This window comes from Candoia aspera, chromosome 2 (assembly GCF_035149785.1).
Source record: "Candoia aspera isolate rCanAsp1 chromosome 2, rCanAsp1.hap2, whole genome shotgun sequence".
NCBI lineage: Eukaryota > Metazoa > Chordata > Lepidosauria > Squamata > Boidae > Candoia > Candoia aspera.
Genome location: NC_086154.1, coordinates 165,799,603 through 166,067,518, shown reverse-complemented (window position 1 = coordinate 166,067,518; position 267,916 = coordinate 165,799,603). Strand labels below are relative to the sequence as shown.

Sequence of the window (267,916 nt, the reverse complement as noted above, 5' to 3'; positions counted from 1 at the left end):
GATTTAAATTTTTGAAAAGGTTACAGAATGAGCTCCTTGCTTGCAGATCTGAATACAGGACACAGGTTCCCTGGGAGATCATGATTTATTTTAAAAATTATTTCAAATTCAGGCAACTTCACATTAAAGAGGTAAGTTTCATTCTTTATTTTCAGTTTAAGAACACTGTTAATGCATATATAGAGGCCTACCCATGAAACGAATATAATATTTTTGTAACTTCTGGCCTCTATTTGAGCCTGCATGTGCAGGGGTTCCCCTTGGCCTGAAAAATACTCCAAGGGTTCCTCCAGGGTCAAAAGGTTGAGAAAGGCTGCTCTAAAGCAAAGAACAGAAGTAACTTTTATGGATGCAACAAGGGCAGTTTGAAGCTGTCTTCCTCCCGTTCTCTCGAAATAATAGCTTTTTATATCCAGTATTGAGGTCTGCAAGCAAGGAGCTCATTCTGTAACCTTTCCAAATATTTAAATCTGAACAGAAGAAGGGAATGTGAATAATTTTAATCATTAATGAATTCACATACTGTGTAATACCCAATCCTTACAGCAAATGCTAATTCAGAAAGAAACTGCATTTTCCAAGAATAAAGTGGATGAATAAACAGAGGAATATATGGACTGCTGTTCATAGTTTGCTTTGTTTTTGTTTTCAGCAGGAAAGTTTACCATGGGTAAAAAAAAATCAAGTAACAACCTGTTATACTTTAGAGCTACTGTATTTCAGATCATATACTCCAACTCTTTGCTCTCATCCAGAGCTCTGTTACATCTACTCTAAGTTGAAGGGGTAATTGAATGGGGGTACTGCATCCTCAGTAACTGGAATACTACAGGTATTTGCCAGGAATATGGACATTTCAGTGCCAGGAAGCTGGAGGACAAAGTTGGAGAAAGATGTTGTAGGAGACATGGACTGCCAAATTTTCTAGTCTGTCTGCTTGTCTCTGATGCATAGAAGTAACAACATCTTATCATACAGTCAGAGGTATTGCAGATCTCCCTCGTAGTCCTCCCCTAGAATGCCTGCCTACTGCTAGTTTGCACAATGCAGAAGCCTATGTCACCAGCATACAGTAGTTTTTCCAATGAGAACCTCTGCTGCACTTCTGTAACCCATGGAGGGATCATTTTCCACTGGATGGGATTGCTTACCACCCACTCCAGGCTCCCATGCTCAGCTTCAGCTTTCATTTTCATCTGAATCTAGGCAGATGGTGCGCATGTCAACAGTCCTCTTACAGGTTTAGATTTTCTCGTAAAACTTCCAGAGTCCTTGTGTTTGAGTATGCATTACACAATATACAATTTTACCATACCACTGTAACTGCAACTACCAAGAAGGACTTTAGGAGGTAAGTTTACTGTTATATCATCATAGCCATGGAACTGTTGAAGCAACAATCTAGGGTTGTTTATTTTCATGTTTCATAATCAACTTTTCTTTCTCCATCCCTCAAGTTAGCAAGTCATTTTACTTTTATGGAGAAGGAATGAAAGGGTCGTGGTCACTTCACAGCCCAGTACAACTCAGGGAGTGGGAACTATGAGTGGGCTCAAAAGATACTCGGTTGTTAGCTACCTTGATGGTACAAGAGTGAATACTGATTGACATTCTCTGCAAGCTCTAGCTTAGAAAAATACAGACAAGCTGCAGATTGTAGTGCTATAAATAACAGCATAGAATTTAAATGTGTACTCTAAAGGCTTGAGAAATGGATAGGCTAGTGGTCTAGAGAGCTTCTGAGGATCAAACCAGATGGTGATGTTAAACTGCTATCCGTCCTTGGGTGGCAGAAAAGTATGATGGCATAGATTGTGTTGCCCTCATTGCCAATCCATATTCTGCTGAGAGAACTAGGAGTGTCTTCCTGTTTTTGTGCAGTATGATTTAAGGAAAGCAAGTGATGGATTCCCTCATCCCACCAAGCCTTGCCTGCCAGTGGGAAAATAAGCAGTCATTCTTGGAGTGGCATGCTTATCCACCTGTCCAGCTTCCTGATAAGTTATACACATGGAGGTGCTCGGTGCTTGTGGTCTGTCAGGCGATTTCTGAACACAAGTTTGGTGCTTTTCTGAAAGGGCATTAATCCTGGGTTCATAAATAGTATGGCTGAACAAGTGAGGAGGAAGGGTGTGGTGTAAAGAAGAAGTGATTGATAACAAGTGAGTTTCATCTTCAGTTGATACTGCAAGTGACCAAGAAGTCCAGTCCTGCCCTCATGACCAGCAACACCCCAAGGGGCCAGTGAAAAGCTGTGGTAAACACAAAAGTTGTGACTGGCCTAATAGCAGTGGGTATTGTAACAGTACCTAGTGCTGCTCAAGCTGAAATGGAAGAGGCAAAATGGTGCCAACTTCTCCCTGCTCCAAAATAATCAAAATAATAAAAAGTCTGCCCACACAAAACCCCTGGTTGGCAAAGCAATGAATAACCTGCAGTGCACTCAGTGGTGATAGAACCAGGAACGCACAGCTCACACAGAGGAGAGGGTGAATCCAGCTCATCTACTGTCCTCATTGTACACACAAAAGTTCAATAAACAAATGACAAAAACCCTTTAAGATTATGCTGAGGAAAAAAAACAACTGGGAGAAAGCTGGGGGGGTGCTGATAGAATTAGATTGATTGAATTAATTAATGAAGGAGATACCGCTGGAAAAATTGATTGCTGAACTCACACCAGCTCAGTCTGCATCCTAACCTATTTTTGTAAGGTCTGTGCTGCTACTGGAGATCTCTCGCTCTTTTCTCCCTTTCTGAAACCACCTCAAAGGATTGTTCCACTGAAAAGCTGAATGAAGTGGTAATAGCTTGAGAATTGCTTTGTTCTCCATTCAAGCTAACCAAGCTTTCCTTTTCAGCTGGATGTCCTAACAACCATCAGTGTTGAAATAATCTATACTAAGATCTGCCACAAAGATGACTACCACTGTCACTTCAGCCTTATTCCAGCACATTGTCCATCTTTATTCTTGAGCCCAAGGGGGAAAAAATTATGGTATTTACCACTTTATTTCTTTGCCATCAACTGTAAATGCACTAAGTATGAAGACTGACTTTGCACTAAGCATGCAGATATTAATATTTAACAGTAACTTGGGATTTTCTTTTTTTTATATGATAACTTGGAATTTTCACTGTCCATTTTTTTTTTACTTTCATAGTGAGCTATCTGCATATTTCAGATTGTGAGTGTTTCATTCTCTCAGAAAATGGAACTACAAGGCCATGCTGCTTTCAGGAACATGATTATAATGCAGATCTAGAAGAGAAAATAATCACAATATTTGGAGTCTACCATTCTCCCTCAAGAACTTTTCCTTCTTAGTTCTTTAATGGGAAAGTGAGATATTTTTCATTTTTCTCAAATAGGCTATTTAATTTTCCTGGGAATTAATATATTTCTCTCTCTCTCTCTCTCTCTCTATATATATATATATATATATTACAACACAGATCCAGAAGAGAAAATAAGAGTACATTGTCACCTACAACTCTCAGTTATGTCAAGTATCCTTTAAATCAAGCTCAACTGATGTGTATGTCCTTTTAGTTTGCCATTTTCTTTTTTTCAACTTTGGTTGAATGGTTGGCTTTCCTGGTGATCTCCCATCCAAGTACCAACCATATCTGATTCTGGTTAATTTTTAAAAAAATTAGCCAAGATCAGTTAGGACCTACCATCTGACCAGGCATAGTTTCCAGCTAAGGCCATTCATTTCTTCAGGCTGTCATGAATAATGGCATTTCCCTTTCACTTAAGTAGTAGGTTTGTACTTGCTTACAGACAGGCAACTAACCTAAAACCATAAGTAGTCACCAGATATAGATTATGCCACAAAGTCTCAAATCCTGTGTCCATCCAAGATGCCATCTCTGTCTCCACATTTACTGGCAAAACTATTACAGGACATAGAGTTATCCGTAGCATACGCTTGCTAATCCCTCAGCGTGGCATATGCTATATCATCTATCACTTTACTTTGCACTGGACAAATTGACCAGATCTCTGTAACAAGATAAATGGACACAAATCTGCCATTAGAAATATCACTGTCTCAAAACCATTTTAGCTCCCCAGAAAACTGCCACTGACCTCAAGGGTGCTCTTAGAAAAAGGAATGAAATGTCCTATTTTATTGAAAAACTACTCAAATTCATCTGGAAATTTAAACAGTGGCCACAGAGACCAAGATTTTTTAGCATCCTACATATTAGACATATTCAAATACACAGTAATGTGTGCGTCACACCAAACTGCAGAGTTCCTAATGGCACTGAGATAATTCTATATCCCACCTCTCCTTTCCCCATGTCTCCATGTCTTTTTCTCTCCCTCAGCTTTCAACAGCAGATGTCCATATGTGGAATATTCTTCTCATGACATTTGACAAAGAAGGTAGTAATTCACAAATGTATATGATATAATGCACTTGTTAGCCTTTAAAATGCCACAAGACCCTAGGATGTAGCTACTGCTACAAAACAAAAACAAAAACCACAACCCAGCATTTTGGGATGGGGCAGGGAGGACGACTGCGTCCTTAGTTTCACTTTAATTTCCTAAACTAATACATTGTTCAGTTCTGTTTTGTTCTTAGCCTTTGATCATTTTGTCACTGCAACTTCTGGTCCTAACTTGGGTCTTTAAGTGCCATTTGGATTATTATTTTTTTTAAGATACTTTATTTGAAATGAAATATAAAAACTCTTTTAAGGCTAGCAGACCGTGTGTATGTATGACATACTTATGTAGTATATGGCTATTTAATCACCTCTTGTAGAAGAGAGCCAGTTTGGTCTAGTGGTTAAGGTTCTAGGCTAGAAACCAGGAGGCTGAGAGTTCTAGTCCCGCCTTAGGCATGAAAGCTGGCTGGGCGACCTTGGGCCAGTCACTTCCACTTTCTCTCAGCCCAACTTGGTGCAATGCCTCTTCGTCGTGCACCCTGGGCAATGTGACTTGTCACAGCTAAATAGTCTACACATCTGGCTGCTGGGCCTCACAAGGATTTCCCAGCAAGAAAAAGCAGCATGAACACCGAACTGCTATGCCATACAATTAAAAAAAAAAACTCTTATAGAGGAGGGTGGGGGAGGACTTATTAGCTGAAAACTTTTCATTCATTCTCCATGCTTCCCAAATAACCTAGAGTGTGAGTTAGTGTTCAGCAGTAGGGGCCTCCTCTTAGTGCAGAGGATCAAAATAAATTCTGTTATCTATGCTGGTATGTGGGAGAACGTTTATGACATGCTTGACCTGGGAGTATCCTGCTTGTAGATTCAAGCTCTAAATCATCACTATGCTAGGGACTGGGATATTTCTCAGCCTAGGCTATCTGGGGAAAGCATGTGGATGTGTTCTTACAGTTCTCTGATTCAGCTGCGTGTGCCTTGCTAGACATTCTCACTGGACTTTGGTATTGGTGCTCGTGACTACAGGCTCCAGTCATCTGAGTTCTATCTGAAGCCAGTTCAGTGGCCTGCTAGAACCACTGAAATGGAGCAGAGCTTATAACACAGCTGAGAAGCTGGCACAGAAAAAGAAAATTATCTTAGATAGCTTCAATAAGCATGCCAGAGAAATACAGGTTATGGATCTTACACCCTTGGCCCTCCCAAGCATAAAGAATCACACACTTAGACATATTAGGTTAAGAAGAAAAAGAATTTCTTACTGACTTTATTGTTGCTTCCCTAACATCCATTTTGGTGGAAAAGATGTTCCTTTGTTCTTCTTTCTAAGTACGTGGTTTTGCCCTAAACTCTCAGCCCTACAGCTGCCAAGAGCTGTGTGGAAGAAAGGGGCAGAATCCTTCATCAAGGCCCAAGCACATGGCCCTGATGAATGGAGAGCAGAGCAGCATGCTTGCTTCTCCCTGGGTGGAAGAAGGGGAAAGAGAGGGAAAGGAAGTGGGAGTGGCAACAAACAGCTTCCTCAGAGTTGCACTGTGGGACAACTCAATTTACATGTTAATGAGGCATGCTGGATTTGCTAGGACTTCCAACACTATCCAGGGTTTATCTATTGGTATGTAATTAGTCCTGCTCTGTACATTTCTAAAATCGAGTGGTGTCTTTGTCAAACACATTCCTTCCATTGGCTTGTATGAGGTGAGAAAAGAGATACAATCCATCACAAAGTTAAGAATGGGAATCCATTCAACAGTTGACCATCTAAAAGAGATGATCCGGTATCACAGTGGTTCTCAAATGTTTTGGTCTCAGGACCCTTTTACATTCTTAAAAATGACTGAGGACCCCAAAGAGCTTTGGATTATGTGGGTTACATCTATCGATTAAATTAAAACTGAGAAATTTTAAAATATTTATTTATTTGACTTTGTGGGCCCCCTGAAAAGGTCTCAAGGACCTCCAGGGGTCTCCAGATCACACTTTGAGAACTCCTGCAGTATCAAATCAATGCAGTGGTGGTCTAGGTAACCATTGCTAATCACCGACGGACACAGCACTTTGTATTGCATCCTGATGGCATATAATGTATACTCCATCTGGAAGTACCATGGGTAGTATTGGCACTTATAAATTGGCTTTTTAGTAACAACAAGAAGTGGGACCTGCTAGAAAATGTTTCAGCATAGCCATCTCCTTATTAAAAGAATGCTCTTGTTCAGAGGGTTAAACTGCCTGCTGTCTCTCCTCCAGACCACATAGGCTGTTGAAGCTGCTTACTGTATTTTATTCTTTTCTCTAATTCTTCTGCTTTCCTTTTCCAATTGATCCTAAACATTCCAGAGCTAATGGGCATGCCTGTCTTTATTTGACTGGATTTTTAAAGAACCCAATGTGACAATTTTAATTTTTAAAAAATACTGTAGTTTTGCAGTTTCTAAGCCTAGTGATATTTAGACCTGTTTCTCATTGGAGTGAGAGCAGGGAGGTAACTCCAGGGAACCTGGGCCCACCTTCAGACCTTTGAGTGGAGACATATCTTACTTAGTGGCCACAGAATCTATGTGCTGGGGAAAGCTGGAACACTAGAAGGAGGGAGATGAAGAGGTCACCGGGGGGGGGGGGGGGCGTGTCCGGGTGCCACCGGGAGGGACTTGCCAGCTTTAGGAGGCTACAATGAAATACCGGGTGAAGTCTCTTTAGGTTGTGTGGCAGGTCCAGGCGCACCGTGACCGGGTTAACTATTTGTGTTACCCGGAACGGCCCAATGTACTTGGGACCCAGTTTCTGTGAGGGCTGAGGTGATTTTATGAATTTGGTAGAGAGATAGACCATATCTCCTACCTGGAATGTAGGTTGCTGTCGCCGGTGTTTGTCTACTTGTTTTTTGTAGGCTGTCTGCGCTTCTTTCAGCGCTTCTTTGATGACTGGCCAAGAGTCTGCTATCTTCTGTCCCCAATCACATGCTGCCGTTGCGGGGGATGGGGGTTGTGGTAGCTCCGGGATGGGGACGAACTCACGACCTGACACCACCTCAAATGGGGTTTTCCCCGTGCTTGCATGTATTGCATTGTTGTATGCAACTTCTGCAAACGGGAGTAGGTCGACCCAGTCGTCCTGGTGATAATTGATGTAGGATCGGAGGAATTGTTCCAACGTGGCATTGAGGATCTCCGTGGCGCCGTCCGTCTGGGGATGCCAGGCTGTTGATAGGACTTGTTGGGTCCCGATCAGTTTTAAAAAAGCCCGCCAAAACTTCGAAGTGAATTGTGTGCCCCTGTTGGTCACCAAGCGCAAGAGACATCCATGTAATCTGTACACGTGTACGAGAAAGAGCTTTGCCAGCTGTTGGGTGGACGGGATCGATGCACAGGGATGAAATGTGCCTGTTTAGAGAAGTAGTCTTTTACCACCCAAATGGTTGTTTTCTTTTGGCTGGGTGGTAAGTTGACTATAAAATCCATGGAGATCTCCTCCCAGGGGCGAGAGGGCTCCGCTACGGCTTGCAGCAGTCCCTGGGGTTTGCCTGTCGGTCATTTAGCCATCGCGCACACTGGGCAGGATGCTATGTACGCCTTAACGTCCTTTCTCAGTGAGGGCCACCAGAATTGCCGCCGAGTCAGGTGCAGGGTCTTTAGAAATCTGAAATGTCCAGCCTGCTTGCTGTCATGCGATCTGCTGAGGATTGCCTGTCGTTGTGAGTCGGGTACGTATAGTCTGCCCTCCCCCATGCTAGGTCCTGGTCCATCGTAACCTTGTTGGGGTTGGCGAGGAGCCAAGGGTCCGACTTCAATGCTGTGATGAAGTCTGCCCGTATCCCCCCTGGTAGCTGCGGTTGCCTGCATCTGGGGCCGGGTTGGTTCGTGGTCGTGCATGCGGTGGGGGTGAGCTGTCTTTGCGCACCGCCCCGGGTGGTTGCTGCCATGCCCAGCTGGGAGTCTGACAGTACCGTCCCTACTATATCGGGGGTGGGCTCCTCGTCTTGGGACAGTCGGGAGAGCGCGTCTGCCAGGAAGTTCTTTTTGCCTGGTATGAACTTCAGTTGGAAATTAAACCGGCTGAAGAACTGAGCCCATCTTACTTGTTTCGGGCTGAGGCGTCTGGGCGTCTGGAGCACTTCGAGGTTGCGGTGGTCTGTCCAGACCTTGAACGGGTGGGTTGTGCCTTCTAGGAGGTGTCGCCAAGTCTCCAGTGCCATTTTTACTGCAAACGCCTCCTTCTCCCATACGTACCAGCGCCTCTCCGTCTCCGAAAATTTCTTCGAGAGGTAGGCGCATGGCTTAAGGATTCCTGCTGAGTCTTTTTGTAGTAGCATGGCACCTAGGGAGAAGTCAGACGCGTCTGCCTGTACCACAAACTGTCGTTCGGGGTCCGGGTGCGCAAGGATTGGCTCCGCTGTAAACAGCACTTTCAGTCTGTCAAACGCCGCTTGACACGCGGGAGTCCAATTGAGTACGGCCCCTGGGTTCTTTACTCTGCGCGTTTCCCCGACTCCCTTGGTTTTGAGTAAATCTGTTAGGGGGAGGGCTATTTCCGCGAACCCCCTGGCGAAGGACCTGTAGAAGTTAGCGAACCCGAGGAAGCTTTGAAGTTGGCGCCTGGTGCGTGGGCGTTCCCACTTCAAAACAGCCTGGACCTTCGTGGGGTCCATTTCCATGCCTTTATCCGAGATTCGGTACCCTAGGTAGTCCAAGCGTGCTTTGTGAAATTCACACTTGGACAGTTTGGCGTAGAGTTTAGCCCTTCTCAGTTTATTTAGGACTTGCCTCACTAGCTTCACGTGTTCCTCCTGTGTCCTCGTGTATATGAGGACATCGTCGAGGTACACTAGTACCCCCTTGAACAGGTGTTCATGCAGCACCTCGTTTATGAGTTGCATGAACACCCCCGGGGCCCCCGCTAATCCGAATGGCAGTACCTTATATTGAAAGGAGCCCAGGGGACAGTTGAATGCTGTTTTCCACTCGTCCCCTGCCTTGATTCGGATTCTGTAGTATGCCTCGCGGAGGTCGAGTTTTGAGAACACCCGGCCCTTTGACAGGTGGGCAAGCATGTCCTTTACCAGGGGCAGAGGATATTTATTGGAGAGGGATGCGGAATTTAATCCGCGGTAATCGGTACATAGTCTTAAGGTGCCGTCCTTCTTTTCCCAGAACAGGACTGGTGCTCCTACCGGCGAGTTTGCTGGCTCTATGAAGCCCCTAGCAAGATTTTTGTCGAGGAACTCCCGGAGAGCTGCTAGCTCCTTTTGAGTCATGGGGTAGATCTTGGGTTTGGGTAAGGGGACGTCTGGGAGCAGTTCAATTGAGCAGTCTGTCTTACGGTGGAGGGGTAGTTGGTCTGCCTCCTCCTCTCCGAAGACGTCTGCGAAGTCAGCATATTGGTCCGGCAGTCCTTCTGGGGGGGGGGGGGTCGTCATCTTGGGCGACAGCTTCAGCCCTCCCCACTGTCGGAGTGGGTGGTCTGTCTGGTGCTGGTGCTTGGTAGGTGCCATCTTTGAACTGGATGGTGCGTGTCCTCCAGTCAATGCGGGGGTTATTTCTTGTTAGCCACAGGATCCCCAGCACTATGATGGGTCTCCCTATTTGGGTCACCACAAAGTTTATTGGTTCTTTGTGGGTGCCCATTGTCAGGGTGACTGTTTCGGTTCGTCGTGTGGCTGGCCTCCCCCCTGCCATTGATCTGTCTAGTTGGTGGAACGCCAGCGGTTTGGGGAGGGGGCGGCAGGGCAGCTTGAGTGCCATGATGATGTTGGGGTGAATGAGGTTCCTGGAGCACCCAGAGTCCACTAGTGCTTTGGCCGCCATGGCTCTGGGGCCGTAAGCAAGGCTGACTGTCCCTGTCAGGATGGAGCCTTCGTCGCTCCACCTGGGGTGGTTGCACCCCTTCTTCACCACCTGCCCAGCGGCGCTGCTTAGAGCAGGTGGGGAGCGTTTCCCGCCGGCTGTTCCAGGGCGTCGCCGGCGTCCCCAGTGAGGTATGTGTCCTCGTCCTCGTCCTGAGCCGCTAATGCTCCTGTCAGTCGCCTGGGGGTGGGGGTTGCCGGTTTGTGCGGCGTCCTCAGTGCGGGTCTGGGTACGCGGTCCGGTGCTCTGTTTGTGGAGCAGTCTGCCGCTCGGTGCCCCATTTTCCCGCACTTAGCGCACAGTCCGCGGGTAAACTTCCGCTGTTGGTTCGCGTGCCAGGGTGGTCCCGGCTGCGGGGGTGGTCCTCTCGGGCTGAGTGGGATTTTTTCATCCGCGGTTGTCAGCAGGAACGTGCGCTGTGCGTGTTCTGCTTTGCCGGCCAGGCAAATCCACCCATGGAGCGAGGTTGGGTCGTCCCGATAGAGTGCCCATTGGAGCACCTCTCGGTTGAGGCCCCTCTTGAACATGTCAATCAGAGTAGCCTCTGACCATTCGGTGATTTTCCCCGCGAGGACTTTGAATTCCAGGGCGTAGTCAGCTACTGTTCTTTTGCCCTGTCTCAGTGCTTGAAGTGTGCACTTTGCCCTTTCCTTTGCCAATGGGTCCTCGAAGTATTGTTTTAGGTTGGCAAGGAAAGTGTGGAAGTTAGTTAGGGCTGGGGCTTCGGATTCGTACAGCTGAACGTACCAGTCTGCAGCCCTATCCTGAAGTTTGGTGGCTACCGCCGAGATTTTTGCGGTTTCTGAACCGAAGTAGTGTCCGTATTGTGCCATGTAGTCCCTCATGTTGGTTAGAAAGAAGGACAGTTTCGCAGGGTTCCCGTTGAAAGTTACGGAGAAGTCCTTTGGGAACCTCGCTTGCTGCGGGTCGCCCCCCCATGGGCTTTGCCGTATGGCCCCCACTGGCGTGGGTCCGCCTGCCCCTGTGATGGACATTCGGGCTTGCCCTCTCCCGCTCGGGGTTTGGTTTGGGGTGGGTACCTGTGGTGCCTCATTCTTGTAGCGCTCGTTGGTCATCAGGAACTGTACCATGGATTCCAGGTCCCGTAGTCGGTCTTCCATGGCTGCGAACCTGGCTTGTGTGTCCATATCGTTTGGCCGCGATGCTGTTGGGTATGGGCTGGTCGGCGTTTCGGGGTAGGTGAGCCCTCAATTGGGGTAGGGCGGTTCCATCCGGTATTCCACCTCGTCGGCCCCGTCTAGGAGTGGTTGGTCCGTGACCTCGTCCTCTGCTGGGATTCCCGCATCTGGGCTGGAGCTCCAGGTCTGGAACTGGGGTGCGGTGTGGGTCGGGAGGGTGTCTGCGGCTCCTGTGGAGTGCGTTGTCTCCGGCCGTCGTCGGGTCGCCTCTGCCTCTTGCGGGGCCTGGAACTGGGGGCGGTGCAGGCAGGGAGGGTGTCCGTGGCTCCTGTGGGGTACGTTGTCCCCTGCCGTCTTCGGGTCACCTCTGCCGCGTGCTGGCCGTCTCTCCCGCCTCGGGTGCGGGTTGTCGGCTCCATCGCTGTTCCCGGTTCTGCTTCTCGCCGTCTGGTTCCTCCCGCGGACTTTTCCGTCCGGTGGGGCTTGGCGAGGTTGGTTTTGGTGACTCTCAGCTTTCTGTCAGGCTCTGCCTGCTACTCAATAAAACACAGACACTAATTTGGGGGGTTAGGCTCTGATTTTATTTGAGCATAGGGTGCATGCCTAGTGAAAAGCTGAGAGTGGATGGAGCACGCCGGTACAGGATTTAAATAGCCCGCGCCAGTCAGTGCTCCACCCCCCTTCATCTGAGTGAGCCCCGAGCCCCGAGTGTCCTGTTGCCGGTGGATGAGGGGTCGCGGGGCCCCTGCTGGTGCCCCGGGCTTCTTCTTAATCTTCTTCCTCCTGCTGGTGATGACTTTATGCCGGGCGATAATCACCGTGGTTATTTTGACAGCTTCGGGCGTGCCTCGTGCTCGGGCATTGTCAGTTTCGCTCTTTGCAACATTGTATCCTTCTATCAGCTTTTCTGGCTGGAGTCGTTACCTTGTTGCCGGTGTCTGTTGCCTTTCATTGTAAGTCAGTTGCTTATCTTTTAATCCCTCTGCCCCGTTTCCTTGTATTGTTATGTGTGCCGTTGCGCTGACACAATCATCGCAACGGTGCCAATGACAAGAGGCATAACTTGCCTCTTGGTTGGAATTCAGCAGAACAAGGTTTAAAGCTACAACTAAACATTGTTCTGCTGAATTTCCAGCCAAGCAGTTTTGCTTCTTCAGCTCCCTCTCCTCCCTGTCTTCCAGTTTGAAATTGGACTTTCAAATTTTGCAGGAAAAGTTTGTAATGCATAGTAGCTTAATGCTTTTCCCATCCTTTTTTTCCCCATCTCCTTCCATTGGAGCAGAAGAGTTTGATCTCTGTTTCCGCATTTTAATCAGAAATGAGATTGGAACGCAGTAGGTTCCAAGACCTATCTACTGCCAAGCCAACTCAGCATTGCTTATCTGGTTAGCAGGAAGTATGTAAACCTGCTTATCAATTGGCATACAGTATTCCTTGGCACTACCAAGTCTTTCTGAATGAGGACTGATTCACTCCACCCAGATAAAATTGATCTTCTGCCTTTAACCTACAAAAACAAAAATCAGCTGTTATAAATCACATATGCTTGAAGGAAAGGCACATGGTAGGAACAGACTGCTCGTTATACAAGACTTCTAAAATGGAAATAATTATGATTAATGCCACCCGCAATGACATTTTCTAGCATCACTTTTTTGTAAGAATGTAACTTCAGCTATGCAAGAGTGTTCTAAATTGCATGTAGGAGGTTCTGCTTCCTTGATTTATGTTCATAAAAGATAGCCCTCAAGGGGAAAAAAAGTACTTGATATTACAGCTTTTTTTTGCTTTGTATCATTCTCCTCCATACGGTATGTCAGTTATAAGAAAAGCAGTAGCTTAGTGATTGAGCTTATGCAGATGGTTTCAGTAGATCGAGATATAACTGGAAAAGACTCCTGTCTGAAGGAGTAGACCGTCTTCCATCCATACCCAGTAGTGGGTGCCTACTACCAGCTGTATGAACTTTAACCCCCAGAAAATCTCAACAATGGCCAGGTTGGCTATAGAATTCTGGAAGTTGAAGTGGACACAGTCTTGGGCAAGGCTGGAGAAAATATACTAAGCTAAATAGATCAGTATCTGACCCGGAATAAATTTCTTATCTCCCCAGGTTGGGCAACCTGAGTAGACCTTGCTTCATGAGAACAAATGAATCCTAGATTGGTTTAGAATTCTGTGGTGATTCTGCACATACACCTTATTTGCAGTTCTCCTTGGGATCATGACTTTTAATTTCCTCTGCCAAATTCTAGAACTGTGCCTGTCTCTGGATAATTCTCTGTACCTGCTTCTTTGGATCTCTGGCATTGTCTTATTCGTTTTGACCTTTGGAATGGACTTGCTGGGGCCATCTCACCACTGTATACATCTCTTATGTACTTGAGCTTGGCTTACCAAGCTATGCTCTGTTTGCACCCCATGGATAGGATGTACACCACTGTTTCCTTGTACTGCCTGCCTCAAAATGGTAGAACACCAGCCTAAAATTGCCTTTGTTCTTCATGTCTAGAAAAAGCATGTATGCAATATGAAGGATGAGAGTCCCAACCTCCCCACTTCAGCCTTGCTGCATTTCACTGGTTGCTACAGGTATAGGGGTGGGGAGGGGAGGAGAGGGCAGGGTAGAGTAGAGTAGAACAGAAGTTTTGAGCACAAGAGTGCCACTTCACTTCTATCCTTTTAATAGACATTGCTGGAGTAAATTACATTGAAGGGACATTGGCTTGTTGATCGGACTTTGAGCAAAATGTCTGGTACTCTTTGGCTATGTCTGAAAAATACACAGGTGTATTTGAAGAGAGAGAGAGAGACAGAAGGTAACATCCCAAATGCCCTATGTGAGGCTTCTATAGAATCCTCTCTGTAGGAGCTGGGCCTTTTCTGAAGGGCACCTTAACAGAATCACTGGTCCTCACGCGATGGACATTCAACCAGATCAGATATTATGGAGATTTGGGACTCCTTCCGATTTGAATCTCAGTTGGAAGGAAAGTAGCAAATAACTGAACTATATGAGAGTTTTATTTATAACCCAAGAGGACTTTTTAAAATAAAACCTCAATACTGCCTTTCTAGCCTAAGATGCAGACCTTTTCCAGTCCTTTCTCATCTAATAATAGCATTGTAAATGATTGAACATCCTGGAAATGTTTGACTTAATATTGCTCAAAACCAGCTTGAGTAATCAGAGTGTTCTCTGTGATCTAAAGTAACACTGTCATTTCAGACTTCTGGCTTCTAATGTGGCCCTTCTCAGTTGTGCCTGGATGACTTAACTCTGACAGAGGCATGAAAGTAAGGCATCTACTAAAATCTGCAAACAGAGTTTCACAGAGCATGATAGCTGAATAGGGCTATGGAGCAATGAGGAGGAAATAATGACTGAACTAATTATTGTCTGTATATGCGAATATGGTTGGAGATTGACATATTAGAAGCAATCATATTTCAGAGTTCCTTTTTATCCTTTGATTAACCTATCCACAGATTCAGGATAACAGAGCATAAAGGAGACTCTGGACGGTAAGAACACATTGTCTGTTATCATCTTTCAGGTGCCATAAAGCTCTTGGAGACTAAACTATTAAGTCAGTTAGCAGATCCATTACTGGAACATGTGATTTATTTTTGTTTCCTAACAGCAAATGTTTGAATTAAGGAAATAGTTTAGGGTGTGGTTAAATATTTCTCCTTGTACCAGAATCATTTGTGGAAAAAGAATGAGACAGTAAGCCATTTGTGGGAAAAGAATGAGAAAGTAAAACTTCTAATAGAATAATACTGTATGGAATAAGATGCCATAGTTTTATACAGTTCTGCTCACAATGCAGCTAAAATAAGATTGTAGTGCTGGATAAGATGTGGAAAATACAAAATATACAATACAAAATGTCCAGGGGGTTGGAGAAACTCCCCCAGAGAAAGCTTGGAGTTTTTTAGCTTAAGGGAAAAAAACAGAAAAAAAACAAGTAATAGGGTTAGGGGGAGACAATAGGGGCATATAAAACTATGCAGGGCATAGCAGATATTTAGTATTTATATCTGATATAAATACTAAAATATTTATACTAAATACTAAAATATTATGTGGGATGGAAATATTTTCCATCCCACATAATACTAGAATTCAGGGTCAGTGGTGTCCAGAGGAGGTGTCAAAAAATTCAAGATGGTGGTCACAGCAGAGTGATCAAAGCCCCAAACCTTTTGCACACGCATCAACATTGCAAGCATGTACAAAGGGGTGGAGTTTAGATTACACTGTCGTGACCATGGTCTTGACTTTTTTGACCCTACCCTTGCAGATACTGCTACTCAGAGTTATTCAATGAAGCTTGAATTATGGCAGATACTACCCAGTTAAGAAGAAGTCCTTCATACAACATACCATTAAACAATAGAATTGCTCTACCAGATGTAGAAATTATGGCCAACTTAGATGGTCAAAAGGGGTTAGATAAGTTTATGTAGGCTAAACTTCAGTATCAGGGGCATCCAGCCATTGGACTACAAGCAGAAGATGCTACTGCACACTTTTGTTTTCCTGGGGCTCTCATTGGGTTCCCTGGATATGAGAATGGCCAAACAAACCCCACTGTGTGAATGAGGGTTAAAATATTTTTTTAGAGGTGGACAGTCCATCCTGTTCATGACAGACAGAGGGGGCAAGACTGATTCAGCTGAGAAATGTGAGATAGATTAGATAGATAGAGAGATGAGATAGATCACAGTGTGTGTATATTTGTGTGCCACACCCACATACACAAATACAGTAGTGTGAGTCCATTTTTAGAAGATGTAAATGTCATTTTGCTAAATCGCACATCAAGTGGCCTCTTTATAAATCATCTCTGTGTGCCTAACAGAAGTAGCAATGTGTAGCACTGGTGGATATTCCCCAGGCTTTCTGAAAATACAGCACCACTTCTGAATGTGGGATTTGTTGGCTGCTGTAAATAGCTTAGGTTGGATCTACAGAATTTGACCAGCAGCTATTCATAGAAAGGTATTTTGTTCAACCAAGAGAGGTGTTGTTAGGGTAAAATCAATCAGGATACCAGTGATAGCAGCTGAGAATGACACATGCTACTTTCCTCTATTACTTTGATCATTATCAGTATCACTATCATTTAATGATCTTCCTAGCTCTATTTTAGAGCCAGTCTATGCATTCCCATGAATTACAAGACAACATTTCCCTAGATGGTATCATTTCAGACTGCAAGCAGATGCACAGATTGTTCATATCTTTCTGAGCTATATTTAAGCTATTTCTTCTTTACCTTTAATGATGTGAGCAACTGAATCAGTTCCCTGGGTTTGACCCAGTCCATCACCTGCCTTAGCAGACTGAATGATATTGGAAGACAGGATTTATGGAATAGAAGTTGATGCCATCCACAGTAGGTCAGCCCCTAATGCCTTTAATTTGCCTATACAGGGCAAAGCAGACTGCTGACAATCCATGCAGGATAAGCAGGTAGCAATCTTCACTCCTGTCCTCAACCTGCATGAAAATTAAGTCTTCTCCTTTCCCCATTGGGGAAAGTGTAGGACAAATGAAACACAGCCATGTAAGTACTTCCAGTAGACTGCCTGCAATGGTAGCTCTTACCACCTTCATCTGCCCTGCATCTTCTCTATCAGGAATGTATTGAGTGCAAGAAGCAATTTGTGCTGTTGTGTGAAAAGGAGAGCTTTCTGATGGGGATGGCCTTACTTGTGGTGCTGGTACTGCAGGCTGGATGGCCTCCCTTGATAAAGTTGGATTAGACACGTGAGTGGGAGGTTCTCCATCTTTGTCTTATATGACCTCGCTGGGATATATGAGTGGATGCCTTTAAGCTCTCTGTTTGTGAATATTAGATGATACAGATATAGATATATAGATACAGATCTCTCACATACATATGTGTACCTATTCATTGAGATCTAACTTTTCACTGAACTTCACTGCAACAGAAGTGTAATTTTCCTCACCTATGACTAAATACTTCTTGCAATAAGTCTCTCTCAGGGATGACTTGCCATCAGCCTCATTACCAAAGCTTGGACAATCAGGATGGCCAGTAACTCTGGCAAGGAAAGAGGGCCGCTCCATCTGGTCCTGTGGAGGTTCTATTATCAAGCAAGAAATTCTTCTGGTATGGTAGGAACAGCCCAGGCCTCCTGACCCAGTCATGGTTATTTTAGACTTATGCAGCCAGAAAAGTTCCCAAAGCATCTGGGAATGGGACAAGAGACTTCAAAATCAAGCTGATCATTCTGATTTTCCAGTTCAGATCCTGTTTCCTCACATGTTGATGAACAGAAAGTCCTGGTGTTGAAGGTGGCCTCCTGAGCACCCAGGAAGCACTTTTCAAACCAAAAAAATTTCCCTGGAGTCCATTTTGACTAGCTGGCCAATAGCAGCTGGTCCTACAAGGAACAGGAAACCCAAGTTGTGAGACACATGACCCACGGAACAAAAAATAACATCCCCATTTGTTGTGCCTGCAGAGGTACTTCAGGCAGAGCAAGCAACCATAGTGTGGGAAACAGTAGAAATAACTTCAAGTAATCAGGCTGTCATTATGAAATCCATTTTAATCGCCTGACAATTTTATGCTGCCTTCATAATTTTATACCTTTTTATTTCTTAATCACCTTTCCCTTTGAATTCACTTGTTAAATGCTTAATCTGTTTTGTATTTTTTTCCCAATATATGGCTGGAGCATGTTACAGAAATAGTTGAGATAAATAAAGAACTTCAGCCATAACTGGGACACAGAGAAGAACTTACCTTCCACTAGTGGTGGCTGGATGGACCTAAGCTGTTAAGGCTTCAAAAGTAATCACCAGCACTGTGAATTATGCCCTGAAAATATTAGTAACCAGTGCAGCTATTGAAAAATGCAAAATGCTTCCTCTTGTGATCATCCACTAACTTCCTGTTTAAATGGGAAATTATACCTTCCTGTATCAATACATTGATTAAATAGATGTGGCAGGAAAATGGGATTGTTGAGCACCGTAAAAAAGTGGCACAATTTATAGGACACAAGCTCTGGGTGCAAGCTATTCCAGCCTTCTGTGAAAAACAAGCATCAAGCAGGCAGACCTAAGGATCTTGTCCAAATGCTCAGGTTATGTTACTGAAACCTGTCCAACAGAACAGGACAAGCATGAGAGATTATTGGAGCCAAGTGACTAAGCTTGTCACACGAAGTAACATGCAGAGGGTCCTCTTTGCTGGATCTTGCAGTGTGGGAGCCCTCGTCATCTGCCCTACTTCTCAATCTCATCTGGTGCTTCTTGGAAGAGGTTTCTTTGGGGCCTACTCCCAAATTAGGGACCCATGTAATTAAGCAAAAGTGAGGAAGGGTTGTTTTGTTCTAATTTAGACTGCATACTTGCAGAGTCCATCTTCTTGGATTAAACATGTTTAATGCCTGGAGGACAGTAGAAAGTTGGCTGAGATATAAATCTGTTAAATAAGGATTAAAACATTTAACTGCTCGGTAGTGGCTTCATACTTCTGCCGGCTTAGTCTGTTCAGACCTGCTCCTCCTCCTCCTCCTCCTCTACCTCTGCACAAATTTGTATCAGAAAGACTGGGCTACTTTTGCTAATATATACATATGTATTTATAATATATATACAGTGTGTGAGTGTGTGTGTATTTCTATATGTATGTATATATATAAACACACACAATATATACATGTTACATGTTTTTAAAATATTCATTAAGGATATTTGTTGCAAAGAGATAACAACTCTCAACGTAACTAGATAAATGTGATGTAATGTAAAGTTTCCGAGCAAGGGCATAGAGCAATTATGCTCCAGTTTGGGGGGTGGAAAGAAACTTTTGAGAACGTGATGTGGGGCTCTTGCAGAAGAGGTGCCGGGAAAGACTCCTGCCTGTTCAGATAACGACTGCGGGGGGGATATGATCCATGGTACAGCCGCAATTTATTTACAGAGCGCGCTGGGCCACCCCTCCTAGCTCCCCTTCCTCTTGCAGGTTCCTTTCTCCCTGAACTGCACAGGGCTGCATTGCCTTTCCTGGGCAGCTGAGCGCAATCCGGAAGAAAGCACAGGTCGGCAGCCACCCCCCATTTTCCTTCTCTGATAGAGTTCCTGCGGCCTGTTGAGGGCCCTGTGTGTGGCCTTGTAAGGATTTTTTTCCCTACAGGTAACTGCAGGGAAATCAATACAGAAGTACCATGTTCAAGCAGGAATGGTTTCAATTTCACGGGCTAATATACAGCGTCATCCAAACAGCGTATCCGCTGAATCAGAGCAAAAGCTGGAGTGGTAGATTCAAAGACAGCCTGGATACAAAACTCTGCCTCATTAGGATAGTTGTTTGGCTAGCATCATTCCCCTATCATGCTAATTTTACAGGATGTGGGAGAAGGCATCTAATAAAATACCTGTTCCCAGTCTGAAATGGCCCAGTCCCAGAAACTGGGTCCCATTTGCTTGTCTATATGTGAAAAAGGGCTCTCCAGAAGTATGGAATATTTTACTTTAAACCATTTCATTTCATAATTATTTATTTTGGAACAGAAACCAAGAGATTACTCAACACTCATTTGTCTATTCAGAAGCAAGATGCATTGCCACTGATGGATCTTACTCTAGGGTGAAGATATATGTATATGTACCGTGTGTGTGTGTGTGTGTGTGTGTGTGTGTGTGCAGCCTGAAAATATATCTGCGGTATATGCTTCTTGAATGCTTAATGCGTATACTAGCTCAGCGACCTTCCCGCAACCTTTGGAGATATTGTAGGGTGCGGGGATGGGGAGGCCAAGCTGAAGAGAGAGAGGACTGCTTCACAGCTAATGGGTCTCTGGCTTAGGAAAGAACTGAATGGGGCTTTTCAGACTTAGCCAATAGGTAAACTATCTTTCTGCTCTAATGAAAAATTACAGCCTGGGCAGGAGTCCCATTGAACTGGCTAAATGTGGACTATGCTGCAATATTCTGTCCTAGCATGAAACAAATTATATATAACCATCTGTTATGTAATTACTTGTGTTTGGAAGCTGGCTGGGTGACTTTGGGCGAGTTGCTCTCTCTCAGCATTAGCCAGGGAAGTCAAAAAACATCTATCTACCAATCCACACTGGATCACCATAGCAGATTATGGTATGTAATCTTCACCAAAGGGGTGTGATGAGTAGCTTCTCCCCAATAAGGCGCAGACTCGAACTTAGGCTGGCTAAGGAAATCTGGTTTATTGAGAAGGATACGGTCACTAGAGAAAGACGGGAATGAGCACGTGTTGGGCTCCTTCCCTTTATATACACGTGTGTAGGCCTTGCCCCTTTCCGCCCCCCCTGTCCGTGTGTCCGTTCCCGGCCCTCTTGATGGGTGATTCGGGTGGGGCCGTCCAACTGCCATTATCCTCCTTCTGTGTGCGCCCCAGGTGAATGCCCTGGGGCCCTTTGGAGTGGCTGGTGGTTATGTTGATGGCCGCCCGGCCTTGGGCGTGCCACCCATGCAATCTGTTCTTGAGGGGGGCAGCCTATGCATGCTTCCTGCCCCTCCCTTCCAACAGGAAGGCATGATCACGTTGTAGGGCATGTATGCCTTAGAACGGGGCATGACAAGGGGCCTTTTTCATTGATTTGGGCTGAAATTGAATAGATAGATGGATAGACAGACAGACTGACTGACTCACATACCTGTATACATACATATACATACATGCTGACACTGAAGATATTCACCAAAGGAATGATAGCTACCAATGCAGGATGGGAATGAAAAATATAAACTTTGAGCCTCAAAAGCGGGTGTAAATGTCCAACCTTGGATTAGCCAATATGAAATTCTGTCAATAATAAACTCTGCTGACTTCTGTAAAGCTTTTAATGAATAGGTCTTTATAGAATTGGACTATTAAACTGAAACTACCATCTTCCATAAATGTTTTGGCTAGCGAGGGAGCATTATGGTTATACAAAAAAAAAACGTGGATTGGGGATAGAGAATGAAAGAATCTGAACAGAGCAGAGAAAGGCAGATCAAGACAAAGTTATACCATTGTTTATAAATGCAAGAGTGATTCTGACAAGGAGCATAAATGAGTGGAGGGGATTGCTCTTACTGTGCCTAGACTTTAAGGAATGTCTCAAATTTTCAAGTCAATATTTATTTTAGAGTAATACCTACAGGCCTCATTGTGCTACACCCTAAGCAAACACCTCACAAGAAGTAGCCCCTGTTGAGAAACTGTCATGAACTGGAGTTGCTTAATATATAATATGATGACCATTGCAACCAGCTAGTGTGCTTCCAGGCCCCACTCCCTGAATCTGGGGAACAGTCTTTCTCAATCCAGTTTAAAATGCACCCAAGATTGATCCAGCTGACTTTGACTATTTGCAGATCTATGTGGATACGAGCATAGTCATGTCTATTTTTAAGCTGTGTTAGTACCCAAAGTTGCTTTTGCAAGATCAGTAGCCATATAAATCCAAACAAGTATTTTGTGATTCTAGAGTCTGCAGAGAATCATCAGCTAATTAGTGTTTGCTTTTTCGGGCCATTAACTGAGCACAGAGATCTGTCAGCCAATTAGTATTTGTTTCCTATCATTTCAAGATGGCAAATAACTGAGTAATCTCACCCTGCCTCTTCAGATTCTTTTGAATCCAAGCCTGAACCAGCATTCTGTCCCCTCTTCATAAAAAGAAAATAAATTGTTAGCATTTCCTTGTTCCTATACTTTATCTCTCTATATAGAATCTCATGAGAGCCAGTACCAATATATGTTGGTATGCACACAGAAATAAATGCATTTGTGAACATGGATCTATTGTTTTCTGCAATGGAGAAAACAAACTGAACAAAGAAAATGGAGGTTGCACCCTTTTTCTTCCTGTCCTTTGGACATGACTAGGGTCAAACCCAGTTCATCTCTTTGCCTAATCCTATCAGACCCAAATTGACCCTCCCTGCCCCCAGACAAAGCCCCCTGAAATCCCATTTAACCAAAGAATAGAAGTCTCCTCACCAGCTCACAGTATAGCCCAGGGGAAGCCCTTACAAGGGAACTGCAACATAGAGAAAACCCCAAAGTTTCTTTTTATTGCAGTGATCGTTGGGTGCCTGCTTTATAAGAAAGAGGGACCCTGAACAGTGATTGTTGCAATAAACATGGTTCTTCTGAATGTTGTGCTCCTTCTTCAGACTGAATCCACGACATTTCCCAAACTAACAAAATCTCAGAGGCAAGTTCCAGAAAACTGTACTATGGGAGATAGATTGTTAAGAATACAAACAAATTTATGAAAACCTTCAGAAGCTTCCTAGTCATCATGCAGTAAACGTTGACTGCTTTCCATACTCATGTGATTTCTAAAGCCACCATATCAGCAATTCTGCATTTCCTAGCACATTACTGTGATTGGAATTAGGAGATGGAAGAAGACAATAATACTTATCATTGGGAGTGCAGATAGTACAAGCCAGTGTTACCTTTCTGGAGTGATATTCAGTGAGCTGAAATAGCATTTATCTAGCAAAGATAAAATAGCACTGGCACAAGAATAGGTCAAGCCCCACTTCCCATGACCCTGTGGATTCATTGTGGCTGGGTGGTTGAGAAGTAACTCCAGCAATGGGAATGCACCATCATCTGGAAAATCCTAAATCAGGAGAAGAAAGAACAACTGCCTTGTGCGATTCAGGAAAATGATTATAAATTAAAAATGCAGCAGTCTGCTGAGAAAATTATCCCAGAAAATATTTAGGGACTAAAGATCAAGATTGTTAAAAATAAAAGGAAGGAGTATAAATTGGTTTATTTGATCAAGGTTAAAATAGATACGTTACTATCTTGGTAACCCTTAATGGACTCTTGCTGATCAGGACTGAATGATGAGGCTTTAAGGATTTGTTTATAGATAAGAGATACAGGAAGAAGAGTTCATTTGTTGTATTTTAGGAGAAGGTGATAAGTTACTAAAATTGTTTATACTTGTGATGAAAGGGGAAGTCATTTCTTTATATATTTCTTTTTCTTTACTATATAGTTTTTCTTTCTTTTCTATTTTTTCTTTACTGCACTTTCTATTTTTTTTTTCTCTTTTTCAGTTTTTAGTTCTTTTTCATTAATTGTAAAGTTTAATACAATTACTATTAAAAAAAGAAATCAATGAGAAACCAGCCTCTCCCTGTCTACCAGCCCTTACGAAATACGCTGATTGTGGGTGTTTCTTCCTCATTTCCTCGGTGTTTTGCCCATTTCTGAGTGAATTTCACAACCTGATTTTTCCAGATCCTTTTCTCTGGTCAGTTTCTTAACTTCTTACTCAGTTTTACAATGACAATAGGAAACTTCCTGGTTTGATTCCCGCAGCTCATACAAGGGTCTCCTAGCAGTGTTCCACAAGCACAGCTGGTAGCATTTTGCAGCTTTGAAACAAGAGTGTGGAAACCGCAGCTGTACAACAGGCCAGTTACAAAAGCAGTTGGGAGGAACGAAAGGTTGAGGGGCAGCAGTGTCAGAAGAGCAAAGCACTCTGAGCTCTTGCAGGAAAGGTAGGATGTACAGTAAATCTAACAAACGTATTTGGAATATGAACAGTGGGTTCCAGAAATAAGGCAGCCATTCTGTGCCCAGGTCAACTCCGAACCTTCCCATAATGACCCTGAACGTACGTTTTTCTTGTTCTTTGCTGCAGTGGAGCAAACTAAACTCGTTTTCTCCCTTCAGTGACACTTTGGGGCATTTCCTCTATTGCCTTTTCCCTTGCCTCACCGTATCTCCCAGCTCCTGGGGCACCGGTAAGCCCTTGCTTAAGATCTACTGTAACGAGAGAAGGAATATAAGCAACCTTTTCAGTGAACCCTATTTAAATCCTTTTAGTCAAGGCTACCTATTTTCGTAGTCTTTATAAATAGAGACATTCGGGGGGAAGGAGAGAATGGGGCAAAGTGACAAGACATATTTCATGATGCAAACTCTGGCCTTGTGTTGCAACATCATACAGTATGCAAGTACCTAAGGGGCAGAACTTGCATCATGACATCATGACATGTTTGCAATTTTGGCAGCATCACGGCTAGCTGCAAATGCCTCTTCCTGTAAAAAACTGGCCTGGCTTGATCTTCCCACTATAAGCAGTGTGCTTCAACCTTTTGGCTCCCCCCATCTCCAGCCTCAGGATTCAAGTGAACTATTACACTCTCCTACACACACACACACACACACAGACACACACACTACATTGCAACCTGCAATCATGGCTTGAGGTTTTGTGAAATATGGCCATGCTATCTTTTCACCTTTACAGCTTGGAGAGGTTTTTAATAGTATCAGAAGGAATGGTCCTTTTACACCAGGATGGGCTTTTTGTCGTTTCATTTTGCTTTTGCACAATTACCAAACATGCACAATATGAATGTACTGAAAACATGGGTGGAGAATATTAATAATTTATTTCCATGTATGGGTGTGTAATGTGAGCAACAGTTGGCATCCTTTTTAAAACAAACTAATCTATTGGCCAGCTGGAAGAACTGATCGGCCACTTGGTTTTAGCATTTGGAGGTCAGCAGAACTGAAGACAACAGAGGGATGGCTTCAAACTGGTTTTAAGGGATTGGAGTGAAAACTGCACCTTGCCATTAAAGTATCTGGCATGGACCCATTCAGTTGTTACACCTTCTGTTGGGAGGTAGAAAAAGAGTTTCTTTGAAAAGCCTGATCCAAAGACTTGCCAAAAAACAAAGATCCAAACCCAAAATGGGTGGGTCTATATAACTGACCTAAGAGTCAAGCTCAACTCAAAGGCAACTTTACTTTGTTCTGCCCCAGATTTTCCAAAAATGTCTATTAATGTTAGGTCTGGGGAGGTTTTCACAGTTTACTGCCAAGGGTTTAACAGGTATAACTAACTTTCCTAATAGCCCCACTTTATACTGCATGCCTTCTGTCAATAATCGTGATGGAATGTGTCCCTGAAGATGGGGGTGATGTGATGGAGCTTGGAGCTGAGGGAGGAACGAGCACATTCCAGGCAGATAAGCATTCTCTCCTCCCTCAGCTCCGAGTTCCATCACATCACCCCCCTCTTCAGGGACACATTCCATCACAATAATGCTTAAGCCAGAGATCACCTAAAACTGGTATTCCTAGGATCCAGAGCTCATATTTGGGGGCCCCAATGGGCTACAAATATCCCAACCCAGCACATGCACTCATACATACAACACATTCTCTCCTGTAAATACCATGGTGTGATTTTAGATGATGAGACACAAGCAAAGAACACATTTAGGTATTCTTTTCCTAATTTACTGAAATAATTTTGCAAGGTTTATATGATAAGCATGCATTTTATAAGTCCTAGGTATCAGCAAGGAAAGTTACAAGCATGTAAACTGAGATGGAGATGTAAGAATCAGATGGCCAGTCCTGCTTTCAATTCAGTGAGCCTTCAGCCAGGTTGGGAAAGAAAGACTGAAGCAGCAATAGATGAAAAAACAAGGAGAATTGGAAGTCTGTCTGGGAGGCCAAGACACATGTCAAGAGGGAGATGGCAAAGTGCCAGACAGGTTGTAACACAGCGCTGTTAAATCTTCCAAAGTCCTCAATGCCTTCAAAGCCCCTTGATGCTGCTTGGCTCTGGTCCATCCTTGCCTTGGTTGTTCAGCTACTCCAGACTGGGCCCCATCACTCAGTCTAGCTTGGGATTGACTCCTTCAAGCAACATTCCAACTTCCGGTCTCTATGAGTGGCAGAGAGGGTTGTTACATCATGGCATTCCAACCGCCCATGCCTTCTTGACCTCTCTCATTGCCACCAGGCAGACTCCTTATCACTTCTTAGTTCCAGGATATAGTATCTCCAGCATGTCTATGCTTTTAAAAATGACACAGGATTATAAACAGAATACATTGACCTTATAATAGTTTGCTTCTGTTTCATAAAACTAATTAAAAAAACCAATACCAGTCATTCAGTGACTCAACATTAGCACAAAGTTAATTGATCCAAGTCACAACCTAGTACCAAGCAGGGACAGGAAGAGACATTGAATGCCATTCTGATAAAACCAACATTATAGGGCTAATAGAATATCTAAGGAAGAGCAAAAGATTATTTACACACATGAGTGCACACACAGACGCGCACCCACAATATCAGCCTGAATCTATCTCATATCAGTTACAGTACAGCCAGGCCTAACCCTAAGAATTATCCTTCCTTATCCTACACACAGACACTTTACAGAGAATTCCTCATTTATATTGTAATGAAGTAATCTATTGTTGATCTTCAGAGGGAAACACAGAAGTCAAAACAGCAATCTTTATTTTAAAAATGTTTATGCTGCTTTTTTTTGGTCCTAAAAAGATCATCCAAACTATTGTTTCCAAAACCAGAACTTTACTGCAAAAGAAATAGTTGTTGAATGATCTTCAGCAACTAAAACCTTAGCAACTACTGTGAGACAAAATAAATGTAAGGAAGATTCAAATGCTTTTGGAAAATGAGAATTTATCTTACCCTTTCAGATTAGTGGCAGTTCATATAACATTGGAGTTGACATGAAACCTCTCTAGGCATCACTGCACCTCTATCTCTCTCTGTCTCTGTGTCTCTGTCTCTCTCTCTCACACACACACACACACTCTAAATTGCAAAATAATAAAAAACTATCCCAGGCCAGAAACTGCTGAGAGGGGCATAGTAACCCACTCCCACCAAATAATCTTCTATCCCTGAAGTTCATAGAGGTGGGTTTCCTTCCAGCTGACATTCAGCTTGGTAAGTATTTTTCCATGAAAGAAATGGAATAAAATAATCTTCATTGCTAAAAATTGACTGGCATGCTAGAAGCCCACCGTCCGACCTTATTACAATAGGGATCCTTAGTGAGGAGGATTTTCACACACACACCCACTAACTTATTTTAAGGAGGCAGGTTTTTCCTCCCAAGGAAGTGGAGAGATGTACTTCATAGAACTGAAAACGCTCCTCTGCTAAAAACTCAGTTAGATGGGGTAAAAATCCACGTCTCAAAAAGAAACTCTATGGTTGTATATACACAGTCACCCAGTTTTTGGCAGGAGAGATTTTTTGTCTTCCAGCATATGTCTATGAGTCTTTTGCTCCATCCCTTCCAGTTTGCTAGCTGATTTTGGATGGGGAAAACTTTATTCCCTCCTACTTAAGTCAACTGAACTATTTTTTCTACTCACTTGAATGAGAAGGGGAAAAATTCTATCCTCTCCTTGCCTGTTGCCTCTGTCTCTACCCCTCTATTTGCATTTCTCCCTGAAGATTTGCTTGAGAGCCAGTTTGGTGTAGTGGTTAAGGCATCAGGCTAGAAACCAGGAGACTGTGAGTTCTTGTCCCGCTTTAGGCACAAGGCCATCTGGAGGACCTTGGGCCTGTCACTCTCTCTCAGCCCTAGGAAGGAGGCAACGGCAAACTCTGGGGGACCTTGGGCCAGTCTCTCAGCCTTAGGAAGTTAACACTTCTGAAAAACCTTCCCCCAAAAACTGCAGGGACTTGTCCAGGCAGTCTCCGAGAATCAGACACAATCGAACAGATTTTTAAAAATGTACATTTTACCTGTCCATTTCCTAGTGCCTGTGTATTTGTTTCTGATTGCTTGCACATCATGCTTGGTAAGGTAAATATGGATAGATAGAAGTTTTTCTCCCTTTCTGCAATGTCATAATTCAGGCTCATCCATTGAAACAAAATATGGTGAAATGCAGAAAGTATAAAAAGAAATACTTCTTTATATAATACACAACTAACTATAGAATCCACTGCCACCAAATGTAGTGATGGGATTTTCAGGACGTCTTAGGGAAGGAGAGGTGCAGAATCACATGTAATTTTCAACAAGTCATTAAAATATACTTGACCATTTTTTGGATGTCTCCTTCATTGCTTGGTTCCATGATGGAACATTTTGACATATATTTTTCATAAATTTAACAACTTCACAAGCTTTGTCAGGAAAAAGGTCCCATAACATAGGAATATGGGAAGCTGCCTTATATTGAGTCAGACCATTGTTCCATTTACCTCAGTATTGCCTAAAAAGAACCCAGCAGCTCTTCAGGGTTTCAGACTACAGTTGTTCCCAACCGTGCTTGGAGAGGCCAGAGATTAAACCTTTAATCTCTGCACCTGGAGCAGAAATTATTCCTGTGCTCCCTTGGAAATGTTGATGAGCATTCTGTAAAGAGTGTGCAGGGTGGAGAGGAGCATGAATACTATTCTGGATCAGGAGCTCACTTGAATTTGACCTTTTGATCAGTTATTTTTTCATCAGCAAAAGTAATGCCATTTTTGCATTACTTAAATTGTATTTTGCTCCAAAACGCTTGGAACCACATATTTATTCCTGGAACTGCAGATGTTGTCCCTGGCTGTAGATGTAATCATCTTAATAAAAAAATTCTGATAGCATCACATAATAAATCTACCATTAGTGGTACTTCTAATTACTAGAAACCTGGTCAGCAGGTAGGGACACTGTTGGGACTGGGATTGGGATCACTGGGATCAACCAGCGATATCTATACCTTGTATTTCTAATTTTTTTTTTCAGAAGCAGCAATCCCTTCTCACAAATGTAGATTTAAAAAGAAGTGAATTGGGAGTTTCCTTCTCCGGTTACAGTATCTGTATCAGTCACTATTAGGACTATTCTTTCATTAAAAACATGAACATCAGGAACAAATCTTTCTTACAAACAAATGTCGGGAAAAAGAAGTTGTATGTTTTTGTCCTGCATTTCAGCTGCCAGAATGGCTTAAAGACTAGCTCTTTTTTAAAAATGAAAATGAGGAATTATGGCTCATGGGAAATTACCTGCCCCCCTTGTGGACAACCATGGTGATGGATCCCAAGTTAGATGGTTTTGCAAGGAAATTAGACAAATTTGCAGAGGATTTAGCTACTGGTGTCTACTAGTTTTGTTGGCTATTTATTAAACTGATGTGAATCAGATCTGATCCAATTCGAATTATTAATTCAATTTAGAAAATTGTGTCAACTTAATTCAAATTTTGGGTTCAAAGAACCAAATCAGTTCAGTTCAGATGGCTGATATGATTTGGAAAATGGGGGGTTGCACATGTGCACACTGTCAAATAGGTTGAGAATGTTGATTTGGAAAACTGATTTAGAGAATCCATTTTGGAAGTCAGTTACTGGTAATATCTTGGTTATAGGCTGGATTGAGAAAATGAAAAGCATCTCAGGAGGCAGTGGCAAATCACTTGGGTGCTGTTGCCAAGAAAACTGCATGGTTGTGTCCATGAAATCACTAGGAACTGAGCTCGACTTAAAGGAAACTTTAATTACCCTGAATTACAAGAAGCACACCAGAAAAGAGTTGTAAGGCAGCCACAGTAGAAAAGAGCTATCACCCTCTTGCCCTTATTTGTGAATTTCCTGAATGCTCTTGGTTAATCAGAATAGGACACCATATGTTGGATTAAATGGGCCTTTGTCCTGATTCTGCAGGGTTTTTTGTATTTTTCTAAATCCTACAGTAATATTTAACAGTAGAAAAGATTCAGAATATAGTTCAATAACCATATTTCAAAAATGCAGCAAGATTGCCCCCCTGTGGTTATTTCGGTAACTTACCATCCCTGACAGGGGCTGTCCCATTTACTTGGGAGTAAGATCGGAAATCATGGAAAGAGCTGGCTTAGGGAATCGCCAAGGGTTGGATACGACTGAATGGATAACTCGATTCGAAGCCCCACTAAAGACCAGAAAGTTTATTTCTGAATAAGGCATGCAGTCTGAAAGCCTTTTTAAAGTGTTTGTCAAGGCAGAATAATTTCAGACAATTCTCTTCCCTAGCACCTTTTGAGTCCTCCTTAAAGTGTTAAGAGTAAGGTACTTTTCCCCAAAATATTGAACCAATTGTGAATGTCTCAAACTGTGAGATCTAGTGTTTCACTATAGCAGCAGATTGTAAGCAAACTTTGTGGTTTTATTACAGAACTGAAAGGCAAGCCTGTTACTTTAGACATGCAAATGGATTCTTTAAATCAACCACAGGTTTAAATTAAATAACAAAATAGAGTTGAACCTTGCCTATACCATGGAAGATTCAATTCCTACTCTAACTGCTATTTCACTCTGAGGTATGCTGTCTTGTCTGGCCTCAAAAACTACAGTTTTTGTAGTTAGGTAGCTTTGGCCTTAAGAAGCATTGCTAATAACAAGGCAGCAGGAGACGATGGCATCCCAGCTGAACTGTTCAAAATCTTGCAAGATGATGCTGTCAAGGTAATGCATGCTATATGCCAGCAAATTTGGAAAACACAAGAATGGCCATCAGATTGGAAAAAATCAACCCATACCAAAAAAGGGAAACACTAAAGAATGTTCAAACTTTCGAACAGTGGCACTCATTTCACATGCCAGTAAGGTAATGCTCAAGATCCTGCAAGGTAGACTTCAGCAATTCATGGAACGAGAATTGCCAGATGTACAAGCTGGGTTTAGAAAAGGCAGAGGAACTAGGGACCAAACTGCCAATATCTGCTGGATAATGGAAAAGGCCAGGGAGTTTCAGAAAAACATCTATTTCTGTTTTATTGACTATTCTAAAGCCTTTGACTGTGTGGACCATAACAAATTGTGGCAAGTTCTTAGTGGTATGGGGATACCAAGTCATCTTGTCTGCTTCCTGAAGAATCTGTATAACGACCAAGTAGCAACAGTAAGAACAGACCACGGAACAACGGACTGGTTTAAGATTGGGAAAGGAGTATGGCAGGGCTGTATACTCTCACCCTACCTATTCAACTTGTACACAGAACACATCATGCGACATGCTGGGCTTGAGGAATCCAAGGCTGGAGTTAAAATCGCTGGAAGAAACATTAACAATCTCAGATATGCAGATGATACCACTTTGATGGCTGAAAGCGAAGAGGAACTGAGGAGCCTTATGATGAAGGTGAAAGAAGAAAGTGCAAAAGCTGGCTTGCAGCTAAACCTCAAAAAAACCAAGATTATGGCAACCAGCTTGATTGATAACTGGCAAATAGAGGGAGAAAATGTAGAAGCAGTGAAAGACTTTGTATTCCTAGGTGCGAAGATTACTGCAGATGCTGACTGCAGTCAGGAAATCAGAAGACGCTTAATCCTTGGGAGAGGAGCAATGACCAATCTCGATAAAATAGTTAAGAGCAGAGACATCACACTGACAACAAAGGTCCGCATACTTAAAGCAATGGTGTTCCCCATAGTAACATATGGCTGCGAGAGCTGGACCATAAGTAAGGCTGAGAGAAGGAAGATCGATGCTTTTGAACTGTGCTGTTGGAGGGAAATTCTGAGAGTGCCTTGGACTGCAAGAAGATCAAACCAGTCCATCCTCCAGGAAATTAAGCCAGACTGCTCACTTGTGGGAATGATATTAAAGGCCAAACTGAAATACTTTGGCCACATAATGAGAAGACAGGACACCCTGGAGAAGATGCTGATGCTAGGGAGAGTGGAAGGCAAAAGGAAGAGGGGCCGACCAAGGGCAAGGTGGATGGATGATATTCTAGAGGTGACGGACTCATCCCTGCGGGACCTGGGGTTGTTGGCAACCGACAGGAAGCTCTGGCGTGGGCTGGTCCATGAAGTCACGAAGAGTTGGAAACGACTAAACGAATAAACAACAAAAGCTTTGGATCATTTTCCTCAATAAATCAATTGACAAGTATAATGTGTTGGATTCCTTTGTTGCACTGGGTTCTCTTTAGTTTTAGGGCTTGGGTGAAGAACAGATCATGTTTTCGGCCATATTGATGCAGAAATATTGAAAATTCAAAAGGGTTCACAAACTTTTAAACACCACTGTCAGCTGGGTGAGATCTGGTTAGTCACACAGAACTATGACTAGGGAGTAAAAAAACCCAGAAGAAAGCAGTGGCAAACCACTCTCTTGAAAACTACACGGAGGACTCCGTGAAAGCACCAGGAACCGAGCCCACCGCGAGAGTGCCCTTCCAAGCCCCGTTGCTCAACTCCAGCGCCTAAGCCAGCAAGCACCCGGCGGTACACCGCCTTAGGTCCGGGGAAGGAGTTCCTCCCGTCATCTCACTGCCTTCCACATCACTTCCCCCCCGCCGCCCCATGATTGGCCCCAGGAAGCCGGATGCGAGGGCGGGCAATCCGTCCCCGTTGCCGCAGTGACAGGACCAGAGCGCTCCTCGAGCGGGGAAATGGCGGCGGCATCGTCGTCGCGTCGCTCGCAGCAGCATCATTACCATCCCCCTCACCCTCCGAGTCATCACTCGGCCCAGACGCCCGTATCGCCGCCTCGCAGCCCCAACCTTTCTCCCACCGGAGCTTCCCCTCAGCAGCGGCCCACTCTGGCCGGGCTCGAGGGCGAGGCCCCCGCCAGCAGCGGCCGGGAAGGGACGGCAGTGACGGAGAGGCCTTTTTCTCCAGAGAGCGCCGGCGAGAGCTCTGGGCCTCCCCCGCCGCCAGGCTCCGGGGCCAGCAGCGCCGCCACCAGCAGCAGCAGCAGCAGCAGCTCCGGATCTTCGTCGTCCTCGTCCTCCTCTGCTGCTTCTAGCCCGGCTGCTCCTGACAGCCCCGACCCACCCCCTCCGCCGTTGCAGCTGCTTCCTCCGCCCGTGGGAAGCGGCGCTTTTCGGGAGCTGCTCGAGGCCTGCCGCAATGGGGACGTAACCCGGGTCAGGCGCCTGGTGGACGCTACCAACGTCAACGCCAAAGATATGGCCGGGCGGAAATCCACCCCTTTGCACTTCGCGGCAGGTGAGAGTGCTGGGGGAACTCAAAAGCAGCGCCAGATCCGCCGTTTTGTGGGAGCCTTGCCATTGCTGACCCTACAGCTGAGTTGAAGAAACGGTTGCTCACAGTGCAGGCTTCTCTAGGGCAAATGGCTCCAACTCCCCCTTGGCACAAGGAAGGGAGGATAGTAAGCAATAACTGGCTTTAGGCCTTCCCTCTCCTGCATGGAGCGAGGAAGAGCCTTGCACACAAGGTAGCAAAATTACTAGCTTCCCTCTGTTGGAGCAGCCTCTGTTCTGTCTCAGCTGTAGGGTAAGGAGGATTGCCCCTACTCAGGCTAGCTGTTGTACTGTCCCAAGAAGAACGTGGTTGAGTTCGTGTCAAGAGATAGTGCCTGCTGTCTTTTGCTTGCCTTTTCATTCTTCCTAGGTGGACTGGACAAGAAGGGTCACAAAAGAGAACAAGTAAATAAGGGAAGGGAAAAGGGAATGTATCTGTTCCTTGAAGGAGCAACTGCTGTGCCTGTCTTTTGTTTCTGAGCAGCACAGTGGGAAAGATTCTGCTGTTAGAGCAAAGTGGGTGTGCACATTGTATTAAGCCATAAGATGGTTAATTGGTTAGGTTTTGGCTTAGTCTATGATGAATCCAGCCACTATGTTAATATGGTGCATGAACCCAGAAAATTATGAGGGTTTGGCCTAGAAGCCTGCCTAGAGTATGCCCATTCTCAATGGATCACCTGATGAGAAAATTTATAGCAACTGAGGATGAGAATAAGGAACTTCTGGAAACTTGGATCCTGGAGAAGGGCTCTCTGTAACTTGGAATCATCCTTGGAAAGATGAACAGTCCTGAATCCCTTACTGTTTCATTCGTTTAAAGAACAAGGGGTGTAGAGCACCATAGGTTCTTAATCCCAGTTTAGTGACAGTTGTTTCTAAGGATCACACCTCACATTGAGTTTTTCAGTCTATGGCTTTTTTAAAATGTACAGTAATCCTGAACATATAATTAACCAGAAGATGCATTACTAGGGACTTTTGTAAGATAACTTAATAAAGACTACGTATTGTAAAGCTTCATGAATTAGACTTGCTAAAATCAATTGCTTATTAAAAATTACTCGATTGAGTGGTCTATGTAATATGAGATATCAGAGAAATAAATTTATTTGAGATTTCACGTTCCAAGGAAAAAATGGGCAAAAATAGTGGGAAAGCACAAAAAAATGATTCTTGGAATTATTGTACCTGAACAGTTATTTATAGAGGTGAATGGTTGATTTGAAGAGCTAACTCATAGGCGGTTGATTATATTCCTGGCATTTTTATTTTTGTTATGTAATGTGAGGAACAATATGCACAGAAATAATGATTTTCTCTTCCCAAAAGCACTGTTTATAATTACAGCAAGTATTTTTGAAGCTTTCCATAAGAGGGACTTAAACGATAAATCACATGCTTAAATCAGTTTAATAGCCTGTTTTCCCAAACTGCTATTCCCAGCATTCTCTTGGGAAGACATGTCACTCAGTATGAAACAAATATAGTGTTATTTCCACAACCGCATTTGGTACATAGCTGGAAAAAACATTTCCATTTCTTTCTCTATATGGACCAAAAATATGAAAAACACATGTTTAAGTTTGGGCGCAGACTATCCAAAACCAACTGTTCTGCCTGTACTGGTAAAGCTCCACAACTTTTTAAAGAAATTATGCTGCTTTTCTGAGATGCATAAGATACAATGTACTAAAGATATTTCAGACTATTCCCCTCATCTCCATTCCTGCTATCTTCAATATTTCTGATTGTCAACATTTTAAAGTTAAAAAAAAAAACTCGTGAAGTTTCTAATTCTTGTTCCTGTTAAGTAGAATAGTTTGCCCACCAATAGCTATCTTATCCTGAATATATAGGGGCCAACAGATGCATTGAGAGAGCCAGTTTGTTGTAGTGGTTAAGGCACCAGGCTAAAAATGAGAGATGTGAGTTCTAGTCCCACCTTAGCCAGCTGGGTGACCTTGGGCCAGTCCCTCTCTCAGCCCTAGGAAGGAGGCAATGGCAAACCACTCCCAAAACCTTGCCAAGAAAACTGTAGGGACTTGTCCAGGCAGTCCCTAGGAGTCAAAAACTCCTGTGGTATTGATTAGGCCTCACCTACACTAATTTGTGTGAAAATCCACCCAATCTGTGGCAACTAGTTATAGGTTCACTGATAGGGCATTGATGTGGACATTGTTTTCTGAAGCAGTTCAGTGGTGCTGCTTTATCAGAAATTACTTTAGAGAAGTAAGTAATACTAGTTTCAGGATTGACATGATTTAGGTTGGATTCATAGATACTAAGCCCTGAGGTGGTGTGTTTGGCTTAGAGAGATGTGTGAAATGGTATGAAACACAGTATTATACCATCATTCTAACCCATGATCTCAGAGCCTTTAATCCACAGAGATCTAGGAATGAGTAGCTGAGGGAGGGAAAATAAACCAGAAATTGGTCAAGGAAGCAATGGTTATTTTTTATTATTTTAATTTACATAAGCTAATTAGTAAAACAAATTAGTAGGAAAACTGCTTGTTATGCCAATATAGGCTTTTGAGTCAACTTGTGTGGTAACATTTCATTTTTTTATACTCATACTTTACTCCAAGTTATGCTATTACTTGTTTCCAAATCAAAATAATGGATGTATGCATATTTTTCCAGTTTTTCAAAATAACCCGTTTTGCTACTAGCTGCAATCTGAAGTCATAAGACTCAACCACTACTAATTGACCAACTGTCAAGAATGTCTGCTATAATAACCTTTTTCAGAGTCGCTTTAATGTTTGAGTAAAAAGATCAGTGATGGGACACTTATATGTACTCAAGCATTTATTTTATTTCAGTTTATACCTTGCTGATAAGGTAATTAACAGCCACAGTCAAAACAGTTAAAACTTAACTAAAATTAAAAAATACATTCTGCTCAAAAAGTCTGGCAGAAAAAGTTCTGCACTCCTTTCTTGAAGATGGAAAGGGTGAGGATGGGGTGTATTATTCCCTCCCTACCTCCCCAGAGAAGACTTTTCTAGTCAGTCAGGGAGTTTGAAAGATTCTCCAATTGTCCAAAATCCAAGGCGGTGGATTAATATTTTTCAAATTAAGATATAAGATATTAAGAATGCTGTGTTTTAATTACAAATATTTTATGCAGCTACAAAAATAACTGAAATTCCATCTAAAAATGTACAAGTGATTTAAAAGATTTATATGCTGTACATAGCCGGTTCACAGTGTAGATTTCATCAATCTTTGCTCATCAGCAAGACTGACAGTTAATCAGTTCCGTTCCACGCCATTATCTTATACATTAAATTCATAATAAAGTGAAATGAAACAGAAATTCATGGGGTGATTTAGGAATGTGTGTGTGTGTGTGGGGGGGACAAACGATGAAAGATAAAGTCTGATGCAAGTGCAAGAGTTCTCTCCCCCCCTCCCCATATTTAGTTGACATACAGGTGGTGATATTTGAATGTTACAGCATATAGGAATTGGATATTGAATATATTGAATTAACTTTTGCTTAATGTCCCCAATTTGCATTGTCTTCTGAACTTAATTGCTCTGTGTGTGGAGCAGAGGGTGATTTTCAGGGTATATTGGGAAGGGTCACTTAGGCCCCATCAATCACAAAGTGGCAGAGCTTTTACAGCTTTTACTGAAGCTGATATTCCTAAACCTCATTGCCACTGAAGACAGTTTCTGATTGTTGTATCACTTGGGAAAGAGATAGTTTTCTCTCTAGTTTCAGTCCCTCCTAGGAATCACCCTCCAGTGACAATTAAATCTTGTGGGGGAGAGGGGAAATCTTTGGCTCCAATGGACACTCACGGCTGTAGGAAATAGACTCAGGTCCTAAGCTCTAATAATGTGCTTCATGGCAAATGTTAAAAATACAAAGTAAGGATGACAGGGTCAATTGAACTGGTTGTCTAGCTGTTTCTAAGCCTATGGCTAGAATAAGGGGTGCACTTCAAAAAGTAGTGGGAAGAGTCAGGACAAAAACTAATTTTAACTAAATCAGATTTAATTAAGATAAATGTAGGTAATATGATTCTAGTAATGTATTTAGTGATTTTTTTCCTATCACATAAAAATTATAGCTCAGTAACAGTTTTGAAGGTCTCTGGAGTTGGATACTCAAGTCTTTCAGGGGCTCTTTTGGGTTGTGCATCTCTGCCTTATAATCTTGCTTGAGTAGTATAGAAGGATTAGTGTTGCTATTGAAGCTGCTTGCACATATATAAAAAATCTCCATGCTTAGGTAGTTTTGATTGGAGAAGTTGAATTCTGACGTATAATAATGATACATAGCAACTGGAGCAGCTGCTGAGTAGAAAATCTGAAATAAATGGGTCTTCTCTGTTTTAGCTGAAAGAAGGCAACATTGTATAGGGGGAGATCAGTAACGCTGTATACCTGGGATTAGACTGAAGATATATAATGTGAGAACAGATAATTTAAAATTAGTATATTGTGGGCAAACATTTACCATATGCTATCAGCAAAATAGGCTCGTATTGGCTACAAATTCATAAACAATGCGGACATACTGAAACAAAGTGCAACAGCTGTGTTCCCAATAGGAGACCAAGGCACTGAACAAATGGTGATTACAACTGGTCCTTGGAGTTCTGGCCGTCCCAGCATCCCCACAGTCACGCAATCGCGATCTGAGTGTTTGGCAACCCAGTTGCTGAGCACCCCACAATTATGTGATCAGCATTTGCAACGTTCCCTGCTGGCTTCCCCAGAAAGTCATTGGGGAAGCCAGCAGGGAAGGTCACAAGTTGCTGGGGTAAGTCTCTCCACCCTTACACCCTCCCCCAGCCCCTCAGGGCTTGCGCTGTGCTGGCTACTCGCGCACCCCTGCATACCCTCCCTGACCTGTATAGTGCTTCTGGCACACCCCTTTGCACCCCTGCACACCCTCCTCAAACCATGCACCGCCTCTTGTGCACCCCTCACACACCATCCCTGACCCGTGCCTCTCGCACACCCTCACTGTGCCACGCCTCTTGTGCACCCCCTCACACTCCCTCACCAGCCTGTGCTGCACCTGTCACACACCCCCATGCACCCTCCCTCACCTGGCAGCAGCCACTTACTTGCCTGTGGGCCTGGGACTTGCTACTTCCTGCCTGCATCCCCACTGACTTTGGTTGTGGGAATCCAGCAGGAAGTTGCCTTGCCTAACAACTATTGGTTTCAGTTAACAGTGACAACTAGGGCTGCAGGGATTGCTAGAGCTAAGCAATACACACTTTAAAATAGCATCACTTAGCAGTGGAAATTCGAGTCCTGATTGCCGTCGTAAGTCGAGGACTACCTGTATCTGGTTAAATTTGTGTAACGTGCTAAACTCTTAAGTCTAGCTTAACTGGGTTGATAACTTGCTCTATCTAAACAAATAACATACCATGACAATGATCAGGTCCCCACAGGAAATGAAACCAGAAACAACCCAAACTCATTTTAGCCTCATTTAAATGTTGTGTGAACCTAATCTTTGTATAGTATTATTATGGATTTCAGCAACTTTTTTTTTCCTGAGGGTTTATGTACCTCTCTTCATGTGTTATATTATCATGTGTCTGTAATGTGCTTCTATCATTTTTATAGATCTAACCAGAATGATGCTGTTCAACAGAAATAGTGAGATAAATTGATCATTTGAAAAATTATCCCCTGGAAACCAGTGCAGGAGTACCCTTATTTATCTCCCTTCATGATAAGGAACTGATTTGATAGTTGTGGTGCTTTAGCCAAAAAAAAAAAAAAAAGTGGAAGTTGCTGGGTTATTGCCAGATTTGCAGTAAAGAAAAGGTTTACATTTTCAGTTATGTATATGTGTTTGTAAAATTAAAAATACAAATTAGTATTTCAATTTTTTTTTTGTTTTACTTCTGCTTTGTAATACTTATCGGTACTATTTCTAACAACTTCAGGCTTATTAGCTGTACTGTATCATGGTTCAAATGACTTTGTGAAACTTTAAATTTTATTCTGTGAACAGGAACTAAACCACCACCTTGAACTTCTTCCTGAAGGAAAAGTGAGATTTAAATCTAATAAATTAATTTATTAACCAGTTGGTTTATTGTTATTACTATAGACATATGCTTTAGTATATATGTTTTCTTTTTAAATAGCAACTATAGAAAGTTTCTAATCTGAATTAAAGTAGCAGGTCAGTAGAGGAGATTAGATCATCTTCCATATTGTGGCACTGTTGCTATTTGCTGTGGGAAAGGATTTTAGCAAGAAAGAAGAGGTTATAAATATTTCTCAGTTGGCACTTCTAAGCTTTTAAAAACCAACTATTATTACAGATGTACAAATATAATATCTAGCTGGACCTCAGGATACATAATTCAGCAAGATAGAGCTTTACCATTTGCAGTGTATTGGCAGTAGACTAATCATAAATGCAGTAAAATTTATTTTAGAAAGTTACATTCCTGTGTGTCATATACTGTGGTAATGTTTGGGCGTGCTATTTTGCATTAATTCAACTTCTTTTTCATTAGGATTTGGAAGAAAGGATGTCGTGGAACACTTGCTACAGACAGGAGCCAATGTCCATGCTCGTGATGATGGTGGACTGATACCTCTTCACAATGCCTGTTCCTTTGGTCATGCTGAGGTAGTTAGCCTTTTGCTGTGTCAAGGAGCAGAACCAAATGCCAGAGACAACTGGAACTATACCCCTCTGCATGAAGCTGCAATCAAAGGCAAGATAGATGTGTGTATTGGTAAGTGCATCTTTCTTTAAAATGTTTTAGCTGCCTTTTATGTTATAGAATTATGTAAGTATCAAAGCCAAAGATTGTTTAGAAATTCCATTGAGAAGTCTGTAGTAGTCTTTTTTTCTATAATAACTTCATTAAATTTTAAATGTATAAGTCTCCTAACTATATTTTATAGCTCATAATCCAAGGTTCTAACTATGTAATACAAACAATATAAAATAAATAGAATCAGACTTAATCAGCCAAAACAACGAATATATTCAGCATTGCCAAATTCAATTTAAATATATAATTCTGCCATCTGTGGCCTGAAAAATCTTGACGTTTGATTCGTACAATATTTGGGATTAATTTACAACTTTACTAGATTCAAGATAAAAGATAGCTGTCTACCCTTACCGTATGTAAAATTTAAGAATTCTTTTCATAATTTTTTCAGCACCAAGTTTTGCAGCTATGACACTGAATTACCATGATCATAAGGCAGAAAGTAATGTCCATAGATAATGATTTACGTATACAATTGATTGCATTTTGGCCTCTATGCCATTTAGATTTTATATTAAACATAACATTTTAGTCCTTTCCTTACTGATTATTAAATTCTTGACTTGACAGTGTACTTCCAAAGTAACCAGAAGCCTTCTAAAACTAAATTAATTAGTAAGTAAGTTTATTGTTGTAACCACAGGTCATAACATACAGTATAACATACCATAAAATACAATAAAATAACAGCGGAATAAGATTGTAAAATGAAGTAATAAAAAAAGTATTAGATGTTAGAAGATTAAAACAAGATAAACTTAGAGCTACAATAAGAACTTAAGCATTTATTTCTAAGTTTAAATGACAGCAGAGCAAAATAGCAACCTGGTTGCTAACATTTGGAAACATGACTGCAAGAAGACCTGCTTCCCCCCAGCCTCCCTGTACTTGCACAGCACCATGGCCTCCTTCCCCTGCCTCCCTGCACTCATGTGGTACCATACCCTGCTTCCCCCATCCTCCCTGCACTCGCACACGGCCTGCGTAGGGCGTCCCAGGGCCTTTCCCACCCCTTGCGCCTCCCCCCCCCGCTCCTTACTTGAGATTCCTGCCGCTTTCCACTTAACAACCCATGGGTCTTGGGGTTAGGACAGCAACCAGGATTGCTGGGATTGTCATCACTAAGCAATGTGGTCATGTGACATTGTATTTTACGACCACATTGCTAAGCAATGGCAATCCCAGTCACAATTGCAATAGTAACCTGAGGACTACCTGTATAAGGTATTTAGGTTGCTTTCCATCAAAAATGAGTGTCAGTTTCTTCTTCCTCGAATCTTTTCATTTCAAAGGCCTGTGACAAAGTACTTTTATTCTTGGAATTTTTAAAAATTTAATTCATTATTATCCAAATTCACCCATCTCACTCTTATTAGTGGGATATATTGGATACACATTTTCTTCATCTTAACACATGGCATTTTTTCAAAAGACAGTTATTTAATAAACATCAGTTTTATATGAATTTTGCTAAAACCTACGGTTGCAAATATGTGTAAATAAAAATAATAAACATCAGTTTAAAATTTATATTGTAACATTAGCTTAACTAGTGCTTTGGAATCTACAATTACATCGTACGCTGAAGAACGTAATGGTTTTCCATAAATATTAGTGTCAGTTTTCATTATTACATTGAAGAAAGTTGTCTTCAGTGCATTTTTTTTTTACAGTGTACCATGTGGTTTACTTGGCTTTCTGTTAAGTGGAGCTTAACAAGATTATTGAGTTGAATAATTAGTAAACTTGATAAAAGGAATAAAGCAAGATTATGGCAGCCAGCTCAGAATGCTGTTATATAAGTTATGGGAGGTTATAAATTTGGAAATAATGAAATATCTAAGCTGTATACATTCAATTTTTAAATTAGTGTTTCTATAAACAACTATTTGTCCCCAAGTAGGAAAAGATACCCATTCCTTAATTCTATTATTCAGAGAATAAATTTAAGGCATTAGTTATTTTGAATGAGTGCTATCTTACTTGGCTTTCTATCATCTAGAATAAATATTTTATGTTAGTTAAATTGTTCCTTTAACATGACGATCAAGAATGGAGAAAAAAGTATGGTTCTCAGTTATCTGTATTATTAAAAGAAAATAGTTTGGGCTTCTCTTTTTTTTGAAAGTCTATGAGTAAAGTGAAGTAGGTAACTGTTTGCAACCTGTTTGCAAGGAACTAATGGCTAATAAGTGAAACTAAGCTACTAAAATCAGCATTATTAGTGTTTCAACACCAGAGAATACTATTATCTATTACTGCCACATATTTTTTTACAATAAAAGATAGCAGTTCCTCAATACTATTTAAGGATAATTATTGTTAATTTTGTGTTAGCAAAATGACAGATAAAATTGTGTAAGATAACTGTACTTGATCATGGTGTTTGGTATATTTTAGAAGAATCAATGCATTAGAGAGTCTGCTTATTGAAAAAACTTGGTAGCAAGTTATGTGTGTATATTTTCTAGACAACTGATGTATTCATGGCGAAATATTTTTTGAAGCTTGTATACCAAATGTCATTTGAAGGAGATAGAGAATGTGCTCTAAAATGTTCCATACATTCGTTACCAATTCTGCATTGTCCATAATCAGGTTAGAGAAAATTTGCAGCCTAGTAGTTGGATTTATGGGACTTATTTGTTATGTGATATGGGGAGGGATGTTCACCCTTGAGAGAGAACCAGTCAGCAGTTGAATAGTCTCTTGAACAAAAGCAGCTTTCTGGATTGTGATCTTTGTTGAAAAAATTGGCAACATGGTCAATGTATGCATTTATTGGCAGTTGCATTTATTGTATATGCCAAATGTTTGAGAATTATTCTTATTTCTTTGTTCAGTACTGCTGCAACATGGAGCTGATCCAAATATTCGGAATACAGATGGAAAATCAGCTTTGGATCTTGCAGACCCTTCTGCAAAAGCTGTACTTACTGGTGAGTACATATGATTGTTAAGACACATTGTAATTAGCCACCCAAAGTTCTATCTGAGTTTTCTGGCATAAAAACAGAATACTGTATGTGTTGGTTTAGTGCTGTTAAGGGTTCAAAATCTACATTGCTTACTATGCTTACTTTCAGGCAGATGATAGCACTTGCAACTTGTAATTTCATGATTTTGGTTGAAGTATACATATCTATAAGCACTCTTGTGAAATAATTGCAAAGGTCTAAGATGGAAATGGAACAGTGGTGAATGCTAAACATCATCCTTAATTGGCCTTTCTCACCTGCCTTCTTTATTCAAAAAAGGTACAGTTGGGAGAAGCATGATAGTATATCTTTTTCCTCTTTGCCTATTATAATCAGAAAGAAGGATATCTGAAATTTTGAATGTACAAGTAACAGTTAACCTTTTATCTGCATGCAGAATTGATTTTCAGGCTTTTTCATATTGGAATATGGGCCTGGAATCTACAACTATGTTGCTTTCTGAATCTTAGATAAACTTTTTCTCATCAGAATTGGAGAGGTTTGCAAATGCCCAGCGAATATAAAAGAAATGTTTAATAATGAATAATTTTGGAAGGGAAAATCACTCAGTTCCTCCAGGAATTGGACACTAGCTGGGCAAGCCTTGAGGTGACTAAGGCCTTGCCTTGTGAGTTTTCTCAGATGAGTTTTAACCCACTTGTAGTCAGGATCCCTGCTCTTCTTGATTTGTGATAGTTGCCAGGGAGGAGACAGGGGCCTGGGTCAGGGCGGTGATAATTGCATCCCTGGGTGAGGGGGTACTGCCAGCTGCCTTGAAAAATGCATGCTCCATCCTCAAGAAGCCATTGCTTGATACGATAAATTTTGGATAACTATCTGCAAGTCTCCACCTTTCTCATCTTTGGAAAGGTTGTTGAGAAGGTGGGAAGGATACAGGTGCAGAGAGAGACCTGGAGCAAACTGATTATCTAGACATATTTTGGTCAGATTTCAGGTCTGGGAACTGTACGGACCTTTCATTAATTGCACTTATGGATATCCTCTGGTGTGAGTACAACTCTCCTGCTGTTGCATGATCTCTCAGTGGCTTTCCGTACTATTATTATATCCTTCTGGACTGCCTCCAGTGGTTGGGAGTGGGAGGCACTGTGATGCAGTAGTTCTCCTTCTTGAAGTTATGGTTCCAATCAATGATGATAAAGGAGAAATCCATTTCATGACTCCTTAGTTGTGGGGCACCACAGTGCTCAATGCTCTCCCCTTTCTTACTCAACATCTGCATGAAGCCCTGGGTAAGGCCATCTTTCAACACAGGTTCAGGTGTCATCAGTATGCTGATGATACTTAATTTTACATCTTGACTCTGGGCCAAGCAGGTGATACCATTGAAGTGTTGTACCAGTATCTGGTTGCTATTAGGGTCTGAATAGAGAGAAGGAGGGTTAGGCTTGGGTTTGGAAGCTATCTGATTCCAGATAAATAATCAGCTTTAATACTGGATGGGATCACACTCTCCCTCATGGAACTGGCTTGTAACAGGGATCCTTCCGGACTTTTAGCTCCTGCAGGTTGAGCAGGTGACAGTTGTGACAATTATGTCCAGGAAAGCTGTGTACAGCTACATCTGTTGCAACTCCACTGGTTGGTTCTATTCATAGTCATGCCTCAATTACTGCTTCACTGAACCAGTGCAGTGCACTCTACATGGGGCTGCCTTGTAGAGTAATGAGAAGCTGTAACTGGTCTAAAATATAATGCCTTCAGGGCTTCCAGAGGAAGAAATGGTGGACTGAAGATGGCTCTGCAAGAAGCAGAGCTGACGACCATGGTGAGAAACGAAGAGCTGGCAAGTAGAAGAGTAGAGGACAAGAAGAGGACTAGGAGAGGACAGGAGATCACCCACATGCACTCTGAACAGTTGCTCCTTGCAAGGAGACCGCAAGAGAGCGGTTCCTGGCGAGTTCTGAGCACTGGGAGATGATGAGAATAGCCATCTTGCCTATAACCTCGGTCAGCACCTTTTAAAGGACACTTAAGTTCATAAACTTCCTTTTCTAATCATGTTTGGAAATTGCTTGTTAACTATTTTTAAGCTATTAGACACCTTCAGATCAACACATTTGAAAAAGCCAGGTGAGTTTGCCTTCAGTCCTTAATGAAGGAAGATTTTAATCATAAGCTTAAGAATTTAAAAAATGCGAAATAAACAGCAAAAAGCTAAATAAGACTTTGAATCTAGAAAGTTATAAACAGATTAATTTTAAGTAATTTTAAAAATTGGACACGAGCAGGAACTAAAGATTTTAGTTAAAGGAGAGAAATACACAAGCCTGACTGACAGCTAATTAACTGGGACTTATGAAATAACACAAAGCTTCATTTATTTATTTCTCACATTTCTGCACCGCCCATCTCGCAAGCAACTCTGGGCGGTTTACAACATTGAAAATACTGAAGGACACTTTTGAAAAATGGAATCAGAAGTTAGCATCAACAATATCAATAGCAATGTTTGCTTCTATGGATAGACTGTGTTCAAAAGATGTTATGGAAGAAATGGCAGATGAGGAACAAGCTTTATTTGGCAAGACAGAAATGGTGTTGAAAGTGGATCTACAAATGACAGGCTACGAGAATGACATGGAAAAGGATATCTCACTGGACATACAAACGAAACTGGTTTGTGTCCCAAAAATGAAAAGGGAAATACAAATAATAAACCAAGAGAGTGACCTGGATAATTTTTTTATATTGGATTTACAAAAGAGGCTTGTTAAAGCTTTGAAGAATCTTGTGAGAAGAAAAGAAATCAAATTCTGTGACATGATTTGAATGGACTAAAGATTAAGACTGTTAGAAGTAAAAGGAAGGAATATGAAGTTGGTTTATTTTATCAAGGATAAAATAAGATGCGTTGTTATTTCTGGTAAACCTTAATGGACTTTCTGCTGAAAGCAAGACTGAAAAGATGATGCTTTATGGATTTGTCTATAGATAAGATGGGATATGGGCTGAAGAGATCATTGGTTGTAAACTAAGAGGGGGTGAAGAGTTACTAAAATTATTTATACTTGCGATGAAGGTTGGATGTCACTCCTTTATATGTTCCTTTTCTCTTTCTTTACTATATTCTTACTTCCCTTTTTTCTTTCTACTTTCTGTGTTTTTTCTTTTTTTTTGCACCTTTCTTTCTTTCTTTCTTTCTTTCTTTCTTTCTTTCTTTCTTTCTTTCTTTCTTTCTTTTAGTTTGTATTAGATTTTATTACTGTAATTACAATTCTTAATAAAATTATATTGAAAAATATAATACAGTGCTTTCAGTAGTTAAAGGCACTTTCACAATTTGTTCATACAACACCACAACTTTGAGAGCTACACTGGTTGCCAGTTGGCTTCTGAGTGCCGTTCAAGGTGCTAGTTATCACCTTAAAACTCTTCATAGTTCAGGATTTGGATTTTCACAATAGTACTGTCCACCTGATATGATCTAGTATGGGGGCTTGGTCACCATATTAGTTCCTTTGCTCATAGACTACCGCTTTACTCATAGACTGCCATTTTCAGGAATCACAGAGACAAGCCTTCTCAATTGCTGCCCCCTTCTATGTCAGCCCTTTGATGTAGACCAGACTAGGAAACCGAAGTTATGAATACTAATACTGATTTTATTATAGGGTTACAATAACAGAATCTTGCAAGTCTGATACGCCTCCCCCCCTCCATCCCTTTATCTTTAAGAAAACTAGGGAGGGTCAAGTCAGATATTTTCTCAAATTACGAATAGAATAGAATAACTTTATTGTCATTTCACTATGCACTGTACAAGTGCATAATAAAATGAAATTTTGTCGCAGTTGGCTCACAAATACAATCAGACACTAAAATAAAAATACCATACTTACTATAAGATATACATTCTTTGCATATTCCACATTCCACATAAAAAAAACATTTAGTATTCAAAAGTCTAATAGCCTGGGGGACAAAGGGTATGCATCGGATGCTGTGGAACTTTTTCTCAGAGGGTAACAAAGAAAACAGGCCATGATGAGGATGGGAGGAGTCACTGACGATATTTCAAGCTCTGGACAGACAGCGTGTATATGCTATATCCTGGATGACAGGCAGTGAGATCCCAATTATCTTCTCTGCTGCCCTCACCACGCTCTGCACAGACTTCCTATCCGAGGCACTACAGCCTCCAAACCAGATGGAAATACAGTTGATCAATACACTCTCTATAGTGCCTCATAGAAAGTAAGGAGGATGGGAGATGGAAGATGTACTTTCCTCGTCCTGTGCAAAAAATGCAGACGTTGCTGTGCTTGTTTTACCAAAAATGCGGTGTTGAGAGACCAAGTCAGACTATTTGTTATCTGCACCCCCAGAAATCTAATGCTACTAACTGACTCCACAGCTATGTCATTAATAAAGAGTGGAGTGTGGCTAAGCCGGTTCTTCCTAAAGTCAATAATCATCTCCTTAGTTTTTTCCATGTTTAGAACCAAGCTGTTTATATTACACCACTCCATTTCTGCTTTGGACTTACATTTCTTTTATTTGATCATTGTCTTGGTTGCGTGTCTTCCTTCTGTTCCTCAAGGTTATTCTTACATCCCATTACATCTAGGGAACAACATTTCTCTACATATCTGAATGGCCTGCTCAGCTAAATTGCATTCAGTCACCTCTGAACACTTTTTATGCAACTCTTTGGCCGTTGCTTTTAATTTGAAAATAGGGAGTCAAAATGTTTTATTAACAAATGCTTATTTTTCTCCCTATACATTGTCATCTCAAATTAATGGCAATTGGGATTTGTTTGAGGATTACTTACTAAAGTTCCTAAATTCTTTGATTATAGAAGTCAATCTTAATCCCAGACAGGGCCCTGATGATAAATCTCTTTCATTTTAATATGGCCCTAAATCCAACAGATTGTCCAAATTTAGATCCTACTGCTAGACAAAGGAATTACCAGTGGAGAGGGATGGACGATGGTGCAATTAGCCATGAAATTTGATTGATTGATTGATTGATTTGAATTGGAGTGGTTGATGGAGGACAGGGGTGCTAGTACAATGATTATATGATAATTTTGGTCTAGTGGTTAAGGCAACTGGCTAGAAACCAAGAGACTGGTTCTAGTCCCAGCTCAGGCACAAAAGCCGGCTGGGTGACCTTGGGCCAGTCATTCTCTCTCAGCCTAACCCACCTCACAGGGTGGTTGTTGTGGGGAAAGCAAGAGGAGGAAGGAGTATGAGGTATGTTCGCCACCTTGAGTTATTTATAAAAATAATGAAGGCAGGATAGAAAATAAATAAAAATAAATATCCTCATTTCTTTCTACCAGTTTTACTGCTTTTAAGGTACCTTTTAATCCTGATAGTAATAATTCCCCTTTATTGTGAGTTTAGCTCCCAGTACCTTACTATGCAGGTAGGAGCTTAAGTGTGGTCAGAGTTGCTCTAGCTGAGATTTCCAAATTAAATGAACTAGTGAGCTTGTGAGTGCTACTTCCCCATTCTTTAGTATGCCATTAACCTGCTAGCTCAAACATCCTAGGGCAGTAAGGAGTTGATTATGCAGTAAGGACTAACTTGTCCAATTTGGGTCAGTCTTGAGTATTAAAATATATGATAGAAACCTTTATGGGAAATTTGCTGATTGGTTCTGGCCACTCACGTGGACTTCTCTATGCTACCTTCAGTGATTTGAAAGCAGCCTTGGAGTCAGTTTCTAGAGATAATTTATAGAGAAAGTTGGCATATACTTCTATAAATTGTTACTAACTCTAATGCTTCATGAAAATACAGAAATGCAGACCAGATGTGCCACTATTGGTAACCTGGAGAGACAATCTGAAACTCTCTGTTCCTACTCTGAAGCATGCATTCTTGCCCCTCATTTCTCAGCTGAGGTTTTGTGTCTCACATGGCTACCAGAAAAGAACTTTGAAGAATTGGAATGTAGTCTCTAAATCCAATTTTGTCCACCTGTCCAGATTGTTTAAGGAGAAAGCTATTCAGACAGACTCTTGATAATGTCCTAAATGAAAATACGAAGAAAGCCCTGTCCTTACCACCATCACCACCACCAACAAAAGCAAAGCAAGGATAGCAGAATGCCCAGTTACACCTCCCATTCCTTTCATCTTTACAGTATCCAAACAGATCCACACAAGAGACATAGACCATCTTGGGTGGGAGATAGAAATCCCAAAATAGATTACACCAGCCCCAAGTCAGGAAGAATCTCTTCTCCCATCCACAAAAGGAGGGGGGAGGATCAATGTAGTGACTGTCTTAGCCTCCTTGTATGTAGGAAACTAATACAATTTGCTAACATCTAGATTCATAGAAAACATCAAATGTATGGATCCCAAAGATAGTCTCATACATTTCAAGGAGGCACTCATAACAGGCCTTCTTGACATCCTAATCCCCAAGTTTCACAAGACAACCAAACAGCAGCTGATTCTGAAGGCCACAAACCACATCCAAGATGTGCAGGCCATCAGACAGGTCTAATGAGGCAAGAGATTCTCTGGTTTATACTCCATATTCCCAAGAATAGGAATGGGGATTATCTTGGATCTCAAGCAAGTAAATCACCACATCAGATACAGCAACATAGAGCCCCTTAAGAAAAAAAAATCTGTCCTGTCCTCACTGGATTTACTGGAGGCCTGTTTATACTTTTCTATGAAGCCATCCCACCTAAGTTCTATAGGTTTGTTGACCAGGGCTCCCATGGTCAATTCATGTCCTCCAGTTTTGCTGTTACCACATCCCAAAGTATTCATGAAAGGACCTGGACTTCAGAGAGAGGTGAGCATCCTTCAACTGGTTTACACTGTATAGTACTGTTCAGGACAGGGGAGGCCTGATCTCTATGCCGAAGGAGAGGAAGTAGATTATCTAGCAGCTGATCTTTTCAGGCTAGCCACCTGTACCTCATAATTCTTTCCAGTCTCCCAGACCAAATTATTGTTTGCACAGGCTCAGTATCATGGGTGAGATTCCATGTTTGTCCTCTTCAGTGGCTGTTTCTTCACTTCTAGACCATAAAAACCCAACGATCCCATAGGCTTCTGGTGATTTCAACAGTGAGGACTAACCTCCCTTAAGTGGTGGCTGTCAGAAGTCCTAACCAGAGGCACAGACATGTGGCTCTGATGCCAGATCCAGGTCACCTTAGAGGCCAACCTTGGGATGGGATGTGCAGTACCCAGGCTGAATAGCCCAGGGTATATGGGTGGAAGAGGATACCCAAGGCAGCCAAAACATCCTGGAACTCTATGCAACATTGCTGGTTCTGAGCAAGTTTCAGTTTCCAGATGGCCAACATGTCTTCCTCCTAACAAGACATGACTACCAAAGCCCACATTAGGGGAGAGAGGCAGCAGAACAAGGCAGCTGATGAAAGAGGCAAACTTCTACTCTGGCTGACAGAAGATGTACCCTCTCTCATGGTGGAATGTGCCCAGGGAATCTCCAGTTTGGCAGTATACTGGCTCAGCCATGGAAACCTGGACCCTGGTGAATGAAGCCTTAACCTCAGGGTACTCAAAACAGTTGTGCTGATGTTCGTGATGCAGTGATTTACCTCCTCCTAACTGCCATCAATTGCAAGGCTGAGTGGTTCATCCTATGGTTCTCATCTCAGGAAGCAAAGGTAACAGCTATCTGGCTAATGGTGTCTGGCCCAAAGACCTGCTTTATGCCATGCCCCTCTTCCTACCAATCCAAGATCAGAGAGTGTTTCCAGATCAGAGAGTGGAGCTTACACTGATAGCCCCCAATTGCCCCAGGAGACCCTGGATATTCCGAGCTAGCAACCTGTTAATATCACAACCATAGACTTTTTCAGAATCATTGGACCCGCTGAGCCAAAGACTGAAATATCGGGATCTCAGCAGGTTATGGCTTCATACCTAGATGTTGTATGGGGTTACCATGCCAGCATAGGATATACCAAACCTGGTGGACTATTTTAGCATCCCAAAAACCTTCCGGCATTCATGTGCATGAAATAACATGACAAGCCCTCTATAGATGGCCAAAATGAAGGGAACATAGTGGGCTTCTAGTTCCAAAGTCCTGGTCTTCCTACAGTTGGGCCTTGATGGGACTATAGTCCAAGTAACATTGGTAGAGGCTTGTGATTTTAAACTGCAGAATGCGTGGGAATTTTTTATTCGCAACTTTGGCTTTGTACCAGACACTGCTTCATTAAAGAGTTTATCTAGCTAAAGGCTTGTGAGCTGTCATTGAGTGAATGCTCGAGTAGCCTCAACGTTACAGATACTCTGAAGTACGCTGGAAACTGCAAAAGGTAATGATCTGCCATGTGAGCACAAGTCCCCTCGTACAATAATGGATGTTGCCTTATGGCTACGTTCTTGATTTCCTTGATTTGTTTAAAAGTTCAAATGTCTCTTAAAATATTTTGATGTTTTCTAGTTTCCACATTCAACAATACTGACTTTTAAAATTGTTTTTTTTCTTGTTACACACCTTTTTTTGAACCCATCTCAGCCAGCAGTCAGTGATGGAAATGAATTCTATAAGACAATTTCATGGTGTATGAGAAATTAAATACATCATTTTGGCATGTCTCCAAACCTGTTACGAGTCAACGTGGACAACTAAGAGTTCTAGTAATAAGAAAACGTAAAATGCTATTTATCTCCAGCAGGCTTGAGTACTTTACAAAAGTTGTGATTCTTAATTTTATAAAACCATCAAACTTCCCTTTTGCTCTTTTTCTTAACTCCTTTAAGAAGAAAAGTTCTTCAAGCTCTTGATTATTCTGCTATTTGGATCTAGACTTACCTAGCCAAAAGTGAAATCTATTGAGTTCAGTTGAATATTCCTTACAAACTGTATAGCCCTTTTCTGCACCTTTTCCAGTTCTTTAACCATCTTTTTAAGATGAGGTTTTGGTGGCCATCTGGATTTCAGGACATGTACAAGGTGTTAGGCATTTTGGCTAAGAGGCAGTGTACTATATATTGAATACAAAGTGCAACAGGGAATGAAAAATCATCAAGCTAAAGATATAATTTAGTAACTTAAGGGTGATCAATTATTGGGGAAAAGAATAATACAGGATTGTTTTCTCAAATTCTAGAATATGACATTATTGGATGGTAATCAGTAGGAAGAAATGAGTCATAGAAATCTGAATGAAATTCACAACATTCCTTCCACTGATGGAACTGTTTCTTTCAGTAGACCCAAGAGGTGTGCAATTGCACTGCCATCTGCAGTTTCCTGTTGCACTGCAGTTCCCTATGCACATCCAATTTTTATCTGCTGTGGAAGATTTCAGGGCCTCCAGAGAAAACTTTGAGGATACACAGAGGATTGTAGGAAGAAACTAGCCTTTCCCCACCCAGTTAGTTCCACCCATTGAAACAATTTCATCAGTGAAGGACTATATTGGATTTCACCCCTAAAATGGGGAAGGAGTTTTGGAGAGAATACCAGCTGTTCAAAGATAGTAGAGAAAACTAAGAAAATAAGAGATCCTTGGATTTAGTATATGACAGAAGACAACTTGTAGAGCCACAACAGGGCATCTCTGGTCTTCTGGATATTATTACCTTGGAAGCTGTAGAAATGGCAATACAGAGTTGAGGCTGCTGGAGTCAATAACATTTTCCAAATACAGGTAGTCCTCATTTAGCAACCACAAGTGGGATTGGCAACTTGGTCATTAAGCAAAGCGGTTGCTAACTGAAACTGCGACTGTGCTTATGATCTTACTTCAGCTTTCCTTTGTTTTACAGACCTTTGAAATTCGTAAATGCGAGGATGGGTCACAAAGTTACTGTTTCATCTTCGTCTTAACTGTGAATGGTCATTAAATGAGGCAGTCGCTAAAAGAGGACTATCTCTACAGTATAGAGAAGTTGAATAGAGAGGAGACATATTGTGTTTATTTGAGAATGAAGGATGAATAGCTTATCTAAGTATAGTGAAGTTGGACCTGATAAGTAAAAAATAGCTGTAGTTTAGAGGAACAATGACAAGCCAATCAAAGTCAGGTGCCTTGCTGCAAGAATTAGATATGACTACAGTGAACATTAGTTTCACAAGAAAACATGAACATTAGTTTAGAGCAGGCTGGTTCTATTAGTTAATGTTCTAATTTCATTGGATAATTCATAGTTGTACTTTTTCTTATATTTAATGGGATTAATATCTATTACTCCATTAAATGAGTTAGTATCCATTTCCCCATTATTTATTTATTTATTTACTTGATTTATTTACTTGATTTACTTTACCATCTCGCTTTTACGGGACTCTTGGCAGCTTAAAAGAAAGCAAATAAAACACAAACTGCATAACATAAAAACAAAAATAAAAAGACATAGCAGCTGGGCATGATCTAACCTATCATCCATACAACCAGGAGACAGGCTCTAACTCACACCCAGGGCCCCAAGCTCAAGTACACAGCCAAGTTTGAAAGGCCAACAGGGATAGGGCCAATCTAATCTCAGGGGGACTGATGTTCCAAAGGGTGGGTGCCACAACAGAAAAGGCTCTTGTTCTGGGCCCCACCAGCCAACATTCCCTAGCTGACTGTACTCAGAGCATGCACTACCTGCCTGATTGGACAGAACTGGTAGAAACAGTCGGGAAGAGACAGTCCTCTAAGTAACCCAGTCCTAAGCCATGAAGGGCTTTAAAAGTGACAACCAGCACCGTAAATTGCACCTGGAAGCACACCAGAAGCCAATGCAGCTTGTGGAGCAGTGGTGTCATATGTGCCGAGTAAGTGGCACCAGTAACTACCCATGCCACCACAATTTGCACCAGTTGAAGCTTCCAAATACTCCTCTAGGCAAGCCCCACATAAAGTGGGTTTCACTGGAGGTCAAGAGGGCATGAGTGACTATAAGCAGGGGCCCCTGGTCCATGAATTGGTGCAACTGACTCACAGCCCTAAACTGTGCAAAGGCCTTCATAGCCATGGCTGCCACCTGCTCTTCGAGCAAGAGCTGTGAGTCCAGGAGGAGCCCCAGATTGTGCACTGGGTCTGTCTGGAGCAGTGCCACCCCATCCAGAACCAAAGATGGGAGGTCTCCAGAACCAGGAGGTACAAAAACTCAGAGTCACTGGGTCTTGCTTGGATTCAGCTGAAGCTTGTTGTGCCCCATCCAGGTTGCCACAGCCTCTAGGCCAGCCTTTCTCAAAGTTTTGACCCTGGAGGAACCCTTGAAATATTTTTCAGGTCTTAGGGAATCCCAGCACATTCAGGCTCAAATATAGGCCAGAAGTTACAAAATGATTATATTTGTTTCATGTGTAGGCCTGTACATATGCACTAGTAGTGTTCTTAACTAAAAATAAAGAATGAAACTTACCTCTTTAAAGTGAAGTTGCCTGAATTTAAAATAATTTTTAAATAAATCATGATCTCCCAGGGAACCCCTAGTGACCTCTTGCGGAACCCTAGGGTTCTACAGAACCCTGGTTGAGAAACTCTGCTCTAGGCACTGAGACAGAACCTCCACAGCATCACTCAGGTGGCATGGGGGGGAAGATATAAAGCTGGGTATCATTAGTATCCTGGGTATCCTGCCAACCTAGCAGTTCGAAAACATGCAAATGTGAGTAGATTAATAGGTACCGCTTCGGCGGGCAGGTAACGGCGTTCCGTTTAGTCATGCCGGCCACATGACCATGGAACTGTCTACGGACAAACGCCGGCTCTTCGGCTTTGAAACGGAGATGAGCACCGCCCCCTAGAGTCGGACACGACTGGACTTAATGTCAAGGGAAACCTTTACCTTTACTATCATTAGTGTACTGATGATACCTCACCCCAAACCATTGGATGACCTCACCCAGCAACTTCATGTAGATGTTAAACAGGAGGAATACTGAGCCCAGAGGCACCCCACAAAGGAGGGGCTGCCATCTGTATCTCTCTATCAACACCAACTGGAACTGACTCCAGAGGAAGGAGGAGAACCAGCACAAACCCACGCCTCCCACCCCCAATTCCAAAAGGATACCATGATTGATGGTATTGAAAGCTGCTGAGAGGTCAAGAGGAGCAAGGATGGACACACCACCCCCATCCCGCTCCCACCAGAGGTCATCCAAAAGTGCTACCAATGCAATCAGTTCCCCAGAAAGGGAAGGTTGGAAATTGGATGAAAACTGTCCAGAATGGTAGGGTCTGGTGATGGCCCCTTGAGGAGGGGGCGAACCACCACCTCAAGAAACAGTGGAACTACCCCCTCCCTCAAAGAGGAGTTAATCACCACCAGAACCCAACCACACATCCTTTCCTGGGAAGCCTTAACTCTCCAGGAGGGACATGGATCTAACACACAGGTGGCTGCACTAACAGCCCCGAGGACCCTGTCCACTTCCTCAGGCCCAACAGGATCAAACTCTCCCCTTGTAACCAAGCTAGACCCAGCCTCAGTAACTTCCACAGGACCTGCATCAGGGCCAGAATCTAACTTAGAGCAGATCCCATCAACTTGTCCATCAGATGCTGAGCGTATTCTTCACAGCAACCCTGTAGGTGAACCTCAGAACCACTCCCCCTCAGGAGGGACCGTGTCACACAAAACAGGGCCGCTGGAGGGCTATCAGCAGACACAATAAGGGCAGAGAAATATTGGTGTTTTGCTGCCCTTACCGCCATGAGGTAGGCCCTAATAGTGGCTATAACTCATGTTTGATTGGATTCATTCCTTGTCCTCCAGTGGCACTCTAGGTGTTTCTTCTCCTGCTTCATTTTCCTTAGCTCCTCTGTATATGTGGGTTGTTCTGGGATCCCTGTAGGAGGAGTGGCAGCTCAGGCACAATCCAATCCAGAGCTCCCGCCACCCTGTCATTCCAGGCAGCCACTAGGGTTTCGGTTGGACTGCATAGCCGAGCCTCCAGAACAACCCCACGTTCCTTCTGAAATGCAGTAGGGTCTATTAGTCGCCTGGGGTGGACCAATCTAATAGGTCCAGCCTCCCTGCAGCAGAATAGTATCTTTTACCCTAATTACCCTAACCTATTACCCCGATAGGGTAGTATCTATTACCCTATACTTGCATTATAGCATTATGCATCTCTCACTCCATTTTTTCACTTTTATGCAGGTACAATAAAGCCTCAATTTAATGGATTCCCATTTAGTGGACTGGATGCAATGGACAAAATTTCCACCTGGATATCCCCCCAGGTAACAGACAAGTCTGTTGCATCCAGTGTAGCATAAACAACACAATTAAGTTTATGTTAATCTTATTTTAATTTTATGACATCCATGTCAATTTTTGTCATTATACAAATGAGGTAAATTGACACAAATGGTACACTTTTTGATTTAACTGATACTCCCTCTCCCAATTAGTCCATTAAATCAGAGAAATATATATATATATATAATCTGATTTTATTTGTCAGTATTTCAGTTTTCGGTTGCTACAACATTGCTTGATCTGTAGATTTTGACATTAGACATTTTCACAATGTCTTAAAGATGATATTGTGTGTCTGATTGATTTTTAAAATGCAGTGTTAATGAAATTACTGTATTGTTGATGTAGGACTGACTAAAAACTAATGATTAATGGATACTGGCCTTTTAAAATTTTCCCTAGACATTATTTGTGTTTCATATCCTTATTACTGTCTTTTTTTTTCCTTCCAAGACATTTATTGGCTCTTCCCCACTCCAAAGCCTCATATATTGTGGAAATCTGAGCTGCTTCATGAAGTGTGAACATGATCAGTAAACGATGGTGGAAATATGTGTTAGTGGCTGGATAAGGTATTTTTCTGATTATAGATTTAGGATCTTGCTATTGAACTTGTGGTTGAGTAGATGAAATACATTTATTCATTATAAATAAATACTATAAATTCAGTCTGCTAGTTCTTCATTACATAAAAATTAATTATGGGCATTCTAAAATTACACCTCTTCCATGCTGTCCTAGTAGACAAGGGCAAAAGATATTTGTAATTTGGATATCAGTGTTCTGCAGACCAAGGGTTGGGAACCTTTTAGTGACTAGGTGCCATGATTAACATTTGACAGGGATTTGAAGATATAATTGCATGAGACTATAATGCCAAGTCTGTAGGACCACGTTATACATATAAGAGAGCCAGTTTGGTCTAGTGGTTAAGGTGCTGGGCTACAAACCAGGAGTCTGTGAGTTCTAGTCCCGCCTTAGGCATGAAAGCCGGCTGTGTGACCCTGAGCCAGTCACTCTGTCTCAGCCCAGCTCACCTCACAGGGTTGTTGTTGTGGGGAAAATAGGAGGAGGAAGGAGTACTAGGTATGTTCGCCGCTTTGAGTTTTTTATAAAAATTATAGAGGCGGGATAAAAATTAAATAAATAAGAAAGAGAGATTCAGAGGTTACAGGTTAGCTATTCCTGTGCTCAATACTTTTCAGTATGCTGGAACACCGAAGACCTTTCAGGTGGATGGGATAATGAAAATAGGCATTGTCAGAATAAGTGGTTTGCAAATTTGATAGGCATGCTTATGACAATGATCAGAGTGGGAGCTCAGAAAGAAATGTACTTTTCAAGTTAAGCGATTTGACCAAGCCCTTTTACTTTTCCATCATGTATATTAGAAGTACATAAGCCAAGAAGAAGAGGAAGAAGAAGAAGATGATTAGACCAAATCAAACCTCTGTAGGATGAGGGCTTCTTTATTGAAGGTTATGGATGCTAATCTACTATGCTGAGTCAGTGTAGGTGGACTGTAATGGAATGTGAGAATGACCTTGGAAGAGGGAGTGGAGGGGGGAAAGATGCTGCCTAGGGAACAATTTGATAAAAGAGGGAGGAGTCCACAACTGAGTAACTACAGAGAAAGAAACTTAGAAAGTATCCGCCCTAATTAGGTGGTAAATAGGACGGTGGGAGATTTGTACTTTCAGACTTGCAAGATTCTGTTAATGTAGTGTAACAATAAAGTAGAAGTATTCATTTGGTTGTGTTTCCTATCTGGTTTACTTGGGAGGGCTGACGGGCAGACATTTTTAAACTTCCCAGTCAAGAGTTGGGAGAAAGTGACTGGCTCAGTTACCCAGCCAGATAAAATATTGCATAACTATAAAAATAACTTAAATGAAATAACTAAGAGATTCAGTAACTTTCCTTTAGAGGCTGCATGTTCCTGGTGGGAATGGCAAGAAACCACATCACCAGTTTTCAGTCCAAGGGCCACCACACAAACACACACACACATGGATTGAGGGACTGGAAGTTGGCCATACGTTGAAGGAGATTAGTAGATTTGCTTGGCCCAAGAAATTCATGTCAGTTTACCACACATTCTTGAGTGTTATAAATATTTTGAATAAAAAGTTAGGTTGGAAAGTTGGTTACCCCCCCAAAGGGAATAAATACAAATTAATTTTATAATCTATATAAATGAAAAGCACAATACAGGTAGTCCTTGCTTAACGACATACATTTAGCAACCGTTTGAAGTTATGGCAGCACTGAACAAATGGTAGTTATGCCCGGTCTCCGAAGTTACAGCCATTGCAGCACCCCCACAATCGCGTGATTAAAATTTGGGCGCTTGGCAGCCTGCCTGCACTTTTGACTACAGGGGCGCTTCAACTTCTTCCACCCGCCTCTCTCTCTCCTCACTTCTGCCATTTGGGCCATCCTGCACTCCGCTGCATCCACTGGCCCTGGCACCCTGGGCTCCGCTGGCCCTGTGCTTTGCTGTCCCTGCTGCTGAAGAGCTAATAAGCTTATATGCTCTGCTCTTGCTAATATGTATGTTCCAAAATAAATGACCAGTTGAGATTTGGCATTAAATGAGTATTATTGATTCCTGAGTTGATACTAGGGGTGGATGAATCTGTCAGTACTGATTTGCTCAGTTTCTCATTGTTCTGATTTTGAGTTCCTTTCACTCCATCACTGCAAATTATGGAAAGCAGGAAGTCTCCATGGAAATTCATATATATGTATTGTCTGTATTTCTCCTAATTTGCTTTCTCTGTACATTTCTCTTAATATACTTTTGTGCAACTTTTTTTACTCATGAACCACATCACAAAATTATGAAAAGCTCAGATTTGGGTGTAAAAATATATGTACACATAAGATCATAAAATTGTGTTTTTCTACCATTTGTATTTAGGGTCTCTTTCTCTCTCTCTCTCTTTTTTTTCAAGAACAGAATACAGTTAAAATACAAAATACAGAAAAGCTTGAATAAAGAACTAAAAGAAAAAAACCAAAAAGTGTGAGAATAGCAAGAAAAAATAAGGAGACTTTTGTATATACAAAGCTGGAAAGATGCACAGATTCCCACAATGGAGGAATGGATGGTAAAATTAATGGAATTGGTGCAGATGGCAAAACTGACAGCATTGATAAGAGAAAATACTGTGACTGGATTTGTTTCTATTTGGAAACCGTTTTTGGACTATTTTCTTATAACTGAAAAAAATGAAGTTTTGATTTTAGGTTTTGACAATTAAATTGTCATTTTCTATAGAAATAAGGTTTAATTAAGAGTAAAAGATTAAGTTATTACAATAAGCATTTATATCTGTGCTGGAGGAGGTTGGAAGTCACTTTCTTTGTATTCAGGGCCTCTTCTCATCCCATTTATAATTTCTTTAAACTTACACTCCAGTCTGAATTATAGGACAGATAGATTTAAATCATACTTTAACCCACCAACAACTCTGGTTTAAATCATTAATCGCGTTTGGTGTTCATAGTTTATATAAATAATGGTGTATGCATCTCATAACCAAAACATATTACAGGTAGTTCTCGTTTAACGACCATTTGTTCAGCAACTGCTCAAAGTTACGACAGTGCTGAATGAATGGTAGTTACGGCTGGTCCTTGAAGTTACAGCTATTGTAGTGCCTCCATGGTCATGTGATCAGAATTCAGATGCTTGACAGCCTGCCCACATTTACGGCTGCAGCATGTACTTCAACTGCCCCCACCCGCCTATCTCCCCCCCATTTCTGCCCTTCCGGCCACCCTGCACTCTGCTGCCACCTACCTTTGCCACCACCACCCCCACACCCCTTGCGGACCTTCTTTCTCCCACTGCTGACAAGGAGCGCCTCACAGAGGACCAGCAACTACCTTGGTTGGACGAGCCTCATCAGCAACGGGAGGAAGGTCAGCTGGTGCTGGCGGGGGCAGCAGGAGTAGGCAGGGGAGGCAGAGTGCAGGGTGGCTAAAAGGGCAAAGATCAGGGGGAGATAGGTGGGGGGAGTTGAAACAGAGGTGAGTGCAGCAGGGCAGGAGAAGCATGAGGTCCTTGCCTAATGATGCCATCCTTGCCTAACAACCTCAACCAGGACTTCCGGAACTGCTGTTGCTAAGCAGTGAGGTCACTTGATGTTTCGCCTAAAGACCGCTTCGCTTAGCGATGGAAATTCTAGTCCCAATTAGGGTTGTTAAGCAAGGACTACCTGTAATGTATAATTCAGTACAGTGTTTTACAAGATGATGTGCATACTTCTGTAATTTTGAAGATACGTTTATAAAATGGTTTGAAAATAGTAATTATATTCATTACCTGTGCAGATGCAGAAGTAGTACATGAACAATGCTAATCACATATAAAATGGTGTTAATATTTTATGAAACAAAATCTGAAACATTACCCACCCACCCCTCAATCATATTTGCAATTGCAGCAGTCCAGGGTTAGTGGGTCCATCAGTAGTTTTTGTAATTTTCAGATTTTGTTAACTGTAATAGGAGAGACATCACAATGCTAAATTATACAGTCCTTAAAAGCTATGTAACTGGACCTAATCTTTCCCACTCCTGCTTCTTTGTATTCACAGACTAAAACAGAAATAATCTTTCTTAGTTTTTTCAATTCATAGTCAATTTTTAAATTTTTGTTTTGTTTTCCTTTGAGAGAATAATACAGTGAATAAGTGAATTGAGTGAATAAGACAATGAAAGTATTTGATTTATCTCTGCTGTGTAAGCTGACTTTGTCTGTAAAAAAATCTTTGGTGTAAAGTACTTGAATGTGTGACAAGTCAAGGGAACTTTTCAAATCATTAGTAAATTTATGAAATGATTATGACTGAAAAGTAAAATGAGAGCAATATCACCAAAGGTATGAGTGTGTAATAGGGTGCTAATTATTGTGTTCAGTTGAAAAGATTACAGTCTCCCCCCCCCCCATAAAATGGAAGCGTTATCTTAGATTCACTGAGAATAAGGTAAAAGTTGCAGGTAAGAGGCTATGTAAAAGAGGCTATTTTTAGACCTTTTTTGTTGGAGGGGAAGAGAACACAGTGGCAAAGTGTAAGTCATCTTCAGGAGAGAGGATAAGGAGATGCTTTGGTGATTATGTTTTCTTTTCAAATTGCTTGTTTTTTTTTTTCTTGCAAAATACTCTGTTTCAATCTTGTTGAAAGTGTCCCAACATCAAAGTGGCCTGTTCCAACCTTACAGGAAGTGATTGAACCATGAAATGGGCCATTTGATCTCTGTATTGCAGTCTGAAAATCTTTCAAGGTCAGACTAGCTTGGAGCAGGACATTTTGACCACATAATGTTTTACACACCTTTACTTCATAGTAATGTTACAGTATGAGAAGAGGCAATCACTCAGATTATTTGTCATGTATATTTTTATATTAATTGACATATGACATACGACAATTTGAACATCATTAATTTCATCTCTGTGTTTGGAATAACTAATTAGCTATTTAAATCAGTATTCTGCCTTATTATAAATGAATCAGAACTAAGTTTAAAAGTTAAATAGCAAAAGCAGCATATTAGGCAACTGGCAGTTAGGATTATCAAAACTTGTGCATTGGAATATAAAGGGAGAATTTTTTTCAAAACTCTTAAGAGCAACCACAGAGAACAGCATATTTTCTGGAATTTGATATGGAAGCACTACCACTGAGAGCAGCCTATCATTAGTGGCAATTCATCTTAATGGTAGCCCAGAAATAGAGCCTCTGTGAATCCTAAAACATGGATAGGTTCATATATCCTTCAAATAATCAGGATACAAACTTGTTTAAATCTTTAATGGCTGAAACGAACAAATTGTACTTGGAAATAAAAACAACTATCCAGGACACAAGTATTTCCATACAGTAGCTGAATTTCCAAGGTTCCCTGCAAATTCTGTCCCATACTGTCATGAGTAAGGATGGCGAGCAGGGGGCTCCCATCCAGGCTGTAAAGCGCATGCGTAGTACTGAGGAATTAGGTAGCCATTCCAAGAGACACAGATCGGGCCCGCCTTAGCCTTTGGGGTTTATATGTCTGGGTTTTTCCCACGCTTCTTCAGTTTGTTAGGATTTTCTGTCATGTAGCAGTAATAAAACACTAGAGACCTATTCTTGTCTCAGCGTGGTTCCTGGCTGTTAGGATACATACAGAGTAGATTACAGGAGTTAGACCAGGTTCATGCATTTCTGAATCTAGATAGGGTCACACTGGTTGTATCAATTTTACTGTAAACCGCCCAGAGTCCCCCTTTTGGGAGAGATGGGCAGTAATAGAAATTCGAAAAATCAATCAAAGTTGGTAAAAGACTCACTTGGTTATTGCTGCCACCTGTGATTCCACACACAAATTCTGAGGTTACAAACCTGGTTCTTGAAAAGTGGGTAACCCCATCTAACATTACAAGTTTTTCTACCAATATTATCAGTTTTTCTATTACTATTATTAAATTTATATAGCTGCCCATTCCAAAAGACTCTGGGCAGCTTACAACGTATAAAAATAGTAACTGCAAAACATGACAGCCTGGATAAAAAACAACTATAACAAACAGGGACTCCACAAACAGACTAAGCCTAGGCCTGGGAGCAGAGCCAGGTCTTAAGAGCCTTCCAGAACCCTAAGAGAGTGGATGCCATACATACTAATTTCAATCTTGTCTGGATTTGTCAGCTTTGCAAGGTACTTCTGCCAAGAAGCACTTCTGTGGGCTTATCCAACCATTCCCTTCGCTGTGGCTCTTTTCCTGTCTCCCAAAGTCATTCCCGCATACTATTATAGGATTAAACTTCAGCATATTTATCCAGCTCCATCTGAAAACTGTCTATATGCTACAGCTAGTCCTCGCTTAACAACCTTTTGTTTAGCAACCATCCAGAGTTATAGTGGCACTGAAAAAAACAACTTGCGACCATTCCTCGCATTTACAACAATCTCAGCTTCCCCTGCGGTCATGTGATTGCAATTCAGGTGCTTGGCAACCGTTGCACATTTACGACCGTTGCAGTGTCCGATGGTCACGTGATCACCATTTTCAACCTTCCTGGCTGGCTTCCGATAAGCAAAATCAATAGGGAACTGCGTGATTCGCTTTAATGATCATGTGGTTCGCTCAATGATCATGTGGTTTGATTAATGACCACTGCAAAAATGGTTGTAAAATTGGGTCCAGATTTGCTTAACGACTGCATCGCTTAGCAACTGAAATTCCAGTGCCAATTGTGGTTAAGTGAGGTCTACCTGTACTTGTGCAAGGGTTCCACAGCCTCACTGAAATTAGTAGGTGTCCTCTGAGCCCCCTGAGGGGTGCCTGATCAATTATATTGAAAGGTTCTGAGAACTGAATCAGCTCACAAGCATATATGTAGCCAAATGATAAAAACAGTTTTGATCTCAAAACCAAGTATAAACCCAGATGAGAATGTATCCAAACCAGGAGTCCGAGAGTTCTAGTCCCGCCTTAGGCATGAAAGCCGGCTGAGTGACCTCTCTCTCTCTCAGCCCAAATCACCTCACAGGGTTGCTGTTGTGGGGAAAATAGGAGGAGGAAGGAGGATTAGGTATGTTCCCTGCCTTGAGTTATTTATAAAAATAATAAAGGCGGGATAGTGAATGAATGAATGAATGAATGAATATTCTTAACAGGTCACATTAGATTTGAACAGATATATTGATAATCATATGATAGTTTAGCACTTTAAGAACTAATCAGAAGTTGCCAAATGAGTAACAATTAACAAGAACCTCTAATTAAACTGAAGCAGAACATCCTTAACTTTATGGTCAATCAGACAAACTTTAATGTTTTATCATTTAGAAGTTTAATGTTGAAAGCAATCCAAACTCTGAATATGGTAGTAAGCTGTGTGCAGATTTATTGTCCATAAAATGTTTCTAAATTAAATTAAAGTTAGCATCAGACTTATTTTTAGATATGAAGTTATTTTTGGCATTGATACATACTCCCAAAGCTTAATCTGCCAACACTCTGATGAAAGAATTGAAGGTAATTTCCAGTGACAAGCATAGAGAATCCTAGCAGTGGTCATTATATGTAAGTGCGCTTTGTAGAAATAGAAGGCTTGGTAATAGAAAAACAACTGGCCAGAGAAGAAAATCAGTATTTAGAATTTGTTTAATCTTATGATGAGTCATCTTTCAAAATTGTTGAGCTTTGTGATATGACTATCAGATAGGGAAGAATGATCAAATATATTAAAACTCCAGCAGTTTTTTGAATATGCGTTATGCATTCTGGCAATCAACACTGGAGAACTGGGGGAAAAAGTCTTACAGCAGTTTTCTCAGAGAAATATTCACAGTAAGCTTAATATTTTTCTTCTGTTGATATTCCCATTGTTGCATATCAATTGTCCTGTTTAAGTTCAGCATCTATTTAATCATGAATCTTTGACTTCAGTTTCTGAATTATATTTCAGTAAGAACTTATATATATGCTCTAATAGATGTTCTGAATTTTGTGTTATAAACATTTCAAATTCAGTCAAATCTCTAAATATGTTACCTTGTTTTTGTAGCTCCTTTTGAAATATTTTGCTTATTTAAAGATATTGAAACCAATAAGGCATTTCTGACCATTCCAAGGAGAGAATCTCAAAAGGCTTCATCTTTGTTAAATCTTGCAGTCTATATGAATTGTTACCTTTTATCGATCAACTTTTTAGCATATTTGCCTTCATGAAAGTAAATGTTTAATATTGAAGCAAGAAAGAATAGGCCTAGTCTTAATTCCTTTATAAATAATTCCTTTATACACAATTCCTTTTATTTTGTCTGGCCTTAGAGCTGTAATAAATGCGATGATGATAAGCTAAATTGAATGTTGACAAGCCACAGTCCTTCTGAGAGAATGTCCTTTGGACAAATGAAACAAAATTAGAGCTTTTTGGTAAGTCACAGCAGCTCTGTGTTCACAAATGAAAAAAAATGATGCTGTTAAAGAAAAGAATACCATCCCTACTGAGAAACACAGAGGAGGCTCCATAATATCGAGTTGCTTTGCACTGGGTGCCTTGAATCTGTGCAGGGCACAATGAAATCAGAAGACTATCAAGGCATTCTGGAGTGAAATGCCCAGTGTTAACTGTGTCTTAATCACAGGTCATAGGTCCTCCAGCAGAATAATGACCCAAAACTTACATCTAAAAGAACCCAAGAATGGTTGAAAAGTAAAGATTAGACTGTTCTGATTCAGACTCTGTTATGAGTCTGGATCTGAATATCTGTGGAAAAAGCTGAAACTTGCAGTTGGGAGAAGAAACCTATGAAACCTGACAACTGGAGCAGTTTGCTCAAGAAGAATGGGACAAATTGTTGAAATGTGTAGAAGCCTTATTCAGAGCTACAGAAAGTGCATGATTGCAGTTACTGCCTCAGAAGGGTATGCTACAAAGTATTAGGTGAAGGGTACCAATAATTGTGTCCATGTCCATGTCATTTTAATTTTTTTATTATTAAGAAGAATATGTTAAGTCATACATTAAAAGCAAAGTGTCTGCTCTATGCACTATGGAATAAAGAATGGTGGATGCCATTTATTTATGTCAGTTTCAACATTTCGTGGCAAATTGGTATTCTTTGGGGGAAAGTGGGGGGAGGGGGAGGTACTAATTATTTGGGACATGTCTGTATAAAAGCTTCCTGCCATGAAGAAAGGAGTGTTTGATGTTGTTGTACTTGTTCATTACCTGAGTTAATGAAACTGCACAAAAATGCAGTGGAAATGCATCTGGTCCTGGAGATTTATTCAACTTTAATTAATGCATAACTTCCTTTGTTTCATCTTCTGTAATATTGTAGTCGTGTTAAGTGATTCCTTTTGCTGATGTGTATATTTCATAATCAGTGTTGCATCCAAGTACTCTGTAGTCTTTTCCAAACTTCATATTTGTCTTCCATATAATTGAGAATAAAATTTAATAAAATGCTATATCATCTCATCAATAGTTCAAACACATTTCTTACTATTATCCCATATTGAGATGATAGATCTTTTCTCATTTGGTAAGACAACAGTATCTTCTTTTATACCTTTCTTGAAATTCACTGTTTTGTAAGTCTCATTTGCTTCTACCTGGTTATAAATCATTTTAGTAATTTGTATTATATCCAGCATCAATTTCTGGTTTGCACCAATTCTAACAGTTTTGAATAATTTGTCTGCCTGTCCATCCATCCATCCAACCATCCATCCCACCACAGTCTGGCAACTCTCAGAAACTAACATGCTATGAAATATGTTAAGACATCCACAGTTAATTTTAAAATAAATATAAGACAAGTACATCATAAAACGAAACCAAATAAAGCACAATAAGGAAGGCCAGTAAAATAAAGAATAAAAGATGGTGGGAGTTCTCTGACTAGAATGCTCTCTGAAGTTTTTCTTCCTATTTAATGCTGAAGAAATAAATAATCCTCTCAGAAATGCTTTACTGGATTCCCATACTGTGCTTGAAGAAACATCAAGAGCTGAGTTAGTTTGGAAGAAGCTCTTTAATTCAGGTTGACACTTCAATTTGGTATCTTCTTGTAATAATAATAATAGGCCATTCAATCTCTACTTTTTCAAGCCAGTGATTCTTCTGTGCAATATTACAGTTATTGGATTATGGTCTGCATAAATTAAGTGCTGCAACTTCTTTACATTTAGGTAATAGTGAATTAGATATCCAGCGCACATCTCTCCTTGAATAAATGTTATGAGAAGGGGAACAATAAGTATATTTTTTTTCTCTAAAGGGTATGTCTCTACACATGTGAGGGAGTAAAGTAATGACATACAATCTTTTTGGCAATTTTCAGAACCCTTTTGGTATGAACCAGATTTATCAAGATTTATGGAAGGAACCCTGTTCATGTTTCCAAGAATCAAAAATTATTCTGCAATTTCAAAAAGTGATTGAAAAAAATCATAAGATATTCTCTTGTTATCTTTTGGAGCATAAATTGAAGCAATTGTAATTTTCCCTTGTTCAGTTTGAAACCTTTGTAATAAAAGTCTCTCTGCTTGATCTGGAATGCCATGGCCTATGATAAGTTCCTAATATATATTGCTGCTGCGTTTTTCCCACCAGAAGCCACGTGGTTTTGACCAAAATGTTTAGGTAAAGGTAAAGGTTTCCCTTGACATCAAGTCCAGTCATGTCCGACTCTAGGGGGCGGTGCTCATCTCTGTTTCAAAGCCGAAGAGCCGGCGTTTGTCTGTAGACACTTCCGTGGTCATGTGGCCGGCATGACTACACGGAACGCCGTTACCTGCCCGCCAAAGCGGTACCTATTAATCTACTCACATTGGCATGTTTTTGAACTGCTAGGTTGGCAGGAGCTGGGACTAGCAACGGGAGCTCACCCCATCACGCGGATTCTAACTGCCGACCTTCCGATCGGCAAGCTCAGCAGCTCAGCGGTTTAACCAGCAGCGCCACCGTGTCCCTTGTTATAATTTATTAGAATGTTTACATTCTAATAAATTAACATGGTCATTTACAATATGTATCTCATGAATATATATAGTGTCTGCATTCTGTCCTTTTTTCCCTCTTGTGGATGGACTTCTCAGTCCCTTAATATTTGTTGAAAATATTTTAATTCGATCCATGAAGTCAGTGATCAATTAAATGTATGGATAAAAAGTGTCTGATCCAATTTTTGGTCTTCTGTCTGGTTCCTCTTTTTCTTGTTCTGATGTAAGCATTTTCTTAGCATCTGCTGTGGAGTACACACAAGCTTTGCCATCCATAAAGACCCACAAATGACATGGAGTTACCCACCTGTATTTAATATTTCTTTCTTGGAGACAGGTTGCCATCATGAAGATTAATCTATTTCCCTGAATTCATAGCTTTTACTCTGAAATGTCTAAGATAGAATAGAATGCAGAATTATCTATTACAATTTTTTATAAAGATTTTAAAGACTAAAATATTAGCACAATGCTTTCAAAGGAAAATGCTTCAGATATTTAGTGGAGAACTTGGCAGTGGGATAGAGCTAAATTTCAGGGTATGAATTTAGCATTCTTTCCAAAAGATACAAAAACAGGCAACCATTTTAATGGTCGATTTTAAAATGCTACTGTCAGAGTACTTTGTCTTTCCCATATTCTTTTATTATGGTGCACTGGTTTTCTTAAGGCTGCAAACATACACTTTTGACACAGTTTTAAGAACCTCTGAAATAAATCTATTGCAAGATAATTGCGGGGCTACAAATGGCTTCAGACCCTGATTATGTGTACCTTTAAAAAAAAAAAGTCTTGGGGTGTGTCAGTGCCTTTATGCTACACTAGTGTGCTAAGAGATTGAGTAAGAAAATGGGGGAGGAGACACAGTATTCAGCTGCCATGCTGTTATCAGAGGGATTGTTTCTGGACAGAGGTTCAGCATTCATTGGTTGTCTGAAGAAAGCCATTTCATCTGAGGATTGGACAAGAAGCTGCGTCAATTTGCTGCCCGTCTCCAAGGCACTGGTGATGCTGCCTTCACAAGCTGACTAACGTCACAGCTCCATCACCCAGCGGGGTGTGGGCTTGCTTGTCGCCCCCCCCCCCCTGTTCTCTCTTTAATTCGGTATTTGCTTCCTGCTGCATTTCTTCATCTGTCTTCTGCCAAATGCTAACAGCATGATATTTTGCAATCATTTAGGTGAATACAAGAAGGACGAACTCTTGGAAGCTGCTAGGTAAGTGCTGTTCAGAATACAAATGTATTGTTTTTGAAGAGAGGTGGTAGAAATCAGGGTGAAAATGGGTTTTTATGATCTGTCATGTTGTCATTATCTTTTTATAAAATTGGGCAGATAAACGGTCCTTGTTAACATGAGTCTTTTGGATTTAACTACTTGTAAAAAGCTAAACAGTTGCTTGCTTGTAATCCTACAATATAGTTGAATTTTGACAGAATGTATTTCAAATTTCATTATGTTTAAAAAACTATTTTTAATGAGAAATTATGTGTTAGGATTTTTTTTTATTTTCTACTTTATGGATTAAAGGCACATCCTACATTTACATATATGTTACAGAAAACCTTGAGCAAGAGGCTGGAAGCTATTTATACTGTCTTGAGGAATATTGCAACAATTTGGGAAACGTATATTTATTATATTTAAAATATAATAAATTATTCTATTATGTATATTTATATAGGCATATATTTAAAGGAAATACTTGAAGTGACGTGTTTTGTAAGTCAGAATGCATACAAGGTGGTTCTGTGAGCATGATGTTAATGTGAAACTCCATTTCATATATTCTATAAGGGACTTCCTCTCCCTTCCATTTCTTCTTTGCAGGAGTGGCAATGAAGAAAAACTAATGGCTTTGTTGACACCTTTAAATGTGAATTGCCATGCAAGTGATGGGCGAAAAGTAAGTCTGTGTAAATATAAATCTGTTTCTAATTTTTTGGCAGCTGGTCAACATATCTTGTCAATTTAAAAATTTGAAACCCACCCAGTTTTGTGGATTGTAATTTGCGTCTCATCACATAAGATTGAATGATGTGTCCAATACACAGCTTGACAGAGGTAGTGAAACATGCAGTTGAGATCATGACATTTGTTTTAAATGACAGTCTGGCATTGTGCTTTAGAATGTTCGTTAATAAGTATAAATTATAAGTTTGGGTTTTGTTAGTAACTGTAAATGAACATTTTACTTGCTGTGAAAAATAGGGTTTTAGTCCTCTAGCTCGTTATAGCCAATTTCAGATCAATTTGATTAATCTTCTTGGATATTCATTCCAAATTTTTATAGTTTCATTTAATTGTCTAGCTGCAGTTTTATGTAATGTGGAATTAAAGGAAATTAATAAGCTTGAAGTGAAGAAAAGGAAGAACTTATAAATTCAGAATTCTAATTAGAGGTTTCATTAATTTATGTATTATTATAATCTGATATAATAGATTCTAGTCTCACAGTTTATCTGGGTTCACGCAGCATGATTATTTTGTCTTTTAGTGATTCTTAGTGTCCATCAGTTCTTAATAACTCTCTGAAATGGGTAATCAGGTAGTTCAGCTTCTGTGACTGAAATCTCCCCAGCTAATTTGGGGGCATGACATGAGACATATAATTTGGGACAGATTGTAGCTCATACACTGCCAGCAGACTGTTTGGGAGTTAAATCATTCAAAGAATTTGATTAGTAATTTAATGCAGAGAAGATGTAAAAAAGTATTTTGGATGCAATTCACAGCTGAAGCACATTTTTCCATAATTTCAATATTTATAGCTCTTACATTATGCTCATATATCTTAAGTATGATTGGGTATTTTACTAGAATCATTGCCTCCAGGTACCTGGTTTAGTTATAGATACCCTGTTAAATGAAGCAGAATTAAGTAATTGACACTTAGCCAACTTAAAACTTTGCACTTCCTCTCCTTCTAAAATAGCTGACTAAGTTAGCTGAGTTTTACTTTTGCATTAGAACAACCATCAGTTGGATTAATGCTTGAATCATAAGTTTTCAAACTGTGGGGTGCAACCCCTGGAGGCTCCAGTGTTGCCCCCAGGCAAAGCTGGGGTAATTAGACTGTACTTTTGTTCTGCCTTGACAAGCCAGCTTTCCATTCTGTTCTCTGGCCAGTCATTTTGGTTGTCACAGTGATTGCCTCTGTAAAAGGTGGTCCCCAGACTACTTAGTCTCTCTAGCCTGCCCCTGCCCATTTTGCTCACCTACCCTGTGTACCACTAGCATCTTTTCTTCTCCCACCAGCAGAGTAGCAGCTAAGTGCCCAGAATTTTGACAGCAGTCAGAGCAGCAGAAACAGAAAGGAGGTGAGCAAGAGTTCAGCTTTTTCAGATTTGATTCTGCAGTGTCAGTTCTCACAAGACTAGGGATACCATGGATTGCTGCTGTCTGGGGGCCCTTGGCTTTTGCTTATGTTAATAATTGCTAAGTGAGATCCAAAGCAGCACTTAATCAAGGACAGTATTAATTGTTCAGCAATGAATAAATAATATGCTTGAATGTTCTGAAATGCACAGTATTTAAATGAGGGAAGTGTTCAGATGTTTGACTTTTTAAAAAGTGAGCTGTAGCATAATATAAGTAGGTCTAAAAGCTGGATTTCTATCAGAGAATGTAAATATGTTAAACTTTAATTAATGGATTTAATTAATTGACTGATTAATTAAAAGCATTTAATTAATAGGTTAAACAGTTATTTTTAAGAACTTTTAACAATATACAGTACATAACTGGGCCAGTAAGGTAAGGTAAGTTGCCATGTCCCATAATGATAGTTCTGCTGATCTGGTACAGGTCAGCAAATGACCAGTAATTTGAGGTTTTTTTATTATTAATTTTATTATTAATTATTATGACAACAATTGGATTTTATTTCTTAGATACTAACATTAATTAGATCTTTCAGTTGCTTAAAACCATATTGTCCATGTCCAGATTTCAGATCTGCTCACTGGATTCTGTCTGCATAATGTCTGACCTATATTTTGTCAGTGAGAACCCTTCTACTATACACAAGACCATCCATTTGTAACGCTTCTACTCATTTTATCATAACTTAGGGTAGGGTTGCATATGTCTGCATTTACTGAAGAAATATACATTTAAGGGAATTGCCTTAAACAAGATTGCTGCTGTGATGGCCATTTGGAAACACCGAAGTTTTCTCGTTTCTCAGATCCCTAGAGATTACTAGTAAATACACCCTATACCCCACCTGAATTGTAGTAAAAAAAATTAATATGATAAAATGCTTCTGCATTATATAAGTGGCTGGTATAAGAGCCAGATAGGCTACTGTGGTATAATTATTGGGATGCAACAATGAAGTCTCTCAGACCTTCTAATAGAAGATGCAGAAAGCAAAACACTTTTTACTTTCAGATTAAAGATACCTTTAAAAGGCTGTTTTTGAAATTTGGCTGCAGAATTAATGTAGGAATATAATTGGCTTTAGGAACGTTGTTCTAATTAAAATATGTAACTAGGAAAATCATCCTGTCAATGCCTAACTTTCTGACAATTTATCAATTTAAATTATTCAATTTAATATCCAGCAGACTCTGGGTGGCTTACAATTAAAACCCACAAACACAGGCAGCCCGGACTAAAACAACTAGAACAACAAACAATACAAAAAAATAATATGATAGGGCTCGACCAATGAGTCACACCCACATTAACCCCAGGCCTGGGAACAGAGCCAGGTCTAAGGGCTTTCTGAAATCCCAGGAGAGCAGACACCATCTGAATCTCTGGAGGGATGTTGTTCCAGAGGGTTGGGGCCCTGACAGAGAAGGCAGAATCAGTCCAGCAAGATGGCAGAATTTAATCAAAGGGACTTGGAATGCACCCACTATGCCTCGGCCTACCAGATGGGGAGAAACAATTGAAAATAAGCAGATAACCAGACAAGGTACCACATGAAGATATTTATCCAGATGTTAAACTGAATTAACTGAATTGCAGTTAATTAGATCTGCTTTTGTTCACTGGAACCCCTAAATGTACAGCAGAGTCTGCAACAGAATAGATTAAATACCAATAAACATGGAAAGGATTATTTCTAATTTGTTGGATCCAGCTTTGCCCCTCTATGAACAGAAGGGCTCATTCTGCTAGTGCGGGGAACTGAGATGCAGCAAAGCCCTGCTGGATGAAAGAGAGCACCAGTGATTTACATTATTACTCTCTTGCAATCCCCTAGTACCATTTTAAACACTGTTCCAGTGGATCCCCAATTCCTGGCCTATAAGCTGATAACAAGCAGGCTTAAAGACATGCAGAAAGATTTGGAAAAAAATAGCTTTCTCCTCCTCCCTAAATAGTTCAGATTAAGGAATTCTGCTCTATGTATAATTGGCCTTAATAAGGCCTAGTATGATATTATTTTGTGAATTCTTGTGCAGAGAAACAAGGTATTTTGAAGGGTACAACCTATGAGAGAACTAGCTATTCTTAGTTTCCTTCTGAAGTTAAAAAAAAAATCTCATAATTAATGGCAACTAAAAATTAGTAGACATATAATAAGATTCTAAAAATTCTAAATTATTTGCTTCCTATATATATTTTAGCAATATAAATGTGCTGTTCTGATAGACTTGTAGCCTAAGTATATGACTGTGAATTTAATTGCAAATGAAGAATTAGCCAATATCCTGTGGTATATTTATAATTTATTACCAAAAATATACAGACTATTAATAAAATAATAAATGTAGGCAATAATTCAGTTCAACAAAGTATGTAGTATACGAAGTATTAACTATTGGGCATAACCATAAAGAAAAAAATAAAACAAACTTTCAAAATGTTACCAAACTAAACAACTTAAAATACTGCATTGAAATAAATTGCCTACCCAGTAAAGTCCTTTTTTTTTTTTTTTTTTTGGGTGTCTTAGTCATCGTTGACTCCTGGTGACTGCCTGGACAAGTCCCTGCAGTTTTCTTGGCAAGATTTTGGAAGTGGTTTGCCATGACCTTTCTAAGGCTGAGAGTGACTAGCCCAAGGTCGCCCAGCTGGCTTTGTGCCTAAAGTGGGACTAGAACTCACAGTCGCCCAGTTTCTAGCCTGATGTCTTAGCTACTAAAACAAACTGCCTCTCCAGTCAAGTCATTACTTCCTTAAAAAAAATAAACCTTGCAGAGCCTAGCTACCTCAAGAAATCTTTCTGGTTGACATAAAGCCAACTTGTTTGTGATCCACAGTGGAATCACATCTAATATTTTAAAAACAATTTACTCCATTCAAGGTTCTTTGAGGTTCCTTTGAAGTCTTACCTAAGGAGATCCTGTCTTCACTGATAAACCAATTAGTTATTCCAAATTTTATTGCTATTCTTCATCTGTATCATAAAACATGATAACTCAAGAGCTGCCACCTCTTGCTGATTCACTTTTTATTTATTTCAAAGCAGTAGAGTCCTAAAAGACAAATCATCAGGATTTGTTATATACATGAGAGATTTTTCTTAGACTTCTGGCTTGGTTTTCACAAACAGCTCATCACTTAAATGGATGTTCATGTATAAATGTTTTCTCGCCCTCTCCTCTACAGAGTAAATCTGTTTTTTACAGAAGTCTGGCATATCAGGTGGAATCAAGCCTAGAGGCCTTCTTCTTGATGCCTAGAATTCTGCCCAGCAGAATTAATTCTATGAGTTATATTGGTGTGTTAAATTATGCACTGTCCTATATGTAGTCTCAAGTGATAAAAGTAAGAAATGGGTTTGTTACTTGAAGCTTTCTTCGCAACTAAACTAGATCCCCCCAAAATACTGTTTCCAAGAAGTCTCCCAATCCTTAAAGTGTTTACAGTGCAAGGTGGAATTTATGGAAAGTAAACTGCAATATCTCTACATTGTTTTATCTCCCTGCTTTACATTTCTGAAAATGAATTTCTCTCAGGTTACTTAACTGCCTTAGAAACTGGAAAGCAAAAGCAGTTGAAGTGCAAATGAGTGTTCTTTTCATACTGAATGTACTTAAGAATACTGTAAACCCCTCAATCTAAAGGAAAGACCATAGGGATATGTTAGCCCGGTTTAGAGCTGAAACCTCTTCTTGCTTTCTGCAGATGGAGCAGAGCTATTGGAGTGGATCTCCTTTCAAAAAGTTACTCATTGCTTTTCTTTAATTAATACTTGGGAAGGGGAAACTATTTAGTCTTTCCTCCATTATCTGATACTAATGAATGCAGTGTTGAAATATTACTAGCATATGAAGTTTTAACCATTGTGATTTTACCTGTGGGAACAGTAACAAGAATTCCCTCCCCCTTTCTGCATGTTATGTAAATGCAATTTATCTTAATTTTAATAATTTCTATGTAACCTAAGAAGGGTGCTCATGAAATATGGAGAAAAAACATAAAATACTCTCCTTATTGTTCTCTGTACACTGTTAAGGTAACTTCCATGTTTCCTCCAGTGGAGATGTAAATTGTTATTTATGTTGTGAGACTAGAATGAAATTACACATAGACATAAGCACATACGTATACATACACATATTTTGAAAAAAACTAAGTCAACATATATGATTCTTCTGCCATGCAAATAATCCTCCCCCCCTCCCCTGCCCCATCACAACGCTGAGATTTTTAATATAGTTTTGTGTTTTAGTCTGAGATGACTCGGTGAATTTCAGGACTGGAAATAAGAACCTGGGATTCACTAGTCCTGATCTGTGATTAGCTACAGTCACATGCTGGTTAAAAGACATAATTCAAATGTTATATGTTAAATGATGAGAATGCGAAATTTAATGTACAAATCATTTTTTGGTTGTATATAAATTGTAAATATTAATTCTTGAGGGAAGCAAAAGAGGGCCCCATTCTGTTATATTACAATATTGGATGGATTCCCAGGTTCACATTGATGTTATTTCACTTTAGTAGATGGTATTTTAGTAGATACTTGATTAGTTTTAATTGCTGATCAGATTAGATAATTATCAGATATTAATGGGAATTTACATGGAAGGCTTTTCTGAAGCAATGAATACATACCTAGAAGAATCCTCCTTATATTTTAATTGTAAGGATACTTAATCTTCAACTACTCATTTTTTTACATTACAACAGCAATTGTAATGTAAGCTGGAGTTTTTATCCCAACCCAATTGTCCAGTTTTGTATGAGCATACCACAGACTATTTACAAATATTCTCAATGGATTATGTTACACTTAACTGGAAAATGTTTTGCTTTACTTACAAAGTACAGCAAACAAATGTGGGAGATTCAAGAATCCTGTAAAATAGGCCTTATTTTAGTCATTAAAGAAATAAGATGATATCGTGATCCTAGTCTTGGTTCAAATTCCCAAACAACTATGTAACATTCTGAATGATCTTGAGCCAGTTACTATACAGTACAATATCTCAGCCTTGCCTTACAAGATTGTTAGATTATATAGTTGGAAGAGAACTGGAAGAAAAGCAAGGTATAAATATTATACATAGGGGGCCTTTCAGTTCAGGCAGAGAAAATAGACTTCTTGTTTTCATTCATTCATTGTAGTATTTCAAGTCTTATCTGCGAAGTAGAAAACTTGCTAATTTATACCATTGTTATTTTTAAAATAACAATTTGTGTAACTTGTTACTGGCAACATCCCAGTAAAATACTAATTAAAGGTTCCCTTTTTGTTAAGCTGATTCTGTTCCAACTGTGATTCCTTAATTTTGTGTGCATTATTGTTTGGTTCCTGATTACTAATCTGTGAATAAAAGAGAAGGGTATTTTTTTGCTTGGAGATTTGGAGAAACATGTCTAGAGATAGTATTAAAGGCTGCAATGGGGAATGGAAACAGGTAAAAATATCTGTTCTTCCAGTATAAGCTTCTGCTGGCTCTTGAGGTCTTCCATGAATAGATTTTTTTTTTTCTTTTTTGGAAGTTGGAGAAATGTTGTTCAGCAGCTCCTCTTTTTAGGCAGTTACCTTGTCCTGATGCAATTTTGCTAAGGAAAGAGATTTTCCTTTTATCATTGTTGTTAATAGCATGCTATACTCAACCAAGTGTTCTTTAGATGTTTTGGACTACAACCTGTGGTAATTTGGTTATGTTGTTTTATGTTGGTAAAGTTGGAATTTGCATGCACAGTATTCTTAACTGAATGTACAAGAGGTTTCTGACACAAATATTGTAAGCAGCTGAATTCCAGTACAGAGTGCCAGCCAGCCAAGCCAACAAATGTATTTATTGCTTCTACATTTTCCCTCTGTTTTTATTTTCTAGATGAATGTATTATCTCCTAATGTCTCCTGAGTATACTTGTGGGTTCGGTTTGTTTAGAGGAATCGCTCCCTAGTACACCTCTTGCTTCTCAGTGGCCCTGTCTGAAATCTATTTTAATCTATCTGAATCACAGTATTCAAACTGAGTTGTTGTAAAAGATGGTTATTTCGTTTATTAGATTTATATGCAGCCTTTCCTTCACTGGTAGGATAGGTTGGATTGAGTGACTAGCCCAAGGTCACTCAGTGAGCTTTCTTAGTTTAGGGTAGATTTGAACCTGGTCCTATTGCAATCCATTATCACTCCACCACACTGGATATTGTAAATTATTTGCATGGATTACTTGATCATACCTGTTGAGGGTCATGTATTTTTCATTTCTTGTCATTTGCACTAATTTCCTCCAGATTGAAAAGTCAAATTCTGTTAAGATTTTCCTTAAAGTCTTCCTACATATTTATGCTTCTTTATCATGGTATTATAGAGTTGGAAAGGACAGTTTAGTTCATACTTGGTGTCCAACCCCATCCTCAGTGCAGAAATCTAAATCAGACTCCCCAGTCTCTACTTTAGCACATTCCAGTAAAAGATAGTTTTAAACTACCCTCTCAGAGTAGTTAATTCAACTATCAACCCTCTTTTATTTTTAGGACATTTTTTTTCCTAACAAGTGAAATCTATGTTCCTGTAAATTAATCCCTTTCTTCCATGTCCCACACTTTGGGAGAGTAGAGAACAGGTTTTGGTTTTCTTTTATATAGCATCCCTTCAGGTATTTGAAGAGTGTAAGTGGTTCCCCTCTCTGTTTTCTTAAGACTAATCAGAACCAGAAACTTCAGAGGAGACGGGCTCTTTCATTCATTCCCCCACTCACACGGTTTGCTTGCAAGCATCCACGCCTGCATTCCAGTTGTCTGGCTAATTGAGCCACACCCTGCCGTTTTTAGGAATGTGCAGATGTCCATCACCCCACCCAGGCCCTTAGCCTACAAAAGTGTGGATGTGTAGGAGAAAAAAGCAGAAGATGACAACAAGCAGACGAGGAAGCGGGAAGCGACATCTGGGAATGTACAGCCATTACAGGCAAGCGAGAGGGTTGTCAGTCAGCTGCCAGGATCACAAGCTACAGTAAGCTGCCCATTGTGGTGTGATTCCTGCCTGGGGCTCAGCAGCAACCAGAGGAGGAACAACCATGCTGAGGCAGCACCTAATCCCAACAAGTGCAGGAACTTTTGGAAGGGGGCAAAGGTGGTATGCCACTTTACAAGCTTTAAGACTTTGTTATAAGGACTTTAAGATTTGTTGTAAGGACTAACCATTAAAGACTTATTTATGTGGCTACCTCAATTTGCAAAGCCTAGGAGGGTGGAGTTAACCCAGGGCAATAGCTTCTTAGGAAAGGTGTATGCTACAATAAAGCATTTTGTACAGTTATCTTCTATGCTGTGGTGTGTCCAGTCCTTGGAAAACAAAGAATCCCTGCATTGGCCTTTATTAAATGTCATTCTCTTCTTTTCTCTGACCTGTCAAGATGGGTTTGATTTCTTTTGTTTTCTGGGGTTTGGCTCCAGATGTGGTATACGCCCTTTCCACTTCATCATCAAAGTCAAAAATATGTTAAAGCGTACTGGCCTGAGGACTGAATCTTGACACACTGTACTCAATACCCCATCAATGTGTTACTGTTGGTGAGCAGTCTTTGTGTACAGTTTTTAGATATATTCACTTAAATGTCATATTCTCAGCACATGCTTTATTAGCCTGCTAATAAGATTGTTATGGGCTATTTTGTCAAATTGTTCACTGAACTCAAATATATATATACAGAGTTAGTACAGATTTGTTCCAGACAAATCCATACTGACTGCAAAGTTTTCAAGGTTAGGTAAGGCTTTATTACAGTCTTAGATCAAAAAGAGAAAAGACTGCCATAGTAAAACACTGCATAACCCTTAGCAGTTGCAGCCCTCATAGCAGGGCAGAGTTTTCATAGAGAGTATAGTAAAACTTGGCAACATTTAAGGACACAGAATTATCTTTGTTATCCAATAGGTAATGTAAATAAATCAGAATGCACTGGGAATTTAGAGAGGAGTGGAGCAATCAGCTGCAAACAAGGGTCCCTATAGAACTGGCAATATAACTGGCAGTATATGTCTTCTCAGATATTGATATTCCGCTGACTGGTCTGCAACTCCCTAGGCCCTCCTTACTCTATTTTTGAAGAAAGGAACACCTGTTCTCCAGGAATTTTCAAAGATAATTATATAGAGATTCAGCCAGATCATCAGCAAGTTCCATTAGTGCCTTAGGATGCAAATTATCTGTCCATGAAGCTTTGAACTCATTCAGAGTAAATGGGTATTCCCTGACCATATTTCTATCAACTTAAGCTGCAGTCTGTCCCTTCAGTATGCTGTTCACGATTGCCTGGCAGAATTCCTATCTTATTTTTGAAGACTGAGCAAAAATGGATTAATTCGCCCTTTCTTTGTTACCCTTTAACAAAGATGGCACCTTCAGTGCCATCTTCACTGAGTGTACGGTATACTGTTTTTTTTAATTGTTTTATTTTGAACATAGTTGAAGAAGCCCCTTTTGTATCCTTTGCCAACCTCAGCTCATTCTTAAACATCAGTTTTTCTGAAACCACTCCTGCAGTTCTAACTAAACTGCTTTCTTGATTTCTTCTCCTCTTTGTAAATTCTGTTATGTACCTTTTTAATTCATTCGTTTTATTTACAGTCCCAGACGCATCAATGTACCTTTTAATTTTTTTTTAATCTTCCCCAACTTTTTTATAGCAGCCACATTGGCTTTTTCTGTGTTCTGTTTTCCACTTGTTGGAATTATTTGTTACTGTGCTTATAGTACCTCTTTTTATAGGAACTCCAGTCCCTCTTGTGCTTCTTTTCCCATTAACTTTTCTTGTGCGGACTACTACTTACTGTAGCATTACTCTACTTTTTTAAAATCTGCTTTTCTGAAGCTGAAGATAGGAGTTTGATTACATCCATATTTAATTTAAAATCAAGAACTCAAGCATTACATAATCACTTTCCCTAACATTCCTGTTACTTCCACTTCATTGATCTATCATCTTTCCATTAGCTAGTCAGTAGTAACTGATCTTCTGAGCCTTCTACCATCCACTGAAGGAGAAAGTTATCAGCAAGAGAGGTCAGGAAGAATGAGAGAAGATCTCAGTGCTTTTATTTATTGTCTTATAGGGGTCAGTTACTTTACCTCTGCTCTTCTGAGCTCCAGACTGTTCTTTTGTTTATTAGAGTTTTCTTTTGCTCTTCCATGCTTGATCCTTCTTCAGAAGCCTGGAAGGTTTGAATTTCAATGGTACAGAATATTTTCTCAATCTTTGCTTCACCCTCGTTCATTAAATTTGTTCCAGTGTTTGGTTTGGTTCCCTGTGGAACATCACTATCCATTTCAGTTGCTCCTGTAATTCATCCCTAAGAAATCCTCTTATATGTTGAATATTAGCTAGTCACTGTTGCAGCCCCGTTAACTTTTCTTCAAACCAATGCAAGCTTGAGTTGTTTATGAAGACCCAGCTTGTTTGGGTCATTCTATCATAATTTCCTCTTCCTGTAGAATTCTGTTGTCACACAACTGTTAATGTGCCCTTTTCTCCCTCTGTACTTCTGCTCCATCTCCTTTTTGAAGATAGATAGGGGCAGTATTTGCCATCTCCCAATATCTGGCACTCTCCACATCTCTTTTATTTAAAAATATTTCTATCCTATCTTTTGATAAAAGACCACAGTAACATCTGGAGTTGATTTAAGATGGGTGACTATATGAATGAATGAATGAATGAATGAATGAATGAATGAGAAAGAAAGAAAGAAAGAAAGAAAGAAAGAAAGAAAGAAAGAAAGCTTTCCTCTGCCTTGCCTGTTCTAAAGTGCTTAACACTATATGTTACTGTTGGCTTGAATTAGTTATTTATTCAGATAATTACATTCAAGCAGAAAGTGTTAAATGGAGTTTATGAAATTAATTTTATTATTTTTCTATGCTGTGTGAAGCAGAATTCTACTCCTGATTAGGAGCATTATATTACAAACATCTGTCATCTTGTTTACTTTAGAGAGGAAAGTACAGACCTTGTAAAAGAGCAGTCCCATCCCTATTACTGGACAAAATTCTCAATGTTACAGGCTTTTATAGTTCTCCTCCTAATCTTAATTATGTCTGTAAAAGATAATGCCCAATTGAGATCCCAGGGCCCCGAAAACCTATGATATAGAATTTTATTCCTGAAATTGTAATTTATTAATTCATGCTTAAATATTTAATATTATAATTGAAAGACTTGTCAGTGCATTTACTCTTCTAACATACAGCCTTACATTTTAGGGAACTGAATATAATCTGAAATTGATCATTGTTGCTTTCAGTGTTGTGTCATGGGCTTTGCTAGATCTTTCTATGGATTAATACAGGTAGTCCTCGCTTAATGACCACAATTGGGACTGGAATTTTGGTCGCTAAGTGATGTGGTTATTAAGGGAATCCAACCCAATTTTACAACCATTTTGTGGTGGCCGTTAAGCAAATCATGTGGTTTCCCATTGATTTTGCTTGCCGGAAGCCAGCTGGGAAGGTTGAAAATGGCGGTCACATGATTGCAGAATGCTGCGATGGTCATAAATGCAAACCGGTTGCCAAGCACCTGAATTGTGATCACGTGACCATGGGCACACTGCGACTGTATGAGGGCCAGTTGCAAGTTGGGTTTAGTGCCGTTGTAAGTCTGAACCATCAATAAACAAATGGTCGTTAAGTGAGGACTGCCTGTAATCGGGTCAGTTAGTAGAGCTTTCTTTCAAGAGGCAAAGTCCTTAAAGACTAGAACCCTCAAAAAATTAAAGCATGAAAATGGAGGACATACTAAAAATTGCAGCTTCTTTGTAAAAGATTCTTGAAGTCAGGTTTCTGTGGCATTGCTTGGCATGACAGCTCTATAATTTTGTACAGGCTGAGAGGATGAACTCACATGGAAGGCCCAATGTTATTGTGATCCTGGTGCCTTGAGCTATTATACAGTTTGCTGATGATGGGAAGCTATTTTAGTCTCAGTGCCAGAAGCACAATACTGTACTTCTCGAATAGGCAGAAGGCTTTCTCAGAAGATAGTAGCTGACTAGGACACGTTGTGTCTTGAATTGCAGAGGAGAAGTTTATATTAGCCACAGATACCATAAACCAGGCACAGAAGACTGCCTGACTTGATTGACCTGTAATTGAGTTAGTCTAGGGATCTTCTCCCTCGTCTTTCTGTAGAGAAATCTACAGAAGTAAAGCCTGGTGTTCTGGGGAAGCTGGCAAAAGCAGGAAATAGAAACCTCAAAAAAATATTGGATACCACAAAATAGCAGGCATGTAAATGCTATATTCAAGAATATTTTAAACCCGTTTTTCCATATTTAAACCTATATTTAGGTGATCTACATTATAAATGCCAGGTTTTGTTAATTCTTAAAAGGGTTTAAATGGCTGTTTAGGTTCTTGTTATTCAGTTCTAAGTGCTTAGAATTTTATTCTTTAGATTGTATTACTTCCAGCCTTTGGTAACTCCCCCCCCCCATTTAAAAAAATACTGTCTGTTTCAAAAGTATTCTGCCATACAGCATGAAAAACTGCAATTTGAGGAAAGTACTTTGGCAGTAGATACTCAGCTGGCATTGCTACTTGTGATTATTGTATATGTCAATATGAAATTTTGGTTCACTTTGGAAAGATGTTTAACTTCTTTTATTGCTGTTTCTTATTCCAGTCTACCCCATTACATTTGGCTGCAGGATATAACAGAGTTCGTATAGTTCAGCTTTTACTTCAGCATGGTGCTGATGTCCATGCAAAGGATAAGGGGTATGTAAAATGGTATAATTTGGTTTTGATAGTGCTAGTGTGATGAAAGAGGAGCTATGGGTGAAAGCAGCTTTTCATAATGGCACCCACACAGATCCATGGATACTATTGTGAGGCCTTCCCTTCCCCCAAAGTCATTTAAAGCTGGTGGCTTTTAATCTTGTTTAAATTAGGTGTATATTTCTAATTTCTGTTTGCTTCATTATCCTCTGTTTTTTTTTTTAATTCTGCTTTCCCTCTTAGCATATTTTATTGCAGTGTATATTTGAATTAGTTATGTTCTGTGAGCCATCCAGAAGACCGTGTTATGAAGTGGCCTAGCATGTTTATCGGTAAAAAAAGATACTGATGTAAGTAAAAGTGGAATAGCAGTCAGACAAACACATGGGAGTAAATCGCATATTGCATGTATTAATATTGCCACTATCTCATATAAAACCTAGAAAGTGTCCTGACAGTGGCCTTTCCCCCCATATTTAGATGCTACATAAAATATATCACTTGTATATGGCCCAGATATGGGGAAAATGTTTAGACAGTAACGCTGTCATTCCTCTGTAACTTATTATAGCAGGGGTGGTGTAGTGAATCCTACAATGTGCAGGGGGTTGGACTTGATGACCTCTTGGATTCCTTCCAACTCTTATGATTCTATTCTATGAGTTTGATTTAAAATATTCAGCTGTAGCTGCAAATTTGCTGTGTACCTTTTTCTTGCCTATGAATGGCATGGAGTGCCTCAGTTTTAAAGTTCTGTTTTTAAGGAAGTATTGAGTCCTTGAATGGGCTTAATTTTTTTTTCTGTTTTCAAATTTTATATATTCCTGGAAGAACATTACATTGGTGTGTTTCATACAAGACTGAGGCAGGATTTCTTTTGCCTAACTGTGGTTTATTTGAAAGTTTGACCTTATTCCAAGAAGCAAAGCGTGTTTCAGTTTTACATGGAAATCACCATTCCAACTTTGTTTGAAACTGGTTCATGAACACTGGCTTATTTTAATCATGTTTTTTTATATCTGAACCCAAAATTCCGACTGGAATAAAAATATAAGCATTATGAAACAGTAGTCCAAAAATATAAGCAAAATGTAATATATCCTTTAAAGAAATGTAAGTATATACACACAGCAGTAAGACTAACAATAACCCCAAAATAGAGAAAAACAAAAGAAGCACCAGAAAGATACCACCCCCACACTTACGCAGACAGAAAATATTAGAACTGTGCAAAGCATTGAAAATAAGCAATATGCCAAATGCATTAGTGCAGGCAAAATAGCTCTTTTCAAAATATAAAGCAGATACATCTGGAAGGCATGGCTACATGGAATGCTTGAACAGTCTCTCATACATTCCTAGAAAACATTCATACAATAGACATAAAAAAGGAAAAAAGCATATTTCCATAAACAACAGAGACAAACTTGTTAATTGTTTGGGATATTATCTGAGTACAAAATAGAGATGAGGTGAACTAGGAATTTCCTGACAATGATATTATTAATTTGCTTGTGTTCAAGATTGACTCTTAGACTTTGTCTAAGAGAGAATGGTTCAAACAAATCCTAGCTTGGTGTTATGGTTCAGAGGCCAAGAGACCAACAATACAATTTTGTGGTGATATGAGAGATTCCGGGAGATAATTGAAGGCCACAAAACTGGCTGTGTTTATTGGGCTCTCCATGTAATTGAACTAATACTTTTCTAAATCTGGATGTTAGAGAGAACACTTGGGAGAAGTGTCTTGGGGGAAAGGAAGGAACAGTCATTGAAAACACCCTGGCTCTTACCCCATCCCATCATACCTCCTGAGGGGAGGTACCTTCAGCAGCAGTCCCTATTGATCTAAGTCAGGCAGGGAGAATTTACTTGAGATGGTAGTCTTCTAAAATACCTAGGCCCTGAGCTGTCCAGGACTTTATACGTAATAACCAATACTTTGAATTCCTCTCAGAAACAGACCAGTTACCAAAACAGCTCTTAATAGCAGTGGTGGTACATAAAAGTACCATGATTGTCCAGTGAGGATACAGGCAGCTGCATGTTGGGCCAGTTGAAATTTCTGGGTCATCTTCAAGGATATCCCCACGTGGAGTGAGTTTACATAATCTAGGCATGACAAGGGTGAGAATAACTTCTTCAGAATATCCTGTTCTAGAGAAGGTCACAGCTGATGCACCATCCAGAGTTGAGCAGAAGCTACTCTGGGCAGTCTCCACCAGCTTCTCTAGCAGGAGCCATGAGTGTTGGAGACCCCCCAGATTGCAGCCTTGATCTACTGTATCAATAGCCAAAATTGGTATCACCCCAGATCTGTTGGCATCTGGACTAATAGCAACTTTATTTTGCTTGGCTGAGTCTCAGCCTGTTTCTTCCCATCTAGGTCCTGACAACCTCTAGATTCTGAGTCAGGACTTCTACCACATCTCCTGTATCGCCTGTATCATCGTACTAATGATACCTCACTCCATGCCAGTAGAGTACATCTCTCAGTGGCTCCATATAGATGTTAAACTGAATAGGAGAGAAGCAAGCCCTGGGGTACCTTATATTAGAGTGCCTATGGATATGACCTCTCCCCTTCTGCAATCACCAACAGGAGTCCTCACCTATGCTAGTTCTTTCAGTACTGTGGGATGTAATCCATCTGGCCCTGGAAGCTTGAATTCACATAATTTAGCTAGGTTTTCTCTTTCCTCACCTGTCTTTTCTGAGCCTCAGTTCCATCCTTCCCCCAGAGCTTGAGCTATTACTGGCTAGAAGTCCTTTCCTTTCTGAGAGGACAGTTGTAGAATGAGAGTTAAGTTCTGTCTTCTTATCATCACCGTTTACTGCTTCATCACTTTGTCCTTGCTATGAACCTACATTTTCTTTGACTTTCCTTTTATTTCTTACATATCCATTTTTTGGTTATTTTTGGTCACTCTTGCAAACCTCAGCTTATTCTGATTTTTAGCTTTTCTAATGGAGAGAAATGGACAGTTTCTGGAGACCACCAGGTATTCTTTAGTTATGCTCCCCTCCTTCAATTTCCTATACATGTCCCTTTTTCTCTTCAGCATTTTATACTCACACTGGCCTCTTTAGATCTCTCCTCTCTCTCTCTCTCTCTCTCTCTCTCTCTCATTGTTTACAGTTTCACTTTCAGTATCTCATTTCATAGAATTTCCCATCTTTCCCAGACTCTTTAAGGATTTGTAGCCATTAGACCTGACCTACCTTTCCTTGGAGTTCATCAAATCTATTCTTCTGAAATCCAGCATGCAGGTGTGATTCTTCTCAGTTTCTCCTCCTCTGGATATCAGAAATTCATAGATAACACAATTATTTTCCCCTAAGGGTTAAGGTGGGCTAAAATTTTAAGTCAGTGTTATCTCAAGGTTTAATTATCATCACAATGTATAGTGTAGTGAAGAATTATTTTTCTGAATAATTAAGTAATAATATGTTTTTTTTCTTTGTTATAGTGGGCTTGTGCCCCTCCACAATGCATGTTCCTATGGACATTATGAAGTTACAGAATTGCTGTTGAAGGTGAACTGGATAAGTTAATAATCATGTAATTATGTGAAGACAGTCATTAACATGAAGGGTTTTATTCTGTTTACAAATTACTGTATAGGTTGTATTGCACTGTGAGATAATTTGTATGCCTTTGTGATATAATGTAGATAAAGAGAATATTTTAGAAACCCCGTGTTCCATATTTTAAAAAGGCCACACTCATTTGGAACAATTCATCACTATAGAACACTTCAAGCTGTCACCAGTTTTGCTAAATTATCAGTCCCCCTTTTATTGGAGAGCTGCCCAACGTAAGTGAATAACTCTGAGTGGCTAACAACAATATCAAAACCAATATAAAAACAGAACAATCAAATTAAATAGAACATAAGAGCCAAGGCACCTTGCAAGTGACTCAGACCCCCCAAAACACATATAGCGGGTTTCTCTAGCAGACTGGCCCTAATGCCTGAAAGAAAAGCCAGGCTTTGATGGCCTCACAGAAGCCAACAAGTCAGGGTCATCCAGTTCTTGGGGGGCAGGGAGGAGGCTGTTTCATTGGGCAGGCCCCATGACAGAAAAGGTGTGTCTCCTAAATTCCACAAGATGGCTAAACAAGAGGATTCTCAAGTGCTGCTATACCAAGATTTACTGTAAGTGATCTGTTACAGTAAACAAATCACATGTGTTAATCTCACTCTTTGGCATGTCAAGCAGAATATATTTGCTCAGATAATGAAATGAAATGTCACATATGTTAGAGAGCAATTCTAATATAAGGTTTCTATCAAATAATCAAGCCAGATAATCAAACCTAGCTTATTTAAAACTAAAAAATAATTATAATATTGATGCAACATAAAATGCCTGTTGTCTTTCCCCCCTGTTATATTCGTTCCTTAGCATGGAGCCTGTGTTAATGCAATGGATCTTTGGCAGTTTACTCCATTACATGAAGCCGCTTCCAAGAATCGTGTGGAAGTTTGTTCTCTGTTACTCAGCCATGGTGCAGATCCAACCTTAGTCAACTGTCATGGCAAGAGTGCTGTTGATATGGCCCCAACACCTGAACTCAAAGAGAGGCTCACCTGTAAGTACTACAATGTGCAAGGTCTCATTCTCAGCAGGATGTATTGCTGACTACAGAATTCAATATGTTTTCTACAGTATTAAAAAACAGTATTCTGTTTTTTACAGGAAGGCTGGTCTGATAGCTCCCCTTCAGTTGGGGACTTCTTAGTAAAAGCTGAAATTTAAAGGATTGCTGTCTATGTTTTTTATTTTATTTTATTTTATCTTATTTATTTATCTAAAGTTATTTATATGCGACTCTGGGAGGCTAACAAAGATTTTTTAAAAACCACATAAAAAAATACACATCAGGGCCAACTAAAGCACAGAGTGGCTACCAGAGACAGCATACACCAGCAGAATGGGCTCGGTTACTTTCCTACCCCCATGCCCAGGAAAACAGCCAGGTCTTCAAGGCTTTCCAAATGGTGAGCACCGTCAGGATCAACCTAACCTTATCAGTTACCGAGGGTAAGGCTTTAATTTCTAGAGTAATTTCCCATCACCATCACTTCCTCATTATTGGGAGCAACAGAAATGGCAGAATGAATGCCGAAGAGCCATGTTGGACCTAAGATGTTTTGGTCCAGCTTTGTGATGCCACATTTCTCGGCCAGATGTTAAAAGGAAGCCAATCCGCATGTGTATTGTAGCAGCTTTCTGCCTAATGTTTTCAGGAGCGCTATTGTCTCAGATATTAGAGTTAATATTTAAAGGTATCATAACTAGTAATCATTGAAAACATTATTTTCCACGAATTTGTCCTTCCATACTTTTCAAAGCTGACTTAGTTGGGTATCACTACATATCTGGGTAGCAACTTCCATAATTTCATAACACACCAAGTCAGGTGGTATTTCTTTCTGTCAGTCCTTAATCTGCTGCTGTTCAGTGATCCATTTCTGCCATTATGGAAGAGGGGAAAACCTTTCTGTTCATGATCTCCATACAGTACATAATTGTGTATACCTCTGTTATGGCATCCATATCCTGTTTGCAATTACTTCCCTTTTCCATTCTGAAAAGTCCCAAATGTAAAATTTGCTGATAGGAAAGTTTGATTATCTGTTACCTTTCCATGTGCTATACACTCCCCTCATTTAGCGACTGCATTCCAATGACTTGGTCGTTAAGTGAAATGATCAGTATGTGAACACAGGGCTGAGAGAGAGAGAGAGAGACGCTGCGAAGATCACTTGTTGCTGCTGTCTCATTCAGATAAAGTTCCCTTGTACAGTGTCCAGTGAGATTGCTTAAACAAGCTACCTCTTCCTGAGTTGCTTTTCTCTGAGCATCCCTAAAAAGTGCTAACCAGAAGTTAACAAGCTCAGCTTTCTGACTTTAATTAGTTGATTAGAAACCTCTAGCCAGCATCCACTGCTGCCTGAAACTGACCAGACCATAATCAGTTTCATACTGATGGTTTGTCAGGCAAATCAAGGTAGTCTCTATGCAAGGAGGGCTATATAGTTCTCTTTTTTTTCTTTTTTCTTTTTATTATTAATTGTTCAAGATGTGATTAAAGCACATAACGCAGAATATAAGACCGATAGAATACAAGTCTAAAAAAGAAACAGGAAAAGCTGAAATGGTACAGGAATAGGCAAAGAAATGTATCAGACCAATGGCTTCTGATCTTCTCTAGCACAGGTATAAAAGTACATAAAAGTTAATCTCTTACTATGAATTAAACATTTAGTAACATTGTATCTCTAAAATCAAACCATTCAATCATCAAAACCTAAAATCAAGACTTCATTCTTTTGCGTTACAAGCAAATAGTCCAAGAGCAGTTTCCAGATGGAAACGAATCTAGTTACAGTGTTTTCTCTGATCTATGCTGTCGGTTTAGCCATTTGTGCTGATTCCATCAATTTAATTGTCCAGTCCTCCGTTGGGGGAATTTGTGCATCCTTCCATCTTTGAGCGTGTAAGAGTCTTCCTGCTGTTATCAGTATGAGAACAGAGTTCCATGTTGCTTCTCAAGCTGTTGGTCCATCAAACCCAAGAGCAACAGCTCCGGTTTCAATTGTAAGTCCCTTTTAAGAATCTTTCGAATAGTACTACCTGTTTGGTTCCTGGATTTCTTCGTTTTTCCACAAGTCCACCATATATGATAGAAAGTTCCTTCCCCCGTGAACATTTCCAACAGACATTTGATATCCCATTACACATATTAGTCAGTTTATCAGGAGTTAAATACCAGTGGTACAGCATTTTATAAAAATTCTCTTTCAAATTATGGTTCCAAGTGAATTTCAGACCTTTGTTCCACATGGCTTCCCATTGTTCTATCATAATGTACCTAGAATTCTTAGCCCATTTAATCATACAGTCTTTAACATATTCATCTTCTTTGCCTCTATTATACCTTAAAAAAAAAATCAAACCAACTTGGAATCATTATGGAAAAATAGAATCATACAGCCTTGAAATCAATCCACCTACTTATTCTTACTTTCTTATCCCACCTCATAGTAAACCAGAACTTTTATTTTTCTCCATATTATACACAGGACATTTTTTATAAATGAGTCAAGGAGCCCAAGTGACCCCCTTAGCAAGTCTGCAAAGAACTTCCCACATACCAGAGCTGTCCCATTCTCGAAACGCCCCGAGACAAACAGACCAGTTGTGCAAGTCAAATTGCAGCTCTTTCCTGAGCAGCATGTCTTCACATTCTGGATTCTTACAATCAGGAAAAATGCCTCCTCCTTGATATATCTCTTCCACTCCTTTCAGAAAGGCCTCAGCCAATTGATACCTTTTAAAAATAATAACCCCGACATCATGCAAAATAGTTTGGGTAGTTTCTTGGAGAATCCGTTTCAAGTCAGTGCGTAGCTGAAATGGTCTGCTTAAGGTCTTCCATACTCCAATAAGTAAAATCTAGCTCCCTATGGAAGACTTCCAGAAGCTATTGAATGATATTGACAAAACAAAAAGTACGCAAACCAGCAGATACAGTGTCCAAGGAAAGTGAGCAAAAAGCTGAAAACTCAAAACAACAAATTAAGCATGTAGGAGAAAGTTACATCCTTCAGGTTAGATACAGAAATAGTAACGGAGAGGTGCTTATTTTTTCCTCAGTCTACCTTAAATTTTCAGTGGGAAGTAAGCCAGCAGTTAAATGAAGATTTTAAGAGTAATCCAGAAACATTGAAGTTTAACAGCAAGAGCTTCGTTTCTTCTTGCTGTGGAGAGCTTCTCTTGAGGTACAAATCTTGAAAATGTATAAATTGGGTGGTTTAGGAATGAGAAAGGCTCGACCTAGTGTCCCAAAGGGGCTTCAGCGTGGTATGAAAAATGGTGGTACCCCTGACTCCCGTCTCCTCTCACCGGATTAGCGCCAACCTACAAGGTGATGTTCTGAAGTACAAATGGGATGATTCCGAGTGTTTTCTATCCATGAAAACGCTCTAGGGCAACAGGAAAAGCCTGCCTGCGCCCCCAAAAAGAGTCCCACGCTGCTAGATCTGCCTTCTGAGCTTGTGGGCAGTCTGTTCAGTCAGCCATCTTCTCTGTTCTCTCCTGTATTTATAGTTCTCAAAGCTCTTTTTGAAGTGTGGCAACTCGAAATTTATTTATATGTATGTATGTATGTGTGTGTGTGTGTGTGTACACACACACACACACACACAAACACAAACACACACACACACAGAGTATATATATTCTGTTCAGGTTTGTCTGATTCTTGGACACCTGCCGGACACCCTGCAGTTTTCTTGGAAAGGTTTTTCAGAAGTGGTTTGCCACTGCCTGCTTTCTAGGGCTGAGGGAAAGTGACTGGCCCAGGTCACCCAGCTGGCTTTGTGCCTAAGGTGAAACTAGAACTCACAGTCTCCTGGTTTCTACCCTGGTGCTTTAACCACTACACCGAACTGGCTCTCAGTTATACCGTATATGAATTATATATAGTATTTTAAATGTGAACACAGAATAGAAAGGCATATTTATAGTTTTTATTTTCATTCTTTTCCTAATGAAAAGAATGCAACATGGGATTTGCCTTTTTCATAGCTTTTGCACTCTGAATTGATATTTTAATTGAGTTGTTTACTACAGATCCATTTCTTGGTTAGAGATTGCAAGCTAGCCTCAATTAGGTTATATTTATTTATTTGTCAAATTTTATCACTACCCATCTCCCCCCTAAGGAGGGACTCTGGGCAGTTGTATGTGAAGATGTTACATTTTTTCTTCCAGTTCTTTGTATCTGCATACACTGAATCACATTTGCAATTTTAATGTCTTTTTTTCTATTTTGGAGCTCTTTGCCATCCATTTTTGTTTTGACTACCTTAATTATTTGGTGTTGTCAACAGAATTGATATCACCTTAAGAGAATAACAGAGCAACTATATCTGCAGTAACTTTATTTTGCACTGAAAACTATTTCGATTGAGAACTGCCTTTACCTCTTAAATCTTGGATGTTTTTCTGTCTTTCAGAAGCATTACTTGAGAGAATATATTGGGATAGTCCACAAAGGAATTACTTTTCCCTTCTACACTATTTTTCTATACCACTATTATAAATCTGGTTTTACAACAGATATTTATAACCTGTAAATATGTTTTTCCCTTCTGCAGATGAATTCAAGGGACATTCCTTATTACAAGCGGCAAGGGAAGCTGATTTAGCCAAAGTCAAGAAAACACTTGCCTTGGAGGTCATTAATTTTAAGCAGCCACAATCTCATGAGACAGCACTGGTGAGATCATGGAGTCACTCTTCTTGCTTTACTTGTGTGTACATTGAAGATGTTCTGGGCACAATCATATTTCTAGCTATCCATAGAGTTTCACCTATTAGAAATTAATGCTTGACCTGCTATTGATTTAATGCCAAATTAAGAAAGAATCTGAGGGAAACATCTCTTCCATTGGCCCAAAACATTTTTATGTTCTTCTCTGAAATGTATGGTGCAGTCCCTTCAATACTTTATGTATTCTGTTCAACCATAAGTGTTTCAGCAATCATCAACATTTGTTAGAGTAGAACAGATGTATTTGTCTGTTGGAAAATTTGTTCTTTTTCAGGAGTTAGGCTGAAAGAGCATGTTGCCAATTTCATCCAGCCTCTGTCGTCTGGTTCATTCCATCTCCACACTTGTGAGATGAGGATAGTCCTTGCTTAATGACTGGAATTGTGACTGGAATTTCTGCCGCTGAGCAATGTGGTCATAAAGTGCAACATCACATGACCACATTGCTTAGCGACAGCAATCCCGGCAGTCCCCGTTGCCATAGTTAAGGAAAGATTGCAGGTTGTTAAGCAAGGACTTCCTTGCAACTTCCTGCCAGCTTCCCACAAGCAAAGTCAGTGGGGAAGCCAGCAGGAAGTTGCAAGTCCTAGGTGGCTCACAAGCAGAGAGGCAGGTAAGTGGCTGCTGCCAGTTAAGGGATGGTTTGTGAGCAGCTGCAGCAGTGTACACATGTAATTTTGCACCCAGGGGAGACTTAGCAGAGTGACTTGTGACTTTCCCTGCCGGCTTCTGCATTGATTTTGCTTGTGGGAAGCCAGGAGGCAGAGTCGCAAATGGCAATCGCGTGACCGCTGGGTGCTGTAACCACCATAAGGGCAAGCTGGTTGCCAAGCTCCTGAATTGTGATCACATGACCGCAGGGGTGGTGCAACAGCCATAACAGCAAGGACCAGTTATAAGTACCACTAGTTCACTGCTGTTGCAACTTTGAACGGTTGCTGAATGAGTGGTCACTAAGTGAGGACTACCTGGAAGTTGTATCCAACTTGAAATTTCAGTACTTAAAATCAGAAGAATCTATTTTTTAAATTCATTACAGTAAAAGTAATCTTTTAAAATACAATCACACAAGTGTAGCATAGTAATTAAGATACTGGAGTAGGACTAGGGAGACCCAAGTCTAAGTCCACCTTTGGCCATGGAAATTCAGTGGGTAGTTTGAGACCACTCACCCTCTCTGCACAAACTATTATGAATTTTTGTTACAAGATAAAATTAAGGGAGATCCCTATGTAAACAACTTGTAGACATTTTGAAGAAAAAGTGGGATAAAAACATTGTTATTATTAGTGGTAGCGGTAGTGAAGATTATTTCTTTGTATACTTTAATGGTTCTTTGATTCACTGCATGAAAAAGGAAGGGGAGCTGAAATTAGTATTTTACCTCTCATTCTCTCTGAGTCCCAAATAAGTCCTGATTGGATCCTGGCTCCCTCAGTTGGAATATCTAAAACCTAGCAGCATTAGCTCCTCTCCAGCAAAAATATAAATAAAACCAATCTAGGTAGCAAGTGTTAACACCCATTCTAATTTCCCCATAATGCCTTTGGAGCACTGATGGAAACTTGCTGGCTAGGTGTGTATGGGGTTTTGGCGGTGGTTTTCTCTTGCTTATTTCAGTTTTTGGGTTTTGCTGCTGGTGTAGATATCAGTGAAAGGATCATAGAACTACCATTTGAGAAGAGAAGTGCCTGAGATGTGCAAGCCAGGTTGAAAGTGACTGAGAAAGGTTTGTTCGCATGGCTCCTGTGGCACTAATGTTTGAGGAAAGAAGATAGACAGCTTAGAAAAGGGGAGACCACATAGAATTATGCTTTACTAGTGCCGTACTCTTAATTTACACAGATGTATTACAATGTTTTCATTATATACAATGCTGTCTTTTTTGCAGCACTGTGCTGTGTCTTCTCTTCACCCTAAACGGAAGCAAGTCACTGAATTACTGCTTCGGAAAGGAGCCAATGTCAATGAAAAAAACAAGGAGTATGTTTATTCTTTGAAATCGCAAAATTTGCATTTAGATGGAATAGGCAAGCATTGAAAGTTGTTAATCTTATCTCTTTTCCAATCTAGTTTCATGACTCCTTTGCATGTGGCTGCTGAACGAGCACACAACGATGTTATGGAAGTTCTTCATAAACACGGAGCAAAGGTAAATATTGTTCTGTATTTTAAGTAATGCAGTGTGTGGGAAAAGTGGTCTTGGGTGTGATCTCACAGCTATGACCCATCCTTACATTGATTGCTGTCTCAGGAGTGGATGATCAGCACTTTGTCTTATTACTTACAGAATCTGAATTGTTAATTTAAATGTAGATGAACTTTGAAAGAACTATATTGTAAATATTTCCTGATCAGATTTATTTGTCTTACAGTCAGTGTTTCTGGAGCCTTCTACTATAAGCTTCTAGAGAGGTGGATTTTAGAAAAAAAGGTCTTTAATTTTATCATCTCTGCTTGATACAGAATTAACAGAAGTCTGTCTTAACTTAAAAGAATTAGGATAAAATAGTTTCCTTTTATCAATTTTCTGCTAAACCCATTCATAATCAGTTAGATGCTTCTCATTATATTTAATGAGGAAAATCCTAAGAGTATTTTCCCAGTGTTGCCATAGCAATGTTAGATACGGTAATATAAAAAGGGTTATAATATGCCTTCATCACACATGCTAATCTGCCCATGTTCTTCCTGACATTGTTCTGGCTTTCTGTTTTAATCAAGCAGGATACTAACTAAATGCTAATTAAATCCTTGGGATCGTGTGATAGTAAGACTTTTTTAAAAAAATGAAATATGTAGCTATATTCTCACTGTGAAGATTAGTTATTCATATCCTATTAATAAATTTTTAAGTACAGTTTAATAAATTAATCAGTAGGGTTTTCAAAGGCAAATATGTGCATCAGACCTAGTATGTGTTTGCAACTCCTTAAAGCAGATATGTCTTTTCCTGGAATCACATAACCCCTCCTGCCATCCTTTATAGCTGGGAAAAGATGTGTTTGGTTTAAAGAATTGCAGAAGGTGCTACATTTGTATGCCTGTATAGTGTGAAGCACCTTTAAATCTGAAGACTTGCCCAGCCCTATTAGTCAATAAATGCTTATTTATTCTGGTGGGTACTTGGGACAACATACTAGAAAAGGAATATTTTTATTCAGTTAATATTTCTGGAGAAGTGGATCAGTTTATTGTATTCAGTGATGTATGCTTCAGAAGAATCAAATACTCTTCCATTCAGTAATTTTGAACCAAGAATGAAGATGTCTTATACCAAGTATAGACTTGCTAATTATTCTTTCTAGTTGAATAATTTAATTTGAAGTTTAGGTTGTCATTAGATATATGGATGCTGTAATTGTATATATAGTAAGCATGGGAAACAACCTTTCACAGCATGACCTATTTTATATGCTTCTAAATTGCTTCAATCTTTTCTGGAAAGCTGATTTACTCACAAGCCACACTTCCAGTATTTTCAGATTACTATCTGAGATTATGTATAAAGTCTGAATGAGATCTTGGATGCATGAGGGTCCAGTGATGATATCTAAGCACCAAGATACCAGACAACACAGAGGCCTTGTGATGACTGCTAGCTCTACTGTTAGAAGTAATTTTGTGTTTAACTAAGATGTACAATTCTTAGATGCGGTTTACTGTGCATGAGACTATGATACAGTAAACTGTACCTTGGATTGTAAATGGAGGGGAGAAGAGAATGCACAATTCAGCAGTGCCCAGGATGTTTATAGTTTGCATGTAAAATAAATATATGTACCTATTCTGTATTATATCTCATTAGAGGTTTAGCTTCAACAATGCTTTAACTGTGTGTAAGACAGGTGTGCTATAATTTAGAGCTGTATTATACAAGTGCTATTCTCCAGCTTTCTGTTGTAGACATTGTTCCAAGCAGGTTTTATAGGACCATAAAATACTTTGATACAGAGATTCGTGAATGTACTAGAATTCCAAGCCAGCTGTTCACTTTTTCTATTTTTCTGTGGGGAAGCATTTTAGGAAAGATCCTTTGCACTTATTTAAATGGCAAAATGGTTCTATAATTGTTCATTCAGGCTGTTAATTAGAATGAGTTTCCCAAGTGAGCTTCTTGCTGATTGAATTCTGTATCTGGCCACTGGATGCTCTGAATATTTAACTGATTATAGTGAATTTTTAGTTTATTGTCTCCTTAATATGAAGGATCTCAAAGTTGATTTGCTTTATGCTAGGTAAAAATATAGCAAAACAAATTCAAACAGTCATAACATCCAGTTATTAAAATACAACAATATTTTAAAAGTTGGAAGGATATAATATGTCAAAAAAAGCCTGGTAAATTCCTCTGCTTGTGCCAAAATGATAGTGAAGATGGCACCAAGTGGATTTTTCTGGAGACAGCATTCTGTTATTACGCTTCCTCTTAGATAGCCATGTACTTTGTTGCAAATGACAAGACAAATCAAAGTCCTGTAGTGACTGTCACTAGACAATATTTATATAATACCTGTGATATTCAAAGATAAATAGTTCCATGTGTCTTTTTCCTAAACCGTAAAGAATTTTAAAAGAACCAATTCCAGTTGCATCAAAAACATGGTGGCTAACTTTCAATTTCTTCTGCGCATTTTGGACAGTTTTTCAGCATTAAATACAGTAGAACTCATGGCAATATTACAATTCTAGTAATGTCATCAGGTTCGCATAGTTAAAGTGGGAAATTCTGTCTAGAACATTTAAAGGACAAGCTTGTATGTTGCTCTTGGCCTGGCTACCTGGAATATGTATGAATTATTCCAGTCTTGAAAAATATATATTAGAGACAGAAAGCTTAAGTTACAAGTCAGTTATGTGCGTCTTCTATTCTAGCAGAAGTGTTTGAAAGCTTGCCTTGCTGGAAGTGACCCTTAAAAGATTTATTTGGGGGATTTTCTATATAACCTCTCCTGCTCTTTTGTGTGCCATAAACGCCAATATGATTGCTCAGAGGCAGGTTAATTAGTAAACACTCTTGTGGCTATTGTCTTTTTGTGGCCTTTGTTTAGATGCCACTGAAATAAGTGTATTTAGTGGATAGAGGCTGAGCATTGGGGGAAGGAGTTATTTGTCCAAACATTGGCATTGAGAAAGATTGCAAGAGCCCAGATTCCATCTTCCTAATTTTTAAGGCTGCAGCAACAGTTGGCAGTGATTATGTGTGGAAGCTTTCATCTGAAACCCACTTAAGTTACCTTATTTTGGCTGACATTACCATGGATAGACATTGGTTGTTACAAAGGAAGTAATCCATGTGCAAACAATCTTTTTGCATCCAGAGGCTACGTTGCCTGCATGCTCACTTGCTTGTTAGTGGCTATGGGAAGCAGTGGGCAAAAATAATGTCACACAAATGGGGAAAGATGGAACTTACTGATGTATAAATATTGGGGATGGAGAGGAGAAATTACTTAACATGTTGAGCCATTCTGATGACTTGCACATTCTTCATTTTAGGAGAGGTTGAGATTACCTAATTGCCAATATTCTCTCCCAGGAATCCCAAAACATGGGACAGTGCTTTATGTATTAGGAAGTCTGATTTAATTCTTTTCAAACAGATAGGAATTTGAAATTGTGATGTAAGACTTCTAGCATTATGCCATTTTTGTTTACTTAGCTTTAATAACGTCATATTAAATTCTGTTGCCTTCAGTATCCAGTAGAAACTTCCACCACAACTTCTTGTCATGTATCTGAGGAAGAAATACTTGAGATTTTCTCTTTATGTCCTCATCTCTTGAATACAATAATTTGGAAACTGACAAAATCAGTAACACGCAACTGTCAAACTGTTGCTCGGCTGCTGAGCTGATACAGATGTTGGCAGAACATAATGCTGTAATGAGTACTGAATGCTGCATTGCTGCAGAATAACAGCCAGGTTGGCCAAAACTTTTGGGACATAAAAGTTCAACGCATCTGATGGGCACCAGACTGGGGAAGGTTGTTTTAAATTTTATATGTTATTGTTAGAAAACCAATGGGGCATTACAGAAATTTTCATTTAATACTAATGAAAGTGGCCGTGTTATCCCTCAATCTGTTATGCTTCTGTTAGTTGGAGTTTTGATTTAATATCAAATACTGATCCAATTTTGAAATGGGCAAAATGCAGAATTAATGTATATATTAACAAAAGTGTCTTTTTAAAAAAAACTGAATTCAAGTTTATATAGGCGAATAGATATTTTAGGCAAGAAATACTGGCTTTGCTTGGTTGGAATATGTTCAACAAGAGGCACAAGTTGGTTTTGTGCTACAATAAAATGTTTTTATTTTCTACTATGCAGTCCACAGCAGTAGGGGCAGTGTTCAGTTATTACTGCTAATACTGTAATTGAGAGCCCAGATTTAGAACATCTAAACATATACCAAGAATAGTCCTTACTACTAAGAAGAAAAAGCAGAATTTTTTTTGCTGTCTTTTATTTGGGTACAGAGTGAGAGAAAACAATTGTTTCTTTCTTAGCAAAAATAAATGGAAATTTAGGAAAAACAGGCAATCAGAACAGTACACAATAATGGAGAGAATGATAGATGCTATTGTCAGTAGCAAGAAACTGACTGCATTACTTGGTATTTTAAAGGCTCATACTTCTAATTGAAATGTGCATGGTTTCCTGTTGAAAACAAGGTATCTGCCTTAATAATACATTATCTCCAGTTTGGAAGTTAATGATTTATGTTGCATTCCTAACAGGCAGTTAAATCCCCAATTTTCTTTTTTTTTTAAAGCACATCTCATGATTTTTTAAAAATACTCTGTTGATTTTGGGCAGGGCTCTGTGCTGTTGCTGGTCTTTTCTTTGTACTAAAGAAAGTCTAAAAGTCCAAAGAAATTTTAATGGAATACACTTAGAGTAAGGATCCCTTTAATTTGTGGAGGCCTAATGCAGTGCTTGGAACATTTCAGCTGTAGTTGCAAATAGGTGATTTTTCACTCCTGAAAAATGAATTCAGTGGCAGGGAAAAGGAACTTACTTGTACTATAAGAAAAGTAATTTGAAATATGATGATATCTTTTACTAGTTTATTTTATGACATCCTCCTGGGTTACTGTGAGTTTCTGTGAGTGACTATGTTCATAGTTTCATGCTATATTTTTGTACCTAATAGCTTGCATATATTTTGAACATTTTCCTACTATATTAACATTTTATTTATTGGGGAAAAAGCAAACAAATAAAAAGTAATACATTTAGGAGACTTTAATTGGAAATCTGGTTTCCTATTTTCTTTTATAATTCAGACTCCAAGTTAAGTGGAATGATGGATGGGAAGTTCCAAACAGTCTGTGTTGAAGCTTGTGTTCTGCACACATCCCTGATATATCTTCATGAGCATCTTGACATCAAACAGTTTTCAGATGTAGTTGCATGAGTAAACTAAACCTGGATATTTCCTGTAGAGTTAAATAAGGGAGGGAACCATCTATTACAGGATTCGGGACCTCCAGTCATTATATGCTAAATCTTAGACTGAGCTAACTCAGTCTAATCTGGCTTTCTATCTGTGTATATATACACAGTATACTTTCAGACTAAATTTCAATAATTACTTGTGTTTTAGAAGTAGTAGCTACCCTGAATAAAAGTAATCTGCTTACTTGTATATAGACGTGTCCTGAGTAAAAATAGCAGAAGGAAGTACTGTGTATGCTGCCTTGAGCTGCTGAATCAAAATGGGATATATATCTAATAAATAAACAAATAATTCCATCCACATACTATTCAAATGCAAATTCTGTTTGGAGTATTTGTCTATAGCAAAACTGGAGACTTCTGAGTTAGTTCACAGTCCAGTCAGAAAGGGACACAGGAGAATCCTCTGCTTACTGAAAGCACTAATAATGAAGCTACAGTTTAAATACTTTGGGCATAACACAAAGGTAAGAGTCACCGGAGAAGATGGTGCTTGGAATAATTGAAGGCATTCAAAAAAGAGGCTAAAAGAGGGCATGATAGTTACAGTCAGGACCAGAAATATTGGAACAAGGATAACTGTTTTGCCGTTTGGCCTCTGTACACCACCACATTGAAGTTGAAAGGAAACAAACCCAGATGGGAGCGAAGTAAGGACTTTCAGCTGTAATTCAAGGGGTTTGGCAAAAGTGGGGCACTAACCATTCAGGAAGTACAGCCAGTGGCATGCACACACCCCCATCAATGGTGGCTCATAAGTAATGGAACGAATGGCTGACAAGCAGCTGCATGGCCAGGTGTGGCCTGTTTCCTGGGTACCCCATGACCAATCAAGCAGATAAAAGGTCTGGAGGTGGTTCTGAGTGTTACATTTGCATTTGGTAGCTGTTCACTGGAACTCTCAACATGAGGTCCAAAGAGGTGTCCATGCGAGTGAAGGAGGCCATCATTAGGCTTAGAAAACAAAACAAACGCATCAGAGAGATAGCAAAAACTTTGGGAGTGGCCAATACAACAGTTTGGAACATCCTGAAAAAGAAGGAATTAACTGGCAAGCTCAGCAACAGCAGAAGGCCTGGAAGACCATGGAAGACAACTAAAGTGGATGACTGCAGAATTCTGCTCATGGTGAAAAGGAACCCTTTCACATCTAGCAAGGTCAAGAACGCTCTTGAGGAGGTAGGCATGTCATTGTCAACATCTACAGTCAAGAGATGGCTTTATGAATGTAGATACAGAGGCTTCACAACAAGGTGCAAACCACTGGTAACGCTCAAGAACAGAAAGGCCAGATTAGACTTTGCCAGCAAACACCTGAAAAAGCCTGCCCAGTTCTGGAATAAGATTCTTTGGACTGATGAAACCAAGATTAACTTGTACCAGAATGATGGGAAGAGAAAAGTATGGAGAAGGAAAGGAACAGCTCATGATCCAAAGCATACCACATCATCTGTCAAACATGGTGGAGGCAGTGTTATGGCATGGGCATGTATGGCTGCCAATGGAACTGTGTCACTGGTGTTTATTGATGACCTGACTGCTGATAAAAGCAGCAGGATGAATTCTGAAGTGTATGGGACTATACTTTCTGCTCACATTCAGCCACATGCTGCCAAACTGATAGGATGCCGCTTCATATTGCAGATGGCTAATGACCCAAAACATACAGCAAAAGCTACCCAAGAGTTTCTCAAGGCAAAGAACTGGATGTTCTTCAATGGCCAAGTCAGTCACCTGATCTCAACCCAATAGAGCATGCTTTTCACTTACTGAAGACAAGACTGAAGGCAGAAAGACCCACAAACAAGCAGCAGCTGAAGGCAGCTGCAGTAAAGGCCTGGCAAAGCATCTTGAGGGAGGAAACTCAGCATTTGGTCATGTCCATGGGTTCTAGACTTCAGGCAGTCATTGACTGCAAAGGATTTCCATCCAGGTATTAAAGGCAATCTTTTTGTTTGTAATGATGTTGGTTTGTTCCATTACTTATGAGCCACCAACGATGGCGGTGTGTGCATGCCACTGACTGTACTTCCTGAATGGTTAGTGGCCCACTTTTGTCAAACCCCTTGAATTACAGCTGAAAGTCCTGACTTCGCTCCCATCTGGATATGTTTCCTTTCAAGTTCAGTGTGGTGGTGTACAGAGGCCAAATGGCAAAACAGTTATCCTTGTTCCAATATTTCTGGTCCTGACTGTATTTTGCATGAAAGAAATACTATCAAAATAGTATAAATAGCAGCAGCAACAGCTTACAGGTACATAATCATTCCAATCTTGAGTTTGTTAAAACAGCTTGAGAGCAACTAAACGAGTGTCCTATATAAACCTGGTTCCTGTCTATCACACATAGGTTGTGAAGTGAAGTAGAAATAATGAATAAGCTTGCAATGGAAAACTTTATATAAACACTCCATCTCAATCTGTATTATTTATTTTCCCCTTAGATGAATGCACTAGACACACTTGGACAGACTGCTTTGCACAGGGCTGCTTTGGCAGGTCACCTACAGACCTGTCGCCTCCTGTTGAATTACGGCTCTGACCCCTCCATCATCTCCCTACAAGGCTTCACAGCAGCACAAATGGGCAATGAAGCCGTGCAGCAGATCCTGAATGGTAGGTATTGTATTGCTTGATAACAGGAGGGTAACTTTGATCTTCAGGGGGAAAAAAATCTATTTGGTTCTGATTTTAGATTTTTGAAATTCATTTCACTTATCTTGCTCTGCAGTTCTGCAGAATTATAAGCAATTTAAAAGTGTGAAAAATATAATTTCTTTTTTTCATAAATCTGCTCATGTCCCTCATTGTCTATTATTAAACAACAAAACCACATTAAAAATCTGGACAGAAAATGTGCATGTTTGTTTACTACTGTTTGCCATTTCCTGTTACAGGTAGTCTTCACTTAACGACGGTAATTGAGCTCAGAATTTCCATCGCTAAGCAATGTGGTTGTAAAGCAAGATGGCATTGATTGGCAACGGCAATCCGGGCAACTCCCCTTGCCATCGCTAAGTGAATTTTACCAGTTGTTAGCCTGAGCACCCACCTCAATCCAAGCCATTCCGGGCTTGGTCCCTCCCAGCCCCGAACACTGCCTTCAAGTCTCCCACCCGACTATCCCCCCCCCCCATCTCTGCCCTTTGGGAAGCCCTGCGCCCTGCCTTGTGGGGCAGCAAGCAGACCTGGAACCACGCGGTTCTGGGGCTGCAGCCAGCTCCAGCCTCCCTAGCTCAGCTGGCCGGCACGAAGATCCAGCCTAGCTCATCCCAGCTGACTCATGCAAAGATCCAGCCTAGCCCAGCTACCACAGCAAGCTCCAGCCTCCCCAGCCTGCATTCATTCATCCAGCCGCCTCCCCTCCCGGTTCCCTGCATCAACCTTTTGACTTTTTACTCAGCCACTGCGGGAGAAGCAGAAGCGCCTTGCTGTTGGACCCAGCTTCTCTGGCGAATGTTACCTCCAAACTCTGTGGCTCCCTGCCAAACTCTGTCTTCCGAAGCTTGCGTTACCTTCTTAGCTTACGCTATCTTCTCGGAGCCTTTGGAGCTCTGAGAAGATGATCAAATGAACTGTGCTAGTTTTAAGCGATTGAGCTGAGAAATGTTCTAAGAGCACATGTTACATATCTGGTGATGCGTTTAATCTTTTGGATGAAACTGAGGTATATATGAGACAAGATGTCTTTATTTGGAATTAGAGGGCTTGTTCATTAAATGGATGGTACTACACTATTTTACCTACCTTGAGAAAGGGAATTCCTAAGGTAAAAAGAAGCAGAGAAAATGTACAGCAATTTTGATGAAAATAAAAATAATTTTGGAAGTGATGAAACAAGAACCAGTAAACAGAATTAAAAGTAAAAATGATTCAGTTATTTGGGGTGAAACAAGTGAGGAAATGGCAGAAGGAGTATTTTTGAGATTTGAAAGGGAATAATTGTGATATATCAAAGAGTAGAACTGAATGAGTACTAAAATGTTGTTGTCCAAGAAAAAAAAATTAAGAACTCATAAGTGCTGCGAGAATGTTGAAAACTGGTAAGGTTGCAGTTGTAGATATTATAACCGGAGAAATGTTAAAATATGGATGCTTACAAAGAGGCTGTGTGATTTTACTATATGAGAGAGTGTGTGTATGTGAGTGTGTGTGTGTGTGTGTGTGTGTGAAGAATGTGTGTGTGGCTGACATTTGAAGAATGTGGTTCTTGTTCCACTGTACGAAGGAAAAAGTGTGAATGCAAAAACTACAGGAGATTAGTTTACGTTTGCCTGGGAAGTATTTGGCAGAATGCTGATCAAAAGAATGCAGGAGGTGATAATGAATAAAAATTGGGAAGCGCAGTGTGTAAGTCTCCAATATATACATTTTCCTACAGGTGCAGTATAATGATGAATGATGGTGTAAACTAGATTTAACTACATTTCCTTCTTTTTTTCAAATGTCATGCATTTCATTTCTTAAGTTTGCTATTTCTTACTCTTTTTCTGGACTTTGCACAATGTTGCCCACCTGAAAGGGAATGGCATGATTGGTACATATATATTATGTACGTATAAGGTTAAGTATTGTTAAATATTAGTAAGTTAGTACTATTAAGTCTTTTATTGACACTTACCCTTACAGGAACTATGTAAATTAAGAATACACTATTCTCCATCTACAGGACTGGGACTAATGCTAACTCCATGAGCTTAAGCAAGGGATGAGATTTGATCTGGGAATTTTCATATTTGTAGCTCAGTTATAATTACAGTGCTAGAAGTAATGATATAATGATATATACACTCTTATCTTGAGCATTAATAATATTTTCTAACCTAAATATGTCCTACAAAGCCACAATGCTAACTGTTTTTTTATCTGTCAAGTAGAAAATACCCCGGTACATACGTCTGATGTGGATTATAGACTGTTGGAAGCATCTAAAGCTGGAGATTTGGAAACTGTAAAGGTATGTTGGAGTTTAAGGATTATAACAAGTTTAAGATAGATAAGGTCACTTTAAATATCAAGAGGAAAAAAAGTATTTTATGATGGTGGTCTGCAGTGGTCGTTGGACTTACCTGCGTCTCTCCTACAATTTCAATTTTTAGGTTGTCAGAAATTATGTTAGCCTCACATTATTGGAATTTTTTTTTAATTTCAGGGAAAAAACAACAGTGTGGAACCTTAATTATTTTATTATGACATAATTTGTATCCAGAGACTTGGTTATTTTTTATATTGTCACAGGAATCTTGATTATTGTTGCTATAATGTTTTGGGGTAGGGGGAGACTATTGGAAATTTCTGCAATGAACTCTACTATGGATATTTTCGTTTCTCATTTTTACATAGCAACTTTGCAGTCCGCAGAATGTGAATTGCAGAGATTTGGAGGGACGTCATTCAACCCCACTGCACTTTGCTGCAGGTTATAATCGAGTTTCAGTAGTTGAATATTTGCTTCATCACGGAGCAGATGTGCATGCAAAGGATAAAGGGTAATTGAGACCTTGCAATTTACTGTTTTATGTATGGGTAGAATAAGCTCTTTCTTTCCTTTGGGAAATTTCCTTAGTCCACCTTACCCTGTTAAATACATTCTTTTTTTCCCTAGGGAGAAAAATATGATTTGGCATACTGGTTCTGGCAATATCTGCTCAATAAAACCTTGGCCAAATTTTAGCAGAGGATCTGGGATCGAGACATCCAATCTGACAGAGCCAGTATTTACCATCTATGCTATAGTGCAATTTCCCCCTCGTCCTGGACTATCCCTAGATATTTTTTTAACATTTTATATGAGCCACATATACAGTATGTCTTCCTGGCCCAAATTGATGCTCTTCCCATTAGGGTGACAACTGGCATATATACTGGCCTCCCTAACGAAAATCATACTTGTGTGGGTTCTGAACTCTTTCAGGCCTGTCTTACAAATTTTCATTTTCATTCTTATTTTATCTGTCTGTGTCTGTCCATCCATCCATCCTCCAGTAGTAGTTGTATTTTTATGATTTGTTTAGGTCCATAAACAAATAAATGGAACTCTTTTGCAGCCCTTTTTGTTTCTGTGCTGGTATCCCAGTGGTTTAGTCAACATTTAGGTGCAGTTCAAAGTCTTCATCTATTGTGTTTTTTGTAGCCAACAAAATAAAACAGGAGATGAAATTCAGGTCTATTAAATCTTGCTCAGTATTAATGCGTGCAGTAAGGTTGCTGTTCTTCCATCTTGGATATTTCAGCCTCACCCAGCCTCACCCTTATTATATTATTGCCACATTTCTCACAGTTCTTGTGAGAAAAAATTGATTTTTTTCCCCTGTAAAGTGCAGCTCCTGGCTGCAAACAGTTTACTACCTCAGTTAATAACTGGAGTAAAATAGAAAAGCAAGCTAGCAATTAGTTTGAAAGATAACTGTATTGTTTTGCTTTTAGATCTTGATAAATACTCTCAATTTTTTTAACTTATTAGTGGATTAGTACCTCTACATAACGCTTGTTCATATGGACACTATGAAGTTGCAGAGTTATTGGTGCGACATGGGGCTTCTGTCAATGTTGCTGATTTGTGGAAATTTACACCACTACATGAAGCAGCAGCAAAAGGAAAATATGAAATCTGCAAGCTCCTTCTAAAAGTATGTACTTTAAACTGTTTTCTTCGAAGAGTCTTTGCTTGCTTCAGGCTATGGCACATGATAATATATGCAGCAATTCCATGTAATTTTCTTCAGAATAGAACTTTTGTCAGTATAATAAACAGTTCTATTGTTTAAAAGGAAGGTATTTGTACTCTCATTTTAGGTTGCAGTATATCTACAAATTGAAATATCTCTGCAAATAAATAGTTTGCATGTGCACTGAGTAGTACAGTCAATCATCTGCATATCAGTTTTGGTTTGTAATCTGCTGCAGAACTATTAGCAACTATTAGGATAAAATGCCAGAAGTAAATCTTTCAAATTGGAGAGGCAGAGAAAATAATTCGTAAAATCAGCTTTCCCCCTTTTTTGCAACCTACTTTTGTCATGTGACTATATGATAAAAATGCTGTGACTGAAACTTCATGGTCACGAGATAACACCATTATGGAGACATGATGAGGCTCTTACCCATATTGTGTTCATTTCATTCTGGGTTTAAAGAAAGCTTGTTTGAATAAACATTAACTGCTACATTACATAAAACATCAAAGTACAATACTGGCTTTTGATTATCAGATGATAATGTACAACTTCTGAGGATGCTTGTTTAAAGTGAAGCTGTGACATTCCAAGGTAAATTGTGAAATTGTTTTATAGTGTGTTTTATATTGAAATTTTATTATATATTTATTGTTTTATATTGTAAACCGCCCAGAGTCCCTCTGGTCGGAGGAGATGGGCGGTGACAAATTTGATAAATAAATAAATAGGAATAGTATTTAGTAATTTGTTTTTCCCCATGGGATAGAACCATGAGAAAATCTGAAGAGAAATCTATCTAAATTCTGTCAAAGCTCTTTGGAGAGATACAGAGGAGGGAGCTCTGTGTCTCTTTGATTCACTGAAAGTTACATGATTGGGGACTTCCGGTGGGGACATGGCATACTGAACAGCTGTGCCCATGAGCTCAGTAGGCGGAGCTGAGAATGTGGCAGCTTTTTCGGGCTCAGCCAGGTTTTCCTGAAGTCCAGGAACGTTCTCCAGAAAAAAGGAGAACACCTGGAATCACCCTACCTGTCCTCCAGACAGCTGCTTGCAGCCAGAAAATCGCAAGCAGCATTCGAGTTCAACTGGTAAGAGGTAGCTGGGAGGCGAGGACATCACCATTTTCCAAGCCACGCAGTACCCTTAAAGGGACACTAAGACCAGCCACTCCCTTTCTAAATTACCGAATTTATATTTTTTTAAAGTATGCATACGCTAAGAGAGGCTTTCAACAGCAAGGAGAAGTGGGCTGTCTTCGTGCTTATAGTTATTTTTGGGATTGGTTTTTTTTTTATTATTCTTTTTAAGTTGTGGACCTCGTTTTCCCTCCAAATATTAAGGAGGATCGAGAGTAAATAATTGTCTCCCTGTTATTATTTTTATATTAAATTTGATGAAGATATTAGCATTTTCCTACATGTTGAATTGGCTGATTTGAACCTTCAGCTTTCTGCTTCTACTTTCCCTTGGGAACTGTCTGCATATCTCACTTTCACTTGTGTAAACACATTTCAGAACTTTTTCATGTCTTCAACTTTTGCTGGTTAAGCTCCTAGGGGGCATCATAATCTACTGTGTGAGACATGGAAGATTTTAAACAGATTCTCTCTGACTTCCACCAAGATTTTAAACAGATTTTTTCTGACTCCTACCAAGTTTTGACAAATCTCGATAAAATAGTTAAGAGCAGAGACATCACACTGACAACAAAGGCCCACATAGTTAAAGCAATGGTGTTCCCTGTAGTAACATATGGCTGCGAGAGCTGGACCATAAGGAAGGCTGAGCGAAGGAAGATCGATGCTTTTGAACTGTGGTGTTGGAGGAAAATTCTGAGAGTGCCTTGGACTGCAAGAAGATCAAACCAGTCCATCCTCCAGGAAATAAAGCCAGACTGCTCACTTGAGGGAATGATATTAAAGGCCAAACTGAAATACTTTGGCCACATAATGAGAAGACAGGACACCCTGGAGAAGATGCTGATGCTAGGGAGAGTGGAAGGCAAAAGGAAGAGGGGCCGACCAAGGGCAAGATGGATGGATGATATTCTAGAGGTGACGGACTCGTCCCTGGGGGAGCTGGGGGTGTTGACGACCGACAGGAAGCTCTGGCGTGGGCTGGTCCATGAAGTCACGAAGAGTCGGAAGCGACTAAACGAATAAACAACAACAAACCAAGTTTTTATGCAAGACATTCAGGACATTGTGGAAAATATGAGGTCCAAAATGTGTCATCTGGTTGGGGATGTTGGGGATGAAATTGAGGAATTCAACAGTGATAGAAAAGCTTCTTTTAAGAGTGAGATCAGGATTTCTATTGAGATGCTGGATGAAGATCAGATAGTGGAGTTGGGGAAATTTAAGGGAGAGAGAGATTTGCAAGCCACAAGGGAAACATCTTCTGGAGGAATGCTATGAAAAAGAAGGGGTTATTATATATGGGAGGTTTTCTGAAGAGAAGTCTGAGTTTTTGAGGGGGGCAGTTGAGCTGTTTGAGCTTTTTAAGAAAAAGGCTCTGTGTGCATTGTGGGGATATGTAAATGTTCTGGTTTATTTTGAAGTGGGGTCAGGGTTAAAGAATATTTATCTGGATTGCTTTTAAGGTTTGGCTAATTTCATTTATCTTTAATGATTTGGATGAAGATTAGTAAGGTATAAAAAATGTCTACTTGGGTGGTTTTAAGATTAAGATCATTAAAACTTGTATTATTAAGTATAATGGCAGACAATTTATGTGCTTTTTGGTTTGATTTTTATTATACTAGACAGAAATTTATAGAATAGTAGGAGGGGAATAATTAAATAGATGTTATCTTTGGGGGGGAAGTTGTTTAGGAGGTTTATGTGATTTTTTTTTTTCTTATAATATAAGAGGAGGGAAAAACTGTACTTAGTGATTTTTTATAATGTGCCAGTGTAGAATGATTTATAGAAATAATGTAGTTTTGCTCCAATATAGAGTAAAGGATTGATTATGGAAAATGTTTGTATATCCTTGATGTTAAATGTTGGAAGTCACATTTCTCTGTAACTTTGAAAAATTTTTCTCTTGTGTTTTCACACCTTTTTAGTTTTTTTCTTTTTTTGTACTTTTTTGTTCTTTCGTAGCTTTTATCTTTGCTTGAAAGTTAATAAAATTCTTATAAAAAAAGAAAGTTACACGATTATAACATGCTGTATGTTATATGATGGTGTATGATTCACAGAAACATAAAAAGATTAAAACAATGTTTAATCAATAATCCAGCTATTTTGATGTGGTACTTAGCAGGGTATGAACATAATTCTTTCCTGTTTCCTTCTTCGTGTTGGTAGTCATGAGGTTGCTAACCATGATAATGTCCTGAGGAGTAGACAATTGATTAACCTTAGAAGTTTGTAACTACAACTTCCATGTTTTACCAGTACTGGCTGGAATTGGAGCTCTCATTCAAGACATCTGGCTTACTCCACCTTTCTGCTTTCCCTGCAGTTTGTGAAAGAGTAGGTTTGAACCGGTTTTGTAATCAACCTAATGGGAGAGTGTTGTGTCCTCAGATTAACACACAAATTACCTGTGATGTGAAGGAGATGGCTACCATTGTCCATATCCACTTCTAGACCACAATGAAGAGAAGGTGTAGAATTGTCCTGTGTGCCTTGGATGTTTATGCAATAATGCTGAGATGGGACTAGTATAAATGTCTGTATAGTACAAGCACTGGAGAAGCACATGCTCTGTTGTTTCTGTGTGTCCAGAGTCACAGGGGCATTGTCTCTCTGGGTAAGGAGAAGAATGCTAAAAATCATATATAGAAATCGTTTTTACTAATGAGTCTATTCCAGGGTAATCAATATTTTTAAATAAAAAAATTAACATTCATTAGAATTTTTTTTCCATTAAGATCTAGCAAAAGAGAGATGTCAGCATGTAGCCAATAAAGATGTGTATCTATTTCTTTTGAGTTTAATGGTATCCCATGTAGATGATAATATATAGCCTCATTTGGAGCAACATATTAAATGCAGTACACTGTTGCTAGACTTGGAGCAGAGCCAGTAACTTATAGAAAATAACTGGATTGAGTAGGGAAAAGTAGATTTAGTTCTTTTGAAGAAAACAAGAATCTTGCTATTTAAGTACTATATTTAAATTAGGTTTTCTTGACTCATGCAGTGATGGAATATTAGATCTTATATTATTAGTGAATATCTTATTAGTGAAAATTTATATCTTCCAAAAAATGAAGTTTTGGTAGTTAAATAAGTGTGTGTGTGTTTAAAAGTAAATATTGAGAAGAAAAGGTTAATAGTAATGAGTTTGTAAGTGTAATGTTGGAGTTTGCAAAGGACATTTTATTTTAAAGAGTGATTCTCTTGGAAAATTATTGGAGAATTCACTTGGGCTGATGAGCCTCAAGGTGGACAGGCCAGTTAACCTAGCTGTGGGTTTTAGAAGTGAGTTGAAAAGAATACAGCAATTTATTGTACAAAAGAAAAATACTGCTATGTTTGAAAGATTTATTTAAATATTTTATATGGACATATCATTTGGCAGACATTGTTCAGCATCATTGATTCTGTTTACTAATATTCTTCTTTCAAAGAATTCTGTCTTCAGAATAGCATTACAATTTGAAAAATGGAATGTTTTTGCTAGCTTTCTGTCAGCTATGCCTCCTTTGTTATGGGAGTGTAAACATGTAGCTTCTTTTGCATTTACCGATGCCTACAAATATGGTAAACCTTTGATTTATCAGACCTACAATGGGCTTTTCCATTTTTGGGGCGGTGGTATCCAGGGTAAAATTTTGTCCGTTTTGTCCAAAACTCACTGAATTGAAATCCATTAAACTGAGAGTTTGGTGTATATCTACTAGTTTCCTCATTTATTTTTAAACATTTTAATAATTAAAAAGGCAGTTATGCATAAAATTGCTTTTTTCTCATGCTTTGGATATTTCTCAGACTGTCAATAATAGCATTGTAATGAACATAGTCAGATTTGTTGTCAGTTTCTCTGTCTCTTTCACTAACAATTTAATTTAGCGTTTCATCCTTACATTTCCCCATAACATGTCTCAAAAGGTGGTTTTATAATAGATTTCTCCCCCATGGGCATGAATGTCATCTAATGCTGGGTTGTCCATTCTGGAGAGAATATGGGTATGACACTCTAGACTAGAAATCAAAACTCAGGAGTATTTATGGTTATAGACTGAGAAAGATTTCTTGATTTGCCAAAAAGATTTCTAGAGGAAACTATCTTGTTACTTATTCTTAAGACAGGATGTTGAATTGGATGGATTTCTGGCCTGATTATTAAATGTGCTCTATTATTTTGTCACACATTTATTGAAATACAGCCAAAAAGATATGTTACTTTGCATAAGTGTAACATTAGTCAATAGTAGCTATGTTTCTCTTTCATTTGCAACTGGAACTTTTAAATATTTTCTTTAAAACTTTGAAATATATATTTCTCAACTGCATTTACAGGACCACACAACTAAGTGTTAAACCAACACTTAACAAAAATTTAAGTGTTATAACTGTATGCCATAATATAAGTTACCAGAACTTGATGTCATGATGTCAAGAAGTAGCTCCATGATGCTAGTGTGTCAATCAAAAACAAATATTTATACATACACATACTAAGCTTTCATTTAATACATTCATCCCCTGGCATTTAAAGGAATCAAGTAGATTCATGGAAGATTTATTTGGGAATCCTTGGTCATTCTTAATCAAAAAAAGGTTTACCCTATATCAATCTTCCAGTATCCTTAACTTGGAATTATGAAAGTTAGATTACCGTCCTCAATATGGGAGCTACATTGAGAGCTAGTTCGGTTCTCTCCCCTCTCCTATTTAACATCTACATGAAACCACTGGGTGAGATCATCCGTCACCACGGCATGAGGTATCATCAATATGCTGATGATACTCAGTTATATATCTCCCTCCCGGGTGAGGTAAGTGATGCAGTGGCTGCCCTTTCCCAGTGCCTGGGGGCTGTGGGAGTCTGGATGGGAACAACAGGCTTCATCTGAATCCTGGTAAGACGGAGTGGCTGTGAGTTGACGGTTCCTCTGTATCCGGGAAGTTATCATCTTTAGTTCTGGAAATAGATGATACCTCATGCCGTGGTGACGGATGATCTCACCCAGTAGTTTCATGTAGATGTTAAATAGGAGAGGGGGGAGAATCGAACCCTGCAGGACCCCGCACAAGAGGGGTCAGGGGTCGGATCACTCATCTCCTATCACCACCAATTGGGACCAGCCCTGGAGGATGGAGGTGAACCAGTGTAAAACTACGCCACCCACCCCCAACTCCCTCAGCTGACCCAAAAGGATACCATGGTCGATGGTATCGAAAGCCGCTGAGAGGTCAAGAAGAGCCAGGATGGATGCACTCCCTCCATCCCGCTCCCTCCAGAGATCATCCATAAGTGCGACCAACGCAGTCTCTGTCCTATATCCTGGCCTGAAACCTGATTGGAAGGGGTCTAGATAATCTGTTTCATCGAGGATCCTCTGGAGTTGTAACGCCACCACTTTCTCAACCACCTTCCCCAAAAAGGGGAGGTGGGAGATGGGACGGAAATTGTCTAACACAGTAGGGTCCAGTGATGGTTTCTTGAGGAGGGGGTGCACCAGCGCCTCCTTGAAGGCAGCTGGAAACACCCCCTCTCTCAAGGATGTCCTGTATTAACCATCTCCTGGACCCAACCACATATCATCTCCCAGGCTGCCTTCACCAGCCAGGAAGGGCATGAGTCTTGATCCATAGGAGATCAAAGCATGTATTGCTATAACCGTTGACTGGGATTAAAGTAAAAAAAAAGGTTCATAATCATTTCTTTGTTTTTCTTATTCTGAAACTCCCCTCTGCAACACACACATGTTTATGTCCTAGCTGTCCAAGGAAGTGCCTGGTGGTCTGGAGAAACTTGAGCATGCATAAATTCTAGAGTCATCATGTAACTCTGCATTAGTTGGACTGAAGCTCTTCTGCCCTGTAGAAGTTAATTGCATGCAGTGAATGGATTGTGGCACATATTTTCAAATAAATATGTGGTTCTTCAGCATATTTTTGTCCTTTGGAGAATGGATCAGAAGGTCATGAAATAAAATCTGCTTAAAGTTAGATATTAGTTATAGCATGACATTCCTTTATATCTTCTTCTAATTTAGAAAATAGGTTTTAAAATAGGAATCTTGTTCTGCTTATACTATTTTTAAAGTACCTTGATAGCACTTTATAATATTAAAACATGAACAGCATGGGTACTATGTTTGGTGGCATGGAGGATAAAGTTTTCAGCTGGCTAAACAGTAGAATGTTGTTTGCAGCATGGAGCAGATCCAACCAAAAAGAACAGAGATGGCAACACCCCTTTAGACTTGGTGAAAGAGGGAGATACTGATATACAGGACCTGCTGCGAGGTGATGCTGCATTGCTGGATGCTGCTAAAAAGGGCTGCCTGGCGCGAGTTCAGAAATTATGTTCTCCAGAAAATATCAATTGCCGTGATACCCAGGGACGGAACTCCACCCCATTACATCTTGCTGGTAAGGGAGTTATTGGGTTAATTTATTCACAGGAAATCCTCCTTAGAACAGACCTAGCAAACTTTTAAAAATATGTACAGTATTTTTAACAATTTCTTCTTGTATTTGGTCTATGATTCCTAAATTGCTGAGTTTTCATTGATGCTTTACTTTTTTTACACATAGCTGGTTATAACAATTTGGAAGTTGCTGAGTATCTTCTAGAACATGGTGCTGATGTTAATGCTCAAGACAAGGGAGGACTAATTCCACTACATAATGCGGCATCCTATGGGGTAAGCATTATTTATTAATCTCAATATAGACAAGACTTACAACCTGCATTTCCCTAACAAGTATAAAACAAGTAGAAGAAACTAGAGCAGCCAAAAGGGAATAACAGCATAAAATAAATTTTATTTCAGTCTTCTATAAAATCTTGCTAACATATGTACAAGGGGAATTATAAGACTCGTCTTGCTACTTGGTAAAACAAAACACTTAATTGTTTTAAATGATAGTGTGAATATCATGTTACCTCTTGGTAAATAATTATCTATTATGAAGGTGAAATTATTACACTAGATAAATGATGTATGGATAAGAAGTTACATCTTCCATTTTCTGTCTTAGTTGTAATTGATGCTAGTTTTTTTCAGTTTCTGCATAGAAAACTAAAAATGACAAGTGCATCTCCCATATGAGGGAAGTTTAGACCATTGAAGAACTGAAAGAGCCTCAGTCTGGAGTTGCAATATATTTTACATACTGGCTGACTAATATGTTTGTTACTCATAGATCTCTCTATATGGAGCTATCTAAATATATAAATTATTACATTTCCAGTGCTGAATCCATTTATCCATGTTGTAGCTCTGAATGCATAATAGATCATTTAACAATGTTTGCATTTCTCTTTTTAAATTGGAAATTCTTCCTGTTATATTTTTTTCCATTTTTCCATAGCATGTAGATATAGCAGCTCTGCTGATTAAGTATAATACCTGTGTAAATGCTACAGATAAATGGGCATTTACACCATTGCATGAAGCAGCACAAAAAGGAAGAACGCAACTCTGCGCTCTACTTCTAGCTCATGGAGCAGATCCAACAATGAAGAATCAAGAAGGCCAAACACCTTTGGATCTGGCCACAGTAAGTTGGTTTTAAAAAATAATAACTCTTATTTCAGTACTTAGATCAGTTGACTACTGTGATTGTCATTTATTTTCTTCATTGGCCATATTTATATAGTGAAACATCTCAGTACACATACATGGATTTGACCTGAATCTGTTTCTCTAGAAACTTTGTAGAGCTAGATAGGCTGACTGAATGATATCTCCTACTATCATCCAATGAGCAATACAGAATTTAGAGCCTACCGCTTAGTTTATTATACTACATTGGTTCAATATATATTGGTAGTTTGGCAAGGCAGAATTAGAAAATACTTTTGTTTCGTGTAAATTGAATGCCTTGTTTTTTGAACCCATTGCTTCATTTAGGCAACTTACAGTGACAGTCTCTAATGTGACTGCAATTGCTATTCAATAACTTGCTTTTTTCTTTCATTTTTTTATTGCTTGAACTTTATCTTTAGCTTCCAAGATAAGATATGTGCCCTTGAAATGCATTGCATATATGAACGTAACCTAAGAATTTTATGTTCTGAAAAAAACTAAAGAGAACTGTTTGGGGGCAAGGACAAATTTTGTAATATTTCAAAGTGTTCTGGAAAGTAAATGCCTGTCAAGCTGTATGTTAGTAGCTCCAGAAACAGGAACTGTTCCAAAGATTGATGACTTGAATATTTGCAGGTAGATACTAGTTGAAAGAACAAACCTGCTTTTGAGTATGGAGATAATTATCTGTTTAAAGTATATCTTTAAAAATTATTGATTTTGGTTTTATTTTTTAAAACATTGTCTTGTTTCAAGGCGGATGATATCAGAGCCCTGCTTATTGATGCAATGCCTCCAGAAGCCTTGCCAACATGCTTTAAACCTCAAGCCACTGTTGTTAGTGCCTCTATCATTTCACCAGCATCAACTCCATCCTGTCTGTCTGCTGCCAGCAGTATAGATAACCTTGCAGGACCTCTGGCTGAAATTGCAGTGGCGGGGGCATCTAATGCTGGAGATGGAGCAACGGGAACAGAGAGGAAAGAAGGAGAAGGTACTCTTCCTGACTATAGGAAATTGCCAAAGTTGCAGTCCTAAATACACATAGTAGGAAATAATCTGAAGAAGTAGCAAGGCATACTTTTGAGGAAATATGTCCAGGATCTTGTTTAGAACATCCCCTCTAAGGCTTTGTCAAAAACAAAAACAAAAAACTAACACTTGAAGTAATAGATGAAACAGATGTTCCCTTTGGAATAACTATTCTTCTGGACTTTGATTATCTTTTTAAATTAGGGATTTTAAATTAATGACTATATGCCCAATTGCTCTCTGTATAAACTTGATTGGTATAAGGAGTATATCAAAGCATAGCCAAAATTGTAAGACTTGTAAAAATGTAAGATGATGGATGTTTGGAGGGAATAATATCTTTTTTACTGTGTTTGTTATGCTCCCAACCAGCATGAGTAGGCTACTCATGAAGTTGTGAAATATTACAGGATGATGATGATGATGATGCTAGAGCAGAGAAAATGGAATATGCAGCTGGTAGCTTTACCTGCCACATGTAGTGCCTCAGTAGTTCAATGCTCACCAAAAGAGAAGATTGTATTAATAATGAGAATTCACAGAATCTCCCATAAAAAATCCTTACATCTTGACTCTGCGTCTCTTGTTTATACTTTATATTTTTTCCTAGTAAAGATTTGCTTTCTTGTAAAAGATGCAGTAAGTAGCAGGAGGCATTATGGATTGAGAAGATTACAATTAAAGGACTAAGGATTTAAACTGAAGTTTGGTGGAAAGTTTGTGTTGTGTACTTACAGTGAAGGATATTTTTTGTTGTAGTTGTTGGTCTTGACATGAATATCAGCCAGTTCTTGAAAAGCCTCGGTCTGGAGCATCTTCGGGATATATTTGAAACAGAACAGGTAAGAACTCTGTATGCCCCTAAACTAGTGTTGCATTTATTTTCCTATTTTAGCTCAACAATGTGCATGAAATGGTAAGATATAATGGCTAGCATCCAAAGAATCACATAGCTAAGTTTCTCAGTGATTCATTTCAATTAATGTGCAAATAATTTGCCTAAGTTCTACCTTAAATACAAAATGAATTAATCTTGGTTCTTATGTTAATTACCTAGCATTTTTCCATCCATTACTTCAGCAAAGGAAGTTCCAATTAAAATTTTCTAAACCCACAGCAAACCTGAATAATTCTGTTCCCAATTCTGCTCTCTGTAATCTCTGCGCTGGGGGCATGAAACTAAAATTGGCTGGAAAGTTGGAGAGTGAGTAGAATGGTTGGTGCCTGTCACCAACCGTCTTCCTCCTCTCTTCAGCTTCTCCCAGTACAACATATCTGACCAGCCGGCTGGGCCCTTAATCTTCCTAGAATGCCTTGTTCATCCCTACTTAAAATATATTTATGCTGTCTTTCCTAGGCTCACGGTGACTAGTGAAAAATGCTACTTTTTTCTTCTTTCTGTGCTCTTCAGATTACCTTGGATGTACTAGCAGACATGGGTCATGAGGAGCTGAAGGAAATTGGCATCAATGCCTATGGGCATCGTCATAAGTTAATAAAAGGTGTAGAGAGACTTCTAGGTGGACAACAGGGTAAGTCTGTTAACATTCTGAAAATCAATTTGAGATTTAGCTACAAAGCTAAAGTCTCCCTTCATAAGTTACAGAAATCTTTCAGGAGATGGCTTAGTGGGGGGAAAGCAGTAAAGGAGAACAAAAACAAAATAAAAATATTTTATAAATAAACATGAGGTGAGAGCTCTTTTTTTTTTGTATACCCAGAATCATTTTCCATATTACACCTTTTCTGCTGTCCCATATCTAATACTCCGAGTTGTGTGATGGTTCCAAATGCTCTCAGTCTCTCCCAGGTAATGTAGCTCTTGTCACTCTCCAGATTTAGGGACATTGTTCTAGTCTTTCAAGTCCAAGGAACTACCATTCTGTTCTTTTTCTGAGACGTGTCGTCAGCTGTGATGAGGGAGTCAGTATCTTTTCTGAGTGCTCCAGAATCTTAGCCCTTGTGTAATCTCTATGGACAAAGAGATTGCAGACCTTAGAACACAATTAATTTAACTTACTCTTAAATCCAGCAATTTTTAAATGATGGCAGTGGATCAGTTCTAGATTTATAGTTGGTTCTGCTTGGTGTATATGTATGCATACAAGTTTAACGTCTTTTCCTTTTTCAGGCACCAATCCTTATCTGACTTTTCACTGTGTCAGTCAGGGAACAATTCTTATAGATCTTGCTCCTGATGATAAAGAATATCAATCCGTGGAAGAGGAGGTAAAAAAAAAATTAAAACATACTTAGGATAGGCCTTTGAATATAACACAATTGTTTGTTTGTTTGTTTCTTTACAAACATTTCTATACTTCCCAGCACCCAGATAGTCAAGTAACTCTGTTATCTAAACATACTGGAATTTTGTACATATGCAGTCTACCTTCATAACTGGCATCCTACTTAACCATTTAGAAATATGATTTACTCTTTGTCAGAATCTTTTGAAATGATAGCTAAAATTATCTACTGAAATATGGGATGGAAGCTAGCATAGTCTAGGACAGAACAGCCAGGATATACAAAGGACAGAAGTTTGTCACATCCTTGAGTCAGTTTCAGGCCAGAAGGACATTTCTCTTGTCACATAGGAATATATTTCTGCTTACAAGTATTGTTGCATATTGCTAGAACAAATGCAACATATCATGGCTTATGTCAGTTCCTCTGTCTTAAAAAGACTTTGCAGCATGCTTTAGTTTAGAGTTTTATAGAAGTGTTACTTTCCCTCAGTCTGAACAGATCTTACGTGCCTCTTTCTACTCCTTGTGCTTAAAAAAAACCCCTTAATACATTTAATGCAATAGATGTGCATTAAAGTGTCTATTGAAAGCAGATGGGAAAACTGTCTGGAAATTTTAGAAGTAGCAGACAAGGAGAAGTTCAAGCATTTCTCCTTATACCCAGTCCCAAATCCACTAACCCAATGATGGTTCTGTTTAGAAGGACTTTATCATGTGTAATTTGCCTTTTTTCAAAAGTCTTTATATGCTGATAATACATTATGTGTAGATAGAACCTTGGGAGTTGACCAGCTTTTGGAAACAAGTCAGGCACAAAGTCTTGCTGTCGCTGAGGGAAGCCAGACTGCATGCTAGCCTCATACAGCCCAAAGTTTGAAAGAGTCTCTTACTATATGAGTCAGAAGGTGGCAGCACCCAGCTGGTGTTCTCTGCACTTGAAAGCTAAGCAAAGTCAGCCCAGGCTGGCTGGTATTTGGATGGGAGGCTTTCTAGGAATACCAGGTTATAAGCTAAACTTGGAGGTGAAGAAATGTACCAGAAGGCAGGGGCAAACATCATGGCCAAGAAACATACATGGATTTATACAGAGGTGTGCTGGATCGGACTTTGCAAGGCAGCCTTTTGTCGAAAAATATTAGTTCGATGAAATTTAACGTTGCAACCATGGATGGTGGTGGCAAGGTGAAGTAGAAAGGAGCACATGGGAAGGATCTGCTCACAGCAGCCTGGTTATAGACACAAGGTTGAAAGAGCTAAGGCAGATTCCGCAAAGGCTGCTGTTAGATCCCAAGGAGGTGTGAGCACTTGAGGAACACCCTAAAGAGGTTGGGCTCATGCACTGTTGCCTAGCAGCATTAATCACTCTTATCTCTCTTGACTGACTTGGTTCCAGATAAACAGCAGGAAGGAGAAAGCGAGCTAAACAGGATGATGTTGTTTTTCCAGACCACCACCACGTAAAGACTGTTCTCTCTACCTCCCTTCTCCCCCAGCCACTCACCCAGTCTTTGATTGGAATGCCCCAGTTAACTCATTGGCAGCATGCCCCTGGATTTATTCAGGAATTGAGCTCAACTCCAAGAAGATTTTACAGTTACTGACTCTACCATCTGATTGTTTTGCAGATGCAGAGTACCATCAGGGAACACAGAGATGGTGGTAATGCTGGGGGAATCTTCAACAGGTATAATGTCATTAGGGTAAGTTTCAAGGGTTTTAAAGGCCTAGCTCAAAAATAATTGCTGGAAACTCCAAATAAGTTGATCCCAGTGGGAATAAAGTAGGCATGATACTGTGTTCAGCTTCTTGATTTTGAAAATCTTTTGACTATCACCCAGGGCCAAGCAAAGCATTTGAAAGAGGTGCTTTGCAAAGTGCATTAGTAATGGACTTTTTGCTGAAAAGGGATAAAAATTGTGATTTCTGGATTTACTGATTAAAAAGGGCTGTATATTGGGAGAAGGGAACTACGTTATGTAATTTTGAAGGGGGAAATGGTATTAAGCATGTCTATAACTGCTGTACAGAAGACTGGAAGTTGCTTCTTTAAGTATTTTTTTCCTTTCTCTTTTTCTTCGCTTTCTATTGTTTTCAATAGAAAACTTTCACTTTTTATCTTTCTTTTTTTCTTACTTTTCTTCTATATTTTTTCATCTTTATCTTTTAACTTTGTCAAAAATTCTTTAATGAAAATTCTATATACTGTCTATAAAAAAAAATACAAACTGCATTAGTGCAAGCAAAGCAGGTCTCTTTGAAGCACTAAAGCAACTTCATTCCTGGCAATGTTTGTGCAGCTGCTTCACAGGCTGTTCCCACATGTCTGCATGTGCGTGCATAGGTGGTATGTCTGTGGACCCTGCCAGCAAAGCAAAGAGGCTGGGGGCAGGTTCTGAAACAGCCACACAGGCCTTTGCAAAGGGCCAAGCTGATTTAGCTCTTGGAGGAAAGCTGCTTTGTTTATACTAATGTGCACCACAACTTGGAAGACGGCACATTTCAACTACTTTCATCTCCCTGGTGGCTTTGAAATATTAAGTCTTCAATTATTACTTCATACAGTAAATGTAATAAATGTAAATATGCAATATGTAATTTTTGTTATATTTTATTGACTTTTTTTTTAACTGATCAGGGATAAAAAAAGGATATGCATATGTGGATTTCTTTACCCACTTATTTGCAAGGTATCAGGTTTCTAGTTCAGCTTCTCCCTCTTTTTTATTTTATTTATTTTTATTTTAGTTATTTCATGTGGCCCCATAGAGTTAGAATAGGAGTGCCTTTTGCATTTGGCTCTGCTGTCTTTCAAGGAAGCAACTACAGTAGTGTCCCATATCCCTATTTAAGAACAATTCTGCTCCATTCTTTTGAGATGGCAAAAGGATGTACAGTTTCTATCAAGAGCAAATATATTTTAGTCCTAGTGAGTAGATGAGCAACTTAATTTTATTCAAATTATATTCACATAGTTAATAATTTGCTAATGTGGACTTTTCAGGGAAGGTTAGGCATTATATACTAGATATGGTAATATGGTGCATAAAATATGGTTTTAAAAAGAGAAATAAATTGGAGTGATGTGATATTCTATGGTAAGTGTGAGTCTTAAGTAGTTAAATCACATTCATGTCACAGTTCAGAGAAAAACTGGGCTACTTCAAGTTGCCTGAGATGCATGAACTTTTATCTGTAAGATATATATTTATATATTTACACACACACACACACACACACACAAACACACACACACACCACCCAGAGTCCCTCCTCTGGGGGGGAGATGGGCAGTGATAAAAATCTGATAAATAAATAAATAAATAAGCCTTACTTGTGTGCCTTACTAACAGAAGGCAAAGCTGCCAGAAAGAAGGAGCAAACTCTAATGCAGCCTTTGATTATGCTGGTCATCATTAGTAAAACAAAGTTTTTTTAAGATCACAGAAATCATTTAAAAAAATAGACAGCACATATGGTCACATTGACTCAGGAGTTTGTTTTTTGTCTTAATGTTTATTTTTTTTCCATTCTTCCATAGATTCAGAAGGTTGTGAATAAGAAGCTGAGGGAGAGATTTTGCCATCGGCAGAAAGAAGTCTCAGAAGAAAACCATAACCATCACAATGAACGCATGTTGTTTCACGGTGCGTAAGGTGGCCTTCTACAAATGTGTAGTTGCAGTGCAACAAAACTGGTTAAATCTATATAAACTGTCCTTCTGCTTATTTACCATTTTGGTATTTGGTTGATTCTGGATTCTGGACTCAATTCCAAGGAGCACAATTGGTCTCTGGCTGATTCTTCATGCCTCTTCAATTCAGCTGCACCACTCCTGAGCCTATAAGGAGCTAAATCAGTGTTTCTCAACCTTGGCAGCTTTCAGATGTGTGGATCCAACTCCCAGAATTCCCCAGAATTCTGGGAGTTGGAGTCCACATAACTGAAAGTTGCCAAGGTTGAGGAATACTGCTCTAGAGCATCTCCCAGCTCCCTAAAGAAACAGAGAGAGGAGCGTATGATGACAAGGAGAGGACATGGTAGAAAAGTCCTGATATGAAAGCAGTGTTCCACGTTTTCCATCGTAGATGCAATTCTATCATGACAAATGTTTTGTCTGGGTTTTTTTTTTTACCCAATCTCATGGAATGTGATAAAGATGCAGGTCAAGAAAGGAGCAAGAGAGGCGTGCCACGGCATCAATCCTTCTCCACAGATAGGAAAAAGAATCTGCCAATCATTCAGAGAGTCTTCAGGCAACTGTTGCTTAGCAATAAAAATGAACACATTCATAGATGTTAACCGGGGCCACAAGTACTTCCTGTCAGAAGAAAAGAGTCAGACAGCACAGCTTCTGTCTTTACACTATGCAGGGAATCGAACAAAGATTCTCCTTCTCTGAAAAACCCAACCCAACAGCTTCTCCAGTGTACTTAATAGTAACACATACCAGTAAGTGCTGGTGTTATCTGAACCCTTAAAATAACTTGAAAAAACCCTTAAAAAGTGTTCCTGTTTATTGGAAAAGATTAGGAGTGGGAGGCATTTTCCTTGGATTATGGAAATCATTTTCTTGAGAATCCACTGAATCTTCAAAATTCTCTGTCAGATTTTCCTTGGTTTATATAATTGAATTTTGATTAATTATTTTGCAAATTTGATGTTAAGATGAGGTTACAATTCCTATAGTGTAAAATACACATTTACCTGTGTTATTTTTTTGTTGTTTTAGGATCTCCTTTTATTAATGCTATTATTCATAAAGGATTTGATGAAAGGCATGCATACATTGGAGGGATGTTTGGAGCTGGGATTTACTTTGCAGAAAATTCTTCTAAAAGTAACCAATATGTTTATGGAATTGGAGGAGGCACAGGCTGCCCTACGCACAAAGACAGGTCCTGCTACATCTGCCACAGGTGGGTATCTGGAAAATCAGGTACAGTCTTTCCTTAGCTGAAGAAATGCTAAATCAGCTGAAAAAAGACAGCAAAGTTTTCTTAGTTTCCTAGCTTGGAGGAATGTGAATGCTGAAATATGAATAATCCAGAGGCTCGAGGAGGTATATACAAAGTTAAACACAGTACAAAGAACATTAGAATAAAGCACAGTTTTTCTTGTAAGGAGCTACCATTAAACAGCTTCTGAATTCACGCTGCCAGTTTCTAATGGCCAAATAATTGGAATGACAAAATGTGGCTTTATTGTCTGTTCTTCCAGTATGCAAACTGTAGTGGCTTGAGGGCCCAATTATTTACAGAATGTTTTGATATTCTTCCTATCACTTGCTTAGCCAGTCATGCATTTGTGGGAGTAATCTTGAGTTTCTCTGAACTAGCTCCTGAATTGCCATTAATCTTGTCACTGCATTAAAAAAAGAGAGAGAGAGAGAAAAGCTATTGGGACTCCATGTTGCAGGTGGGGGGGAAAAACGTAGTAGCATATTTGTCCTAAGAGCTGATGACTAAGCAAAAAAGAAACCTCACCCTTTGTACCACTTTAAACAATGTTTGAGAATTGAAAATCAACCATTTATACAAAGTTTTGATCTCTGACATCATGTATATGAAATGTTTTGCTGCACCTGAGGTCACATTTTAAATTATTTTCTTCCTGTCTTGTTTTAGACAAATGCTTTTTTGCCGTGTGACGTTGGGAAAGTCCTTCTTGCAGTTTAGTACCATGAAAATGGCCCATGCCCCTCCAGGACATCACTCTGTAATTGGCAGGCCAAGCGTCAATGGGCTTGCCTACGCTGAGTATGTCATCTACAGAGGGGAACAGGTAGGTGGCATGTGAAAATGGCATCTATCTTCTTCACTGGTTCATCCAAAGCTTTGCGCTAGGGGTACATTATTAAGCACCAGCAAAGGACATCAGGGCTGCTTCATGTTTTTGACAGCAAACCGTGGTTAGCCTCAGCATTGCACAATATTTCTGCAGCAAATTAGATGTTTTAAAAGCATGCATGACTCTTTCATGCTTTACAGTGCAAACTGTCTTGCATAAGAAGCAAGTGTGTATTTGCTTCAGTCTTCCTGCTGCCTGGAGACCCCAAAACTTGCTTTAAAAGTCTGATTAGATTATACTACCCTTCCGCAGAGGCACTTTTCTCTGTCACTGATAGATTTAACTATGCATAAAATAAAAATATTTTTTGAAGGCACGCTCACATACTGTGCATAAGGTCAGCTATGCCTTCACATTACTGAGGATACATTATAAAAAAGCTAAGCAGGAAATGTACCCTATCAGAGGCCCGTATGCAGCCACTGGATTCTCCTCCAGAGCAGCATTGTCTGTGGCTTGCAAAATGTTCCCATTTGTTATCCAAACTTGCTATGGCATAAAACAGTATGCACCCATGGTTTGTGGTAGACTACTCCAGCAATACAGTAATCTGCAGGAAATAATGGCTCCTGCCTTCAGAAGGACATCCTTAACTCTTTTTGAAAATTGCAGAGAGTGATTTGCAAGCAGTTCTACTCATCAAAGTCTAGGAGACTGTTTAACTATTTACATTAAGTATGATTTGTCATATTAATGTCATACTATGAAAGGATCTTATTCTTCCCAGCTCCTGTTCAAATGCTGTTCTTTCCTGGACTTCATAAATACGACTGGGACTGATGCTCCAAAAGCTTTCTCCTTTCTCCAAAGGAGGAAAGGAACAAGCATGGCACCAGCAAACAGGAGTGTAGTAGTACTTTGCAAAGGAATATATGTCCACATCAGATATGCAGATATAGTCTAGTGTAATTCCTACAATAGAGTTAACAACAACAACAACACTTCTTCCCCAAAATGAGATAAAAAATCAGCTCCACCAATTTCACATCATTGCATCACTGACTGTGGCCTTTGCACTCCCCAGAAGTGTTAAGTGTAGTTCCTGGTGATCAAAGCTTGCCTACCTTCATCAAAGAGTAGTTTCTGTCTCAGACAATATCTAGGAAGATATTAGATGCCGACCTCGGCTTTTATACATCCATTCTGCCCTATTAGAATATACTGTTTGCCCCAAGTGAACAAGTAATAAAGAAGATTTTATATTTGAAAACATGGGCAAGTGTTTGTTCCACATAGCACGATAGATATTAAATGAATTATGTTAGAAAAAGCAAAAAGATCAGACAATTGTGGTTCCTCAGACAGAAGTAATGTAAAAATTGGGTAAAACGGATTTTTGCTGTGTTTTGAATTATTTTTGTACAATGTGCAGTAATTTGAATGTATCTGCTCATTCTTAGGCTTACCCTGAGTATCTCATTACATACCAAATTGTAAAGCCAGATACTCCCTCACAGACAGCAATGGCTGCAGAACAGAAGACCTAGTAGATGCTGGTTCATTGAAGTAGATTACGTGATTTATGGACTGGATGGTTGAGATTGGTTTCAGAACATCAACATTACATGGAATTCTCATCATTCGGGAACTGCTTTATGTGTTTTATAAAGCATTGCTCCGTAAATGAATCTGAGTAACTGATACGTACTCAATTGCTACTATTCCTTTTGAGGAAATGTTTACAAAGGTTTGCCTTTTAACATCCTATCTCAGGCTCACTTTCCCTGCAGTTGCCACATGTGCAATGAGAACATCATTGCTTCAATCTGGATATGCGGGAACATAATAGGTAGTGCTGAGCTACCACCCTTTTTAAAGAACAGCAGCAAATTCTGATGCAACCGCTGTAGCGATGCGCATAGCTTCTGTTGAACTCATGCCACATTCTCAACATTCAAGGCTGGTTTTTCTTCTTAGGAGCCTTTAGTCAGCTATTTATTTTCACTTCTTTCTTCCGTTACAAAAATGAGCCAGGCCCTCCTTGAGGATATTTTTGCACAAAGTCAAGTTGACTAAAATCATTTAACAATGCAATAGGAATTTCTTATCCAAGAAGGTGTTAGAGGTATAGTTCTTTGGTCTGGGATTCTTTTTGCACTTTTTATGAACTCTTTTTTATGTTGCTAGACACCTAATTTTAAGGTAGACGCCCGCCTTTATCCCTGCCAAATTCCTCTTTCTTTAAGAGGAGTTCATACTAGCATTCATGTAGCAGCTTCTTGGAAAATGGTCTCTTTCTGGTGTCTAATACTCCAGTAGCCCTTAGCAGCACACTTTGAATGTGTCTGATAAAATGCATAGGAAACATTTGTGGGATGAAACTGAATAGGCAGAGGTTCCTCTTACCTCTCTCCCTTGCTCAGGCAAAGGTGTGAGCAAGTTAGTGAAATTCCTCAAGGTCAGTTGAACGTGATGTCTCCTGTTGGTTTTTGTTTTGTCTTTTAATACTTTCCCCAGATAATGAATGACAAGAGAGGAAAGGTGTGACCTAGGAGCCTATTCCAGATCCCGCATGAGTGTGCAGGCTCAAAGGTGTGACCTCTTTTTCACAAAGGGGCTATTAGGGTATAAAAGCTGACTGTAAAGCTTGCTTGAGGCCCTTTTCCTTCAACAGGAATAACTCTTTATATTGTGTCTGGATTCCCTCACATGCTGAAGTCCATGGAAATGTCCCCCCTCCCCTCCCCCCCAGACTGGTTAGACCAATAGATCAAGGAGTATGTTTATATTTGTCTTATTCCAGAAGACTGCTACTTAGTTTCTAGTTAATTTCTGCCTATTAAATTCATCCCCCTAAGTTTTCTTTGTGAAGAATCCTCTTACATACTGCCATCATCGTCATCATCATCATTGTCAATATAATATCAAAATTCTACCAATGAAAACAATCCTCCCCCTCAAAACAGCATCTTTAAGCAATTCCATGACTTTCAGGGAAAAACAAGTAATAACAGAGATCTATAAATAGAATATATAATGGAGAGAGGCAGCAGTATTACCTTGCAAAATCTTTGGTAATTAAAACAGCCAAAGAAAGTTCACTCATAATGTAGTTCTTCCATAGAAGTTTTTTATTCCTTGAAAGTAAAGTCATTATTTTATGAAACCTACTGGCATCTGCTTGGAAATGGGCAACAGTCTTACCTGATGACACAGCCACCACCAAAAACCTCCCTCCAAAGACATTTCTTTAAAAAAAAAAAAAAAAAGATTAGCCAAGAAAAATCATGTAAACATTTGTCAGATTTAGCACGGATCCAGGAGATGAAACACGGTAACTGCTGTGAAACTACCAGTTTTGCCTCTGCTGTTTGTGGTCACTCAGTCTATCTGGGTTTCTTGGCATGTGATGACATAAGAGCTTGGAGGCCCAAGCTGACCGAGATAGTTTTACCTCTGAAATAAATGTCTAAGTCTGGAAAGGTATATTGGGGCTTCACTGTTAGAATCCAGATGAACATTCATTTAGAAACCTCTGTTTTTAAGCACAGCTCTTGGAAACGTGCTTGTGGTTGAACTGCAAATAAATGTGAAAATTTACATTTTGCCAGCTCCATGTGGATGTTAATTAGAACTCAGCTGTTCTTAATATTTAAGCCAAATGGTTAAAACGAATGTGGAAGCCTAATGTTCCTTTTCTCCAATAGGAGAACATATTTGACTCTGTGGTTGTCTTTTTCTGAAGTGTGATGGTTAATCGAATGGATAATTTAAGTCCTAAATTCTGAGAATCTCAAATTGCCAGTGTCTTGTAATATGTTTTGTGCAAAGTAAAAAGTGCTGTCCAAGGAATTCCATTTTCAATTACTTTTGTCTTGTATTAATGTGATTTTGTTCATTCTTCCTGGTCAGACTTTGAAAAATATACATGCATGTTTACTCAAGTCTTCAGAGATCTAAAAGTCTAATATGGGGTATCCTAAAAACAAATTGAATTCAACATCATTCAGGGTAACACAGCAGTTAATGTTCCCAGATACAGGAGTTGAGAATTGATGCTGCAGAGAACTTGTCCACTTGATTCTGAAATACATTTATTTGGGGTAAGACTTAAACCAATAGATTCAGTAGAATATCTCCCACTATGTTCTGAGCAGAAAGCCTGGTCACACAATCTTCAAAGTAGTAAGGGTTGTGTTAGCTTTAAATAAGCTACCTTTGGGGCCTCCTCCAACCCCCTGGAAAAAAAAAAATCCAAGCCACATCAAGTAGATGATAAGATGCCATAAATATAGTGCCATTCATTGGTTTTGTCCCATACTGAGAAGTGTATGAGAGCAAGGGTCATGCTCTGGGCTGAGACTTTTTCGAAGAGATTAACGCTGACAGGCTTAACGTCACAGTACAATGTTAGGTATAACCCTAGAGAAATACGGCATTATCTGTGTGGGCTCGATTCTAGCACTTGTTCTTGTAACCACAATTAGGACTTTTAAGTACCGTGGTCATTTGTGACGGCTGCACAAAGTATAAAGCGGTGAATCTGCGTGCAGCAACATTCAGGTTTGAAAGGGAGCCTATAGCCAATTCATTGAAAGATATGCTTATAGGAAGTAGGTATTTGCAAAGACACATTTGTCGTATTACAGTTTACATGTTTAGGTGTATAGCTATACATGTAAATTGGTGAATAAGCTGTTAAGCATATTTTTTAATTACAATCCTGGGAGTTCAGACATGAGGATTGCAGCTACGATAATGTCTTTGGCTATGTTTGGTTGCCCAAATGCCACATGCCATAGTGGGGAGAGGGGAAAAGAAGAGAGACTGGGTAAGCTGATAGCTACTCTATTTCCGCTTTGTTTGTTGCTGGAGTTTGCAAAAATAAACAGATGTAGAATTTGGCTTTTTCTGTAAGTTGACTACTTTGTAGAAGAAAGGCTTGTGTTTATGAATCTGCAGTACAAATATTTTAGTGAATTCTTTAAATATGGAAACAAAGGATGAGGCGGTCTCATAGTTGCGCTCTCACCAGACTATCATACAAATTTGAGGGTGGAAGCGGAATAAAGAGATTTTTAAAATAGTCATCAATGGAAAATATGGCATATTTTAAAGTTCACATCCATTACAGCCTCTGTGAATTCTCTGAAAACATTATTCATAACTCTGATGTGCAAAGTATATTAACAGCTTTCTTTAGAAATCCCAACCAGTGCAGAAAGGGTACCTTATGAATAGTATCTCTTGGGCTATTTTTATGCAAGTTCCAAAACATGGGGTATGTGGTTTCAAATGTTTTGCACCCCTCTGATTTAAATAAGGTTAAGTCTTTCTCCAGAAACCTGGAAAACTTAGTGCAGAGGCTAGGAAGTGCTAGGAATCTTGGGAATGGTCATCATTATTACTGTAGTATAATTCTCAGCGTTCCTGAATGCCTGAGATTGCATCGTGGATTGCTTTCTGCCACACTGATATTCCGATACTGACTTAACGACTTACAAAATACCTTTTCTTCTGTGACCATTATCTGTCAATGCTGGAAATAACAATGTTAACAGATATAAGAGAACAGCATTTTGTTGTTCAGAGGTGGGCAGCTGCTGTTTTCAGAATAAAGAGGCAGAACTTGAGATTGGAGTCTCCAGGTGAAGCAGCAGTTTCGTAGGAGATCTAGGAGTCGATATAGTGAGGTGAACTTAATGGGTAGGCTTGAATTGAATTGGGGAGGATGTTCAGCCCACCCCACCCCACCCCACTGCAGCTGCCTCTTCCGAACCTCCTTTTCCCCTTTGTAGGCCAAGCAGCAGTTCCAAGAGAGCAATTTGGAGCTGGGAAATGGCACAAGGAGAAAAATTCAAGGATTTCCCCTATTTAGAAAATGTAAAATTGGAATGTTAATTCATGTCTTCTATGATATATGTTTCAGCCCTTAAAGAATCAATAGGAGAATAAATGCAGGGATGACTCAACCAGTAGGTAGAAGATACATGGAGTGAGATTTAAAGGACAACAAATCACCAGCTATTTATGTTTTCTCACTATGGTGGAAGAATTTTCTGCCTTAGGCAGTAAAACATTTTTGGACCCGTCTGCCTACTAAAATACTGAATTTGGTCGCTATGGAAAATTTGATCTTACGTATGCCTCCAACTTGATGTACATACAGGACATTCTGATATCTGTTCTGTTATTTTAATAATATTTCCTCAGCTCCTCCCCACAAACCGTAACTGCATATTATCATGTACTGGTGTGACTAAGACACGACATAAATAATGAACCAAACGCGGTCTGTTGAAGCATGTACTCCTGGCAGCATAAAGCATAAACAAATGTACCGTTTGAATTCTAGAGGTTCCCGTTTAAAGAAAGAGCCCAATGTGCAAAGTCTGTTAGTGGATTCCATCACCTTGAAGGCCTGTCTGCGTAACTGCAGTGGTGCTTGTGATCCAAGTGCCTTGCTGTGTGGGCAGCACCTGTGCAAGGGCGGTTGTCAGTGTGGACAAAGCCAGTGAGTTTGTCACCTGCTACCACGTTTTATGCTGATCTGGCTTGCAACTACTGCACCTTGTTCATGAGATTGCGACCTAGCATATGTATCAATGTCTGGAAGAGCTCCATCTCTAGTATTTCCATACACTCTACCCGATTGCAACCTGCTGTGGGAAAGTGTAACAAGGCATTCCCCCCACCCCCGCATGATACTCTTTGAACAAGGTTATAAAGTGTATGTGCAGGAGAAGCTCCATTTTTGCTGGAGGCCTTATAATCAGGGTTCAAATCTAATTGTAGCCATAATGGGGTTTGTTTATTCTTAAATTAGCACAATGTGCAAACTCATCCACCACGGTTCATTTCTTGGGTGGGTTCATACATCACTCTAGAGCAAACCAGGAGTATATCTTGACACCACCACCCCTCCCAATAACGGTGTCTCAGTATTTTGCAGCCAATAGGAACAAGCTTTATGTATGCTGCAATTTTTTCATAGCTCTGGAAAAGTACAGAACAGAATTGGAAGTGCCTGGCTTTCTGATCATTGTATCTCCATTAAAACACAATCTGTGTAGTTACTCAAATTACAAATACTTTATGTGAGAGAACAATAAACTGAGCTGAAATTCTAGAATCAAAGTTTCTATCATTCAAAAGCAGGGCTTTGGTGTTACTCATTGCTTGGTGCCCCCTCCTATAATGCCAAAATTATACTAAATTATTCAAAAATGTAGAATTAGATAAAACAGTAACAATTGGTTATGAAAAATAGAATCATGCATATTTGCTCTATTGACAGAATTTATACTGGGTGCCAGATGTTAATGACTTAGAGCAAAATACATAATGTATAATCGTGCTTTGCATAAGAATTTTGTGACGTTTTCCTTCATGCTTTATTAGATGGGGAAAACAAGAGGCAGACTACATAATAGAGAACGGTTTTCAAAGGAGTAGCTGTACATCTGTTGTATCAAGAGAGTCTTGTAGCAGCTTAAAGGCTAACAAATACATTACAGCATTTGCTTGTTCGTGGAGCAGAAATGTTCCATCAAAGTTTGTGCCAGAATGTAAGGCATATTTTCCTCTTCCTACCTTCCTTTCATATTCCTTTTAGTCTGTAGGCCTGAAGACAAAAAAAAAAGGCAAAATATGCATCGAAACAAAAGTATCTGTATGCCACTGAATACCATTTTTGTAATTTATTGATCATAAAGTAGATGTTTTTGTGTACTGGTTATGCTGAAAAGTAATTACTGGTAAAAGGTTTTAAAGGCTTTTGTTTATAGTGCAATTTCAACAATATTTTTAATTTATTTGTAATGCCTTCAAAACTTCCAGCAAGTTTTCAGAATTGGTGACTTTGTTTATATAGGCTGATGGCTACTGCAAAAAAAAAGAAAATCTCTTTGATCATCTTGGCATCTCATTTATTCTCACAGGCATTAAAGTACTAGCTTTGCATTTTAAAGGTAATCTTGTGTAACTTGCTTGCATAGCTAGCCTTGTGTTTTTGATTTCTGTTGGTAATAGAAGAACTTACGGAGTCCCAGTATGGCTTCTTCATTGTCTGTGAGTTGGAGCTGGGAAGTTGCGTATTTCCCTTTTTTCTTAAAAAGAGTTATGTTCTCTTAATTTACCAGTGTGATGAAATTTTGCATAAAGCCAATGTAATAACTCAGTTAACTCTTATTGTGCTTTCACTTAATGTCAGACATATAGTACTTGTGACAGAATAAGAATCAATAAACACTTTTTTAATACTTGAATATTTGCATTTTTTAAAATATGACATATTAACAACAGTGGAACCATTATCCTGCAATGGTTTCTTTGGTTTACTCAAATGCAGTTTGTTGAGAGAGATAGGTACTATATTCGCTGTTTTGCCTTTCAGAAACAGCAGAAATTTAAAATGTGCTATTGGACTTTATGAAGTGTATGAGAGAGAGAGTCAATGCAATCTTATCATTTTGCTTCTGGGATGAGAGGTTCTCCAACTCAAGAGTTGCTTAATAACAACTACCTCCACCCAAAGTATCCTTATCTATCTTCTGATAGTACACAGGTACCAGAGAGTCCAGCAGGCATTTTTTCTTGTTCAAATATAATCCATTATTGCACTTTTATGAAGAACATGAGATTCCTAAATAGCTAAACCCAGGATGACCTAACCTTTTTATTTCAAGGGATATAAATTTTTCAAGTAAGACCCATGTGCTCGAAAGCCATCTCCAGTACTGACAGGTTGGCTGTCCCTTTTCCACTATGAAGTGTAATACAGTTTTACCTACTGTCACTCATAATAGGAGCCTTAACATTTCCTTCCCAGCTTACTATTTCATCTTCTCCACTTAGAGGCAAAGATGCCTTTTGTTACTGTATTCCTCCTACCCCACAACCTATACACACATTGTATTAGTGTATCTTGGGCTTGAGAAACCAGAAATAGTTATGCCATTATATAAACTATCTTGTTTATTATCATACCCTCCCTATAAATTTATAGAAGTTTCAACTCAAATTTTCTTGGAATAAAGCAAAACAACCTTGAGCACTTGAGAAAGGTAGGAAATAAATTTAAAAATACTAACATCAACCTTTTCAGTGGGTCTGCAGTCTACAAATATACTGTTAGACTCTACCTAAAATTCTCTGCAACAGATACATGTTTTTTGTAACAATTTTAAATAGAAAAAAATCTGATGGTAAGTCTGGTTTGATCTGAATGCAGAAACCAATAAAGGAAAGTTTCTTCTCTTCTCATGACCCCCACTGCCTTTTATCCATATATGAAAAGAATGAATGAGCCTTTTAATTTTCATTATGAAAGGTAATCACAGCTGAAAATTTATTTCAACTAATTATTGTCAAGCAATAAATTAAACATACAATCTAAAAAAACACACATGCATTTTAGACATCCTATATAAAATATACACAATTGGGGTGGGTGTGGTATCAAAAGCTTTGACTGAAGGGTAGGCCAAGCCATGTTCGAAGGAGTGTGCAACTTCCCGTATTGTGCCCGGAGAAGGCAGGACCAGCTGGATGCTGCCTGTGAAAACACTATCATCCATAGGCATGGGGTCTTACCTGAAGTACTAGACTAAAATAAGCCAATATATAAGGAAGTCAAAGATAACTTCAGGGTAAACTGTCCCTAGCTATATAGCCATCAAGGAGCAAACACATGGAACCATTCTCTTCTGAAAGGCTAGCTTAAGTGTAGGAGATTCAAGTGGCTATCTTTGGCATAACATGTGATGGGTCCATTTAGGAAATTGGGGGGAATTTGGAGAATTGAGAAAGGCCAGGTGCATTTCATTGAGCCTAGCCCAATTTTGCAGAGGGTGAGGCTATACCTCAAGTGAAATGAGACCTAAATCCCAGTTGCTCATGTTTCCTACTTAAAATTCGCTTCAGCGGCAAATTGGAGTTTGATCTGAACTGAAGGGTGCACCCCTTGCCATCCAGAAAAGGAATCTTACAGGCTGGTAGCTCTCTTCAAAGAAGAAAAATAGCTCTCTACATGCCCCTTCTCTTAAGGCTGCTATAAAGGTCTCAGCGTTTCATGCTACGTAGGATTCCTGGGGAATGAGGGTGCTGCATGCCAGTCCTCTTTCAGGACCCACCTGAAGGGTCACTTTATAGGGTCCCTGTGCCTTATTAAGGCATGCTAAAGGGCAGAGACTGATCTGACTAAAGCTAGGGGGAAAGTCACCATTTTAAAATGTTACTTCCAAAGTTACATTTACAAACATCACTGAAGGTTCGTCTGGAACTCACTGGCAGCAGAATTCAGAATTAAAGGAAAAATTTCTTGACACGGTGCTCATTTTTAGCACTGACTAACCATGGTAACTAATGGCTATACTTTGGCTCCCATACTAGTTAATAGAGAAAGATATGAAGAAGCTTTCAGCCTTTGCCTATCTGATTCTTGTCAAATATTCTGACAACTTCTACTATCCTTAAAGTTGGTTGTACTCACTGGGGCTTATGAGAGTTGAGCATCTTCTGGAACTCACTATTGGGGACGGCTGCTTGAAAGCCATCTGTACTTTGGCCCCATGCAATACAATAGTGCCTCCTTCCTTGATGTCTCAATATGCTAAACCTCTTGGCATGCAGACAGAGATCTGCCTGGTTAGGTGAAGAAGAAACAAATGTCCGGGCATTTGTGTCAGAGAAGCTTGTTATTATTATTCGGATAACACAAAAGCCTTCCCAGCAAGAGAAACGGGGAACCAGAGGCCACCAACTTATGCCTGATCATGCTGTAAGACCAGAGAGGCATACTCAGGAACCAAGAATCCAACCTATCCATGAACAAAGACTCTGCTCTTGGCAGGTCATCCCCAGAGGCAAAGGCTGGGGGAAAAAGCAAGCACTTCCAGTGCTTACTGGCATTTCCCAAATTGTCTCAAAAAAGAATGTGTACGCTACACTTCATAAATCCAGATCCATTTTTTAAAATTTTAAATCAGTTCCAGCCACATGTAGGGAGTGTGAAAGTCACTTCACAGTGAACTATCAACTCCTTTCCCTTTCTTTACACAAACACTCGGCTTAGCAAAACAGGTGGCATTAGGATATGTTATAAATTCCAATCAAAAACTCCAAAACCAGGCACTTTAGTAAAGTAGCTCCACCCCAGGGGTAGCTGCAAGCAAATACAAGGTGATCAGATACAGACACTAGGAGAACGCACATTTCAAAACCAGATTGGACACGGTGTTTAGGACCTTGCCTAAGCACAGGACATCTTTCACCATTCATTAAAGCGGCCCTTCGTTCTGGCTTCAAGCAAGCCTGATCAAAAGATGCTGCTACTTTTAACAGCCGCTTTACTTAATGCAACTACTGCTCATGCAGAAACCTGAAAAAAGACAAGGTGCTTTAATGAACAGCAGAGAGGTGCTCTGCCCACATAAGGTCCAAAACTTTCCTTCCCAATTGTTTTTGAAGTGTGCCCAGCCCTAGCAGGCCCTCCACACATACACACACACTCCAACCCACTCCCTCCCATATTTGGAGACTAGGGGTTCATGCTGGCTGAGAATTCTGGAATCTATAGTCCAACATACCGGGAGGATCGGCTCAGATTAACATGACGCAGCCTGGTGTTCAACCACAGCGGCAAGAGAGTAACATCTCATGCTGCATTAGAGCATGTGAATCTCTTTCATTGTCTCCCTCCCCAACACCCACAAACATCATTAGGACTTCAAAACTTCAAGCTTTTTATATTTTATATATATTTAAAAAATGAGGTAAGACATCTTGCCAAGAAAGGACATGCTGGAACCCACCACCCCACCAGGTTCCATTCTAGCTGCAAAGTTTGCCCTAATTGCTCTGTCTTTGGTGCATTCCGTTCGGCCGGGGGTGGGGGGGCAAAGTTCTTTATTGCCTATAGCCATTGCCAATGGGGCTGTAGGATTCTGCTCTTTGACATCCCTAGTTCCAACCCCCAAAGGCCTACTCTAACAGGTGGGAGAGGTGGTAATAGGGCTATGCAGATAAGGAAGGCTGCCTGAAGTGGAATGCACTGCCACAGAGACTGGGAAACTGAAGACAAACTGAGATGTAGGCGTGGATGAGTTCTTCCCCCTTTCTCTTAGGGTTCCCGAGGGGCTTGCAGCCTCAGCGGCACATGACGTCAGCACCTGGGACTCAAACTGAAGCAGCTGACCCATGAAGCTGAAGTTCGGAGAGATGATGCTCCGACGTTGCTTGACAAACTCAAAGGCCTCCTCAAGCTTCACTCGCTTCTTCATGATTAGGTAAGCCAAACAGATGGTAGCTGATCGCGAGATGCCAGCTTGGCAGTGCACAAGCACCCGTCCATGACACACCTTCACAGCGTCTAGGGGAGCAGAGCAGGAGCATTAGCACATTCAACCTTTAAAATCCAACTCTGACCCCGACTGGGGCTGTGAGCCCCAAGCCCCTGGAAATCACATGCCCCCACTCTATTTATTGGATCACTTTTTGTAGCCACCCCGAGTCGCATGCCTATTAGGCACCCACATAAATTGATCTCATAAAAATAAATACAAAGCAAGAGAGTGTAATTTAGCTAACATCTTTTACAGGATCTGGAAGGTGTTCTTTAAAGCAAGTATTAAATACACTATAACAGTCCTTTCAAAATGTGTGAACAAATGTCTGGAGGCAGGGAAGACACCACATACGCCTAACCAGTGGTGACGGATATACAAATTTCCAAATAAATGTAATTATGACCATTTTTGCAGTCTTAAACAAGTCACAGAATTTAGCTTTTGTTATGTGGAAAGAATTTTTTTAAAAACCAAAAACAGGGCTAGATACATTTAGATAAGATATAAGCCTCGTGTGGCGCAGAGTGGTAGGCGGCAGCATTGCAACCGAAACTCTCCCCACGACCCGAGTTCGATCCCAGCGGAAGCTGGATTCTCTCTCGGGTAGCCGGCTCAGGCTGACTCGGCCTCCCATCCTTCCGAGGTCGGTAAAATGAGGACCCAGCTTGCTGGGGAGGGTGATGACTGGGGAAGGCAATGGCAAACCACCCCGCTCTATAGTCTGCCAAGAAAACATCGCGAAAGCGGCATCCCCCCCGAGGGTCAGACATGACTCGGTGCTTGCACAGGGGACCTTTCACCACATTTAGATTGCTCATTGATACATACAGCTTCATGTTTTTTCAACCTTCAATATTGCTATCTTTGATACCTCTCAGTTGAATGCAAGCAAAAAATCCCTGAAAAAGTATTCGTGTTAGACCAAATGCCTACCTAGGGTTCATCCACAGAGGTAACCTATTTCTAAATGTGGTTCTAGAGATCAGTGTGTGATATATTATATGCGTGACGTGGCCTACATTACGTTGCAATTTTGCATGGATTGTTCTTGTCACAGGAATGTGGCCAGAATGAATAGTGACCGGGAAGACCCTCATTTGTTTCAGAAAGCAGATCTTTCCAAGAAACTTGGAGAACAGCTTCCTTTATTCAAGCCCAGTTCTGAATTTAATGCAAAACCTTGCCTTGGCCTCAAGGGATGCTCCTGGTAATATGCAAGAGTTCTGCTGCACTTTCTCCACATAAAGCACACTGCTACAACTGCAAAGAACTCAACGCTCCAGGATGCGTATCTATCAGCCCCATCATCAGATGCTTAAAAAGTTGGGGAAACAACTTTCCCTGCTTCCTCAACTGGAAGTTGGTCATTCAAATGCTTTCTGAAGAATACTGTTCTAGGGTTAGAAACTTGGGCTCTACAGCTCACATCCCTCTGTAGTGGCACTCCACATCCAAGGAGAGAGCTGTGTCTGGGGGGGCACCCCCACTTACAGAATTCCTCCCCAGCAAGACTTGACTGGTGCCCACATTAGCACCAGCTGAAGACCCATTTTCCCAGACGTTTTAATTGGCTTTTAATTTGCATATTTTTAGATTCTGAATGACTGCCTTGCAGCTGCGTAGTTTATATGATGGTTTCCTGGGGGGCGGGGTGTGCACGCGCACCTTTGAGTCAGTCTTGAGTCCTGGTGACTGCCTGGACAAGTCCCTGCAGTTTTCATGGAAACATTTTTGGGAGTGGTTTGCCCTTGCCTCCTTCCTAGGGCTGAGAGAAAGGGACTGGCCCAAAGCCACCCAGCTGGCCTCGTGCCTAAGGTGGGACTAGAACTCACCGTCTCCTGGTTTCTAGCCTGGTGCCTTGACTACTACACCCAACTTTTTACTTGATTTTATTGCATATGTTTTTATTCAAATTGTATTTTTTAGTATGCTTTATTGTAAACTGCCCAGAAAGCTTCAGCTATTGGGTGGTCTCAATTTTTTAATAAACAAACTAAAATCCCATTATCTCCACAAACAGGCCCTATTTTACCACTATCTTACCAATGTATTCAATGGCTTCCATGAACCAGGAGCTGATGTCAGTTTTGTGGTTATCTTCCACTGGAATGCACTTATACTGAAAGTGTCCTTCAAAGTGGTTGGGGCAGTCAGATGAAACATTTAACAAGGCTGTGATTCCCAAGGCCTCCAACATGTCCCTCCGAGCTGCATGATGAGCACTGCCAAGGAAGAGGAAAGGCAAGATTTCCACGGGGCCACCCTACACCAGTGGGAGGAAGAAATGAGAAAGAGGGAACAACATATGAAACAGGAAGAACACAGGAGCTCATGAATGAAAAGCAACATGCCAGAGCGTTACCAGCATCCCACTGATTCTTTCAAAGAGGACATCGCCTGAACTTCTTTAGGCTACTGTCTAGATCAGCCTTTCTCAACCTTCTGACCCTGGAGGAACCCTTAAAATAGTTTTCAGGCCAAGGGGAACCCCTGCACATTCAGGCTCAAATATAGGCCAGAAGTTACAAAACAGTTATATTTAATGTATATATGCATTAACAGTGTTCTTAAACTAAAAATAAAGAAACTTGCCTCTTTAATGTGAAGTTGCCCAAATTTGAAATAATTTTTTAAACCAATTGTGATCTCCCAGTGACCTCTTGTGGAATCCCAGGGTTCCACGGAACCCTGGTTGAGAAAGGCTGGTCCAGATGCACATGGAGTGTCCTCAACTGGGAAAGCGACTTTTCTCACCTTGCTAGTCTTTTTTTTTTTTAACATTCAGTTGTGCCTTGCTGGTTCCACCTATTCATCTATTTCTGTACAGCTTTAGCTTTTCATTATTCCATAATTTAATTTTTAAAAAAAACTTTTCTGCTTAGAGAATATTTAAACAGAAGGTTAAATCTGAAGTTCCGCAATAAGGGAACTTGCCCACCATGCTAAGAAAAGATGGATCCTGCAGCCAAACTTTGTTATAAAGATCAAATCTACATTTTGTAGTTCAATCTGAGCAAGAGTCCAGATGCGCTCTGACAGCTCAGAAAATGTTGCCCCAAACAGCCAACACGCTCACCCACTTTCTGGCTTCTTTTCTCTAACCTCAAGATGCTAAATATTACTCCTATGACTAAATTATGCTTTAACTATACAGCCTGCAACATGTTCTTTCCAAGCCTACGTTTCAGTCCAAAAATGCAGAGACTGTCACAACACATTTGGTGAATACTTGCAGTTAAATTACATTTATAGATTTCCAACCATGAACTGAAGAAAGTAGTCCACAGTTCTGATACTCACATTTTTAATATTCAAAATCCCCTCATATTTTAAACTCCCCCCACCCCCTGAACCAAAACTGGGGAGTCAGTGTGTTTGTATTCTGTATACTGTAGTTAAGATGGCAGAACAAAAACGGGCGCTAGAGAAAACGCCTCTTTGAATTTTATTTAGAGGTGCCAGCATGCCGAGTCACAGTGAACACACAACTCCTAATCAGGTTTTTGGACAGACAGGGCTGTGAAACATGTACCCAAGAGTCCATATCAGTTGCTGACAGCCAAGAAAAAAATGCACGTTTACTGCCACTCCCCACATAAACTCTCACGCCTACTAGCAACTAACTTGGGAATGCGCTTTATCACTTCCTTAATCACGGGGTACCATTATTCTTTATATGTAACTCTGCACTTCAGGTCTGGTTGTGTGCACTAAGCTGAGGCCCACCAGACCAGACCAGACCAGACCAAACCAAGCCAACATGCTGGACATACCAGCAACTAGGGTGGAAAATACCATCAGTGGATTATCTCTGGATAACCTGGAACCTGACAACTGCACTTCAGCCTACAGGCATTCCAAGGAATAAGTTATTGCCCAATTTCTGCTACGTATGCAATCACACTGCTTGAGAAGGAATTTCACTGTCTCTTCATCAGCGTGTGGATTTGCATATTCTTTAATTATAACAGTACTAACCTCTTCTTGACAGACATGTGCATCAAGCATAGCTGCAGAGAATTAGAACTAAAATAATTTCATCCCAAAATACATGGATTTGGAGATGAGTTACCTCCTTCTCCTGCCCCCTGAAAAAAGGCCTCTCAATCCATTCTGCTTTTTGGAACATGGGCATTATCCCTGCAGGTTGTGCCTCTCATTGCCTACTTTATGGCACCCAAACCTTAAAATACTTGTGGGCTGGAACTTCTACTACTAGGCAGGAAAGGTCACCAAGTTCCAATTAAACACAAAAACTATTTACCCTAAAATTACAGTAGGAACTCTGATAGTGAGCCAGTGTTTGCTAGAATTGAAGCCATCGTAATCAAAGCCGTCTTAGCCTCTATTTATTTTTGCTGTTGTCGTTGCTGTTAAGTTACTTTATTATGATCAACAGTCAGCACATCTGCATAAATACATATATACACAAGTTGATATAAATGAACATACATTTGTCGTATGATTTTTGTGTTGCAGGTTATTTTATCTCAGTTTCACAATTGAATGACATCACAGAGGGCCATCTGCCTATTCCTTTTCTGTTCTTAGCTTCCTTTATATATGTCTCTGGATCTAATCTGGCAAGCCAAAATGTAGTTTGAAACACAACTGGGTAACATTAAGAGAGGAGAGAAGCCTAGAAGAGGCTAATGGGAGAGTACCACATACCTTTATAAAATACACAGCTCAGGAGGGCATGTTCTACTTCTATTATTTCTATCTCTATGAGCTGCAGGTCAAACTCTCTCACAATACAGAATTTTCCTATTTTTCACAAATAGAACCACTGAGCACAAGACATTGTCATCTTGCCAAAGCGAAGAACCTTCTATAATTTGAAATACATACTAAATTATCTCCAGGGTTCAGAGAAAAGTAGTTGCTATTCAAATTATACTAACTTGGAATCAACACAGTCAACTGGTGATCCATATTTATTTATTTAACAAATTTATATAGCCACCCACCTCACAGAACGTGACTCTGAGTGGCATACAATACATAAAAACAAGAAACATCATAAAACATGAAGTAAAAACAAAGAGAAAAACTCAAGATAGCAAGGAAGACAACTATCACTTAACATCCCAGAACCATTTTGCTGGCTCACCATGGGACCCCAAGATGGATGGAAAAACCACATTTTGAGGGCTGTCCAGACGGCGAGTAGGGATGGGGCCAATCTCACCTCAGGGGGAATGATGTTCCAGAGGGCAGGGGCCACAGCAGAAAAGGCACGCCACCTGGGTCCCACCAGATGTAACTCCTTAGCAGATGGGACTCGCGGCATACCCCTCCTGCTGGACCTGATGGGATGGGGAGAAGTAACCGGGAAAAGGCAGTCCCTCAAATAACCTGGCCCCATGCCACGTAGGGCTTTAGAGGTCAAAACCAGCATCTCGAATTGCACCCAGAAGCAAACTGGGAACCAATGCAGCTCACAGAGCGGAGACATAACTTGCGCCACCCTAGAGGCACACGTAACTGAGCCAGTTTGGTCTACTAGTTAAGGCAACGGGCTAGAAAGCAGGAGACTGTGAGTTCTAGTCCCGCCTTAGACATGAAAGCCGGCTGGGTAACCTTGGGCCAGTCCCTCTCTCTTAGCCCAACTCACCTTACAGGGTTGTTGTGGGGAAAATAGGAGGAGGAAGGAGTGTTAGGTATGTTCGCCGCCTTGAGTTATTTATAAAAAATAATAAAGGCAGGATAGAAAATAAACAAAACTGTCCGTGCAGCCACATTCTGCACTAGCCGAAGCTTCCAGGTGCTCTTCAAGGGTAGTCCCGTGTAGAGTGCATTACAGTAATCCATTCTAGAGGTGACCAGGTCACGAGTAACTGAGGATAGCCTCATGGTCCAGGAAAAGGCGCAAACTGGTGCATAACATGAAGTTGCCATGACTGCCACCTGCTCCTCAAGCAGGAGTTGTGAGTCTAGAAGGATCCCCAGACTGCACGCCAGGTCTATCTGGGCAGTGCCGCTTCATCCAGCACCAAAGATGGTAAAATCCCAGATCCAGAAGGCCCCAAAACCCAGAGCCACTCAGCCTTGCCAGGGTTCAGTTGAAGCCTGTTGTTCCCCACCCAGACCCCTACAGCCTCCAGGCAGTGGGACAGGGCATCAACCGCATCACTTAATCTGCCCAGGGCGGAGATGCAGGACTGGGTATCATCAGCTGTTCTGCATCACATGTGACTCCCCACTGAGCACAACTGAGCTCCACTTGAGAGGAGAACCCCCATGTATGCCACCAGAGGGACAGGGATGCCATGAACAAATAAAAGGAAGCTTGTTGCTTCGGACAGCAGACAGCTTCGAAGTGGAGAGAAGCAACCCTACCTGGTCATGCTGTGGTGTCCCACAGGAACTGCAGCTATGGTCCAGATGCTCCACAGGCACCAGAGTAGAGGCTGCTGTGGGAGATTTTGTCTTTGTGCAGAATTCTGGATATTCTGACTGGAATCGTTCGTAGCCACCTGAAAGTAAAACAGATACTGCAAAACATCCCATTTCAAAGTTGTGGTCATCACTTACAAGATGCTACAGCTTTATTCAACTATTATCAATACACAAGGAGAGAGAGGTCAGCCCACCTCCAACATCATGCACAACATGCATGAATGTTTATGTCAAAGGCCCTTCAGACTTTCATGCTAAGCACCTATCGCCACAGATGTTGCTTGGAAGCAGTGGAAGAGATGGTGCCACAGCACAGTGACATGATACGACTCACTTTAGTAAAAGAGATAGCAAAGTCAAGGATGTTCTGAAGTTAAGTTTTTAATGACATTTTAGACCCATTCTTGAAGTTTTCTTGGCAATAGTATGAAGTCTTCTTGTGGAACTTGACTTCCCAGTCTAGCCTACACCCTAGGAATTCCTTGGGGATCTCCCATACCAATTTGTTCTTGTTTATTCGTTTAGTCGCTTCCGACTCGTGACTTCATGGACCAGCCCACGCCAGAGCTTCCTTTCAGTCATCAACACCCCCAGCTCCCCCAGGGACGAGTCCGTCACCTCTAGAATATCATCCATCCACCTTGCCCTTGGTCGGCCCCTCTTCCTTTTGCCTTCCACTCTCCCTAGCATCAGCATCTTCTCCAGGGTGTCCTGTCTTCTCATTATGTGGCCACAGTATTTCAGTTTGGCCTTTAATATCATTCCCTCAAGTGAGCAGTCTGGCTTTATTTCCTGGAGTATGGACTGGTTTGATCTTCTTGCAGTCCAAGGCACTCTCAGAATTTCCCTCCAACACCACAGTTCCAAAGCATCGATCTTTCTTCTCTCAGCCTTGCTTATGGTCCAGCTCTCGCAGCCATATGTTACTACGGGGAACACCATTGCTTTAACTATGCGGACCTTTGTTGTCAGTGTGATGTCTCTGCTCTTAACTATTTTATCGAGATTTGCCATTGCTCTTCTCCCAAGGATTCAGCATCTTCTGATTTCCTGACTGCAGTCAGCATCTGCAGTAATCTTTGCACCTAGGAATACAAAGTCTTTCACTGCTTCTACATTTTCTCCCTCTATTTGCCACTTATCAATCAAGCCGGTTGCCATAATCTTGATTTTTTTGAGGTTTAGCTGCAAGCCAGCTTTTGAACTTTCTTCTTTCACCTTCATCATAAGGCTCCTCAGTTCCTCTTCGCGTTCAGCCATCAAAGTGGTATCATCTGCATATCTGAGATTGTTAATGTTTCTTCCAGAGATTTTAACTCCAGCCTTGGATTCCTCAAGCCCAGCTTGTTGCATGATGTGTTCTGCGTACAAGTTGAATAGGCAGGGTGAGAGTATACAGCCCTGCCGTACTCCTTTCCCAATCTTAAACCAGTCCGTTGTTCCGTGGTCTGTTCTTACTGTTGCTACTTGGTCATTATACAGATTCTTCAGGAGGCATACAAGATGACTTGGTATCCCCATACCACTAAGAACTTGCCATAATTTGTTATGGTCCACACAGTCAGCTTTAGAATAGTCAATAAAACAAATAGATGTTTTTCTGAAACTCCCTGGCTTTTTCCATTATCCAGCAGGTATTGGCAATTTGGTCCCTAGTTCCTCTGCCTTTTCTAAACCCAGCTTGTACATCTGGCAATGCTCGCTCCATGAATTGCTGAAGTCTACCTTGCAGGATCTTGAGCATTACCTTACTGGCATGTGAAATGAGTGCCACTGTTCGATAGTTTTAACATTCTTTAGTGTTTCCCGTTTTTGGTATGGGGATATAAGTTGATTTTTTCCAATCTGATGGCCATTCTTGTGTTTTCCAAATTTGCTGGCATATAGCATGTATAACCTGGACAGCATCATCTTGCAAGATTTTGAACAGTTCAGCTGGGATGCCATCGTCTCCCGCTGCCTTATTAGCAATGCTTCTTAAGGCCCATTCAACCTCACTCTTCAGGATGTCTGGCTCTATCTCACTGACCACACCGTCAAAGCTATCCCCGATATTGTTATCCTTCCTATACAAGTCTTCTGTATATTCTTGCCACCTTTTCTTGATCTCTTCTTCTGTTAGGTCCTTGCCATCTTTGTTTTTGATCATACCTTTGTTTTTGCCTGGAATTTACCCCCGATGTTTCTAATTTTCTGGAAGAGGTCTCTTGTCCTTCCTATTCTATTGTCTTCTTCCACTTCCGCGCATTGCTTGTTTAAAAATAATTCCTTATCTCTTCTGGCTAACCTCTGGAATTTTGAATTTAATTGGGCATATCTCCCCCTATCACTGTTGCCTTTTGCTTTCCTTCTTTCTTGGGCTACTTCTAGTGTCTCAGCAGACAGCCATTTTGCCTTCTTGGTTTTCTCTTTCTTTGGGATGTATTTTGTTGCCGCCTCCTGAACAAAGTGGTGAACTTCTGTCCATAGTTCTTCCGGGACCCTATCTACTAAGTCCAGTCCCTTAAATCAATTCTTCACCTCCACTGCATATTCCTTAGGAATATTAGTGAGCTGATATCTAGCTGATCTGTGGGTCTTCCCTAATCTCTTTAGTCTGATCCTAAATTGTGCAATAAGAAGTTTGTGATCTGAACTACAGTCAGCTCCAGGTCTTGTTTTTACCAATTGTATAGATGTCCGCCACCTTTGGCTGCAGAGGATGTAGTCAATCTGATTTCGGTGTTGTCCATCTGGTGAAGTCCATGTATAAAGCCGTCTCTTAGGTTGTTGAAAGAGAGTGTTTGTTATGCAGAGTGAATTGTCTTGGCAAAATTCTATCAGCCTATGTCCTGCTTCGTTTTGTTCTCCCAGGCCATGCTTACCTGTAATTCCAGGTGTCATTTGACTGCCCACCTTAGCATTCCAGTCTCCTGTGATGAAAATAACATCTCTTTTAGGTGTGTTGTCCAGTAGGTGTTGCAGATCCTCATGGAACTGCTCTACTTCAGCTTCTTCAGCATCTGTGGTTGGGGTGTATATTTGGATCACTGTGATGGTAGATGGCTTGCCCTGAATTCGAATTGAGATCATTCTATCGTTTTTTGGATTGTATCCAAGCACTGCTTTAGCCACTTTACGATTAATTATGAAGGCTACTCCATTTCTTCTGTGGTCCTCTTGTCCACAGTAGTAGATCTGGTGGTCATTTGATGTGAAGTGGCCCATTCCAGTCCATTTCAGTTCACTGACGCCCAAAATGTCTATCTTTAATCTTGACATCTCACCAATAACCACATTCAATTTGCCCTGGCTCATAGATCTTACATTCCAGGTTCCAATGGTGTGCTGATCCTTAGAACATCGGATTCACTGTTCACCACCAGCACCGTCGGCCGCTAGCCATCCTTTCGGCTTTGAGCTAGCTGCGTCAACACGTCTGGGGCTAGTTGAACTCCTCTGTTCCTCCCCAGTAGCATTTTGACCATCTTCCGACCTGAGGGTCTCATCTTCCGATGGTATACCGACATATCTCTGGTTGTACTGATCCATTTAGTTTTCACGGCAAGAATACTGGGGTGGGTTGCCATTACCTTCCCCAGGGATCGCATTTAGTCTGACCTCTCTGTCATGACCTTCCCGTCTTGGGTGGCCCTTCACGGTTTAGCTCATGGCGTCATCGAGGTGCTCAGGCTCCAGCACCACGACAAAGTAACGATCCTTTGCTGAAGCCCATACCAATTAATCAAGCCTAATCAGGCCCAATCCTGCATAGCTTCCAAGACTGACTAAAACTGGCCAGTTTTAACAGAGGGTTCGTGGTGCACTCAAGACTTGGCACAGGTGTCTTCAAAAGATCTCCTGCAAGGTATGTTACCGCTACAAATCCCCTATTCCCCTGCCCCTTTCCCATCTGTGGTGTTAGTGCCTTAGAGGAAAAACAAGCTGCTATTCACATTTATTCAAACCTGGTTTTGACTTTAAAAATAATTAGGGGATCGTAATGGCTATAGAGACAATGAGGTATCAAATGAAGACGCAGGCCATGCCACACTGAAGTTTGCCCCAGAACATGTAAATGAAATAGAGGTCAAAGAAAAAAGTCTGAGATAAACACATACTACTTCATCTGAAAATTCTCTGGCTGCTGGCTATGATAAATCTGGTTTCTACTGAATGAAAGGAATTCTTGGCTCATCTACAGAGGCTTTTATGTATAAAGGGAATATTGAAGAGCTGTCGGAACACAACGGCCAAAGAAATCAGATGGACCAGAGACCAAGAAGGGGCTATAGAGAGAGCAGCCACAGTCAACTGGCGCACCAGGAAACAGTACAGCATGTGATAAAGGAGTATGTGCATTGTAAGAGACTGGGAACCAAAACAGACATGCTATTGGTAATTAAATACACTTTCTAAAAAGGTACTTTCAAAAAACTAGGCACGGAAAGAGTAATTAAAAACTCAATGCAGCGGCCCGAGACGTGATTCTCTGTTGACAAAAATTAAAGGTAGAGCTTCCCTTGAAGATAATTCTTGGTGACAATCTGGATATGTCCATGTTTTCTTGGCAGCAATACAGATGTGGTTGGCTACTATCTTCTTTCAAATTACTCTCTCCTAACACCACTGACAACCTTAATAGGGGCTCCCAAATCTGGCTTCCAGGTGACCAGTGGCAATCAGTACCAACCTTTGGGAGACTTGGCCCTGTACTACAGAAAGGGAGGAGGGGAATGCCCACTATCCTAATCTCCGTTTATTTAATTCTTTGTTTTTAATAGTCCATCTCAATTGAAAGGATCTGGCCAAGTTACAACACATTAAAACTATATTTAAAAACAACCAATCCAAGAACAATAAATCAATCCTCTTTCAAGATGGATGCCAGCAAACTCTTTACTAGGGTTGAAGGCTCAGTGAAAGAAAACCATCTACAGTGATCTTCTAAATGCCATCAGGGAGAGGCTTTACAAACCTCTGGAGGGAAAGCATTCCAAAGTGTGGGGGCCACCATGGAGAAGGCCTGACATCTTATCCACATCCAAATCACTGGAGAAGAGGACCTTTATGCTAAGTATGTTCTCCCTAGTACATATAAGGGAGGACAACAATTTCACCACACATGCACTGGAAGACCATGTGTCTGTAGGGTTCTATGGGTCAGGAAAACTAGACCGATTCCTCCTGTATGCCACACAATTCTCCTGATGCCAAGGCAGAAATTATGCCCTGCCATTCACTCAATCAGCCAGCAATAGGCAAGAGCTCTGCTATGCATTGCTGTCTGTTAGCTAACTTGGCACCAGTAAGTGTACTCCAAAAACACAGTGAAGTTGAGTGTGTGATCATGAATGCCTGGTTACCGAGGGACCTATCATGACTGTTGGAAAAGTTACCAAGGAACCTATTGTGACTTGGTTTACATCTTCAAGCTTCACTGGAACCATGCCTATCTGTTTGGTGGTCTCCTTTTTCCACTGGCCTCACTGCCCTTCCTCCCACCATATGTATCCAGCTATAGCTAAGGATATTATTCATTCATCTGTCAATATCAATCCCCCAAGCTTTTACCATAACACATAGTTCGTTTCTAAAGTGCCAGAATTTTTTTAGCTACCATACAAATTAACACGACTATATTTCTGGAAAGTTTACAACAGATCTGTTGCCCCAAAGTCCTCTTAGTGTGAAGCCCACTTTCTACTCTACAACTCAAGATAATTGCCAAACTAGTAGAAGCCCAACTTCTGGGTCAATTTTATTCATTCACGCAATTTAGAGGCTGCCAGATGGCTCACAATTGAAAAAAACAACAAGAAATAATAATATAGAAAAACAGATCATGTACATCCGGAAGCAAAACTATACCCCCAAGTGAAAGAAGGAACCTACAGGGGCTCAATGACCACCCTTCCAAGGTCTGGGACAACAGCCAGGTTTCATAGACCAGCCTGCACGACTCGTAGAGGAGAAAGGGCCACACCGATAAAGTAAAAATCAACATGAGCTGCAAAGGAATACCTGGTGCACCAGGAGCTGCCGCTGGTCAGCAGTATGTTTTTCAGGGTGATGGTGAATTTATTACTTCAAAAAATCCGCTCAGGCCACACAAGGCTGCTTAGCAGGCCACACGTTGTGCAGGCTTGTCACAGACTTTCAGAACTTCATCCAGATGGATGGCATTCGGGGGGAGCACTGTTCCAGAAGGCAGGTACTGCCATAGAGAAGCCATGCTTCCTAGACCCTGATAGATCACCTTGTTTGATTGAGGGAACCTGGAGTGTCTTACTAGGTGGGCAGAAACTATCAGAGATGGGTGGTCCCTCAAACATGGCCCTATACCATGAAGGGACATATGGGCGATAGCCAGCACCTTGAATGGCACCTGGAAGTCAACTGGCAACAAGTGCCACTTGCAGAGCAGTAGTGTCACATAGGCATACCATAGCATGCCATCACTGGCCACACCACTGCATTCTGGGCCAGGCATAGCTTTCAAGTGGTATTCAAGGGCAGCCTAATGCAGAATACATTGCAACAGTCCATTTTTGAAGTGGCTAGGGCATGAGTGACCATCTACGATCCTCCTGAATTAGGAATGGGTGCAACTGGCACACTAGATGAATCTGTTCGAAGGCCTTCTTGGGTAAAGCTGCCACCTACTTCCAGATTACACACTAGTCTCAAATAGGAAAGTACTACTACCCCAACCAGAACTAAAGATGGAAAGTCCTGAGAGCTGGGGAGCCCAAGTATCCACGACCACTTGGTCTTGTCAGGATTGACCCTGAGTCTGTTCCTCCCCATCCAGATCTAAGCAGCCTCCAGACCCTGAGACAGGACATTGGCAATATCACTTGGATGGGCCAGTATTGAGACATATAATTGGGTATCATCAGCATACTGATCATATCAGTATTCACATCATGTAGATGTCAAACAGAAGGGGAAGAATTTCAACCCGAGACATCCCACAAATGAAGGCTTTGGTTATGACCTTTCCCCTCCATCAGTACCCACTGGAACCAACCAGAAGGAGAAGAACTACCATAATACAGTGCCCACCATTCCCAGCTGGACCATGAATGATGCTACTGAAAGCTGCTGAGAGATCATGAAGCACAAGGATGGACACACCACCCCTATCCCAATTCTGCCAAATGTCATTAACAATCACTCTCCAAATTGTGATTTTACCTCCCCATGGAGAGCAAGTTCCACCATTCATACAGAAGTGTAATGCTCTCCTCCACCACACTAATTGTTTAGTATGAGTAATTTCACCTTGTCCTACAGAAATGCCCACACTTGGAAGGCTTTTAAGTACAAGGTCATCATCCTTCCTCCTCCTCCATTCTTTTATTTATTGATTTATTAAACTATTTCAGCCTGTCTTCTATCCTAAGGATCTTAATGGATCAAGGTTTCCTCATAAATAAGCCACAGGAAGAGATTATATTATAATACAACTGGCTAAAAAGCACATAACGTCTTAGCAGGGTATTCTAGAAAGAAGGCTGATCCAACAAAACACTCTCATTCTCTTGGCCAGTTCTGGATTGGAACAGGCATAGTTCTTTTCCAAACCTAATAGAGGAAGCTGGAAAAGTAATAAGATCCCCAATTCTGAAGCTTCTACAAAAGTAAAGCCACTGCTAAATGTAGCAATTCCTCTTAAAATTTTAAAAGATTAGGAGTTAGAAAATATTTTCCATCAACCTCCCTCAGGGTTTCTAGGAACCTTACAGATGACAAGGTCTTTCAAAAGCATTTTTGCAAAAATGCACGGTTCCCAGAACGGTGAGCTAAGAATAAATCAGTTAATTGTTCAAAAGAATCTACTCCCAATTTTAAAAAAAATCTTGAAAAATAAAAACAGGACTGTATACATTGCAAGGCCACATGCAAAATGACACCTTTCCTGTAAGGTTCACATCCTGCACATGCACAAACTGAACATGGAACACTAAGTTGTGTAAATTAGTCAAATTTCCCTAATTCTAGTTTTGCTTGGCATGGCTCAGGAGAAGCAAGTGTTACTATCAGGCCATTATGAAACAACAAACTAAATAAATTCTAAAGAGGTACTTGATCCTCTCTTCGGCTGAGATCTATGCCTATAAAGGGCCTGAGCAGAGTCCTCCATGTGCTAACTTTTCAAGCCCCTCCCCACCAGTTCCAACTTCAGCAGTCTTTTTTTTTTCCAGCAAAACTGCATTGCAACGTCAGGCTTTTCCAGGAAATAGAAGGACATGGGGCATCTCTAAAGCATCAGAGGTTAACTACAAGAATTCCAACAGTTGGAATTGGGTAATTGGATATTAAATGCTAAAACCTAAAGCTCCAATGTTGCTAATCATCCATTATTTCACTGAAGTGAAACACTGTCAGATAAAGCCACAGATGCATAAAGAACCAATCAGCTACAAATGAGTACAAGTGCCCTTTGAAATTGATCAATGTTATCGGTTTATTTGATTTTTTGTCTGCTTTAAATATTTTCCTAGCATTAAAAGCCATAGAGAATTGTTCTGTGAATCATTCCTATTTTAAGAGAGCCTCCCTTATATTATACATAACAATTTATCTCAAGACTGATAACAATTTATCTCAAGACTTAAATCCATTTTTTCATAGTCACCATTAGTTTCAACGCTTAGCAAATCTGTTGATTAAAGCTCCTGTTCTTGTATAAAATAAGGGTTTGAAAATGTTTAAACTATATTTGATAGAGCCTGTGACCATCGTCTTTCCAAAGTCCCTTTAGAAGCGGGAAGAAAACCCTAAAATAAATCCTATTCTGGCCTGGAATATTTTGGCTAGTGATATTTACGGATTCATTGCTGGCGCCAGTAAGAACTTCCTTCCAGAGAACACAAATACAATCCCCTGAGCCATGGCACTACCCCTACAAACAGAATTTAGGGCTACTTCCCACCACCACCCTTATTCTCACGCATTCCTAAGGGGAGAGGCCATTCAGGGAACAATAAAACAGGATCTCTCACCCTTTTCCCTTCCACCCACCCAAAGCTTTCGTAATTCAAAAGGTCACCGGCTGCCTTCGCACACACAAACCAGCTAATAAGTCAGATGGGCAGGAAATACCACCCCCCATACAATACCACCCAGTTTCCTTGGGCCACACCCAAGCAAGAAATGGGAACAACTAGTTGAGGGGCAAGGATTACTGTGTAACAAAAAACATTATTAGCCAAGTACGGATTTCACTACATTACTAAAATAATTTCCCTTCTCACCCCTGTGGGTGTTATGTGTCTTCCTCAACCTCAGATCCTCTTCCAGAGGCCGGGGAATTTGAGGGTTCTGCACAGAATCTCAGCTGTTCCTAGCACTGCACTCTTCTGGACAGAGAGCTCGGATGTTGCTCCTGGGGTCTGTTGGAGCCACTCTCCCAGCTTGGGGGTCACAGCCCCGAGTGCCCCACCACCCCTGGGACCACGTTGGCCTTCGCTTCAGTTTAGATAGAGTCTACGACTTTCTTCAGATCAAGAGACTGCCAACCATTTTTCCCCAACACCTTGGATAATCAAGTCCCCAACCCAATCACTTGTCATTCCAGGTCAGTCTCCCAATGGCTTTGCCCCCCGTACAACTGTGTAAAGGGCACATCCTGTTGACTGCTAGACTGCTTGCTTTTCTTTGTGGGCAGTTTGATTGCCTGGAAAGCTCTGAAGTCGACAAACTGGCAGGCAAGCCATCTTCTTCAGAAAACTAAATGCCTTTTAGGAAATGCTCTCTCTGGGGATTAGGAAAGCATTTCCAGCATTTTTAGCTTCTTCTCCAAACCACCGGGCAGAGACAAAAGTCTGAGCAGGGGAGAAAGGTCAGGACTAGACAGGTTGAAACCTCCCAGAGAAATGAGTCTGCAGAATCCTGCACCTGGTCCTTCCTTTCAAGTCTGGTCTAGGAAGTTCTCTCTAGGACAGCGTTTCTCAACCTTGGCAACTTTAAAATGTGTGGACTTCAACTCCCAGAATTTAAGATGTGTGGACTTCAACTCCCAGAATTCCCAAGCCAGCATGTGCTGGCTGGAGAATTCTGGGAGTTGAAGTCCACACATCTTAAAGTTGCCAAGGTTGAGAAGCACTGCTCAAGAAGTTTCCTATCTCCCTGGCTTCTACTGCTTGTTTCCTAACAAGGTAAATTCTAAGAAAGGCCTCATTACTAAACGCAGGTCAAGAAGTCACCAGCCATCTGACCCGACGGCACCTCATTAACTAAGGAAGATGACTACGGAGGCCAAAGTATAACCAGCTCCTCTTACACTTGCTCCGAAGCCGCACTCTGGTGGCGGACAGACGAGCGCGAAGGTAAGCGACAGAACAGCCGCTGGCCCTTGGCGTCATCGCGGGTCACACCACGCCAGAAACAGCTCCCCCCTTCCCTCACCGCCAGACGGAAGCGAAGAAGAGGTGAGCGGGGATTGACACGCCGCTCACACGTTGTGCCCTTCGAATGGGTGGGATTAGACCGCCTCCCTTCACTCCGCCCCCGGCAGCGCTCAGTGGCGAGTTCCAACCACCCTTACTCCAAGCGAGCAGATACCGGAACGGCGACTTAACAGGCCCAGAAGAGAGGAAAATCGGCCCACTTCGAAGACTTGCCTCCGTTCTCTTCCTCCAAAGACCCGGAGACTGGGAGGAGGGCGGGGGCCGGGTACTTGCAAATCAGTCTGAATTATAGCCTAAAACCTTAGAGAGCCCTGCGTATTCGAAATCGGGAGGAGGGTTGTGGCGCGAGGTACATGCTTAGTGGCATTGTCCTTCCCATGCTCTACCACGACTTAACCCCGGTGGCCCCGCACAGCCCAGCCGCCCCCTTCGAGCCCGTAATCCGCTGGATGGTCTGGCTCGAACCGGCCCAAACGCAGGGGAAGCCGGCCTTAAGGGGCAGTCCAAACGCCTGACCTACTGTCCGGATAAGTTCGTGCGCAGCGCCTCACCTTTCAGCAAGCAGATGTCGGTGTGCTCCGTGTCCTTGCGCAGCGCCCGCACCACCAGCAACACGGTGCTATCCTCCCGCACAGATTCGGCCCGCGGGCTCCGCTCGTCGTACACAACCACGGCCGAGTAGAGACCCGAACGTAGGCGGGAGCGCACCTCGTCTTCCGCCGGTAAGATCTGCTCCAGGCTGATCGACCCTTTGGTCCGCCGCCGGACGATGGTGTTGCATCTCACGTTGAGCGCGCCGCGGATGTACCCGGCGCTGTGAGCGAGGAAGGGCCTGCAGTCCAAGAGGAGACACTTCCCGCCTGCGGGAGCAGCTGAGGAACTGGTCCCGCCGGTGCAGTCCCCCCGGTGCAGAAGGTGCCGAAGCACGCTGCAGTCCATCTCGCGTAGCTCCACCATGGCCTCCGACTCTACGCAGGCTCCTTCCTGCCCAGGAACGGCTACGGCCTTAGAACATTTTGCTTCCGCGCCGTATCAGCTCAGTCCCTAATAACGGGGCTGCTGTTGCTGGTAGCGGCTACGCTACCCGCACGCTCGCTAGAGAGCGGGGGAGGATGCCTTTTACTACCTCGCTCCGCCCCCCACATCCTCTCCTCTCGCCTTTCTCCTGTCTCCGGCGTCGAGCCTCATTCTTGCTTCTCTCGCAGTGAATGTGTCCGCCGACGTCACAATGGGAAAAATGTAAACGGCGCTTGGGCTCGTCTTCATTCATTAGAAAGCTGCGACAAGGCGGGGCTTCTGGGCGTTCTTCGGGTGCCGCCGGCTTTAAGGGAAAACGGGAAGGGCTGGGTCGCTTCGGTGGAAGGAGGAACAGTTCGCCCGGGACTGAACAGGCGTCCATCGACCGCATGCAAGGTTTGTGGCTGCCTCCAATCCCCTCAACAGGCTTTTGACTAGCATTATAAACGCTGGTGTATGGCCGTAATAAAGATCGGTTTGATTTGATTTTGACTAGTGTTTCACAATTTCCTTTTCTTTTTTCTTTTTTAATTTTTCAAGATATAATTAAAACACATAATGCAGAATATAAGACCGATAGAATACAAGTCTAGAAAAAGAAACAAGAAAAAGTTAAACGGTGCAGGAATAAACAGAAAAGCATGTCAGACAAGTGGCTTCTGACCTTCTCCAGCACAGGTATAAAAGTACATAAAAGTTAATCTCATGCTACTAATTAAACGTTTAGTAACATTATTTCTCTAAAATCAAAGCATTCTATCATCAGAACCCAAAATCAAGACTACTTCTTTTGTGTTACAAGCAAATAGTCCAAAAGCAGCTTCCAGATAGAAGCGAACCTAGTTACGGTATTTTCTCTGATCTATGCTGTCGGTTTAGCCATTTGCATCAGTTCCATTAACTTAATCATCCAGTCCTCCGTTGGGGGAATTTGTGCATCCTTCCATCTTTGAGCATATAAGGGTCTTGCTGCTGTTATCATATATAAGAACAGAGTTCCATGTTGCTTCTCAAGCTGTTGGTCCATCAAACCCAAGAGCAACAGCTCCGGTTTCAATTGTAAGTCCCTTTTAAGAATCTTTTGAATAGTACTACCTGTTTGGTTCCTGGATTTCTTCATTTTTCCACAAGTCCACCATAAATAATAGAAAGTTCCTTCCCCCTGTAAACATTTCCAACAAACATTTGATACCCCATTATACATTTTAGTCAGCTTATCACGACTTAAATACCAACAGTACAACATTTTATAAAAATTCTCTTTCAAATTATGGTTCCAAGTGAATTTCAGACCTTTGTTCCACATACATTCCCATTGTTCTATCATAGTATGGTACCCAAATTAGCCCATTTACCATTTCCTTTTCTTAAAATAAAGAAAATTGTATAATGCTGGTCAGAATCAAACAGGCCAATTAGGAACTATTTCATGGTGACCAACTATATCATACATAAAACTTGCAGCCAATTCTCTCGCTTTCCCATCAGTCTTTTAGTTGCTCAGCTGCCAAGCTTGGTGATCATAATCTGGTTTCTGCCAAAAAGCTCTCAGGTGCATTTAGCTCCCAGTTACTAATTTAACTGATTTCCCCCAGAACTTTTCTAGATACCTTCATTTCATTTCAAACCCCCAAGCAATTATAGAGTGGGCCTCTTGTGAATCACATAAAACTGAATCACAATCAGTACTGGGAGGGAAGGAGGGGGACTTGGGAAAAAAAGTGACCTTGACATCTTGAACGGCTGTGATTTCCTGTTGTACTTCTGATTTGTCATCTCTTTTTGTAGCAATATTTTATCTTGGGTGGAATGGAACCATTACAGGGGCATCATCAAAATACAGGATCTCTCCCATTAAAATCAGTGGGCCATAAAAGCTCATAAGAGCTGAGCTGGATCTTGTCCCAGGTTGAGTTCAATAACCTAGAATTCTTCAGGCTTCCCTTTGTTTTTGTTTTTTACATCTGTTGTAGTCGAAACTATATTTTATTTATTTATTTATTTTCTATCCTGTCTTCATTATTTTTATAAATAACTCAAGGCGGCAAACATACCTAATACTTCCTCCTCCTCCTGCTTTCCCCACAACAACCACCCTGTGAGGTGAGTTGGGCTGAGAGGGAGTGACTGGCTCAAGGTCACCCAGCTGGCTTTCATGCCTAAGGTGGGACTAGAACTCAGAGCCTTCTGGTTTCTAGCCCATTGCCTTAACCACTAGACCAAACTGGCTCTCTTTTATATGATTTTATATGATTCCTTCCAAGTATGGGGTCCAGGGCAATATACTCACCATTCCCTGCCCAAGGCCCTGACTTGAAACATGTCATTTTGAAATTAAACTTTAAAGGACAGCCTATCCAGCTGTTTGATGGTCTCCTATTCCTTCAAAACCTGTTGAACAGAACTAGAGGTTCCCAAGTCTTCCAAAGCAGCATAGGAAGGGCTCCAAGTTCTTTGGCTAAACCTTTGTAGTAGATCCAGCTCCAAGAATATAAGGATGGTTTCAACACCTGTTTAATAACATCTGTCAGATGCTCTCTGTGAGTGTGTAAGCGCTGTGTGTGTTTCCTGAGGGTGTGACTTTAACTCTGTTGAGGCAATTGAAAAGTTCGTGTGGATGTGTAATAGTTGCATATTAGGAAGTCATGTGGATTGCCAGAGCAATATGTTACTCTCTCTCTTATACAACATAAATAGTAATTACCTTGGGGATTTGTATTGACATTTCAAAGTGAGTTTCCATTCCACACCTAGTAATTATAATGTGTAAGGCACTCTCAGCAGTCTCTCAGGGAAAGTAAGAAAGGTATGTGTGGGAAAGGAGGTGAATTTCTCTCTCAAATTAATCAGGAAGATGAACTTAAGTTGCCACTTTGAACAGCTCTTCCTTTTTTAATGTGCCTGGTTAACTCAGTTATGAAAACATGTACAATGATGGGTATGCATCCCTGTTACACCTGGCTCATCCAGTGAATACTAAGTCCCCCTGATTTTAATAGGGAATTAAGTGTGCATCTGTCACACTGAAGTAAAGACATGTTCATGTTTCCTTGGCTAAATTAGCTTTTCCCTGGCCTGGTCCTTTCCAGATATGTTGGCCAACACAGACATAAATGGTGAATGGCAGAGAGCACCAAGCTGAGGAAGATTGGTCTAGGGAGCATCCAGAATTCTTCTATACAGTAGGGCTTTATTTTTTAACCTTGCTCTTGAATTTCAGTCTGTTGTTTTCTGCAACCATCTTCCAGAAATAATCCTTCATGCCCATGCAAGATGAGATCCAATAATATGCATTTCAGCATGCACAATTTAACTACACAGATGAGTGCTTCAGCTTGGTCTAGCTGGTTATACATTGAAGTTCCAAGTTTAGTAAGACAGTTCTACTCTCGATTCTATGCATGTTTGGTCGGAAGTAAATCCAGCTGAATTAAGTAAGAGTTCAGCATATGAAGTCAATGTCTGGATTGTGTCCATTGCCTGGCACCTGAGATCCAGTTTGTCAGTGTCCTTCCTAAAATGTGGTTCTCAGAATGGGATACAGTATTCTAGATGTAGCCTGAGCAATGCAAAATAGAAGGGAATGATGATTTGACTTGATCTTGACTTTTGTTTCGTAGGCTAGCATTGCATTTGCTTTTTTTGCAGCTGTATCACACTGTTGGCTTATGTTCAACTAGTGATCCTCCACATCCTTTTTTGCATATTTTTGTCTTTTCTCTGTCCCTGCCTGATAGTAGGGGTCAAGGAGGACACCACCACACATTCTTTTTGTGATACAACCAGAAAAAAAGTATTCTGGCAGGTATCAATTCACTGGGCCCCCAAAGTTCATAGACTTAAGAGAAAATCCTATTTGAAACTCAAAGGCTCATGATCCTCTGACGTACAGCCATAATCCGTGCAGTCTGACCTGCTTTCATTTCTGGGCTGGCCATGTGTTTTGACTGTGCCTTTTGCGCATCTCTCAGCTCCCAGCAATAGGGTCAATCTTTTTGAAAATCAAATGTTGATAATCCCAGAAGGCGTTCTGAGGCTTGGTCTTATACCAACATGAGTTTGAGCCCCAGTGCTAATCCAGGATATCACACCAAGGGATTAAAAGGCTATTTTATTAAGTCGGGGGAGCCATGGCTTCAGTCTGACATTTTATAAAACGTAAGGATACATTCACATTAACAAAGGAATCCTTAAAGGATCTTGGAAGTTACCACAGCATCCTAATCACATTAATGGAGGTCCCTAATGTTTGAGCATTGGGAAAAGTGGCTTTGTTTGCAGCAGAAGTTAGTTCTGTACGTTATTACAGTAATGTAATATTGCTTTGGATCAGTATTAAAAAGAATAACAGCAGCAGTGACGACAAAGAATTCAAAGCTTTTTTTAAGAAGTAAGGCCTGGCGGGAGGGACATTTTGAATAGATAAACTGTATTTTAAAAATCTGTATCTTAATTATACGAATATTAGAATGTATGGACAATAAACTGAAGTTCCCTGGCCAATTTCCTTGTCCAATAGACTTTGACTCCACTGTGCCATCACTTTGCAATACTGTCCTTGTCCCACCATCACCTTGTGACATGGTCCTTGTGGTGGCTTATCCAGAGGCTGTTTTTTGGGGGCTGGCAAGAACCTTGCCTTGAGCAGTTTGTGATGTCTTAAACCAAGTGAATAGCTAACCAACTGTGACTGATCTCAACAAGTTAAGCAGGATTGAGACTGTTTGCGCTTGGATGGGAATCCCAGGACTGTAGGCTAGACTGGATAGTTGAAAAATCGTTATGGTTGCCTAGAAAATGACAGGGATATAATCAATGAAGTCACCAAGAATTGTCTTGATTTGAAAGGGACTTTGCAAACCAAGCAACAAGATACAGCTCCTTGAAGGAACCTGATTAGATGTAAAATAAATAAGCAAACACAGGGAAATGTAAATAGTCAACAAGACCTAGAAAAAAGGCAGCCCATTTCTCCTCTCAGTACTTCTCCAGGTATGTGATAAGCCTACGGAGAAAAAAGAGGAAAGCAAAGGGGCAACTCCCAATGTCGGGCATTCTGTAGACTTTGTCCTGAATGACTGTCTACAGAATCACAGGTTTGAAGTGGCCAGGGAGGTGGCAGGCAGAACAACTGCAAATTCAGTGCCTCCTGCAACAGAACCATGGCATGATCGGGATTAAGGAACACCCAGCATTTAGAGGCATCAGAAGTCCAGGTTCCGGTGCATCTTTGCAAATGGTTAGTTTGCCTGTGAAGAGCAGGTCCATCTGTATATGGGGCTGAACTAAAGCTGCTCTTCCCCTCCTCCATTCTTGAAGATTGGCCCTTTTATCTTCTAGTCATGAGACCTATACAAACCCCACTTGATTAAATTGGTGTGCTTCTTTCTTTTCTTCATCCGCTTCAGACTGATTTGATGAAGAATCTAGAATGGTATGTTATTTAATATGCCAATTGCACTAGCTACTGCCAGGTCAAGTTTCAAGTATTTCCTAAGTATTTCCTAATGTGGCTGGAGATATTGCTGTAAGTTATTGGGTAATCTGGAACTTGGGTGATCAAGAGATGGCATGAAGATGATGACTTGCTGAACACTAAAGGAACAAATCAGAACATCTGTTTACCCTGCCAGATTATATATCATCAAATCTCACAAGACCTTTGAATTCTCACCAGTCTTGCCAGTCTCAGGAGATTTCAAGGGAGAATGGCAACATCTTGCATGATTTCACAGTCTGGTAAGATTTGGCCCAGTTTAATTTTTTTCTCAAATGACACTGCCTACAGTGTGAATCACCTACAGACTTCTCAGGGACCACCAGTACTCCCCAGGCCATACAAGAACCATTTCGTGCCAACATGGTCTTCTTTTTACAGTGGTGTATATTTTGTATTTGCCATTAGAAATATTCTAGTAAAAATTCTACAGCAGGCTTTTGCATATCTAGCCTCTAATCAATCAATAAAATGTTGAAATGCTACAAACTCTTGATTGATTCTCACCAGAACATATCTCAACAATCCTGTTAAATATTCACCAGTTTGCTGCCTCTGACCTTGGGAACTGCATTTAATTATTACAGCTCACTGATAGCCCTCCATGAATCTCAGTAATTCTCTGTCTCCTCACGTTTGTATTTTTAACTATCTCCTCCACAAAAACTCATGCTGATACATTCACTTTTAATCAATTCTCCTCCACTAGAGACGTTGGAACGCGGAAATACACACATGGTTGTGCATGCGACTCAAAGGTCACATCTTGTTAATACTATAACTCTTTAGATGCTGTGTGAATGACTGCAGAACTGAATGCTTACTTTAGATGCATTTCAGTATTCACATAAGATTTATTGTGTGTATACAACTTGGGACCAGAGCTGATGAATCTGAAATACGTTTACACATTCCTAAGTAACACTCCCGTGACGTCAGCAGAACTGAGTCGCAAATTCCTCTAAAAGGATGTCAAGCAGACCTCATCTAATCCTAGGAACAAGAAGTTGATAGGAAATTTGAGAGAAGCCACTCCAGACAGACTCCCAGTTGTGTCTTTACCTTATAATAAGACTTCCAAGGTCACCAGTGGAACCCTGTCTAGCTGCCACACTAAATTTTTCAAGGGAATTTTATGAGGAAGTCCCTCAAATATTTCTAACCCTAGACCCCCCAAAGACAGCTTGATACTTCAGCCGAGGAAAGGCTTTCAAAAGATCATCTGCCTCCCAAGGCTGTAAAAGCCTAACAGCCACAGCAGCAGAATGTTAGTTGGTTCCTTCCTCCCCTTCTCCAGAGCCTGGCTGGCCATTACAGAGTGGAAATGGCTTTTTATGTGGTCTGCAAAAAGAGCTTTGGCTGAAGGTTCAGGGGGAGCTTGAGCAACAGAAGGTGTTGAACTGCTCTATAGGTCCTTCCCAGAATAGTCTTCCTGAGTTTCTCAGTTCTTTATTTGCCCAAAGGGGAGAGTTTCAAGTCCTGAAAAGCAATTCAAAAGTACCATTCATTTCCTTTGCTGCAAACCTAAAGGACTGGCTTTTATCCTGCAGCTGCCAGGAAGGAAATCAAGGAAGGAATCCAGGGGAAATGAACTGTTACTGGCAACAAAGTTATATGATGGAATCCCAATTGATCTCTTGAATTAAAGCGTGAAGACGTATACAGTTGGAAACTGTCAATCTGATGCACTGTCGAGGACTCGGTGTTGCAGATTGGCACTCTCAGCCTCATCACATTTACTTGGACACAGGCAGCCTTGATTTTAGTAATATTTATTTCCAAGTATTAGAAATGCAGATTCAGTTTTAGTGCCAAGGTATAAAGCAAACTCTGGCTGTAAATTTTAGAACTGCTTTAAAATCAAGAGCCATCTTCCCTTTTCTCTTGGTGCACGTTTTAAAGTGGGGTCTGAACTGACATTAGCATGCCTAGAGATGGATGCTGGAAAGTCCTGATTCAATAAAGCTTCGGTCTTAAATTAGAGAGCGTGAATCAGGAGATTAATCACAGCCTTGGCTAACTCCCATTTGCAATGTGAAAGTCAGACTGGCCTATCTAATGGGGCTGTGGTAAGGCCGTCTCACGTGCAGCCAGATTCACATATCACTCTTACCCCTGGTTTGTGTTTTGGGGGAGGGGATTGCAACATCATGCTGAATAAAATACTAGATTATGCTTTCACCAATGTGAAGACACATACAGTAATAGGAAATGGTTTGAAATATACCATAGCAGAGCTTCTTCACATACAGCAATTTTAGATGTGTATCAAAAAATGTAAAAATGTGGGTGTGATTACCTGCAAGTTTGGGAATCTGTTTATCAAATGGTTACTCAGGGAGCAGAAATTGATGATGACTCCCTGTTGGCAGACCTGAGTTTGCTGCTGTGAAATGGCCTCAAACACCCCAGAGCTTTGGTCCAGGAGCATGAAATGGGTTTCTGGTGCCTTGGTGTTTGCTCACACAGGCAAATGTAGTGTCAGCTGATGAATATTCACAGGAATTATGGACAGTTTTCTTGTTCAGCTCGCATATTCACAGGGTCCATGTGGGTCATCTGTATATGCAGCAAAAAGCAAGGGGTCGTAGGATATGGAAGGAGGCAGTCTTACAGCTCCTTATAGTACAAAAAGGCATCCAGAACGGGTTTTATTGTGAAATCACCTTGCTTCCTTCCTGGGATTTTACAAGAGGGACCAGATTCCATTGTCTTCCCCTGGAAAGCAACCTGTTTTCCCACAGCTGCTTCTGCCTTTTTTTTTCTACCACAGAAATTTCACTAAGGAAATACAGAATTACCACAGAAGACAGTTGTGATTGATAGTTACAGTGAGTATACATCCTTTATTATAAAGGACAGTCCTTTATTTCAGAAAGCTGTCCTTCGGATTTGTTTATTTTTCAAAAACTCACTTTTGTCCTTTATTTTGGTTGTTTAACTTTTACTGCACAGTGGTACTACTTAATGCACAATCTTTCACATTCATGTGAAAAATATGGAAATTGAATTGTCTTTTTAAAATAGATTTACATTTTATGTTAGATTTTAGATATTTTTATTAGAATATGTGTTTTGTAAAGTTTTTCTTGGTTTTGCTCTTGAATTTCCCTTTGTACAGCAAAGTTATAAACAATTACAATTTTTTATCCTTATGAACCTCTTTCAGGTTTGCCCCTTTTTCAGGCTTGTCCTTTACTTTTTCCAAGAAAATATGGTGACAGTATTGATAGCGCTTCATTTGAATGTTCTCCAGCTCAGGATGAGGGGGGATATTTAAGCTCGACTCTTACCATTGCTATTATTTTGAGAACAAGTACACCAATGATAAAATGTTTTGAAATGCAGACATAGCCTGAAACAAACACAAGCACACCTTGGACACACCAGGAAGGGAAAAGAGAGGACAAAGATACAGGTGAAGTGACTTTGCAAACATCAGCTGAAGAGGTGACCTGTTAATAAGTGTTTAAATTCAGGAAAAATCAAGCTGATCATCTCTTTCGGGATATCTTCCTGAATGGAAAGACATGTGATCTTCTGGCATTCCTTGGTCCTCTGGCTAGATCTGGGGCCAGACTGACCTCCGTTAAAGATTATTACCCACAAGTTTCCTTCTGGAAAGCAGGGGAAAACCAGAGGGTGGTCTTCTAGACAGGAGAGTGTGCAAATTGCAGCAAGAAATGTAATCTTGTAAGTCTGCCCCATTGCAACTAGTTTTATGCAAATTCTGAATTTGCTGAAACCTGGTATGTTGGGTAATCATAGTTAGTTGGGTTCACACAATATACTAAGCCAAAACACAGCTGACTACATTGTACATATTAATGCAATATGTGAATGCAAGTACTACTGTCAGGGCAGAAGGGCTATGCCTTGATATAACACCTCTTTATGGTGTTTGAATTGTGAGGACTCTTTCCTGTATTTATATGATGATCATGCCCGTACAACTCGTATCTGGGGAAAACAGAAGTGATTTTTTAGATCATGGTGCTTGTCCTCTGACCAAATGCCCAAATTACAGAACTAGGTAACTGGATAACAGACTCACTCCCCACCCTGGCCTTTGCACCCCGGAAGATGGACTATCAGACTTGGGCTTCAAAAATCCAGATGACCACTCCATGGCAGGCAGCAAAGAGATAGAGTGAACTCTGACTCTTCACTGCCATCTAGTGATGATCAGGATTTGGACAACTCTGATATGGGAGCTTGATCCCAAAGTTTTGTTCCAATCTGCTCTGGACTTTATCTGCCCGTCTTGTCTGCACCCCTACACCCAGAGCTTTTCCAAGTCCTTCAGTAGCTGAGGCAAACTCTTAACCATTAAATAAAACTCAGATCTCCAAGGATATCACGGTGTTAATAGCGTATCCCCAGGGTGCACTGACTTGGTAATTGAGGGAAATGTATGTTAATGACATTTGTCTGGGAAAGTAAAGGGGATTTTTTGGAAGGCATAAAGTTAAAAGAGAAGGGGTGAAGGGAGAATATAGGTATGTTTTGCTACTTTGCAGTACTGGTGTTTAATTTAGATCACGCCTATAAGCCGCTTTTAAATTGGTTTTTGCTTTTCTCAGGCAGAGAATGGCTAGGGAAAATCAACACTACTTTCACAGGATTTGTGCAAGCTTTTAAAGTGGTAACATTCAGGACCAACAGAGGGAGGCAGGAAGGCCGTTTGGTCCAGACCTCAAGTTCAAACGGAGTCTCAGATTTAGACACTTGCTAATTTTTTAAACTTTAAAACACCCAAATTATTTCTTCCTATAACGGGGGTGCCTTTGTTTGTTTTCATGTGCCATAATTACGTAATTATTTAGCAATATAATGGCTGGGGGAACAAATCTCTGAAGGATCTGCTAAAATTGTGCCATGATCTTATCTCTTATAGTTCCCTGTAAATCTTTATAATGCATGTTATGCGAGAGGTAGGACAGTCAAAAGAGCATGGGGCACAGTTTATTCACACGTCAGATAGTGAAGGCCAGGCCATCTAAAGTCAGACATTTATTTCTAGATTATTGTCATTTTGCAACCTAAACAATGATGAGTCTAGTGGTACCTTTAAAAAGTAACCATCTTATTAATTGCATAAGTTGCCATAGATTCCAGTCAACATCATCAGATACAAGATTATTTACTCATCCAGCTTTTAATGGTACCCTCCAGACTGGCTACAACACTCAGTAGTTTCAAGCATAGTTAGTCCACCTCATCACCAATTCTCTTAGTCCAGTTATAAGATTAAGAATTGGTGATGAGGTGGACTAACTGCAGAAAGTTTCTATCACCTCTCCCTCAAAGGTTGTCTTTGGGACAGATGTTGCTTCCACGGCAACAGTATCCTTAATTATAGAATTGCATTTTCTTCCACCATGAGTAACACATTCACTTACATTACAAAAAGGAAACCTCGGGGGCTGGATCAGTTATTGCTGCTAGGATACTGTCAAGCTTTTGAGTGTTTTTCTTGCTTTATGGCCTGAGACACCAGACATAAAAAAAGAGACAGATAAACATGGTTTCAACAGTAAGGTCACAACTTTATTGATCTACTGCAAAGAAGATCCAGGGGCACCTTATTCCTCTCTACTCAGCACTAGTGAGTCTACACTGGAGTACTGTGTACTGTTACGGGCCCCACATTTCCAGGAGAATATTGAAAGGTTAGGGAAAATCCAGAAGACGACAACAAAGATGATACAGAAACTGTATGAAGGAACCTGGAATAGTCAGTCTGGAGAAAAGAAGACTGAGAGGAGAAATAATAATATGGTAGACATGTTCAGCGGCATAAAGGGAAGCTACAGGGAAGACAGTCACTCTAAAGCAGTTTCTCAAACTTGGCAACTTTAAGATGTGGACTTCAACTCCCAGAATTCCCCAGCCAGTCCTGTGATGCCTGATGTATATGTCTCTTTACGTTTCAGGATCAATTTCACAAGTGCTAATAAGATTCTGCCACTGTGGAATGCAGGCAGTGATGTATACAACTCAACATTTCTAAAGCAAAATAAAACATGCCTAATTGAAAACTTGCTGCTGGTTAGGCTTCTCCCAGATGTAAAATATGGCAGGGATGTTTTGTGATGAGTAAGACAAATTACTACCTGGAGTACAATTTTTTCCAGCATGGAATTTCTTCTTAGGGCACCCTATTTTGATCATCAAGCCTTTCAGGAAGACTTTTGCACTAGCAAATTCCCTTAGGAAAAAGAAAAGCACAGATTATTTTATAATTGGCTGCTGTGCTTCTTTATATAAGTATTTGATGTTTTAAAATTTACTGTATTTTTTTAAAATACCTTTGCATTTAGAAAAGGAGGTAGAATTAAAACAACAAAGAAATTAGTGATCATGCATTAGCATTAATGAGACTGAACTGCAGGATTTGTTTATAGAACTTTAATTTGAAGTATTTTTTTAAAGTTAGGTTTTCTGAAAGGAAAAAAAGTTAAGTCCATGAAGAGAAAGAATGATTTGGACTCCTCCTGACCGCAACAGCTTTCCCAATCATAAGATTCATGTACTTTTAAGTGCCTTCCTGAGTTTTTTTCTAACACTGTAAGGAGAAGAAAGACAACACAAAAAAGTAAACAGATCTGAGCATCCATAATAGCTAACAGACACTTTCAAATTACCACAGGAAATCCTTAACTTTTTTTTTTTTAAGAAAGGCTTTCAGTTGAGTTATTTATTGAGTTCAAAATAAGCCTGTAAAAATGTCCAGAGGAATTTCTAAAATGTAAGACAGAGGTTCTCAATCTTTTGGGGCTACTGAGCTCCTCTGGACTTTTGAAAGGCTCTTATGAGCACGCCCACAAAATGATGAATCAGTCTGATTCTGCAGCAGATCCTTGGGTGGTGGTGGTGGGGAAGACCACTGATCTGCTTTATATCACCCATTTTTAGAATTATTTAGTTTATCCCCATTTTTGTTCTCTTTTTTTTTAACCAAGAACATCAAAGGGTCTTGTGGCTAACAAATTTATTATGCCGTAAGTATTTCAGATATATAATTTATTAAAATCACTTCTAGTTTGTGGGACACAAGCAGGCAGCAGGGCCCAGAGCTTGCTGTTTCAGACTCTGCAGCCTTGGACGACTGACTCGCTTTGCCAAAGTAGGTCTAGTGTTTTGGTTTTTATTTTACAAGACTTGCCTTCTTAGCTGGTTCCTTGACAAAACAAACAAACAAACAAACAAACCATGGTATACAGAATGGTATAGAAGGCCATCTTAACCATTTTGAATAGGAGCACACATGGATGCATACATAAATATACCCCAAATCCATAAAAGCAATACTTTCGTTATGCTAGCAACAATTCTATCACACCACCACAAAACTCAGTACAGTTGCAAGTCTGCTTTTTCAGGTACTGTGGTTAGAAAAAAAGGAGCTTAGGGGTGGTCAGCTTTCAGATGTGAACATTGGACCTGACAGGTGTAAGAACAAGTTAGCCTGCAAACAAATATTTTTTAATTCTTCATTTGGGGAAGTATAAATTCCTTCTAGTTGTTAAGGTCAAAACTCTTTCCACAAAATTATAGCTATCAATTGTCATCATCATAAATGGGAAGTTCATTCTTTTAGCCATCATGGAGTCATGAGCAGCACCAAAACAGTGATGTAAGTAGCGAGTACCATAGCTAAACTCTTACAGTAGCTGTATAAGCAGGCACCAAAATTTTAAAAGATTGACACATTAATGCAGATAGTTACATATTACAAATAGATTATTGGGAAGGTTCTCTGCCTTTTTAGCTTTAGGATGTTTGACTGAATGATTTCCAAACTTCTAATTTCCATTTTTCAGGCTAGGAGACTAGGTTTTAGAATATAGCAGGCAAGCCTGAATTTTTCTTTTTCTTTTTTTCCTTTTTTAATCCATTCAATCGTGTCCAATTCTCAAAGACTGCCTGGACAAGTCCCTGCAGTTTTCTTGGCAAGGTTTTTCAGAAGTGGTTTGCCATTGCCTCCTTCCTAGGGCTGAGAGACAGGGACTGGCCCAAGGTCACCCAGCTGGCTAAGGTGGGACTAGAACTCATGGTATCCCAGTTTCTAGCCTGGTGCCTTAACCACTACACCAAAAAGAACAAACAGATTTCTTTACCCTGTGACCACACAGATTTCAAGAAAGATTGAATAGAATCTGAGTATCCTAGGAAACATGATCCCTGTCTTTTAAAATAATCCTGCCCTTATAGTTTGGGAGATAATGTACATTATTTTGTGTCAAAACCCAGACAATTCTTGTTTGTTTGACTTATTTTGAGGAGTCTATGGAGGATGAAATGACACCATCAGTTTATTATTATTCTGTCATTGCCTGATTTTTTTTTTATTTTTCTATTTTCAATTTCATATTATGGATATCTTACTGTATTTTCATTGGAGTGTTGTTGTCTTGTTGAGTGTTATGTGGCTAATGTTAACCACCAAGTGTCTTTGAATAGCAGCAGGTATCAATCCCAACAAATTCATCAATAATAAGTATATAATGGATTCCATTTCTTAAGCTCAATCTTTTACTAGGAGAAATATTATTTATGAGACTTCAATTCTTGATGTTAAGGACAGTTTGATTACCATAAAGCCAAATAAGTTAACACCAATTAATCACTAGTTTGGCCTTGAAGAATGGAAGTGTTCCATTTCATGGTGAAGGTTCCAAATTGTAGTCGGCAGCATACATAAGGGAGTTTATGTCATTATGATTTTTAAATTCTTTTATGGTTTTAAATGGTTTAAAAATTTGTGTTTAAATTGTTTTCCTAGAATAGAAAGCCATTAAAGGTAGTCACTCATGCCCTAGTCATCTCACAGCTCAACTACTGCAACACACTCTACATGGGGCTGCCATTGAAGCCCATCCAGAAGCTTCAACTGGTCCAGAATGTGGCAGCGCAGACAGTGGTAGGTATGCCTCTATATGCCCGTGTGACACTCTTGCTTTGGAGCTGCACTGGTTGCCAGTTTGCTTCCAAGTGCAATTCAAGATGCTGGTCATGACTTTATAAAGAATAAGGCCTGGTTATTTGAGAGGCCACCTATCTCCTGTGGTGCCTATCCAGCCAACACAAACTAACAGGGTTGGCCCGCTCTTGGTTCCATGATCCAACAGTGTCATCTATTGGGGCCAGGAAGCATGCCTTCTCTGTCATGGTGCCTGCCCTCTGGAATGAGGTTCCCCTTGACATCCAGGCAGCTCCCATCCTGATCACGTTCCAGAGGGCCTTAAAGAGCTGGCTCTTTCCTCCCTGGTATTGGTCAAGGTTGATTAGAGGCCCTTGTGGGTATATGCCATGTTTGTCTTGTTGACATTGCTGCCATCTGGTTGTATGGTTGTTGTATACAGTATATGTCATTTGGTTTTATGCTATAAGGTGCCCAGAGCCCACTGGAGTTGAGTAGTATCTAAGCTTAGTAAGATAAATAAGTTAATAACAGTTGTCATGCATCCTGTGAATTGGAGGTGTACAGTACCAATTTTTGCAATAAATAAACCATAAATAGCATTTTAAAATGACAGCTCCATCTGAGGGTTGGGAAGGGTTACCTTGGCTTTCTGTGGTTGTTTCTTATGTTTGCACCTGTCCTGATTTAGCTATTTATGATTATGGGTGTAGTTTTCCTCTTGTTCCACACTGCATGCCATCCTGAGTCCTTTGGGATGGGGGTGGATGCATGAGCACTGTAAAATAAATGGAGAGATAAGTAAATAAATTTCTGCAGGAGTCTCACCAGATCTCTCCAAAGTATTAAGCACCCCTCAAGTTGTTTGAAAGCCCAGTATCTAAACCAGATGAAGAGGGAGAAGATTAAAGGAGGGCTTCGTTGCCAGGGTGACAGAAGGGGAGATCTTCACCCCACCAGGCCTGGCTGTTTGCTGGCCCCAAACTGGAGCCTGGAGTGATAAAAGAGGTTTGGGACTGTCTGCAAACTGAGTGTATCACAAGGATCCAGAGTACATTTGACACGTCCAGCCTCGGTTTAGGAAATACCCTCCCAACAATTTGAGAGGAGCAGTTCTTACTTTCTCTTTGCCTGCATGACTCTTGGTGTGAATCTGCTGGTGGCAGAATGTGCATCGATTAGATGTATTAGTAGTATGGTGAAAGAGCAATTTTCTGCTTCAGATGCAGTTCCTTCCTGTTGTCCTTTCATAATCATCTTTTCTTGTCTCATTTCATGTGGAAAGGTCAATTGTCTTCTGCCTGGAGCTCATGATGGATCACAGAGACACTTTGGAAGGATCATGCTAGGCTTCCAGATTTTAAAACCTGATTTATTATTAGATGATGTTGTTAATTAGTTTTATGGCAAGGGCTGGAAATGAACTTTTGCTGTAACGCTTGCTGTTAACCTTCCTTTACCCTGCTTTTTAAAAAGCCAATAATTCCCCGCTCTGCCTAAATGGCTTAATTCTTGGAAACTTCCTGAGCTTGTCAATACTTTTTTGAAAAATGCAAGGGGTGCCACATGCAAGAATTACTGTATAAATCCAAACACATCTTGTCTGATCATAATGATTAATCATAATGAATAAGCACATTTTTTACTGTCTCTGAAAGTAATGAGATCTAAAAGCACTTTGATGGTTATTCCCCACATTTATTGAAAACCTTAGAATATTTTTAAAGTTCCCTTTAAAAATATGGACCAACTCTAATAGATGATGACATGTCCTTGCCTTCTTTGTAGTCTTCTCTCCCTTTCTTAAGGCAATCAACAAGCTAGCAAGCGAGTAATACTAGAAATGGGGAAGGAAAATTCCTGATTCTAGAACACATGAAGGTGAAGCATGAGACATCCAAAGGAGCAAGGGAGAAGAACACAAGGAGAAAAAACTAGGAAATTAGGAAGGTATGATCAAGACAGACTCCAGGATACTTGGTTAAATTCTTTCAATTCAGTGTATTTAAGAATGCTTTGGTATACACACTTGCTTAGGAGTAAATTCAGTTGAACTCAGTGGGACTTGCTCTGGTAATTTTCTTAAACTTTCTTTTTTAAGTTGAGAATAACAGTTTTGAACAAGGATGCCAATCAAAGATATGTGTGTGGTCCAGGACTGAACCTATTACTGAGCAAAATAAGGTTGGTGTCTCAGGTGTCATGCTGGAGAATGAACACTAGGTCTACCTCTTCTAAATCACTTTACTGCCCTTGTGCAGTGAAGGACATTGTTCCATTGCTGGGGCTGAAGGAAAATGTAATGTCCAGGGCAGTTGCCTCTTGCATGTGGCACCCACACTTTTTTTTTTTTTGCTGCAGGAAATAGATGTCTTCTGCTAGCACTGGAAAGACCTGTCTCAAGGTCTGAACTGTCCTTAAGTGGTTGCAGTGGCATAGCCAGCATCCCCCAGTCCAGCTTCCAAACCAACGAAGTACTTGATTGACAAGTACAACTAGCTGGTTGCTTGCTTGTTAATGTCAGTTAAGGGCTGGATTTGTTTAGCTTTGCCTTAATCCAAACACTAACCAAGCCATTAATTTAGCTTCTGAGCCCAGACAAAACTAGCCTGCTATAATCTGTTGAGACCACTCTTGTATTCAACACGTGCCCCAATTATTATCATGTGAAATGCTCATAATACCATATTTAATTGTGGTTTAAACTAGGACGTTCAAATGTTGACTGCCCAATAGATAACATATTGTCTGTGGGGTGTTTTATCCTGGGGTGGTGACCTTAGAGCACAAAATAATCCAGAAATGAGTATTTTACACCTGTGTGTTCATCCCACAGCACAGCAGCAGCAAGTCTCCCTTTTTGGGGGAGATGGGTGGTGATAAAATTTGAAAAATAAATAAATAAGTCTTTGTAGGAACAGGTTTAGTGCTGGAAGACTGACACATATTTTTTTCTGGGCCTTCCTGTGAGTCAGCTGTGCTCCAGCTGCCGAAGGGAGGTCTCAGGGGAGGTGAAAAATACCCCAATGTCCTCACTGTTTATAATGTTCTTTTATTGCTCTCATTTCCTTGAGGTGTATTGAATGCTACAAAACACCAAAGGCCAATTAAATAAAGGGCTTGCAAAACGGAGGTAAGCCTTCAACCCCAATAAAGACTTAAATTTAATTCAGTGGATTCTGTGTGTGGAGGGAGTATAAGAAATAGAACTTGGACAAACCACTGTGCCTAGATTTCTCCATCAATTCCAAAATATATAATCAAAATAAAATATAAATAAGCAACAAAACACAGCGTGGTACTTCTCACGTGAACTAAGAGCAGCTGGTTAATGGTGACTTATTGTCCCAGGATTAGTTTCAAGAGTGAGAACTAGCTAAGCTCTGTAAGAGCTACTAGCTGTGGGAGTTTGAACTCTTAATAGGAATGGGTTGTTATTCCTACTGATCAAGAATGAGTTCACAAGTTGTACTAAGCCATGATGCTTGTCTGGTGCCAGCTTAGCATGTTGTGTTAAACTAGCCACTGTAGTTTGTTACAGTGTAAACAAGCATGTTTTACTTCGTTATGTAAACAGAGTGTAAAAGTAAACTACTCTGAGTGTATAAGGGAAGTGTTTTTCCAGTTATACCTCAGGGACAAAAATGTGCCTCAGCATAAATAGTCTAGGAAACACTGATATAATGATACAGGAAGCCCCCAGTTCAAACTTTATCTCTTCCACACATTTACTGGTTGGTTTAAGAAGTATTGTAAGCCTCAGAGCATATTCACCCTGCTGGCAATGTAGGGATAATACTTACAGGACTCTTGTAAGAATGAGAAACATCACATGAAGCATTTCACAATGATTGGAAATGTTTTAAAAAATGGAATAATATTAATATAAATGGTTATTACTAAAAGCAGCAGTTAAAATGTGTTTTCAAATAGTACTGTTTGCATAACCAGCTAGGAGAGGTCACTGCAAGGCAGTCCGTAAAAGTTTTGTCCTGGATATCCATCATCACCAACCAGCAGCTTGTCCCAGAGATAAATCCTCAAATCTAGTTCTACACCTACCTTTTTGCAGATGGTAATCTGACGTGTTTAAATGGATTTGGATTAGCTCCTGGCCCTTCCCCAAGAACTGATTTTTCACCTCCCTCAGAGCTGTAACACAGCTGCAGTACACACCGTGTCAACAATTGTGGCAACTGAGTGGAATGTAGTCACAAGCTGCATTAACTGGTTTCGTAGTGCAGTACAAATTGCATTAAGCAATCTTTTCTGTTGCATGTTTTGGTGACCTTTAAACTGAGGAAGAAGGAAAGACTGTAGCATGTGGGGGGATTGAGCAGCAGTCTAATTTTGGCACTTTTAGCCCTTCCTGTTTCTTTACCATAATTGATGTAATGACTGCAAGAACCAATGTACATTATGAGTGTGTTCCTGGGGAACCCCAGCAACCATTCTAAAATCCAGTTGCCGTAAATTGCATGGTATTAAGTAAACTTTGCTGTCTTGTTCATCTCCTCTTGCATGATTCTTCTCAGTTTGCAAGCTAATATTCAGTTAGGTTTTCCTGTTTATCTGGATTTGGGGGGGGAAGGAATTTTTAACGGTACTGTATAACTGTTGTGACTATAACATAATTCTGGAGGCAACGTTTCGAAGGAGAAAATTGTATGCACATGAAAGAATGTATACAGACTTCAACTCCAAAGGTAGTTCAAATTACTCAGTGGCTATAAAGGAAACATCTCTTTCACCTTTTGCAATGGTCTTTTTAACTATAGCTGCTACTGTGGTTATATTTGTGGTGGTCCTTCCCTTTATTTTTGCCTTGTTTTATTCTTCTTATTAGATTCCAAAGGGCACCACAATTAGGAGTTTGCCATTTATTTAAATAATAACACTGTCACTGGGATGAAGGAATGGGTAGAGCTGGAATTAACTTGCACCCTGTTGCCTTCCACTATTCTTCCCTTTGGACTGAATTTTGATCTCAAATAGCTCATTCTCAAAATTAGAATTCTCTAGTCAAGGGTGCAAGAAGATACTTTTCAAAGACTGAGGATCCAGGCTTATATTTGCATAAAATTTATGCTAAATTACCTGTACACATGCAAATTCAGGCCCACAAAGGGCTGCCAACAAGATCTTTTGAGACATTGTGACTGTGCTTGGTGAACACAGCTACCCTGATTAATGAGTTAAGTCATTTACTGGTTCACACAATACATTGAATCATTTAAATGAATGAAAAAGCCAAGACAACAGACATCATCATGTTAGCCCTGCCCCTTTTATACATGTGGGCAACATGTGTGATACATATTAAAAAGAAATGGGGCTTCAACTGCATGGCCCCACCCATTGCCTTGACTCTTTTGACCTCCCCTGTGGATGTCCCTAGAGCTTGAATTCATATAATATGCTAACCCACAAAAAACTCTAATAACATTAAGATTAACCAAGGTTGCACCTTGCATCTTTAAATGATCAAGTTAAGTGCATTGTGTGAATACAACCAATATGTGCCTATGGAAATAACTATCTTGCAAGTCTAGTAAAAGAATTAGTAAATAAGGTTCATAAAGCCCCTGGGACAGTTATGTCCTATAGAAATACTAATATTATGCAAATTTTATTATGTATATCATGGATTAAAATCCAAGATTTGCATAATTTAAGGATCCAAAATAAGCTTTATTAATTAATCTATTAATTTGTAAGGCCACAACATTTCTGGGGGCTCTTTTAAAATTACCTACAGACTTTCTGTAGAACTCTGAAGCAATTTCAGGTATTATTTAAACTTTCCAGGTTAGTAAGATTAGTTGTCTTCCAAACCTTGAAACAAAGACTATTTTTGTTCTTAAAAACAAATTGGCTTGTAAATCACAGAATACGAACCAAACCAATTGTGGTTTATTCAGTTAACAATGGTTAGGAAACCATGGCTTAGAGAAATGCACAAACTGAATGCTAATAAAGATTACTACAATATATAGTTATGGGAATGAAGAAATACCTCAATAAAGGCTTTCCAGGAAAAGTGGACTTTTCTTGGAAAGTGGAATTTGCTCATTTCTGAAACTAGTATATAAACACTGCAACACAATACCAATTGATACTTTGATAACCTTGTAAGAAATGCAAGCCAAATGGTGGATTAGCTATACCTTTTGGATTTAGTTGTATTTCAAGAATAGGAAGTCTGGTGTTTTATGTACACTTGTATAGTATGATTGAGAGCCAGTTTGCTGTAGTGGTTAGGGCACTGGGCTAGAAACTGGGAGACTGTGAGTTCTAGTCCTGTCTTAGGCTCAAAGCCAGCTTGGGCCAGTCACTTTCTTTCAGCCCCAGGAAGGAGGCAATGGCAAACCAGTTCTGAAAAACCTTGCTGAGAAAACTGCAGGGACTTGTCCAGGCAGTCTCCGAGAATCGGACACAATTGAACAGATTAAAAAAAATAGTATGATTATCATTAAGTATTAATAAAAATAAAACATACTTTGGGGGTAAATATCCCATAGGTATAGGCTTAAAGGTAGAAATTAGGGTTGGGTTCCCAGGGAGAGGATCAAGAAAGGTTGAAAGTTACTTCTGTTTGCAACTGCTTAAAGCCAATCTTGATTTATACCAACAATTCACAGAATTAAAATCCAGTTCCCTCAGTAATTCTATCATGCAGCAAGAATGACTTTTGCCCTGATGGCAGCATCTGCCTCTAGCTATGTCTTGGCCAATGGATGGGATTTGGTAATGCTCAGAGTCTTGCCAGTTAGGACACAGTTTGCATACATTAGCCTTGCTTAAGGACAAAACTAATTCCCAGATTATTTGATTACCAAAGCTTCTTTTGGCCATAACTGGGTCCATGCCTATAGCATGATTTAAAATAAGAAGGATTAAGAACATGGAATCAGTAAAATGCAGAAATGTGATGACTGAGAATGATTTTTAAGACTATCCATGCATTTGAATTGTATGTGCTGAGCAACATGTTGAGGGAACAGAGATCATGTTGACTCACTTTGACCCCTTGCTGCTTCATCCCAAAAATCTTTTCCACATACAAATTGGACTTAGTGAGTTTGGACCCACATTCCAAGTCTACTCTCTAAGCTCCTTGGGCCAGTTGCTCCCCCTCAGCCCATCATATCTAACAGGGTTGTTGTGGTGCAGAAAAAGTTGAAGGGGGGAGCTCTAAAAGCAGTACTTTGAGCTCTTGGAGGGAAAATGGGATAGAAATCATGTAAAAATAAACGAAGTCGCTCTTCTTGGGCTTACTGAGCATCCATCAAAAGTTAACATGAGCAATGGATGGGAAGGTGACATTTTAAGAATTTGGAAGTACTGGAAAGAGAGTTGCAACAACAAAGGTAAGAAACAAGACCAAAAAAAAAACAACCACACACAGAATCAGATAGGTTACTAACTTGGACCTCCTTAGCATCTCACACAATGTTTTCTCCAATTAAAGCTAAATAATTTCTACTGGTAGTTTTCAGATTAGCCTTGTTAAATGCTTATGTACCAAACCAGCATATCTTATAACATACTCAAGAACAATTTATTTTCATCAGTCTCTCAGCAAAGAATGACTAATTGAGCAATTAGTCATCTTTGGAGCAATTCATCTGATTCATATTAATTTCCCAGCAAGTAATAACAATGCCTAATGGTACTCACAGGGCTGTATCTAAAGACATAATGATTCAACCAAGCATTGAAATGATTTTGAATTAACTCCTGGTATTTCTTTGAACTAGGTTGGCTGAAAATATGCATCGCCATGCTTGCTTCTGTGATATCTTGAGCCCCTACTGAACAAAAGAACCAACTGGTCTGGCACTAGCCCTGGGTAAATGATTTTAATTTGAAAGGAACGAAAGACAATTTTGGATAAATAGGATAGCTGGATTAGACCCATTTCTGTTTTTGGAGGCCAGAAGAGCAGGTCACCTTTAATGTAAGTCTGTCTTCAAGTTTGGATGAAACTGAGAACTGGCCTCAGCCATGACAAATATCCAGCACGCTGTCTACAGAGAAACAGATAGGAAGAGGTTAGCCCTATGTTTATTTTAGTTGATGTTGTTATGTAAGGGCAACATTTGTTGTGAGGCCTGTCTAAGTGTGCTTTAAAGATACATTTGTGCTCTGTTTTTTTGATGACGTATAATTGTCCACCAAAGGACTGCTTCTAGAGACAGGGCTACCATACCTGGAATGCTCAAATCCAGATGACTCTAGATGGCAGCAGAGATACATCAAGTTATCACTCTCTACTGCCATCTGGTGGTTGTCTGAAAGTTTGCAGGCCAGATACAGTATAGCAGCCCTGCTAGAGAGGGCTTGATGCAGTCTCTTCGTGAAAGTGTGTTGTTAGGACTTTGGGAATTAAGCCTGGACAGTTGTAGATGGAGTCTAGTTAGTCAATTCCTGAGAACTGTATGCCTTTTCAAAGCAAGGCCCCTTTCAGCAAAGGAAGGATGTGCAACATTTTCTGCAAGAATTGGCTGACAGCAGGAAATCTTTGATGGCCTTGACCTGGTATAACTACCAGAAGAGTGACCTTTAGCCTTGTATCAAGGGAGAGAGAGCTATTTCATGTTCTGCTTGAAGTTCAGGGACTTTGCTTAAGTACATACAGTACTTTATTATTTCTGTGGTAACTAGATACAGTATTTTCCAACTTTTGGTCAACTAATATCTATAAGGAATGCCTAAGACTAAATAAAAGACTCAGACTCTAAATCAAGTTTAAGCTCTGGCTTTTATTTAGAATAGAATGCACACCAGTAAAAAGCTGAGAGTGAGGGAAGTGCGCCAAAAGTTGAATTAAATAGTCTCGCGCCAAACAGCGCTCCACCCCCACACTCCCCGGGTGTGCCCCACGAGTTCCACGGAGTGACAGGCCATCAAGCCTTGATAGGTGAGAGGTCGTCCAGCCCCATTCACCCCAGGCATCACCCTGCTTATCTCCTGCAAGGTAATGGTCCATTACTGGGCGATTAGACCTCGATATTCCTCGAAAGCCCGGACGCGCCCTTCCGAACCTCGCTCTGATCATTTCTTTGACAATGGTGTCAATGGTCGATTACCGGGCGATGAGACCTTGTTGTTCAATAGATCTCCCAAACCCGTTACCTTCTTTGTCTGGTTTATCGCCCGCACCTCTCCAGTCATTGACATGCATCCGCGCTTTGTCATGCGAGCCATTGCGATGTCGCAAACATCGCAACGGTGATCATGACATACCGCCCCCCTGAAGAAAATCAAGCCAAGGGCTTGGAGGGATATGCAACGTGGAAGTTGCGGACTAGCTTGGGGGCCTGAATGTCGCGGGCAGCGACCCACTCAGGGCGGGGAAAGTGTTTCCAGCACACCAAGTATTGGAGAGAGCCACGAAGCTTGTGGGAGTCGAGAACCTCCTTGACTTCGAAATGCTGCTGTCCGTCGATCATGACGGGTGGAGGGGGGGGGAGTGCGTGGATGCCACCGGGAGGGGTCACTGGCCAGCTTGAGTAAGCTGCAGTGGAACACAGGGTGCAGCCGCTTCAAATTATGAGGTAGATCCAAACGCACCGTGACTGGGTTCACAATTTGTGTAACCTGAAAGGGGTCAATAAATTTGGGGGCCAGTTTCTTGGAAGGCTGGGGTGACTTGATAAATTTAGTGGAGAGATAAACCAGGTCCCCTACTCGAAAAGGTGGCTGTTGGCGCCTGTGCTTGTCAGCCTGAAGTTTGTATGAGGACTGTGCTTCATTGAGGGCGTCCTTAATGACTGGCCAGCTGATTTTCCTCTGTTGTTGATCTTGTAATGAAGAAAAATAGGTGATTCTCATTCTTTGGCCAAGGGATGGGGTCAGGGTGTTGTGAATGCTGCCATTCCAGGTCAATAGGCAATGAACCAAGGGCTATTTTTATATTCAGGAATTTAACCTTTAGAAAACCAGAGCTTTAGGCAATAGTTGACTTGGATTGAAGTGTTTTCACCCATGGCCTCAACCTGATCCTTCCAACCCTTACTAGCCTGGTCTTTTAAGGCCCATCAAACAACCTAGAATACAGGTAGTCCTCAGTTAATGACAACTTTTTCAGTGACTGTTTGAAGTTATGACAGAGCTGAACAAGGAGACTTACAGCTGGTCCTCAAAGCTGTGGCTGTTGCAGTGTCCCTGCACTCACATGATCACGATTCGGGCACTTGGCAACCGGCTCGCAGTTATGATGGTCAAAGCGTCCTGTGGTCACATAATCGCATTTGTGACCTTCACTGCTGGCTTTTGACAAGCAAAGTCAATGGGGAAGTCAGCAAGAGGTCACAAATAGTGCTCGCATGATGTCATGCCTAACAACTGCGGGGATTTACCTAATGACTGCAACTGAAACTTTTAGAACTGCTATCGTAAGTTGCTTTACGACCACATCGCTTAGCAACAGAGTTCAGGGTCCCAATTACTGTTGTTGACTGAGGACCATCTGTGTTGTGCTTCTTGATTCCCAAACTCATAAAGATTCAGGAGCCTGTTATGTTGAAAGCCAGCTGCAAGCTTCTCCAGTATCAATGAAAAGATCCACTTCATGAATCATAGAAAGGCTCCCTCATGTATACAGGTAATCCTCACTTAACAACCATTCATTTAGTGATGGTTCGGACTTACAACGGTGTTAGAAAAAACTACTTACAACCAGTTCTCACACTTACGACTGTCGCAATGTCCCTCCAGTCACGTGATCACAATTTGGGCACTTGGCAATCAGTTCGCATTTATGACCGTCGCAGCACCCTGTGGTTACGTGATTCAACCTTCCCAGCTACCTTCTGACAAGCAAAATCAATGGGGAACTGTGTGATTCACTTAATGACCACATGGTTCACTTAATACCTGTGGTGATCCGCTTAATGGCCACTTTGTTAAGCGAGGACTAACCTGTATGGTGAAATAGTTCAATTACTGGAATACTTGCAACCCCACCCCGTTCTTTTCAATAAATCTTGCTAATGAGAACACTGTGAGAATTGCGCTTGGAAAGAATTGTGTTGTTATTTATTCGTTCAGTCGCTTCTGACTCCTCGTGACTTCATGGACCAGCCCACGCCAGAGCTTCCTGTTGGTCGTCAACACCCCAGCTCCCCTAGAGACGAGTCCGTCACCTCTAGAATATCATCTATCCATCTTGCCCTTGGTCGGCCCCTCTTCCTTTTGCCTTCCACCCTCCCTAGCCTCAGCATCTTCTCCAGGGTGTCCTGTTCAGCAAAGGATCGTTACCTTGTCGTGGTGCTGGAACTTGAGCACCTCAGTGATGCCATGAGCTAAACCGTGAAGGGCCACCCAAGACGGGAGGGTCATGACAGAGAGGTCAGACTAAATGCGATCCCTGGGAAGGTAATGGCAACCCACCCCAGTATTCTTGCCGTGAAAACTAAATGGATCAGTACAACCAGAGATATGTCCTGGAAAGAATTATTTTTGGTTTTAAGCAGCTGCCAAAGAGCCTGACAAATATAATCTTAATTAATGATATGTACAAAGTGATCAAAACTAGGATTACCATACATCCAAATTTTCCCAGGCACATCAGTTGCAGGAAGAAGTATCCCAAATGTCAATGATTGAACTCTAATCCCAGATGTTCTGGAGGGGGCAGCAGAGGTGGCAGTGGTGTGCAGTGATTGGTGGCAGTGATGTATAACCTTCAGGGAAGAGATGCACACTCTGCTTCCTGAGTTCTCTGGGGAAGAATATCATTCTTGCTGCCTCCTGATTGGTGCATGAAAGAGAGGAAAATTGACCAGCAAGGAAAAAGAGTGAGGTGCTGTTCCCCATGAGCTGCTAGAAGATGTAGTTCAGGGTTTTGGGTGGTTTAAGGAGGCTTTTTGTTGTTTGTTAATTTGTGTGTGTTTACTAGACATTGTTAAGAGAATGAACAAGGGAAAGCTTATTCAAACACTGGTTTATGTTTCTGAGACATGTTTGTTTATTTTGTATGGCATAGCAGAATACAGCATTATTGCATAAAAGTTCACAGAACAATATGTAAAATGTGTATAAAACATAAAACATTGGGAGAGTAGATTATTTTAAAAACATGCAATACGAATAATGAGTACAATTATAAATAGAAGTAAGTTATGTATGAGCAGTTACCAGAGTGGCTGAGCCTACGGCCGGATATCTAGATCGTTTAGCCATTGGACAGCAGTGCCCTTAAGATGATGTAGTTCTTGCAGGGAGCCAGGGGACCTTCTGAGGGGGCACTCCATCACGATGTGATGTAAAGTTTGCAGGATATTCCCGCAGTCACAGTTAGAATTATCAACCAGCCCCCATTTTTGTTTCCAGTATTGGCACCTGCCATGATGAGTACGAATCCGGTTAAGCGCTGCCCAGTTTTTCCCTGGGAGATCAAAGCCATAGGGGCTTTGTGCTGGATCAGACACTAAGTTAAACAGATCTGGGTTAGAAGTTGCCCACTCCTGGCACGTTCTGAGACATGTGATTTCCCATCACAAACATTTATTCTAATGGCCCAGACTTCTGATCTCAGACTGAAGACACTGGTTCAGTTTGTAGAAACTCCTGGTTTCATACCATAAACCCTGGCAGAGACTTTTGATTGAGAAATACTGGTTTAGTCCCACTTGGGAGCAATCAAGAATCCTCAGCTGATTTTATTGGGCATTTACATTCCCTGGGCTAAAATAGAATGCATCAATCAACCTTTTATGGTTCTCTCTTTCCAGAAGGTAGTATTTTTCAAATGCTGAGATATACAGTAACCCCATCTAAGCATTAAAAGACATAATGTAAACACTCTTCTTTTTGTTTTTCTAACAAAGTATTTAGAAAATGTGGGCTGTTCAACCTGGTGCTTTCCATATGTGCTGCAAATCTAGCATTCACCAGCTAGCATTCTGGTACATCACGCTGGCTGAAGATCATGGGAGTCGGTTCCAGACATCTAAACACTCTATTGGAGAATGTATTAAATGAACAAATGCCCATGACTTTCTTGATTTATCTATCAATATTTTTCTATAGTGTTTTTCAGTATTGTGCATAGGCAGCAGTTATGCTACAGATGAAGGTTGTTTGCAAAAAACAAAACAAACTCTGAGTTGAAGAGTAGCTATTGCAAAAGCACAGAATTCTCTAGTTATGGTTTTAATTTTTTTTAAGGAATTTTATCACCATCAGAAAAAGAAATGTTGCAATGGTATTTTGACATGCATAACAATGAAGCTTTCTTAGTCCTAATTATGCTGAGTCAAAATGCCGGGAGCAAAAATTGCTCATCCTCATTAAAACAGATAACTGGAGATTTACTTTAATTTTACCCTTTCCTGAATCAGCCTTGGAAGTCTTACTACATTTTTATCAAGTCCACACGACTAAGTTGATTGAGATTGACAAGCTTATGATCTCAACAGATCCTGTGACACTCCTAGACACCACCCACAGAACTCTAAATGAAATAAAAAATAATGAAACATTGGTCTGAAATTATCACATCTCATGAGATTCAAACAACAATATGCTTGGCAGTGCCACCAGCCAAGCTTGCAAGATTTCTTTTGTTTTTGACAAGCGTCCCTTGCTCCTCTGAAAGGTGGTCCCCTGCTGTTGAATCAGTGACTCCCCAAACAGTAGCGAGATTATATTGGGCTGTTTTCCCAGTATATCAACAGACTACAGTGGCCGTCATCCCTATTGACACGGCCACCGGACATGCTGATTTGGGATCATAGGACTTTTACAATTCAACACATCTAAAGGCCAGATTAGAGAATATTAGATGGTAGGCACAATGGGAAAAAGTTATATATTCTTTTCTCTTTAGGGCCAGTTAGAAAACTCTGTGTACCCATCAGAGTTAAGCACAACTTCAGGGAGTTTTTCCTTTTATAAAAAGAAACTACAGAAGAGTTAAGATCCTGCAGGTCGCAAATATTTCTTCATAACCTCTGACACCTTTACCTCCTCATTTCTTACAATGCCTTTCTACTAACTAATCTACAATTTCCTGTGATTGCTAGCATTGATCTCTGCCAATCTTGGTTTTGGTCTGCAGATGGATCTACCGATGAGCAATTGTTGAATCATGTACCCAGAGGCATGGAAGTTCTCAAGGTTAACACCAAAACTATGCCCACATTTTGCTGCACCCTCATACCAAGCACTTTACTCAGGAATCATATACCACATTCCCTCTTGCTGAATTGTTACAAAGTTCCTGTTAATCTTCCTGGACTGGGTTATCTTCTTGCCAAACAATTTTTTAATGCGTAAGGCTAACTATTGTCAACCTGTGCAATTTGTGGCCAACAGGCAAGAAGGAGGGGTGAAGAAGAGGAATCCATCCTTTAAAGGACACTGTACATTTAATTCTGAATTAGGCTTTAAAGGATAAACCTCTAAGTTTAAGGGATCTAAAGATGGTAAGAGAGTTACCTCAGAAGGTGAGTAAAGGTAAAGGTTTCCCTCGACGTAAAGTCCAGTCGTGTCCGACTCTAGGGGGCGGTGCTCATCTCCGTTTCTAAGCCTTGGAGCCGGCGTTGTCATAGACACTTCCGGGTCATGTGGCCAGCATGACGACTCGGAACGCCGTTGCCTTCCCGCCGAAGCGGTACCTATTGATCTACTCACATTGGCATGTTTTCGAACTGCTAGGTGAGCAGGAGAAGGTGAAATAGTGTGGAAATAATGGTCATACAGGAACTGAATGGAAACAAATGGCCATCATAAATAATAAAATACAAGTAGTCCTTGCCTAACAACCATTCATTTAGTGACAGTTTGGACTTATGACAGTGCTGAAAAACCGACTTACGACTGGTCCTCACACTTATGACTGTCGCAGTGTCCCTGTGGTCACATGATGATGATTCATTTAGTGACAGTTTGGACTTATGATGGTGCTGAAAAACCAACTTACAACCGGTCCTCACACTTACAACTGTTGCAGTGTCCCTGTGGTCACATGAGGACTATTTGGGGGCTTGGCAACCAGTTCACACGTATGACTGTCGCAGCATCATGTGATCACCATTTTCGACTTTCCTGGATGGCTTCTGGCAAGCAAAATCAGTGGGGAACTGTGTGATTCACTTAACGACCACATGGTTTGCATAATGCCCACAGTGATTCGCTTAACAGCCACCACAAAAATGGTCGTAAAATCAGGTTGGAGTCACTTAATGACCACTTCACTTAACAACTGAAATTCCAGTCCCAATTGTGATCCCTAAGCGAGGACTACCTGTAGAGGAATATCAAGTGTCACCCATGGAATTTACCATTTACCTTCATAGCTATAATTTAATTGAGGCATGAGAAATCCACCTCCTAAAAGCAATTAGATGAGGGTGCATTTAAGGCTCTTCCAAACAGGGATGTAGATCTACCAGTGGAGTGAGATGCGTAGTGCTCTGCATTCTCACACCACCACCACCAGGCATATGCGATGATGCAAACAAACAAACAAAAACCACATGTCTGAAGCAGGAAGAAGCTGGGACCTGACACAGCTGCTCAGGTGACAGCACAGTGGGAAGACATGGGGGGGGGGGTCAGCTTGCTCTATTAATGGGTCTACACCTGCCTTCTCTACCCAAGATTGACTTGCCAGCTATGTCAAAGAAACCCACAAATTGGCTGTGAGACCATCCAAATGTGTACAGCCTTTAGATGTTAGAAGTACTTGCCTCTGGTGAAATAGCCACCTTGTAAATATCGTACTAATAAGTGGAATTAAAAGCAGACAAACAAACACTGAATTACTGCCATAGGTTACTCTATTGGAAGGGTGAGCAGCCAGCATCCCTAGGGCCCAAAAAGCCCCAAGCCCCCTTTTTTTGTAAACCTATTTCTGCCCATAATTGTTGAAAACTGATGCCACCATTTCTTCCTATTTTGCAGTGGGAAACACATGAAAAATTTAAGTTTAACTTCTCACATTGGTTTAACATAGTTTAATCCAGCTCTCCCAAAAATGTCAACATGAGAAAATGAGAGAGAGAAAAAGAGAGAACCCTGGCCACTTCCCTACGTAGGGGCTTACTACTACTTGGGGGAAATAAGGTTGCAGCAGGTGGGGCAGTTAAACCTGCTCTGTTGCATGATGGTGTCACCCTTGGTGCTCTCTTACCAGCCTAGAAGTCCAAAAGATCATCTGCATGTTGTAATTTTGATAGGGCAGCATTTACACCTGGAAATCCTCCAGATGTAGTGGCTATGCTGGATGGGAGTTCTGGAAGTTGCTCTCTGAACACATCTAATTTGGTAGTGAGGTTCTAAGAGCATGTAAGCTGAATGACATGACTATGTATCTGGAGCTGATTCATGGGTTGATCAAACTCTTTTTATAGTGGAAAGGTAAAGGGAAGATTTGTGCCATCCAAATCTTTATTAGAGTACTATTTATTTTTCTTTCATTTTTCTACCAAGCCTTTCCAGCCATTAATTCATGAAACTTAGGAGTGGTTTTTAAAAATTGGGAACATGACATGACTCTGATAGCTCGACTTAGAGGCAGTATATCTCTGATCATCAAGTCTCTCAGCAAATGGGGCGTTTCACAGCAAAATCCTTTGCTAGAAATGAACCACTAGACTAGATGGACTTTGATTTGCTCCAGCAGATCTTGTAGTCTTTGCCACACGGCATGATGAATTTTAAGTCCTGAGGTAAAAATCATTTTAAAAAATCAGGTAAAACACCTCAGCAAAAACATGCTTACCTGACATACTGCTAACCTTTGCTAGTGATTAATTTTATGACTAGGTGATTTAATGGTTTAAAAGTGTATTATTGTTTTATTTATTATTTATTTTGGAAGCTGCCTTTGGGAAGTAGAATAGAATTATCTTTAACAAGGTGACTGCAAATACTTTTAAGGAAATACCTAGCCTAAGTTTGACTTTGCAAGTTAAAAACTCTTGTTTCCCAAAGATTATGCAAATGACCCCCTCAGATATATGTCTGATACCAAAAGAGTAGCCTAAATTTAGCATGTGATGTGACTGTTGCCTTCCCAGATCCACATACTCCCAATCTCCAACACAGCAGCTGCAGCTAAAAATAGAAGATGATAAGAGCGAGGGTTTCTCGGTCAGAAAAACAGATCCTGAGGAACCGGCAGAATCACACGGCAGCAATGCACTCCCTGCGGTTCCTAAGTGCTGAAGTTCTGGTATCCAAGGCACAGCTGGTAAGACAGAACTTGAGCCATCTTGCGCACAACCTCTTCCCTCTTCTTTTTAAGGCAAGCTACTTACAGGAGCAGGTGGAGGTGATTCATGACCTGGTAAAGAACTGGCCACTGCCAGAATTCAGTGTCGGAAAGCTGCTGGGGAAGACAGCTGATCACCCCGAAGACATCAGTAACCGAGCTTGTTCTCTGTGCCTGGCCAGCTGCTTAGCTGGTTTGAAGGACTATGTCCTGAATTGCTCATCGCCCTATGCGAAACGACTCAAAATGGTGGACTTAACGGGCATAAAGGACGTTGAAGTTCAGCTCTGCCCCTGTAGAAAAACCATGGGACGGTGGGCCCGGACAGAGCTGCTCTCAAGGACCTGCTATGACCTGCTGGTTGACATGCAAGACTTGCCATTCCGGCCAGACGTGTTTGAGGTCTCTATCGATGTCTTTGCCGACATCTTTGTTACTGAGCGAAGCTATGAGGTGGTTGTCCAGGCCCTGCTAATGAGGTGCCACTGCCCACTCAAAATCCGCTGCAAAGCCTTCCGAGTAGACAATCTGGCTCTAAGGAAGCTCTTCTACATCATAAAGCTCACAGAGCCCTCTTCGCTGGGCAAGTTTGAAGTAGTCCACAATGTTAAGCTCCAAATGGAACATCTGCAAGTGCTTTTTAATAACGTTTACTTTCCTAAACTAGCATCGCTCACACTGCCGGCTGGGACCTTTGATGTGAGAAAGTTCACACCAGAGGACGAAGCCACGCTTTCAAGAATTGGGGAAAAGCTGAGCCAGATGAGTCAGCTGACGGAGCTGAGCCTGGCATTTTCCACCCTCACGGGACGGATCCGTAAACTACTCAGGTAATGCATTCCGGATTGTTTTTGCTGGTGAGTCAAAGTGCCATGCAGTTGGAAGTGCATGAAGAAAGGATGAGGTATAGCCACAAAGCAGCTGCTACTGCTGTTGGGAAGAAGCCATGGTGACTGAAGAGAAACAGCGATTGCATGTTGCTGTTTCATTGATAACAAGTCACTCACTCACCAGGATGATTCCCTATTATTCCAGTCTTACTTGAAAAGGAATTGAATCTGACAGAAACCAGCTGGCTCACATTGTCTTGTAGAAGCTCTAGCTAAGAGAAGTGAACTCAGATTTTCAATGGCTCAGGCCAACATTTAGCGAGGGATCAATAAAATGCTCCTGTGGGGATTTCCAGATAAAATATTCCGCTGAAAGGTTTTCAAACTGCAATGTGTGAGACATTTTTATGCCTGAAATTAATAGTTCTGAACAGGGACATCCAGTGGGCACATGTTACACTACTGTGTACAACAGTGTCTTTTTTTCAATTCTTTAATGTCCTTACCGTTTCCTTCAGTTTACAGAGCATGTCTGTACATCTACTGAAAAGGAAGTGGGACTTACTCCTCATGTATAAGACTGATGTGTAGTGTGCTAATCAGGACTTTAAAAATGCAGCAATTTTGGAAATTTTTCTCTTTGGGGTCTGATAACGTCCTAAATGATAGAACCAAAGGAAAGTCTCTTTCTAAACGTAGTATTTGTATTTCACATATGAAAATAATATCTCAGTTGTCACTTGCTGTCAAAAGCAGTTCTGTAGAAGATCTAATTTTTTTTTACTCAACTATTTTGCTGGCACTTTCCAAGTGCCAATTATCAAAGCTGTATCAGTGATATTATCATTATTCTTGCCATGTCTTGAGGCAGAAAATAAATTATTGGCAGCCACTGAATTCATTATTTAAACCACCATCCTGGCATGGAATATGTTTCTTTAGACCAGGGTTTCTCAACCAGGGTTCCGTGGAACCCTAGGGTTCTGTGAGTGGTCACTAGGGGTTCCCTGGGAGATCACAATTTTTTAAAAACTTATGTCAAATTCAGGCAACTTCACATTAAAGAGGTAAGTTTCATTCTTTATCTTTAGTTTAAGAACACTGTTAGTGCATATATACAGGCCTACCCATGAAATGCATATAACCATTTTGTAACTTCTGGCCTATATTTGAGCCTGAATGTGCAGGGGTTCCCCGAGGCCTGAAAAATATTTCAATGGTTCCTCCAAGGTCAAAAGGTTGAGAAAGGCTGGTCTAGACAGAAATCAAAAATAAGAGAAGATCAAGAAATCCTAAGCCTGTTTATCAAAAGTTAAGAAGGGTCTTTTTTTCTGGTGAGGGATGTGATATTAAAAGTGGAATGGAGCTTGAATTCATAGATTTAAGTCTGCATAAGGAAGTCCTTTCTTAAGCCAATGACTTTGTCCTCCTAAAGCTTCAGCAGCTCTCATATGGCCCTTGATCCCTCTAGCACTCCCTCTAATTGGCCAAGGAGCTCACACGCACACCCCAATGGTATCCCCATCCCCACTTTCATTCTTTCCTTGCCACATTTGGGGATGGGGAGGGGGTTTGGGCAAGAACAGCATAACAACAAAGTCCAAAATATACGGAATGTTGCACAAACCATTGCCAAATCCATTCAAAAGGTTTGCAGTGTAGTTCCCGCACTGCAGATTTGCCCAAAGGCACTACAATACTTACAGGATTATTTCAAATGTGTTTCTTAAGAATTGCAAAGGTGGAAATGGAATATTGAAAGTCTTTCCTCCCCAGCATTTAATTGCAGCACAAATACACCCCAGAAATTTCTTTTTTTACCATGTTCTTATGTTCTGCCCTTAACTGGATCCCCAGGCCATCTCTGCGACAGCTTTAAGTCATTTTTAGCTGTACCAGAAAGAATACAATCTGATACATTTCACCAACCATTCTACTGGTGGGGCACTCAGGTGACTCCCTAGCAGCTTGGGATCAGCCAGGGACTTTGGCCACTTTAGGCTGATGCAGACAGACCCTCTCTCTTCCAGGGCCATTCTTGACCCATGGCTCAAAGATCTAGGTTAGTTTGGACAGCAACGGACCAACATTGGCAGAGCGGGTGCTGCACAATGAAGGGGGAAAGGAAAGCCATGCAAAACCAGATCAAATTTTGTCTGAGACCTAAACCTGCTGGTCTAGCCATCTATCAAAATGTGCCTCCTCCCTAACCCCATCCCACATTGAGGACAGTGACTGTTGGATGGCTGGTGATATTTGGTGAGAGGAGAAGGAAACAAAGATGTGAGAATCCACCACTTCCTCTCCTTAATATGCTCTGCACTCTATAAGGAAGGACATCACTATTTGGCAGCCTCATGCCTGTAGCAGGACAGGGGTTGCTGGGATGGAAGGGTGCAGGACATTTTATGTTAGTAGAGTTTTGCTTCAGCTCATTGACTGATAGACAACACTTTAATTTGGCCATGAAGAAGAGCCCCGAGTCAATATTTTCATCACTTTTTTTTATTTTAATCATCCTAACTAATTTGGTATCGTGCCCTAGTCTGACCTCTCCACTGTTCTCCTCTAGTCATCCTGAAATATTTGAAAATAAAGTGTCTCAGTCCTGATACAAATGTTCTGGGTACCCTGCTGTTTACATCCCTACTCCGTGTGAATTGAAACTAATTTATTTCTACTTTCTTCTTCCTGTACTTTAATCAGCCACCGATCTATAAGAGGACTTCTCCTCTTATCCCATGGCTGCTAAATTTTCTCAGAGTCTTTGATGAGGGACTTTGTTAAAAGCCTTTTGAAATTCCAAATAAACAGCGTCTGGCAAATGACTCCTATCCACTTATTTGTGGATACTTTCAAATGACTCTTAAAAAGTTAGCAAGGCAGGAATTACCTTTGCAGAAACCACGGTAGTTCTTCAGCAAGATTTATCCATACGCCCATATGCCCATGTGACCATTCTATTTTTTAATACCATTTTCCCACCAATTTGCTTAGCTTAGTGGCCTATCCATTCCTGGATCCCTTTTTAAAAACTGACGTTAGTGCCATTTTCCAGTCTGGTGTTACAGAGGGTAGTCTATGCCTATTTATGCATCTGTTGTTTTTAAAAGCTGTAGAATGGAACTGTACTTGTGCAAATATTGAATTTGTGGTTTTATTGAACTTTCCAGTCCTCTGAAGTCTCCACTGAAAATGCTGGATGTTTCTAACTGTTCACTGAACCATCTTGACATGGCTTATTTAGCCAACAGCCTGCATTCTGAGAGCCTTGAAGCTCTTGATATCAGTGGACATGATGTGGCTGATTTATATCCATCAACCTTCTTCAAACTTCTGAACCATTCATCTCACACACTGAAAAGCCTCACTCTTGAGGAATGCAACATTCAGGACATTCATATCAACCTGCTGATTTTGGGGTTGGTTCCCTGTCGGAAATTACAGGAGCTGAAGTTCCTTGGAAATCCTCTATCTTCTCGAGCCTTGAAATGCCTTTTTAATATTTTCATTGATTTTCCAAGGCTGAAATACATTGAATTTCCAGTTCCAAGAGATTGTTATGCAAATAACATCAGTTACCCAGTTAGCGAAAATGATCTTTCAAAATTTGATCACCAGAAATATGAGAGAATAGCCGAAGAACTTAACATGATTTTACTGCAAGCAAAGCGGGAAGACATCAAGGCTTCTACTCCCCTCTATGGAGGGTACGATGCTGCAATTCAGGAAACAGGAAATGAACTGGGAATTTCTTTGTTGAAGTCATTCCAAGATGCCCTACAAAGTTTCAGCATGACACTTAAGGAAAAGAGCTGAAGTCCGAAGCTGAAGAAGCATATACAAATAATGTGAGATCATATGGAGTGCTGAAAAGAGGTTGCAGCACCATAAAATTGATGTCATGGTCACCTGCAGATCTCCCATAGCTGCTCTATAAACATCCCCCTTTATACTGGTTTGAGCTTCCATCATCTTCATTTCTTGAGAAAATCCACACATACCCCATTAAAAATAAGATAAATCACAAATGTATAAAGAAGTATGCATGGATATAGTGATGCCCACCTGTCCCCTGTTGCACAGTCCAATGTTAGGCAACACATTTAGGAAATTCCAGAACAAGCCCTAATGCAGTAAATGCAAAGCTGTAACCCACCTTGCACCCTTCCTCCTTCATTTGTATAGATCTTTTGGCAAGAAATTGAAGCCCTTATTTGCAAATAAAATATCTGGCATGGATGCTGAATAGATGGTTGCTTTAGAATTCTTCACTACATGGTACTTTTTATTTGAAGATAATGAACCAAGCCGAGATTCCACAATGTCTACGCGCTCAAGGTGAGGTTTTCCTGTCAGCCTCTCTTCTTTTTATTTGTGGAATGGATATTTCATCCTAGACAGGCCAATCTACCCAGTTTGTTTGAGACAACATGATTAAATTAAATGATTTCTCTGCATATGTGAGTTAGAGAAATGACTGTAGCTCTCTAATTTTCAATGTTTCTCGTGGTATATCAGATATTAAGTACAGCATATGGCTGAGTATACACAAGAAATATAGAATATATGTATTTTTGCCTGATTTTGACTGAGTGTTTGTATATTTGATTATAATTGGTAAGAAATTAACAAGTATAACGAAATGAGTTTTCCTCTTAGAATTCTTATTTTTCTGTTTAGCTTCTCATTCCCTGGCACTTTATCTGCCAGATTCACATCTGGACCAAAGAGGAAAATACAATCCATGGCTTTCCCTCATCCTCTGGGGAAGATCTTATCGCTGAACTGTGAGAACGTGTGGGGTTTGAGAAAAGGAAAAAGATGTACTCCCATTCTCCCACCCTCTTTGCGGGGGAGGAATGGAAACTGACCCCATCAAGGGAAGGAGGAACAGAGAGACCCTTGGAAAACACACAACTGCTTGACCTCTGCTAGCTATCCTCCTTCTGCCCCCAACTTTCTCCCCTCCACTCCAGCAACAGAAAGAGCAAAAGTTGCTGAGTCGGGGCAAGTCTTTTTCAGGTGTAGCTGCAATGACCTCTGTCATTCCTCTTCCTTTTCCTCAGACCAGCTGCCTGTCTGAGGATTATAGGTTTGCTTAACTTGCAGCACAGTAATTCACTGTACAGGGCCTGTACAGAGTCCTTACAGAAGCTCTAGCACAGTGTTTTTCAAACTTGGCAGCTTGACCAAGTTTGAAAAACACTGCTCTAACACAAGGATGGACAACCTGAAACCCCAGGTCACATGAGGTCTCCAACCTTTGCTCTTTTTTCCCCCGAACTCCTCAAGACTCTGACTATAATTTCTGAAAACTGAGAGGAGAGTCTCCACTATTGTGAAGGAAGCAGTGCATGGAAATTGCAATGAAAGCCCTAGATAGCATGATATGTATGTTAAAAGACTCAAAAAAAATCCTTTCTAAAAACATAGGGGGGAAATATCTGGTCTGACCAACATGTCAGATACAGCTTCTCCCCTATTGTGCTGCCTTATGTGACCTTTGCCCCTCCCCAAATGTCCAGTGGAGTGTGTCCCCCCCCACTACCACCAAAAAAAAGAAAAAAGATTGCCAAACTCTGGTTCTAGCAGATGAATGTCACAAACTCCAACCTTTGCAGCTACAGTTCTCAGAGCGAACTTGGTTCCAACCGTTCAGCAAGAGTGCTAAGGAAGCCCTCTGGACGAGATACAGGTTTCTGATCTAAAGCCTCTTGTGGTTTTAATATGAACAAAATCAATCAGGAAAACTAGAATGCAGAAGATCAGAAGGGGGGTGGGGGGTGTAGATCTCAAATAATGCTTACGTCTCAAATAATGCTTACATGGCAGGGAAACAAAATGTTTTTTTCCAGTCCCTAAGGAATCTTGCTAATATCTTACTAAATGTGTGTTTGAATCAATTACTGTTGAACAAAGGGAGCATTATTCCTAATTATGCCTTTAATCGCTTTCTTAACAAAAAGCAGATAGCAGTGCATATAAAGCAAGCCAGCCTGCACAGGGATCTGATTTTAAACTGCATTGTTCTCTGAGTCATCATTTAATCCTAAATAAAGTCAACAGAAATTTGTTATGGCTAATTGAATATACAACACATAGACACACACACACACACTGCAGCGGAAATAGAATTCAGTGTGGACACTAAGCGAAAACAGATTGTTGTTTCACTTTCGATAATCAAAAGTGGTATCCAGAGGAGGAGAAATTAACACTGATTATTCAGTTTTTATGTTCCAGTATATTACTGTCCCATAATGATGTCATGGGATTTTGATCAAATCTTTTGGCTGAGGTAGCTCCACTTCCATTCCAAATGGATCCTTTCCAATTCCTCTTCTCACCAATTTTTCAAATACCCTCTCCTTTACGTCCCATTCACTAAGCAACTATCTGCCATTTTGCTTTCCCAACCTTCCACACTGTTTTTAACTAATAACACTTCTGGTCCGATACAGTACTACATTTTCACTCTAGACGCTCCTACCAGAATTCTGATTTTTGTATATCTGGAACTCTGTCTCAGCTTCCTCTTAACTTCTGCCCTACTACCACAGGTGAGTCTTTCTTGCCTTTATCTGGGGGAAATGGAATATTAAAAGTGATGCTAATATGCAGAGAAAGACACCAGGGGAATTGGGATGATAATTCTTGGGATATTTTCCAGATATTACCCCAGGAACTGAGTTACTTTTATCACAGAAGTGGTTGATCTTCACACTTGATTAGACTGTAAAGTCAGCACTAGTAAGCTATTGATTTTGCAGTAATGAGCTTGTACTTTTAAGCTGAATAGTTAAAGCATTACAAACCAAATCTAAGGAAGGATACAATGTAATTTAATGCAGATATGAAGTGTAATTTGAAAAGGATCTTGCATTACACCTTGGTTTAACTCTGATGGAGTCAACTGAAGCAATTACACTTGCTTCGGGAGTCAGATCTGGCTTTGTCCTTGTGGCTTTGACCAATGGAAAGTGACTTGCTTTACAGTATTTTGGAAAAAATAGCGATCTTGTGCATGTTAGAAGGTAGAATTGTGTGAAGGAAGATGGCTTACCATGTGTCAATGACATCATCTTCATCCTTACATATACATACACGCATAAGCATTTCATTGGTTATAGGGTGAGTGAGAGAAGCCCAAATAGGGCTACCTACAGGTACCCCTTTCTTGCCAATTTATCTACAGTGAAAGTTTGCAGTGCAATACAGGGGATCCTGGAAGCTATTTAGCTATGCCTCCAGATTAACATTAGCTTCTGGCCGGATTTATTCAGCTCCAGTGTTGTGTGCACAGAGGACACCTTTCAACACATCCTTCATTTGCTGTTTTTGTGCACTGGAAGAAAAGAAGCAGGCCAGCCAGGAATGATTTTTGTATTAAAAATAAACTGAGAAGTTTCTGTTGCATCCAGAGCCCTGGAACCTCATGCAAGGACCTGGCTGATATACGAAGGAACAGATATCTTAACAAAATTATGGGGTATTTATTTACTTTTTATTTATTTATTTACTTACTTACTTACTTATAAACCTGCCAAATACCATTGTCCTTTGGCAAGCTGTATAGCATAAAGCAACACATTGAAATACAGTTTTTATGTTTATATATTTGATTGACTGAAATGCTTCCTTCTTTGTCCAGAATCATATGTACGGGTGACTCCAAAGTCTTCTGTTATATGGGAATAATATCCCTTTAACTCAGCCTTCTTCAGGCTGGTGCCCTCCAGATATGTCAGAACTCTAAGAATTTCCCTTCAGCATGAACAATGGTAATTTTGGGAGTTGTTTTCCCAACACATCTGGAGTGCACCAAGTTGGGGAAGGCTGATATAGACCTCCCCCCCCCCCATGTTATTCCTTTAAAAAAAGGAGGAAGTAGTTCCTTCTCAGATTTTATTTCATCAGTGAAATACAGTAGCCTCAGTCTGGCTTTTGCCACTGAGTTATCAGTTTCAAAGTTCAGCAGAAATTATTGCTGTGCATTTAGATTTGAAGATTATATATATATTGTAAAAAAGACACAACACCCAATCTCAGGTAGGTAGGTATAACCATCAAACTCAACTGGAAAAGCACAAAGTAATGACCAATAATGGAACATCTGCTCCTAAAACCAACCTGCTCATCAGTGAAAATGTTATTGATTCCAACCTACACTTTTCATTTCCTTAATAGTTATTGATTGCCCTAACAGATTTTACTTAGGAGCATCTAAAGGTTGATTAGGCCATAATCTGCAGTAGTAGACCAAGTGGCAAGCAGGAAGTGGAGGGTTCAGATCTTGCCTCTGCCAGTGTTAAAATTATGCCCATCATCGTTAGGATTTAAGCCACTGTTAGTCTCAGGTGTAATCTGAGAATAATAAAATGATCTATCCTGATCATGTGTGTGAAGCAGTTTGAAATATTCTTAAAGAGCTATCTCATTGCCAAGCAGAAGGAGTGACCTGCCAACGTGGGTATGTTCTGTCCATGCAGTGTTATAGCTCAGCAGTCCAAGACTTAATCTTTGCCAGAGAAACAGTTGTGGCTCTGAAATATCCATTCACTCACTCATTCACTCGATTTATATAGCCACCCATCTCACATAACTCCAAGAGCCAGTTTTAATCTGTGAAAGGGAGGGGAGGTGCCCAGCCTGCTTAGTCAAGTTGCTAACAGCAAGTTACCATTAAAGAGGAAAGCTCATTACACATCCCAGGGACTGAACAGCAATGACGGAGGAATTCCATGATGGACATCTGATAGCATAGAGGGCATAGGGAATAGCCTTGAAAGACAGTGGGAAGATCTATTACCAAGGCAATGATCAGACAAGCATGGCTTGAGCCCATTCCAAGAAACTAACTTGAGAAAATGCCTCAGGTAGGGCCCTCTCAAATTCACACAAAGATAAAGTGAGGGAAGAGGGAAGCTCATTCAGACTTGCAAGACTCTGTTACTACAGCTGTTCTAATACAAGTAGCTTCAGACCTATATGGCATTGGTTTCTTAGTCTGGTCTACCCTGACTCCATCCTGACAGGTGGAGCATTTGTACATCATGCACCTGTTGCCCAATTCTGCCCAAGCCCTTAACACCTGAGGTGCCAAAGTTGAATGGGTTGTAGGACTCCAGCAAAGCTGTCCAACTTTCATCATGAAAGTTCCTATCACTCTAGTCTGAGCTCAGCTGAGCACTAACCTAAAGAACAAAGCTGGCCAATGAAAAGTCCAACCCCATCTCTGCTGGCATTTCCTTGATTGTTTTGCAAGGACCAAGCCATTAAGGTTACTATAGTAACAAATCACTCTGGCAGGGTGAACAGGTCAAACTTAAGTATCCTTAGTTTGGGGTGTGAAAAGGCATGACCATATAAGGTAAAGCTCCTGATTTGCCTGGAGGGCAGCTTGCCTGGGCTTGTTACTAGTTTCAGTTTCCTTTCTACACAGCCTTCCTCCCAGTCCTCTCTGAGCGCGTGTGAATGCACAAGCCTGTAAATATGTTTTTGTGCTTTCTGTAAATACATTTATTTTTATAGAAATGCCTGGTGTGTGATTTTTTTGATCTCTCAGGCCAAACGCTTCCAGCACTCTGCCACAATCTCCCTTTGGATTTTAAAGGATATCTCCAGGCTTGGAGATATTCACTCTGGTATCACCATACAATTTCAGGGCTGATGTCATTCTGGAGTTCACAAGGAGCTGAAGATCTTTGGTACATTGAGATCTCACTGGAGGATATGTTATGGTTTTAAAAGCAGTTCTTCACTTGGTCAAGCCAAAAGTCCATTCTGTTTCCTCAAGATGGCCACAGAGACAGTCCTCTGTTGGGACTACAGAATCTCTAAGGAAGGAGCCACATCTGTGAAGGATCACTTGGCCTTAGGGTCAAGGTATTCAGGGGCTGACTCATGATATCCGTGAATGGTGTGAAGTTGCAGGATTTAACATCAGCATTCAGACAGTGAAGCATAGGGAGTCTATGTATACTGAAGTTTTGAATCTCTCTTTAGGCCCCAAAACAAATAATGGGTTACACCTCTAGCCTCCCTCTGGGCTAGGGAGAATGAAACCACTGAACTGGCTGCGTTTGATAGAAATACTAAGAGGTTGGTCTTGCATGGACTGAAGGAGCAAGACCTTTTGTTCCCTATATTCTAAATCAAGCTTTGGCAGTGGCTTCAAATCCTGCATGTTCTAGGACAGTGTTTCTTAACCTCAGCAACTTTAAGACGTGTGGACTTCAACTCCCAGAATTCCCTACCCAGAATTCCCTAGATTTTGCAAGTCCATTTTTTTAAATCAGTATTTTTTGCATTTTATGAGCTGCCTTTCTTATTACATTATATTCTGCAACATCTTGAATCTCCAGAGTCTTAAGTATGAATCCATTTTGTGGACTTTAGCTCAGCGTTCAATATTATTATTCCAGGAATTCTTTATAACAAACTGATCCAGCTTACTGTGCCTGGCCTTACCTGTAGGTGGATAACCAGTTTTCTAACAGATAGGAAACAGCATGTGAGCTTAGGCAAAACTATATCCAGTATTTGGTCAATTAGCACAGGTGCCCCTCAGGGATGTCTGCTCTCCCCATTGCTTTTCTCCCTCTATAGCAATGACTGCACTTCAGAAGATTCTTCTGTTAAAGTTCTGAAATTTGCAGATGATTCAACTGCTATTGGTCTCATTCGGAATGGTGATGAGTCAGCATATAGACGGGAGGTACAACAACTGGCAAGGATCGTTACCTTGTCGTGGTGCTGGAGCTTGAGCACCTCAATGATGCCATGAGCTAAACCGTGAAGGGCCACCCAAGACGGGAAGGTCATGACAGAGAGGTCAGACTAAATGCGATCCCTGGGGAAGGTAATGGCAACCCACCTCAGTATTCTTGCCGTGAAAACTAAATGGATCAGTACAACCAGAGATATGTCGGTATACCATCGGAAGATGAGACCCCCAGGTCGGAAGATGGTCAAAATGCTACTGGGGAGGAACAGAGGATGAGCTCAACTAGCCCCAGACGTAATGACGCAGCTAGCTCAAAGCCGAAAGGACGGCTAGCGGCCGACGGTGCTGGTGGTGAACGGCGAATCCGATGTTCTAAGGATCAACACACCATTGGAACCTGGAATGTAAGATCTATGAGCCAGGGCAAATTGGATGTGGTTATTGGTGAGATGTCAAGACTAAAGATAGACATTCTGGGCGTCAGTGAACTGAAATGGACTGGAATGGGCCACTTCACATCAAATGACCACCAGATCTACTACTGCGGACAAGAGGACCACAGAAGAAATGGAGTAGCCTTCATAATTAATAGTAAAGTGGCTAAAGCAGTGCTTGGATACAATCCAAAAAATGATAGAATGATCTCAATTCAAATTCAGGGCAAGCCATCTAACATCACAGTGATCCAAATATACGCCCCAACCACAAATGCTGAAGAAGCTGAAGTAGAGCAGTTCTATGAGGATCTGCAGCACCTACTGGACAACACGCCTAAAAGAGATGTTATTTTCATCACAGGAGACTGGAATGCTAAGGTGGGCAGTCAAATGACACCTCGAATTACAGGTAAGTATGGCCTGGGAGAACAAAACGAAGCAGGACACAGGCTGATAGAATTTTGCCAAGACAATTCACTCTGCATAACAAACACTCTCTTCCAACAACCTAAGAGACGGCTTTATACATGGACTTCACCAGATGGACAACACCGAAATCAGATTGATTACATCCTTTGCAGCCAAAGGTGGCGGACATCTGTACAGTCGGTAAAAACAAGGCCTGGAGCTGACTGTAGTTCAGATCACGAACTTCTTCTTGCACAATTTAGGATCAGACTAAAGAGATTAGGGAAGACCCACAGATCAGCTAGATATGAGCTCACTAATATTCCTAAGGAATATGCAGTGGAGGTGAAGAATAGATTTAAGGGACTGGACTTAGTAGATAGGGTCCCGGAAGAACTCTGGACAGAAGTTGGCAGCATTGTTCAGGAGGCGGCAACAAAATACATCCCAAAGAAAGAGAAAACCAAGAAGGCAAAATGGCTGTCTGCTGAGACACTAGAAGTAGCCCAAGAAAGAAGGAAAGCAAAAGGCAACAGTGATAGGGGGAGATATGCCCAATTAAATGCAAAATTCCAGAGGTTAGCCAGAAGAGATAAGGAATTATTTTTAAACAAGCAATGCGCGGAAGTGGAAGAAGACAATAGAATAGGAAGGACAAGAGACCCAGAAAATTAGAAACATCGGGGGTAAATTCCAGGCCAAAATGGGTATGATCAAAAACAAAGATGGCAAGGACCTAACAGAAGAAGAAGAGATCAAGAAAAGGTGGCAAGAATATACAGAAAACCTGTATAGGAAGGATAACAATATCGGGGATAGCTTTGACAGTGTGGTCGGTGAGCTAGAGCCAGACATCCTGAAGAGTGAGGTTGAGTGGGCCTTAAGAAGCATTGCTAATAACAAGGCAACAGGAGACGACGGCATCCCAGCTGAACTGTTCAAAATCTTGCAAGATGATGCTGTCAAGGTAATGCATGCTATATGCCAGCAAATTTGGAAAACACAAGAATGGCCATCAGACTGGAAAAAATCAACTTATATCCCCATACCAAAAAAGGGAAACACTAAAGAATGTTCAAACTATTGAACAGTGGCACTCATTTCACATGCCAGTAAGGTAATGCTCAAGATCCTGCAAGGTAGACTTCAGCAGTTCATGGAGCGAGAATTGCCAGACGTACAAGCTGGGTTTAGAAAAGGCAGAGGAACTAGAGACCAAATTGCCAATATCCGCTGGATAATGGAAAAAGCCAGGGAGTTTCAGAAAAACATCTATTTCTGTTTGATTGACTATTCTAAAGCCTTTGACTGTGTGGACCATAACAAATTGTGGCAAGTTCTTAGTGGTATGGGGATACCAAGTCATCTTGTATGCCTCCTGAAGAATCTGTATAACGACCAAGTAGCAACAGTAAGAACAGACCACGGAACAACAGACTGGTTTAAGATTGGGAAAGGAGTACGGCAGGGCTGTATACTCTCACCCTACCTATTCAACTTGTATGCAGAACACATCATGCGACAAGCTGGCCTTGAGGAATCCAAGGCTGGAGTTAAAATCTCTGGAAGAAACATTAACAATCTCAGATATGCAGATGATACCACTTTGATGGCTGAACGCGAAGAGGAACTGAGGAGCCTTATGATGAAGGTGAAAGAAGAAAGTGCAAAAGCTGGTTTGCAGCTAAACCTCAAAAAAACCAAGATTATGGCAACCAGCTTGATTGATAACTGGCAAATAGAGGGAGAAAATGTAGAAGCAGTGAAAGACTTTGTATTCCTAGGTGCAAAGATTACTGCAGATGCTGACTGCAGTCAGGAAATCAGAAGACGCTTAATCCTTGGAAGAAGAGCAATGACAAATCTCGATAAAATAGTTAAGAGCAGAGACATCACACTGACAACAAAGGCCCGCATAGTTAAAGCAATGGTGTTCCCTGTAGTAACATATGGCTGCGAGAGCTGGACCATAAAGAAGGCTGAGCGAAGGAAGATCGATGCTTTTGAACTGTGGTGTTGGAGGAAAATTCTGAGAGTGCCTTGGACTGCAAGAAGATCCAACCAGTCCATCCTCCAGGAAATAAAGCCAGACTGCTCACTTGAGGGAATGATATTAAAGGCAAAACTGAAATACTTTGGCCACATAATGAGAAGACAGGACACCCTGGAGAAGATGCTGATGCTAGGGAGAGTGGAAGGCAAAAGGAAGAGGGGCCGACCAAGGGCAAGATGGATGGATGATATTCTAGAGGTGACGGACTCGTCCCTGGGGGAGCTGGGGGTGTTGACGACCGACAGGAAGCTCTGGCGTGGGCTGGTCCATGAAGTCACGAAGAGTCAGAAGCGACTAAATGAATAAACAACAACAACAACAACTGGCCCTGCGGTGTAGTTATAACAACCTGAAACTGAATACACTCAAAACCGTAGAGATGGTTGTGGATTTTAGAAAGAATCCTTCTAACTCCCCTCTTCTTACTATATTCGATAGCTCAGTATTGGTAGTAGAGTCCTTTAAGTTTTGGGGCTCCATAATTTCTCAAGACCTGAAATGGACACTTAACATCAGAACTATCATCAAAAAGGCACAACAAAGGATGTTCTTCCTGCATCAACTTAGGAAGTTTAATTTATCTCAGGAGCTTTTGGTACAGTTCTACAGAGGAATGATTGAGTCTGTTATCTGTTCTTCTATAACTGTCTGGTTTGGTTCCGCAACCAAGCAGGACAGACACAGACTTCAACGGATAGTTAAGTCTGCAGAAAGAATTATTGCAATCCGCCTGCCTTCTATAGAAGACCTGTATATTGCAAGGGTCAAAAGGAGGGCAGAGAAGATATCTGCAGACCCTTCGCATCCTGGACATCAACTGTTTCAACTTCTACCATCAGGACGGCGCTACAGAGTACTGTATGTCAAGACATCTAGACATCAAAACGGTTTTTTTCCTCGTGCCATTGCTCTGTTGAACACCTAATTAATGTAGCCTGATATAATGATTGACAATGTATGGTAAGACATGACTGCTAAGATGTGACCTGTAATGCTCTGTTAAATGTGAACATATGTTGGACAACAGATGCAGTACACTGTCCCTTAATTCTCCCTTTAAATATGAGTGCGTGTTAGTTAATAGCCATAGTATTATTTTCCTTCAATTTTTTTTCTTTCTTGATTGTACAGTTTTAGTAAATAACATTACTACTTATTATTGTTTATTTTTTGATGTTATGTAAATATATTGAGAGCTCTTGCACCGAAGTCAAATTCCTTGTATGTCTAATCATACTGGGCCAATAAAGCTATTCTATTCTATTCTATTCTATTCTATTCTATTCTATTCTATTCTATTCTATTCTATTCTATTCTATTCTATTCTATTCTATTCTATTCCATTCCATTCCATTCCATTCCATTCCATTCCATTCCATTCCATTCTACATACAACACATGGTCCCATCAAATCCAGGCATTTCTTCTATGGCTGTCCTGACATAACCTGACCTCAGCTTAATATTATGGCAAGCAGAAATTTAGAAGCTGGCATAGCTGCAGTTATTTTCCTGCAGTTCCATTACCAGTTGAAATCTACAATATATACAATGTCTTCCCACCCCCTCTCTCCAACTTTCCTCTTTTTTTTTTAAGATTTAATTGCTTTCTAACTCTTGTGGATAAAAGAAAACTGCCTAATCTTAGAAACATATAATCGCAGACTCATACTTACTTCAAATCAACACATGAAATGTGGTTATTTTGCCCAAAACAAGAGAAGGTCCTTTGATTTCCTGATCTGCAAGGACAGTGTCCCTTTTGGAGAAGGTGCTAAAATATGGAGGTATCTAAAGTGGTGTGGCCACCAGGAAAAGATCTGTTACTTGCACACCTGCCACATTCATAGTTCTTGAATCCCTGGTGCTACTGTTGTGATTTTACCAAAGCCACGGGTTTGAAATCCCCACAGGCTACTAGAAGAGGGCTTGACCAATGAGACATTAAGCCAATGAAACATTAAGCCAATTTCTGCCCCCAAGCCAGAGAAGCAGAGTAGCACCAGTAGTTAAATGGGAGTGTTACATAGGCAGAAATTCAACATCCAGGACTAAACTTATCAGATGCATGTTAGAATAGGTGTTCCTGAAATGCCTCTGCTTTCTCCCATCTCCAGTTTGCTTACATCACTGTTACCATGGCAACTACATATGAGTCATGCTATCCTATTTCAAAAGAGCACAGGATAGCAAGTTGCGCCTTAACTCTTCATATGTTACAAAAGCATCCTAGCTGTATAAAAATGTTTGTTTTTTCCTTCAGCCAAGAAAAGATAACATAGTTTGTCGTGGTCCAATTTATTCTATTATTTTTTGGCAACAAATAGCCTTCTGTTCCATTTATTCTTGGGTGTGAAGGCACACTTATTGGAAGAATATCCAAGCCCAGCATCTTATTTTGGCAGAAAAATCCACAAACACCTTTCTTCCATCCTGGGAGTACAAATCCAGGAATGTGGATGCATTAAATAACTTTGCGGATACGTCACTGTGTTGGTCTAATTTGGGCATGTATTTATCTGAGCTACTTCAGCTCTTGCTTGAGCAATATAAGGGAATTTTCCCCCCAGTATGGTCAGCCCATGGGGCAGTGTGTGTGTGTGTATAGTTTGTGTGGAACTGGCAGCTGTTCTTTATCCTGCTTTGTGAATGCAAGGAGAACGCTGCCATCAACATCAAAACCTTTTTCCAACAAGCAATGCTCACGAGAGGGCAGAGGGGTTTTTTTTGTCTATTTGATTTTTAATCTTCAAGTATTCTTTATTAATGATCTTCAGTCTTTTCAAATCAAATACTAATCAGAAACATCTTTGTCATGTAGTTCCATCTCTCCCTGAATCTTTTTTCTTTTCTGTTTCATCTATCCGATGTTCCACGGATGAAACCTATCACTTCCTTGCTGAAGAACAATTCTACAGCCTCCTTCTCACTCCATTTTTGTCATTCGATGATTTGATTTTTATAGCCTCTTCATATGATTTCCAGCCTCTGCAAATTAGTATGCATTCTAATAGGCTTAGTCACCAAAGTTTAGCTTCCCAAGTTTGTTCTTTCTCTTTAATAAAACACACCCCAGTTTGGGGGTTTTAGCTTGCTATTTCTCCTCAGAAGTTGAGATGAAAGTTTCCCCTTGAGGGAAATGTTTAAATATGTGTGTAAACTGAATTTCCCAAGCATATCTTCAGTCAAATGAATAGATGTCCTCTATGCTTCAAAACTTGTGCTGGGAAGGGTATAACTGAGGAAATGAACACTAGATGGATCGAGCAATAATCCTAGATGTCTTCCACCCAAGTCTTATTATCAACGGCAGTGATCCTGAGAGGCAATTGATGGGGCAATTATATCCCGTAAGAGCAAGGTAATTTCATGGTCAAGAGCTCCCCCTCCATCTGATGAAGAAACAGTTTGCATTTCTGTGTCATCTCTTAGGTCACATAGGCAGACCTAGGTGGGATTTTGCAAGAAGCTACACAAGGAGAGAAAGATCCCCGTGTCTCTTCAGATTGGCAGAATCCTCAAGCATCCAATCCAAACTGAAAGAAGTTATCTAGTACATTATCATATATGGGAACAAGAACAGAAATGCAAAATGAATTCGTGTGGTCTGGAATGAATCGGGATTGAATAGCAATGGTACATGAGCATGACATCACCCTTAGATGCTCCTTCCTTAGATATAGCATATCTAGTTTTGCAACAGCTTCAGTAGGCGCAGAGAAGCTTGCCACTTTCATTATTAAACAACATAAAATAACTCTGGCTGGAAATCATTCAGTAGTATACGATATCGCCCTACCTACTCAAGGGCAATGTGATTTTATTTATTTATTTATTTATTTATTTATTTTCTTATTTATTTATTTATTTAATAAATTTATTCACTGCCCATCTCTCCCCCATGGAGGAGAGATGGTCCCTGGTCCTAGCTGCCTGAGGGATCATAATTAAAAATAAGGTTATTCCAACTTTCTCCAAAATTGTGCCCTCCAGGTATGTGGAAATGAGAGCTCTCAGAATTTCCAGCCAGCAAGGGTGTCCACCATTTGAAATAATTTTCCCTCTTTCAACAAAAAAGCCAAGATGAGGATTTCCAAGCATTTTGGTTTGCTTCCCAAGCATTTTAATAATCTTTCAACAATTGGAATGTTGTATTGTAGTTGTAGTTCTTTTTAATTTAGATCGTATCTACATTTGTGTACTTTTGCTTTTGAGTTTGGCACATGAACATTTTTTTTTTTTTTGCATTTTCAGGAGAGCATCAGTTTAAAAAAGGCTGGGCTACTCAAACAGACTTTCAAGTAATTGAGTACAGCAAAGATCTGAATATTCAGCTAAGTTCACTTCTCTCTAGTTGTCCTCTTAAGTCCTTATGAAACAATACTCAACATATATGGAAAAACCTTGGGAGCAAATAATGGGGTTTTAAAAGTGTAAGAAAAACTGGAAAAAAAAAAAACGCGAATCACCTCAGGAACTAGAAAGAAAGACAGCTAAAGTTGCATGCACTGACTACTCTTCTGTAGAGTTTCAAGGTCAGTTTAATCTTAGAGGAAAACTGGGTTGATCCGCAGCAATGAGATGTCAGGCAGTGATAATGGATTCAGCCTCTGAGCTATTAATAAGTTCCTGGGTGAATGTCAATGGAGTGGATTTTGTCCCCTACAGAACCATGAGTGTTAGTTCACTAAGTGGAATTTACTCAGTAGACCAGTGTGGATTACGAGGGGAAGGATTACGTTTGAGCCGAGGGTTTTTAGTTTGTATTTGGTGCGCTTTTGCTCATTCTCAGCTTTCTCTGTATTTGCATACTATTCTTTAATAAATCAGATATCATTAAGTTCCTACTTGTGAGTCTGAGTCTATTAGAGTAGGCACCCATTACACAGTGTTTCTCAACCTTGGCAACTCAAAGAGGTGTGGACTTCAACACCCAGAATTCTGGGGATTGAAGTCCACACCTTTTTGAGTTGCTAAGGTTGAGAAACACTGCAATCGACAATCAGATTGTACAATCAAGCACAGTTGGAATGCCCCAGATCCCATCCATTAAGCAGTGCCACCTGATGGGGCCTAGGAAGGCCACCTGCTCTGTTGCAGCACCTGCCCTCTGGAACCCCTCTCCCCCAAGATACATCTAGCCCCCATCCTGGCCATGTTCAAAAGAGCCCTGAAAACACGGCTCTTTTAGAGTGGACAGGGCATCTGTCTTTTAATGGCTGCTTTTCTTCTGGGTGGGTTTGCTGTTGCTATTGGTTTTGTTTTAATTGTATTATATGATTGATGATTGTTTTTTACTGAATGCCACTCAGAGTCTTTATAGTGTTGGACTTCTGAGAGGGAGGGAGAGAAGCTTTAAATGGCTGTCCCTTTAAAGCCTTTTATGGGTCAGGACTTGGATATCTTTGGGGTTGCTTTCTGTCCTTTCAGCAAGACCCAGCAAGGAGCACTTGCTATGAGTCCCAAACTCTAGGGAATATTGACATCAGGGACCCTAAGTATGAATTTTCTCCCTGAAAGAACTCCTTCTCTGGAACATCATATCCCTGAAAAAAAGAACAATTATTTCCTTGTTATTGTTCCAGAAAGATATTAAGACCTGGTTATTTTGAAGGATTTTTAGGGAAAACTGAGCAGTTCCTGAATAATCCAGTTTACGACTGTTTTTTGTATTGGGTACTATCATTATTAACCTGATTATTGGATTGTAGAATATTAAGCCACCCATTCATTTTTTTATTGGAGTAAGCCCTAGATGATGATGATGATGATGATGATGACGACAATAGCATAGGTCTCAAATTCAACTCCTGTCTTATCCAGGTAAACCAAACCACAGTCAACAGATATATGGCGTAAACCCTATCTATGGACCCATCCAAAGACGTAACTGATAACTTTATTCACATGTAAGGTAACTGCAACTCACAGAACCCCCCCCCCACACACACACACAACTTAAGCGTGCACAGAAACAACTTGATAGGATTTACAACCTTGTGTCATGTTCACCGTTCCGATGTTCCTGGTACATCGTAACATTTCGCATGTCATTTACCTGATACGTGTTTGATCTGGGAAGGGAGGAGGATTCCATCTCGGGGAGTTGTTATCTGTTGGCTGTTGGGTTGGAATGTGTTTGGGTTATCTCGTGTGTTCAAGGTTACTTTCCCAGGATCAGCAGAAAACGGTTAACAGCACCTGGGGGGGGGGGAGTTTGCTACGGCCGGGCGAGGGGAGGGCTTACGTTTTGAGCCGAGGGTTTTTAGTTTGTATTTGGCACGCTTTTATTCATTCTCAGCTTTCTCTGTATTTGCATACTATTCTCACAATAAATCAGATATCATTAAGTACCTGCTTGTGAGTCTGACTCTGTTAGGATAGGCAATCATTACATAAAGCTGAGAATCTAAAAAAAAATTCCATTAGCCCTTTCCAGATTTATTTGTGAGGGACGTGCTAGCGATGAGCAAACCAAATCCACAAGCTATGGAAAGTGAGGAGTCGAGTGAGGGGGAACCCGATTCTACAGTGGTAAGGACGGAGAGAGTTCTCCCTAGAGAGACTTCAGAAGTTCGGGAGGGGTGGAGCTTCAGCATCGGGGATGAGGAGGTTGGAGGCAAGAGAGCCCCTGAACCAACCGGCAAGTCGCCAGGCGAGTTGATCACCTGGGATGAGACACAGGGACCCCTACCTGGGACGTCAAGAACGTCTTGGAAGCAGCGGTACCCGTTGTCCCCAACCGTGGTGAGGCAAGAGAGACAGGAGGGATCCCAAACCCCTGAACGTATAAAACTGCTGGAGGCTAAATTGGAGTCCTTAGAATTTATGTTCCGAAAAATGTCCATGGACTGGGGTCCCCGAGAGAGGAGGAGAGAGGAGTCCAGTCATAGGTACTCGACTCCTTCCTCGCCCCCACCTTCCCCAGAGGAAAGGAGTAGGACCCGACACTGAGAGGAAGTAAGAGTGCCGAGGGTGACAATTTCAAGGTCCCCTCCTTGAGAGCGGAGATCTTTGGGGGCTACGAGGAAGGCCGATCATCCAGCTGTGATGAAGGGAACACCCGGAGTGGGAATAAAGGACTTTACCATTAAATTCGATGGAGACCCAACCAAGCTGTTGTTTTTCCTTACCAATGCAAGAAGTTATATGGATGAATGGGAACCGTATTTTCGTTCAGAAAGAGCCAAGATCAACGCCATTGCCACTAAGCTCAAGGGGTGGGCGGCCGATTGGTACGTGCAGTTGTGCCAGTTGGAGGCCCCTGAGTTGGAGGAGTTTGAGGAATTCCTGTGGGCGTTAAAATTACACTTTGAAAACCCATTAGCTAAAGAAAGAGCAAAATGGGCATTAAAGGAGCTGTCCCAGGGGCCACGATTGGTGGCAGACTACGCTCTGGAATTTAAGGCTTTGGCTGAGAAAGTTGAGGATTGGTCCCAATCCACCTTAATAGAACGTTTTAAGGACGGTCTAAATACAGAGGTCCTAAGGTGGTCGCTTGGGCGAGACGACCTGGACTCCCTATATGAGTGGATACAGCTGGCAGGGAAGGCTGAGCATGCCCAGGAAACTTTTGCTCACCGGAGGGTGATGAAATATGCTAGGCTCAGCAAGGGTTCCTGCACTGCTGCACCCACTGGGAAGCCTGGGCAATGTGCGTGGGAAGAGGAGAGAGAGTGCCACTATGCGAAGGGACAATGCCTCTGATGTGGGAAGGAAGGTCACCGAGCGGCGGCGTGCCCAAGAGGAAAGACTGAGGAACGTCCGGGAAAGTCATCGGGGAAGTCACCCTCTTTACCCAGGAAGATGAAGGCGGCTTTGGCTGAGACCGAGGCAGAGGAAGTCCCTTATTTTGGGGACGAGAGGGAACCCGATCTGCTCCAGCCGGCGGGAAACACCAGCCACCTGCTTTAAAGGGCGCCGCTGGGCAGGTGGTAGAGGAAGGGCGCGACCACATTTCGGTGAGTGGCAACTATCCCACACTGACAGTGAAAGTGAAGCTGTTGAAGTGTGGGCGTTGATCGATTCAGGGTGTTCACGTTGCTTGATGCACCCTGACGTGGTGGCTGCTCTGGAGTTACCCAGGTTTCTGTTAAAACATCCCATGATTTTTACCCAGCTGGATGGTTCTACGGTGGGGGGGAAGCCAGTCACCCATTCCACAGGCATGGTGGCGTTGCAAATGGGCAGCCACTGTGAGGGGCTGCTGTTTGTAGTGGTGCCTGTGGGGGGTCCTTTGGTCATTCTGGGGATTCCTTGGTTGGTCCAGCAAAACCTGTATATAAACTGGGTGCACAGGACTTTGACTTTTGGCGATGGTTTCTACCAAGCCCCTGGAGAGGACGACGCTCCGCAGGCTGCAGTGGGGAGGGCGGCGGCAGCAACCCCGCATTTCACTGCCACCCCACTGGAGGGCTTGCCGGAGCAATACCAGAGTTTTGCAGATGTGTTTGGTGAGAAAGAGGCGGACCAACTCCCACCTCATCGGAAAACTGACTGTGCCATAGAGTTGGTCCCTGATGCACAACTACCCAAGCCAAAAATCTATGCCATGACACAAAAGGAACTGGCAGCGCTGCGAGAGTTTGTGGACAAAAACTTGGCCAGGGGTTTTATTGAACCAGCGAATTCACCAGTGGGTGCCCCCGTTTTGTTTCGAGCGAAGAAGGATGGGACATTGAGACTTTGTACAGATTACCGCAGATTAAATGCGGTATCAGTATTGAACAAATATCCTTTGCCAATAATAAAAGACATGTTAGCACATCTGGCCAAGGGGAAGATCTTCTCTAAGCTGGATTTGAGAGAAGCCTATTTCCGTATACGTATACAGGAGGGGAATGAGTGGAAGACTGCTTTCAATTGTCCTCTGGGCTCATTCCAGGACAAGGTTTTGCTGTTTGGGTTGGCGGGGGCACCCGGGGTGTTTATGCAATTGATCAATGAAGTGTTACATGAACATTTGTTCAAAGGAGTACTGGTCTATTTGGATGATGTTTTGATTTATACTGAAACAATGGAGGAACATGAGCGTTTGGTGAAACAGTTGCTTAGCAAACTGAGAAAGGCTGAGCTTTATGCTAAACTATCTAAGTGTGAATTTCATAAGACTCAGCTTGACTATTTGGGGTACAGAATTTCTGACAAGGGTATTGAAATGGACCCTGCAAAAATTCAAGCTATTTTGGAATGGGAGCGCCCGTGTACTCGCAGGCAGCTCCAGAGTTTTCTTGGCTTTTCCAACTATTATTGCCAGTTCATCCAGGGGTTCACAGAAATTGCATTGCCTCTCACTGATTTATTAAGAACAAAGGGGCTGGGGGACACACGGAAGGTGAAGAACCCGGGAGCGTTGCTCAATTGGACACCTGAGTGCCAGGTGGCTTTCAACAAACTTAAAAGCCTGTTCACTGCTGAACCTATTCTGCAACACCCTGATCCCACTAAGCCCTTTGTGGTTCAAGTGGATGCGTCCGATTTCTCCATTGGAGCACTCTTGTTGCAGGCGGATGCTGACAACTGCCTGAAGCCCTGTGCCTATTTGTCCCGCAAATTTTCTGAGACGGAAAGGCGATGGCATGTTTGGGAGAAAGAGGCTTTTGCAGTCAAGGCTGCTTTGGACACATGGCGCCACCTCTTAGAGGGGGCCAAATGTCCTTTTGAGGTTTGAACTGACCATAAAAATTTGGAAGCACTTAGTATGCCCCGTAAGCTCAGCCCTAAGCAAATCCAGTGAGCTCAATTTTTCAGCTGCTTTGATTTTAAACTGAAGTTCATTCCGGGAAAGAAAAACTTCCTGGCTGATGTGCTTTCCTGCCTGCCCCAGGATTCGACTTCGGTACCTGACATGGTGGGGACATTGTGGACAGAGCCTCAGTTGGGTATGCAGGCTGTCACTCGCAGCCAGACTCGTGTGCAGCTGCCCTCAGCTTCAGTTTCACCGGCTGGGGGAACGCCGGCGGTTCCTTCGCAATTGCAACAACAGTTTCTCTCCGAACTGAAATCTGACACTTGGTTGCAAGCGAATAGAGACAATGTTACATTTGACCGAGGCTTCGCATGGAAGCAGAACTGCCTCTATGTCCCTGACAGTTTGCGAAGGGAGATTTTGAGTAGATCTCATGATGATAAGGTGGCTGGTCATTTTGGCTTTGTGAAAACCTTACACCTGGTGCGCCGGCAATTCTGGTGGCCTACATTGAGACGTGATGTCAAAGACTATGTTGCTTCTTGTCCTGTCTGTGCCATGTCAAAACGGAAGGGGGGCAAACCACAAGGCTTGCTACAACCAGTGGCCAGTCCCTCCCGTCCTTGGGAGGAGATCTCCATGGACTTTATTGTCGATTTGCCCCCTAGTCAGAGAAAGACTGTGATTTGGGTGGTGAAAGACTACTTCTCTAAACAAGCCCATTTCATTCCATGTGCCTCCATTCCGTCTGCTCAACAATTAGCCCGCCTCTTCCTAGTCCACATCTACAGGATCCACGGGAGCCCCTCCCGCTTGGTCACAGATCGCAGGACACCGTTTACTTCCCAGTTTTGGCGGGCATTTTTAAAGCTGGTGGGCACTAAACAGGCATTGTCCACTGCGTCGCATCCTGAGACTGACGGATCTACAGAGGTTCTTAATTCGACCCTTGAGCAATTTCTGCGCGCATTTATTAACTATCAGCAGGACAATTGGGTTGATCTCCTGCCTTTTGCTGAAGTGGCTTACAACAACGCGGTTCATCAGAGCACAGGGCACACCCCTTTCCGTGCTGTTTTTGGCCGGGATTTTGTGCCCATTCCTGATCTGCCTCAGCCCACTACACCGCCTTGTTCTGCTTCGGATTGGGCTGCACACCTGGCTGATTCCTGGCCGGTTATTCAACAAGTGCTGGCTGATGCACAATCCGCCTATAAACTGCATGCTGATAAGAGACGAACACTTCAACCTGCCTTTAAAGTTGGGGATAAGGTCTACCTTTCCACCAAGTTCATTAAGTCTCCTCAACCCTCGAAGAAATTAGCTCCTAGATTTGTTGGTCCTTTTCCCATTGTGGGAGTTGTGAACCCTGTCACGTTTAAATTGGATTTACCACACAATCTTAGACGTTTACATCCTGTTTTTCATTGCAGCTTGCTCAAGCCTGTCAACCACTCCGATCGCTGGCATCTCCAACCTACACCTCCTGCGCCAATCATGATTGACGGGCAACAACATTTTGAGGTGAAGGAGGTCCTGGATTCTCGCCGGCTTCGTGGCACTTTGCAGTACCTGATCCGATGGAAACATTTCCCCCACCCTGAGTGGGTGGCTGCCCGCGATGTTCACTTTCCTGTTTTAGTTAGACGCTTCCACATTGCTTATCCTATGAAACCTGCTCCTTAGTATTTTGGGGGGGGGCGGTATGTCATGTTCACCGTTCCAATGTTCCTGGTACATCGTAACGTTTCACATGTCATTTACCTGATACGTGTTTGATCTGGGAAGGGAGGAGGATTCCATCTCGGGGAGTTGTTATCTGTTGGCTGTTGGGTTGGAATGTGTTTGGGTTATCTCATGTGTTCAAGGTTCCTTTCCCAGGATCAGCAGAAAACGGTTAACAGCACCTGGGGGGGGGGGAGTTTGCTACGGCCGGGTGAGGGGAGGGATTACGTTTTGAGCCGAGGGTTTTTAGTTTGTATTTGGCATGCTTTTATTCATTCTCAGCTTTCTCTGTATTTGCATACTATTCTCACAATAAATCAGATATCATTAAGTACCTGCTTGTGAGTCTGACTCTGTTAGGATAGGCAATCATTACACCTTGTCAATCAGCAAACCTCACTCTCACATCTTCTGCACTGATGATGTTAGCAAGTATGGTAATGAAACTTGGCTTGGAGAACTCTAGCAACACAGCACACCAACCCTCAGCTATGCCTATTTCCTGCTATAGCCAGATGAGTCTGGGGAGATCCTTCATTAAATCTTGGCGATATTGTCCCAATCACTGCAGACCTGTAGAGAGTGAAGAGGATAATCTTGACTGGGAGAAGGAAGATCCATTACCAAAGCAACAAAGAAGGAAACATTGCTTGAGTCCAAATGATGTGGGTGGATTACAAAAATGTCTCAGCCAGACACCCCCCTAATTCACATTATTATAAAAGGAGGAGGAGGGAAAGCAAAATCAGACTTGCAAGATTATGTTACTATAGGCAATCTAAATAAACAGAGTTTTTAGGTGTCCATGGTGTTTATTTTTTGGTCTGGTCTGCCTCAAAAGGCTGACAAGACCCAGTTTCCACTTGGTATGCTCCACATTGACTATTCTGGCTGGGAATTCTGGGATTTGTAATCCCAACATATTTGAAATATACTGGGCTGAGGAAGTCTAGTTAGCAATGGTCCCATTACCTGTCTTCACAGATGACCAATCTCTATGTTCTTGTTCTCAGGTATAAGAAATCCACGATTGCTAACCTAAAATGAAACCAGTATTACCCGTAGTCAGAGTCAGTGTGGTTTTAAAAATCCTTTTACTTAATCACTTGAGGCAGTGATTGATATAACTTGTTCTGTCTCTGAATGTGCTCCACCTCTGAGGACTTACCTTGCCACAGCTAGATCATAATTGAAGTTGAATTGAAGTTGCATTCACTTTCCCAAATCTTTCATAGATCCGTATCTTTGTAAATCAGGAAAAAGAGTCTACAGGACTTGTGTAACCACTGCAATAATGTCGCTGAAGCACTCTGAACACCATGAGATTTGGGATATAATGTATATACATATTTAATACTTTCATTAAAACTATTCAGAACTTTTGTCCTTTCTTATGGATAAGGCACAATGCACATGCATAAAGGCATTTTTATGATATAATACAATAATTGTGAGCTAGATAAGCCAAATAAGAACTCAAGTTCAGGCAGCTTTCAATGTTCTTATGGACATATGTTCTTTAAAGAAAGGGTCCCAGAGAGGTAAAAAGAGGATGTGAGGGGCCAGAGTTCAACAAGGAAGGATAGAGCTATAAAGTCAACTGTTTAAAACACTGAACTGCTTTGGCATTAGTTAAGAGATGTGAAAAAAAGCATTTACAACAAGGATCACATGGTGCCCTTGAAAGGAACAGCACATTCTGTTCCCTTGTGATGCCTGCTGGTCCCCTCTCGCAACAGCTGCCCACTCACACAATGTCCTTGAGGTTTATGATATCATCAGAACCGCACAGGTTAATCACAACTTCATATTCTCTTTGAGGCCATGACTTTCCTCTCCACCCTTTGCAGAGAGTAACCTTGTAAATGGCTTCTTTAGAATTACCATGGGAAGAGCAGAGTTTAATGATTGACCACTTGATCTCTAAGAAGGTGATGGGAGAAGTTCACCAGCTAGGTGAGAAGGACCATATCCAGATGGGCCAGATATCGAAAGAAGTGCAGATCTGTAAAGGAAATAATTGGACAGCATATACTGGACAGATTCCAGCTGGAAGCTAATTGTGATGACAAACAGTTCATTTCATTTCTGTAACATTGCTCTTGTCTTGGAAACCTATCCCTATGGATGTGATAGGGTGCATAATTATTAAATATGAGAAGGATACATGTATCATTGATATTCTATGCTTTAGTTAATATCCAAGATTTTTTCTTACTCCTTGCCTTATGCAGAAGGTATCTACTTTCTTGTGTTTTTTGTCCTCTCCACTCAACCTGTGATCTGACAGGACCAATTGCTTTATTACTGTTGTGGTTTAGAAGCCATGATCATGTAAGGTGGGACCAAATGATTGCCCAGAAGCATAGTATAATCTGGAGTTTCAACTGTTCTCTGAAAAACTCCCCTTTGCTCATATCTTCCACTGCCCTATTGGATTGTCTCTGGCACTGTCAAGCAAACTAACACTGATGATACAATCTAGCCAAGGAAGGATTAGTTAAGGTGAGGATTCTACAAGACCCCACATAGACATTGGCTGCATGAAACAATCATGAAGCAAATTCAAACTGAGTGGATAGTTAAATACTCAGGAGGAGCCGTGTTGGACCACTGGATGAGATCAAATGATAAACAAAGCCCAAAGCAGGACATGTGCATCTGTTCCTCAGCTTCCGGCCTCTGATACTAGAAATAACACAAGACTCATGATTATGACTATGAGGCATGGATAGCCTTACCCCTCATGAATTAACCAAACTCTTTTAAAGCTAACCTGGGCTGCCATGATTATACAGTATACTGTACTGTAGCATAGCATAGCGTATTGCCTGGAAATGAATACCAATTTTATATATACATTGTGAAAAGTGTTTGCTTTTGTCCACTAGAATCTCAGTAGATGACTCTTAGTGGTTATAGGGTGAGAGGGACAGAACATTCACACCTGCTTTCTCCACACTATCCATAACCTTATAACAATTTTGAGGTCCTCTCTTGCTTGCCTTTCTTGTAAACTACCCCCCCCCCACCCATGCCTTCTCTGAAACTTGAGCAGAGAAGTTCTGGTTGTTCTGCTCTGCATTCTCCCATCTCGACAATACTGTGTGCAGTGTGGTATCCAGGCCTGTATACAACTCTCTGTTCATCAGAAGCTTGTGTAATAGCTACCTGTCACCCATACTTTTCTATAGAGTTCCTGTATTCAGATGTTCTGGGTGTAAAATGGAGTCTCATAATACCCAATGATATTGGTAGTTTTATTTTCCCTTCTTTTCCTAATGGGCCTCTACCTAAAATTCACCCTTTTCACAATAGCCATATACTGGACTGATGTTTTCACTGAGCTGTCCACCATATACCCTAAGTCCTTCAGTTGATTGATTGATTGATTATGTGCCATCAAGTCGTTTTCAAATATTAGCAACCATATAGATAGAGTTGCCAGTTCAAACCTATCACTTTATAAATGAAATAGGAATGCCTACCCCTATGTCCCCCCATTACATTTGCTAAAGTTAGATCTTATTTCTTTATTTCTTTATCAAATTTTATCACTGCCCATCTCCCCGCAAAGGGGAGTAAAACAACATTTTAATGCTGCATATCTCCCTTGAAGAGATTTTTTTCAGTGTCTTTTGCAGGCCCTTTTTATTTAACACCCTAGATCAGTGCTTCTCAACCTTGGCGACTTTAAGATTGTGGACTTTCCCAGCATAGCTGGCTGGGGAATTCTGGGAGTTGAAGTCCACACATCTTAAAGTTGCCAAGGTTGAGAAGCACTGCCCTAGATAAATAATTCTTAACTTACTGTCAAGGAGAAAATACTTTCATCACTCTCTGCCAGATCTACCTGGGAAAAAATTCTGAAGAGAAGAGAGGGCATCTTTTTTGTGAGAAGCACCCCTTCCTTTTCACTGGGTCCTGCTTCCACATTGTCAGATTGGCAATATTTGTATTTAGAATCCAGATGGGATGCAGGGAATGGCATAGTTATCAGCATTCTCTCTTTCACAAATTATCTGGAATGGATTAACTGTTCCAATCACCAGGGGCCATGCAGGGAAATTGTTTTGGTATTACTAGATTCCATTTTACATCCAGAACATCTGAATACAGGAACTCTGTAGGATGGTGTGGGTGACAGATAGCATCAATCGCAGGAATAGTTTCTAATTTGGAACACAGCAAAAGCCAGGTTATAAATAACTATCCCACACATCTGTTCCAAAATACAGATTTTTAGTTCCAGAGCTTTACTTAGCACACGGCAGGTGCAGAGTCTGCCTAACAATGTCAGGTGATGGCACTATTCCACTAATCACATAAAATGAAACACAACTGTCCAGATCCAAATTCCAGGCAAAGTCGTTCTACATTTGACCACTGATTCAGGCTAGCGGATTAGCTATACCTTTGCGAAAGACCATTGGGTTAGAACTGAGGTTGTCTGACAGCTGTTGAATGAACAGCTCTGTGGCTTGCCATCTTTACAGCAGGAAGAGCAACAAGGCCATTTTCTTTCAAAAGCTTTGTGGTTCAGCAAATACAGTTAAATTCCCAGGTCAGGGTGTCCTGGCTTCTACTTCCAAGAATCTCTTCTGCCATTCCATTGTTAAGGAACACAGGTATTCCAAAATGCAATGTTTTTTTCTCCAGGATTACAGGCAGGACATATCTACTCACCTGACTGGCTTGTCCACACAGATCAAAAGGGAGAAATTAAATATTATAAGTGCAATATAAGGGTAACATTGTTTTGAGTACCATCCACCATAATCACCTGCAACAGAGATCCACTTACAGGTATTTTTCTGCAGGTCATAATTTTTATGGGGAATTAATCACGATATAGTGAATTCTGAAAAGCCAGTTGCGCCCCCTTGTGGTGGAAGACAAAGCTTCCCAGGCTAGTGCAAAAACACACATTTTTAAAGAGGCATAAAGTTAGGGCTGCTATTAACTTTCCTGCATCTTTGACAGCAGGACAATAGATGAAAACCCATCAAGGTGACTCCTTGTATTTTCCCTTCACATCAAAATATTTGTTGCATAAAAAAGGGAAACTGTACCTATGGCCAAAGAGATGGGCTAATATAGGATGAAAGTACCACTTGATCTACTGTAACTGCCACTTCCTCTCCATGACAAACATCTGTTTCTCAGAGGAAAATGAGGAAAGGCTCTTCCTGCTGTGATCTTTGTTGTGCCTCCCACCTTAGCCGCAGGCCTCAGATTAAGCCTAGGCTGATCCTTCCATTGCACTGCCAACAGTAATGGGTATCAGAGGCTCCAGGCAGCTATTAAACCTTTGAGACAACACCGGGCTATCCAGAGCCCAAAGCAGCTTTGCTGTACAGAAGCTCAGACACCCTGACTCCATTCACATGTGTTTTATTGTCTTTTGTTTGCTTGACACTGCCCAGAGACCTTGGCTTAGAGGTTCCACACTGCTTTGAAGAAGACAGGCCAGCTGAGAAAGGCCACACTTTCATGGCTGTTGTCTGTATGTCTCCAGGCATAATTTTAAGGGAAGAGGCATGCCTCCCTCATGGATTAGGCTGACAGGCAATTCTCTAAGAGATAGTAGTGCTTTTTGTCTAATTAAGAGCTGCCACTCACCTAGTAAATGCAGAGAGGAAACCTTTTGACTTGGCCAGCCCAGAGCCTAGGTGACAAACTGAAGCCAACTGCAATGCATCCTCTCTTCACAAGTCACAACATTCTTGATGGCAGCAGAATTATGGGGCTGTAACTCATTTTGACTCAAGCAGGCTCTCCTTGCTTAAATAGATGGGCAAACTTAACAATATACTTCTGCTACAGTTCTGCCTACTTACACTAAACTGATGCTGTTATAAACTGAGAAACATCCACATTTTTACTCAGTCTGATAGAAAAGAAATTGATTTTGATTTTTTCCCCAAAGAAGAATACAATTTCTGCAATAAGTGAGTCCCTTGACTTTTGTTTTAGAGTCATCCCTCAAGAGCTCTGCAGCCTTCCCGGCTTCCAATGAAATCCAAAGGGAAGATTTATGAGGCAACTCTTCCACAAGGCATTTTCATTTCAGGGAGTGTGAGCAGAGATGAAAATCTGTAAAAAACAAACAAACACTGAAGTACTATGTCCTCTGTCACTTCTGAACAAAATCTCAAAAACACCACTCAAAGAAATACAAAAACATTCAGAAGTACCCTGGAGATAGAAAAGCAGAAGCTTCTTTTTTTTTTCAGAGAATGAAGTGTTTGGGAACCTGGAAGACACATTTCCACAGTATTAATTTTAGCAATGCTCACCAATTACTGAACTCATTGTCTTAAACAAAAGCAGTGAGCTGGTTTGGTGTCATGGTTAAGGCACCAGGCTAGAAACCAGGAGACGGTGAATTCCAGTCCCACCTTGGGCACGAAGCCAGCTGGGTGGCCTTGGGCCAGTCCCTCCCTCTCAGCCCTAGGAAGGAGGCAAGAGCCAACCACTTCCAAAAATATTGCCAAGAAAACTGCAAGGACTAGTCCAGGCGGTCACCAGGAACCAAGGCTGACCTGGAGGTACAAACACACACACACACACAGGTAACTGGGGGGTGGGGGGAGAGTGCTCTGAGCAGGCATGTGTGCTGAGTAATAAGCAATGGACTTGCTTCCCCAAATTGGCCCGCTGTTGAAATCTTGCTTAACCCTACCAGAAACTTCCCCAGATTTCTTCGCAGAAGTTACTATTAATCAGAAAAGTTAACATTTGTATTGAAATCAGCGAGGTCACTTCCAGACTGTTCAGCTGTTCTTAAAACATTGCAGCTGCTTTTACCTTTTCATCACAGCACCTGGCACACAAATCTTTTTCTTCTCAGGACTCCAAATATCTGTATTTAAATGGAGCACTTACTGGCTGTGGTCAGACAACAATCTTAACCTGTTTAATGAATTAACGCATTTACTTTGTTCTTTTTATACCCTGAACCATAAACTAATTTAATAGGCTGGACCCAAACAGTATGCTAAACTGCTTCTATTGTAATGCATTTCTGATGCAATTGTACCCGGAATAATGTGTGTGTCCTGGTTACTGCATCTCCATTGGCAAGGCAGAGCTGGAGAAAGTGCGGCAAAGAATCAACCACAATTAATCAAGAGGCTGAATCAATTCCCCTCTGTAGAATGGTTAGAATTTGGGCGGGGGGGGGGTGTCTTTAGCTTAAGTGGGGGGGGGATCAGGGAAGCAGGGAGCATTATCGAGTCATATGTCCATGCAGCTCACAAAAAATTATGCCTTATAATAAAATGTTTATTATTTATATTATTTATCTATAAAAGGTGCTACCAGACAATGTCTCTGCTGTTATCCTTTCCTGAAGCACCCCATGTATTCTGTTGGTCATTTGGGGGTGGTGGTGGTATTTGTTATATGAAGTTTTAATCCTATTGTATAAGCCATCTAGAGTGGATAGATAGACATTATGGAGAAATTGAATCGTTCTTCTCTCCTTTTATTGCATCAGGATACAAGGTTATTAAATGCAGCAATATTCAAGATAGATCGGAAGTTCTACTTCATACAATACACACAAACTATGAATTGGATTACCTTAACACTGGACTAGCCAAATTAATCAATGTTAAACCTGAAATAGTGTATGGTTTATTATCTCCAATATCAGAGACAATATGGGGTGAAGGGTGTCATTGCTTCCTGTCCTATTTTGACTTTCTCAAAGGCATCTTGATGGCAACCATGAAAATACAGTGTTAGACTAGCTAGATCACCCTTTGATTTCGTAGAACAAGACTGTTCTTACATAGCAAAGTTTAGGAGCTAATATTTTGGCAAAGTATAAGACATGTTGTTCTCTTGCCTGGTGCTCATCACAACCATTCCTGTCTGGTTCAGTACAGCTTGCAAAGAGTATTTGGTAAGGACAAAAATGCTCCTCTTTCACCTAGGCTGTCCTTCTTGGGCCACTGACATCTGTACCAAGCCAGGGAAAGGAAACCCTGTAAACAGCACAGTACTCAGGGGTGAAAGGTGTTAATTGCATAGATGGCTCTTCTCACCCTCTGCAGCTCACTAACAAAGAGGAGAGGGTTTAGAATATTTTCTACTGCAGTCACACTTAAGATGAAAAGAAGTAGATTTTGTTGATGAAATGTTACCCTTCAATCTGCAAGGGAGGATTCTGGCTTTACCAAGCAAAGGGAGTTGCTCAGCACAGCAGAGCCTATGGGTAAGTCCTAATGACCAATACATTTTGGTAGGATTGTATAGGTTGATCGTATTAAATGCATGTGACCCAAACCATGCTTCTTGCTTACAATCACTGTTTACAAGACATGAGTACCAGTCTAACATGCGCAGATTTTGTGATGGCCATTTGTGTTTGTTCCAGAGATGTTAATCACTTGCTCCAATCACCCTGGAATCAATCATTTCCTCCTCCCAGTGATGGGGTTAAAATTGACTTCCAGGTGAACTTTTAATCCCCAATGATGCAATCACAATCATGGATCGATCCTTGTGTGAGAATGTCTTCCAGAGAATTCCCTCACATTACAGCATCGTATGAATCAGTAGGTCGCAAGGTAAGTGCAGGTTTAGTCATAAATAGAAGAAAATCTTTCTGTCCCTCAAAGTTAACAGAAAACTTTCTTCATGCTCATTGCTAGGGGTGGGAAGGGTTTCTGCCACAGAGTGATATGAATTATGTTACACAAGAGTTATGAAGATAAATGAATGCAGCTAAAAATATAGTTCCGTTTCCTGCACTCAAATAAATTTAAATGCTTCTCTCTCAATAAATGGTTACTTCCTTTGTGCAGCACTGCCCTTTTACAGGCCTCAAGGTCACAGGACCAGGTGGAATCAGGTTCCTTCCACATTCAGAAACTTTACTCTTTTTCTTCTGAACATTTTCAGAAAGTAGGGCAAGAAGCTCTTTGTTTCTAATCTCCACAAAAGTTAAAGGATGCTTTTCCAGTCCTTTGAGGAGGACTGTAGCAGATCCATCCACTTCTAGATCAAATGACGGCAAGAGGAGCCCCACCAGCAAAAAAAAATACTGAATTCTCTTTCCCTTATGAAAATGTTCTCAAGTATACAGAGAACAAGCACTAAAACAAATCATCTCACTACACAGATTTTAGAAATCATTTGGGAAGAGTTGTGGCCAGGGAAGAGTGTATTTCACATAGTTTTCAACTTTTCATTCATCATTTGAAAAAACGTTGATACCTCAAAGTATTTGGATGTTTGGGAAAAATGGTATTTTGGGGGGAAAGCATCCTGTAACTGGTTTTGCCAACTCTTGCAGAAGTGAATTATGCATTTTAAAAAATTCTTGCTTCACCCCTTTAAAGAGACAACTACAGGTGAAATATGATCTATGCGGTCATACTGACCCTGCATAGTATATTATCATGGGATCTCATGATCAGCAGCAGGAGTCATTAATCTATGAATATAGCAGCCAATTCCTTTCAGAGCCTATATCTGGGGATTGAGCCAATGCCACCTTTAAATCAATATAGGTGACATAAGGATTGCCATGTGGCTGGCTAGAGCGTTTTCTATAAAATGATGTAAAATAGACCCTGATCAAGTGTCTCTGAAGTGTCCGATCTCTTAAATGATGTAAAATAGACCCTGATCAAGTGTCTCTAAACCAGCTTGCTCGTCTGCCAGAATATTATCTTGCAGTGCCCCCCTGCCATGTTAAACAACAGACCTGTATATCTGGTGATGAACCAATTCTATCTGTAACACAAGTGCCGTTGGGACAGTCTTTGTGTTCTTGCCCAATATTGCAGAGAAGGGGAACTCATCATCAATTACAACAAAGTGGGAAGACTTGCTTCCTCCAAACAAATCTTCCCTTGTCAGCACCCCTGAATCTAAATATCCAGGGTATTTAGAATGCCTAGGTATCTTTCCAAGCTTTAGCCTTTTGGAATGAACAACTTAGGGCCATTATTGCTTAAGCCCACAGGCTTCCAAAGGCCATCTTTCATTTTGCTCATCACAATAGAAATACAGGTAGTCCTCACTTACCAGCTGCCTCATGCAGTGACCATTCAGTTACTTTGTAACCAATCTTCACATTTACGACCATTGCAGCATTCCACAGTCACATGATCACCACTCCTGTGCTCACAACTGGCTTGCAACAAGCAGAGTTAATAGAGAAGGCAGAAGTAAAATTGTATGTCACGGTCACATGATTTTTCACTTAGTTACTGTGTCGCTTCATTTAATGACCGAAGGGGAAGTAAGGTCATAAGCCCCTCACGGTCATGTGATTTTCCACTTAGTGACCATGTTGCTTAGTGACCAAGTTGCTGGTCCCAACTGTGGTTGCTAAGTGAGGACTGCCTGTAACCATATTTCAAGCAGCCATAAAAATCTTTAAAACCAAGTCAATTGCTCTCTGCTACGAGAGTTGCTGTTATCATGACCCAAATCTTATTGAGGCAGTTCAAATTTCTAAGGGTCTTGCACTGAATACCCCACTATGTCTCCAACCCTCTGCTAACACTGGCATGTGAGTTAATTTCTCTGGAGACTCAATATGTGAGTATGTCAACTGAAATTCTGGATTAAATTATATTTCTGCATAATACACTGTGGCCTCCCTGATCTTGTCCACATGGAAGGAAGGGAGTCTGTGTGATCTGGAACATCACAGTTATTCAGTTCAGTGTTTGATCTCCCTTGACCCAGAAAGAGCTTGGTTAGATTTGAAAGAACAGACCCGACACAGATGTTCAGGAGGACTTGTCCCAGGTCCCTACTTGATATGCCATGGATTTGTCTGAGGGGCCATTCCCTCATGCAACTGCCCAGAGTCCCCCATTTGAGGGAGATGGGCGGTGATAAAAATATGATGAATAAAATAAATAAATAAAATGTTGTCCATCTCACAAGGAGCGTTTACTATGGCCCGATGTAATGTCCTGCTTTCCCCCCTTTTAGAAGGAGGATTTCAAAATGTTCCAGTCCAATAATGTCTTGTCCATGCTCCCTAGAGGGAACAGAAATAGTTTCACAAGTCCTCTTGTGATACCTTTTTACATGACATGGTGCATTGAATTAATTACTCCTCTTCTGACCCATAGTTACTCAAGGCCAGATGAGGACATCACTCGCTTCCTTTTAGCTTACAGCTCAGCAAATAACTCTAGCTCATTTGACAAATTTCTTGCAGTCATTATAGCTGCAGGTCTATTAATTGTTTAGTTGATAACTCATCTTTTCTAAACTGATTTGCATTTTCCCCTTTCTTTTTATGCTTTTTACTTATTCCTTTGATTATTTTAATATACATCTTAGCATGGCCTTCTATGTTTTCCCTCTGTAAATTGCATTTAAAAACCATTCTAATTTTAATAATTCTTTAATTTCCTCTTTTCCCCCTTGTTTTTTCTGATTATATTGGGATGTATTGTATTGTATTACTTGATACTTTGCTCTGACCACAAATAAACTTTACCTAAATATCCTGTACCTGTTTTTCTTCCCCTTCCTAAGGCCTTCACATCTTTAGTCATACACAGAAATGCATATTTCCTCCTATATGGGAGATGGAGAAAAGTATGAGTAATCAATTTTCTCTCCTTCCCACCTTTGCCTCTCCAATTTATTTTCTCTTCTTGTATGTTTCAAACATTTTTCCAGATCTGTTACTAACTCTGATTAATGAAGGAATCAGATCACGATTCCAGGGTTAATTCACAGGCCCAGTTGATTAAACAGCCTCCCAACTAGCAGAATACTGTATGAATCATTCAGCCCACTTCTGTCACTACTTGTCCATTTAGAAAAGCCCCCTTAAAAATCACTAATTACAATATATAAAGGATATAATTTAGAATAGCAGTAAATATTAATATTCTGCACTTAATGTTAAGCTCCTAATTTTCATGCTGTTATTTGATGCTGTTTGGGGGGGCTCTTGCAAAACCAAAAAGCACTTTCCTTTTTTTAATCTATTGAAAATAAAGAGAACACTATTCTGAAACTAGGCAGCTCAGTTTACAGATTTGGGCACATAGAACCTTAATGGCCAATATCCAATTCCTTTACACACACACACACACACACACACACACACACACAGATCCTTTTTTATGTATTTATAGAATTTATATGGCTGCCCAGCTCAGTTACTTGACTCTGGGTGGCTAACAATATTTTTAAAAGGAATAAAAACAAGATACACAATGATTTAAAGTCAGAAAGGTAAGGATTTGGCATTTGCCTTCCCATGAATTTAAGCAGCTGATCAGCACCAGGGTCAGTTCCAAGGAAGCTCACCCGGATTCTGCCTGAACCATTACCTCTCTTTACTGTAATTGAAAATGATAGCGGGGAGTAGTAGAGCTACAGCAAAAGGACTTGGCATTTCTCTCCCCCCCCCCCAATATTCATTTGGAGGAAACATTTTCAAGGTCTACAGATGTGATAAACAGCAAAACAACTCTTACTAAGTCAGAGGGCACAGTTCTTGGACAGAGGAAAGGGTGAATGCAAAACATGGTAAGTATACTGTGCAGCTGAGACGTATAACAAACATTGAATATATTATTAGTAGTAGTTCAGTAGTAGTAACTATATTTGTATAAATCTAGCAATTATGCAGGATATATCTTTATAGAATAATTAATGTCACATTGTATTTTGGACTATTTACCATGAACAAGATACAATGATACCACTACAGTTATTCTTTAAAATAGCCCTGCTGCTTTATCAATTAGACAAAATTCACATGATTCTACCTTCTTCCTTTTTCAGAGATTTGCATCACTCCATAATTGAATAATTTTGTGCCAAACCCCCTTTCCTTTGGATTGTGAGTTGCTGTTTGATGCATGTTAGCAAAACCAAACTCCTCAGAGTAATGAACGTATTTATGGCATGCCACATGGGCCCAGTGAAATAAATTCCTATAATTACTACACTGTGCTTTTCAGTGAAAGCAGTTTTAGTATTTGCACTACATGGGCAGCCAATTCATTATCAGTTGCTATGGTGACTGTTGCCATGCACCATAAATCTTCTTCGCAGGATTAATGATTTATATTCTAAGGCTCTTCCTCAGCTTTCCCCAGCCTGATGTCCCTCAGATATGGGATTTTTTTTTCACCACTTTTATCTTTCCCAGCCACTAGGGCCAGTGATGATGGGAGATGTAGCACAGCACACTTGGAAAAGGTTGTAAACGACTATTGAATTAACGTGAGAACATATGGACTTAAGGCTTCACTTTGGTGGATCAGACAAAATCTCTATATAGCCCAGCACAGCTTGCCAGCCAGCCAAATATCAAACAGGGCACCAGGAAGACAAACACCTTCTTTTGTTTATCACCTGCTACTACAATATGGGAAATCTATTTAGCTGCCATGTCCACTCTCCACAACTTTGCTTAACCCTTTGTAAAATCTGTTTCACCTAGAGTCCACCCTGCATCTTACAGTAGTGAAACCCATTCATTCATTCTTTCATTCATTCATTCATTCATTCATTCCACGATTTTAATATCATCCATTTCCATGGACTCAAATCAATTTACAAAAAGAAAACAAATACACATTAAGATTGGAGGAATGGGATGGATTGGTCCTTCGCTGGCTACACCAATACAAAGAACTTCTCTTATTTAAATACAAAACTGTTGTTCCTGGTTAGAGAGTCATCAGCTGCACAGGAAACTGCTTTCTATTCACACTGATCTTTGATCAATCTTGCTGTATTAGCTACTTTGCTGCAATTCTCCAAAGACACAAGCATGGAACTTTTCCAGTTCTGCCTCCTAAGATTCTTTTATCTAGCAATGCTAAAGACTCCTCCTGTGATATTCTACAACCAGATCATGTGTTTTATTACTGAGGTATGACCCTTCTCCATCCTGGTTTAAGAATTAATTTATGGATTCACACATTGCACTAAGCCAGTTTGGAGCCAGTTTGGTCTAGTGGTTAAGGCAACCAGCTAGAAATCAGAAGACTAAGAGTTCTAGTCCTACCTTAGGCATGAAAGCCGGCTGGGTGACTTTGGGCCAGTCACTGTCTCTCAGTCCAACTCACCTCACAGGGTTGTTGTGAGGAAATAGGAGGAGGAAGGAGTATTAGGTATGTTCACCGCCTTGAGCTATTTATAAAAAATAATAAAGGTGAGATAGAAAATTAAAAAATAAATATATAAATAAGCCCTGGTTTGTTTAACCATGGTCTGTTGAACATACTATAATGGCTGGGTTCAAAATCAAGCTAAGCCAAACTACATGGTGGCTTATTATAGTGCACCAACCAGGCCAGTGATTCAATTTTATGTCTTTAATTAACATGAAGAATACAAGTCTTAATAGGATATACTTCCCTGATTATCTTGACACCTTTTCCATTGAGTGAAGCCTATCAATCAAAGTTCTGGTGGGATGCATGCCATAGTTTGGGCACAATACAGGAGCAGATCTTTCTGACATGTCTAATAAGAAGTCCTCTTAGAGCAAGAGTGTCCTTCAGAGGGTTTCTCCTCATACACATCTCCATAACCAAACAATATGTCACAATGAAACAGGTTAAGAGATGGCTGACAGACCTTCCTTAGAAGTTCAGATATGAAAATAACCACCTTGAATTAAACCCTGAAAATTATTAGCAACAATTCAGCACTGTATACCATGCATCGATTCACAGCCTGTCTCCCATATTTTGCACTGAAGTTCCTGGAATGGCCAACCCTGAACCATACTTTCAACTGAGAAGGCACTACCATTTTGCCTGGATTTCATTTGGCTTGATGTCCATTACTGAACCCAGCCAATGGTGAATGTCACCTGCATAGTGAAGACACCCCAATGCTTCAGATGATCCTTCCCTCTTCAAATAAGGAAGAGAGGCAAAAGAGAGCTTGGGGGGGGGGGTACAGGAGGCAAACCATGCCAAATATCTTTTCATTCATCTTTAGAAATACATAAACAATTTGTTTAATGCTTTATGCTGTTTATATCTTATGACTCTAACATTAATAAATCCAGACATTTTAATCACTGCATCTATCATACAGTTCTGATAAATGCATATAATATTTTTATTCAAAGAACAAAATTCAGGGATTGATTGCTATTGGCACCAAACATAGGTTACTTTTATAAACTGTTTATACTTAATGTACCACTTTTATTTATTCACACTGGTAAATTATTACTGCTACTCAGATGTACACTGCTTACACCCCTTTAGACAGAAGCAGTATATAAATCTTGACGACGACGTAAAGTCCAATCGAATCCGACTCTAGGGGGCGGTGCTCATCTCCGTTTCTAAGCCTTGGAGCCAGCGTTGTCATAGACACTTCCGGGTCATGTGGCCAGCATGACGACTCGGAACGCCGTTACCTTCCCGCCGAAGCGGTACCTATTGATCTACTCACACTTGCATGTTTTCGAACTGCTAGGTGAGCAGGAGCTGAGATTAACAACGGGAGCTCACCCCACCGCGCGGTTTCGAACCGCCGACCTTCCGATCGACAGCTCAGCGGTTTAACCCGCAGCGCCACCGCGTCCCTCAATATAAATATATAAATCTTACAAATACATAAAATAAACAAAACAACCTTCCAATTCCTAGATTAAAAGCAACTCTGTTAATTATTAAGCATAATTTTTGACATCCATTTACAGTCCTTGCATCTTACAGCTTGCTATTTTTGTGAAATTAAAAATTATTCTTAACAGAGAACTATCTATAGACACATAGTGAGGAGGATGGGAATAGAAACCATGTTTTGGCATTCTAGGCCTCACTTGTTGTTTAATGAATTGTCTTTTTTCTCTCGCTCTCTCTAAACTTACTTAAGGTCAACATCACTGCAAATCAGTGCTGATGCACATGAGACAAGAGGCATTTGGAATGATTTTGGAAGTGGCCCTGTTGAAGATTTGGGATTTTACTCTATCCACTACAGTACCATGGAACAACTGATCTAACATTATCCCAGGAGCAGGCCACCTGGTGACCTTCAGATGTTTTGGTCTACAACTCTCACAGTTCCTTGTCCATGTCCATGCTGGCACCAAGTTATCTATCTCTTGATTAGGAGATTGCATGTGCTGTGGACCCCCAAGCCTACAAAAATTGATTCAGAAGTAGACTGCTATACATTCATTGTGCCTCTGGCACCCAAGAAGGTAGGTAAGGGAATGTGTCTATTCTGAGCAAGACATAGGAACTGGTATTATCAGGTAATATCTAACTGGGCCCATGAATTCTTCTCTTAAGCAATGCACAGAAGCCTGACTAGCTGACTGTATATATAAGATATGACTCACTCATTTCTGCTGGGGAATAAAAAGCCCAAAGCTCTTGATTAAATCTTACCACAGGAATAGATTGAATCATATGATGACAGAAGAGATTGGCTGTGGTTTTAGTGAGCTCATGTATGTCACGGTATGAACACTACTCAACTTCATTTTAAATAAAGCACTTCATCGTGTTTTTCTGGGTTTCACTGTCGTACTTCAGCTACTTACGGCAGCCATGCATGGAGAGCCAACTTTCCCTCAGCTCCATGGAACAACTAGCCCATAAGCAAAATGAGACCATAAATAATATAGGTTAATCATTTAGGCTTAGACAGAGGAACCTAATGCAACCCAAACAGATGCTTATGTTTTTGCCACGAGGCAGCGGTGACAGAAAGCAGGTGGCAGAAACACTAGCCTGGTTACCGGAGTCTGAAGCAGCAGCAGCAGCAGCAATGGTAGAATGTTGAAGTCCTTAAGATGCTACAAGATTCTTCATTCTTTTTTCAAAACAACCTGAGTTCAGCCAACCAATCCAGCATCCCCAGCTCTGGAGAGAGCAATAGTGGTCCTTCTCAGCTTCTAGTGGTCAGAAAGTAAGAGCAAAGGGGAAAAGAGGAATTATAAGTAAGTTCCAAATACTAACAGCTTCCTCCTGAGTGGAAAAAGGGATAGAAAAGATTGATCAATGCCACACCACTAGTAGTACACAAATACTGTCGTACCTTTTCCTCTTCACATACCACAGCTCCTTGTGATTAGCTCTTCTCCCTTCCTATCTCCAGGCCCACAAGCAAGCTGTGAATGGGGGAAAGTGCCTGTGCCAATACACCGAAGGGATGAAGAATATTGCTCTTGATAAATACTTGATTACTTTTGTTTTTTTTAGGAAGCAAACTTCACAAGGGGAAGTACTCTTTGATATGTTAATTTAGGGTTTATCTATTCCAGCCCCCTACTCATTGCAGAATCCACTAGACTATCTTGGACCCACCTTCTGTCTCTAGAGAAAATGTTTTCCTGTGGGAAACCTGTAGTTTAAGGCAGGAACTGTGACTTCTAGTGTCTCCTAAGTCACTGTTGTGCTGAAACATGAACGAGGACAGATTTTGCATTGCTACAATTACAGCAGGGTGAAGCAAGAAGATCCTATAACTCTCCTATTTTACCCTATGGGATAGAATAAATACTGAGTTGGATGGACCAATGGAAGGAGTCAGCATAAGGCCGGATCTGATGTTCCTAATTATACTTGGAGCAAATGCCAGAGACTGATAGCCCTTTGACACTGGTGAGAGACATGGACTATCCCTCAGATTAGAAGCACTTCCCAAATCATGCGGGAAATGTCAGGGAGCCACACAATAAAAATACTTCAGAAAACAGAAAAGTCAAGAGGAATGTGTCAAAAGAAACTTCTCAAAGCCGGTGACCTGCTTCAGAATGGTGAATAATCTGCTTCAACAGAGGAAGAGGGAGGGGAAAATCAATTCATTCCTCAGGCCAGCTCCAGTTCTCTCCTCTGAGTCATTCAGAAAATTGCCTTCTGAAAAAGATTCTGTATGTGGGTTAGATATTTCTTCCTTTACAAGGAATTTTAAGTACTGTTCCCACGCTGATAAAACATTTTGGGAAAGGAAGCTCTTGTCTCCAGGAGCGCTCCAAAAGAGCGATGAGAAAGGCCAAGTTCATGTCTAATGAAATGCTAAAAGAGATCAGAAAATCCCCAGCTCCTACCTCCCTTGTGCCACAAGTTGATAGGTAGGCTTCAGCAGACCATGAACTTCAGTCTCAGTTTGAAATAAATGTATAAGAATAACATGCTGGTCTCTTAGCCAAAGTGCTAAGTCAAAAGTTAGATCCGCTAGAGGGAAATATGACTCAGGAAGAGTACGGTGTGGGTGGGAGCAGAAGCAAGTAGGAAGGCTTAGGCACTCGTCTCTCCCTTGTGGCTCCTAAGCTCTGAGTCATTTGTCATTCTCAGCTTTAGTTCGCAGCTGCTGCGATAAAGCACAGAAATAACATTCTGAACATTCAAAACAGCATTCTAAAATGCTCGTTCCAACCCATTCCTGAAGGTAATGCAGCGCCGAGTACAGGAAACACCCATAAACATGTTATTCGTAGGCGTCTTTGATTTTTGCCTGCAGCTTTGTCTCCACGTCTGCCTTTGCAAGGCTGGTTATTCTGTTTGCCCCTGTTACCTTCTTCAGCATAATCAACACATGTGAAATAGATAAAAAAAGAAGAAATTAGTGCAAAAGAGAGAAAGGATTCCAGTCCAAAGATAAGCTGTTTTTAAAGCCAAAGGACAAACAGTGATACCTTAATGAAAAGAAGCATAACAGAACCAGATTATCTGAAGAGTCATTTATTCTGTAACACAGAGATCTTAATTTACTACTTCACTCAGAAATTAACTCCAGCTTGTTGCTATGTGTCCTATGCATATGTCAAGATGGTTCTTAAATGTACACTTGACACCTGTGAAAATACAGAACCTTATGCAGAGACATGGCAAAAGTATTGCAAATGTTGTGTTACCTTTAGGCAAAATGAAAAATTAGCTCACAATCAGTCATGCTTAAATGTAAACCACAGAAGCTTTATTTTGCCACAAATGGAAACAGAGAATCAATTAATATGCCATGCCCTAGCACAGGGTTGGCAAATTGTTCCTTTTTAATCTCTACTAAAAATGATAGTGTGTCAGAAGAAAGATTTGGGAAATTAGGGCCTGGGAAATAAGGAGGAAAAAGTTGCAAGCCAGAACAGGAAGTGACCCTTGGAGGCCTCAGGGCAAGGAGGAAATGTGACTTTCAGTGACACAGGGGAGGCCTTTGAAGAACAGAACGGGTCGGTCCTGTGCTCTAACAGAAGGAAAGTCAGAGCAGTATGTTTAGCTATTTCAGAGGAAGGAAAGAACAAGTCTCTACTTCTGGTAGCAAACTATGGAACACATCTGGCCCAGGAAGCCTCTTGTGGTTTCAGCTTGTTTACCAAAGGATTTGTCACTGATCTTAAGGATCTTTAATAGACACACCACTTATGAGCCTCCCAGGATCTAGGAGTGACACATAAGGCTCAGCAGGTTCAATATCGCCTCACCTGTCATGTTCACCGTTCCAATGTTCCTGGTACATCGTAACGTTTCGCATGTCATTTATCTGATACGTGTTTGATCTGGGAAGGGAGGAGGATTCCATCTTGGGGAGTCGTTATCTGTTGGCTGCTGGTTTGGAATGTGTTTGGGTTATCTCATTGTGTTCAAGGTTACTTTCCCAGGATCAGTAGAAAACGGTTACCAGCACCTGGCGGGGGGGGGGGGGGAGTTTGCTACAGCTGGGCGAGGGGAGGGATTACGTTTTGAGCCGAGGGTTTTTAGTTTGTATTTGGCGCGCTTTTATTCATTCTCAGCTTTCTCTGTATCTGCATACTATTCTTACAATAAATCAGATATCATTAAGTACCTGCTTGTGAGTCTGACTCTGTTAGGATAGGCAATCATTACATCAGCCCATAGTTCTTCAGTGGCTGCCACTGGGCAGCACCGCTTGAATGCAGTTGTGGAGGTGAAGCTCCATCTGATAGATCATGCCAGATAACCTGAAGATGCCTTACTCAGATGACTTATCTGGATTTGGATAGTTGAGGATCAGACCATATTTTCTGCCATGGCATTAAAAGAGGCAGCTGTGGTTTGCCTTACTAGGCTGGGGATTTAAATATTAAGGAATTAATCTGTATACCCTTTTTACTCCACTGGACATACTGAACTGTCCCAGGGACCATGGGTCACTTTGATTCATTGGAAGCTAGAGTCCCTGACACTCAGCAGAAGAAAACCTGGATCATTGTGATGCCCTGGGCAGTGTCACAGAAAGAGAGCTCTTTTCCTGGGCTTCTGGGCCTTGGAGATAGAGAATCAATCTTTTCCTCCATTGCAAAATCTGAAGGGGTGGGAATAATAATAATAATAATAATTTCAACTTGTATGCCACCTGACTCTCAGAGACTCTGAAATTTGAAGTTTGGGGAGAAGTTGAGCTTTGGGAAGGGAGAGAATGACCTTCACTTGGACTGTGATGGTCTGGATGGGGAAACCTTACATGCTGAATCTAGCTTACAGCTGGAGTTCTGTCTCTCACCTAGACAAATGCATGAGGGGGCCAAGGAAGAAAGGACGACAAGACTAGAAAACAATAAACCTGGCCAGAAAGGAGAAAACAGGAGTAATCTAACTAAAAAAGGGGAAAGAAAAAGAATCAATACAGAACAGCAGTAGGTGTGCATAAGGCCAAGCTAAGGTCCAAAACATGGAATGAAATCATTTATTTACAGATCAAGGTTTCTTGGGCAATCTATGGCCAATTAGACAATGAAAGAGAGAGAGGGTTAGAGACTGGGAAAGCAGTGCCATCTCATGTTTTATCATCTTCTTCCATTGCAGGTCTACTCACCATTGCAAACAGCAGACCATTAACTTGGAATCTCTCGGGCTGGGATCTGACAGCTGTGGTAGGGAGGCCTGGCCCCCATATTAACCATAAAGGAGATTTATAATAACAATCTCTACCATGTAATAGAATATTGTAGTTCCATCATTGCTTCTTTGGAAATTTGTCTTTTCTGTGCTAAAGCAGGATTCAGACTTGTATTCATGTTGTTAATTCTCTTTTTTTGAGTTCTATAAATCTTTCTTTAATCATGAAAGGTTAAAGATAGCATTGAGAGAGGTTGGCTAAGAATGAATCATTTGAGAAATAGAGGCACTGTACTTTCTATGCCCCATGAGACTCTGCAAATTAACAGTGAGATGAATTAAGTACCAGAATCAGGAAAAGAGGGGCATAAAGAGAGAACAAAATACTCTCTAACTTACTGCAATCATCTGAATGGCATGATTCATGAGTTGTCTTTGTGTAGTATGCTTAACTGGGTTATCAAATTAACTTCGGGTCATTTGGTCTGGGGTTCTCTGGATTTGCATAATGCAGTGAACCCCAGACCAAATGACACCAGTTCACAAAACATACTATGCTACACACATATATACACATGCAGCTACACACACACACACCAAACCATGTGCAAACATGGCCAAGGTGAATATTACAGGAGGAATGACATAGCAACACATCTGTTCTAAAGGGCTTTGCCACCTACACAAACTAACATCCAACATGGCTGTGTTTAAAAATAACTAGCTTTCAGAAGAAGTGGCTGTTTTACATCTTTACAGGATATCATTAATTCCTTCAGGTCAAGAGGCAGACCCAGAACAGTATTCACCAGGGGACAGGGCCAATGTTTGCAGCGCAATTTTAGGTAGGATGCAGATTTTAAAAGAAAACCATGCAAGAAAAAAGGTTTTGATAGTTTTTTAAGGAGTAAAATAAGTATCTTAAGCCTATTTTAGACCCAAGGTAAACATTTTGCCTTGCAACCCCTCCCCCTCAAAACTGTTGCAAAAATAACAGGGTGGCCTAAAATGAGTGAAGGGCTTCCCAGGCCACAGGGTGCAAAGACCCTGCTCTTAAAATGTCAGTTATCATGTATGTGGGAAGAATGCTGGGTCAAACATAGGGAATGCTTCATCCTGTCTATTCAGCTGGTTGCTAAACTTCATAGAAATCCATCTTACACTTGAGATAAAGCACAGGGGAATAACACTTTGAAGCAAACTACCGTGTTGATATCCCAGGCTGAGGACTGAGTACATCAACCCACTATTGTAGTTAGTCTGTAAAATGAGATAGGTGTATGGAAAACAATAAAAATAAGCCTTATTTTTTTACAGGAAGGATAAAATTAAGACATTGTATATAAGCCAAAAATGTATGAGCTTGTATTAAAATATAGGGCAGGGGGGTCCATGGAAAGAGAGCATAAGCAAAAGTCCATTAAGGGTTACCAGAGATAACAACATATCTATTTTAACTTTGATCAAATAAACCAACTTTATATTCCTTCCTTTTACTTTTAACAATCTTGATCATTAGTCCCTTCAAATGATGTCTTAGAACTTGATTTCTTTTCATTTTTTCTTTGCCCCTTCTCACCAAACCAAAGCTTTAACAAGCCTCTTTTGTAAATCCAGTATAGGAAAATTATCCAGGTTGCTCTCTTGGATTGTTATTTGTATATCCCTTTTAATTATTAAGACATAAGTTGATTTCTTTTATATGTCCAGGGAGGCATCTTTATCCATATCATTCTTGTAGCCTGTCATTTTTAAATCCACTTTCAGATCAGTCTCAATCTTGTCAGATAAAACTTGTTCCTCTTTCATAACATCTTTTAAACAGAGTCTATCTATAGAGGCAGATACTCTTAAAATTAACTTCTGGGTCCATTGTTCACAAATATCCTTCCATATGTCTAATGTTAAAATATTTTGCTTCATTCTGTATTAGTAAGTCAAACTTAAGTGTTCTTCTCCTTTAACTGTAATCTTTAGTTCCTTCTAGTGTCCAACCTTCAAAGTCTCATCCTATCATGTTTTTTTAAAAAGAGAATTCAAAATAAAAGCATTTTCCCACAGGAAGGATTCTTACGATTAATTCCAAAATTTTATTTCAAATCCATCTGGACCCTTAGTCCATTTGTAACTTTCCAAAATCAAAGTTCTAATCACCCTTTTGCTGTTCATTCCAAAAGAATTTTTTTTAAAGTCCTTAAACTTGTGTTTAAAGCTTCTTTCACTAAGGATTGAAGAAAACTCACCCCGTGCTGTAAAACTTGTCGATCCAAAGTTTCCTAATAGCTGAGAAGCAGTTAACAAGCAATTTCTGAAAGTGATTAGAAAAGGAAATAAGCAAACCCAGTGTCCTTTCAAAGGCCTCAACTGCGGTTTGAGCAAAAAGATGGCTATTCCCTCCCAGAGCTCTAAACCCACCACTGTCTTGCAGCCTCCTTGCAAAGAGCAGCTGTTTGGAGCACTTGTGGGTGATCTCAAGTCCTCTCCTTGTCCAGAGAGGAATCATGAAGTCTACTTGCTGGCTCTTCATTCTGCTGCAGTCATCAGTTCTGCTTTTAGTGGAGCTGTCTTCAGTTTGCCATTTCTTCCCTGAAAGTCCGCTATGCGGGCTTTATGAAACACTGAATAAAATACAATAATCCTATACCTCATACTACTTTTTTCCAATATAAGAGAAGTGAACAGAAAACTCATAGCTTCTGCACTCAGGGCAGATGAGGCTTTTAAAACAAGGTCTACACACTAGTACTTTTCTCACGGTATACTAGTGTGCTATAAAAGATATTCTGAAAAATTTGAATCAGGAATAAGGGAATTACATTTCTAGGAAAAGCATCACGGATGGCACGCAGCAGTCTTTCCTAGTTGGGTGCCCTGCAGAAGTGTTAGACTACAAATCCCATGACTCCCAGCCAGTATATTTTTTATCCAATATGTCTGGAAGATAGCAGGTTGGTGTAAGCTTATGTAAACTGCCTTTTGCTGTAGCATGTGAAGGCTGTGCAGGGTCATGTGCAGGGATGTCTGCAATGCACTTTAAAAATAGGTAGAGCTTCAGTTGCACCTCCCAATTACAGCTGCCATCTTGACTTTTTGGACCATGTCCTGCAGACACCCCTGAACCCAACAGCCTGCCTGCCTGTACACTAATTACTCTGGACTGTAATCCTCACCTCCTATCATCGATTTTGTTACCCTTTGGTGACCTCTAGTGGCTGCCACTAGACAGTCAAGCTAACTGGTACTTGAAGAAGTCTATCCCAAAATCAAATGATCAATTAATCATCTTTTAGGGTCCTGGCAGGGTGGGCTTAATATATTTGCTGATTGGGATAGATCAATAATAGCTGCTAGTCACTTGTCCCAGTCAAGGTGCAAACAAGTAAAGTTTGCCTTGATTCAATCTTGCTGATTGCTCATCCATAAAGTTTATTCGATAAACAACACAGAAGGGATTTTCCCATGCCTTATTCCAGGATGGGTTTTGTTTTTTTTTCATCTGGTATTTCCTCCTGGTCTCCTCCCTAAGAACTAACTTGGTCTGACCCTGTGTAGCTTTTTGACATCAGCCACAATTGCCTAGATGGATCCATTGATTCTGAATGCTCCTCTCCCCATACTAATAATGCAGCTATTTTGGTACAGAAAAATACAGTGAGAAAGTACTTACTTAAGAATTTGCAGTCCTTTTCATGATGCCCAAATCTGTTGCATGAAATGATATTTCACTCTGCCTAATGTAGCACCAAACTTCAAAGATCAGAAGCCTGAGACAACCTCTCTTTCACTATAGCCCAGCCTTTCTCACCTTTTTGACCCTGGAGGAACCCTTGAAATATTTTTCAGGCCTCGGGGAACCCCTGCACGTTCAGGCCCAAATACAGGCCAGAAGTTACAAAATGATTATATTTGTTTCATGGGTAGGCCTCTATATATGCACTAACAGTGTCCTTAAACTAAAAATAAAGAATGAAACTTGCCTCTTTAATGTGATGTTGCCTGAATTTGGAATAATTTTTTAAACAAACCGTGATCTCCCAGGGAACCCCTAGTGACTTCTTGTGGAACCCTGGGGTTCCACAGAAGCCTGGTTGAGAAACCCCGCTATAGCCCAAGAGAGAACCTGAAGATCACTTGTTTTTACCTGCCCATTTTCACTGAAAACTTAAAAGACAGAAAGGCATTTTATAATAATGTAAACATGGCATTGAGAAACTCACAATTCCTCAGAACATTGTAATGCATGGAAACATTTACAAAGAAAATCATTTGATAAATATATTGGATCCTTTGACCATTCCCACTGATTCCTTCTCAGCAGCTCTCTATTGTTGGAAAGGGTACTTTGGACATACAGAAGCCAAGGGTTAACTGAACCACAGAGAATCCAGACATGAACAGAATGTCCAGCAGATAATCTTCTCTAGTGATCACATAGCTCATGAGCTTAATGGATGGTGTGATGAATGCTAAGTCATATGCATATGCATACATATGTTATATGTATAAGCCAGTGAGTGCACAGGTGCATGGGAAGGCAACAGCAAGCTAGAGTGGATTACAGAAGTGATGTGCCAAAGATCAGGAGTAGATCGAAGTATGAAGGATGGATAAAAGTACCAAGAATCGACTTCCATGATCCAGTACTTTTCCCAAGAATAGCTGGACTCCTCCCCAAATTTTCTTCTAACCTGTAACAATATTCCACAGCAAGATTGATGAAAATCAAGCTGGCCAGAATCTAACACTTTCAGGTTATAAAATCAGTGTCACGATCACCGTTGCGATGCTTGTGACATCGCAACGGCTCGCATGACAATGCAGGGAAATGGGTCCCTGGCAGATTAAGGGAAAAGGCAACTAGGTAACAAAAGAGAGCAACAGGTGCTGGCAACAAAGTATCAACTCTAGCCGGTGGCACGGAAGAGAAAGATACAATGTTGCAAAGAAAGCAATTGACAAGACCAGACCAAGAGGCGCGCCCGAGCTGTCAAAGAGATTACGAACCTGATCGCCCAGCAATGAACCATCACCGGCCAGGGAAGCAATCGAGGAAATGCCCGGAGCACAGGAGGGGCTCCACAACCCCTCACCTACTGACAACGGAACCGGTGGGGCTCGGGGGCGCACCTGGAGTAAGGAGGGGTGGAGTGCTGACTGGCGCGGGCTATTTAAATCCCGTTCCGGCATGCTCCACTCACTCTCAGCTTTCTTAAAGGGCACGCATACTGTTACTCGAATAAATCCAGAACCTAAGCCTACGCTAGCGTCTGTGTTTTTACTGGGTAGCAGGCAGAGCCTGACATAAAGCTGAGAGTCACCAAACCAAATTCTCCAAGCTCCACCGGACGAAAATTTTCCGCGGGAGAGATCCACTGGCGATAATGGAACCGGGGACGGCCATGGAGTCAGCACTTCGCACCAGAGGCGTGAAGGATGGCCCACAGGAGGCAGAGATGACCCGACAGCTGCTGGAGGCGGCACACCCGAGATGGGACATGGGCACCCTCACTGCCCACACCGCACCCCAGTTCCAGACCTGGAGGTCCAGCCCAGATGGGAGAGCCCCGACGGAAGACCAAGTCGGGGGCCAACAACTCCTCACATGGGCTGGCGGAGCAGGACCCAGGACGGGAACACCCTACTCCACCTGGAGGCTCCACTACCCCCAAACGCCCGAGCAGGAAGGCGCAAGACTACAGACCGGACAGCATCTGGCAGTACCAACGTCGGACAACCAGGGCATGCCAGACAGGGACACAGCCCTGGAAGCCAAGGTACGAGACCTGAAACAGATGCTCCAGTCCCCGGCATCGATTGTAGGTGAGCGCTCAAAGACTGAGGCGGCACAGGGGGCAAGAGGGGATCAGGGCACCCTACCCACCCCGTCAACAACCCCGAGCAGAAGGGGCCAAGCACGAGACTCTGTCACAGGGCTTCATGGCCCCAGGCCAGTGGGGGCCATCCCTCACCACCCACAGGTAGAGGTCCCGCAAATTGTGGGGTTCGCCAAAGACTTCCCCGTACAATTTGACGGAGACCCCACGAACCTGTCCTTCTTTCTTACGAATGCGAGGGACTACATGGCCCAATACGGCCATTCCTTCGGCACAGAAGCAGCCAAAATCTCGGCAGTGGCCACCAAGCTCAAAGGCAGGGCTGCGGACTGGTATGTGCAGATGTCCAAGTCCGGAGCCCCAGCCTTGGCCAATTTCCACAACTTCCTAGCCAAGCTGAAGCATTACTTTGAGGACCCCCTGGCAAAGGAAAGGGCCAAGAGCACACTTCAAGCACTTCGCCAAGGAAGAAAAGCGGTGGCTGACTACGCCCTCGAGTTCAAGGTCCTCGCAGGCAAAATCCCGGAATGGTCTGAGGCCACCTTGATTGACATGTTCAAGGGTGGCCTCAACCGGGAGGTGCTACAATGGGCACTCTACAGGGACGACCCAGCCTCCCTTCACGGGTGGATTTGCCTAGCCGGAAAAGCGGAGCATGGTCAGCGCACGTTCCTGCTCACAACCGCAAATGACAAAATCCCTCCCAGCACAAGAGGACCAGTCCCACAGTCGGGCCCGACCTGGGACGCAGACCAACAACAGAGGCTTGCCCGCGGGCAATGTACCAGGTGTGGGAAGATGGGCCACTGAGCGGCGGACTGTTTCAAAGACAGGACAACAGATTGCCCGCCCAGACCAACACCGAAGACACCGCACAAGCCATCCGACCCCCCCAGATGTCTGACAGGAGTGCTAGCAACCCCGGACGAGGAAGTGGATGCCTACCTCGCAGGGGACGCGATCGATGCCCAAGAACAGCTGGTGGAAAATGCCCCCCACCTGCTCTAAGCAGCGCTGCTGGGCAGGTGGTAAAGAAGGGGCGCAACAACCCCAGGGTGAGTGAAGATTGCGCCATCCTGGCAGGGACAATTGAACTCTCATATGGCCCTAGAGCCATCGCGGTCAAGGCTCTGGTGGACTCTGGGTGCTCCAGAAATCTGATCTACCCAGACATTGTCGCCACACTAAAACTGCCCTGCTCCCCCCTCCCTAAATTGCTGGCGTTCCAACAACTCGATGGCTCTACAGCAGGGGGGGCGGGGACCGGCCACCCAGGGGACCAGAAAGGTCACCCTGACAATGGGCACCCACAAGGAATCCATAGGCTTTGTGGTAACCCAGGTAGGGAAACCCATAGTAGTGCTGGGGATCCCCTGGCTAGCACGCCACAACCCACACATAGATTGGAGGACACACTCCATCACGTTCAAAGACGGGGTCTACCAGGCACCGACGCTGGACAAATCATCTGCTCTGATGGTGGGGAGGGCAGAGGTCGTCGACCAAACCCACAACCCCCCCCCCCCAGAAGGACTGCCAGAGCAATACGTGGACTTTGCAGATGTCTTCGGAGAAGAGGAGGTGGACCAATTACCCCCCCACCGCAAGACAGACTGCACAATTGAACTGCTCCCAGACGTCCCATTACCCAAGCCCAAGATCTACCCCATGACCCAGAGAGAATTAGCGGCGCTGCGGGAATTCTTGGACAAAAACCTCTCCAGGGGCTTTATAGAACCAGCGAACTCATCAGTTGGAGCACCCATCCTATTTCGTGAAAAGAAGGACGGCACCCTGAGACTATGCACCAATTACCGTGGATTAAATTCTGCTTCCCTATCCAACAACTACCCCCTACCCCTCATAAAGGACATGCTGGCACACTTGTCAAAGGGAAGGGTGTTTTCCAAACTCGACCTCTGTGAGGCGTATTACAGAATCCGCATCAGGGAGGGGGACGAGTGGAAAACGGCGTTCAACTGCCCCTTGGGCTCCTTCCAATACAAGGTACTGCCTTTCAGTCTGGCGGGGGCCCCAGGGGTCTTCATGCAACTCATCAATGAGGTACTGCATGAACATCTGTTCAAGGGCATACTAGTATACCTGGATGATGTCCTCATCTACACGAGGACGCAGAGGGAACACGAGAGGTTAGTGAGGCAAGTCCTCACTAAACTCCAGAAAGCTAAACTTTATGCCAAGCTGTCCAAGTGCGAGTTCCACAAGTCGCGCTTGGACTACTTAGGCTACAGAATCTCTGACAAGGGCATAGAGATGGACCCAGCGAAGGTTCAGGCAGTTTTGAGCTGGGAGTGCCCACACACCAGGCGCCAGCTTCAAAGCTTCCTTGGGTTCACAAACTTCTATAGGTCCTTCGCGAGGGGGTTCATGGAAATTGCCCTGCCCTTAACTGATTTACTGAAAACCAAAGGCGTCGGGGAGACGCGAAAGGTAAAAAACCCAGGGGCCGCGCTTAATTGGATTCCTGCCTGTCAAACCGCGTTTGACAGGTTAAAAGCACTCTTTACAGCAGAGCCAATTCTATCCCACCCGGACCCCGAACAGCCTTTTGTAGTGCAGGTGGACGCTTCCGACTTCTCCATAGGGGCCATCCTGCTGCAAAAGGATTCCGCTGGAATCCTGAAGCCATGCGCCTATCTCTCCAGAAATTTTTCAGAGACAGAGAGGCGCTGGCATGTGTGGGAAAAGGAAGCCTTTGCAGTTAAAGCAGCACTGGAAGCTTGGTGCCACCTGTTGGAAGGGGCAACCTGCCCGTTTGAGGTCTGGACAGACCACTGCAACCTCGAGGCGCTCTGCACGCCCTGACGCCTCAGCCCCAAACAAATCTGCTGGGCTCAGTTCTTCAGCCAGTTCAACTTCCAGCTGAAGTTCATCCCAGGGAAAAAGAATTTCCTGGCAGACGCACTCTCCCGATTGCCACAGGATGCGGAGCCTATCTCCAACATCATGGGGACGGTGCTCTCTGATTCCCAGCTGGGTCTGGCAGCGGTCACCCGGGGGCACGCTCGGGGACAGCCTGGCCCCCCCTCATGAGCAACCCCGGTGCAACCCACCCCTAGATGCAGGCAACCACAAATGCCAGGTGGGTTACGGTCCGATTTTGCAATGGTGTTAAAATCAGACCTCTGGCTCCTCGCCAACCCCAACAAGGTCACCATGGATGAGGACCTCGTGTGGGAAGAGGGAAGGTTATACATACCCGACTCTCAATGACAGGTGATCCTCAACAGATCGCACGACAGCAAACAGGCTGGTCACTTTGGGTTCTTGAAAACCCTACATCTAACTCGGAGGCAGTTTTGGTGGCCCTCGCTGAGGAAGGATGTCAAGCAGTATGTGGCATCCTGCCCAGTGTGCACAATGGCCAAGCAGCCGGCTGGCAAACCCCAGGGGCTGCTGCAACCCGTGGCTGAACCCTCCCACCCGTGGGATGAAATCTCAATGGATTTCATTGTGGACTTACCGCCTAGCCAAAAGAAAACAGTCATATGGGTAGTAAAAGACTACTTCTCAAAACAAGCCCACTTCATCCCCTGCGCCTCGATCCCATCAGCACAACAGCTGGCAAAACTGTTCCTAGTCCACGTGTACTGCCTACATGGCTGCCCCTCCCGCTTGGTGACCGATAGGGGCACACAATTTACCTCGAGGTTCTGGCGGGCTTTTTTAAAACTGATAGGTACCCAGCAAGCCCTGTCAACCTCCTGGCATCCCCAGACGGACGGATCTACGGAGATCCTTAATGCCACACTGGAATAATTCCTCCACTCCTATATCAATTACCACCAGGACGATTGGGTGGACTTACTCCCGTTTGCAGAGGTCGCATACAATAACGTGATACATCAAAGCACAGGACAAACCCCCTTTGGGGTGGTGTCAGGTCAGGAGTTCGTCCCCATCCCTGAGTTACCCCAACCCCCATCCCCAGCAGTAGCCACCTGTGAGTGGGGTACGAAACTTGCAGATCCCTGGCCAATCATCAAAGACGCGCTTAAAGAGGCACAAACCGCCTACAAAATACAAGCGGACAAACACTGGCACCAACAACCAATGTTTCAGGTGGGGGACATGGTCTACCTATCCACCAGATTCATAAAATCACCGCAACCATCCAAAAAACTGGCCCCCAAGTTTATTGGGCCATTCCAGGTGACACAGATTGTGAACCCAGTCACGGTGCGCTTGGACCTGCCCCATAATTTAAGGAGACTGCATCCGGTGTTCCACTGCAGCTTACTCAAGCCAGCAAGTGACCCCTCTCGGTGGCACCCACGCACGCCCCCCCCCACCAGTGATGATAGACAGGCAGCAAAACTTCGAAGTAAAGGAGGTACTTGACTCCCGCAAGCTACGGGGCTCCCTCCAATACTTAATCAAATGGAAACACTTCCTGCACCCTGAGTGGGTCGCTGCCTGCGACATCCAGGCTCCAGACCTGATCTGCACCTTCCATACCGCCTATCCCTCCAAACCCATGGCTTAACCTTCTCAAAGGGGGGCAGCATGTCATGATCACCATTGCGATGCTTGTGACATTGCAACAGCTCGCATGACAATGCAGGGAATTGGGTCCCTGGTGGATTAAGGGAAAAGGCAATAGGTAACAAAAGAGAGCAACAGGTGCTGGCAACAAAGTATCAACTCTAGCCAGCAGCACAGAAGAGAAAGATACAATGTTGCAAAGAAAGCAATTGACAAGACCAGACCAAGAGGCGCGCCCGAGCTGTCAAAGAGATTACGAACCTGATCGCCCAGCAATGAACCATCACCGGCCAGGGAAGCAATCGAGGAAACACCTGGAGCACAGGAGGGGCTCCACGACCCCTCACCTACCAACGATGGAACCGGCGGGGCTCGGGGGTGCACCCGGAGTAAGGAGGGGTGGAGTGCTGACCGGCGCGGGCTATTTAAATCCCTTTCCAGCGCGCTCCACTCACTCTCAGCTTTCTTAAAGGGCACGCATACTGTTACTCGAATAAATCCAGAACCTAAGCCTAAGCTAGCGTCTGTGTTTTTACTGGGTAGCAGGCAGAGCCTGACAATCAGTACCAAAGAGAAGCTTTGTATGTTAACTGGGTGAAGTGTCTGCGTGCAAGCATGTGTGTGTAAGAACTCCATTCTATAGCTTGCAATTTTATTTGCTGCTCTTTGCCTGCTACTTTCCTTGCTACCTTTTATACACTGGGAAATTGTTCTGGAATCACTGAGGTACAAGACAACTTTTGGTAATTATCTGATTACTAATGTATATACCCACTGCTTGCCTTGCTAAAGGAAACTGACAAGGTAGGCAGTGGGAAAATTTATTCATTGCATTACAATCAGTGACATTAACATGCCATCTTTCTCAAGGAACCTCAGCACAGCACATAGTGTCCCCATCCCATTGTTATCCTCACAATCCCCACCCCCAATTTTAACCCCACCTGCCAATCATTTGTGAGGTTAGTTAGGCCGAGAAATAGTGATTGGCCCAAGGACACTGAAGAAACTATATGGCTAAATGAAAATTGGAAGTTAAACCTCCCTTATCCTAGCCCAGCATTGATCAGCTCCACTACATTAGCTCTAACAGTGATTCTAATATGGTAATGCTTCGTGGCCCAGATCAAACTATATTTATGCACAAAGGAGCCTTCTTCAAAAAGTAGAATTAATCCAACATGGGAAAATGAAAGGGACAATCGATACATTTATAAATAAATAAACCAATCCCTTGTGCCAAGGTCATCTCCAGTTCACTAAGAGATTTGAACCTGGAAGATAAATTGTTTCCAGGACAATTTCAAGCCTTGAAAAAAAATTCCTTGATAACAACATTTCCCAGAAACACACTGGGAATGAAGTCATTTCTACAGTTCTCCTTTCTTGTTTCTAGGGGGGCTTTGGCATCTGTTTTCAACTTCTCTATTGTATAGGACTAAATATGACACTTTCCTTTTCTGGGAGTTGTCATTCAGCAACATCTAAGGAGTCGCTGATTTTCCATCACTCCACTTGTGAATTTAACGGGATTTATTCCCAAATATAAACTACTTAACTCTCTTGAAATCAGTGGGAATTCAGAGGGCTTCCCTTTTGCTAGATTACAACTTCTAATTTAATTGAATTAAACAAATGTGAGAATGCACTATAGTATTTGTTATGAACCCATATGCAGCATAATAAATTTTGCTGGAAATAATGGCCCAAAGAACTAAAATGTTTGCAAGAAATTCCCTGATGGCTTCTGCACAAAGAAGTTGGACTTGGGAATGAATAGCTAACCACATGGAAATTAATAGCCTTGATAATTTTAGCACCTAGATAAGCGTTGGACTTGGAACTCAGTACAAGTAAACTTCAGACCAATAATGTAAACAACGATGTATTTCAAACTGATCAGGAATGACATTTCTACCTTTTTCCCCCTTGCAGAAAATGTACTGAACTACTGAAACTCACATAGCCACTGACTGTTCACTAAAGTTTCTTAGGTCCCCTGAGATCTTTTTCTATTGGTTGTCACATACCAGTGAAATGTAAACTGAAATTAATTAACCAATTTTTGTAAAGAAATACTATATGGAATCCAGAAACAGACCAAGCAGCTGGTTGGATACATCGTTTGGTCACTGTAAAGACCACAGTGGCTCCATTCCTAAACTGCTGAAGCGTCCAGTCCAGGCTGTCCTTCCAAGTCTGCATCTCTGATCCAACCAATCAACCCATTTTGTCCTAGTTGCTGTTTATTCATTCAGTCGCTTCCGACTCTTCGTGACTTCATGGACCAGCCCACGCCAGAGCTTCCTGTCGGTTGTCAACACCCCCAGCTCCCCCAGGGACGAGTCCGTCACCTCTAGAATATCATCATCCATCCACCTTGCCCTTGGTTGGCCCCTCTTCCTTTTGCCCTCCACTCTCCCTAGCATCAACATCTTCTCCAGGGTGTCCTGACTTCTCATTATGTGGCCAAAGTATTTCAGTTTGGCCTTTAATATCATTCCCTCAAGTGAGCAGTCTGGCTTTATTTCCTGGAGGATGGACTGGTTTGATCTTCTTGCAGTCCAAGGCACTCTCAGAATTTTCCTCCAACACCACAGTTCAAAAGCACCTATCTTCCTTCTCTCAGCCTTCCTTATGGTCCAGCTCTCGCAGCCATATGTTACTATGGGGAACACCATTGCTTTAACGATGCGGACCTTTGTTGTCAGTGTGATGCCTCTGCTCTTAACTATTTTATCAAGATTTGTCATTGCTCTCCTCCCAAGAATTAAATGTCTTCTGATTTCCTGGATGCAGTCAGCGTCTGCAGTAATCTTTGCGCCTAGAAATACAAAGTCTGTCACTGCCTCTACGTTTTCTCCCTCTATTTGCCAGTTATCAATCAAGCTGGTTGCCATAATCTTGGTTTTTTTGAGGTTTAACTGTAACCCAGCTTGTGCACTTTCTTTGTTTCACCTTCATCATAAGGCTCCTCAGTTCCTCCTTGCTTTCAGCCATCAAAGTGGTATAATCTGCATATCTGAGATTGTTAATGTTTCTTCCAGAGATTTTGACCCTTGGATCCCTCAAGCCCAGCATGTTGCATGATGTGTTCTGCATACAAGTTGAATAGGTAGGGTGAGAGTATACAGCCCTGCCATACTCCTTTCCCAATCTTAAACCAGTCTGTTGTTCTGTGCTCTGTTCTTACCATTTCTACTTGGTCGTCATACAAATTCCTCAGGAGGCAGACAAGATGACTTGGTATCCCCATACCACTAAGAACTTGCCACAATTTGTTATGGTCCAAACAGTCAAAGGCTTTAGAATAGTCAATAAAACAGAAATAGATATTTTTCTGAAACTCCCTGGCTTTTTCCATTATCCAGTGGATATTGGCAATTTGGTCCCTAGTTCCTCTGCCTTTTCTAAACCCAGCTTGTACATCTGGCAATTCTCGCTCCATGAATTGCTGAAGTCTGCCTTGCAGGATCTTCAGCATTACCTTACTGGCATGTGAAATAAGTGCCACTGTTCGATAGTTTGAACATTCTTTAGTGTTTCCCTTTTTTGGTATGGGGATATAAGTTGATTTTTTCCAATCTGATGGCCATTCTTGTGTTTTCCAAATTTGCTGGCATATAGCATGCATTACCTTGACAGCATCATCTTGCAAGATTTTAAACAATTCAGCTGGGATACTGTCGTCTCCTGCTGCCTTGTTATTAGCAATGCTTCTTAAGGCCCATTCAACCTCACTCTTCAGGATGTCTGGCTCTAGCTCACTGACCACACCGTCAAAGCTATCCCCGACATTGTTACCCTTCCTATACAGGTCTTCCATATATTCTTGCCACCTTTTCTTGATCTCTTCTTCTTCTGTTGGTCCTTGCCATCTTTGTTTTTGATCATACCCATTTTGTCCTGGAATTTACCTCTGATGTTTCTGATTTTCTGGAAGAGGTCTCTTGTCCTTCCTATTCTATTGTTTTCTTCCACTTCCGCGCATTGCTTGTTTAAAAATAATTCCTTATCTCTTCTGGCTAACCTCTGGAATTTTGCATTTAATTGGGCATATCTCCCCCTATTGCTGTTGCCTTTTGCTTTCCTTCTTTCTTGGGTTACTTCTAGTGTCTCAGCAGACAGCCATCTTGCCTTCTTGGTTTCCTCTTTCTTTGGGATGTATCTTGTTGCCGCCTCCTGAACAATGTTGCGAACTTCTGTCCAGAGTTCTTCCGGGACCCTATCTACTAAATCCAGTCCCTTAAATCTATTCTTCACCTCCACTTTATATTCCTTAGGAATATTAGTGAGCTCATATCTAGCTGATCTGTGGGTCTTCCCTAATCTCTTTAGTCTGATCCTAAATTGTGCAAGAAGAAGTTCGTGATCTGAACTACAGTCAGCTCCAGGTCTTGTTTTTACCGATTGTATAGATGTCCGCCACCTTTGGCTGCAGAGAATGTAGTCAATCTGATTTCGGTGTTGTCCATCTGGTGAAGTCCATGTATAAAGCCGTCTCTTAGGTTGTTGGAAGAGAGTGTTTGTTATGCAGAGTGAATTGTCTTGGCAAAATTCTATCAGCCTATGTCCTGCTTCGTTTTGTTCTCCCAGGCCATGCTTATCTGTAATTCCAGGTGTCATTTGACTGCCCACCTTAGCATTCCAGTCTCCTGTGATGAAAATAACATCTCTTTTAGGCGTGTTGTCCAGTAGGTGCTGCAGATCCTCATAGAACTGATCAGCTTCTTCAGCATCTGTGGTTGGGATGTATATTTGGATCACTGTGATGTTAGATGGCTTGCCCTGAATTTGAATTGAGATCATTCTGTCATTTTTTGGATTGTATCCAAGCACTGCTTTAGCCACTTTACTATTAATTATGAAGGCTACTCCATTTCTTCTGTGGTCCTCTTGTCCACAGTAGTAGATCTGGTGGTCATCTGATGTGAAGTGGCCCATTCCAGTCCATTTCAGTTCACTGACGCCCAAAATGTCTATCTTTAATCTTGACATCTCACCAATAACCACATCCAATTTGCCCTGGCTCATAGATCTTACATTCCAGGTTCCAATGGTGTGTTGATCCTTAGAACATCGGATTCGCCGTTCACCACCAGCGTCATCCGCCACTAGCCGTCCTTTCAGCTTTGAGCTAGCTTTGAGCTAGCTGCGTCATCACGTCTGGGGCTAGTTGAACTCACCCTCTGTTCCTCCCCAGTAGCATTTTGACCATCTTCTGACCTGGGAGTCTCATCTTCCGATGGCATACCAACATATCTCTGGTTGTACTGATCCATTTAGTTTTCACGGCAAGAATACTGGGGTGGGTTGCCATTACCTTCCCCAGGGATCGCATTTAGTCTGACCTCTCTGTCATGACCTTCCCATCTTGGGTGGCCCTTCATGGTTTAGCTCATGGCATCATTGAGGTGCTCAGGCTCCAGCACCACAACAAGGTAACGATCCTTTGCTGAAGGGTATCACTCTAGACATGATTTATCACCTCCCTGAAAACAGCTTGGTTTCTTCTGGAACATAATGGCTCCACGGCTCCAGTACTTGTGCAGTGGTTTATAAGGAAGATAGTGCTTGACCTGTCAGATGAAGAAACAAAGCTCATCTGGATGTTGTCAAGTCAGGGGAGAGAATCAACACACTGCCCTTTGTTAACTGAGAATCAAATCTATGAAGGTGTTGAGCAATACTTTCCTTCTCCTCCCTGGCCATTTTCAGAATGCATGGCAATGCCCACTGAGACATCTTCCTTTGAACAATGTCCATGAGACTGGTCTGTGACAATTCCTTCAGTTGGCAGTAATGTTTTCTTTAGCGTAGAAAAGAAGCAACCCACACATTCCTCTTGCTTCCTGGCTCTCTTCTCTTCTCTTCTCTTCTCTTCTCTTCATCAGAAAAAGAGATATAGCAGGCTGGAAAGCAAAGCTCCAACCTCTTAGATCACCTTTATATATAACTATGTGTATATACAGCATTCTTAGAAAATACTAATTGCAACTGAGTGCTTTGGCTGGAAAGCAGGAGGAGAGGAATTAAAATATCCTGGAGTGGTAGAAAGACTAACGGAGGGCTTGAGGGGATGGTGGGAAGGGTTTGCTTTCTGGTAAATCAGTGGGTGTTTTGTGAATAGACTAATTTTCCCATAGGAATATTTAGTAAGTACCCCCATACATGCTTTCCAAAAATTAAACGTGTCCACTGGTCAGAAAGGTCAGGCACTGTTTTGGGCTTCAGTTTTGTTACATTAGTGGCTCCTAAGCATGATGGATGTTCGTTAGCTTCTGATCACAGCAGTATACCTGAAACTCCAGCTGCTGGGGAGCCACAGTGAATGATCAGCCTGGCAATTTGCCCTCTTGCAATTATGCTTGAGAACTCTTGTTAATAGACAGTCTCATGGTGAAGTATTATGATAGCCGCATGACTAGTGTGAACTACTGTATTCTGCATTCTACCTTTGGAATTTGTATGACACTCTGGAAGCAAAGCTCTTGCCTATTTAAAATCTAACGCAGCGGTTCTGGCTGTTTCTGCAAGCTCCAGTGCACTGAAGCCAAGGTAGCCTTTGAAGGCTCTTTGTAAATAATGGATCATTGAGAATATGGTAACGAGACTGTGGGTGCACTGGTCTGAACCAATTTCCTCACATTTAAAGGAGCACATGAAGGTGTAATGACAAGAAGCTGGTCTTGAATTGTTGGACTATGAAGTTCTAAATAACTTGGGACCAGGATGCCTAAAGGAGGGCCATTTTTGACCCACCTAATTATTAAAATCCGCCCTTTTCTAACTGTACTAGTTATTGAAAGTCAGGCAGGTGATGACTAGTCGCTGCGGAGACAAATGTTTCAATAGTGGTGCTCTAATTACAGAATGCTCTTCTAGGGAACACCTTGTGGCCTCGCAGAGAAAGACGGCTAGCATGCATACCAACCCCTTGCTATGGATAAACATTGGTTGCCAGTTGACGGGGCTGGGAAGGAATTTTACCCATTGGACTCGGCAAGTGGGTTTTTTGCCTTCCCCATAACAAAGTTCACCCTACATTGGCGGTTTCCAGTTAAAATTGATGAATAAATGGTGAAATGATACTTTTGACCTTGTTGCTTAGGTTATTTCATGTGTTTGCTCCATTCTGTTTCTTCAACGGTCTGCCTCTGATCAAAGAGTGAATATGTTGTTAAAATCAGCAAGGACTTTGGTGTTGAAATTCCACTAAGAGTGGAGAAGGAAGAGAAATCAGTGCTGCTTTTCCTTATGGCAGGCCATTGGGAGGCAGGTCTGGAGCCGAGGAGCAAATCCACCTGCCATGGGACAGGGAGTCCTAGTCCCCCCTTCGCAGGGGACAGGAGGGATCATGCAGGTTCATGTCAGAAGACCCAGGGACCATTTCCTCTCACCCTGCACACATGGAGCCCTTTCTCCCTCTCTCACTTTCGAGCGCCTTTCATTTGTTCATATCAGTTGTTGGGATGGTTTTGAAAGGAGAGGGAGAAAGGGCAGAGCAGGCAAAGGACTTGAGACTTGAGATGCAGCAGGCTTTGAGCCATGGAGGAGAGAGGATGGTGGCTTTTAAAATAAACTGTGATCTCCCAGGGAACCCCTAGTGGCCTCTCACGGAACTCTAGAGTTCCATTGGACCCTGGTTGAGAAACCCTGCTCTAGAATGTAGCTTAATATAATGGATTCTTTTCTGTTTGAGACTGTCCATCAAACCCTGCAATATACTGTTTATGTAGAAGAACAGTGGGTCCTGATATCAGTGCCATTCTGGTAAAAAGTTTTAATAATCTGGAACCACAGAAACTCGAAATACTTTTACCTAGGAAGAATTTCATAAAGATCCGCAGATGATCAAATGCACTTAATACGTTTTTTTAAAAAGTTATGCCATATGGTGGTCATCTGGAAGCACATCAGCTACACTTTAAAATGTACAACTTCAGTGAACCAGAGATACAATTATCACATTATGGCTCGATGTGAGGATAATCTACCTGCAACATCTGTCATCCTATTGATCACCAAGTTGATCTGGATGATCATGCTGACTAGGTGGGTTTTGCTTTCCTCCCCCATCACTCCATGTGTATCCTTCCCAATGCTTCACACTCAGTGGAGGAAGATGACCATCCCAGATAAGAGTATCCTGTTTTCAGTCAAGAGTATATGACTAATGCATTATGGAAGCTTCATATTTTTACAAGGTGTATACATTTTCCTATAAAAGCTACACACTTAAAAATATAATGGTCAGTCAGTTCTCTGCAGGAACACAAGTGTATCTATTTATGTTTTTTCTTTAACTTGTGATCCTGTTACAGGGAGCTTTCAAGTAGAAAGTAGATTTATTCAGACTATCCCTTTGGGTTTTGTAAATATCCTAATGACTTCATTAAAGTCAGAAACTCAGAACAGCGAAATCATTTTAAGACTGCCCAAATTCCAAAGTTGCAATGCATTGCTTTTGGCTCCAAACTATATGAAATACGTTACTTGTCCCTGCTGGTGCAAAAAATTGAGAATCTTCACGTTTCTTCTTCCCAATGAAGGGTTGAGAAGGGAAATAAAATCTGGTAACTGTATTTTAGTAGGGGGTAGGGCTGTAAGAGGCACATTGGTCTGTCAGCATTTCATTACTGATACCCCTGTCAGAAAACCATCACTTTAGAACCATCTTCTGAAGATGTTTTCCTCAGGAGGAGGTGATAGATTCTCTTCTTATCCAGATATTTTATTAGTGTCATTTCTTTTATCACTCTATCCATCAGCCCTTTCTGAATTTCCTAGAATAGTACTCCAGAAGCACATTGTACAGAAAAAGATGGAAGTACAGTAGGCTTACAAACTGGTTTCAGTACACCACCAATCTCTTGATATTCCATGAATCAGAAAGAGTGGAGTAGCACCTTTTAAGACTAATACATTCCATTTTTAAGGAGTAAGCTTTCATGAGCTGCAGTGTAGTTCAGCAGCAGCAAATACAATTGTTTTGTTATGATGGAAAGATATTCCTATTCCAGATTTTAAATGGTGGACTACAAGATGTGTGCCTTGTCTGCCTTTAAATTGGCTATTTATCAGTGTAATAGAAGGAGGGATCTGCATCTCTTGTGTTATTAGAACTTTACAGTATTTTCTTTATGCGCAAGCAGGCCTTCTGCTCATCATTGGCTATAGCCAAACATCATACCCTGCAGTGGAATTCACATGGTTATTAGAATATGCTTAATGGCTTCTCCAGCAGGTTTTCATTTAACTTAATCATATGTGATAACATTTCCTACACTTTATAAGGTAAAGGTAAAGGTTTCCCTTGACATAAAGTCCAGTCAAGTCCGACTCTAGGGGGCGGTGCTCATCTCCGTTTCTAAGCCTTGGAGCCGGCGTTGTCATAGACACTTCCGGGTCATGTGGCCAGCATGATGACTCAGAACGCCGTTACCTTCCCGCCGAAGCGGTACCTATTGATCTACTCACATTTGCATGTTTTCGAACTGCTAGGTGAGCAGGAGCTGGGACTAGCAACGGGAGCTCACCCCGCCGCGCGGTTTCGAACCGCCGACCTTCCGATCAACAGCTCAGCGGTTTAACCCGCAGCGCCACCTACACTTTATAATTACATTTAAACCCTGAAACTCTGTAGCAAAAATATCAGCCTGTAAGGATTGCCTACCCTAATAGACTCAGACTCACAAGCAGGAACTTAATGATATCTGATTTATTAAAGGATAGTATGCAAATACAGAGAAAGCTGAGAAGGAGCAAAAGCGTGCCAAATACAAACTAAAAACCCTTGGCTCAAACGTAATCCCTCCCCTCTCCCTGCCGTTGCAAACTCCCCCCCCCCCCCCCAGGTGCTGGTAACCGTTTCTGCTGATGTCCTGGGAAAGGAACCTTGAACACATGAGATAACCCAAACACATTCCAATCCAGCTGCTAACACATAACAATCCCACAAGATGGAATCCTCCTCCCCTCCCAGACGAAACACGCATCAGCCAAATGACGTGCGAAATGTTACGATGTACCGGCAACATTGGAACGGTGAACATGACACAGCCCAGGGCAGCTCCGTAGTGCCATTTTTCTCTCTTCCTTCACATATCCATGAAACTTTAGTTTAATCTTCTAGTTTTCATTTTAGAAAAGAAAAATAAAACCCTAAGGGCTGAATGAAAAGCAATCAAGGTAAGCTTATGTTTGAGGATCAGGATGTGGCCAAATCCCTCTAAAGTGGAAAGCTGTGAAATATTAAAGTTGGTTCCCACTTTTTCTTCCTAAGAGTTATTTCTAGGACAGGGAATTCCATGGAAAGAATTAAAACAAGAAGGGTCAAAAGGAAAATGGCAGGTTAAAAAGGAGTCTATCTTTACTATTTTATTTACTATTATTGTTGATGTTTGGTTTTAACTGTAAAATACAGTTTTATAGCAGTTTCTGGTTTTATAGCAGGTTATAAATACTGTATCACACATAGATTGTCTCCCTATCACATTGATCCATTACTTTTCCTTGTACCTCCCACTCCAGGTGAAATTCAGATTGCAAGCTTCCCAGGATGAAGACCTCTTTTGTAAAGCGTAGTGATAAAAGTGTCAACATGACAACAGCCATTTTAATAGTCGGGTTAATATTTAGAAAGTCGTATAGCCTTATACAGTCATGCCTTTGAACAGTTAGAATTACAGTGGAATCCTGTACAGGTCTGCTTAGAAATAAACACCACTAAATTTAATGGAGCTTACTCTCAAATAAGTGAGTACTGAGTGCAGCTTTAATCTCCTGTTATGTTCTTTGGAAAATGAAGGCTCTTTAATGGCCCTCCAGACCTTCATCATACCAAAACAAACAATAAATTATCCCCTAGTCTTCAGCTTCTATATCATCTAAGCTCTTTCCAGAGGAGACAGCCTGCTTGATTTTATGACACCACTGCTCCAAAGTTACGAACACGATATAAGTCTCATACAGTAATTAAATCCGATGAAGTTAGGAGTAAATTACAGTCCTGGGCTGTATAGTTGATGTGGGTACAAAGTGCCTATTTCCCCTGACATTCTTGGAAATAATGTCCCATGTATATCTGTCTCCTTAGAAATATGATATATGAAATTCAGTGTCACGTGGAATGCTCAGCATATTAACAGAAAAAGTTAAAATAGTAAAACGGATTCTGAACGGTATCATTTTATAATGTGACAAAAATATATTTATATTCATTTCCCTCCCATAAGGTATATCCTATATAAAGGAAACTAGAAGAGGGTTCTATTTAATCCAGTCTCCTAAGTGGTTTTATATACTCAAGGTACAGCAGTATTGTGTGGGGAAACTGCCCAAAATAGTTCAGTCCAACAACAACAACATAATCAACAACAACAAACGGTGTCATTTGCAGCTTGGTAGCCAATGCTGTATTTAACCATTAATTCATATATCTCTTTTTTGTCCAAAAACATCAAACCAGCTAGTCAAAATAGTTACCATTAAAACATCAGAAAGTTTACATCATGTAACTGCACTTACTAACTGAAGATAGAGAGCACAAATAGTTTCGAAGAACATTATAGTACAATGTCCTATATGTAATCAGAATGATGGGTATAGCCTACCTTCTCTTAAACTCTCAGAGAGAGATACAAATGCTGCATATATGGGGTTTTTACATGTCCCCTGGCACACTCTGTAAGTATAATTGCACTGAAAAAGGTTCTGATAATTTATTATACTTGAGAAGCAGTTTGGGAAATGGAAATGTATTTAGTACTTGGGAGCCAGTTTGGTGCAGTGGTTAAAGCCCCAGGCTAGAACCAGGAGACTGGGAGTTCTAGTCCTGCCTTAGGCACAAAGCCAGCTGGGTGACCTTGAGCCAGTCACTCTCTCTCAGCCCTAAGAAGCAGGCAAGGGCAAGCCACTTCTGAAAAACCTTGCCAAGAAAAATGCAGGGACTTGTCCAGGCAGTCGCGAGGAGTTAAGACTGACTCGAAGGCACAAAGAGAAACACACACACACACTATATGTCATGGCCAGCTCAGACTCTGATGAGGACACCAACAATGAGCAGCTGCAGACAGAGGAGGCTGTGCTGCCTGGGAACCAGGAGACACAGCTGCCGATCTCTGAAGATGAGGAGTCTGAGCTGCCACCCCCTCCCAGCGCAAGGCCTCCTTGTGCAGAGAGCAGAGCAGAGCAAAGGCGCTCCACAAAGCTGCTCGCAAGAAAGGAGCCTTGCCCTTCCAAACGAGCAACGCTGGGGTTGCTTCTATTTAAGAAGAGCAGCGAGCTCAAGCCTCAGCCGTTCATTTACCCAGACTCCGTGTGCCTTGACTGCTGACTTGAAACCTCGTGACTTTGACTCTGGACCTGGACCGGCTGACGACCCTTCTACAACGTTTGGACACTTGACCACTCTTGAGCCTGCTGTTTTGGATTTGGAACTCTCTCAAGGCAAGCTTGCTGGTGCTGAAATTATCTTGAGATGTCCCATCCACCCCGGGCCAGCCTTGTTCAGCCAAGGTTGGCGGGTGAAATACCAACTATGCATTCATTGCATTTGCAGAAGGAGGGGGAAGAGGGGGGGAAAGAAGAAGAGGGGAAGGGAGGGAAGAGAGGAAGAAGAGGAGGAGGAGAGTCTGAGGTCCTCCGCGTCCTTTGAAAACTATAGTGAAAAGCTCATGAGCCGGTTTTGTGGCGAAACAGGCAAACCTCTTTTATTTCGCACTACGCAGAGCTGTAGTTTTCCAACTGCAACACACGCACAGGCGGGTTTGCTAGCTGCTTTTTGAAAAAGCATTATTTCGAGATTCGATCACCCATTTGAATGTGTATAGCCATTTCGTCCCTTGAAAATGAAAGCCAGCTCTCTTAAATCCCGCTGTGTGCCGCTCGGTTTTTGTTTTAAATCAGGAACTCTTGCCTGCGCCTCGCCCACCGGCTCCAGGTCCTCCGCACCAAGACACCGCGCACGCGCGCAGAGGCGGAAGCGGGCCCTTCGGCAAGCAGGTGGACGGGACCGTCGCTGTGGCGACGGGACGGGGCGTGGCCTTCCCTAGCGCGTGCTATAAGAGGAGCTGGGAGAGGCTCCACGAAGACGTTGCCTTTTTCTCCCTTTCCCATCATGAGGAGCCTGACGGTCCGGCTGCTGTGGGCGCTAGCAGGTACCGCCACGAGTCCCTCCTCGGATCGCCAGCCCCTGCTCCGGCTCAGACGCGGAGGCCGGCTTTTCCAGATTGTCTGCCTCTGGCAACCGCGCGGTCTGCAGCCCCGAGCCGCTGTTGAAGCGTTAATGTCTTTGCGCCTCCCGGGCTGCTTTCCTTCGCATTAGGTCGCTGTCCGAGGCACGGGGAAAATCCGTGGCAGCGTTCTCAGTGGGGGCCAGTTGGCAACCCCCAACAGTACTGAGGGGGGCTTCATGGGGGGGAAAGGTAATCCTGGCAATTAGTGTGCGAGACCATGATCTGCCCTAATAACCTCTCCATCCTTTCTTTTCTCCACCTGCACCCGAGGACTCCTGTTTGTGCTTTCTCCTGGGGAAAGTAGCATTGAGGTGAGTGGGGAAAGTGCAAGGGGTAAGCAAAGTCTCCTCGCCCGTTTTATTTCGTAATTTGCAACGTTAATTAAAATGTTGGTTTGGAAGTAGGGTTCCTCGCTCCTTTTCATTCTGCAGCAAGCCTGTGGATGCGGTTTGAGCCACTTGGATGGCAACAAACAGTGCTTTTTGTACTCAGAGCTAACAGTGTTTCAAAATGGAAGTCAGAGCTCAGATGAGAAGCTTTCCCTCTCTTGGACTAGAAAGTTGAGTCCCAGAATTGGGAGGTTCATGGGACCTACTGGAAAGTTATTCAGTGGACAAAGAAAACAATCTGCGTGTGCTCAGAGGTGAAGCTGGCATTCGTGGGCTGGATCGCCTTCAGTCAAGCTATAGTCCTGGGAGAGGAAACATGAACCAAAACATTTCTGGGATATGTTAGCTATCACAGAAAAACTACTTGGGGACTAAACCCCAGCAGAACTAAAAAGCATTCCAGGCTCTTTTTTAAACCAAAGCAAATTTGGGTGAAGAACCTCCGATTTTCAGTTGTAATTGCCATATGGAGTTGTTGTGCAAGTTTTGCTACAAAGATTATTGGATTAGAAAACTTAAAAAATAGATATAGCAATCTATATAAATATTAGGCTTCTGCTTGTTTTACTGACTAAATTTTTGTTTAGAATTTCACCAATTTAGAGTTTTTTCAAACAAGAGACAAAACTAGTAATCGTTAGCATAAGGGTTGAAAGTCTGGACAAAAAAAGTTGTTTCCCCCTTTTTTCCTCTAAGTTAGACAAACATTTCAAATCAAATGAAAGTATGTGTTATTTTATGCTGAAATGTTAGTTAGAAATCTAAGATGACCATTTTGGAGTCACTAAAATACAAGATATGAATGTACAAGGAGGAGGAATTTGACCTAAATAGCCAAAGACTAGGGAATTGTATAATGGAGGGGAAGTTGCTGCCCCTCCTGGGCTCATACACTCTTATTAAAGGAATTTTATCCCTCCTGTTAATAACCTTCTAGCATAGTTATAGTAATACTTTGCTAATAGTTTCAGAGTGAACTTTTAAACTGAATGGTTCTCAGGAGCATTTTAATATGTTAAATACCTCATTTCTTTTTGCTTAATCAAATTTGCTTTATAAGATGACATTATAGCTAAATGAGTATTTTATTTTCAAAGACTTGCAATATGCAAATTTCTACTGAGGCAAAAGCTTGGATTTCAGTACCGTATAGGTATGCTAAAAGGTTTTTAAAAAACTACTGCAGGTGGTTTTACCAGAAGTGAGTGGGTTATAATTGTAGTAGATAAAATGCATTTCTAATTTGTATATTTTAGTTAATTTTTTTTTTACAATGGGAAAGTCTAAAATATTTGACACTGCAAAGAAATACAGATTTCAATCTGTTATTGTAAGCTTGTCAGATTGTGTGAATTAAAGCCACTAGCAATATTTAAAGATTAGCATATATCTATTTCATTTAAATAAAAAAAACCTTTTCAGTATTAAATATGTTGAACATAAATATGTTAGGCTTCTTTCAACTTTTAAAGAAGTTTAAAGTACAAGAGGATTTGCCATCTGAACTGGATGAAACAAGTGAAATTCTGTGTGACATTTAAATGTCACATTTCCTTTAAATATTTTTTTAGCAAGTGTTCACATACTGAATGCATTGATTTCATCACTAAAGTGGCCAGATCTGGATCAAATGAAATAGTATGTTGATTAAATTGTGAATTTGTCACTGTACTGCTGTGCTTTGGACCAAATTTTCCATGGAACCAACAAGCACATGGCATATCATTTTAAATTACATGAATTGATATTTGTTCTTTATGAAAATGGGTAATGTTTATGCCATAGGTGAAATTTAAACATACACACACAGACGCACTTTAATCTGTTCAATCATGTCCAGTTTTTAGACTGCCTGGACAAGTTCCTGCAGTTTTCTTGGCAAGGTTTTTCAGAATTGGTTTGCCATTGCCTTCTTCCTAGGGCTGAGAGAGAGTGACTGGCCCATGGTCACCCAGCAGGCTTCATGCCTAAGTGGGACTAGAACTCATGGTCTCCCGGTTTCTAGCCCAGTGCCTTAACCACTACACCAAACAGGCTCTCGATATTTTACATACACAGACAAATATATACACAAACACACACACACACATGTTAATATGTTTTCTACTACAGATTAAGGTTACTATGGTAACTAATCATTTTGGCCGGGTGAAGAGGTTGAATTTAATTGTCCCCTTTTCACATGTTAATGGTTGCATTGCCTAAGGGGAAGAACTTGCCTGGACTTGTTTTAGTTCAGTTTCCCTTCTGTGTAGGCTTGCAGAGAGTATGCAGCTGAGAGAAATCTCTCCTCTCAGCAAACAGCCTTTAAATATGTTTGTTTTCTGTAAATAAAATTATTTTTATAGAAATGCCTGGTGTGTGACTTTTCTGATCTCTCCTGGGCCAAATGCTTTCCTAGCACTCTGCCAACCATACATACATACATACCCACACACACACACATACACGTACAGTATGTATGTCTATACACACGCACATGCTTAAACTACAATATTGAAGCATTTTAAAATATGAATTTGAGTAATACATTGCTGGATCTGTTTATTTACAGCCTCAGTGTACCTTGTACTCCCTGCCTGGATGCCCAAGGAACTTTAATCCCGTTTGCGGAACTGATGGAGAAACATATGCAAATGAATGTATACTTTGTGTGACAAACAGGTAATTTGAAACTAGTTGATAATTCTCTATCTGAGATGGCACTAGCTTTATAGAGATTCACTTAGGGTATCTGTGCTTGAGCACTCACTTCATTTCACCTTCCTGTCTCTCAGCCCCAGATTCTCTGAAAACCCCTTGGGAAGTGGATGATTCCTCCACCCTGGTATAGTAGCTAGATGTAATGTCTGACCAACATTTATAGATAAGAGAGAGTCACTAAATTGCAAAACCAGTTATTTCTGGGATAGTATACAGTACTGGCTATTTCTGAGAGTTAGATATTTACTCAGGGATAGCCTGCTTTTGTTTTATCCCTTTTTTATGGGGCTTTTACATTACGTTGTATTAAAATTATTGTTTTGATCATGTCTGATTTTGGGGGAGAACATACAAATAATGCAGTCTTCACAAATATAGATCTGTTTTTTAACAGATCATTGATAGTAGGATCACATATTTACTAGGTCATTTATATCAATTTCCAATCCAATTCACAATTCTAACACCAGGAAGTAGGTGCTTACCATAGGTTGCTTGATCTCACTTGTCAAATTTATTCTGTCTCCATGTCCTGTCTCAAAGTTCTCCTCCAGTCCTGTATAAAAAATTGTCCATCTGAATGTATTACCAGTTTTCTCCTTAGAAACTCTGTCTTTCTGCTACATAATTTTAGAACTGATTGAGCAACTTAATCACAGAAATAATTATGAAAGCACCTAACGTATGTCACTTTTAAGAGCAAATCAAAGAATTTAATTTGTGGAGGGGAGGAAAATAATTGCCTACTTAGAATAGTCTTTTTGCGTGCTGGAGGAACACATGGAATATAGCAACATTTGATTGCAAAACTTTGGTTTTATCTCCCATTCTATGAAAAGCCTATTCTCCGTATAGCTTGTGAAAGAAGAGAGATAACGTACTTCTTAGCACTACCTACTCCAATATATACTAGCATAATCTAACATTGTGTTTGATTTTTTTTTCTCCCTTACAGAGAACATGACAAGGACATACAAATTGCCTATAAGAGTTCCTGTTCATGAGAGAAGGTTCAAGGAACAGAAAAGGAAAACCCATAACCTGCTAAGCAATTGAAACCATACTTTAAATGTGCCCTTAAAACGGCTAAAATAAATGCAAGCTTGCTTGCTTTTATCCAACTTCTGGATCTGCTTATTATGAATGTTTTGTTGAAAGAACTTTTGTTTTGTTTTATGGTGGTTTTTTTAGATTTAGACCTCACTTTTCAAAGAAATCATTCTCAAACCACATAGAAGGAATGATACACTTGGATCATACTTAGTTCAACTAAGGGATGAAGCCAAGAAGTGCTCCTTTAAGTTTTCTTGGACTGGGGAAATTAATATAGGGAACCAAGTATACTTTCTAGTAGGGAGAATTGCCCCTTCTCTGATCATAAATGGGACTCATTTTGTTATGATGTTCTTTCTGGGAGATAGAGCCTTTTGGTCTTTTGGCATGCCTTGCTCACATGTAGCATTCTCACATGCATATTATATACTTGACAAAAATGTCTCTATATACATATATACACTATTAAACTTTGGCCAGGTTTAATAGTGTATACATGTAACAACATATGCAGAACAACATTGCACGGACTTTTCATTACTTTGATAAAGAGTACATTCATAAAAAGAATGAAAGTGTAATCATTAATCCAAGATTGCAAATCCAGCACTGCTCATTATAAACTAGTATTTTTTTTATATACCCCTTGCTCGATAACTCCCTAGTTTCTCCTGTTATAATAAATTCCCAGGTTTTGGTATAGAATTCAAAATCACAAATATTTAAGCCATATGATTACTCCCAAAGCCTATTTCAGATATACTTCCCTTCCATTATTTTACTTTTCCAAAATAATAAAGTTCACAGTCTAATGTTTTTATAACACCCAATAAACATGAAAAGTTGAATTTATTTTATTTGAAATAGCTGTTCATATTGGACTTCTGGTGGGGACACTGCAGACTGAACAGCTGTGCTTGCAGGCTCCATGGGCAGAACTGACAACGCAGCAGGTTTTTTTGGGCTCAGGCAGGTTTTTCCTGAAGCCTAGGAGTGCTTTTTCTGGGAAAGGAAAACACTAAGAATTATCCCATCTGTCCTCTGGAATGGCAGCTTGCAGCCAGGAGATAGTAAACTCTGAAGTTTGAGCCGGCTTCTGACTCCGAAAACGAAACTTACCCGGAGTCAGAAGGGGAAAACGAAACTTATCAGGTGGGACTTGAAGAAGCTGAACCAGGAAGTGACTCAGCAGAGCAGGAGAATTTGCTGACGCGGATTGGACAAACTCCAGAGGGGGATTTGAATCCTCCAATCAGCACTCGAGACAGAGCAGAGAAGTGCGTGAATCAGAAGGCAGCCTGATTGGCTGCAGGAGAGAAAAGGCATGGAAAGGATTGTGTTAAAAGGCAGGTGTGCGAGGAACAAGCTGCCGGAGACAACCAATCCTTCGAGCTCACAGCAATTGCAGAAAAGTCCTTACCAGCATCAGAAGCCTTCCCTGTAGCCAGTGTGGAACCAACGCCAGCGTCTTCTGCCACCACGGACCTGCGTTCTGCACAACGGCTCCAATCGAGCCTCCCCCTGCCGTTCCTGCAGAGCAGAGTCTCACATCCAGCTCCAAGCCTCGTTGCAGCGCTCCAGTGCATTCCAGGTGTGCTTCCAGTCTGCAGCCTTGCCTGGACTCTTCAGTCCAGCCCAGTCTTGCTTCCAGTTCTCAGCCTTGCCCAGACTTTCCAGTCCAGTCCAGCCTTGCTTCTAGTCTGCAGCCTTGCCTAGAATCTCCAGCCCAGCCCAGTCATGCTTCCAGTTCTCAGCGTCGCCTAGACTCTCCAGTTCAGTCCAGCCTTGTTGCCAGATCTCAGTGTTGCCTAGACTCTCCAGTCCAGCCCAGCTTAGTCTGAAGAGCCCAGCCTTGCCTAGGGGTTCCAGTCCAGTCTTGCCTATCATCCATATGTCAGCCTGATCCTATCTGCGTGCCAGTCCACAGAACCTTGCATCCAGCATCTTCCTTGCCATGCACTCTAGCATCACCAAGTCTGACAGCTTTGATCAGAGAGTTAGCTTAATTCTGCCTTGCTGTTCTACCACAGTCTGATCTGCATCATTGTCTGTTCATCATTGCCTGGGTGGTCTTGATTGAATTGCTTTGCTTATTTAATCACCAGGACTTTTACTGTTGTAAATAGTTGTTTTAAATAAAGAGTTTGATAATCATGTCTGGCCGCCTCATAGCCTGAACAGGACATAAACAGTGTTCGCACTCGACTGATAAGAGTTGCCATGAGGCTGGGATGTCACCATTTTCCAAGCCGCACTGTAGCCTTAAAGGGACGCTAAGACCAGCCACCCCATTTCTAAATCACCCAATTTATTTATTTATATATATATATTTAAGTATATGTACCCTAAGAGAGGCTTTCTACAGCAAGGAGAAGCGGTTCCCTTGGTGCTTAACATTATTTTTGGGGTTAACTTTAATTTTTTTTACAAGTTTTGGCTTGTTTTCCATCCAAATATTGAGGATTCAGTATAAATAATTGTCTCCCTGTTATTTTTGTACTAAATTTGAAGAAATCAGCATTTTCCCACACATTGAATTGGCTGTTTTGAACTTTCAGTTTCCTGCTGCTACTTTCCCTGGGGAATTGTCTGCTTATCACTTTCACTTGTGTAAACACTTCTGTAACTCTTTCATTTCTTTGACTTTTGCTGGTTAAGCTCCTAGGGGGCGCCATAATCTACTGATTGAGACATGGAGGATCTTAAGCAGACTTTCTCTGAATTCCATCGAGATATTAAGCAGATTTTTTCTGATTCTTACCAAGGTTTTATGCAAGGCATTCAGGACATTGTGGAAAAGATGAGTTTTAATCTGGTTGGGGATGTTGTGGATGAAACTGAGGAATTTAACAACGATGGGAATGTCTCTGACTTCTGCTGCGATGCTGGAGGAAGATTGGATAGTGGAGTTGAAGAAATTAAAGGTACAGATCGAGTTACAAGCCATAAGTGAAATTGATCTTCTAATGAAATGCCTTGGAAAAGATGGGATTATTATGTATGGGAGGTTTCTTGAAGAGAAGTCAGAGTTTTTAAGGGGGGCAGTTGGGCTGTTTGATTTTTTTAAAGAAAAAAGCTCTGTGTATTGTGGGGATATGCAAATGCTTTGGTATACTTTAAAGTGGGATAACGGTTTAAAAGTTTACATCCCAAAGACAAAAGAAAACCAAAAAGGCAAAATGGCTGTCTGCTGAGACACTAGAAGTAGCCAAAGAAAGAAAGAAAGAAAGAAAGAAAGAAAGCAAAAGGCGACACTGATAGGGGGAGATATGCCCAATTAAATGCAAAATTCCAGAGGTTAGCCAGAAGGGATAAGGAATTATTTTTAAACAAGCAATGCATGGAAGTGGAAGAAGACAATACAGTAGGAAGGACAAGAGACCTCTTCCAGAAAATTAGAAACATCGGAGGTAAATTCCAGGCCAAAATGGGTATGATCAAAAACAAAGATGGCAAGGACCTAACAGAAGAAGAAGAGATCAAGAAAAGGTGGCAAGAATATACAGAAGACCTGTATAGGAAGGATAACAATATCGGGGATAGCTTTGACGGTGTGGTCAGTGAGATAGAGCCAGACATCCTGAAGAGTGAGGTTGAATGGGCCTTAAGAAGCATTGCTAATAATAAGGCAGCAGAAAACGACGGTATCCCAGCTGAACTATTTAAAATCTTGCAAGATGATGCTATCAAGGTGATGCATGCTATATGCCAGCAAATTTGGAAAACACAAGAATGGCCATCAGATTGGAAAAAATCAACTTATATCCCCCATACCAAAAAAGGGAAACACTAAAGAATGTTCAAACTATCGAACAGTGGCACTTATTTCACATGCCAGTAAGGTAATGCTGAAGATCCTGCAAGGTAGACTTCAGCCATTCATGGAGTGAGAATTGCCAGATGTACAAGCTGGGTTTAGAAAAGGCAGAGGAACTAGGGACCAAATTGCCAATATCCGCTGGATAATGGAAAAAGCCAGGGAGTTTCAGAAAAACATCTATTTCTGTTTTATTGACTATTCTAAAGCCTTTGACTGTTTGGACCATAACAAATTGTGGCAAGTTCTTGGTGGTATGGGGATACTAAGTCATCTTGTCTGCCTCCTGAAGAATCTGTATAATGACCAAGTGGCAACGGTAAGAACAGGCCACAGAACAACAGACTGGTTTAAGATTGGGAAAGGAGTATGGCAGGGCTGTATACTCTCACCCTACCTATTCAACTTGTACGCAGAACACATCATGCAACGTGCTGGGCTTGAGAAATCCAAGGCTGGGGTTAAGATCGCTGGAAGAAACATTAAGAATCTCAGATATGCAGATGATACCACTTTGGTGGCTGAAAGAGAGGAGGAAATGAGGAGCCTCATGACGAAGGTGAAAGAAAGTGCAAAAGCTGGGTTGCAGTTAAACCTCAAAAAAAAGATTATGGCAACCAGCTTGATTGATAACTGGCAAACAGGGAGAAAATGTAGGGGCAGTGACAGACTTTGTATTTCTAGGTGCAAAGATTACTGCAGATGCTGACTGCAGCCAGGAAATCAGAAGATATTTAATTCTTGGGAGGAGAGCAATGACAAATCTTGATAAAGTAGTTGAGAGGAGAGACATCACACTGACAACAAAGTTCCGCATAGTTAAAGCAATGTTGTTCCCCATAGTAACATATGGCTGCGAGAACCGGACCATAGGGAAGGCTGAGCGAAGGAAGATAGATGTTTTTGAACTGTGGTGCTGGAGGAAAATTCTGATAGTCCCTTGGACTGCAAGAAGATCAAACCAGTCCATACTGCTCACTTGAGGGAATGATATTAAAGGCAAAATGGAAGTACTTTGGCCACATAATGAGAAGACAGGACACCCTGGAGAAGATGCTGATGCTAGGGAGAGTAGAAGACAAAAGGAAGAGGACAAGATGGGTGGATGACATTCTAGAGGTGACGGATTCAACCTTGGGGGAGCTGGGGGTGGCGACAACCAACAGGAAGCTCTGGCATGGGCTGATGCATGAAGTCACGAAGAGTCGGAAGCAACTAAACGAATAAACAACAAAAAAGGGTTTAAGAATATTTATCTGGATTGCTTTTAGGGTTTAGCTGATTTCATTTATGATTTGGATTAAGATTTTTAAGGTATAATTAAAAAATAATGTCTGGTTTTGGGTTTGACAAGATTATGATTATTAAAATTGCTGTATTATTAAGTATAGTGGTAGAATTTATATGTTTTTTTAGTTTGGTTTTTATTATAGTAGACAGGAATGTATAGAATAATAGTAGGAAGGAAATAATTAAATAAATGTTATCTTTGTGGGGGAAGTTGATTAGGAGGTTTATAGACACATATTTTTATCTTTTTCAATATAAGGGGAGGGAGCAACTATATTTAGTGATTTTTATAATGTGCCAATGGTATGATTTATAGAAGTAATGTGATCTTGGTTTAATATAGAGTAAGGGATTGATCATAGAAAATTGTTGTATATCCTTTCTGTTAAAAGTCGGAAGTCACCTCTTTTGTAACTTCTTTTTTAATTCTTTTGTGTTTTTACACTTTTTTAGTTTTTTTTCTTTGTAGTTTTTTTATTTTTCTGTAGCTTTTATCTTTACTCAAAACCTATATTGCTATAACCATGGGTGGCTCACAAGAATTAAACTATTGTATATTCTTTAATGCCTCCATTATTGGTTCTTAATATGGAATATTTCAAATCTTTATTCCAAAATTCATACAAATAACTAACATCTTCCTTAACAATACCCTTTGTCTATTAATGATCTATAAATTTGAAAGCCTTCAAAAGAACATTTCAGTGCTGATAGTAATTCAGGAATTAAATGCTGCTAAAGCATCTTCACCAAATTGGGAGATAAAAAGCAGTTTTAACTGAATATACAGTAAAACTGGGATTTAACAGATCATTATCAAATTATGAATGCAATGGACAAAGATTCTATCTGGATATTCTCTAGGCAAGTCTGTGGCGTCCAAAGCAGTTTAATTTATATTAATTTGACTCTAATTTTACAACATCTGTTTAGAGTTTGAAGCAGTCCGTATATTTGGTTCCATCACAAGGGGACGCCCTTTCTTTAATAAAATACAACAGAGAGAATAGCTAATATATAATCTCAAATTAGAAGAAGCTTCCATTTTTCCAGCCCTTATTCTCCCTCATGTTTACACAGCTGTTGTTTAAAAAATCACTCACATTTGATTTCGCAGTCTCCAATGCCATTACTCCAATTTAATATGGTACAGATTAAAGTGGCCTTGAGAGTTTGTATTTGTAAAATAGCAAATAGGGCACTCATGAATGTGAAGTGTATAAAATTAAAAAATGGAATATAATTTACCAGTCTGAAACAGGATATTCACCAGTTTTGGTTTTTTTAGTTTTAACATGCTTGCAAATATTGATTATACTTGATGGACAGATCGGATAGAGCTGAAGATGTTGGAGCTATAACGACACATCTGTCAAGTACTCGGCACCAAATAATCCCAGCTATGTGATACACTAAAAGCCAACATTTCCCCACCTGGTATCCTCTGGATGTGTTGGTGTAATGAATGGTGGCTGAGAATTCTAGGAACTGTCGTCTAACACACCTTGGCATCACGTAGTGGAATCCAGTGTGACAGTGCAAAATGTATAATGCTGGAAGCAAAAAATGTACTGTAAGCTTAAAAAGCATGCAGAAGAATTCAAGAGGTAAGCCCCACCATAGATTAGTCATGTGCCTAACATGCATTCAAACATGCACTGCATTATGAAGGAATTGAAGTTTTAAAAGCTATTTCATTAAACATCCCATTTTATAAATGCAAAGTATTGAGACACACCCTTGAGGTGACACGCTGTTTTAAAAGACAAAGAGAAATACACAGGGAGAATGAATAAAAAGAATAGGAGAAAATACATGGAAAGAGCAAGGACCACAGGGGGTAAGAGAGATGCAGACACATAAGGCTTTCCCCCACTTGTATCCAACCATGGCACAAAGGCCCCAGGGGCAAAAGCTTTATTCTGCCACCATGATAATGCCTTTGCCATGTCTCCAGTCCAGGAGTGTGCTGAAATTGTTTTTAGCTGTACTGATGTTAAAAGTACTGTTTCCCCCTTAAGATGACTCCAGCCTTTGTGGGGGTGGGGGTGGGGTGGGGGTGGGCTGGATTCAGAATTGACAAGATGATGATTGCCCCTTTTGAACATGCATGTGGTGGGGCTTGCATCATGATATTGCACCCAGCATTTTATCAGTTTGGGCCCTGCCAAACAGCAAAACAGTGGAACAAGGGGACCAACTTTCCCATTGCCTTGTGATGAGAGCATGGAGTCATTATCTGTTGCTTTGAAGAAAGGAAAAGAAGGATATTTACATTTGATAAATAAAGAAATCCTAAGTGAAAGTATTGCCCCTTTGTGATTGTAGTGTGTTTTTGTTTTATTTAACTTCAGTCAACTCTGGTTAAGACAAAATGGAATGTAGGAACAGGACACAGGAAAGGGCACTGAGGTACTGGACAGAGTCCTGCAGCCAGATCCACCCCATTCCTTCTGCAGCATCATGACTGGTGGATTTTCCCCCCCCTCCAGCTGGTGACATGC

The 267,916-nt window shown here is 41.1% G+C and overlaps 4 protein-coding genes across 5 annotated transcripts; 3 read left to right on the top strand and 1 right to left on the bottom strand.

The window, feature by feature from the left end:
• The first annotated feature begins 32,565 nt into the window (after positions 1-32,565).
• On the top strand, positions 32,566-128,058 carry TNKS (tankyrase). The gene is made up of 27 exons (XM_063294742.1): positions 32,566-33,174; positions 39,727-39,951; positions 42,840-42,935; positions 68,862-68,898; positions 69,511-69,586; positions 82,735-82,829; positions 86,300-86,366; positions 87,240-87,426; positions 92,003-92,124; positions 94,070-94,161; positions 94,252-94,330; positions 102,089-102,260; positions 104,522-104,601; positions 104,988-105,133; positions 106,108-106,273; positions 113,664-113,883; positions 114,049-114,158; positions 114,829-115,017; positions 115,803-116,040; positions 116,838-116,920; positions 117,490-117,610; positions 118,210-118,307; positions 119,953-120,027; positions 121,866-121,971; positions 123,057-123,243; positions 123,952-124,108; positions 125,575-128,058. The coding sequence occupies exons 1-27, from the start codon at positions 32,616-32,618 to the stop codon at positions 125,659-125,661; spliced, it is 3,870 nt and encodes a 1,289-aa protein (XP_063150812.1). The 5' UTR covers positions 32,566-32,615; the 3' UTR covers positions 125,662-128,058.
• Positions 128,059-135,841: 7,783 nt separating this feature from the next.
• On the bottom strand, positions 135,842-154,481 carry DUSP4 (dual specificity phosphatase 4). Of its 2 annotated transcripts, none has more exons than XM_063294737.1 (4): positions 153,812-154,481; positions 142,804-142,940; positions 138,505-138,724; positions 135,842-136,484 (listed from the first exon to the last, which is right to left on the bottom strand). In XM_063294737.1, exons 1-4 carry the CDS (start codon positions 154,215-154,217, stop codon positions 136,102-136,104), a joined length of 1,146 nt encoding a protein of 381 aa, XP_063150807.1. In that variant the 5' UTR covers positions 154,218-154,481; the 3' UTR covers positions 135,842-136,101. The 2 variants fall into 2 exon arrangements, with proteins under 2 accessions (XP_063150807.1, XP_063150808.1); XM_063294738.1 differs by lacking the exon at positions 153,812-154,481 and adding an exon at positions 147,821-148,385.
• A 31,184-nt stretch (positions 154,482-185,665) lies between these two features.
• LRRC14B (leucine rich repeat containing 14B) lies at positions 185,666-191,712 on the top strand. Its single transcript, XM_063294736.1, has 2 exons — positions 185,666-186,757; positions 189,931-191,712. The coding sequence occupies exons 1-2, from the start codon at positions 185,784-185,786 to the stop codon at positions 190,574-190,576; spliced, it is 1,620 nt and encodes a 539-aa protein (XP_063150806.1). The 5' UTR covers positions 185,666-185,783; the 3' UTR covers positions 190,577-191,712.
• A 64,246-nt stretch (positions 191,713-255,958) lies between these two features.
• Positions 255,959-260,412, top strand: SPINK2 (serine peptidase inhibitor Kazal type 2). The gene is made up of 4 exons (XM_063296678.1): positions 255,959-256,082; positions 256,431-256,471; positions 259,104-259,213; positions 260,208-260,412. Exons 1-4 carry the CDS (start codon positions 256,043-256,045, stop codon positions 260,254-260,256), a joined length of 240 nt encoding a protein of 79 aa, XP_063152748.1. The 5' UTR covers positions 255,959-256,042; the 3' UTR covers positions 260,257-260,412.
• The last annotated feature ends 7,504 nt before the right edge of the window (positions 260,413-267,916 follow it).

What these genes read in the sequence shown, in the direction of transcription:
- TNKS (XM_063294742.1), top strand. Translation starts at nt 32,616, where the DNA reads ATGGCGGCGGCATCGTCGTCGCGTCGCTCGCAGCAGCATCATTACCAT. An exon ending in ATAATGCGGCATCCTATGGG is followed by an intron (nt 114,159 to 114,828) that starts GTAAGCATTATT and finishes ATTTTTCCATAG; the next exon opens with CATGTAGATATAGCAGCTCT. An exon ending in AGAGAGGAAAGAAGGAGAAG is followed by an intron (nt 116,041 to 116,837) that starts GTACTCTTCCTG and finishes TTTTTGTTGTAG; the next exon opens with TTGTTGGTCTTGACATGAAT.
- DUSP4 (XM_063294737.1), bottom strand. Translation starts at nt 154,217, where the DNA reads ATGGTGGAGCTACGCGAGATGGACTGCAGCGTGCTTCGGCACCTTCTG. An exon ending in CGACATCTGCTTGCTGAAAG is followed by an intron (nt 142,941 to 153,811) that starts GTGAGGCGCTGC and finishes TTTTACTTTCAG; the next exon opens with GTGGCTACGAACGATTCCAG. An exon ending in GGAAGCCATTGAATACATTG is followed by an intron (nt 136,485 to 138,504) that starts GTAAGATAGTGG and finishes CTGCTCCCCTAG; the next exon opens with ACGCTGTGAAGGTGTGTCAT.
- LRRC14B (XM_063294736.1), top strand. Translation starts at nt 185,784, where the DNA reads ATGATAAGAGCGAGGGTTTCTCGGTCAGAAAAACAGATCCTGAGGAAC. An exon ending in CGGATCCGTAAACTACTCAG is followed by an intron (nt 186,758 to 189,930) that starts GTAATGCATTCC and finishes TGAACTTTCCAG; the next exon opens with TCCTCTGAAGTCTCCACTGA.
- SPINK2 (XM_063296678.1), top strand. Translation starts at nt 256,043, where the DNA reads ATGAGGAGCCTGACGGTCCGGCTGCTGTGGGCGCTAGCAG. An exon ending in GCTGCTGTGGGCGCTAGCAG is followed by an intron (nt 256,083 to 256,430) that starts GTACCGCCACGA and finishes CCTGCACCCGAG; the next exon opens with GACTCCTGTTTGTGCTTTCT. An exon ending in ATACTTTGTGTGACAAACAG is followed by an intron (nt 259,214 to 260,207) that starts GTAATTTGAAAC and finishes TCTCCCTTACAG; the next exon opens with AGAACATGACAAGGACATAC.